Below are 288358 nucleotides of genomic sequence, written 5' to 3' on the forward strand. Positions count from 1 at the left end.
TGAACATTTTACTACCTTTCTTTTTCCATATTGGGACTGTCGTACTTTCTCGTTAGTCAAACGGTGTTCCACCTTCCTGAATACCCCGATTAAAGAACTCACTGAGCCACAATGTTAGGTCCCAGTTCTTCGCTTTGCAGAGATTCCTCAAATGCAATGTCGTCAAGTGCTGTTGCTTTCTCTGATTTCATTCGTTTTATTGCTTCCTCAGCTTCAGTTGCGCTGACAGGTGGAATTGTTCCAAATATTGGCAATGATTGGGAAATGGAAGATGAGAAAATTCTTCTGTTGAAATCTGCTGTATCCATCGCGCCTCTTAGATTGGTTAGCAAAGTATCGTTCTCATAAGTGTTCGATATCCTGTGTGCGTTCATTTCGGTTTTTGGCAAGTCTGTACAGACCTTTCTCGCCATCCCGAGTGTCCAGTTTATCGTAAAGATTTTTGTAATGGGCTGCTCGGGTGACAGCGATCACTTTCTTTGTTTCCCCGTTTCGCATTCTTATAAATTGAGAAACTTGTGGTAGAGGCGTTTCTTCTCACGGATCTTCATTTCAACATCATCATTCCAAAGCCAAGTATCTCGGTTGATGTACCGCTTACCTAGCCTGGTGACCCCGAGGGTTGCAGAGGCCGCTTTGTGGGTTGTGTCTTTCATTTGATTCTACGATTCTTCCACATTCAACTTTACTCAAATGCTCTAAACGCTCTAATTATGAATTATTAAGAGCCGTTGACCCCTGCAAGACCAAGGGTCGGATACCACCGGCCTCCACATATATAACCATTACGCACCTGCTAGTGCAATAATAGTACATTCCAAGACTGTTTGATATAGAAGTCACTATTCTGAAAATAATTGTTGGACCAATGCGTATGCCATGGAATGGGATGTTTAGTTGACGAGCAACTAATATTTTGGGAAGCTAGCCTTGATATTGGCCAACATCACAACTCATGCTTAAAACAATTGCAATTTTCCCGTATTGCGACTTATCCTGCTATAGGCTGCACTTAATGGTATGTGAGGATTGACTAAGATCGTCAATAAAAGAAGAGTGGGTCTGGCATACCATATAATGGCACTGGAAGGGTGCAGTGCATATAAGAGTTAAACACTGCACGCCATTGCGGCGTTGATCATGCATTTCTTCTAGCGGCACACTTGTTTTCAGAGTTTTAGTTCTGCTAGAAAAGAATTTTACAACAATATATTAGGTTGTTGCACATGAAATGGACGATTTGGCAATCAAGTGAAGTTAGTTGCGATTTTCCTGTATCAAACCACCACCAGTTGGCGCTGTTGGTATCGGATAATGAAGTATAAATTCTCCTACATTTAATCAAGGAGTAATTTCAGTTTTGACCATCATTGTGAAAACAGTGAATAAAAAGGAAAAAAAGGATGGAAAAGAGCCACGACCGTATACTCTTTCTGTATGAGCTCAAATTCGGTCCTAAAGCAGCGGAGGTGACCAGGAACATTAACAGCGCATTTGGAGCTCATACGGTAAGCGAAAGAAACACACGGCGGTGGTTCGAAAAATTTCGGTCAGGCGACGTAAACCTTCAAAGTGAGCCACATAGACATCCAGGATCATCGATTGACAACGACGAACTGCGTTTGCTAGTCGGATCCGACACACGTCAGTCTGTGAGGGACATTGCACAGAAGCTGGGCTTACACTATTCGGCAGTTTCCCGGCACTTGCAACAACTTGGAAAGGTGAAAAAGCTCGACAAATGGATGTCGCATGCCCTTACGGAGTAAAACATGGCCCTTCGAAAGGAAATTTGCAGTTCTTCACTCTCCTGCGACAGAAGCGATCCCTTTTTGCACAGAGGTAGTGACATATGATGAAAAGTGGATATTATACGACAATCGTCGCCGATCAGCACAATGGTTAGATGCTGATGAGCCACCGAAGCATATGCCGAAACCGAGCCTCCATTCGAAGAAGGTAATAGCGACTGTTTGGTGGTCTACAGCTGGAGTTATCCACTATTCTTTTTTGGCACCTGGAGAAACGATAAATGCACACAAATACTGCGCCCAACTCGAGAAAATACTTCACAAATTGAGTATTCAACGGCCGAGATTAGTCAACAGGAATGGTGCGATACTCCTTCACGACAATGCACGAGCTCATGTTTCCAAAACAACCGTTCAAAAGTTGAACGATTTGCAATATGAGACTGCCTCATCCACCATATTCACCGGACTTTTCGCAAATCGACTACCACTTTTCTAAACATTTGGATCATTTTTTGGCGAAAAAACAATTTAGGAATGAAGAGGCTGTCAAAATTGCCTTCGACCAATTTATCAACACCCGACAGTTGGACTTCTACGAAACTGGCATACATGCTCTTGAATTTCGCTGGGGGAAGTGCTTTGAATCGACTGGTACCTATTTTGATTAAATAAATAAATTTTTGTAAGCTTTACAGTCGTTTGAAATTTTAATACCAAAACGATACATAAAGTTCATTACGGGCTATGATGATTATAAGCACCGAAACACCTGGTGAGAGGAGGAGATTGATGATCATTATCGCTGTCAGAAAGCAGAGCCCAGTCTCACTGCCAGTCGTAAAAGTTTTCAGGTTCCTTCACAAAGAGCTCTATTCAGCTGCTTCCTCGTCCTTTCAAATTTTGTGACAACGGATGCTATGAGGCCAAAGACCAGCTCCAATTCCATTATTGTTGAGCTATACCAATGGCGAGTTAATCTGTTTCCCTTCTTATAATCTAGAACGCTCAATTGTCTAAGCACTCATATGAAGGTGGTTTCACCCAGTCAAATGAATTCAGAAAGTATCAACTAAAGTATCAACTATCTCTCCAAAATTTGAAAACGTATTATCTCTCACTCAATTTCCCAACAAATTATTAACAATTAATGAAAACAATCTTAACAACTTCATTAGGATTTCACTTTGGGTTTGAATTTTCAAGGAGATTATGCCCGGTATGGCAACATTTTAGACCCCTTCAAACTCAACACAAAATGGCGTCACTTGCTGCATGTAAAGGGACACAGATGACATTTGCTCACCAAATTTTGTGACAATCAGTTCAGTCATTTTCGAGTAAATCGGCTATGATAGACGGCAGAAGGACAGGCAGACATTGAATCGATTTTATAAGGCTTTGCCTCAAAACAAAACCTTAAAAACGCAATTTTGTTAGTAATTAAATTGGCGGAAGTTCCTTAGAATATATTTTCTTCTCATTACTTTATACTTATACAGTTGCAGGTCTTGACCGAATTTCCACTTAAGTCAACAATTTATACTATGCTCAAATATATTTTTGCACATATGTAAGTTTTCAACCAGTATAGCTACTTTGTTGCAACCGTGAAAATAGGTCATATGCAACTGCACAGTGCACTAAACATTTTTCGCGCATAGGGTCATCTGAGCACTAAATGAAATGTTACCATAATTATAATAGAATCATTTGTGCAAACAGCATTCATATGGAATTAAGTAACACGGTTTAGTGAAGCAATTCCTAAAATGGTCCGGCAACTAGACAAGCTTCGCAACTATGATGTAATATGAAAAATGTTGAACGAATCTGGTCAGTTTCAATGTTACAAGTAATTAGCTCGTAAGAAAATAAAATTTGTACAATTTAGTAATTGCTAAATACATAAATTTTTATTAAAAACCGTTGTAAGAAGAAATGAGAAAAAAAGATCTTGTTACATTGCGAAATTGTGTATCTATGTGTGTTGAGAGCTTGAAACGTTTAACTAAAGTTTTGAAATGACTCCAACAACTGTTTCGAATTGGGACAACAACAGATACAGTCATTATTCTTCGCGAAGGTTGCATTAATGCTTCTGATTGCAGCAAATAGAAAGCAGTAACATAAAACGGTTCATTGCACGAAATTAGTCCCTCGTCTTCAGGCGATCCCCAAATTTTTACACACCTCTGAACGCTTGTTGATCCACGGCATTGGAGCTTTTTATATCCTTATATATATATATGTGAAGGATCGTCACATAGCATGCAGTCTAGTTCTCGTTTCGAGCATCACATATCCATCTATATTGGTCAGGCTTGTCCCAAACAAAAAGTTGGTCAAACACACACAATTTATATCTAAAAATACTGACTCCCTATTTAAGAGCGCCCGACTGTATCGAATGAAAGGACGCATACATATTTCTTCAAGACAACATGAAAGAGGCCATATGGACGGACAATGGGAATCACTTGAAACAGCTACATGAGAAGGCCGAAGTAAACTTCTGAGGTACAGTTTCGGAGTCTTGATGAAAAGGCTGTGCAGTCCAAGATCGCCAAGCTATCCCGTCCAACAAGAGCACCATATCTCTAGTCAGAACAAAAGTGCTACAGAGAATAAGTTAAAGGATTGGTAACAATAAGACTTCAGGTTTAGATACATTCTCAATAAAGCTCTGAGCCTGACAGATAAAACTAGGCCCAATCTGTTTGTAAATAGTTTTGAATGCATACCTAAAAGAGGGCCCCTTCTTTATCCAATAGCCTTCACGGGTTATATGTTTTCCGGTTTGTTCCTTCTAGAGTAGATACAATCACAACGATTGTGACCTAGCAAGATGCATAGTCAAGCCTACTGTACTGCACCATATTTTCGACGCTGAAATTAACATATTTTAGTTAGGGTTATCTAATTTAGATCAAATATGTGCTAGTTTGTTCGATAACTTTTGCGCATTCTGAAGGCAATTTCGTAATTCCGCGATTGAGATTGAATAAACTCTATTCCCTACTGGTAATAAATTTGACCAGATCATTTTGACAAGTCTGTCCTGAGACTAGTTTTGCAACATCAAAAAAATGTTGACGTCTTTTATGGTGATAATCACTTGGAACCAAGTCTAGACTATCTGAAGAGTGCGATAAAACCTACTATTCAAGCTCTTTGAACTTCCTGGGCGTTGTTAAAGATGACAACAGTACCATCGAAACCACAAAAACGGCAGCCACATGTACCTCTAAGGAAGCAGGCGCGTACTAAGATTGTATCGCTGTTATTGAGGTCGGGGAGAATACCAGATTTATTCAGGGTACAATTTCTATGGACTTCATCGTTATCCAGAATCCCAAATCGTCATATACTCTTCAAATCCAAGGTGAAGCTTTTCGCAAATACCATCACTCTAGAGAAAACTACGTCACTAATCATTCTTAACTTGAAACGCAGCTACTCCATATAGAAGACGACCGAGAAGACACAGTGTATACCCAGGGTACTGTCTTAAATGCAGAGCGAAGGAAAAGAGCCGTACATTTAGCCTGTGACTAATCACCTTTGACGCCTCCTTCGAATTTTATTGATCTCATCCCAGCAAGAACACACCTTGGTTCGGATTTTGTAGTCCGATTCGCCATGTTTTACCATGCGACCCATATGTAGTATTGCTATACCATAAATGGTACGGAGCAGTTGAATGTCTCAAGGTACCGGATGAACGTCATAGGTGCGTAACCCCGGGACAATCAACCATCCCGCTAACTACCGCGAATACCCAATCCTCATCAAACTGGGGGAATGCCCAATGCAGTAACTGAAGCCCACATGCACTTTCTAACCAAGGCTTACCAGATTTCTATCAGTTTGCCCAGCAATCCCATACCAACCATAGATGTGAAGATCCTACGCCTACGTGAACACAATCTCAGGACTACGTAGATGAAGCTGATTGGGGAATAGATTTATGTCAACCCCCAGAGCACAATTCGTAACAGTCTTACTAAGCGAAATCAAGTTCCACTGGCGATACAAACCCAGCACCATCAAATCCTCCTGTAGAGACCAACCCCATACAAGTTGCGAATCGTCATTTAAGAGAGTGACGTAAACACGAAGAGAAACTTAAACACATCTCCTAGTTTGACACCGATATCAGTGATAACGGTCAGGAACTGCACGAATATACTCGTATGTTACGTTTCCCATTTCATATTCGCCCAATGCTGCTAAAAGCTCCGGATTTTGGGGACATCGACTTGTGGCTCATAAAAAAAACCTATGCCGTAAAGGTTGCAGTACTTCTGGATCTAACCACCTCCAAAAACCCCTTTTCAATATCGAGCTAAACTAACTAACATATGCGAAGCTGCTGTTCAAAAGACAAACGTCCATGATTTCAGGCAGTTCTCACTATGAAAAATAACAAAGCACTAGGTTTTAATAGTATCTCGGTACAAGTATATAAACTAATGTTCCATCATCGACCAAGCCGACTATTTGGCCCTCTCAACGCTTGTCTGAAGGAAGACATTTTCCCTTGCGGCTGGAAGTCGTGGATGAAGTTCATCAAGCTGAGGCGAGAGTTGATGTTGAATGCCTTCAATTCCATAAGGTCAAAAGACCTGTTAGAAATACTAGAAAATTCATTTCACGTACCGTGCAGTCTCATGCGGATATTGAAAGATCATCGGAGAGACCCTTAATCTATGAGATGCTAGAGGGCCAGCGGAGGACGAAGATAACGTCAGGGTCGGACCTCTGAAACGCTTCCCACGAGAGTCTGCTAAGAGTCGACATGCTAGAACAGTCACGCCTGGTCGGTTAAGTAGATGATGTTGCAGCACTTGTTGCCGGGCGCACTGTTGAACATGTGTAAAGCAGAATTGACATATTAATATGACAGACAAGCGACTCTAAATAAGCTTTTTCGAGCAAAACGAAGCAACAGCGAATGACGCTGGCCAAACAATTTTCTATTTTTATGAAGGATTTGTCAACAACTTTAAGCAGACACAGGGAAAATCTGTCCAGACAAGGCTGCCGGGAAGATACTGGGGAGTGCTGTCAGATGGAATCGGGTTGCGCATTTGGTTCGGTGGATACTCCGAATGGCAAGGAATTTTTCAACTAATGTACAACTACTGTGGAAGTTCAACACTCCGCTCGTAAACACAATCACCTACCCTATCCACAAGAACAGTCATTTTGTGAATGAGTACCACTCTACTCTTGATCAGAATTTTGCAGCAGCTTATGATAATACATCCATTAACCTCCGTCTATCCCCACTGTCACTATTCTCATTGGCAAGATCCTATAGTTTTCCCCTCCCAAACAGTCTCACTGGTAAAAATCCCGCAAATCAACCTCCGCAAACTCAAAATTATCGTAATCCACATCAAACAAAGCAATAATCGAAAGTCGCCCGGAATGGAAACAATCCATTCATCAGCCAAACGTTCTTCTAGATGGTAATGGGTTCAGATCACACCAATCGTATAAAAGGCGAACCCCCCACACCTTCAAGGTAACTGCAAGTCTATCTCTACCCTTTTAGCCTCTGGCGAAATTTTCAAACAGACAATGAAGTCAATGTTAGGTGAGCTCTGCGAAAGAAGTAGTATTAACTCCGGCTTCGACCTTGATAGCCGAGTGGGCCACTTTGTTGAGTATGCCTTCCTAGCCTTGCAAACACCAACGACTTGCTCGAGATTAATCACAAGACATTAACAATAGGCTGTCCCCTTAACATAAGTAGCAACTAGGAACGCAGCCGTTAAACTATATATGATAGTTGACCGCTAGCATCTCGACTTCGTTACCTCGGAAAGGAAAACATTTGATTCCGTATGAAAATTCGGACTCGCTCATAAGCTAAACAATGATCTCCGCTTTCATCATCTTCAGTTCTCTAAAAGGACGGCAACCTCAAGTAAAATATAGCCATGAATGGTATCAAAGGAAAGGTCCTTTCATTTGATATCCAACATGACTATATTCGGTGAAAAAAAATTTACGCCCTCTTTGTTTGTTTTGTTTTGCAAACTGGTCATTTATTAGCCCATAGTGGGGTGACTGCACCTGGTCGGGAGATGTCACAGGACGTAGTGTTCGATCCATTTGGTAAAAGCTGGATCCCCCCAAAAGTCAACGTTGGTGAAGGAAGGAAATCAGGAAAGCTCTCGGAAGTCTAATGAATATGGACGAATCTTCGTTTGCCCTACTCGGAAGAAAGAGTTGTCCGAATTCATAAAGGGTAAATCCAATATGTACCAGGCCATCGAAAACATGTTCAGAGCCATGCATGTACTGTACAATAGTGCCAAGCACGAAAAAAAATGCCTCGAAGAAATCAAGCCTCACTCAACTGACACCCTTCAAAATTCAAAGGACGGTAATCTTGAAAAGAGACAAAAAGGCCTCTCATCAGCAAACAAAGTGACCAACTCGTGGGAAATGTGGCGCCGGCTTCAATCGACCCAAGGAAGGTAAAGCCCCAAAAAGGAACCAAGGAAGCAAGCGCTCCCAAAAAGGAGACTTGATGCTAGAGCTGAAGAAATCTCCGGTCGAAACGGTTAAAAATTTTCTCGGCAAATTGGAGGAGTTAGGGGAAGGAGATTGTTATACAATGTATGGACATTAATGAAATCGCGAGCAAGGAGGCTATCCGCGACGACTTGGAAAGGCGGTTGGGAGCACTTGGTTTGGAAGATTTTACAACCAGAGAACTGAGGAAGGCATACGGGGGCACGCAAACGGCAACTATAAGCTTACCAGATGAAGCAGCGTTCAATTTGTTGGCGGCTGGTAAAGTAAAAATAGATTGGGTCGTTTGCCGACTCAGGAAGCAGGTGTCCCCCGAGGGTTGCTTTAGATGCCTTGGATTTGACCACATAGCGACGAAATGCACCGGTGACCCTGACAGGTCAAAAAGATGTAGACAATGTGGGGAGAAGGTCATTTGTTTAGGGAGTGCAAGGCTGAGCCTGAATGTATGTTTTGCAAGAGGAAAAAGGGTGTCGACTACCCTACTATGCCCAGTGTTCAGGAGAGCCCTGGATGCAATAAAGCAATGAGGTGGATACAAATCATGGATTTCGATCAACCCACTCAACGATCGACGCCTTAGACGTTGTTTTGAAGATGGCTTCAGACGCGATGACTGGCTAAAACGGGTGTCCCTAGGTATTTGACTAAGCACCTCGAAAGTTACTGCTCCGAAAGGACATTTTGGTATGAACGGATGAGGTAGTACACCGCCACCGCAGGAGTACCACAGGGCTCAACGTTTGGGCCTCTCCTATGAAACGTGATGTCTTTGTCCTTCTCGTGTCACGATAATCGCTTTCACAGATGATCTAGCCGTGGTTGTCCTCGCGAAATAACCTGAAGACGTTGAAGGGTACGCTAACGAAACAATTAGCGGCATAAAAGCGTGGCTGCTGATGGTTCAGCTTCATCTTCTGGAACAAAAGACGGACGCCATCTTGATAGCCAACCGTAGGAGGAGGAATACGGTTAATATTCGTGCTAGTGACCACATCATCACTTCGAAGCCGGTTATCAAATACCTGGGGTCGGCGATTTATGCTAAAATCAATTTCAAGAGGCACTTGGACTATGCCTATGGACTATTATACACGGCAGTTTAGGAAAAAGAGGGATGAGGGTAAACAAGACTTACCGCTTAGTGGTGCTAAAAGTGTGTAGCGCTTTCAGAACAATATCAGACGAGGCAGCGTATGTTATTACGGAATGATCCCGATGGACATTCTGGCAAATGAGGCACGTTATCTGTACGAGAAAAGGAGAGTGAATCCACCTGAAAAGGATACAGAATACCGAAAAGCCGCAAGGTGAGAGTCGCTGTAAAAGTGGCAGCGACGGTGGGATGACTCGCAGAGGAGTCGCTAGACCCACACTTTGATTCCCCGTATTGAGGAGTGAATCCAGCAAACGACACGACGAGATTAGGGGGAAGGAAGGAGGAAATAGGGAAAGTGGGGTGGACGTAGTGGATGAGAATCCCACATAATGCTGTAACCTGGCGCAGCTGTGTCTTTCTAAGATTTCCACCTCCATCCATAAAAAATAAACAAGTCGGGAAACCGGAAGCTGGACGCTTCAGGTACGAAAGGTTTTGTGTATTTCTTAGTACGCAGCACGTAATATATGCATATATTATGTGGGAATATCCACTTCCGGATGATATTGACATTTATAGTCTTGAATTTGCGAAGAAGCGACAACTTTGACGTATTATAACTTTGTTAGTAATAATGCGATTTCCACCAAACTTAGTAAGATCATGCTCTATATTATACCCTATATTGTTGTGTGTTTCTTGGTCCTAGCATGAATTTAAGGGGGGTTCTGCAGCAAATTACTAAAAATTATAGTAATATACTATTATTAACTTTATTTATGCAGATATCAGTGTGGAAGGTATTTCGGAGCCCATGCACTATATAGTGGCAGCCTCTCAATTTTTTTCAGATTTTTCGGTTGGGTAGTTTCTGAGAATGGCCCCCGTAAAGCAATGGTCACTTTCAACCACCCGCACTCCCCACCTTTCCAACAAATGTAAAAACTAAGACCAGCTTCGAAAAGTACTGGCCGAAACCTTTAATTTGATACCCCACATGACTATATTTGATGAAAAAAAAAATTTACACCCTCCTTTTGCATGTATGGGGACCCCCCCTTAAATTCGTTGTAAAAGGATGTAATTCACTGTATGCGTGAGCGTTCACAGTTCCCAGCTTTCCACAAAATTTGGTGTCAATCGCTGCAGCCGTCTCGGAGAAAAATGCGTGTGACGGACAGACAGACAGACAGACAGACAGACAGACGGACAGACAGACAGACAGACAGTAAACCGATTTTAATAAGGTTTTGTGTTTACACAAAACCTTAAAAAAGACAGATAGACAGAAGGACAGAAGCCCACCTGACAAAATATAGAGTACTCCCGTAGGACAAGGTTGAATGAAATTCCCACATATGCGGAAGGAGCGATAAGGTGAATCCGTACAGCGATGAGGTAAGCCCTGAATCAATGAAGAAGTACTCGGCAAAACCCTAATAGAGCTTTCGCTGACATTAATGAAGATCTAATTTTCCAATTACCAGTCAGTCAATCTAGTGGCAATGTTATAACAGGAAAAATATACAATTGCAGCTATGATGAGCATTTGAGCATCGCCATTATGTATATGCATCTTCCATGTTGGTTCCCCCAACAATACATGTTTTATTATATCATACATAAATACGATTTCAGCGTAATCATAAATCATTCTTTATGGCAGCATTACTTGTAATTAAATGTATCCATGTTTAAAGGTTTCTCGCGTGCTTGGTATCATTTCAGATTACATTATTTCGTTTTGTTCTCACTTCAAGCCAGAGAACAAGCGGAAGTAGGCTGGGCATATTGCGTATCAAGTAATTAAAAGAAAATGTGTGAGATTCGATATAATTTATCTTGGCAAATAACGATTACAATTAAAAGATACGCGAATTAAGGAATTTTCAATTTATTCGCAGTAAATTGGACCGCAAGCAGTTAAACGGTCAATCAAACTTCAACCCAATTTACCTGCACGTCCAAAACATAACTCTCTTCTCACCTTCTGCCGGGAAAAAAGGTTCAAGCAGGTGCTCCAATTTCCAGCGTACTTGAAAATACTCCACATCAAATTGCACTCCCTTATGGAGGGAAAAGGTAGCAAAGAACGCCGTCATTGCGCAATGAATAGCCCAAAAGAAACGGAAAGATGAATGGGTCCATGTAATTATGACAACTTTCATTAAGTTGTTTCACTAAATGATTGCATCTTTTCAATGCAATTCATGCAGTGCGAGCTTTATACGCCGGCCCTTTTAAGACATCCTCTTCTTCGAAATCATCTCGTAATTTTTAGCGTATAGGAGGGTACCTGTTGCTTCCAGGTGAAATAAACCGACAGCGTTTTTCCCTGGGACCAACCCAAATCGAAATAATTATGAGATACTCCATTTGCACTTAACGTGTTCAAGTACACTTTTATGGATACGACCCGGAGTAAAAAAATGTTTAACATGTTTGAAATGGCCTGGGGATGAAATGCGGTTACCTTCGTGGAACAGATAATTGTAAATATTTGGACTGCGTAAGTTTTATTGAATGGGAATCATATTGGCAGCTAATCGGAGGTTATAGGAAAATTATGGTGCACATGCTTGTAGGTTCATTAGCAATCAAGCACCCAAGGGGATGTTTTTTCTTGCAAAAAAAAGGATGAAAAAGGAATAAAATACCCGTATACGTAGTCCCCCTTGACAACTTTGATCACACCACAACGGAAGGCAACTTCCCCCAGGCGCTCAATCTCAGGGCCATTGCATCAGCCCAACGAATGTGCATCGGTTTTTCAGGAGTGCACCTATCATGACTCCCCAAATTTATCGGATGTACCGCCCTTTTCACTTCGAAACATTACACCAAAAATGGGTATAAAATTGAAGTTAATGGCAGTTATCATTTTTAATTTATCAAAATCAATTCAATGTCTGCCTGTCTTTTTGAATGCGGACAGGTGGAAATCTTATAAAAAGACTGCTGCGCCACATTTCAGTAGTATGTGGGAATTGAGTTTTGCCCAATCACACCAACCCCCTCCCCCTCTTCTTTTTCCTTCTCTGCGAAACCGCCGCAAAGCATTACTCTGCGAAGAGGACTGCTCGATAGGCGACCAAGTTTTCCGTTGTTCACATATTCCGTACGCAAACCATCTTGCCAAGCTACACTTAAATTGTATTTTGAAGTGACGATGTGACTAACAACCCGAATACTAAAAGTATTCCATTTGTTCTCTCGGTGTCGCTTCTGCCTTTTGTTCCGATTGGTCAAACATGACCGACAGCAGTCCCGTTTTAATGGGAGGGAAGGACAGGGACGCTAGTGTACATCACGTCCCGCTAGTGAGAATCCAGTGCTGCGCCTTGTGGTACTCCTAAAGTGACTTCTTAGGACCCTCATTCATATTGTGCCAAAGTGTCCTTTCAAAGAAGCAAGGCTCTTTATCCATTCGTAGTTGGCTGAACTGAATACGTTTTTTTTGTGTAAAACAAAACCTTATTAAAATCGATTCACTGTCTGTCTGTCAAACGCATTTTTCTACAAAACGGCTATACCTATCCCAACGAAATTTGGCGGGCAGGTGGGAACTATGAAATCCCACGCACATAGTGAGTGACATAAATTGGAGTTTAAAGGGGGACTCCCATACATGTAAAGGGGGATGTAAAAATTGTTTTTCATCGAATATAGTCATGTGGGGTATGAAATGAAAAGTCTCAATTAGAACTTTCTGACGTGAATTGTAAAGTGCGGGAGTAAGGAGTCAAAATGTACTTACTTTAAGTGAGACAGGACTCATTTTCGGAAACTACCCAACCCAAAAATCCGAAAAAAATCAGGGAGGTGCACTTAGATGAAATCTAGACCTCAAAATATGCCCGATTCCGATATTTATTCAAATAAACTTACTAACGTATATTGCCAACTTTTAGAAATTGACTAAAAACCCTAAGACTAAATTCATCCTCCTCCTATTTCCTATGAACGTGCCAAATTTCATGCAAATCTGACCATTACTGCTTGCAAAGGCAAGAAAATAAGGTGCTGATAACATAATTAACGAGAATAATTAACATTCGAGTGAAATATTCATGAAGAATCCAGTTCTCCCTAGTGAAAAAGTGTGTAAAAAAAATCGGTTTACCGTCTGTCTGTTCGTCTTTTTTTTTGTTTAAGGAGGTGGAAATCTTCAAAAGACCCTGGCCCGGGCACGCCAGAGTGTGGGATTTTTACCCAATAAAACCACCGCCAACTCTGTGGAACCACCTTTAGGTATTACATCACGAGGCGGAGTTAGCTTACTTTAGCTAGGACTCCTTCTGTCTACCCGCGGGGTTCGTAACCGAACCTTCCTCACTTCTTCTGCTTTTCGCGGTTTATTACCTTAGGTTCCTCCTTTCTTCCACGAACCTAGGACATTGGAAGAATACGTGCGCTTGGTCCTTGGGCCCATCGCTGTTGCCATCTGTTTATGGATTTCTCCATTTCGGCTTTTTTCACCTACGATAAGGAAAAGATTGACCTGGTGTTATAAACGGTCATAATCTCGGTTGCCAGGATGTCAATCGACATCATTCCCGAGATAACGAACGCTGCATCATCTGGGACGGTCCTGAAGGCAGAACACAACCTTAAGGCTGTTCTTCTGTAGACCGTACTCAGTTTATATGCATTACCTAAAACATGCAGCACTTTTCCTCAAACTGGGACTGCATACAACAAGATAGCCACCGCCCCGGATATGAGCAGCCTGCAAGCATGCCGCGGCCATACTCGTGGTGAATGCTTTTTCGCAAGTATGCTCTATGCGCTGCTTAAAGTTGAGTTTTCCGTCTGTCATCACTCCCGAGTATTTTATGGCCGGCTTGGAAGTGATGATACCATTCCCGATTCTAATGCAGGTGTAATTTCTCTTGCGGCGCTTAGTGATGATGGCTGCTTCTGTCTTTTACTCCGCGAGTGCGAGTCCAGCACTCTCTAACCAAGCCTTAACAACATTGATTGCTTCGCTTGGGTACAACTCAGCATGATCGAGATGCTTTGCGACCACAACCAGTGCTATATCGTCCGCGTAATCCATCACCCATCACCAACATTTTCCCCATAGTGTCAAGAAGACGCATAGGTCGATACGAGGACGGTTCTCCTGGAGGTTTGCCAGCCTTAGGCAACAGGACCAGCTTTTGTCGCTTCCATGGTGCAGGAAAGATACCCTCGGACATGCACATTTCGAACAGCTCCGCGAACATATCCAGTCTACATTTGACGGCAAGTTTGAGAGCCTTATTCGGTATACCGTCAAGACCCGGGGCTTTGCTGTCCCCTATTCGACTGTAGATCTCCAAAAGCTCGTCCCTGGTGACTGGTGGAATCGGCATCGCCTTTACGGAGCGCTGGAAGGTGTCAGTACCCGCCACTTGCTGGGAAAATAACCCTTGGATTATTTTCAACAAGAGCGTAGGGCACGTGATCTGCGGAGATGATCGGCCTCTGAATCGTCCTGTCACCATTTTACAGTTACAGTTACAGTTCTTGCGGTTTTCTCTATAGGCATCCTCCTTTTGCCCTTGATCGATCCTACCTATTACCTTCGGAGCCGTTCGTCTGGCTCTGTGGCAAATCGATCGTAGGCTGGCAAGTTCACTATTCCACCAATAATTGGGTCTTCTAGTGGGGAATGAGCATATCCTAGGCATCGACGTATCACATGCTTTAGAGATGCTTTGTGTGACATGGAGAACTCTATCCGTGGAGATGCCTGCCCCGCTAGGCAGGTCTAACCACACCAACATGAATGTTTGCTCATCCATCGCTTTTGCAGACCATCCTGGTATTTTTCTGAATTTCGGCTTCCGGGGTGCGGGTCTCCTGCCTAGTGGCTCCGTCCTTAGTTCAAAGGTGATTACCTGGTCGCTGCACCTGAAGTCCTCGCTAACTTGCCAGGGCATATCACGTGCCAGCGCAGGTCTGACAAAAGTCAGATTTACAATTGAACCAGATCGCGCTTGCCGATAAGTGTTTACATCATAGCAGCTGAACGTGAAGTCCTCGCTAACTTGCCAGGGCATATCATTTGCCAGCGCAGGTCTGAGAAAAGTCAATTGAACCAGATCCCCCTTGCCGATAAGTGTTTACATCACCTTCGTTGGTCAGAACTACATCCAACCGGAAGAATGCTTCTAAGAAGCACCGTCCCCCTGCGTTAGTCTCTTTGCTACCCCACTAGATCGCCTACGCATTAAAGTGATCGACTATCACATTTGGACCTCGTTCTCTTGCGTCCATCTGTCTTGCTATCACACGCATTTTTCTTGGAGATGGTTATAGCGATTGACACCAAATTTGGTGGGAACTGTGAACGTTCACGCATACAGTGAGTTACATTTTTCTAAGTTCTATTTAAGGGGGGGGGGGGGGGAAGGGTCCCCATACATGTAAAACGGGGGTGTAAATTTATTTTCACCAAATAGTCATTTGTTTCGACACTTGTTTTGAAGGTGAGGAGTGCAGAGGGTCGAAAGTGATCATTTTTTAACGGACCCATTCTCAGAAACTACCCAACCGAAAAATCTGAAGAAAATCAAGAGGCTGTCACTATATGGTGCCTAGGCTCCGAAATACCCTTCAAGATATCAAATAAAGTTAATAATAGTATTCTACCATAATTTTTAGTAACTGCCTTCAAACCCCCACTTAAGTTCAGCGTAACACCACCGGAGACTATAATATAGAGCACGATCCCACCAAGTTTGGTGGAAATCGCACTCTTACTAACCGCACATTCAAGACTTTGAATGCCAATATCACTCGAAAGTGGGATATTATCATGTGATATGTGCATATACTACTACGTGCTAGATACAAATAGAAGAAATGTGCCCTCAAATGCCTCTATAAAAGAAAGACACAAAACAAGACACAAAAGCAACTGGAGAACATCGCCACCGAAGATCTGATGTTTGATGAGTCCATAGGTGGGGCATTCACATAGGAAACGCTCTGTGGATTCCACTTCCTTATTACAGGAGGGACATGTATCATCTTAAATAATTGCTATTCTGAACATATGTCCAGCTAGTGAATTATGGCCTGTCAGAACGCCGACAATACTCTTGCTTTTCGACAGGATAAACTTTGTACGCATGTTCGATTCTGACAGAAAAAGTTTGATGTGTCTAGTAGTATTAGGCTCTGCCGCCTGTCATTGAAGGAAGCTTGTTCCCACTTTTTGAAGACAGACTTATTCATTGCTACTGATACTCCAATTGCTGGTTCCGGTCCCGGCATAGGGAAGATTGACACCTCTTTCGCTAAAGCATCCGAGATTTTAATTCCCTCTACGCCACTGTGACCAGGTACCCAGAATAATTCCACCGTATTGAATCTAGAGATAGAGTTCAAACGGCTTCTGCATTCCTGAACGTTTTTCGAGGTGATCAAAAGACTAGACAACGCCCTCAATGCTGCTTGGCTATCACTGCAGATTGCGATGCGCCTGCCCTTCAACTGCTCGTCAATCACCCAGTTTGCCGCCCTTAGGATCGCATATACTTCGGCCTGAAAACCGTGGCATATTGTCCCAAAGGCAAAGCCAACTTTTCGTTTTTATTCAATAGATAGACTCCGGCTTCAGAGCCCTGTTCTGTTTTTGAACCATCGGTGTAGAAGACTTCCATATATCCCGTCACGCATTCCTCTGGGATTTTCCAGTTCTTTCCACGTTTCAGGATAACTTCATATCTTCTACCAAAACAGATGTATGGGAACCCGAGGATCGTATTGTAGGAACTGCATTCAGTACTCCCAGTAACTCTTTCAATGCTCTATGCTCCCGCCCCCCCCCCCCCCCCACATCTTTTGTTTCCCCATAGACCCCACAGACCTAATCAAGGGCTGCAAATTGAATAATGCATTTAGAACAGCGCCGCATGTCGTGCGCAGTTTTTTGTAGTTTACAGGGAAAACCTTTTTGTCTCACCGTAACCTACCGTACTACGGATGGATAAGCGGACATTGACCTAATGACAACATATCCACTTTACTACATGAGGCCTGAGTCCCCATGTCGAGACATAGGTCCTTCTTCATAACTCATAAGCTGTGAGAGCTCATTTCAACTTTACCTCTATGTGTTTGTTTCAAAGAAGCTTTTTATCTAGAGTGACCCCCAGCTATTTCACTTCTTCGGAGAGTTGAAGGGTTGTAACCTTCATCTCAGGGAGGCAAAGTTTATCCAGTTTTCTTCTTTTTGTGAATAACACCATTGTGATTTTATTTGGATTAACTGAAAGACCATGCCTGAAACACCAACTATCTATCAGAGCAACGGCACGTTGTATATTTCTACACACCGTTCCAAGATTCCGATTAGCAGCAGGTACAGCCATGTCATCAGCATAAGCTTGAATGTGTTCAGGCAAATTTTGCAGCCCGCATAGTAGTGAGTCAATCAGCATAGTCCACAGAAGTGACGACAGCACACCTCCCTGGGGGAACCTTTCGTTCCTTCCGCTGTTAGATAGCGATCGACACCCACTTCAGCACACAACAATCTCTGCGTTAGCATAGCATGGATCCACTTAATTAAAGCACCATCAATACCATGCGCTCTGGCGGCATCACAAAGTTTTTGAAAAACCGGACAGTCAAACAACCCTACAATGTCCACGAATACCTTCATCGCGTCCCCATCCTTCAAAATTGCATTCTTTATCTTTGAAACCAAAGAATGAAGAGCAGACTCATGGAATTTCCCACGCTGTTTTCATTTAAATGGGTGCGTCCTAAGTGCCTTCCCACGAATGTGACGCGCAATCCTTTGACCAAGTAAGCTGATTTGTCTGAAGTTCTTTGGATTGAAATAGTTATCTTTCCCAGGTTTCGGTGTGAACACTAGCCTAACCTTCTGCCAAGAGGTAGGTACGTAACCCAAAGCAAGACTTGCTAGAAAAATAATTCTTGGCAATCGTTCTAAGTGCTCCATTCCCTCCTTTAGCATTGCTGGATAGATGCCATCCATGCCAGGTGCTTTGTTCAAAGGACAGTATGGCAGCTCTCACCTTTTCATATTTGAAGTTGTATCGTTTGCGTGTTGAAAAGGCTGCAATAACCGTCAACTCTCCCCTACCACGTCTCTTACCCGTTCTCCCGGATGGTGTACTTCCAGAAGGGTTTGTACCGATTCCAGTTTGGAGCTCGTGAAAGTAGTTTTCTAAGAGAGTCCAATTTAGCCGACTCATGCCCTCAATGAAGGCAAGACAAAATATATGGTGGCAACGTCAGCACCGAAGACGAATCAACCAACAACATCAAACCGCACTGGTCAAACACAAACACCAAGAAGAATAAGGATAGGAGAATACAACTTTGAGACCGTTGACAATTTCTCCTATCTAGGGTCGAAAATCACAACCGATAACAACTACGATGATGAAATCCGCGCACGGTTGTTGTCAGCCAACAGAGCCTATTTCAGCTTACAAAGACTGTTCCGCTCGAAACGTCTCACCATAGGGTCAAAGCTTTTACTGTACAAGACTATGATCTTGCCAGTCCTCGTGTATTCCTCGGAAACTTGGGTTCTTAGTAAGAAAAATTGCGAACTCTTGGCCGCGTTCGAGAGAAGAACCCTCCGAAGAATTTTTGGCCCCCTACATGAGGATGGACGATTCCGTAGCCTACATAATGACGAAATCTATGAGCGATACCATGACCGTCCGGTTGTGGATAAAATCCGGCTCAATAGGTTACGGTGGGTGGGTCACTTAATCCGTATGGATGAAGATGATCCCACCCGGAAAGGGCAATATCTATGGTAGGAAAAGAAGACGAGGCAGACCCTGCCTAAGATGGAGCGATGGCGTGGGCCAGGACGCCAGACAGCTTTTAGGGATATCGAATTGGTGGACCTCAGCGCAAAACCGGGATGTCTGGAGTTCCTTATTAAGGCAGGCCTAGACCGGATACCGGTTGTTGCGCCGTTGATGATGATGATCCCTTTTAAGGACTTTGTACAGCCTTGAAGTCTATCTTTCGGCTTCTAGTTCCTCACAGTACGCTCGAAAGGAGTCTCGTTTCGAAGACCTGAATAGCCTATTATAATCATGGTGTGAGTTCCGGAAGTTTAACCAGTCTTGGTTCTTATTGCTTTTGCAAGCACAGTTCAACAGTCGATTGGTTGATTTCCCAAGTTTTCCACCAAGGAACCGTTTAACTGCTTTGGAAATAGGACAAGCCTCTCCATAGTACTCTAAAGGTGTGCAGTTGAGAGTTTCAAGCGCCAAAGTAGTCCTTAGACGCCTGGGGAGCTGTACTTTATTGCCAAGGAGTTCATTGAACTTTGTCCAATCCGTTTGCCAGGATTCCGTTTTCGTATTGCAAACTGTTCGCCCGCAATAGTCAGCTTGATTTCTAGGTATCAGTGATCTCACAGTGAGACCTCATCTAACACCCGCCAGGGTGTAATCAACTCTAACAATTTTGAAGTACAGATTGTTAGATCAATTACATCACTTCTTCTCGGTCCCACGAACGTAGGGGGGCGCACCTCACGTTTTCAGTTATGAGACTAGCTGAAATGATGACATCAAATACCTTCTCTCCTCTTGGATTGCATTTGCTACTGCCCCAACAAATATGTTGAGCATTCACATTGCAACCTATTAAGAGTACAAGACCACTTGATTCTGCATACGCTACCAGATGCCTTAGTCCTCGCGTCAATGGAGGATACAAAGAATCATAGGGTAAATAAGCGGAGGCAACTATGATGTATTATATTTCCTCTGGCCATTGATCTGGTATTGTATGATGACCGTAACTAACTCCTGGGAACAGAACTGTCTCAGCATGGTTGCCTCTAACCGTCTTGACATTAGGACAGAGGAAGAAAGGCAGGGACAGTCCTGCAGCTTTGTTAGCCTCGCTGTCAGCAGATAGGAGGAGGCCTTGGCATGTTGCACGTTAATTTGACCAATCTTTAGATTTTTCGACATAAACTTAGTCTAATGACAGACTCGATCCCCTCGTGTTTGATTTCTCTAAGAAGAGCCACACTTCGAGGTAAAGCAGTTCCCATGTCCTCATCCATGAAAAGTCTCATCTCATCCCGCAGAGCATTCGTCTGCTTCCCATTTAGCACCTTCACTGATAAAAGTAGTATATACATCGCTTTGGGCTAGATGCTTCGCCGAATTGTCCTGCATGTAACATCCACTTGGCGATCTAGAGCATGTGATGTTCCACTGGCCAAGGATCGTGATGGAAAGATGAGCCTGAACTAAGCGTTGGGAAGGAACACGAGCCCGGATAGTATAGTTGCGGAGATGCTAAGGTGAAAGCAAAACTGCCTTACGGTTTTCTCCGCAATTTTAAAAATATAGAATAAGCTGGTGAAGGAAGGAAGACGGAGGAAAGCGCAAAGGATGAAACTCCTCAGTGTTTAAAGGCTAACCCACCTCTCGGAGTAATACCTAAATAGTGGTTCCGCAGGATTGGGGCTGGAGCGACAGTGGATTTTAGTGGGTGCGAATCCCACACGTACGCTCTAGCTCTATCGATTGTGCAGCGGAACTGGAGCGTGTACAAACAAAGAAAAAGCCTAGACTACTAGATAGGGAGGCTGAGGATATCTGAGCACATTATCTACAGATTTTATGGGAATGAATACTATTAATCTCATTACATCAACCTTCTCGAATGTGCGTGCTTTTGTATTTACCACTGTTTTTAAATCCCGGTTCCGTTGATACAATGTAACATTCAAGAGACTGCAACTTGCATTTCGAATTCCACAAATCGGGTTCATTTTCATTTTGTGGTCACGCATTGTCTTTTGTTGGCTTAAAACATGTCTGATGATTTATAGTAGCAATTAATTTGATTGTGAAGATATGAGTTTACTTATAAAGTTCCCCCCCACATTTGTATGCTCGTCAGGTTTTCTCTGAGCACATATATCCACCGGGAAGGGAGAAATGCTTCATTATGCTATGATATTAGGTGCAAAGGTGAAGAACCAGGTACCAGTTTGTGCGACAATTTGGGAAATTTGAGCCAATGTAGTGGTATTTAAGCGGAAACTGAAATTGTTCCTGGAAGTATAAAGCGTTTAATGAATAAGAAAGTTTGCCGATTCGAGGATCAAGGACGAATTCGGTCCGAGTAGAGTATATTGAAGAGAGAATGGAATCTGACCTCTGCCTACGAATGAATCAACTTCTGTATCACAATTCCTATAAACAGTAACCTCTAGATACTAGATTTACAATATATCAACAATGTTATTCGTACCTGTTGTGCCTACACTTGAATATACTTACGATAAGATGTGGATAATTCCATGTACACCGCGTATATCTCATTCCTCAAGAGAGCCGACATTTCAATAATTATTATAGAACGATAAATCATTGGAAATAAGAAAAGGAATCATATCCGAAGAACACAATCTGTAAATTTTCAACGATATTGTTTGCACGCAATTCTTTACAGTCTGTTAATTTCGCAGGTGATTATAGTTTCCATTATTGTAATGAAGATTACCTACTGCCGCCAGGAGAGTTTCGCGATAATTCCGATTATTGCTATCATTCTAAAGTCTACATTCATTTTCGATCCCGCTGCGGATGGACTTGAAGATTCCTCTGGTAAGTATCTTTTGCACGAGCGCCTCTTATCCGAAACGCTAGTAGACAACCGTTTCTCGCTACCACGTACTATCTTCCTGGAATTATTTTTATCTCCGTACTTCATATTTATTGCTGCTGACTTAATTGTTTAATAAAGAAGTGAAAATGCCGGCATACTCATACGCCCAGTCATTGCATTACCAGCAAGAGATATGCAAATGCACTGAAACAATGAAACATGTGGGTAACTGAACAAACTTGGCCGGTATTGTATTTACGTACTGTCTACAGTACTTTTGTATCTTTTTGGAAAATCCAAGAATTGATATTCAGTTGCAGTTAAGCGATTTGCTGGTGTTTATTTTAGGTTTCCTGCTGATAGTATGACAGGTTCGCAGACTACATATTACCGAGCTCAGTAATTAGTTTTGTTCGTAGGCCGTTTTGATAATTGGGACAATAGACTAGAACAAATTGATGGGATTTAGGAGCGTTGTTAATGATTTGTACAAGCAAAACACGATACGGATATTATACACACGCAAGCGGATCATGTACGGATTACAAAGAGAGTGAAACTAATAATACAGTCCCTTGTTAGGAAAGCCATAGTTCATGCGAAATGGAAAAGTCATATATAAATTACTTAACGATTTTGCCCACCTCCTTATTCATGGGAGGCCCTAAACATGGTAATAACGGGCCTAACAAGCAAAAGACTTTGCAAAGGGGCAGTTATATGTAGGAAGTAACTTCAGATTCAGGGAAGCATCATAAAACCAACTCCTTTGATCTTTTTCTAAAAAAAATGTGGACTATTTGCATCAAGTGGTTCCCCGCCTCTACTACAGGCAATGCAAATTCCACAGCGTCCACCATTGTCAACATAGGTTAAAACATGGTACGTTCCAAAAATTGCCCTTTCTAAAAACAATAAAAAAATTTCACAAGGGAATGGATAATCCACGGCAACCCATGGGAGCATGTCCTGTAATCACTGTTATAAATGGAATGGATGGCTAAATGGAAACTTGCGTAGAATCAGGTCCTGTAGCCTCAGACTGCAGTTTGTTCGCTTATTACAAGACAAACCAAAGTTTGTTCAAGTGAATGGTTCGTCCTATTAAAGAGATTCAGTAGACGTTGACTAGATGCATCTATATCACGTCACTCTTTTGACAGGGTCTTAAGGTTATGCTAACATTCCCACTCCAAGTTAGATTTGATTGACGAGGATGAAATATGCTTGAAATCTGACTGGTTATCAAAGAGGATTTCAGGACTCCGTAATTTTTCCTAAGACTTCCTCTGACGTACAGGTTTCTTGCATATTCTTCTGTCTTCAATACAGTGACTTAGAGGTTCCCACAAAAAGTGCCATCAAAAGTCTTTGTCCCGTAGGTGGTAATCGAGAGTCAACGTTCCCCGGTAGATACGCAAGGCTTGTTATTATACTTTCGTCTGCCGGTACCCTGAAAGCTTCCACCACGAACAATTTAACCCTGCTTCACTCATAAATACGAATTGCATAGCAGTTTGGGTTAAGGGTTCTCGATTACCGTTTGCCTTGCGAATAACCTGTGGTTTCTCACGAACCCCACTATGTCCTCTACTACGGAAAAATCAGTAATCGCAGGCTTAATTTTTGTATCAATCTTCAGAATTAACTCTCCTCATCTCCATATGCAGATTTAAGTGAAAAAAAGCGATCATCATAATGTCCAGGCTAGTCAGCAAACTGAGAGGTTACCTAAATTGACTGAAGATCAACATTTTTCCTGAGTAGTATTTCAAAATACACATACCGGGAGAAGCATGCCTAAGAAAATTTGGGAAAAAATGTAAGATACGAGAGAGCAACTTAGTAGACTATGTTAGAAGACTACGGTAAAGACATATCGCTTAAATTTGAAAATAGTAACCTAGCGAAAGGCCCCTGACAGAAGAGAGACCAAAGGAAGGAGTTGTGACAAACATACCAAACATACTTTAAGCCAATGGGTAAGCGCCTCAATATATTATCATCGTCATCATCAACGGCGCAACAACCGGTATTCAGTCTAGGCCTGCCTTAATAAGGAACTCCAGACATACCGCTTTTGCGCCGAGGTCCACCAATTCGATACCTTTAAAAGCTGTCTGGTGTTCTGACCTACGCCATCGCACCATCTCAGGCAGAGTCTACCTCGCGTTCTTTTTCTACCATAGATATTGCCCTTATAGACTTTCCGGGCAGGATCATCCTCGCCCATACGGTTTATGGGACCCGACCACCGCAACCTGTTGAGCCGGATTTTATCCACAACCTGACGGTCGTGGTATCGCTCATAGATTTCAGTGTTATGTAGGCAACGGAATCGTGCATCCTCATGTAGGGGGGCCAAAACTTCTTCGGAGGATTCTTCTCTCGAACGCGGCCAAGAATTCGCAATTTTTCTTGTTAAGAACCCAAGTCTTTGAGGAATACATAGGGATGGGAAGATCATAGTCTTGAACAGTACGAGCTTTGACCCTATGATGAGACGTTTCGAACGAAACAGTTTTTGTAATCTGAGTGAAATTATGCGGTGTTTCCAACGATTAATTAATTGAAATAATAAAAACTTGTTGTTTCTTTTTCGTTGGTGTGGATATTTATTCCTGTAAATTCCGATATTTCGGGAACCACTTGCAGCACTGATGAAGGGAACAAGTGGTTCCCGAAATATCGGTATTTGCAAGAATAAATATCCACACCAACGAAAAAGAATCAACAAGTTTTTATTATTTCAATTCAGTTTTTGTAAGCTGAATTGGCTTTGTTGACTGCCAACAACCGTGCGCGTGATTTTCGACCCTAGATAGGAGAACTTATGATATTAACGGTCTCAAAATTGTAGTCTCCTATCTTTATTCTTCCCATTTGACCAGTGCAGTTTGGTGTTGTTGGTTGATTGGTTTTTGGTGCTGACGTTGCCACCATATATTTTGTCTTGCCTTCATTGATGTACAGCCGAAGATCTCGTGCTGCCTACTCGATCTGAATGAAGGCAGTTTGTACGTCTCGGGTCGTTCTTCCCATGATGTCCATATCGTCAGCTTAGGCCAGTAGTTGGATGGACTTAAAGAGGATCGTACCTGTACCGTTTACCCCAGAATCACGGATCACTTTCTCCAGGGCCAGGTTAAAGAGAACGCATGATAGGGCATCTCCTTTTCATAGACCGTTGTTGATGTCGAATGGTCTTGAGAGTGATCCTGCTGCTTTTATCTGCCCTCGCACATTGGTCAGGGTCAACCTAGTCAGTCTTATTAATTTCGTTGAGCTACTGAGTTCTCTCATGGCCGTGTAGAGTTTTACCCTAGCTGCAACTGATGTCCACATTACAACAGTTTTTCCATCGATACAATGAGTCTAACAACAGCCCTGGGTGCTTTCCCCGCTAATCTAAACTAGCTAACTATCCGGTGCATTAACAGCGTTAGATCTGCTTTCGCTGTTTTTTTTTTAAATCTTAAAGTATTGTCCTATGCTAACGTTCTCTTTGTACTGTTACATGGGAGTAGTACATGAAAAGTCATCAGCACCGTTACTCAGAGACCCCAAGCCAGTTGAAAGTGACAAGTGGAATAGCTTCCACTTTAAGAAAAGACAACAGCTCCTGAAAAATACAGAAAAAAGTATAACCCTCTTATGAAGAGATGGAGGGAGTTGAAACACATTTCGGCAAACCAACAACGATGGTATATAGCTGGAGTTAGCGGATAATATTTTCGTCTCACCACCAAGGAAGAAAAAAGGTTAAAATTTCTGAAAGAGAACGAAATTCTATTTCATCTACAAGCAGGGAAAGAGATTTCCAGGAGGCTTGAATGGGAAATACTTTACGGCGTATAACTGCCGAGGTTCATATTTCAATAGATTTCACTACTTCCTGTGGTTGACTGCGAAGGATAGTCTCAGGGACTTTTTCATTGAGGGGGATAGGAATAAGGCCAAGGATCACTTGTTTGATAGGGAAAAGATATCAGTCACCGAGCAACTACAGCCCATTTCGTTGCACGTGGTCAGCCCATTGCAACTTCCTAATTTTTATTACTTTAGATACTTGAGGTCCGCCATCGAATATTTGGTACAACTCATGATTGTATCTGATTCGCCATTGGCCGTCCTCTCGTTTGGCTCCTATTATTCTCCTCAAGACCCCCTTATGGAAGGTATTGATCAGTTTGTGTCAGGCCTCATGTTTCACATCCGCAACATAGCGCAGGTCTTATTATCATTTTGTACACCCGGAGCTTTGCTTTCCTGTGTATGCAGCTGGCTTTTGAAATCGGTAGGACCGAGTAGAAGGCTCTATTTGCGGGTTGCATTCGCCGGTTTATTTCGTCAAGGTTATTTCCTTTTTCCGTAGTCATACACCCAAGTATTTATTTATTTAATGGACTACAAAAAGAGTAAACTCCAATTACTTATTGTCCTCAGGAGGAGAAAGCAATAATCTCATCCTATGCTTAAAACTACTCAAAGTAGAGAAGTTAAAAGGACCAAGCAGTTGTAATTTCGGCAAAGCCTAGGAATCGGCGAATGGAAGTAGACTTCGAGCTCTACGAAGGGCACGTTGAAAATGTCTGCGCTACGTGTGTTATAAGACGCAGGACAGCAGGTGATGTCGTTAGCGGCGGAGCAGTCCATCAGATCCGAGGAAAATTTAAAAAATATGCATAGATCAAGATAGGATCTACGCTGTTGTAGGAAGAGAAGGTTCAGAAAGCGGAGGCGGGAGTAGTTCACACGAGGGAAGCTCTTAAAGAAGCAGGGAACGGATGAATTTATGTTGCACATTCTCAAGGGCATAGTTACGAGAAAGTGACCAGATCACGGAGCAGTACTCGAGGGTATTCCTCACAAGGAAATTGAAGGGAGCTAAGGAGGATTGGATGGAGTCAAAATCAGAGGAGGAGTGAAGTATAAAGCCTGACAATTTTGCTGCTCCATTGGTGACTTCGGCAACGGGTGTGAAAGCGCAGCTTATTGTCGAAAGTGACTCCGAGGTCTTGAGTAGAATTCAAGCAGGGTAAGGAATGTCCGTGTCCGGATAGCTGAGTGGTTAGAGCACAAGGCTGTCGTACCGAAGGTCGCTGTTCAAATTTTATTGGTGGCAGTGGGTCTTGTATCGTGATTTGACGTCGGATACCAGTCGACTCAGCTGTGAATGAGTACCTGAGTCAAATCAGGGTGATAATCTCGGGCGAGCGCAATGCTGACCACATTGCCTTCTAGTGTACCGTTGCGGTCTTGAATGAAGTGCTCTAACACACTTCAAGGCCCTGATCCAATATGGATAGTTGCGCCAACGATTATTATTATTATCAAGGAGTGTCCGTTAAGAGAGTAAGAGAAAGAAATAGGTGAGGATTTTAGGGAGTAGCACATAGAGTAACACTTTCTGACATTTAGCGCTAAACCATTAGTCGAGCACCAACGAACCAGAGTTTCTAGGTTAGATTGAAGGAAAACACAGTCCATAAGGGACGATATAGCGAAAAACAGCTTAAAGACGTCGGCATAGAGCAAACAGGGACAAATAAGAAGGGGTGAAGTTGGTGGTTAAAGTTGGCGGACAACCAGTCGCTGAAGAAGAAGAAGAAGAAGAAGAAGAAGGAGGGACATAAACTGAGGAAAATTAGCGGCAGAGTTAATCACAGGATAGTTGGGGGGAGTTAGCTGATGAGCCAGAGAATTTAATGGATGGATGGGATAGCTGAGCAGAACAGCGGGAGTTGCGAATGTGTAACCAGAAAGGTTTGAGGTTTCCGCGCTGTAATGAGTCTTCAAAACTGGTCAAATATTCATTTCTGGACTTACGTATTACGGATTTGACCGAGGAACTTTGAGATTTTAAAAAAAAAACTAAGTCAGCATAGGTTCTAGAAGACAGGAACCTTTTCCTCGCAGTGTGTTTTTGAAGTAGTTTTTTGTGGACTGCAGTGGTAAACCAGACAGGGTAAGAGCGTAATCACTTAGGAGAGGAGGGAACGTAGGAAGTGAGGGAAACAAAACGATTAGGACCTCTGATAATCTGTCGAAGAAAACCTTGTACAGAAAAGGCGGGCTAAGGCGGGAAAAATATACACACGATATGATAAAGGGGCATACGTCTGGTGGAATGACTCGTATGGTGACGGGATCGTAGGTGCAGGAGGAGGGGGAAAAGGTGATTTCGGCACGGAGAGGGGACTTAATAGCTATTAGAGCGCCTCCGCAGGTTGTCTTGTCAAACGCAGCGCAGTCTCTGTCACAACAAAGGATAGCGTGACCTTCGAAGAGTTCGGAATCTAAATTCCTGTCATCCAGCCAGATTTCAGAAATGCAGATGACGTGATACTGGAATGCTAAGGCAGACAGTTTGAAATCCGACAGTTGGGTCCTTAGACTCTTTACATTTTGATAAAAGAGTGTAAAGTTCTCGGAACCATTTAAGTTTGGCGAGGCAGATGGGCGGACCGGAAATTTTCACGAAACTTAGACCTCTGATAAAACCCCCTATAGGCAAAAGGAAGATTGGACGATAGCATCGAATTGGTGGGGTTATGTCACTTTGAAGGAAGCTATCACTCTGTCAGGAGAGCCATCTTTCGTCAGCTTCACACATGAGAGAGGTGACAAAGTTGAGTTGGCTTTGCTTCTGATATAAGCCAGAATTTTGTCGGACGTGGTGGAGTACGCTAGCCTTGACACGGCATACTGTTAGTAGCCCGAGTAGATTAACCCATCTTGTTATCTCCGGCTCCTGTTTAAATAATCAAGTGTCTTTAGCGCAGATATATTCCTGAGGAACTAGATTGAAACAATAATGATTTTCGAAGTAAAATATTTTATTTAAATTTAAAAATGTATTTTAGGACAGTGATGAATGAGCTTATCAAGTACACATCGAATTGACGGCACAAATATTTTTATAAATATAATTTTACAATAATTATTTAAAAATTATAGTCTTATATATTAAAAAATATAAAAAAAACTTTATATTTACTAGAAAACACGTAATTTAAAATTTATAACTTATTTATAAATAAAAAGAAAATTAGAATAAAAATCATCTAAATTTTTGTATAATTTACAATTTGAATTGCCAGATTTAAACTGAATTTGCAGAGCATATTGGGAAAACCTCCAGGAATTAAGATAATTTAGATACAAGTGTGATTAAAAAGCTTCAATCGTTTTGCGTATTGGAGAAGCTCTAAAAATGGAGCTAATTTAAATGGCCTTTTAAAGTGACAAATGAAACCTACACCCCTTTTCAATAAAATAGATTTTTTTTTTTTAATTTTTTTTTGTCAGATCTAAATCCTTTTTGCTGAAAATTAAAAAATTAACCTCAATCTAAATCGTTGGTTTTCTAAATATATAGCCCAAAAAGAATTATAAAATTAACAGAAGGCATTCTTTTCGCCTTCTGTTTTCTTTTTCCAAAATGATCCTGTGTTACCAGAAAACTGGTTTGTAAAATTTAACTAATCGTAAAAAAATTTTAAAAACAGATTAGATCCCTCATATCAATGATATCCTGTATCTTTGATTTTCTTATAAATCTAAAATAAAGTAAAATATTTTCCTACTTAACATTTACGCACAATACATGATAAAAATATTAATTACATTTAAAACGTTTACATAAATGTATCTATACTAATGTATATAGTAATCGTCTGGAAGGGATGAAATCATCTTGCAAAGGAACCAATCTCAATCCCCCAATAATCTTACAAACATCAAATCAAGGAATATACCCAAGGAACCGGAGAAGCTCTCAGGAGCAAGCCAAATGTCTCGCCAATGTTTTAAATTCGATAAGAAAGTCAACGTCGCGCGCTGTCGTTGCATTCTTAAGAAATAAGGGATGCTTCTACTACTGAGGGGAAATCAAACGAATTACTATGCGCTGGGAGTAGAGTGGGGCCCACACCTGACACTTCCAGGATGCTGCACAATTCTGATGCAAGAGGACACCCAAACACCCATATTAGGACAGGTAAAGGGGGTAGTGACAGGACTTCGTTTCAGGGGCGACTAGGAAGGAAGAATTGGCTTAAAGGAGCTAGCAGGGTAGGAATGAATGGTTAGGGAAAATTCGCGTTAGTATGAAAGGAAGTTTAAGAAGCTGTGAGGCTGATAGATGTGTGATAGAGAAATAAGAGGATAACGAAAATGCCGATGAGTAAAGAGAGAGTTGTATGATAGGATGCGGGAAAAAGGATGACGGATTGGGGTAGGATAGTGGGCGATGAATCAATTCGTATTGCAATAATGAAAGAAAATCCTTCCGAGCTTCTTGGATTTGACGTGCACACTTTAAAAGTTCCTCGAAGATTCTGTTTCCTTAAGATGCTAGAAAAGGACGAGAAACACTCCTCGTGCTGGTTCCGCTTATATCCTTGCTACAATGCTAGTATATTGGGAGTCTTCATGCTTTTCCTCCTTCTTACCGATATTGCTTTCGTTTTCGTGGCTCCCATCATTAGATTTACTATTATGAAACAGGTTATTGGTTCTCGTGCAGAAGATGCAGTAGTTAAACGGATGGGGGTACTATTTGTGGTGGCTGGAGACGTTCCTTTTTTCCATTTCCGTCTGCATAACACTATGCTGTATCAGACGCTTGTGGTGGTACAAAAGGTTTCCACCTCAGGCATGTAGGATCAATGCTTGGAAAATTTCCGCGTCGTTTTACTCGTTCCTCGTACTCTTCTAGGACATCCTATGAGCGATATGTATAAGTTAGACGCGACGATAAGATGAATATATAAACGACGATGAAGAATAGGACGTAGTCAACCAAGAGTGAGGAGGCAAATCACAACATCGTAAACATCAGTCCCAGATATTGGAAGCAGAAAGACAAATAAATGGAAAATAAAAATATTATATCAGTACATTTCAGTGTCCTTATTATCATTTCAACAATCTTGGTTACTGTCTATACATCCAAACACAAAGGCTTAGCCTTTTCATTACTCACTTATTACGAACCGAGACACAATGAAGACAATACGTGCGTCCACACAACCCTAACTCAGACATATTCATTATATTAGAAAATAGTATGGAAGGATTGCAGTCACACATATTAGCGTTTAAAGGGGTGGAATACAGAGGGTAGGATAGGAGAGAATTCGAAATGAAAATATTTTAGACCAAAGTAAGAGGATATAAAGGTTACAGGTTCAAGGACCCGCATCTGACAAACAACGAGCTTTTCATTTTAGTAAAGAAAATCGATGATGTAGATACTAAAAACTGTCTGAAGGCCATGCTATTATTTGGAAACTACTTTCTAGGGGTAACAAAATATGAAGAACATGAAGAAAATAATATTACCTAACTGAAGAAAGTTACAATATAAAAACGAATGCAGAATTTTGAGATTTTTTTTGCGGTAAAATTCATTCAAACACGAGCAAATATATCTTCATCCATTCAGTAAAATGAAACAATCTACGTTACCCACCTGCTTTTTCAGAACAATATGTTTTCCTTTCCAATATTTCATCATCCCAAGCGCTTGAAGGGTACTAACAATATCATAAGAGAAAATTGCCATTTCCTAGAAAAAAAGGGAAATAAATGGGAAGCAATTAATAAACATACTTCAATCACCTAATTTCATTTTTCTTATTACAAAGTAAAGTTTTTGCCGCAAAAAGATTTTAAATTATAAAACTAATATCTATGTAAATCGCTGTCTATCTAATCCCATTTTTTAAATAAGATAGCCTTTTACCAGAATATATTGTGGTTAACTATTTTTTAAGTCTGAAATTACCATTTCGAACATTTTCAAATGTAATTTCCCTAACAGATCCAGAGATCATCTGGTTCAGTACGTCCCCTACGTACCACAGACAACTCCATATAGGGCAGACAATGAGAAGATAATGAAACTTATGACGTAAGCTTCTTATCTTGTAATGAACATGCAAAGGAGTAATCTTCCTACATAATTTAAATGATGCTCCTCTAGCTCGTATTGGACGAAGAAGAATAAGAAAAAGGACACCTTGAATCCGTGTCCTGAGTAAAGTAAATTTGTTCCAGTAATGTACATTTAGATCCCCCTCACTGAAGACGTTCAGCTGACGCAGAAAAGTATAGGTACTACCATGAGATTCCAGGCTTTGTCGAACTGGTGGGGATGACACAAACGGCAAGAATATCCCCAATCAGTTGTTGAGTTCGTATATTCGCATATTTCACACATGTCAGACATCGATGGATTTCGCTTCGAATCACTTTCTGATCGTTCAGAATCCAATACGGCATCCCCAAATAATTCCGAACAGTCGTTGCTCCTCCAGTATTTTTATGCCCGTCCGGTATTATCAGAAATGTGACGTGGTGACTTCGAGGCAATAGGATTGGATGCTTGTGGCATTTGCTGAGTCAGCATTTCGCAATATACCTCCTACTCTTAGCAAATCTTGGTTATCGATGAGGAGATGCGGGTTTCGTAGGCTTCTTTGTATGGAATTGGAATTCCCTTTTAGGATATCTTCGATTTCCTTAGAAAACTCAGTTCTCTGTATCAAACGAAGAACCCGAAGTCGACTCTGTTCGAAGAGCATAAGTCACAACCCTTACCAGCTTCGAAAAACTTGAAAACCGCTCCAATAAATCAAAATGGTCATTGATACTGATGAAGCTGGCGACCTCCTGAGTGATCTTCTTTTCCGACAGCCACTGCGAGCCCTTCCACCATAAAAGATGACTTACCAAATCTCGAGGACTTATACCTCTGGAAACACGATCAGCTGGGTTGTCCTTTAATCTGACGTGGCCCCAAGCCCACGAATATCCTCCAAGACTTTTTATTTGGTTCACCTCCTAGCTGATATCATTATCCAACTTTGCTGGGTCTTTTTCCATCCAATCAAATACTATCGTTGAGTCACACCAGCAGTAGACTGCTGTCTTCTTTAGGTCCATTATAGAAATCACGCTTTCCATCAGCTCTGCTTGCACCCCTGGCACCCTTCAGCTCCAACCTTGGAAATGTGAACTTCCTTTTCAATAGCTTCAGACGGGTCTTCGCATGAAGCAGGGATAAAGACACCCTCCCAAGACTATCTTGTGCTTTGCTATAAACGACCGCCGCATAGGCTTATTCCAAGGCACCAATGAAGCTCGCAACGATACTTCTGAGAACGGATGGACGAATGGATTCCAGCTCTGGAAGCTCGATTTCATACCACCTCCATTCTGCCAAAATATCTTCCAAGGGAAGGTCGCTCCAGCCAACTTCTGACTGCCAAATCTTCTGCATTCAGATTTTTGTCCCTATCGTCATGGGTGCAACCCACTGCAATGGATCGTAGATCACTGCCATATTCAATAATATCTTCCACTTGGTGAAGCTTTCATTTGGATCATATTTTACCGACTTAAATCTCAGATCATCCTTCGAGGGATTCCACAGTAATCCTAGCGTGGCAATGGTTGTTTCTCTCATTATTTCATGCAGTCTGACTTCCTTTGATTCGTCCGGGATCTCTTGTAGCAATTCGGTATCATTAGCAGCCCATTTTCTTAGGTTGAACCCGCCTGCTTTCAGAAATTTACCCATTTTCTCGATAAGCATCAGTACTTGAACCTTTGTTTCAGCTCCACTCAATAGATTATAGACGAAGAAATCCTTTCTAAATTTTTCCGTTACTATAGGGAACCTACTCCCCTCATCTATTGCCAGCTGATACAATGTCCTCCCTGAGAGGAACGTGGCAGAATTTTCTCCAAATGATACTGTTGTGAGGACGAACTCCACTTATTCTTCATTGGTCGATACAATACCCGCTGGAAATCCGAATGACATGGCTGCATGTTAATCATGCGGAACAACTTCTCGATATCCGAAGAAAATGTGTATTTGTACTTGCTCCATCTCAACATAATCGAAGTCAAGTCATCCTGCAACTTGGGCCCCGTATGAAGTCGGTCATTCAAACTGATTCCGGATGAAGTCTTCATAGAGGCATCAAACACTGATCGGACCTTGGTCATAGTATATTCCTTTTTGACGACTGGGTGATGTGCAAGGTAATACATATCCCTACCCTCTCCTACGAAGGGATTTGTTGGTTTCATATGACCTAAATCGATGCATTCTTGCATCGCCTTGTGATATACTATTCGCAGTTCCTCATCCTTATCAAGCTGTTTTTCCAGCTGTTTGAAACGTATCAGCGCCCTCCTCCTAGAGTTTCCTAGTGAAGGCATCATAGGATCATCTTTGAAGGGCAATACAACAGCATATCTTCCATCTGCTGTACGACCAACCGTACTCTCATAAATAATCTCGCGATCGTCTGGCGTCGATGATGTCACTGGCAGACTTGACAGCTTGACGGTTGTCAGTAAAACGCTCCTCAAGTATAAGAAGCCCAGACTCATAGTTATTGCTGGATGACTGTAGGCGCCACAGCCTCTTTCGCTTCCCCTGCAAATATCCCAAAAAATACTGCAGCTTTTGTATATTTCCTATTGACTAGTTACTGCCTATCACGGCTTTAAAGATGATTACAAAGGCAGGTTGCCCTGTTTGTGAACAAATGTAACACCCTGAAACTCCCAGTGAACAGGGATAGACAGAGAGTCTAGCGTTTTTGCTTTTAGGAGAAATTATGCCAGACCATGTAAAATTTTGGTACATCACTCTCCTCTAAAACAAGTACCGGAGATAACATTTCTGGGCAGGACAATTACGAAATCCATATCCCTGAAAGATCGCGTCAATAATACAATCATAAAAGCCAAACAGGCTTCGAGGGTAGTAAACTTTGCCACAAGCTTCTCATGGAGATTAAAACCTGAGAGAGCCGTAAAACTACTTAGGACCATTGTGAGACCAGTACTTAATTATCTTGCTGCCCCAACGCTTTTGATACCCAACTACTTGGACAACAGAATAGCCACGATTGTGGTGTCTAGGTTTAACTAGGTGTTCACCGCATTATGTGGCTCGTCCTCTGGCGGGCGAACTCAAAAAGGCGCTATTGGCCTCTAAGGAGCTGATAAGGCTCAAAAGATCTGCTCCCTCCTCCTATAGTTTGGTCATAGACAATGCCATGGCTAAAAATGGTCTATTGATAACTTAAAAATTTCCAGGAAGCCTTTAATAATTTTAAAACTTATGAGGAGGAAGGCAGAGTGGGAAACATGCTGGTCTGGAGCGGGTCAGATCAGGAAAGGAATGAGAGCAGAAACGGTTGGGTAATTAAAATCCAAAATGAAATGACCAATTCTGAAATAGGGGTTTTGCCTTATATGTAACTGATGCAGCAACATCAGCGGTGGCCTCCAGCTTTACCGTAGTCTCTAATCGCCCTCGAGTCAAAGCTGGCTAGAGGATGCAAGTAATGACGGTTCTTAAAGATGGCCACGCAAATGACAAAGAAAAGATCAAAAAGAAAGATAGCAATAACCACAGACTCCCAAAAAGCCTACAATCTTCTGACGAAGCCAGACATCAGATGTCCCATTGTCTGGGAAATAATTAGCGCAACAGCGAACTCTAACTTCGAAGAGATAAGATAAATTATGTTGAACAAGATGGCCCACTCAGCAGCAAAAGCAGCCTTTATCAGCGGAAGCACCATGGTTTCATCCTTTACAGCTGAGGATGTACTGTGGTGGTGGTGGTGCTATTACAATTTGTCTCGTTTTTAGGCACGGGAGACTTGCCTTCATCTTTCTCCATCTGTAGTTTTTCAGTAAGAAAGAGCTCCCAGCGGTCACCCCTAAGAAGTGCAGATAGGGTTTGGTAGTAGAGCTGCTGTTGGTCTAGCAGGCGTTTCCCAGCGTGGGTTCCAATCCACATTTTGCCCTGGAACCTATACTACCCTTTCATCAATCAACCAGCCACATGAAAACGGTTATGTTGATTATTTTGGGGCTGAGGAGATGGTGGTCAAAGGGTAGTATAGGTCCCAGGGCGAAACGTGAATTGGTACCCACGATGGAGCATAAAACCTGGGAAATGCCTGCTGAACCAACATCAACAGCTCTACTACCAAACCCTATCTCCACCTCTACGTGGTGACCGCTGGGAGCTCTTTCTTAACGAAAAGCTACAGACGGAGAAGGATGAAGGCGAGTCTCCCGCGCCTAAAAACGGGAGAAATTGTACCAACTGGTCCTCCAGGTTGGGTGTTGGGTAGGGCTGACAACCCTACACGGAAAGCAACTTGTTACGAAGCCACAACAGGAGCCTCGGACAGGGCGGACTTTAAAACGACAGACCCGGCAACGACACGGATCAACGATTTGCGCATTTTCTCATGGAACGTGCGCTCCTTGTACAGAGATGAAGCTGATGAGCAGCTAGCCGATACCCTGTCCCAATATAGGGCTGATATAACAGCGTTACAAGAGATGCGATGGACAGGGACCGGTTTCCTGGAGAAGAGCCACTACACCATATATTATAGCGGTCATCCAGTAAACCATGTGCTCGGAGTAGATTTCTTAGTCAGCCAAAAATGAAACCTGCTGTCATCGACTTTGAAAACATAAGCGAACGGCTATGCACTCTGCGCTTGCGAGGCAAGTTTAGAAATACAAGCCTCATAAACGTTCACGCCCCTACAGAGGAGACTGCAGAGTCGGAGAAGGATACCTTCTACGAGACAGTAAAACGAACCCTCGAGGCCTGTCCCAGATATGATATCAAAATCATACTTGGGGATTTTAACAGTGAAGTAGGGAAGGAGCCTTTATTAAGACGATACGTTGGCTCCCATAGCTTACACGAAAAAACAAATGATAACGGACTGCGGATTATTCAATTAGCAGGGTCACACGAAATGGTTGTTGGAAGTACTTGGTTTGCGCGGAAAGCGGTCCACAAACATACGTGGGCCTCTCCAGACGCGACCACTTTCAACCAAATTGACCACGTGTTGATCGAACGTCGCCACCTCTCAGCCTTGATGAATGTCAGAACATATAAGGGGGACAATATAGACTCGGATCACTATCTCGTTGGCATGGTGCTCCGAGCTCGAATAACAATACCACCAAGAATCCCCTCTGACAATCAGGTGAGAGTGAACACTGAGGCCTTCCACAACACAACCCTCCACGACACCTATAAGAGGGAAATGGATGCCGCAATAACCGCAGTCAACAGAGGACCTGGAGATGAAGCATCAACAAATGATCTTCACAATCACCTGAAGAACGTTATCATGGATACGGCCACAAGCATACTTGGCCCCAGCCGCAAAAGGAGTCGGAACGGCTGCTTTGGCGATGAATGTAAGCTAGAAACGGAACGGAAGAATGCTGCATACCGAGTAATCTTGCATTCTCAAAGAACGCGGGCACGCGCAGAGACTTATCACGAACTCCGTCGAGCGGAGAAGCGACTTCACAGACGGAAAAAGGAAGCCTGGGAGCACCAACAAGTCTGTGAACTAGAAAAGAACAGAGAGCAACCGCACCAGGCGACCAAGTTTTACCAACAAGTCAGCAGGATGAAGCCAAATACACCTCGATGGTTATCCTGCCGAGACAAAGAGGGAAATCTGATTTCCGACAGAATGGGCATATTAGAGCGATGGGTTGAGTACTTTGATGAGCTACTGAACAACCAGAACATCGGCGAATTGGAGGTCCCGCCAACTGAAGACGACGGACAAATACTGCCACCACCAAGTTTAGGAGAAACAGTCCGTGCAATTCATCGGCTAAAAAATCATAAGTCGCCAGGAGCCGATGGAATTACAGCCGAATTGGTTAAATATGGAGGCGACCAGTTACACCAAGTGGTTCATCAACTTGTGCTCAAGGTATGGGACAGCGAATCAATGCCTGACGATTGGCAGCGAGGCATTATCTGTCTCATACATAAAAAGGGAGATATCACACAGTCCAGCAATTATCGAGGTATCACGTTGCTGAGTACCATCTATAAGATATTCTCCACTATCTTGCTAGGCCGAATAGCCCCATATGCCCAGAACATCATTGGCCCATACCAAAGAGGCTTCACTCCAGGCAAATCAGTAACAGATCAGATTTTCTCTCTGCGGCAAGCGATGGAAAAACTGTTGGAATATGGACAACAGTTACACCATCTGTTCATCGACTTTAAAGCCGCCTATGTTAGCATAACCAGGGTAAAACTGTACACGGCCATGAGAGAATTCGGTATCCCGACGAGATTAATAAGACTGACTAGGCTGACCCTGACCAATGTGCGAGGCCAAATAAAAGCAGCAGGATCACTCTCAAGACCATTCGACATCAACAACGGTCTACGAAAAGGGGATGCCCTATCATGCGTCCTCTTTAACCTGGCCCTCGAGAAAGTGATCCGTGACGCTGATGTAAATGCAAGAGGTACGATCCTCTTCAAGTCCACCCAACTACAAGCCTATGCTGACGATATCGACATCATGGAAAGAACGACCTGAGACGTACAAACTGCCTTCATCTAGATGGAGCAGGCGGCGCGAGATCTTGGGCTCCACATCAATGAAGGCAAGACAAAATGTATGGTGGCAACGTCAGCACCGAAGACGAATCAACCAACAACATCAAACCGCACTGGTCAAACACAAACACGAAGAAGAATAAGGATAGGAGAATACAACCGTTTACAATTTCTCCTATCTAGGGTCGAAAATCACAACCGATAACAGCTACGATGATGAAATCCGCGCACGGTTGTTGTCAGCCAACAGAGCCTATTTCAGCTTACAAAGACTGCTCCGCTCGAAACGTCTCACCATAGGGTCAAAGCTCTTACTGTACAAGACTATGATCTTGCCAGTCCTCATGTATTCCTCGGAAACTTGGGTTCTTAGCAAGAAAAATTGCGAACTCTTGGCCGCGTTCGAGAGAAGAATCCTCCGAAAAATGTTTGGCCCTCTACATGAGGATGGACAATTCCGTAGCCTACACAATGACGAAATCTATGAGCGATACCATGACCGTCCGGTTGTGGATAAAATCCGGCTCAATAGGTTACGGTGGGTGGGTCACTTAATCCGTATGGATGAGGATGATCCCACCGGGAAAGTCTATAAGGGCAATATCTATGGTAGGAAAAGAAGACGAGGCAGACCCTGCCTAAGATGGAGCGATGGCGTAGGACAGGACGCCAGACAGCTTTTAGGGATATCGAATTGGTGGACCTCGGCGCAAAACCGGGATGTCTGGAGTTCCTTATTAAGGCAGACCTAGACCGCATACCGGTTGTTGCGCCGTTTATGATGATGATGATGAGGGGATGCTCGGAGAATTTCGCATGTTACATTCATTTAGGTCGATTGAAGGTGGAGTCTGTGACTGTCAATTCTGGTAGATGAAGTCGATTTGAACAAGACTCCGACAAAACGGAGATGAATGTTTTATAAAATGTCTTTCATCCCGCATTTAATTTTCAGAAGTAATCAACCGTCACTTTGAGGGGCTGGACTCTGTTAACTTCTCAAATGCATGGAATTCTCTTACCCCATTCAAACACACTATTTTTCTGGTCTAATTAACTTAACCTAAATTTGTCATACACAACTTACCGACTTGTTTACATCCCTACGTGAAAGCAACCCCCGCTCAAAATTCACCCTAATCCCTCAATAGCCAACCTTCACTTCAGCATTAAAAGTTACACTTAATATAATCCAAACATGCCGAACAGGTGCAAACCCTGACCATCGTAATTCAAACCTTCGCCATAACAATTAATCATCTCCATAATGAAAACAAATGCAACTGATCCTTATCGCATCGTCCGTGTATCGCTGAACCGAAGATAATCCATCCTTGGAGCTTAAATACTTTCCCGATACCCTGATGTTCGGACATATTTCAAAGATACCGTAGAGCTGTTCCAAAGGTGCGAGGCATGTCCAGTCGGATCATGGGTGCATAAAATTCTTCATTGAATTGGGTTTCCTGATGAAAGGCAGGTCACTACCAATCAACTTTGCAAAAAGATACAGATCTGATGTTATGCATGCATATTACATCTACTGAAAATTTAACTAATTGTACGGAATTGGCCAAGCGATGAGCCAAAGGTGCAGTGGTTGCAAACATCTGTTTACTCAAGATCCTCGCCACACACAAGGAGTACTCCAGGCAAATTTGCATTCGGTAATGGGTTTTTGATATTTTTGTCATTGGATATTTCAACCTGTGGTTGGTAGTGTAGAGCAGGGTGCATTGATAAAGTGCTACCTTTCGGCAATTTCGGTTGGTTCTAATGAATGTAGATACTTGAATTTATTACCAACGCCCTATAGGTCAACAGATTTTATTAAGATAAGGAAAAGATACAGTTTTAATTAGAAAGGAATTAAAAGCAATTAAGAAGTTGATATATTTTCCCCCTGCTGCCTGGAGGCAGTCACCCGATACGTCCTTTTAAAACGCTCCTACCGTTCTTATCACTTGGTTTGCCACGTTTTTCTGAGCCACTCAAAACGAATGGCAAATAATTACGAACATGACGGTGGTCGTAATTATAAGGCTAAAACCTACAATCTCCAAAATGGTTTACAATGTGTCATCGGCTCTTTGTCGCTGGAATTGCCTAATGGTCGCAAGCATATACAATGGTTATGGCTGAGCGATTATGATATGATATTACGAATGGTTGGGGACGGAAAAGTGTAATGAAACTTTCAGTGAAAAAGTACAGGATCCCAGTAAGTAAGATTAAAATTGAACTGTCGGCGCTGCTCCCTGTATTTCATATTAAAACCTCGTAAATTGTTCAAAAATTTATGGTTGACCGGGACGAGCGATAATGAATCTCAATTACTGATTGATTGGCACTGATTAAACACTGAGATGTTTCCTTTGAAGGATGGGCCGACAAGGAAACTAAACCGATGCGTTTTGATATCTCACTGGCGTCCGACACGAATTAATAACTCCAAACTTGATAGGATGCGAATTGATGAAATATGTTTCCTAGAAAACGGTATGGAAAACGCATTATAGGCACGCACCTGCGAAATATCTTTGATACTTAATGTAGTACCACTTCTGCGGCAAAGATAGTCTAGCAGCACATCCTTCCAGTACGATCGATATGAAATTAATCCCAAGTCGGAAAGTGGTTTTTCTGGTGAACCGACTTTTCCTTCGACGCGTGTCAGAAGGTAGCCTGAAAGTAGAATGGATAAAACATAAATTAACCATCAAGTCAATGCCGGGTTTATTTAAACAGGCGAAATTAAAAAATTAAAGGCAATTTTCTTGTAAAAATGTTGAATATAACAATCTTTGATAGGTTTGATTAAGGGCGTACGAGCTTATGTCATTCGATGCCCTGACGCAATTTATATATCCAATACGAAACAAGAAGCCTAATTGCAGCTTGCACCATAATTTTCCACTTAATTTGCGTGAAACTTACACGAACTGCTGTTTAAAATAATTTCTTTATAGTCGTTGACTTCAAATTAGTTATCTGAACTAAAATTATATATCAAACTCGGGCTTACGCGGCAAAATACAGGCCTGAGAATGCATGCTGTGACACTTCGAGTTCGAAAGTGGTCTTAAACTCAGATAATCAGCGGATGAAGGCATAAATTATACAAATTAAGGATAAACGAATGTGTAATTTGAGCCCCAGATAACTCGGGTGTCAGTACTTCTATCTGAAATCAGTAGCTTCAAGGCAAACCTTCTGAATATAATGAAAAGGAGAACATCTCCATTTTGACAATGCACGACTATATTCTTTAGTGCTCGAATTAAATAAAAAAATCAAAATAGTCTCGCAGTTTAAACGGGTTTTTATTTGCTATATTTAACCATGGAATATGGATTATAGCGTCACTACCCCCTTTTACTCTGGAGAGCCTATTGGTAGCAAGCACGAATCCGAGTTGTAAGGCGGGTTCTTATAATCTGCAAGACGCCGATCCAGATTAAAGGATATCACAATTGCCCAGTTCGTTCACAATGACGTACGATCGTCACACAAATTGCTTCCACCGATAGCGGTTTCAGCGAGAAATCAGACGCATGACTCATTCAGCCCGGATTCTTCAAGTCAAAATGAACGCATCGTGCACTTCTCTTTCTGACTACACTTTCTTCCGAGAAAAAAAGACTTTAGCCGGGTCAAGGGACCCTTTTGATCGTGCCTAAAATGGTATGCGCCTCGCTCAAGGACTTCGAATGAGCCTTCCTGAGATGGCTGCCCCGGCTTCTGGGAGGCATGCGCACGTCAATGACGTTTTTCGCATGGTTGATGCTCGTCGCTTCATCTTCCGTGCTGCGTCCTTAAGTAGACGCGAAAATCCAGGTCCGGTGCAGGGTTGCTAGAGAGTCTTATATTCTCCTTGTATATCATCTCCTCGATAGGTTGCCCGGAGACCAAGTAGAATGAATAGCGATGTTGGTGACCAAGGAGTATCGTCTGGAACCAATAAGGTGGTATAATGAAACTGGGGGAAATAGGATGGCCAAACGACCATCCTGCGTGGCCGCAAATGACATAGAGGGAAGAGCTATCCCAGAAATCTAAAAAGTTGGCGAAATTGACCGTTAAGGTCCGCCCGCAAATACTGCAACTCCGTCAAAGTGCTCGGTTGACACGTTCTTGCACGCCTCTGTGCTAGCCAGGCTCGAGAATGTTGGGGGAGGATCCTTTGAGCACTTTGATCCCTCACGTGTCATTAGTACAAAATTAACGTGTCTACACCTGGTTTGAATTAGAAGATAATTTGTTAGTCTTAAAATGAAAGGTGTCTCTACCGATACGTGAGTCAGCACCGGATCTAAAAATCAGACAAAGAAGGAATTCGCGATGGCCTAACGAAAAAAACCAGAACGCGAGCTAAACCTGAAAAATAAAAAAAACGGCTCAACCGCGCGCGTTAAGCCGTAAGTCTCCTGACCCGAATGCCGCGATCGAGAAGGAAGATCCACGACGAATCACATACACGTTGCTTCTTCTGCCTCAGATGGTTATTGAAGCGCAGCTCCTGAGGTTCCCTCCCATCCTTACCATCCTCTTCTTCGCGGCACTCGGGTCCGGACACTTACGGCTGCACGCGCGCGATCACTTCTTTTATTTTCCAGGTTTAGCTCGCATTCTAGTTCCGGTGCTGACCTACGGTAGAGAAACCTTCCATTTTAAGACTTTTTAGGTTTAGCTTGCGTTCTGGTCTATTTCGTTAGGCCGTCGCGAATTGGTTTGTTCGTTGTCTCAATTTTAGATCCGGTGCTTACCCACGCATCGGTATAGATACTAATAATAATAATTTTGTTCTAATGACACGTTAGGGATCAAAGCGCTCAAAGGACCCCCCCACATTCTCGAGCCTAGCTAGCACAGAGGCGTGCAAGAACGTATCAACCGAACACTTTGATTGAGCTTCAGTATTTGCGGGCGGACCTTTACGGTCAATTTTGCCAACTTTTTAGGTTTCTGGAATAGCTCTTCCCTCTAAGTTGTCTTCGGCCACTCAGGATGATCATTTGATGTTCCTATTTCTCGAAGGTTCATTACAGCGGTCTTTAATCTCCTGAGCCTAATGCCATTGGACTGGCGGTGGTACACAGTTGCCCGGTGACGTTCAAAGCCGTGAAAATTTGCCTAACTCAAAGAAAAGGTAGTACTCGAGCTACGTTCCCTGTTAACCAACTATAAATGTCGGCACACGCGAAACGTGGAATCCAGTCTCGACATAGAGCCTCGGCACCAGATTGTGCCGAAATCTCCTTCAGAAGTATCATCTCAGGCCACCGCGTGAACCGTGAAACCTTATAAGTCTCACAAAGGGCCAATTAAATCGAGATGGATTGCATGAAACGCTTGGTAGACCGAGGGAACACACCTACCACTTTCCTACCATATTTCGTAGTCTTACACTTCCGCTATGCGACACACTGTCTGGCTACAGCCTAATGTCTTCGTTCATGGACGGCCAGAAATACTTTGTTACTTTGACTACCCGTTTCGTTGTCCGGATGCCTGGGTTCGCTAGATCTTGACGGCGTGAAATACTTCCTTACAGAAATCGACCGGAATATATATCCTTGGTCGCTTGTCCGAGGTTTCGCAGTATATACTCGACTTCGAGCCGAAGATAGAAATTCCTAAATGTATATTTGGAGTTACTTCTGAGGTTCTCAAAAAGTCTCATTATTTGGCATCTCCGCGATTGCCTGAAAATCCTATCGTGGCGGGGATCTTGAGCTCTGTAACGGGATGAAGCATCGGCAATTAAGTTATCTTTTGCAAACACGGGTTTAATTATGGAAGTAACCTGGGTGATAAAGTCCCAAAATTGATGAGGGAACGACTTGTCGGGCTTCAGTTTCAAAGCAAAGGTGAGTGGCTTATGGTCCGTAAACACTGTAAACGGCCTGCTTTGAAGGAAATCCTGAAAGTACAGCAACTCCCTTAATGAGACGAACTGGAAATCTGAATACGGCCGGCCTGTCGGCTGCACTGTTGCCTAACTCTGCTAAAATACGGGGGAGGAAGGCTCGGCAGAAGAAAACTTTAGCCGCAAAAGAGAAGACACTACAAGCTTGCCTGTCAGAGCCTTTTCCTCCGCCTGTACCCGCTAAAATGGATGAAAGGGAAGCTGGTAATGTGGACGCAACCGGTCTAACGTCGGTATGTGAAAACAGATCCATGCAGCCCGGACAACGTGAACCTGGGAGGGCTTCTAACCGACGACAATGGAAGACACTACGAAAGAAGGCGAAGTTTCTGGGGAATGAGCACATGGACATTGCTGCGCCACCAAATGTGGCGATATCCAGAAAAATCGGACGCAAGAAAGCGGAACTTTTGGCGGAAGTTGAGGACAAGCTGGTAACTCCGGTGAGATCCACACTGAACGCAGCAGACTTTTCACTTAGCGGCGGTTTTCATATTAGACTGCACATATGACTACAGACATAAGAGTTAGTCAAATCAACCTGCAGCATGCCAAAGCTTTTTTCGTCTACTGACAGCAAAGCTGGCAAAGTTACAGGGCTGTCCTTATATATTTCTGGTTCAAAACAGAATCTCTGGTATTGGATCAGTCAAAGGGATGAGGAGCTTCTTCGATGAGAGATCCTCGAGACCGAGGGTTTGCGTTCTGATGTCAAAATTGTTAGAGGCAACCATGCTGAGATAATTCTCTTCCCAGGACCTTGTTGCGGTCAACTTGCAATACCAGGCTAATGGTAAGAGGTGAAACGTCACAGTTGCCTCTGTTTACTTACCCTATGATTTTTTGTGTCCTCCGCGCCACAAGAACTAAGGGATCTGGTAGTGTATGCAGAATCAAGTGGCCTTGAATTTTTAATAGGTTGTGATGCGAACGTTCAGCATATTTGTTGGGGAGTAGCAAATGCAATCCTAGAGGAGAGAAGCTGTTTGATTTTATCACTTCAGCTGGTCTGATGACCACGAACATAAGGTGCGCTCCCACGTTCGTGGGGCCAAGAAGAAGTGAAGTAATTGACCTAACAATATGCACTTCAAAGTTGTTACAGTTGCAAATAAACACAACGTGCATCAAGCAATCAAGTATATGGGGAGAGCCATTAGGTTTGTATACGGCAAATTGCGGGAAGATGAGAAAGATTTGAAGGCGGGTCCCACCCAACCGTATACTTGCGGATGGGCAGAGGAAAAAGAGGTTTCGAGAAAAGGAAGACGAACATCCAGGATATTAGCAGGTTCCCAAAAAACAAAAAGGCATACCACCCGCTTTGAAGAAAGGTCCTAAAACCTCGGTAGGCGGGAAAATAGTGTCTAAAACACCAAGGGAGCCGATGTCTCAAAACGTACACAATGGTTGAACTAAGGTTGGCAATCATTATTTCAAGCACGGGTAGCATGTCCTATGCAAACATACTAAGAAGAGTGAAAGCTGACCCAGATCTCAAATTTACTTGCGTGCTCAAAAGCATGAGATCGTTATACAATGCAAGGACCTAGATGAGGTTAGGTAGATAGGCGTATGGAGGTACACAGACGGCGACCACCCGGCTGCCAGCAGAAACAGCGCGCAAGCTGCTGGATGTCAGAAAGGTCCGCATTGGATGGGTAGTTTGTCGCCTTAGAGAGCAAATCTCATTGAAGAGACGCTTCAAGAGTCTCTCGTACGGACATCTAGCGAAAGTTTGCACAAGTGAGCCCGATCCGTCTAGCCGATGCAGACGCTGTGGTGAAACAGGTCACATTCGGTTGTGGATCTGACTTTTGTTAGTCCTTCACTAGCTCGCGATATGTCTTGGAACGTCCGTAAACAGTACACCCATAGTGATCACCAGGCAATAGTCTTTGACCTGAAGAGCAAGTCAAGCGGTTGAAAATCTGCTCGTCCAAAATTGAGGAGAACGTCGGGTTGTTCTGGGAAAGCAATTGATGAGGAAACTTTCATAGATGTGTGGTTGGACCAGGACACTATACAAGGTACACCATCGGAAAGAGCTCTCCATATCACGAAGTGTATCACGAAGACATGCGACTCATCGGTGCCGTGACGTTACACTTTACCCAGTAGAAGGCCCAACTGCTGGTGGAATAGTGAATTGTCAGATTTCGGTCCGCGTGCCATGGGACCAGACGAGCGGCTCAGAGAGCAATCGGTATAGTTGATCAGGAGATGAAACAGCGAGCTTACAAGGAAGCCCGAAGAAACCTTAAGCTGGCTATACAGCGAAGCAAGAGGGACTGCTTCAAGCAACGCTGCGCAGAGGCGGATATAGACTCATGGAGAAGCGCCTACTGAGTTGTAATGGGAGATTTAGAGGTCAGGCAGCTCCACAAATTGCATGTCCCGATCTCCTACTGAAAATCGTTCAGGGTTTATTTCCTCAGGAGAACACAAGGACTTATAGCCTACAGACGTCTTTAGATGTGGCGGTAATAAGTCCAGTGACGAAGAAAGAAGTACTGGAGATTTGCGGTAGGCTGGGAAACAGCAAAGCGCCCGACCTCGACGGCATACGCAACAAAGCCCTTAAGCTCCCTCAAATCCAGGCCAGACATATTCGTAGAGTTGTTTGAAGCATGCTTCGCAGATGGGATCTTCCCTGAGACATGGAAAAAACAAAAGTTAGTGTTGTTGCCTAAACCAAGTGAACTTCATGGTGTATCATCTTCCTACAGGCCTATATGTTTATTGGACACTATGGGGAAATTTTTGGAAGGCTTATCAGGCCGACAATTTGGTTTCCGTATGGGTAGATCAACCGTCGAACTGGTCACTGGTTTAGCAAAAAAAGTTGAGCACGGAACGGGTGGCACTAGCAAGTATTATGCTCTGATTACCCTTGACGTGCAAAGTGCGTTCAACTCTGACAGTTGGAACCTTATAAGGAGGTCATTGGCGGCAATTGATGTACCAAGTTACTTAATTGCGCTAGTCGGCAGCTACTTTACAATAGAACGCTCTGGAACGAGACAGACAATGGAACCAAAGAATACATTGCGTCGGCGGGTGCTCCACAAGGCTGTGTTCTAGGGCCACTATTGTGGAACATCATGTATAATCATGTCCCCAATGGCCCAGTTGCTAGCGAGGTAACAATAGTGGGTTACGCCGATGACAGCGGTAATTATTGTTGCAAAAGATCTGACGGATGTGGAGTTGTATTCATCCGAAGCAATTACTGCTATGGAGAAGTGGCTGGAAGATGCAGCTCTTGTACTCCCGGAGAATGAAACAGAGGCGGTGCTTATCATAAAACCACTGCCCGTATCTGAATGGGGAAGCATATCATCACTTCAAAGCCAGCAGTTAAATTCCTTTGAGTGATGCGAGGCTGAATTTTAAGCAGCACTTACAAAATGTTTGCACCAAGGCGCCCAATGTCAACATGGCCTTGGCAAGGATGATGCCAAATGTTGGAGGACTGCGATGCACTCGTGGACTTCTTATAGGTAGAGTGGTGGGTCCTATACAACTTTACGCAGCGCCAATTTGATTAAAAGCATTGAATAGTGTATGCAACACTCAAAGATGAGCGCGATGTATAGAAAGACCGCTCTAAGAGTGTACTGTGGTTATAGTACCATCTCGGACTAAGCGGCCTACGCAGTAGCCGAAATGATGCCGATCGACATTTTGGCCGATGAGATAGCAAGTATCTACGATAGACCCGATTCTTCCTCTGATCGGGAAATGAAAAACGCCGAAAGGGAGGAATCCTTAAGCAGGTGGCAGCAACGGTGGAAACAGGCGAAAAAAGGTCGATGGATCCAGAGATTGATTCCTAACATTAAGGTGTGGACGCAGAGAACGCATGATGAGATGAACTACGATCTCACGCTGTTTCTCACGGGACATGGCGGTTACCGCAAACATTTCTATAGGTTTAAACTGGACAGCTCACCCAACTGTCCAAGCTGCAAGGGTATTCCGGAGGACCCGGAGCATGTTTTCTTCCATTGTCTTAGATTTGCTGAGGAGGAGGCATTAGGAGGAACACAAGCACCGAAAAATGCTCGCATTCCTGGAGAGCTGGAATGCAGTAAACGACATGGTAGGGCAGAGTCAATTCAGATTAAGAGAGGCAGAGGAGGCGAGCAAGGCGCGATTGCGAATGCAATCAATGGGCGAAAGGAGAGGCTAGAGCTATGTCCACCCTGCGACGAAATACTTTACTTTTCGTAACTTTTCGACCCCGAAACCTGTGTATCTTTTTGCAGTTCTTTTTCAAATTTTTGTATTTTCTACCCTTTTGGCATTTCCCATGGAATCACAGAATTAACAGGAAAACACGATGGTATTTGCTTACAGAGGATCACTTAGAGCCGTAAGTGTTTCTTCCAGACTACTGTTTAGGTGGTATCTAAGGATGGAGACCAATGTATAGTTGACAGGGAGATTTCCATAACTTTCAATTACTGAAGTCAATTGCAGCCGCCTAGTTTCCGAGGTACTGGAGCAGAAACTTGTGAAAGGTTGTCCCTCAACTTACATCCTATAGAGGCTCGGTGATATCGAAAGAAATTCGGGAAAATGTAACAAGGACACCCTATATTGTGACACTATTGTACCACTTTCAAAATACGTCAAAATTGGCATTTCTTCGGTCATTCACCTTGCATAGGCTTGATTTATAATCATCCCTGAATCTCCCCTTTGGCCTTACTGCCAAAAAACATAAATAAAGTGTCCATTCCGTCTTCGGTTTTCAATATCGTCACCCGCACAATTGCTTCGATATAAATATTGACCACATATCAAGTGAACCATTCGGGAAAATTGCTATAACGTACGTCATTTTTCCACGCCAACCGCCTTTAAAAAAATCATAAATTCAAAGAATTTTCTTAAAAAAATGAGGCGAAAAGACACGATGAATCTTATCTAAAATTAGATAAGTCATCTGCAAATCTATTAAAAGATCTTGCTAAGCGGATAACAAAAGCAAAAAATCCTAGACGACGATAACGCGCATTAAGTGCATGTAGCTCATAAGACGACGAGAATTTTTAGACTTGGGAAATTCTTTGCATTTATTTTAAACTTGAAGCATGCATGCGACTAAGGTTCTGGTGATGACGGCCATAGCGATCGGGAACAGGGAACAGGGACTGGGGCGATATTATTTAGTAGGTTTCTGGCTGACTGGCCTATGATGTTCAGTTTAGGGAGTCTAGAAGTTCCAAGTGAGTTGTTGTCTCCCGACGTGCCGTCAAGAAGGCAGAAGACGGTTTTCAGATGCATACTTTGCAGGGGGTCAGTCTTCTGCACAAGCCACAAAGATGCAATGTCTGAGGAATCAAGTGCACTTTCAGTGGAAAACGAAGACCAGAACATGCATCCATTGGGGATATTTTTTCTCCGCTGCTTGACGCATTTCCTCAAGATGGGTATGCAACTTGGAGATGTAATTAACATGCTACAAATGTGCAGTAGTTTGCAATATAAATTTTAATGTTTCCAACATTTAGAGGTTGTTGAGGAAGATGCCAAGCGCACTACGGAGCCTTATGATCTAGTTAGCTGAGAACTGAATAGGATGCATTTAGAGTAGTTTAGTTATCGATTCCTTCTCGTCAATTACTCCTAAACACACATCTTCCACAAGAGTGGCTGCGAATTTCCCTATAGACGATGTAAGTGATTCCGTAACTAACCTCAAGCAAGATAGCAAGGAAGGAGGCTCAGAATCCGTGACTTTTATTTAGCCCTGTTGCTGGCACTTTGGTTACTGGAATCCAGATGTGGAAAACATATTTCTTGTACAATATCTTGTTAGCACCACGACTAGAACCATAAACACTTCAAGTTTTTGCTCTACGTTTTTCTGTTAGCGCTATGCTAAAAACAGTTCTTTCTTAATTAGTTTTTCTTGAAATATCAGAGCCATGTAAGTTTACTTAATTGTTTCCTAGGGACGGGAATTTCTACTTTAACGATTGAGGAACATTGAACTATCGTGGATGATATTGTCTCAAAATCCATAAGCATATTCTTAACAACTTCAAAAATGGAATTTGAACGTAACACTTTCCGTATCGTCGTTTTCAGTCGTCGAAAGCTATTTGCTAAATTTAGATGCCTTTGAGAATACTCGTGAAGGATCTTAACATAAATGTTTATAAAATAATGATAAACTCTTGGTTGCGGCAGAGTTTATTGACCGACAAGACGTGTAGACTTTGCCTGCTCTACCAGTGAGTGGCGTGGTACCCTATTATAGTGCACCATTCTGACATCACAAACTCGTGAGACCAAGACGGTTGCGCTAAGGACAAGGAGAGAAGAATCTAACGTGGCGATCATGAAGGACATAACTCGACTCCCCTCCAACCAGAAATTACTTTGAGATCGAGTAAGAACTGTGTACCTAATGTCCCCTGCCTGGCTGCCACAACTCCAGCAAAGCGAACTGTAGAATATACCGAGCCTGGGATCCCCCCACTGCCCTACCAACTAGTAGGACGTTGCCACCGAAAATAAGGCCTTGATGGCGGCTTAGTAGTCGATGAGAATTATTATGTTACGGTTGGACTTAGATCAGATCCAGTCATCAACGTGCCGATAACTTCGCCTGGAATACACTAGCGTATCTGTGGAGCCCGCAAGGCGCTTATCCAATAATAGCCCGGCTCCGACTTCACATACCATCTTTGATCTGGTACGAAAATACCATGTCATAACTCCAGAGAACATTGCCAGCAATCCACTTTGTCCTGGTTGAAAATGTCGCCGCAAAATTCCTCTTGAAACACAATTTGCTTGTAGTGTAGTTCGTTGACAATACCGAGAGTTTCTCTGGTACCCAAAATGTTACCATGACCGTAGGACTTTGCTGCCCAGCATACTGGTGAGAGATGGGGTTCATGGGAAGGAGTATCGCAAGTGTACAATGCAACAAGGGAGACTTTCGATCTAGTGAAGAAGGATGCTTTCTGTGGGACAGAGCCTGCCATGAGATCAGTTGGGCTTCAATTGACCGGCACCGTACGAGCAATCATATCGACCACTTCATGATCAGTAGATTTAGGAGTTGTCTCCTGGATGTGCGTCACAAAAGATATGCTGAAATCGGCCTCAAAAGGGATCACCATTTGATGGTCGCTACATTCGCTTGCGTGTAGTGTCTGCCGCTTCTCGCAGGGTTGGGAAGCTGCGACCCCTTAAGTTCAACATTGACCGCTTGTATGACCCAGTTGCCACTTGACAGTGGTAGAGCTATTTTGCTGATAGGACGGTAAATATACTGTGTACCCCGTGTGAAAATATCGATGAGCACTGAACCGCTTTCTTAACGAAAAGCTGCAGACAGAGAAGGATGAAGGGGAGTCTTCCGACAATTCTTGGGTAGGGTTGACAATCCTACACGGAAAACCGACGTTATGAAGTCACAGAAGAAGCCTTAGACAGGATAAACTTCAAAACGACGGATCTGCAAACGAAAACCCTGTTCCAACATAAGACGGATGTAACAGCATTGCAAAAGATGCGAAGGACACGGACCAGTTTCCTGGAGAAGAGCCACTACACCATATATTATAGTGATCATTCAGTAAACCATGTGCGAAGTACGTTTCTTAGCCAAAAAATGAAACCTACTGTTATAGGCTTTGAAAATATAACCGAAAGGATATGCGCTCTGCGTTTGCTAGGCAAATTTTAAAACATAACCCTCGTAAACGTGCACGTCCCTACAATGGAGACTGCAGAGCTGACTCTCGAAGCCTGTTCCAAGTATGATATCAAAATCCTACTTGCAGATTTCAACATCTAAGTATTCAGGCAATATGTTGGCTCCCGTACCTTACATAAGGATATCAATGATAACGGACTGCGGATTATTCAATTAGGCGTATCGCAAGAAATGGTTGTAGGGAGTACCGGGGTTGCGCGGAAAGTGCTCAACAAACATACGTGTGTTTCTCCAAATGGCACTACTTTCAACCAAATTGACCACGTGTTGATTGAGCGCCGCCACCTCTTATGCCTTGATAATATCAGAACATATAGGGCGGCCAATATAGACTCGGATCATTAATTCGTTGGCGTGACCTACAATCCCCTCTGACAATCAGGTGAGAGTGAATACTGAAGCCATTCGTGAAACAGTCCTCCGTAACACCTACAAAGGGGGAAATGGATACCCCAATGACCGAAACTAACAGATATCCTGGAGATGAATCATCAACAAATGATCTTCACAATCACCTGAAGAACGTTATCATTGATACGCTCCGGCGAGTGGAGAAGCGACATCAAAGACGGAAAAAGGAAACCTGGGAGGACCAACAAGTCTGTGAACTCGAAAAAAACAGGGAGCAACCGCACCAGGCGCGCAAGTTTTACCAACAAGTCAGCAGGATGAAACCTCATACACCTCGATGCTCATCCTGCCGAGACAAAGAGGGAAATCTGATTTCCGATAGAATGGGCATATTGGAACTGAGCATTTTGACAAACGGCTTACCAACCTAAATATTGGCGATTTGGAGGTCCCGCCAACTGAAGACAACAGAGAAATGCTGCCACCACCAAGCATAGAAGAAACAATAGGTCGCCAGGATCCGATGAAATTACAGCCGAATTGGTTAAATATGGAAGCGACCAACTACACCAAGTGGTTAATTAACTAATGCTCAAGGTGTGAAACAGCGAATCAATGCCTGGCGACAGGCAAAGGAGCACTATCTGTCTCATAAAAAGGGAGATATCAAGCAGCGCAGCAATTATAGAGGTATCACGTTGCTGAGTACCATCAATAAGATATTCTCCACTATTTTGCTAAGCCAGATAGCCCCATATGCCCAGAGCATCATTGGCCCATACCAAAGAGGCTTCACTCCAGGCAAATCAACAACAGATCTGATTTTTTTTCTGCGGCAAGCGATGGAATGTGCCCATCTTCATCGTTTTCGAGAAAGCTTTCGATAGTGTGAACGAAGGGTTTATCTGGAGTCCTCTTCGCAGGAGGAGCATTCCCGAAAAACTAATAGCTATTATCACAGACTAACGTGCTGCACCGAGGTGAAAGAGAGAGAGAATTTTAAGTCAAAAGCGGAATCCGCCGGGGTTGCATCCTGTCACCGATATCATTTCTTCTTGTTATCGGTGACGTTCTTCAGACTGCCTTGTCTTGTGCGCGTGAAGGACGGTGACAGTTTTCCTCATATACCTGGACTACGATGATGACATCTGTTTGTTCTCTCACCCGGTCATGGACTTTGGGAAAATGGCTCTGGAAGGAAAGGTAAGTAAAGTTGGACTGAAGGTAAACGCCAACAAAACAAAGGATCTAAGTCTGCCCGGTCATCGCACTCACCCTATCTCCATTAATGGGCAGATCATACAATGGTCGATCAATTTGTATATCTAGGAAGCGTGGTGCCGATGGTTCATTAAGGAACTAAAGAATATTTACCAGAATATAAGGTTCACGATATAGAGCGTCAAGTTTACAAAGGTGGCATAAAATCCTCTAACGATTTCATCCAGGGCAGAGGCAACTCCTCAGACGCTGCCTCACCTCTGCCTTGGGAGCAAAGTGACCGAAAGTGGCAACAGGTGGAAAAACGCTTCTTTATATTATCGCAAAAACATGTCAAAGTTGCGAATTATATTCAAGTTAAACCGCCAATAGTTAAAGCCTAAGCTAGACCTCAGCTAGGTTACTGCTTGGCATATAGGGGATCCTAAGCCCACATCTACATGATGTTGGACCTGTCCAAATGGGGAACAACTTACTCCCACGTTTTTCTGGTCCATGGAACTGCGAAAGTGAATCGAGCAAATAAAGAGTCCACAGACTGATCCATCAATTCTTCGTCCAGACCACGATGCACCGTGTACTTCTAAAATTGTGGCAGCGAACGCCGCCGCTGCTAGTACCATCACCGCCAACACCACCTCGACGAATCTATCAACAGGAAGGCAAGAATACAACGAATCGGCCATGCTGGGGTCAATTGTAGCATGCCCTATAGGTGTGTGAAATGCGTCACCTTGCGCCAGGCACAACATAAGAGGAAAATCCGCCTGTATTAACTGTGGTTCTCCCTAACACCCGATAAATTACAAGAAATGTTCTTAGATTTCAAGAAAGGCCCCAAAATCTACCCATCATCGAAAGTAAGCCCAGGCGTTTCTTATGCACAAGCAACCCACGGCAACTCATCATGGAAAAACTAGTAGACTCGTGCTCAGACACCACCCTCAAATGTATATGTCATTAACAACAAGGCGCAGGAACTCTTTAAGTGCAACCTGCCGGAACTCAGCCGCCAGCTTAAAACCTTTCTTCCAGCCTTGTCCGGTACCAAGGACATCTGGGAACAAAGGCTTCAAATGATTGCTTTTGTGGCGTCAATCTGCAAAAATTGAAACCTCATTAGTAATCTATTGACGTCTCCTGATAAGGAATTTATTACCTAGCCTTACTCTGGTAAGTCCAGTACTTAGCTATTAAGAACTTTTAGCCCTAAGAGGATTTATTGATCTTTTCTTCTTTAGGCAATTAGTCTAGTATAACCCTTGGTTTCATTAGCTTATGACTTAGATAAGTTTTAGTGCATGAAGTCTTCCATCGCTTCTGTCTTCTGGTAATCACCTTCTGGGTTTCTCCTCTGTTAGTTTAAGTTTTGACCAAACTAAAATTGTGTTTTACTGCGAGCCGGGTCGGTCACGTTGCTTCCAGGGCAGAGGTGAGACAGCGTCTGACGATTTGCCTCTGCTCTGGTAAGAAACCGTAAAGCCGTCATCGCCTAATAACTATAACACTAGATAAATTTCTTTCCTCAATTGATTGGACTGCAGCTCCCAAAATCTATCATATAAACTGTCTTGACATTTTATGACTTCCTGGAAAAGTTCCGCCATTTCTGACTCTCGAAACGATAAAAGAACAAAGCCCTAAATCCAACAATGAGTACTTGTATTTATCAAAGTTTTTCTAAACAATTTGAAAAGTAACTCAGCTGGAACTAATTCACTTAAGGAAAACGCAGCAGCCAGCATAGATGGATGAGAAACGCAATGCCTTTCCATACTAACCAACGAAAACACAAAAGGATACTAAGCAAAAAACAAGTGTACAGAAGCAGAAAGTCACACTCAAGTTCGCGTAACTACAAAGGACTTTTACACTGGATACCTTGCCGTGCTTAATAAAGTGTTAGGGTACCAAGGAGTTGTAAAAGTGTGAAGTTTTATAAGGAAGAAAAGGAAATTTACTTTTCCTGGGCAAGAGGAAGCTAAATGCGAACAAGAACAATATCCGCAGTAAAGTCAACTATCGCGACAAAGGAGTACGCCAAGCAACTTTCAGAGAAAAACCTGCTGAACCTTTGAGGCAAAAATAATTCATGCTGTGCGTCGCAGGTTTATAACTAAATAAGTAATGAAAGTTTGCCATAAGATGAGCAGGATTTAAAACGACGGAACTACGACCTGTCTCATTGAAAAGTTTGTGATGATTACACTGCCATCGAATTTACGCTCATTCCTGCGACCGGTGAAGGAGAGCGCTCTGAAAATAAATGTTCAAGCAAGTATGTGGGGGACCCTTAAAGCTTGTATACTTTACATCAGGCAATGCCCACAGAAACCCAGATTACCGAGTAGGAAAAAAATATCTAAGGGATCGGGAAATGACTCGAATCTTTATTAAACCTCCCATTAAACGAAACAGATGTAAAGAAAGCGTTTGACCATGCGCCTCACGAACTCATCTGATAAGCTGAACGACAACACTTAGTGCCAGAGGACCCCTTCGCTGGGTACAACTGCTCTACCACGATCCAAAAAGTAAAGTTCGAAGTGTGGCAGGTGTAACAAAACCGCTTCGTCTCTCTGTTAGTGTTCATCAACGAAGCACCCTCTCACCACTCCTGTTTGTTCTTGTTATGGAGACTGTCACACGGGACATCCAACGTCCAGCACCCTTCCCTAGTGACGACTAGTAAAAATTGTCTTGAACAACTTGTGCAAAAACGGAAAGATTGCATCATGCAACACGGTCTCAGATTGAATCTGAATAAAACTGAGTTTTTGACGATCGATCCCCATGAAACAGAGACGATCACTGTCAATGGCAGTGACCTGCCCAGGGCTGAGCGATTTAAATATCTTGGATGAATGCTATCAGCCAATGGAGAAGTGCGTGATAAAATTCCTTTCCGCATTAACGCAACCTGGATGAAGTGTCGGTGCAATTGGTGTTCTTTGTGATCGATGTATCAAACAACGTTATCCACCCTGTTACCCTCTATGGTTCTGAGTATTGGCCGACTATAAAAGACAATAAACGGGGTCTTGCGGTAATGTAGACGAAGATGTTGCGTTGGACTAGTGACGTGACACGCTTTGATCACATCCGAAATTAGGATATCCGCGATCATTATGGAGTTGCACCGATCGTTGGAAAATCGCGAGAGAGGCGTCTTCGATGGTTTGGCAGGTAACAAGAATTGACTTGCCAAGAGTGGTCTCGACATCGAAGTCAATGGTAAAAGCTAGTTTGATGCGCTAAATGGGAATTTGAAATCCTCGCGATTCCATCCAGATCAGGCTTTTGATAAAGCAAGTAATGACGAAACCAATCAGGATGAGCCGACCCCGCTTTTGAACGGCCAAAGCCTGAAGAAAAAGAAGAAGATTAAACGAAGCTAAGAAATCTATGACCAATCACATGTTCTTAAATATACAATATATATATATCAATCTGAGATGACAGTAAGTGTGATCTTTAACCTCTCTTCATACCTGGCACTTCGAAACTCAATCAGATTGGAGCAGATCCTTTTGCTAAAACGAACACCGGCCATTAGGAGGAGAAAAAAAGCGAAGCTAGGCATACTAGGGATAATTTAAGCTGCGCTATTTGAGGAAAATTGACTTTATAAGAATTTAGTAAAGAAGTCAATTTTCACTTTTACCGAAGCCTAATAAACCTCATGAAATTTATATTGGAAGATCTACAAAAATTGTCGCCTTATTAGATACTTTGGAGACCAACTCTTTTGTGATCTCATGACAATAAAGTTATGTTAATTCAATAAAGCTAGTTGGAAAACCATTGCTTTCGCCTATTTTTTCCTTCTTCTCCAATGGCTTGGCAGATCAACTAGCTTCCTCAATGTCCACTCCGTACGAAATGAAAGAAACTCAAGAAATTAAGGAAGTTCGAGACAAGGCAAATCATTTTTAGCCAATACTATTCCAACATCTGAATTCCCTGGCTACTGGGGACCGATTAGGACATGTCCTTAGAATAATCGATTTTTCTTAACTAGAGAAACAACGTTGGCTAGGCACTCTGCATTTAATTGGGGGCAGTTGGAGAATAAAGTCCGCACATACCATTCTCGCGATCCTGTCACACAACAGTTGGAAAACTCATGGAGGATATCGGGGCGCTTTAGGCCGCTACAAAAGAGTATGTCGAGAGCTGAATGGGTACCTGTGGAGACGGATTAGGTGAATGTAAGAACGAGGCACTCTCATAAAAAATAGTAGGTGCAAGTGAGTGTCGCCAACCGGAACTTTGATAGAGTAACCGCACGCACTGTCGAACAGGCCCAAAACCGACTAGGTATATTGATGCGACGGATAAGCGGATTAATGCTCATGGTTTCAACATTGCAGTGGAAAAAATCGAAGTAGTTACCCTGACTAAAAAGAGAAAACCGACCTTGCATCCTATATCGATCGGTGAGTCGATAATCGAGTAAAAACCAATGGTTAAGTACCTTGGACTAACCCTTGATTCGAAAATGAACTTTTCTGAGCAAATCAAAGTAACGGACAAGGCTGCAGCTGGAATTTTGGCTCATTGGATCATACGTCTAGTAGGCGACGTATCCTCATGAGTTCAACGCAGTCTGTTCTCCTCTACGGCGCAGAGGTATTGAGTGATGTTCTTGACGAGGAAGTACATCGTAAGCGCCTCAGGCAACTACGGGGACGGAAAGCTTTACGGATGGCAGCTGCGAACCACATTGTCTCCGAGCGCACATGATGTTGATCGCGGGGATGATGCCCGCTTCGCTTCTTACTACGTACGTACTCGAATACGAACTGTTCCTCCAACCAGAAGATAAATCGTTTAGGCCATCAATGCGCTCAAAAGGAGTGAAGCCGCTGGGCTTGATGGTCCTTCGCAGAGTTATTTATCGCTGCACCTGCAAGTTTTGCAGATTTGCTACATCCGCTCGTACGGAAATCTTAGCAATCCAAACATTTCACAGAGTGGAAGAAGGGTATAATCGATTCCAAAGAAGGGCACCCGTATTGCGTTTAACAATTAGAGGGGTAACTGCATCCTTCCTGTCGTTGCAAAAATAATCGGAACGAATGAAAGAAAGCGTAATCGACAGAAGGCAGGCTGATTTCGGCTAATAGCTATTGGCAGAGCGGCATATAATGGGGCAAAATGTTGCACCCTGCACCTAGATAAAATTTCAGACAAATGTCAAGATGAAAGCGGAATCCGCCAGCATTGCATCTTTTCACCGATATTATTACTTCATGTTATCGGTGAGGTTCTTCATGCTGCCTTGTCCAGAGGACGATGGCACTTGGTGCGAGAATAGCTCGTGCGCTGGGTCTAATGCTCTACCACGATCCGAAAAGTAAAGTTCGAAGCGTGGCAGGCGTATCAAAACCGTTTCGTGTCTCTGTTGGTGTTCATCAAGGAAGTGCTCTATCACCACTCCTCTTTGTTCTTGTTATGGACATCGTCACACGGAACATCCAACGTCCAGCCCCCTATACACTGCTTTATGCAGATGATGTTTTTCTGGCGTGTGATGTCAAAAATGATCCCGAGCAACTTGTCCGAAAATGGAATGATCGCCTTGTGCAACACGGTCTCAGATTGAATCTGAATAAAACTGCGTTTTGACCAGCGATCCCCATGAAACAAGCATAATCACTGTCAGGGGCAGGGACCTGCCCAGCACTGAGAGATTTCTAAAAAAATCTAAATCTAAAATTTACAGCAGTGTCGTCCGTCCTGTCGTTCACTATGGTTCTGAGTGTTGGCCAACTATAAAAGACAATGAACGGCCTCCTGACGTAATGGAGACGAAGATGTTGCGTTGGACTAGTGGCGTGACACGTTCTGATCACATTCGAATGAGAATATCCGCGATCGGTATGGAGTTGCACTGATCGCGGAAAAACTGCGAGAGATGCGTCTTCGATGGTATGGTTACGTAATTCGCGCTAATGACAATTCACTTGCCAAGATTGGTCTAAACATCAAGATCGATGGTAAGCAACCAAAAGGCTGGCTGAAACAACGATGGCTTTCGAATCCTCATTCAGCGTATTAAGCTGAATGAGGATTTGAAAGGCTCGTGATTGGATCCAAACCAGGCATTTGATAGAACCAAATGGCAAAACCGATTACGACGAGCCGACCCCGCTTATGAACGGGACAAAGGCTAAAGAAAAGGAATTACCATAAATACTCATGACGGTCGATCACTCTCCATGTGCTATTCTCACATTCGCCGGAGTACTCTGGCCTAATACAACTTCGAACAAAGAACGCGATCGGCGCACAGGCCAGTTACCCGTGAATGTGTAGATCAAAAGATGGAAGTGGCGGTGGAAAGGTCAGGTATTAAGGAAGGGCGACAACTCGATTACTGATGCAGTAGAATTAACTATCCCAAGATGGTCAACAAGTAGGTCGGCTCCAGAAGCACATGGCGGTGAACAGCCGAGGAAGAGTGCAAATGTTGCGGGAAGCCCTGGGGAAGCTGCAACGCTTCTTATCGAACCGTGGACAATGACGCCTATGCGCAGTTGAGAGTTGAATTTCAGTCACATTTGGGAAATTCCGAGGAATTGCAATTATTACATCATTTTAAATAGAAGGTTTAAAATAGAAAATCCCACCCCCCCCCCCCCCCCCCCCCCGTGTTTGATCCATCTTCGTAGTTTGTCAATACTGACAAGTAAACTTTATATTTGATGAAGTGTCTAGTATAGACCTGCCACTCTCATATCATTTGTTTACCCCAATTGAGTCACAGCATTGTCTAGGGATGGTGGAACATATTAGGGGCAATCTGCAGACTGGGGAGATTAGATAGGGTTAATACAAAGGACAAACGCAATTTCACTTTCTGGATGGATACTATACCATTCTAATTTAGATACATATTTTTAAATGAGTTAGGACTTCACACATTCATTTGACACTCAAAAGCAGAAGGGCTCCCCCACTAACGTCCAAAGCAGACATTGTCTCCTCGAGAATTTTCAGCCACGCTTAATGACCAATTTCTGAAAGCAACTAAAACAATTTCCCGGAATGCAGCATGTAAATGAAATACAACTAGAAAATCCCTTGCTCAGGCAAGCATAACGAGAGCCTTTATAGATTATTATCATTGCTACAGTCGTTATATGTCTTCAATTAGGATTTTCAAAAAGTTGTTCACCAAAGGCTGGCTTCCTGTTCACCATATTCCACTTTGAGTTGCCTCTTGTCCTCCTGCATGGATCTCATGCATGTATCTCGTTAAGGTTCCTTCATACATATTGTTCCGGGATTTTGGAGGATAGTCCTTGTAAAATTTTTCTCTCTAATAGGATTAATATCGTGAAATGGTGATGATGCACATAACTGAATGGCCGGACGACTGGACGACTGGACTGAACCAACCGTACCAAATGCAAATTGTAACGACAGCAACCGCATACAGAAAATGTTGTTGAAAGAGTTAAAGGATTTTTTTTTGTAAGGTACAACTTGTCTCAAAGTAGAGGCAAAGCGGGGCTGATGCCTTTCGAATATTGAAAGGGTGATGGTCTATTAAGAAATTGCGTTCTCAGGCTTGTATTGATGGGATGGAATATTGCATCGAAAAGGATGCACAGAGACACAAGATAATTCTACCTCGGAGAAGTTTACCTCCTAGTTGTTAACGATGTCTCATATCTGATCTTCACAATTTATTGAAACTTTACCTTTTCCTCAAAGTTATGAAAAAAATGAGAATTTACAACTTCACAATTTAAGCTTAAGGATTTGAAATTCCCTAAATACGAGTTCAACTGGTACGAGTCACCCCCACAAAATCGGAGCTCAATCTTTTAAAGAAAAACGAAACGTGGTCAAGATAGTCTATGTCTGTACATAATTAAATAAACCTTCTAATACCCTAAATACGTATGAAACAAAGGGACAGTTTCACCACAAATAAAATTTGACTTTTTACCCTACATCCTCTTTGTGATCTCCTCAAGCCAGTAAATTCCCTCCGTTATCCTTTACAACCGAATATCAAAAGAAGGTCAACGAACTTCCCTCCCAGTCTTTATGACAACATTCGTCCACATATTCATCGGATAGTATGCATCTATACAAAACATGGACGAGAGGGAGTCCTCTCCCATTGAATGGTCTTTCAATCCTTGCGCCTCCCTCTCCCGAAATTCGGAATGTTAATCATTTCAATAAAAGCTCACTACGTTTGCTGCCGCCGTCCAATATTACACAGGTTAGCAGAAGTTTCATCTATATCGAGATACTAGGAGACCATGTAAAGATAGAGAATTCTATTTGCTCCCATAACCATCGCTATTCTCGTTGTCGTTATCGTCGCTCCATTCTACTGCTGGCCCTAGCCTCTGTCAGCCCCAACCCACACCTAATATTAAATCCACCGAAATTTTCTGTCTAGACTGTAACACAAACAACCGTACACATGTCGAGAGCATCGCATCTTTAGTAATCCGTTTTATGTCTCGGTGAGGTTTATTTCAGAGTCATTCAGGATGGAGAGCTATTCGCTTTACGTGCGCATTGTTGTCCATTTTTTCACCACCATCAAACTCCGAATCAAAGGCAAAACCCATATATCTCGCTGCTCATGCCACGCTACGCTAGCATCTCCCTGTTTGGAATCCCTTTTCCACAATCACACATTTTCGAGGACCGCTTTTCTAGTCAGTCGGCGATGGTAGTAAGTACTTCACATTTGGTTTGTCCCCTAGATTTTCAGGTCCTACGTTCGGATTTTCACTGATTGACTCAATCATCGCAGCCATTGCCTTCTATTCTCATCTAGTTCCCTCGTTTCTTCTTTGAGTCGTCAATGATGTTTGTTCAGGGGAAGTCCCAAAATGAGTCCAAGAGAGTAGTGGCCTGAAGTATCGTAATAGCAGCTGTAGCATCATCGCTCGTAGCTCTGGTATGGCATCCTCACTCCTCTCCTGGTCGACTTGGTTGCCAACAGCACCAGACAAGCTTGTGTATATAATCTGCGCCCCTTTAAGGATATACTATAGGTAGAGAAGCTTCCGAAAACCATTCCGTAACCTGTGTGACTACTGTTCGGCACTCTCGATTCAAATAAGGATGGATGGAATTCGGGAGAGCCTGCACATGGTAGGTACATTTCACTATCATCTTTCCACCCTTTGTTCCCATAGTTATTAGTGTCTCGTTGGGTTTGAATCATTCCGGGGCTTGTAAAATAATTCCAAGGAGTACTTATTCGATCATAAAAGTAATCTCTTGATTATGTAATGCTTATCAATTTCTGTATTTGTTTTTGGAGTTTGCACAGACAGGAATATCAAATGGAGAATTTTATTATCGAAATTGTTTTCTGACGACTTCTTGTTTCACTACAGACTCAACAGACCGTAAAATATTAGTATGGATACTTTTAATGGAATTTTAAATAAAAAAATAAGACTTAATCCAAGGAAAGGGAGGGACAGAAAAAGGGTTAGGTTGAACTCAAAAAGAGAATGGAAATATAAGGTTTGGTTAAGTAACAGCACCAAAAACAGCGAACAAAAAAAAGAAAGAGATTTGCCACCAATGGGATGACTGTGACATGCTTTGCTGATTATGAACCCCTGAAAATAAAATAACGTAAAAATAGCTAACAATAAAATCTACACATTTTACTGAAAGAAAGTGAGCCAAAAAGATGCGCAACAGTAATCAAAAAAAAAATCCGAGTAGATTCTCAACAGTGTTAGAGGTTCATCCCTAACATAGTTCACCGGCGTTGAAGTATTCGCCAGTAAAAAGGTGAGAACATTGACGAAGATCAATCCCTACCAGTTCTCAATAAAATTCGCAACGCAATAGGTCTTAAAACCCAGAACTACCAAAACGAACAAGACTGGGGTAGCACTGCAACAGGAGGAAACAGGATTGGCTTAAACAGGCATGCAACTTACCCTGAACTTCGGATAATACCTAAACCCTAAACCCTAGCTTTCAGGAGGCGCAATCTTTGAATTTCTGCAAATCCATGCCAGCATCCCTGGACGCGACTTAATTGAAACTCATCTTAGACCAAATCTCTCTTGGTGTTCCTTTGAGCACATTGATCCTTCTTTAACAAAACTACATGCATCCTTTGACCAATGCGTGGGCACTGGATCCTGAAAAATAACAAACCAAAACAGGATGAACACCTAGTGAAAGAGTAATGCCAAGATAGGGCGGGAAGCGTAAAGTCCGCGTCTCACAATACATTCAAGGCAGAAGAACCATCGATTGAGGATGCGATCCATCGTGGATCTTTCCTTGTGATCGCGGTACTCGGGTACGGAGTTATGCGTCGTTTCTTTTCCTCCCTTTCCAGATTTAGCTCACGTGTTGATTGTCCGATAAATTCTAGTGAAGTTCCTTGGTTGTTATTTTTCCGGATCGAGTGTGGACTTATAATGACACGTGAGAAAAAAAGACACCACATCCATCCCCTCCACAGTCCCAAGCCTGACTAGCAAAAAGGCAAGCAAGCACATGTCGGCGAAACGCTCCAATGGAACGTGGAGCGGAGCTTCACGGTCAATTCTGCTAACTTTCCTATTTTTAGATTTTGGAATAGTTCTCCCGTCTCTTGTCATTTGACCGTCGACCAAATCACCTTTAGTCATTACATACTATCAATGAATGGGCATGCCTATACGTATGGTTGCGTTTATACCTAAATGGGGGATCGTCCGTCCATCACAACCATGCATTATCGTTGCGGATATTCGAAGACGTGTTTCAACACCCCCAGGTCGTCCCGAGAAGCATGCATCCCTCCTTCATTGCTGTGCGCCACGTGCTACCCGCTTGTCGGCCACTCAGGGACCCTGGGACGCTTTCTAATCAATACGGTCGCGGGGCCGCACACCAACGTACTTCGTCCGAGATTCTATCGGGCCAGAGTACTCCAAAGACATGTATGAAACAGGTAAGAATGGAGGATTTAAGCTTCAGGGTAACAAGCACTTTCGGATAATCTAATTATCAGAAAGGTTGCTTGAGCGTAAGCTTGCAAATAATCCGCAGATGATGCCACAGTAATGGACTTACACTGAACACTAGGAAAAAACGGACTACACCCTACTCACCTTATCGGAAAGAGGGGGAGCAAATAGACCCCGTACAAACAATTAAGTATTTGGCGGTGCGACTGCGAACTAGCAGGGAATCTTATCGATTCTGCACATTGCTCCAGTGCTATACAACTGCAATTGGTAAGACAGGTGAACTCACCACAATGGGTTGAATGGATGTCCATATTCTTAGTGAAGTTAATTCTGATGTATACATGCATCTCCTGATGCTCGAAGTTGAACACACCAGGAAGCCGTTTACAGTAGGAAGCTACCGAGCAAAAGCTATATCCATCTGGAAATCTTTGTGCAAACGCTTAGAAAAATTACTACCATATTAAAGGCGAAAATATATGCTATATTGTTGACAGCAAAAGAATGTTTGCAACAAAAATAGCGAGATCACACTACTCGAATCTGTTCCGATAGCGAAGTAGCATAATCAGCACTAAATAGTAAATCCACGTTATGCCAGACGGTTCAGAGCTACCACCTGTTACTCCTGAAACTTGGCTGACTGAAGGAAGCATTTCTAATGTGGTCGCCAAGGTAATCGAAAATCACAGACAATCAAACCAAACTATGTCCACATTACAGTTGTAGCCTTTCTCGTTCACTGTCAAGCCTATCCTGAAGGATGAAATTCCAAGGTTTCACGCAGTTAAATGCAAAAAATTGAATTTCTGCCTTCAGACCAAAAGAAAAGAATTCAAGGCTTTAGAAGAGCATTGATCCGTAGGATGTTGTACAATAAGAAGGGAGACATGAAAACTCTAGTAGAGATTTTAAACTACCATATGGAAAAAATTGGGACAGTGGCCCAGCATGCGAATTCCATATAAAGCTGCCCAGGGTCCTCAGATCCTAAACGAAGATGTCTTGGAAAAGTATCCTCTTTGCGGACGCCGCAAGCAGAAAGCTGTTACATGGGCAGTTTGAGGGGATAGTACAGGAGACCTAATAAAAAGCCTTAGAGTTTTGACTCGCTTCTGCCTTCCGACCCCAATCTTTCAACCTAACCTAACCTTTCATAAAGTACTGCCCCCAAGTACTCCGGACAAGGCAACATGAAAAACATCAGCGATAGCAAGGAGGAATAGATTCCAAATTTTCTCCCTGAAATTTTATCTCATGCAGAATGGCGCTTCACAATCAACGACGGGATAAACAGGAACGGTGTCCATCGCCCGTAATCATGTGTAAAAGTGAACTCGAAGTTCCGTCGATCATGAAGCAAAATCCATGACGCCAAGTGATACTTTACTTTCTGACACGAATGGACGAATGTTTTACTATGACCAGTGATGAAAATAGCAGAGAAGTAGAGGCGACATTACTTAGTGGTAATAGTGATGCAAGCAAAAAACTGAGCACCTCGCCATTCGTTTCGTCGGCTATGTTGCACTTGGGGGGCGTGGTATTTTTGTGGTCATTGTGCAATAACATCAAGATTAAATATGTCGATTTCCTGGTAATACAATAATCGGGGTCACATCCGGTAAAGTAATATTTTGTATAAGATCCGACAGAATTAGGGACATATAGATGTGACAAAACAAACACAGTCAAGGAATTAGCACCAAGGCCTGGTAATGACCTTAAAACGTTTTTGTTTTAATCTAAACATTTCCTTTCATTGGGCCGCTCACAATCATTAGAGAATGCTCCAGCAGGCTCTAACCTTACCAGCGGTGTGAAATTAATTGGTCTTATCAGGAAACCATGCGATTGCGAGCTGGTTGCACATTAAACTCTCGTTCTCCTTCAAATTTCCTTGTGTTATGGATATTTTCATCCGTTTTTGTGCTTGTCCCGATGGTATAGACTTATCACTTGCACAACATTATGTGAGAATGCAATCGATGGCGACACGACTTTGCAAGAAGCCCGCACTCCCCCTCTACTGTTCTTCGACATGTGCCCATGGGACAACGCATCCGTTGGTCATCTTGAGAGAGTGGGTTATATAACATGGTGTAGCCAGCAATGAAATTGTCGCTCCTCCTTAATGTGTGAGCTGTTTACTGTCACTTACACCTTTCGATCACATCGCGTACAGATGACAGACCTGTGAGCCGCCCAAGTTCTTTGTTTGAAACCGTTTGAAAGCTGTTCAGGAGAGCTTAGAGTTTCCGAGTGGCAGTGATGATCAGTTTCCATGTGCTACTCCTCTACATCCTCCGGACAAGGCAAATGCAACCCCTGCGGACTCGGACTTGGAACGCAAATTGCTTTCTCTCTCATCGAGATATTTGGTGCCTTCAGATATCGCTGGAATGACAGCTATTACTTTCTTCGCAATTCCCTTCCTACGTAGAACATGCCAAATACACTCCCTGTTCACGCTATCGAAAGCTTTATCGAAATCGACGAGGAACATGTGAAACGAAGGTAAAAACTCCAGTGCACTGTGGTGAAGTTTTCCTTCCACCTCTGCAGTTGCTCGTTCTTATGGATGAAGAGTTGGCGATTAACGTCTTGCGCAAGTTCTTTCAGGATGCGGTGTACACTTCATTTCAGTTTCCCTGACGAGCGTAGTAACAAATTCCCTTTTGTCAGAGTGCATACTATGTTGAACTTTTCGGGATTTCGCACGGTATTGGAATTTTAGCACATCACGCCCACCATTATTTGCAGGAGTTAACAGAGCCTTCAAGCCCTCTCGTTCATTGATCAGTTTCCACGATTCCGCAGTCAGCCAGATCTGATGACACCCTTCAGAAAAAGAGCACTTTTGGTCGCTCCAGTATCTGATTGCTGATTACTCGTACGGTGTCAGTTAGTTAATAATAATGTCAACGCACCGCGCTAATTGACGTTGACATATGGCCGCGAGAAGAAATTCTGTGGGTTGGGTTGATCCTTTCACACAGGATGCTAGGGCGGTGGACACATATGAGCTTCACAGGTTGAGGGATTGGTTCCACGACAATTTTCTGCGCTCCGATACTCGGACCTGAATACGCAATCAGTGCATCAAGCAGCTCAACATCAGCCTGCTTGAACACGTGCAGTACATTTTGAAGAGAGACGTGACATTAGACGTAACACAAATAAATTTTACAAACATGACAATGAACAGAATGGAATTTTTTACGACCGTGACGACAGGTCCGTATTCGCGAACTTATACGGACATAACGACCCGGGCTCGACTATATGTATGATTTTAACAACTCAGACGATGACCATTTGTCTCTTGGATGCCAGGCAAGACCCCTTAATACGTTCTCCGCGGATCGTGTTTACACAATTTTGGCATCCTGGGACCTGGTTTTAGATGACACATCAATATCTTTGTCTATCAGCCAGTAGGGGCTCACTCACTCAGCTCTACAGGAGTATTTTAGCCTGCTATGTACTTATGGACACACTCTTTTCTGGGCTCCCGAATATTTGTAAGTCCGCATTTCGACAACGTCTTCCACAGTAATTTCAAAAGTTACCGTGTTGAAGCGGTCCGACAATTTAGATATGACTTACCCGGATAAGCTTCCCCCCCCCCCCACATTCCCGAGCCTGGCTAGCACAGAGGCATGCAAGAACGTTTAAATCGAGCACTTTAATGGAGGTTTAGTTTTTGCGGACAGACCTTCATGGTCACTTGGCCAATTTTTTTTTAGGTTTTGGGATAGCTCTTCCCTCTAGGTTATCATCGGACACTCAGGATAGTTGGTCAAGTAACCCTAATCCAGAATAGTTCATTATAAAGGCGAAACGTCGATTTGTTGAGCACCAAATCCATGACTACTTAGTTTCGCAGCTTTTGTAATATTGAGTGTTATCTGTTTTGAGTGTGAATTGAATTCAACGAAAATGATAAATGTAGGACTTCCCCTCTTTTGGACCACACGTTTTAGCAACTCGTTACTCGAAAAGAAATATCACTAAACCCTACATTGCGTAAAACCTCGTTGATAGTGTGAAAAACACGTTGCCAAATATATAAATCACCCTGAAAAGCTCGCAGATTGTTAGCAAATATCTATTAATTGTCAGTGTGAGTTTTCTTTCAAAAATCTGTTTCTGAAAGTATTACGAGAGTTATAAAATAGTAAAATTTCCGATAATCCTTGTTTTCCCAACATTTTATCCACAATTCTTCTTCAATGAAAATCAATTAACTAAGATTACAACGAGAAGCCGAAACAGCTAAATTAGAGATGGTCCTCTGTATTAGATACAAGACGTATCATACATCAATCGCGAAATAGAAGACAATCGTCTGAGATCCATCTTTAGAAAGCAATTTTCTACTCACTACACCAATTTTGAAAGAAAAAATTGAACAGGAGCAAGGAGTACACGTAGAATAAGGAGTTATATGTAAATAATGGATGTGCTCTAAGAGTTTAGTTACTTAAAGGATTAATAATAGTTACTCCTCATTTCTTGCTTTCATACTTAATTTGTAACACAAAAGATATTATAAGAGGTGTTACCAGTCACTCAAGGTGACCTTGGAGAGATTATGGGAGTTAACTTGAATGGAAGGCGGCTGAAATCCTACGCAAATATTGCATATATTTCTTGTGAACAAGGGATTTCATGTCACTTGACTTATCTTAGGTATTATTCAAGGAATATGTACAACGTTTCCATTCGATTTTATTTCAGGGCAAATAAAAATCCGTAAATAACACACCGAACCAAATGACCTTGCTTTTCTCCTTGGTTGATCATTCAGAATATTATCATCAAAAAATCAAGTCTTCCTTTCATGATTCACCTTCAAATTTCTAAATAAAAACCTTATTCAACGGGAATCATTTGGAATATGAGTCATTGGAAGTATACCTAACGTCATCCCTTAATTCAGACCAGTGGCGTCTACAAATCCAACGAACAATCGAACGAAGAATATGAATCCTGAATGAATCAGCTATCTCCGCAGTAAATAATGGCAAACCGATGGAAATAATATACCTACTCAAGGTAGTCCTTGAAATATCTTTCAAATACAAAATTAAAAATAGAAAAATTATGTCTGCTACTTCTGAGTTTTGAGAAATGTATTCTGACGCGATTATTGCCGTATTGAACTCATACTTGATGATTGTTCAAGAGGAGGTTTGATAAGTAGGAAAGATAGGATGGATTCGTATCTTTTAAAACAAAGAGAAGTTAATAAATCCTCAATCACGTCATGAAAATTAACTAGTATGCTAGCAATCTGAATTGGGTCCATGAAACCGAAAATATCTATTCTTTTAGTATGGAAAACCTTCAAAGTGTTGGGTGTTTTATCGACATTTTCAACCTATAGTTTCTAGACTTGGAATTATTCAACAAAGGATCAAGCAAATACAGTATAATTTAGAGATACCTAAGGAGTTCCTCCAGTTGAAAAGGTGGAAAAAAAGAAGGAAAGCAGAATTCATCATTCGCCATAATTAAATGACGTAAAAACATCATCTTTTTCAAGGCATCACCGTTGAATAAAAATCAAGAAATATATCGAGGAACAAAGTGAGGAAATATCTTTCGTGAGAACAATCAGGACAATGAGGAATATGAATATGAATACACATGTAGTGAAATGAAGACTTAGCAATCTTTCATTGTTGTCGCAGATAAGCAGGAAGAAAACTTAGTGTCATATTCTAAAGAAAACAACCAGCATCCATAGCCCCAACTAACATTTTTGTTTGCCGAGCAGAAGAATGCAGAAGCCCATGAAATGCCGCGAAAATCAAATAATGTTGCGGTGCGAATAAAGAAAAACACAATAAACTTATCTGTCGTTGTTAGATGAAATCGAAAACTAACAAAGGAGGAAATATAAAAGCAAACGATTCTTAGCAAATGTCGAAACAATATCAACTGGTAGGACAGAGAACAGTCCAATGCCGTTTCATTGATATCCTGAGCATAGGTAAAATAATTTGCAGGAAGCAGCCTTTATTTGATAGCCACGAAGCAAAAAGACAAAAGAAATATGTCCCGATTAGAATTGCTCCTTACCCTCTCTAAATCGTTCCAAAAATAAGATGCCACACCTGCCTGTGAAAGGCTATGGGCAACTTGCGATAAAGAAATATGGGGGCTTTATTATATATATAAAACTAGCATACAAAAGAGCGATCTACATTTCTAAATCCAAGAGATTACAGGATACCATCTACGCAAACCCTAGTTGCTATCTTATGAGTCGAAAAGTAAAGTTCGAAGTATGGCGGGTGTATCAAAACCGCTTCGTGTCTCTGTTGGTGTTCATCAAGGAAGCGCCCTCTCACTACTCCTCTTTGTTCTTGTTATGGACACCGTCACACGGGATATCCAACGTCCAGCGCCCTACACACTGCTTTATGCAGATGATGTTTTCCTAGCAATTGCAAAAGTTATCTCGAGCAACGTATTCAAAAATGGAATGATCGCTTCATGCAACACGGTCTCAGATTGAATTTAAACAAAACTGGATTTTTAACGACCGATCCCCATGAAACAGGCACAACCACTGTCAGCGGCAGTGATCTGCCTAGAACTGAGCGATTTAAATACCTCGGGTCAACGCTATCAGCCAATGGAGAACTGTGTTATGAAATTGCTTCACGCATTAACGCAACCTGGATGAAGTGGCGTTCCACAACTGGTGCTCTTTGTGATCGACGTATCAACGAACGTCTCAAATCTAAAATTTTCCGCAATGTCATCCGTCCAGTCGCTCTCTATGGTTCTGAGTGTTGGCCAACCATAAAAGACAATGAACGGCGTCTTGCGGTAATGGAGACAAAGATGCTACGTTGGAATAGTGGTGTCACACGTTTAGATCACATCCGAAATGAGGATATCCGCGATCGTTAGGGAGTTGCACCGATCGTGGAAAAGTTGCGAGAGAGGCATCTTCGATGATATGGTCACGCAATTCGTGCAAACGAGGATTCACTTGCCAAGATTGGTCTGAACATCGAAGTCGATGGTAAACGACCAAAAGGCAGACCTAAACAACGGTGGCTTGATACGCTGGATGGGGATTTGAAAGCCTCGAGATTGCACCCAGATCAGGCATTCGATAGAGCCAAATGGCGAAGCCGCTCACGACTAGCCGACTCCGCTTGTGAACCGGACAAAGGCTGAAGAAAAAGAAGAAGAAGAGACAACTGTTAATTTTAATACCGACATGATAATAATTTGGAGAAAGAGAACACTTACTTCCTCTTTAGCTAGGCGGATTTTTTGGTTTGCAGTTATTGTATTTTGGGAACCAACAATTTTCTTTTGAAATATTGAATTTTTGGCCAAAAAAGGATACCTGGTTGCCTCAGTGAGTGAGCTTCACCTTAGCGTGATTCGGCGGGTCATCGCACAGCGATCTACCTATCGTCCGTACTCGTGAGTATCAAATGAGTATATTTATTAGAAAATCAGAAAAAAACTAACAACAAACAAACGTGACCCCATACCGTACATAAACTAGCCCATCAAATGAAGGCACATCTTCGCATACCGAGAACCAGGTGACTAGACCCAAGAAAGGAGAAGTTGGGAAATCAACCAGAGAAATCAAGCTTAGCACTAGGAAACAGCGAAGATCACAGCCAACAAAGATCCTTGTTCAGAAAGCAGGAACCCACAAAAGTACGTCTAACGTCGCTATATCAGACGGATGGAATGCGGAGCTCGTGTTCACCAGCAAACACTTTCAAGCAGGTCTTACACTGGTGGACTGTAAGACGAAGTACACGGAATGACTTAAGACCAGAGTCTCTAACTTGCCAGGCTAGCAGGGAGTAGAATTGTCACATGTGCTTGAAGCTTTAAAGAAGACGACATCCAGATTCCACCGGAGTTAGTTGTTGTCTAGTGAATTTCTGCAAGAGGAAGGCGCTACCACTGCGCCGCCACCGCCTATCAAGAAATCTGGAGAAACAGTGGCACCATTCGAAGAGGTGAGTGGCTCCTTGAATTTATCCTTAGTAATTATTATAGTTAAATATAAAATAATCAGATTAGACATTGACAACACTCGCAACGGTAGAAGATACAGATGTTCAATTTGTTTCCCTGTATCCCATGGTTTGGAAGTGGGAGGCCACCAAATGGAGGTAGGGTTATCACCACACAAAAGAAGAAGGGTGCCCTCAAAGCCAAAATGGAAAAATGTCAAATACCATCAAATCCTTCAATAACATGTCTTGGGGTAGCAAACAATTAAATTTTAATATTCGAATATAACTTCTAGCGACAAATGAAAAAGCAGAAGAGGAACTGCTCCACTATCGCACATAATTTCATAATTTGAAATTTGAACTAAAGTTAACTCGACATTGAACAACGGACATTTTTGAAAAGAAACAATGACAAGGCCGATTCGCAGAGTATTGATAGTAACGTCATGCTAACGCGACGACCTCAGAGACCTGTATCTCTGACATATTTTTTGAAAAATCTTAAAACAACACGCCCAATCCAGCTCAGCTGCGTGACCATCGGAGTTAGAACTGGCGCGTGCAAGACTTGCACCCGCCAAAGACCAGCCTCGATCTATCTAGCTCCAGCCCCGCGAGAGCACTATTACTTCATGAAGTGCATTTGCTTTTAGGCACTCGTGATTCCTCCTTTCTATTTTCCTTTCCTCTCTCTTTAGCAACTACTTCCGCATTTTTGGGATTGCGAAGGAAACTGTAAACTAGTTACCCTTCGATCTCAGCATCACCGCGTGTATATTCTCCGCGCTCATGTTCCAACCCAACGAACCTTGAGGTGAAGAACCAGTGAAACATCATATTCCCTGGATCCTCCAATATACAACCATATCCACGGCAATTCAGCGAAATCATCAAACCCAAAGCGATACAGATGCTGCCTGCAACAACCACAGTGTCCTGTCAGGAACTGGGTAATATGGTAACTGGTCTCCCCGCGATTTCGCTCAAGCCATACCTTAACGCTAACTTAACGAATGAGCTTCTGCATCCAAGGTCCCTTCGTATACTGATCCCATTTGGGTTGCCAGCGATCATTCGACTATGATCTTTCTGCATTCTTGCGTTCTGTCACTCAGTTCTTTTTCCATAGTGTCAAATGAAATCATGCTCGCCGCAATTATGTAATGTGGTTCTAAAAGCGATGCAAACTCTCAAAGCTATCCACCGGTAAACTGAATTCACCTGTTTCCTCCTCTGGGAGTTTCCTAGCGCCCCCGGCCGCATACATCGGGTGTAAAGCAGAATGGATCGGTGTTCCGTAAAACTTAGTTTGGCATCAATTATCACCGGCAGATATTTGATAGTTGATTTAGAAAACCGTATGTTCACCAACTTCCACTTTTATAGAATTCTTCTGTCTTCGCTTCGCTATTAAGACAATTTCGGTCTTTTTATTCACCAAGGTCAGCCGGCCTGTTTCTAACCAGGACTTTACCGATATTACTGTCTCTTTTGCATAGACCTCCATATCCTTTGGGTACTGTGCTGTAACAATTACAGCCAGGTCATCCACGAAGTCGACAATCGTAGGCTCTTCTGGAGCAGGGAGAATAAACATTCAATTATACATGACATTCTACAACAAGGGACCCAGCACTGAGCCTTATGGTACCGCCGCCTTGACAACCTGCTGCTTGAGGCTCTCATCCACCCCGTCTCAGACAGGTAGACTCCCCAAATATCCAGGAAATCCCATGCCCGCTAACGCCCCTTTAATTCGGTCCTAGTTGTCATAGTCATTCCGGCACAGCAGCTCTGAACTCAACGTGTCTTTTGTCAAATTCACTATCATGCTAATTGCATTCGTCGTAGAGTGGGGACTCCGACAGGCCATTGTTGCTTTTAACGATGGGTAGCAGCTTATCGTCGCCATCATCCCCTCCCCCGCATTGAATCCAGGCTTAATGGTTTTGGAAACCAACATCAATTTTTGCTTTTTTCACTGAGCAGGGGACATTCCTTCTTTTCGGCACGCTTAGAAATTATTAGTGAAAAGTTCAGGCCTATTCTTGACTGCCAACTTCAAAGCTCCGTTTGGGATACCAGCCAAACCTGGAACTTCGTTGTTGCCGATCCCACTACATATTTCCCGCAGCTCCTCCTCGATTACTAGAGGTACCACGCTCTCGTTGTGATAAGCTACCATTTTCCTTCCGCTATCTTGGTGCCCACTTGAAGAAACAGAACGCGCGAGCAGGTCACATTAGGTGCTTTTCGCAGCCTTTCCATGACCATCCTGTAACATACAACCTAAGTAGATATATCGACCTGGGAGTACAACCGTTTGTAGCTCCTCCGAATGGGCTCTTTTAGGCGGCCCCACAGTTGTCTACGTTTTTTCCTTCGATCGTCACTAACGTGCTTTCCGTGACTTGGATGACCTTTCCTCTAGCCGTACCATCCAGGGATATGTCGGGCTTGAGCACCGCGGAGAGCATGTCCCCATCAGAAGCTTTTGCCGTCCACCCGGCATTCTACGAGAGCTGTTCTTCGAGCTCGATTCACCCCTGATTTCCATCCAGATTGCCAAGCAACCATTAGCTAAAGCGCCTCTCAAATATATCAGGTCTACTATAGGTACCAGGCACCTTCCTCCGAAAGTATATAAGGTTCCGGCATTTGTGAGTATCACGTCAACAATAGTTCCCCTCACATTCGCTGACAAGTTCCACCGTTAAAACAGACCGGTCAGCATCTGCTCATACTCGACTAGTGTAGCGTTAGGTGAAGCATAGCAGCGATACATGTGAATTCCATTCGCTTCTGCTCTGATGAGCCAATCCTATTCTCGATTATTCCCTTGACAACTTATTCTGCACCACCGTGATTTCAATATGGCTCACTAGTTATAAACACATCGATGTTCTTCACACGGATAATTTGAGAGACTATATCCTGTGCGACCTGGCAGTGGTTGGCGCCAATTTCATCTACGACTTACGTTGAGATTTGTATTCGTGGTGCTGCCTGCAACGTACATCGGCCCACACCCTCCTTCCCTTTCCACAGTAAACGATTGGATCAGCTCCACAGTCCTGGCTGGTATGGCCTTCCGATCCGCATTTTCTGCATTGATCCGACTTGTCATTCAAACTAGTTCATATTTTCGCGTGTGCGGCTGAACCCAAGGCATCTAAAGTACCGCCAGCTACTCCCTAAGCCGGCACACAACCATGCATATTCTTACTCCCCCTGTTGCCAACAGTTTGAGTAATGACTCCGCTAGCTGACTGATGATGTATTACACCGTAAGCTTCCGTTAGAGTTTTCACTGCTGACTCTTGTAGTCCAGTAAGGTCGAACTGCTTTTCCAAGTCCTAGCAAACCTCCACCTCAGTGGTGATTCCATCTATATCCTTGCAGGCTGCAATGATCCTCGGCACGCTAACCTTCGTTTCACCTTCCTAAGGGCTTTCCAATTTGGCTCAAGAATTTGCCCACGATCACATCCTTAGATTTCTTGAGTTCCAACACGAGACCATCTAATGCGGCTAACATTATCTTCCAAATTAGTGACTTTCGAGTCATTCTCTCTTCACTCTACTGAGATATTTTAAATTACGCTTCTGAGGAGCCACCTTTCTCCAGACTCCCATGTCCTTCTTGAAAGATTCACTTCCTTTCTCCAGAATTGCCGCAACGTGAGTTTGGCTAACAATTTCAGCCGTCCTCCTCACCTGCTCCATTTTTTGGGGGGCTGAGCACTTTTTCTCTTCAGCGCTTACTAACCTATTGATATGTTTAACCGTTCGCGCAGATTCTTCCCCGGTGTCTTCTATCCCGTATTTTGAGCGGGCGTTACATGTGTCGTCTGCCATACTTTTTTCGCCCGACCCCATTACTCCTTTTTTGTCCTGGGTTTTGCCGTGAACCAACGAGATGCCTCTTATCACCAACCTTGTATTCTAAAAAATGCTCCAGTGTTCCTTAAAGAATTCGCAGAACTCCATGATCTTCTTACTCAGTGCAATAAAGGATCTTACATCGCTCGAGTGGTGTGATGTCAAAGTTTGGATGTGGTGCTTTGGGAATAGCACTTTAAATTAATTGTTTCCGTATGGGTGCAGATCTGCGAAGCATTAAGCTTCTTCTGAACAGATACGTCGATTAAACCAATTCTATTCCTTCTCGTTCGGTTTAAATATTAGATATCCCAGCAACCAAGGTTGTCACTAATGAGGCACTGGAGTCGTTGGATATGAACGGCTGAGAGCCCGCTTGCCCAGTTCCAAAAACCGCCGGTACTCGGTTTCTAAGGCCCTGCATCGTAACCTTATTTCTCCTGTGCTGCTTTATGTTTGGTTTTATCACTTAGTATCCTTCCAAAAAAAGAAAAAGAAGACGAGACAGACCCTGCCTGAGATGAAGGGATGACGTGAGCCAGAACACCAGACAACTTTTAGGGACACCAAATGGGTAGACCTCGGCGCAAGACCGGGATGTCTAGAGTTCCTTATTAAGGCAGGTCTAGACCGGATACCGGTTGTTGCGCCGTTAATGATGATGATGATTCTTCCCATAGCCAATTTTTATTCACGGATGGCGTTTTGTTTCAACATACCCGGCCTACGCCGCATCTGCAGATGCATAGGTGTGCATGCCCATCGCATATCCGCCGAAGATTTCGCTTTCCGGAGGGGCGTGCCTAATGGAAGATCTGGTAACTCCATACAGGCTGATACTGGAAGACGCAGTAAATATAGTGGCCGAGATTATATCAAACGAGAACGTCGTTTCACAATTATACAAAATCGAAACACAAGCTCTATGAATTTGTAAACTGTATTGAAGAATTCCATCGCCTTGATCCCTTTGGTGGCATGTCAAGAGATATGGGATTCATAAAAAAGACGAAGGTGAACATAGTGGCTGATCGCAAAATTGAAACACTGGTTGACGCGTTGTCATAAATAAAAAAAGTGAAAGACCCAAAGCTTACCTTACTTGAAAGACAAGAGTGGTGTTGTGGAGATTGGGAAACGAAGAGATGAAGAAAGGTAGAAGGCCATAACTGAGTCGTTTAATTCGCTTATTTAAATTTCAAAAGATACACCTTGTTAAACGCTAACTAAAATATCTCAGTTGCAAGGTCCAGAATACCCTGTAGAGTGCCGAATAGAATATTTCAATAAATTGTTAATGATGGGGCGTGGGCATGGTTGACGCACTATTTATCTATATTTTGTGGAAAGATAATCTAGTGGCGCAATTATCGTAACACTTAAGTACATTGTTCACAATTGCGATCACTGTTTGGTGTTAAATCGATCAGCGATACAACCGCTTTCAATTTAAAGAAAAGAAAACTAAGCGTAGTTCATGCCATGACAGACAATACGGACTAATCGTGTGTGTTTAATTCAAGATGCTCTGCGTCCCCTGCTTCTGTCCGACTAAGAAGTAAAAGACCTACTTTATAGTCCCCGAAGCTTCTTAGAAGAGACGCATAATTATTTGAAGCACATAAGTGCTTACACCAATTGAAACTTCTCCGGGCCGATATAGAGTCAACTCCAATCAAATGGGTCCTCCAGCGCAGAGTAAGGGGGCAAAAGGAGGAGTGCTTGTGATTTGTTAGGCCGAATATTCGCTCTGCCAAGGAAACCTCAAGCGACTCGTTGTTGGGTATTCAATAGAGACTTGGTCCGTGATTACTGCGGGAACAACCAGGCCGATGGGGTCTTTAGAAACTTTTACCAATTCGACCTGCCATATTTCAAGTATAAGCTCCAGTTAATGCAAAATTGATTGGTCCGAATGTTGGAAGGCGACTCCATTGACCTTGAAAGATAAGTTGCCTTTTTGCTGAAACTTACAATGGGCCCATTCCGGGAAAAGCAGCAAAGGAACTACATATATCCCACCGGTAAAATGGCAGATATGTTAATAACCAACATAGGCGAATTAGCTCAAATCATTGCAAAAAAGATGTCTACATTTCCGGATTTTAAATTGAAATTATCAAATTAACCGAAATCATGAACTAAATCTGGATTGAGGTGGATCTGCTTCAGTCCGAAAAAAGCCTGTAACTTACATAAAATCGTTAATTTAACGCATTGTTCATGCTATGGACCACCTGTTCTGAAAATGTTCCCTTAGTTGAAAAAGACATTAGATACCAACAGTTCGAATCAGTCACGTGTGTCTATGATCCAGAAGGATGATTCGTAAAATTACGTACGACCTGCGATCAATGACGCACAATTGACTGTTTCCAATGGATAATAACCTCTGACCAATTAAAAAAGTCGCAATCCGGTTCACACGATCAGGTTCACTTTACTTTAAACCCGATTCGTTCCGGCATTTGCGTCAATTGAAATGAGCTTGAATTTTACACCTAATATTTGGAATTCCCATTGCCGACTCCCAAGTCTTTAGGACCTGGTGGTCTGGGTAGTATCTTGCTCTTTCATCATTCCGAAAATTCCCCGTTTTATTGATATCGAATTAAGTTTGATCTGAGGAATCTCAACAATGCCCAAGATGTCCGATAAAACTTTAAACACCTTCAGAAAACCACTCCAATTTCAAGAAAAAAAAATATGTAATTGGTGACAGTTCGCACTTTAATATTGAGTTAAGTGTAATTAATACATTCTGGGGATTTCTATAGATTCGCGGACTTAAGTGTTATTTCATGTGGTTACATGCCAGTTGGAGTAATTAAACGAGACCCCTACAATAAAGAAATGAATGGGATGATTTTATTTTTAAGTGCATTTATTTGTTTAGCTGGTGATGAATACCGTGGTTGGATATCTAGATCCATACCGTGAGAACATTAATTTACTAGCATGCGTGCACACCAACCGTTGACCAGAGCGCATATTATGCGAAGAAGTAAAACAAAGAGAGTCCAGCGAAATGCAGTTCTTAGAAAAAGGACCCTGGCAGACCCTGTTCTACGAGAACTGCCAACACCGATGATGCTGTCAAACCGCTTTTCTGGAGTCATTAATCTGATCTGGCGGAACCTGCCGGTTGACGGTAGATAGAGCGATGAGTTGAGATCCAAATTTGGAACTTTGGAACAAGTTCTTTAATAAGAAAGTGAGTGATGGTTTTCAATAAATAGCTGGGACTTGCTAGATCACCGCCGATGACACCCGCCATCCCAATACGCCTGGCATGAATTTTGCGGATGTTAGCGAAGAGGAAGTTCGAGGAGCCATAAAGGGGCCCAAGTCTGGATCGGGTGCAAAATTTCTGGTATAGGAATTTACCAGCGTACCCAGTCGGTTGGCACACAGCAGAAATCAGCAGATCATGAGTCGGCCAGTGGAATTTCCATCCTCCCTTACTGCGGGGATTACCTACCTTATCCCTAAGAAAGACACAGTTCAGGACCCCGCAAACACAAGACCGATTATTTGCTTACCAACCCTCTACAAATTCATTGCGTCCATTATTAGTGGAAGGGTCAATGAGCACCTCGAGACTAACAATATTCTGTCCGAGGAACAAAAGGGCTGCCGAGTTGCAAAGAACAACTCATTATCGACTCGGTAGTTAAAGGACAAGCACCTAGAGGCAAAACAAACCTCTTAGTTGCTACATCGATTATGCCAAGGCTTTTGATAGCGTTCCACATATCTGGCTAATCGATATCCTACATCTGTATCGCATTGATCCGAAACTAATAAAGTTTTTGGCGACAGTCATGGAAGGGTGGCATACCACCTTATCAGTGCGTACATCTGAGGGTGCTAATACCTCAGAGCCGAACTGACACACTTGATGTACTTAGATGACAACAAGCTGCATGCTAGTACTGACGACCATCTTAGAAGTCCTGTGCGAAGAATAAACATGTTCAGCCGTGATATTCGGATCGAGTTTGGATTAGACAAGTGTGGAATCTAAGCCATCCGCAAAAGTCATCACGAGCCGCATGCCGGACATAGCATTGGTGATCTCCACATCGAAGTTATGACCGAGACAGACTTTTACAAGTACCTAGGAATTCTGCAAGGAAACCATGCTCGCGTTGGTGATCTAAAGGATGCTCTGCTGTCCGAATTCCTGCGACGTGTAAAGCTGGTGCTGAAAGCGGAATAGAATAAGATAAACCCATTGAATGTATACGCTATCGCTTCACTGCCTTATGCATTCTGAAAATAGTCGTGGACGAAGACCGATCTGGAAAACATCCAGCGGCGGATACGGACAACTATGTCCCAATTCCGAATGTATCATCCAAGTCTGCCGTGGAGCGGATGAACTTGCCTCGTGACATCGGAGGTAGGGACGTGGTTGACGTGGCGGCACAACATCATCGCCAAGTCGACTCGTTATGTGCTTATTTTTACAGCAAAGAGCCGACGAGTCCCTTGCATGCGGCTGCCTGTACGACAGACTGGGGGCTGAATCCATTTAATTTGAAGGAGCGATCTTTCAATCCTCTGAGTGGGATGAAGTCATACCCAGAGCGGATTGATGAATGTAAGTCGAAGCAATGCACGATAAGCACGTGAATGGTCTTTGGCAGCCATTTATCGATTTGCATTTGTCGAACAAATGACTGTGTGCTGGGAAGCTCTTTGCTGAGACGGAGGGATTTATGTGTGCCATTCAGGACGGCGTAGTCGCCATCCGAGCTTATAAAAAGCTCATCATGAAGGAATCTAGTGCAGAATGTGTAGCTCGGCGTTAGAGACGTTGAACCATCTCATTTCTGGCTGCACTGTTATGGCACCGGGGCAATACATTACCAGGCATAATGCTGTATGTAAGGTAATCCATCAAAACCTTGCATACAAGCATGAACTGATCACGGGAACATGTCCGGTTTATCGATATGAGCCGCAAGCAGTACTTGATAGTTCTGCTTGCAGCATATATTGGGACCGGCAAGTTCTGACTGATCGCTATACTGCGCAGAATAAACCTGACGTACTGTTAGTTGACAAGACGGGTCGCTCCGCGTATATTACTGATGTTGCTATCCCCGATAACAGCAACATTTAACAGAAATACGTGGAGAAAAAAGTGAACTACAGGTATTGTACCTAAATCCCTCACGCCTTCCCTTGATGTCCTGGGGCTTTCACACAGTCTGATTCAAACCATGCAGAAGTACACCATTCTGCATACGTGCTCGATGTTGCGGGAAGTTCTCAACGGATTCTCCCATTGACCTACCATCGGCCACCACCCCCGGCGCCCCTTTCGTTTTTAAGTAGGTAGGAGCGTCAGGTATTACTTAAATCGGTGGTCGGAGAGAAAGTGAAAAGGCTGGATTATTTCTCAACTTGTGGGGTAGCATCCAGACATCACCTCTGCCAGGGTTGATGAGCATCAAGTCAGCAAGCATTGCGCAATTGAACCCAATTTGTTTGTTGATGTTTACAGACTAAGGGATCCTAAGTTCACATCCACTTGCAGTCCCACCGGACCAAAAGGAGAACAAATTCGTCCTATTTTTTCTTGTCCACGGACTCCTCTTCTTGATGTTACTATCCAAGTATACCAAGGCCAGAAACGTGCTACGATTTCGCCCAGTGCAGGGACAAGTCTTCAGAAGCTACCTCACCTCTGCCCAAGGAACAGCGTGACCGGTTCATAAATGTTAAATGCTATCTTATATACATTTAGTTCCGTACAACATCAAGTAGATGCGCCCTTAAGATCCCTCAATTCCTAAACAAAAATTTAGCTCTTGCCATGCTTATGTCTTAACTATGGCGAATTCAAGTTAGATGTGACTTAAATTGTATGTGAAGCAAAGAAAAGGAGGACGTGGACGGACCATTGACATATTTTGGGAAGTAGCATATTTCCATATTATAAGAAAGCCCTCAAAGTTAATTGGAGATGAGATTGGTAAAGATTTTAATCACTGTGAAGATCCTTCTCTTGCAAACTATTCGCCATGAAAACGACGAATTAGTCATAATTAGTGAGCCATACCTCGATTATTGAAATGGCACCTGGTTAAGGCACCAAACTGATTGCGTAGCGGAAATTGCAGGAAATTACGGAACCCATATCCATTGAAGTCTCAAACGTGACTGCTGAGGGAAGAGTAAGATAGTAAAGTCCAATCGTCTCAGGTCTTGAGAAACAACCGTAGCATTCACGAAGGTTAGCAGCTCTTTCTACATGCACCCAGAAATCTCTCTGAGGTCTCCAAAGTATTATTTACCTAGCATCCGCAACCTGACTCTACCTGGAGCTGGACAATCGCAAAAGAAGTGCCTGAGGATTTCTCCCTCCTCTATGCAGGTCGGCAAATCTAATTATAGAATATGGCGAGCCTGACGGCATCGTCTACTATAGGCCAGCCCCCATGCATAACGCTGTATAAATTTGTACTCCTCTGGGCCAAGCGCTCTTGCGATCGAGTTTTGTTCCAAATAGGCCAAATCCGCCTCCTGCAAGTCGATTTCGTCCGACAGTGTCGAGCGGGACGAAGACTGTCCCCACCTAAAGACTGCCAAGAGCAGAGCGCCGCTTGGCCAGTCCGTTAGCTCACTCATTTCCCTCTGTGGTCCTATGATCAAGAACCCAGAATAGGGTGACTTCGAGCATGCTGTCCAGACTACTCAGCGCGTCCCCACCTAGAGGATGTCGCCACTACATACAAAGCCTTAATGGCTGCTTCGCTGCCGGTCTAAATTGGTATGTTATGCTTGACGCTCGGATCTTGCCCAAGCCATCGACAGGCTTTCAGTAGTGTCATTGCTTCCGCTAGGAATATACTAACGAAACCATACTACTCAGCTATGCTGTATCTTTGCTGAAAATCCTCGCGCTGACCCCAGAAACCATCTTTAATACGTCGGTAAAGAATACTGTGTCATAACTTCGCAACATGTCGCCGGTCTTCCACTCTGCCCTGGTTGAAAAGTCCACAACAAAATTTCTCCTGAAGTTCGGCCTGCGTCTAGCAGTTGATAATGCCCATAGTTTCTGAGATACTTCATCCAGGATCAGAATATTACTATGGTCTGACAGCACTGCACCTTACAAGGTATTTAATGTAGAGGTCTAAGGAGAGAAGGTGCGAGAGTACATAGAGCGTCTGCCAGACAGGACTATAAAGCCCCAGCAGAGCCTATACACGGATACTTTGAATCCTATTAGGCTTGGTTCAATTGAGCTTCTTGCTCAGCGCCAGCCACCACACAGTAGAACCTCAAATTAAACTTAGGACTTAGGATCACACCGAGACACTTTATACTGGAGGAATGAACCAATCTTTGCTCATTTAGCCGCGGGAGGTGGAATTCGGGGTCCTTGTCTCGGTGATGAATTGCATTTCGGTAGGATTTATGACCGCTCAGCCGTACTAATTGCTTTATTTAGAGCAGTTTCTGTGGATTTGCCTTTTAGGTAGGCATACTGCAACTTAAAGAACCGCGTTCTCTCCATAATCGTTCTTAAGTGGATGCTTAGGATGCGCTCTAAGATCTTGAACAAAAAAGCGAGGCTGATTCGTCGAAAGTCCTTCGCGAACTCACGCGCCTATCCACTTCCGGTATGAAAACCATGCGAGCACGTATTCGAAAGAATTGCAGGTTCGGTAAATTTGTACAAAATACAGCACAACCCCTGTTTACTGTTCCTGTAATATGACAGGTTTTATGCCATCATGGCCCGGAGATTTATATGCCGGGCAATTGTCTATAGCGCAACCAACGTTATCCTTGATAATTACCGTTTTGATAATCCCACACGTCTAGGGCACGGGTGGAGAAATGGGTCTGAACTAGCACCTTCAGGGTCTTCATCTGAAGTTTCCGTCCAGGAACTTTTTAAGAAAGGATTAATTCTTATGTTGCTCGGCCAGTATCTTATTGGATCTCACAGATTCACAACCAGGACCACTTCCTGCAGTCGTGATAGCCAACTTGTACTACTTTGGCATGGTATGGCAGCCAGTATTTATGCCTGTAGCAGATGTTGAAGATCTCCCTGGTCAGTTACCTGAGGTTGGACAGATCTTCATTCTACCACGGTGGTGAAAGATTCCTCCTATATTTAGCAGGGCATGAGATTTTGAAGGCGGTATTGAATTCCTTTTTTCGATCTCCTACCTTTGACTCCAGCTCCTCTGTCATGCCAATGTTGCTAATTTGCACACCGGAGAGTTTGCTTTTGAAAACTTGACTAAGCCTCTTCCAGTCGATCATACTAGGCTGTCTGAAAGGATTGGAGAGTTCTGCAGCGAAATTTAGACTAAAAAAATATCCAACTGTGATCTGAGAAGAATCTCTGCAGACACTCCTCATATCTCTGCTCTAAAGGTCCCATTGTCGGTTATTAGGATGATATGAATGACTTGCTCCAAACCGTCACAGTTCTCCGAACTTGATAAATGAAAAGCTCGTGCTCCTATCACACACCAATAAGGTTTGTGTTTATAATTAAGTTAAAGAGAGAGTCACCACACTTTTGAGTCCGCCTTTTGTAGTGGCTCCAGGCATCCATTATTTATGCGGAGCTGTCAAGATTGGCAGTTCACCTGGAACACCTTCTCCTTGACCATTACCTCGTAATGAGAAGGAAAGGGCTTTGATAACGCAAGGATTGGCCGTGTTTGTCCTTATCCATATGATTCTTCGGCATTCAAATGCGAGCTACCGGTTTATTCGGAATTTCATCATAGGGGATGACTTTAAGCTGAACGCCCTCCAATGCCTGATGATTTTAAGGACACACGAATCAGGGAAATCACTGGATAATTACTCCCCGCATACTATGGCATGGAACTCACGGACCACTACCTGCAAGAACTCAAAGCAGGGGAATCATCACTTCTGTTCCTCCTTGCGGTCCAGGAGATGCTCAATGACCATCCCCGACAGCTTGGCCTTAACAATCGTGTACCCCTCCGGCGCCGAAATTATTATCGTCAGCGTAACAAGTAAGTAACTCCTGGCCATGTCGCTCAATGGCTGTACTCCTCTCGTTTTGGTACCTGACCCATTTTGAGATCGGTTGCACTTGAATGTGGTGTATTCGTCGCATTTATTTAGTGAAGTATTTCTGATTCTGTTCGTCGAGACTACCAGCCTCCTTATTCTTCACAATCTTGCTCAGAATATATATGACCTCCTGGTACTCGCCAATTCGATGACAAGTTAGAAATTGCTAACCCGTCTGCCGCGTAGATGCTGGCTATGTGACAGCAACACGCACCCCGATGATGCGTCAGTCATTAACATCTAATCGTCATTTATTGCCGGTTTATTTGCTGTTGCTTTTAAATTGGAATCCATGTCTTGATCCCACGATTACTTGAGAAAAATGATCACCCTGGTTAGCCCGGTCACGGGGGTAACAGCCTTATTTTAAGCTGAAGGTGCCCAAGGTATTCAGGATTCACATACTAGAGACCAAGCTTTTGGCTACACAGCTTTCGAGGTACGCTGTTCTACCTTCGCTTAGGTAGGCCCATTATTCGGTTTATCCCTCCGCCAGATCTGCTCTCGTCAGTTGAATGAACTTACCCCCAGCCCAGCCCTGCACATCTTGACCCGTTCGGAGACGGTTTCTAGCGACCACCACGAAAGGATCATTTAAGGACTTCCCGGATTCTGCAACCTTAACCTAAAGTAAAATCAGACCCGGCTGTTCGGAGGTTAGGTATCGTGGGCATACCTTAAAGGTGAATGTACCTAACTTACCCTCGTATACTCAGAAGATCTCAGATGAAGATTACAGGGGCAGTGGTGGAGAGAAAAAAATTATTCTTTGCAAATGATATGCTCCTCGTCAGTCTCAATAATCCGAGCATCTCTCTGCCCTCTGCACTCTCTGCATTATCCACGAGAACATTATAGTTTCCCTGAGTAGCCTTATTATAATTGAAATCGCAGCCATTTACATATAAATCAAAAATATTCCATTATTTAAAGGAACGGCGGAGATGAGGACATGATGGGCATTATGTACACGAAGCTTTGTTCAAATTTGAATTTATATAGGAGTGTTAGTGTCCCCTAATCCAGGCAATATCATTTCAGATTTATCTATAGATAAAAATTGGCGGCTTTTCAAATTGCTCCTTTAACAAATCACGGGGCGAAAAGGATATTTTAACGGTGAAACAAGCACCAGGGAATAAAAGGGGGTCGAAGCGTTTGTATCGAAAAAATAGGGAATAAACGAATGAGTGAGATTGTTCGAAAATCATATAATAAACTGAAGAAACGACAAAAAATAAATAAAAGGAGAATTTGCACAGTAGTAAAACGCCAACAACCCTAATACCTTAAGGGTGTGCAAGTTTGCAATTTGTAACCGCACCGAAAAAAAGACTCCCAAGTTTGGTAGTCATCGTCTTCCACTTCGTTCCTACGCGGTATCGACCTACCCCATTCATGGAACAATCCGGGCTTGCTCGCATCATTGACGCAAGTCCTATAAATATTATATATACAAATGTATATATCACAACCCCGACCACCCGTAACACATCACAAATTTCCGCGTTTCGTCCTATTCCAGCAAACCTTGTTGTGCTCCTTCTTTCTTACAGGATCAAGGCGTACAATCATCCAGACATTCACTACCACAGAACTTTTCTAATATCACTAGGATTTCTCACGCATATACGAACACAGAGAAAAATAGGGGATGAAATTTACTTGGAGTCGCCCCATATTACGTACTCAGCAGCTTGCATTCATTGATTAAAAGAGAGAGAAGCTCTCTCACTTCCCCCTCTTCTTCTCCTTTCTCTTGTTTTGGTAAAGGCCCTCAACTACCCTTCGTAGTAGTCGGGGGGAAAAGCTGTAGCCGATTTTCATTTAAAATCCGACAACTGATGCTAGGAACGGTTAGCGGCATGAAGGGATGATTAACCCATGTGTGTGGGGGAAAACGTCGAGACGACTTTATCGATCGGATATCGTATGGTACTGGGGGCGACGCCCTGACTCTGACCTGTCGTGACCTTTTCAGTTGCACAATTTTGCGTGTGCGTAGATATATATGTGGGTTTATACGTATAGTCTCGTACTTTGAAAAGAGGAGCCTGATGCACGTCAGACGTCATATATAGACTGTTTGTATATAGAAATAACAAATTATCAAGGTTGGAATGCATAGGGGTGGAAATGTTTTTATTTACAAGTTGTCGGCTCTTTATAAACACTTTGCTGTAATGCGTCTTTTGAAAGCATTCCTGTTTCTTATTTGTACAAGTATAGCACTGGCTTTCAAAGGGTGGCAATTTTATGTCCGATAGTGATTAGATATTATGTCCTTGAAGTTGTAGTTTTCGGGAAAAGAATAATATATATTAGGCAGCAGGTACACTTGATCAGAGTACCAATGTTAAGAGGAGTAGACGACCTTACATTGCGTATGCAGGTATTCACCCTCTCAGAAATTGGTAGGGTTCCATTCATCGCAGAATATGCATTCGAAAGCCAAAAAACTGTTTGAAAAAACGGACTATGTAGTGCGTAATACAACCCTTCCCCCCTTTCATATCCTTTCAAAAAACAAGGACTAACGGTTTCGTCCAGGGCATAGGCAACTCTTCAGACGCTGCCGTGAGTTCCGTGGAGCAAATTTCGAACGTTGTTTTTTTGAGTTTGACAAGATGCCCCCTACTAAGCAGACAGCCCGTAAATCAACTCGACACAACCACGAAAACAATTGGCCACCATAGCAGCTCACAAGAGCGCACCAGCAACCGGAGGTGTTAAAAAGCCATATCGTTACCGCCTTGGAACTATCACTCTGCGTGAAATCTGTCGTTACCAAAAGGGCACTGGACTTTTGATCCCCAAATTGGCTAGTTCATGAAATTGTCCATGATTTCAGGACTAATTTGCGATTTCAAAGCTCAGCAGTCAAGGCTCAAGGAATCCAGCGAAACTTACCTCGTCAGTTTGTTCGAAGACACCAACTTATGTGCCATTCACGCTAAACGTGTCACTGTTATGCCGAAGGACATTGAATTGGCCCATTGTATCTATGGTGAACACACCTAAGCGATAGTTCTATAATTTAAAATTCACCTGAGACCTGAGTATTTGCGTAGTGTAGGAAATCACTGGAGGGCGTGAGAAAATCGAGAATCTGAGCCACGATCACCGTCCAAGGACGAGTATTATCGCGGAAAACGTCAAGGGGACTCACAGTGTAATAGAGAAAAATCGACGAATATCCAAATCGTTAAGAGAAGTCAGCATAAGCTATGGAAGTATCCACGATTAGAATTTAAAAAAGTCACCGCGGTTTTGGATACAATCGTCACCTGTGTCGAAACTTAGATACACAGATAAACAGGCCAGTAAGTTAATGGCAACTGCTTTTTTATCGGAAAGGTGTTATTCTTCTCGATTTTCTCTATGAAGTATCACTGCGAAATACTGGACGCCGTGAAATTGGCATTTCAGCGAAAAAGAAAGACAAAATCCACCAGAAGCGTGATTATTCTTCATGACAACGCATAGTCTTACGTAAACAGCGCAACGAAACAAAAATTAAACTCCTTTGACTGCGAACCTTACAACGTCCTCGCTCCAATCCGGTCCTGTTCCCTTACGATTTCTATCTTTTTGGGTCACTAAAAGAGGCGCTTGTCTCGTAAGGGTGCACCCTTTGAAAAATCGTCCATTCGGCTTGCCAGAAAAACCCCGTCTCTTCGGAAGGGAAGTACGCGATTATGGAGAGACGCAGAATCAAGATGGAGGGCAAGGGTAAACTCTTCACGATCGGGGTAGATGACCGATTCCTGGAGGCAATCAAACGTCGGATTTACCATATGAACTATCGATTTGGCAACATACCCGTGCATGTGCACAGGGAAAAGCCGGGGAAGGACACTTCGGGGGAGACACCGAGTGAAAAGCATAGCGTAGTAGATCTGTCGCCCAGTAGAGAGCAGAAGCTGGACGACCTAGACCTAGGACTTGTAGGGCTCAGGGTGGACAGCGACGCACAGGACAGCACCATGTCGGAGGAGGAGGGCGATGCTCCGACAATGGAGAAGAGCAACAAAGAATAACAGAGCCAATGACCAGTACTAAGATAGCCCAGATAAACCTCCATCATGCGAAAGCTGCATCTGCAGTAATTGCAAGAGCAAGTTCCAAGGAGAACATTGGCATAGCGCACGCTCAGGAGCCCTGTGTGTACCGGGGGAAAATTTGTGGTCTGCAAGTAGGAAGAAATGGGGTTGCAGCCCGAAGACACTACTTGACTAAGGCCAATGATTAACTATGGGGCGGTAATCTGGGCAAAAAGAACTGAACTCAACACACAAGCAATGAAGACATGCCCAACGGCATCCCTAATGGTCCTTCTGGGATTAACCCCTCTCTATCTGCATATACAGATGCAGGCAAGGAAGGATGGTCGGAAGTATCAGTGAGGTGGAGAGCTGCTTAAACCGAAGGAAGATTAATATTCCTTCAAGGCAGTATCCCGAATTACTGATACCAAGGGATAACATGATGAGGTTTCACTTTAATAAGAAGTTGGAAATACTTTGGAGTAACAAGGTAAACTAGGAGAGCGTGGCTGGGGCATACGGCCAGCAACTGATGGCTTGGTACACTGATGGATCCCTCACAGAGAGAGCAGGTGCCGGTGTTCTTGGTCCAAGGAAAATGTACTTGCAGCCAATGGGTAGGTACAGTAACATATTCCAGGCGGAAATATACGCCACAGACAGATGTGCCTCCTTTAATCTCCAAATGAACTGCAGGGGGCAGAACATTGCTATTCTCACCGACAGCTAAGCAGCGATCAAGGCACACTTCTCTTCCCTGGAATTTCAACTGCAGGCAATTTCACTTTTTTATTTTTATTTTTATTTTCATTTACTTTTTTTACATTTTATCATTATTATTTCCTTATATTCGGCGGGAGTTACTCAGTTTTTTTTACATTGGCTCCCTCCAATCTCTGATCGATTGTTGCGTCGGCGGACATAAATTCTTGGGACAAAGCCGTTTTCCGCACAGGAGATATACGTGTACTCCGTGGTCGCTTAAGTCTCCCGAGACACAACTCGCAAAGCGGAGGAACTTAAGCCCATTTTTGACGACACTAACCGACACGGTCATAAAGCTAGTCGTGACGGTTGGTACTTTACGTTCGGGAGGTAGATCTCGATCGCAACCACGGTGGGGGTCTGCTTCCCGAAAAGGGCATTCGGGTAGTCGCACACGGGGACTCTCATCGCCCTCAACGATTTGTTGACACCATTGGAAATACGGAGCTCAAGCGACTAAATGTACCACCGAATGCACGTTTAGCGAACAAAAAACTAGGCTCGCTGGATGCCTCGACGATACCACGTCTCCTTACGACCCCTGGTTGTCACGGGCGCGGTGTCGATTCTCCCTGTACCCGGTCCGAACACCCTAATTCCGAAAAATCTACAACTGCCGGCCGCGAACTCTTCTCCCATCGGTTCTATGGCCATAAGCAGGTGGACGTGAGTCGCGGACTGCGCCGAACATTTTCGTGGCGAATTAGGCGCCGCCTATGGCCAGTGTCACTATGGGCTGCCGGTGGACTTGCAGAACAATGGTTTGATAGACCCCGCAACCTCATTACAGACGTCAGGGAAAATATCTACCTGCCAAGATGACACCCTTTCCATAATTTTCTAGGATGTTGCCGACCACCGCATTCGCGCCCTCCTCAGAAAGTACTGCAACATTAACACGGAAAGTAGTTTCTCCAAACCAGTTAACCACGATGTGCCGCACCACATCAACACTACCGCCTCTCCCATCTTCTCAAAAGTGCGTCCACTTTCACCCCAGAACCTTGCTGTTGCGAAGAATGAGTTTGAAGACTTGATGAAGCAGGGTATCTGCAGACCATCCAATAGCCGTTGGACCTTTCCATTTCATTTGGCTCCTAACCCAAACGACGAATGGCGGCCATGTGGAAATTATAGTCGTCTGAATTCTCAGACAGCTCCAGACCGATATACCATTCATGATTTTACGCAATCGCTTACGAACTGTGTGTTTTTACGACTTTGGATCTAGCCAATGCGAACCACCACTGTCCCTGTCACTCCCGAAGACATTCCAAAACCGGGTATCTGCACACCTTTCGGACTCTTTAAGTTCACTAGGATGACTTTCGGCTTGCGTAACGCTGGGCAGACTTTTTAGAGGTTTATCCACTCTTTCTTACGAAACTTTTGTTTCATCTACACGGATATGTTTTGGTTGCTTCCTCTTCAGAATCTGAGCACTTGGAACATCTCGAGTGCATTTTTCTCCTTGAGACCGGACTTGTCCTAAATGTTGAAAAATTATGGGAAATTTCCTGATAACCCTTGACGGTATCCAACCTGACGCAAACAAGGTTGAGGCGATAAAGAGCTTTCCTCTACCAACCACGGTAAAGGATCTGTGAAGATTCTTGGGAATGTTATCGTTGTTTCTTGCCCAAGGCCACTTATTACCAAGCGTTCCTGAACGTCTACTTTTCTGGGCCCAAAACTAAAGACATCCGCGAGGTTGCGCGGTCTGCTGTGTTTGAGTTGGTCGAACAACAGCTTGTTGATCCAACACTGCTGGCATTTCCTCAGCCGGACGCACCCCTAGCTGTGTTCGTCGATGCCTGAGATACAGCGGTAAGGGCCGCCGGGTGAGTCAAATCTGAGCATCTTTTCAAAACAGCTCAACCCATCCCAACGCAACGGCAGCGCCTACAATAGTAAGCTACTCGCCGCATTCCTTGCTATAAAATACTTCCGTTTCTCCCTTGAGGGCAGACCGTTCACCGTGTTCACGAATCACAAACCCTTTACTTTCGCGTTTAGACAAAAGCCCGACAAAGCGTCCCCTCGCCAATTTCGGCACTTAGTTATATCAGCCAGTTTGCTTCTAATATCCAACACGTTTCTGGAAAAGACAATGTTTATCTGAGTGTCATTCCGCGGTATTTCTAGCGATTAAACTACTTAAAATAATAAAAGCTTGTTTTTCCTATTAACTAGTGTTTATTTTTATTAGTTTAAGGGAAAAACAAGTTTTTTTATTATTTGAAATAAGTCAATGTTTTTGCAAACACTTTGTCTCGAATCTCGAAGGTCACAGTCCTCGCCGCGGTCGATTATACGGCAGTCGCCGAGACACAAAAAGATGACACAGAGTTTCAGAGCATGGAGGCTAGCTCCAAATACAAATTAAAGGAGTTTCCTATTTTCGGCTCTAATTCTTATTTAACCTGCGAGACCTCAGATCAAGGCCATTAATTCGGGCCGATTTTCGCAGGGAAGTATTTAGAGCAATAAATGATCTTGCGCATCTCAGCATCAGGACGATGAACCGGTTAGTCACTAATAAATACTTCTGGCCGTCCATGAACAAGGACGTAAACCCTTGGGTCAGGCAGTGCATCGCGTTACAGAAGTGCAAAATCAACATATACGTTCGAAAGGAAGTAGGTGTATTCCCTCGGTCAACCAAGCGCTTCCACACCATCCATCGCGACATCATCGACCCTCGCACGGATTCAAGTATTGCCTCACAATCATCGACAAGTTTACGCGTTGGCCTGACATTATGGTACAATCATGTACCTAGGCCCTCTGTCGAGAGTGGATTCCGCGCTCTGGTGTTCCAGCCATTATTATCACGGACCAGGGAATGCAATTAATTCGAATCTACTCTTTTCGCGGAGTTAGGAAAGCGACAATCCGTCGTGGTCGCGGTCCTTGTCTTTCTTCCTCGTCAGCCTCCGTATAGCCCAACGAGAGAAGTTCACGGCTAGCCCCGCGGAGATGGTGTACGGCGAGAATCTGCCTCCCCGCGACCCTGTGCTGGACATCAGAGCAGGGTTAGGCGACTCTAGAATGCTGGGTCAGGGACGCGGTTTCGCAGCTGCGACTGACTAAACCCTCCCCGACACGCCACAACGGAAGTCAACAACCCAGGGACCTCGGTACGGGTTCACAGGTCCTCATTCGGGTGGACACTGCTTGTAAGCCACTGCAACCATCATACAAGGGCCCGTAGGTGTCCTTGGCTGAAGGCTTTCGACGAGCTGGTGGCCACTTCGAAAAAACGCCCGCAAAGCATCAGATTCGCCTGGTTACCCCATTGTCGGGATCGCGCAGACAGTTTGCTTCGCTGAACCCGCGTGGTTTCAACTGAGGGCGGAGTGATGTGGCGGCACATCGGAGACGCAAATCTGAACGCCATCGCGAGTTCGTCTCTGCCGCGGTATTCAACGGCCATGGAAATAGCTGACGGCCAAACAACTGCATTGCTGGCTATACTATTCAATGAAGTCTGAAGTCTAATCCTAAGTGGTGCTGAACGATTCCGAGTCCGATCTTGAATCTTTCATTCGATAATGCATAATTTAAAGAATTTCTTGTGGTTCCTGAAACGTTGTTATCCAATTATTCCTCTGATTAAATACCCTTGCTCTGGATAATATTGCTAACTGCAAATCAAAGATAAAGTTCCACACTGCACCAAATAATCGAGTGCATTTGCAACTGAGCAATGCCATTATAATTTTATAGAAATGCATAGACCGTGCGTCAAGCCTGCCTAATCATTTCGCATTCATGTTTTCCAACTAATTTTCTCCGGAATATTTCTATGCAGTCATAAAATTAGGATAGCAACAAAACTCTTGGCGCCAACCTGGTGACCGACCAACAAACAAGCAAACAACCATGTAATTTGCAACCATTCCAATTGCATTACGAATGCAAATGGTCATCGTCATATTTCCTATGACAACAACATACGCGAATGCATTTCACTCGATACAAACATATATGACTAATTGGATAATTTTAGAGTGGCAGCTTGAGGATCTTGAACTTTCTTTCTTTCCCTTCTTATTATTTTTCATAATATTCTTTCCTTTTTTTGAGTCATGCGCTCATTTTTCACTTGGATTACAGGAAGTGTGATTCATGAGGTAGCCTCTCATTTGGAGCGCACCATGTAAATTATCTCTTGGACTGAGGTGTATTATTAGGGGTTGATTGCATCATTATCGATAATTATTGATTTTCAGGAATATACAATGACTAACGAGAGTGGCTGCTTCACCTTTCCGGTATTCATAAGAATTCAAAATTGTCGGAAAGTTTTTTTAGACCTAAATTTATGATTGTTTGCCTAAAGTTTCAGCATCTATTTGAACCCCATTGTGAGTAATCTGTACATTCACTACAAGCAAAGATACATCTGTTAACTCCGCATTATTCAAAACCACTTAAATCTGAATCAGAATTCAAATGTGCATATGCTTCTTCAGTCACCGATTAAGAATGATACTGTATTTACTGCAATTCCTAGGTGCACCTAACAAAGACCATTTCTTCCATTTTTGCACTGAGTGCACAAGGTCATTGCAAAAGTACTCCAATTGTATAATCCTCTAATTGCATCACAAAATAACTTTCAAATTGATTTTTCGTCCTCATTAATTTGAAAAGCTCCTTTACAATGCAATTTCATGAGACTTCCCTCGACGGCACTATACACTACAAACTTAACACTCCTGCAACCAATCAATCCTCTTTTACAAATTGCATAGTAAAAGTTTTACAACCAAGTCGTTGAACCAACACGACCCCCTCCTGCCGCCTCGTCTAGGATTAGAGGCTTGAAGTTGCATGGAAAAATCCTAGCCCTCAACCAAAACTCCCATATCGAACTCAGTTTAATGTTGCGTCAACAGACTTACCTCCACCCAGACATAGTAAGAAAGCCATAAGAAGAAAGCCTCCTGAATCAGGATTCTATAATTCGTCCCTGGATGAAGTTTCGGACCAAGGAAGGAATTTGATCAACATAATTCGAGACTGCGAGAAAATTGCACTAGATTGCTGCAATCGGATCGAATTGCGTTTGTTTTACTATCCGCGGAACAGCTCTCAGACTCCTCTTCAGGGATGATAGCTGCAAGACTTTGGATACCTTTAAGATGGGATCAAGCACGAAATTCAAAAATAGGAATGAGAATATTGTTGAAATTTTGCAGCCAAATTGAGTTCATTGGCCCTAAGCATGCGGCCAAGAATAAGGTTTATCCCAATTGACTTGCAACAAGATGCATGTCAGGGCTTTCCTCGAATCGCGTAGTTGGACTCAATTCAAAACTAAGATATATCTCGCTCTTGAAACAATAATTTTAATGCTTCTAGTGAAGTAAGTAATTTCAGTCCTGGTCCCGATGGCGAATTAGAGTTGTCGAAAGTGTTTTACCTTTCAAACTGATGGTCTTGAACTTGACCAGGAAGTAAAACATGTTTAGGACGTATTGATCGCACCAGTCTTCTTAGTAATGAAATTTCTTGTCATTGTTTAGACTATGGTTTCATCCCTCCTCCTGGGCTATTCTGTTCCTGTGGGTGCGGATTCAGGACTCCCAGCATGCTCAACAAAAAATTCACTTCAGTTTCGGTGAACTTACAAGGGATTTCACTTGAATATAATTCGCAATCAAGTCATGCTTGCGATAACATATAAATGGAACCATTACCACCTGTCGATACATTTTCCTCCAGGCACACCCTCCACTTCCGTGAAACACGTTTCGACAACGAGGTAAACGGAAAAATTCCTTCTCCCAAGCTCTCGCCGACCCAAGCCAATGCGATAATATCCTTCCCATCCACTTTGGCAGTCCAGAATCCTTCAGGAAATCCATCGCCGCTTCCAAAAACAAAAAAATCGGTAGGACCTGACAAAATCCCCTCCATCGTTCTCACTCCTCGGCCTCAACCGGAACGCGCCGACCATAGCCTGTTTCCTGGGCTTTCGACTCCGGATGGCAATACGAACTCATTTATAAGCTTTCCGAAGCCCGCCTGAATTCCTATTTGGACGAGCTCTACCGGTACTTCGCCCGCTGGAAACAATCCCTAAATCCGCAGAAATGCGAGAGTATCGTATTCTGTGGTAGCGCAAAAATGACGCCAAAATTAAGGAGCGACATATCCACCCTATCCTTGAAAATTCACAATGCCGCAATCCCAACCGTAAAGCACCTTGGGGTGACAATGAACTCCCGTTTATCCCACCTCCCACATATCACGAAGGCACTGAGTCGTGTAACTGGTGCCTTCAAAACAATTTACCCAATCCTGGAATACAGCAGCTCAACACCTTCGAAAGTCAAGCTGTTTTGCTACAAGCAGCTTATCCGTCCCCTCCTCATTTTTGGCTTCATCTTCTGGTCCGACAGTTCCTACCCCCCCCCCCCCCCCCCCCAATCGAACGATTCCGTCTCAAAGAACGCAGAATACTACGCCACTGGTGCAACATGTAAAAAAACCAGATCCTCTACGACTCCTGTTAAACGCCCCGCATCGACACCATCCTAGCCTGTCATGCCCTCAAATTCCTCAACAAATGTCTATCCCCTCCCATACAGATTGAGATCGTCGGAGAGAATCTTCTACGAACTTATCTGTTCCCTCTAATCTAATATTGTGGAATAACCTTTCGTATTGTAGTTACCTTACCATAATGGTGATTGCCATGCAATTGAATCTGTTCAGAAAAGTTTTACTAGATCTCTAAACTTTAAAAACCACCTAATCTGTCCTCTCTACAATCTCAAGATCCTTGACTGTTACATTTATCTTTTCCAAGCTTTTCACCGACTTAATGGATAGCGTTGTAACTTTCGAAACATAATGCCATCATACAAAATATGTCTTCACAGCTTCAATGCTTGATCCTCTGGCTTAATCTCTAGTCATTCGCAAAAATAAAGTCATTGACGGGATGTAATTTTCTTTCATATCCTATAATCAAAAAGTACTGGAAATTTATAAATATTAGTTAGCTTAGTTTACTGAGGGAGCTGCAGTTCCGAACAGTCAGGCCATTGTTAGGCCCATTGTATTATCCCCGCAAATGGCTTCCCAGGCGCAGGCTTTAGCGAATCTGAGAACATTCTCCAGAGGCAGAGAGTGTGCAGATCCCTCATTGCAGATAGTCTTATCAAACTAATTCGTCTGAGGAGGCCGAGCAGCTGCGTAATTTAAAGAGCAGTGTTAAAAGGCCTACTAGAGTTTTCACTTCCCACTTCTTAAGGGACAACAAAAATGCCGCTCTGGCGACCCCAGGTTCGTTCGAAAGGCTTGATATGTCGTTGCTGTTTAGTGGTGATAACGCCGCCCGACTGTCGTAACAGGTTCGAATGGTGCGAACCCTCCATTTTTGTCGCAGGCATTTTTCTGCTGCCAATGAAATGGCATATATCTCCGCCTGGAATATGGTCGTCATTTTTCCGAGGGGTCGGGCCGGTTCTATAATCGGATTCCGCGAGAACACCTCTGCGCCCGATCCGCCCTCCATGACTGACCCGCCGGTGAAGATTATTACTTTTGTAATCTGAGAAGACTCATTGCCATTTATCGACCATTCTTCTCTTTTAGTGATTACGACAGTGAATGTCTTTTCAAAGCCGAATCTGGAATCATATGATCGGTCGGCATCAAAGACTTCTGGCCGATCTGTTTGAGTAGATTTAAAGTGTGGATTTACAATTTGTTTGAGTAGATTTACAGTTTGGTTGAGCAGATTTACAGTTTGTTTGAGTAGATTTAAAGTTTGTTTGAGTAGATTTAAAGTTTGTTTGAGTAGCTTTACAGTTTGTTTGGGTAGATTTATAGTTTGTTTGAGTAGATTTACAGTTCGTTTGAGTAGATTTGTAGTTTGTTTGAGTAGATTTAAAGTTTGTTTGAGTAGATTTTTTAAAGTTTATGAGTAGATACACAGTTTGGTTGAGTAGATTATAGTTTGAGTAGATTACAGTTTGTTTGAGTAGATTTGGTTGAGTAGATTACAGTTTGTTTGAGTAGATTTAAAGTTTGTTTGAGTAGATTTATAGTTTGTTTGAGTAGATTTTTTAAAGTTTGTTTGAGTAGATTACAGATTTAAAGTTTGTTTGAGTAGATTAGAAAGTTTGTTTGAGTAGATTTACAGTTTGTTTGAGTAGAATACATGTTGGTTTGAGTAGATTTAAGTTTGTTTGAGTAGATTTGAGTAGATTTTTTAAAGTTTGTTTGAGTAGATTACAGTTTGTTTGAGTAGATTTAAAGTTTGTTTGAGTAGATTAGAAAGTTTGTTTGAGTAGAATACATGTTGGTTTGAGTAGTTAAAGTTTGTTTGAGTAGATTTACAGTTTGTTTGAGTAGATTAAAAGTTTGTTTGAGTAGATTTATAGTTTGTTTGAGTAGATTACAGTTTGTTTGAGTAGATAAAGTTTGTTTGAGTAGATTTACAGTTTGTTTGAGTGGATTACAGGTTGTTTGAGTAGATTACAATTTGTTTGAGTAGATTTACAGTTTGTTTGAGTAGATTACAGTTTGTTTGAGTAGATTTACAGTTTATTTTCGCTGATTACACTTTGTTTGAGTAGATTTACAGTAGTGCCCTTCTGCTTGAACTGCTGACACCGCGCCATATCTCGCGTTCCTGATGTCGTACCATCAAAATTCTTGCATTTCCTGAATCTGGGACGGCTCCTCGACAGAACGAGGTGTCGCCCATGGGAATCCGACGATTTTGCATTTTTGCCCATTTTTCAAAATTCTTATGACCCGGGGTTCGTGGAAATTTTTAATTTTCCCCGATCTCGGTCAGCCATTCCGGCGTCGATTTTCCGCTATATCTTGCGTTCCTGATGTCATAGCATCAAAATTCTTGCATTTCCTGAATCTGGGACGGCTCCTCGACAGAACGAGGTGTCGCCCATGGAAATCCGACGATTTGGCATTTTGCCCCTTTTTACAACCCGGGGGTCGTGGAAATTTTTAATTTTCCCCGATCCCGGTTAGCCATTCCGGCGTCGATTTTCCACTATATCTTGCGTTCCTGATGTCATAGCATCAAAATTCTTGCATTTCCTGAATCTGGGACGGCTCCTCGGCAGAACGAGGTGTCGCCCATGGAAATACGACGATTTTGCATTTTTATCCCTTTTTACAACCCGGGGGTCGTGTAAATTTTCAATTTTCCTCGATTTTGGTCAGCCATTCTGGCCGTCGATTTTCCGCCATATCTTGCGTTCCTGATGTCGTACCATCAAAATTCTTGCATTTCCTAAATCTGGGACGGCTCCTTGACAGAACGAGGTGTCGCCCATAGAAATCCGACGATTTTGAATTTTTGCCTGTTTTTACGACCCGGGGGTCATGGAAATTTTCAATTTTCCGCGATTTTAGTCAGTCTTTTTGGCCGTCGATTTTCCGCCATATCTCGCTTTCCTGATGTCATAGCATCAAAATTCTTGCATTCCGGGAATCTGGGACGGCTCCTCGACAGAACGAGGTGTCGCTCATGGGAATCCGACGATTTTGCAATTTTGCCCATTTTTCAAAATTCTTACGACCCGGGGGTCGTGGAAATTTTTAATTTTCCCCGATCTCGGTCAGCCATTCCGGCGTCAATTTTCCGCTATATCTTGCGTTCCTGATGTCATAGCATTAAAATTCTTGGATTTCCTGAATCTGGGGCGGCTCCTTGACATAACGAGGTATCTCCCATGAGAATCCGACGATTTTGCATATTTGCCCGTTTTTACGACCCGGGGGTTTTGGAAGTTTTTAATTTTCCACGATTTCGGTCACCCAATCTGGCTGTCGATTTTCCGCCATATCTCGCTTTCCTGATGTCATAGCATCAAAATTCTTGCATTCCGGGAATCTGGTACGGCTCCTCGACAGAACGAGCTATCGCCCATGGGAATCCGACGATTTTGCATTGTTGCCCGTTTTTCAAAATTCTTACGACCCGGGGGTCGTGAAGATTTTCAATTTTCCTCGAATTTAGTCAGCCATTCTGGCCGTCGATTTTCCGCTATATCTCGCGTTCCTGATATAGTTGCATCAAAATTCTTGCATTTCCTGAATCTGGGGCGGCTTTCCGACAGGACGAGGTATCGTCCATGGAGATCCGACGACTTTGCATTTTTGCCCGTTTTTGGAAATTTTTACGACCCGGGGGTCGTGGAAATTTTCAATTTGCCTCGATTTTGGTCAGCCATTCTGGTCGTCGATTTTCCGGCGATCGATTTGTCGGCCCCGAGATTAGATTTTGGATGCTGCCTGGGAAGAGCACGTAAACAAATAGTTTGCCATTTCTTCATCGCTTTCTGTGTACCTCGCGTTCTGTAAACGTAAATAACCCAACTTCCGGCTAAGTTCTTTAACAAGAATCCGTTTCAACTTTAAGGTTGCCTCAAGAGAGTTAGTATCTTCGCAAAAGCGTCTCCACGATGATCGTTTAGCCGATTTTATGATTTTCGATTTTCTTTAGAAACTTCTGTGGCTCTTTATAGCAATTCCAGCGAGCGGTTGAACCACACTTCAGAGAACGATTGAGAAGCATCCTTGTTGTTCTCCTCTGTTTAGCCAAATCCGAGTTCCACCATGGTGTTTTACCCTTCTTTAGCATCTTGAGTGGACAGCTTTCTTCGAAAGCTTCTCTCATGCTTGTTGTGATCATTTGGATTATCTTCTCAATGAATTTGATGCGGGCGCTCAGTTCTATTTTATACGTCGCCCAATCTGTCTTCCGTGGATTCCGACATGGAATGGTCGGAGGTGGATCCATGCCCATTACGAAATCAATGCGCCTGTGATTAAGGATCTGCAGATCGGTCCTTACTGGATACTCCAGTAGTCTCGATCCTCTTGTATTGATGTTGGAACTTCCCCAGCATATGTGGTGAACTTTAACTTTAACTTTTTGGCATATTGGACAGCTGTGATGAATGTTACACTGGGAACATCTTCTGCGTCATAGGGGAAATATGCAAAGCACCATAGTATAGTATTATAAATAAACCAAAAACAAATATTGTATCTCCTTCGAAATAACAGCCCACTCGTGGTAGGCCGCCTAAAGGATCCCTTTTATTTCTCGGATTCAGCTCTTCGGAGCGACGCTCGGACGATTGTTGACAGCACGGAATTGTGCTTGTGGTTCCATATGCAATGCCAAATTTTCGCGGCAAAGTGTTTCTTACAGCCAGATCAGCCAATGATGACATTAAATTTTTTTACTGACTTATAGTTTGACCAGAGGAATTATACGCGATAGTCCGGTTAGAATGCCCGGAGGAAAAGCAGAAGCAATTCTCTCTGTAAGAAGAAATACGCACCACAGATTTGGCACTCAAATCGTTACCTCAAAGCTTGGCGCAAACTACTTGTGACTGACAACAGGTTTTAAGCAGCGGGTGCAGCATGGTTGCGACAGAACATCCATTGCAAATATGACTCTGGCATGGATGATGCCGAATATAGGAGAATTATGGTATATTCGTAGGATATAGTGGTAACCTCCATCTTAATTTATGACGCTCTAGTTTGGGAAGCGGTACTTTATGTTGTCGCAATTAAAACGAATAGCGAAATTTTGGAAGCCGTGTGCGTTGAACTTCTACCCTACAAAAAACCTCCAAATAAACCCCCTCCCCTGAAGGCGCCTTCAACTGAGTCCCATTAGCTCTGTTATCATTATCATCATCAATGGCGCAACAACCGGTATCCGGTCGTGCCTTAGAAAGGAACTCAAGACATCCCGGTTTTGCATCGGGGTCCACGAATTCGATATCGATAAAAGCTGTTTGATGTTCTGGCCTACACGATCGCCTCATCTGGGTCGGGGTCTGCCACGTGACATAACATCGATTATAGGTTGCGACTAAGCCCACATATTGCGGGTAAGAGGGAGGCGACCTACAAAATCTCTGAAACACAAACATAAACTCCGGAGCCAAACAAAAAATTAAGGTTTTTTTACGGGGCAACTGGATGATAATACCAAGACTGAATATGATCTAGAGGCAGTACCTTTTTGCAGAATTATCAGTTTATTTTTCATCAAAGGACGTAAGGATTAACAGAACATATCCTGAGCTATGTCAGAAATAGATGCACAACAAAATCATTGAGGAGAAGACCTTTAAACAGACGAACACTATCGATGATTAGTTATTTGCTAAGGAACGTTCATGCCTTGAGTGGGCGAAGAAGCCTTCACAGAACAGAACACAGCGGCTCAAAGATTCGATATTAATATTTATATCCCAAAGGGAAGGAAAATAGAGAAGGGAAGATCGGGCGAAATACGAAATATTTTCAAAAGTTCAGATATGTGAATATAGGAGGAAGTAATCCATAAGGATACGGTTGGTGCATTAAAGTTTAAATTTCAGACCCCATGCAATTGGTCACTAACAACGGATATTAAAAAGGACTCCAAATTCGATTTAAGTTAGAGGTCTTGGTAAATAATAAATTCTATTAAAGTTAGACCTTTATTCGCCCCTCAATGCTGCTTAGAACCGGAGCCAAAAGTAATTTTATCGTACCCGGTTTGAAGCACTATCGACGGATAAATATTACGGCAACACTTTGCCCTTAAGTACAATTCAAATTCAAAGCAATACATTGTTGCAGTCTATGAAATTATGTATGTTACAAATAACAACAGCTGTTTAATTGGAATGCTAATGACACAAAAAAATCATCTAATTCGCCTGCAAACTTAGGAAATATTGAAATAGTCTTGCTTTTCCCAGCCCCGCCTCAAAGGCAGAATGAGCTAAAAAGGTGGAGAAAACTCACACTTCACATGCGTTCACTCTTACTCATTTTCCACTTTCTCCTGCCGTTCCCTCATTTCGCTTGCACCAATTTGCATTGTATTGGTGCATTTTGGGTGTTTACCTACAGACGAGATGCAACCAAAACGCCAATCTCCCTTCTGCAACCCTCTTATCATCCGCAAGCGGCATGGAGCCCCGAGCGCCATCCGAACAATCGAACGCTCGTGCTCCTCTTCAAGTGCATTCGAGCTGATGCAGCCGAAACGAGTCTGGAGGGATAGAGCACAGGTTGCCGGAGAAACCTACGAATAGCTGCAATAGGTGTACGAGTGCAACTATATGCACTTGGAGCGCCTCCATGCCTCTCCCCTCGAGCCGGGCCCATGGGAATGGGGGGCAATCATATGGGGCTGGCCTCAGACATAACAATTAAGTATAGCCATTCGGAATTTTGATGATATTACCGGATTGTGGAACGACTCTGAACTGGGAATTGGCTGCACTCAATTGTGTTGTACGGGGTCAGGGATTCGCCGCCGCTGCTGTCTGAACTTCGACCAAAAGTTCATAGACTGAAAAAAGGAATGCATAAAATGCGAAGATGGCGAAAAGAATTGCATTTTCATTCGATTGCCTTCATTATATGACGAGACGAGAAAAGGAGTTTTATTGTGTACTCGGAATATTGAGAATTGGAGTTGATTACATTTGGGCTCTCGTGAATGAGCCTCGATTTGGGGATTTATGGACGTTTATTTTTAGCCTAAATGGCAACGGGCGGGGGGAGGGACAGAATTCTTGGTATTTTCTAGATTTTCCAGATATGATAAGATGATTTTGCACTCCCAGAAGAGGTTTGATCTAGCATTGGGTGTCCTTCAGATAGAATCATAAACAATGCAAGAATTTCGGATTCATACATTTCTTTTTAGGACTATTTGGAGAGCTGGATTTGGAGTTGGAAGGCAACTGGTCTCCTTCCAGTATATGGAAGCAGATCCATACAGCCCGGACACCATGAAACTAGGAGGGCTCCCAGTCGACGACAACGGAATGCACTGCAGAAGAAGGCGAAGTTTCTTAGGAATGGGGACAAGGGCGTTGCTACATCACCAAGTCTGGCGATATCCAGAGAATTCGGACAAAAAAAAGCGGATCTTTCGGCGGAATGTGAAACAATCTAAAGACCCCGGTAAAATCCACGCTCAACGCATCAGACTTTCCAGTTAGCGGCGGTTTTCATATTAGACTGCCCTTATGTCTACAAACATAAGAGTTAGGCAAATCAAACGCAGCATGCCAAACCTTCTCCCTATCTACTGTCAGCAAGGCTGGCAAAGTTGCAGGCCTGTCCTTATATATTTCTGGTTCAAGAGCGGGATAAATCGGTAAAGGGACTAAAATTTTCTTCGTTGAAAGATCCTCGAGACCGAGAGCCTGCGTTATAATGTCAAGCTTGTTAGAGGCAACCATGCTGAGACAATTTTGTCCCCATTACTTTGTTGCGGTCAACTTACAATACCAAGTTAATGGTAATAGGAGAAATATTATAGTTGCCTCTGCTTACTTACCCTATGGTTCTTTGTTTCCCCCACCGACGCAAGAACTAAGGGATCTGAGAGAGCATGCAGAATCCACTGGCCTTGAACTCTTAATAGATTATTATGCGAACGCTCAGCATATTTGCTGGGCAGTAGCAAATGCAATCCTAGAGAAGAGAAGCTGTTTGACTTTATCACTTCAGCTGGTCTGATGACCGCGAACGTAGTGTACGCCCCTACATTCGTTGGGCCGCAAAAAACGTGAAGTAATTGACCTGACAATCTGCACTTCAAAGTGGTTCGAGTTGATTAGAAACTGGCGAGTGCTACATGAAGTCTCACTCTTAGATTAAATTTGCTTAGAACTTAGTCTGACTATTGCTGGCGAACAGTCTATTATAAGGAAAACGGATTGGGCAAAATTCAATGAACTTCTTGCCGATAAAGTAGAGCTCCTTAGGCGATAGGAGCTCAATTGACTAAGGACTCCTTTGGCGATAGAAGATCAATTGGAGACTCTCAATCGCACACTTTTAGAGTGCTTTAAAAAAGCTTGCCCTATTTCCCGAGGCTAACGTGGTAAAACGGTTTCCATGGTGGAACGGAGAACTGCAAAAATTTAGGAAATCAACCAGATGACTTATAAATCGTGCTTGCAATAAGAATAAAGACTGGATAAACTCCCGAGAGAGAGACTTGTAAACCATTCCAAACGAGACTCTTTCAGAGCATACTGTGAAGAACTGGAAGATGAAAAGGAGACTGCCAGGTTGTGCAGAGTCCTTAATAAGGATGAGTCGGCCAGGTTGGACTCTCTTAGAAAACCGGATGGTACTTTAACGAACTCCAGAGTTGAGTGTATATAGACTCTCTTGGAAGTACACCACCCCGGGAAAACAGGTCTCAGAAGTAGGAGGAATGAGATTGACGGGTCCTGCACGAAGGTGTTACAAGGGGAATTGGGACACCTAGAAGGATGACTATTCTAATCCAAATAACTTCAGGCAAATCAGCTTAACATCATTTCCGCTGAAAAGTCTGAAGAGACTGGTTGAGCGTCACATTCGCGAGAAGGCGCTAAGGTCGTACACACTAAATGAAAACCAACAAGCTTACCCACGTGAAAACTGTGAGTCTGCTCTTCATTCTTTAGTTTAAAATATAGAGGATGCAACTCGGAAAGGCGATTACGCAATTAGGGTGTTCGTGAACATTGAAGTGGCGTTTGACTGTGCGTACTCCCAAAAGCTCTGTGATGCCGCCAGAGAGCATCATGTTGAGGAAACTCTAATAAAGTGGATTTACGCTATGCTAACGCAGAGATTGCTTTGCTGAAGTGGGTATTAATCGCTGCTTAACATCGGAAGCGACGAAAGACTGCCCTGTTTTATCGCCACTTCTGTGGAGTATGCTGACCAAATCACTAGTATGCGAACTGCAAAATTTGCCAATGCACGTTCAAGCTTATGCAGATGACGTGGGTATACTTATTGTTGGCCGAGATCTCGGAAAGATGTGATTTGATTGACCATTTGTGCCTCAGTCATGGGCAGTAAACCCAAATAAAACCACAATGGTATTATTTACAAAAAGGAGGAAACTGAGTGTCTTTGCCTTCCAGAGATGAGAGGTACAACTCTTCAACTCTCCGAAGAACTGAATTATTTGGGAGGTATTCTAGACAAGAAGATGAAACGAGCTCTCACAGCTTATGGGCTGTGCAGGCGGACCTTTGCCTTGACATAAAGACTTAGACCCCAGGTAGTAATGTGGATATATTTTGCGATCATTAGGCCGATGTCCGCTTATACATTCGTAGTGTGACATGTAAATGTGAAACAAAAAAAAGAACTGTGTGTCTGGGTGCCATAAGCATGATATCCGGCGCAGAATACGAGTCAGGATATACTGACATTTTCTACACCGATGGCTCAAAAGCAGAACAGGTTTTCTGAGCAGGAGTCTACTTCTCGAGCAAAAACGAGAAGTGGGCTTTTCCCCAGTGTGACAATGTGCAACGGTATTTCAGCCTGAAATGCATGCGATCCTAAGGGCGGCAGCCTGGATGAACGAGCGGTTGAAGGGCCGTCGCATCGCAATCTGTAACGATAGCCAAGCTGCATTGAGGATGTTGAGCAACCCTTTGATCACTTCAAAAATCGTTTTCAGTAATGCAGAAATCGAATCCTCACTCCTCTATTGATCTGCGTGTCCTTGGTGCGACCCACTCGTCGTTCATCTTGGGAGAGTGGGCTTCACTGCATGGCATAGCTTTTGTCGCCTCCCCTCTTAATATGTGACCTATCCGCGGCCACTTTCATTCACATCGCGTAAGGGTGCGAGGCCTGTGCGCCGACAAAGTTTTTCATTTGTTGCAATATCAGGCCAAAAAGCTCCGATAATACAGCACAGACAGGTGTTGACGAAGGCATGGACCCTTCAAATGACAGTAGTGATCACAGAAACTACACTTCCTAGATATACAAATTAGCCGACACCTTCTATAGTCTGCCCAGTAATGCAGATCAGGAGAGAGCGATGACCCATCAAATTGAGAACCATAGTTTTGCTAGTACTTATCTTCAGTCCAATTCTACTTACCTCCCTTCTTCTTTCGAAAATCCAGCGGTGTCCAGGGTGTTCGAGAAACGTCACTGATAACAAGAAGAAATAATATCGGTGACATATGGCAGACTCCGATTACGACCTCAAATTGGTCTGAGATTTTACCTCGATGCAACACGTGACATTCTGAATTTAACATTACTTCATATGACACTCTGCTAATAGCAATTAGTTTCTCCGAAATGTCCCATCTGCGTAGAGCACACGAAATACACTACCTGTTCACGCAGGTGAAGCGAAGATCTAAACACCACGCACTGTTTCAAAATAATCCGTAGGGGGTTGATGTGATCAATGCAGGATCCGCAGCGCAAAGTAGCCTGTTCTCTATCGATCAAATTTTCAAGGTGTTCTTTGTCACCTTCCAAGATTATTTTAGCTATTATCTTTGCGACGGTTGGGAGCACGCAGATATCCCGCCAATTGTCACATTCTAAAAGGGTGCACTTCCCCAGAATATTAACATTTATCCCTTTCTTCTATTCAGTGGGAAAGGTTTCGGATTCCCAAGATTTAAAAATTAGTAAAAGTAACTGCAGCTGCAGCTATAAATGCTGGGCTCTTGAGCTGCTTATCATCGTTTACTAAGAGTTGACCGTCAACGTTCTTCACAAAACCATCGAAAGATTTGCGACCACATTCAAGTTCCTCTCTGATACGGTATATATTTCTGAATTCATTGTGTTCTACGACATTCCCCCCTTCCCTGATCAGCGCAATATCAAATTCCTTTTTGTCACAGTGCGTCACTTCCGTCATAAGTCACAACAGTCAATAGAGCCTTGAACCCCTTTCGTTCAACGATTCGCTTCCACGCTGACCTTATGATGCCCCTTCGGAACGCGGCTAACGACCTGCGTAGCACCCGATAAAATAGCGTTTTTCATGGCGGCCTTATGCTCATAGTTATGCTCAGGCAGATTACCCAGTGTATCTGCCGTCCGATCAGCAAAATGTTATTGAACTTGGGAGTTCACAGCTCTCCAATCCTGGGGGAAGTAGTGGACGTAACTTGAAAGCGAACATAGTCGCCTCTCTTTTTACAGGAGACCATTCCTATATATATCGCTGATCGCGAAATGGCCAAACCATAACCCAACTGACCTTATGGCAGGCTCTGTCCTCGTACGATGACGAGGCGATGGAAACTGCAGAAATCCACAAACCTCCCACCATTACTGTGTCCCCATCACATGTCCGAACAAGGAGTTGTAAGATCCACCTCGGCATTCATTCCGTTGGTGCAATTGTGATGTTCCTTAACCTGGACCAGAATCTTGCAGTCAAAAACCGGCTAGCAAATCAAGAAAGTGCACCTTTCGGTAACCATCAGAAACAAACTAACACCGAATTTGTGTCTGATACAACTCGGCTTTCCAAAGTACAAAAGCACATTGCCAAAGCAGGAAAAGGAGTACTCTACAGAGTCCCATCATCGTACCTCCTTTAATTGTTAGAATTCCAGCTCGGATAACCAAAGTTAGTAGTCGTGAGGTTAGTCCCTACCCGAGACGTAAAGCAGTAAAGTTTGAAAATTTGCAGAGTGCTGGCCACAATTTCCTACCCCTTTTGATCACCTTTTACGATAAGCAAGGAAGACGTTGCGTGCATTCTTAAGCCTCAACTTACAGGACTGAAATCTAATAACGAAACCCTAATAAAGTTGGATGAAGAAATGACGATGACATATGTACATGAAGTTTTCAACTTTAGGAATAGCACACGGAACTATTCCGGAAACGTGGCAAAACGATCTGATATCCTAAACAACGTAGAAAGAAATTGAATTAGTCGTACTCGGGGACAAATAGATAACTATCTTTTAAATGACGGTAGAATTCATGTGCCCATCCTCTCCCTCAATGCATATCATATAAGATGCTCCCAAAGGCTCTTGATAGAAAACTCCAATCCTATGATCTGAGGTGAGTGGCAAAGGGATTTCTGGAGGACTTCTATTGACAGTGACAGCAATACAATCCTCAGAATTCACAATTGGAAAACACAGTCGTAGAAGTTAGAAAATTTGAGGAAAGCACTGCTGCAGGCAAACACAGGATCTATAGATGTATATGAATAAATGAATATGTTGTAATAACTGCGGAGGAACTCATCACACTGGAAGCCACAAAACATTCTTAATGGACCGATTTTGGAAACTGACCCAGAGATAATATAATTCAAAAACGGGTGGAAGGTCTTCAGGGAGGATAGGGGAGGGAGGATTTTAGTTGGCAGCAGCGATGGCGTGTCGATGTTATGCGCGAAAAAAATGGGAGCGAACTGAAGACCACAAGAGAAGCAAAGGCGTGGCCGAATCCCCATCATTCCCCCAGGGTTATAAGAAGTAAGCATCTGGTCCGGGATGAAAATTATATAGGCCCCGGTGATTTTATATAATTAATTTGGTTTACTGTAATCGGAAGCATGCTAGTGATCAAGACTCGTGTCAAAAATGGGTTCGGCTAGGTTTGCTTTCCAGAAGTGGTAAGAAAAGGGATCTAATAGTGTAGCTTACGGAAGAAGTCTACCTCGAAAGTTGCTTTTTTTGCTGCTCATGTTAGATTGATTTATACCAAACAGTTTCGTAAAATAAAAATATAATGAATAGTTTTAACTATATGCATTGCACTAAGGCAAATAATGAGCACTTTATTCAAATTTCACGTAATTTCATCTAATCAAAACGAAAATCCCCTAATTAACTGCACACTATCAATATCCCATCATCGGAAGCTATCCAGTTATTAATTCAATTAACACAAACAGCACTCAGTACACAGAATTATGAAATGCATTCATATTTAGTCAAGTCATTGAAATTCGCGAGAGGTCCACTAACAAACCACAATCTCCTTTTTGCTTTGATTGCAATGGAGATCATATCATCCCCGTGCCACTTTGATATGCAATACTAGCGCCATATTCATATATGCCCGTCAGTGCTCAACTTTGAGTTTTAACATAAAAGATCAACAACGTTGAAGTTTCTCAAAGGGAAGGAAGTGGCCACTTGATTGCATGTGGTTCATGAATGCTTACATTTGTAATGTACGTGATGCACTTGATAAAAGAGGGACCACGGTTCAAGCTGAGCCCCAAAAGGAAGCATTTTAGAACCGTGAACCCATTGCATGTAATAATACGTAAGTACATATGTGCTAACCACAACCTGTGCCTCTGCGCTAACCGCAAGAAATTGTTTGCATTAAGATATTTTTGTTCTATTCGTTTCCAGCTCCTGATGATGGTAATATGAACCAAAACAGAAAGGCTCGCCCTGATTTTTTGTTCGGTTTAATGATGAAGAAGTGAAGATGCAACTACCTATCTCGGATTAAATTACATATGGATCGAGGGAGCTCCTGTATTATTTTCGGTGATAAAACATCGATGGTTCACGAAAACACATTTATTCGGAATCAAGTCAATTAATCTGGCAAGCATTACCGGGTTGTACCTTATTTTTGAGAAACATCTGCCGAAAACAATCTTGATTGTATGGATTTACAGAATTCGATTTATGTCGTTTGATTTCCTAAATTTACCAAATTACATCTTGGGCTTTTGTTTACTTTCAAACTCACCATATATCAGTAGGCTCGGTGAAACATGCTCTTTTGTTAGTTAAAGTGCTCTCCAGAAAGAAAAAGTGCTCAAATCCCCAAATAATATTCATCTATTGTACCGACTACCAACTCTCACCTAAACCAACCTATGTTTCGAAAAAAGGAAAAAGACATACTCGTAAATCTGCTACTTTAAAAGGTTCAAACAATCCTGTGAAGGCTTTGGATCACATTTCTCCATAAACCTTCTGAACTGTTCTGTTCCTAGTTAGTTCATACCGCATAGTTCCCCCAACTATTCCTCTTCTTTCCTTAGTCTGATTCATTTAGGGGCTACCCTTATATTCCATATATTCCATATTGATTGGAAAACCTCTGAAGGAAAGCATCTATCTCAGATTGGCGAACATGACAGCTACAAGCAACGAATACTTACGAGGAGGTCTCGGACTAAAAATAAATACCCGAAAAGTCATTCTTGGAAGGACTAATTGTAATGATAGGAGTGGACCTAGGAGATCAGGTCGATCATCCTGAGTGGCCGATAACGACCTAGAGGGCAGAGCTATCCCAAAAATCTAAACAAATTGGCTAAATTGACCGTGAAGTGACACAGTGGCAAAGGATTTTGGAGAAGTTTGTTTTGTGGAGAAGTGAAAGGTTGGATTAGCAACGGGACCAGCCGTGAAGTAACGCTGTGGAAAAGGATTTTGAGAAGCTTCCTTTGCGGAGGACTGCTAAGCATCGCGGGAAGATAAAGGGTTCCTTTTTGAAACGTTTACAAAAGTTCTACTAAGTGAAATGTTCTGAATTCGTGAATCTCGTCCGCCCTTTGCTTCGAGCAACCAAAGTTTGAAAATCCCGAGTTCGCAGGGTTCTTGTCGTACTGTGCGTTTGGCAAAAGCGATAGAAATGTATCTGAGAAGTTTCTAGAAAAAATTAATTAATTTGGAAAATTGACGAGGAGAAAAATCGCTCGAGTCGTTTAACGGTTCGACGGTGTAGTTTCGTTATTTACGGAAAAAGCAGCTAAACGCAAACTAAATGAATTGTTGACGGTTCTAGTAATCTCCTGGAAGATTTAACTATGCAAATGAGTTTACACTAATTAAAATGGACTACATTTGGGAATTTCTTAATATTATCTCTACAACGGTCGAAAACTGCTGTAATTAACAGTGATTAACAAAAAAATGTGCGAATCGAAAACCAGAGACCCATGGTTTCAATCACGGAATGAAATTTTATTTTATTTTATATTTTAACAATGGTTAATTTCACTTGGTAATCGTGTTAGAGGAGATCGTTTCGTTTTTCTTCATCATAAAGGAAAGTCAGTGGGAAAGAGCGCGCAATGATGGATTAGATTGCTGCATTATGAAATTTCAGAAAACGGTTACTAATTTTTCATTTGACTCGTTCACTTTCATTTCGTTGCAATATCGTTGGAGTAGTAGGATTGAATGCATTTTGCATTCTGAATAAATAAATTTAAGAATATCGACAAATAATAAAGAAATTAATTAAGCAATTATTACATTGAGTACTTAAATATTTAAGGAGTAAAATGAGTCAAGCCAAACTACACGCCAATCCGAGCTCGGAGTGAGTCTTTGTTTTTATTTTCTTTCTTTTTATTTTTTTTATTTTTCTTTTTTTTATTATTTTCCTTCTTTGAATTATACATATTCTTTATTTTTATTTTCATTTTTTGTTATAATTATTGTTATGAAGTTGGCTGAACAATGATACGTGAATAGTCAAATCGTAGTTTGAGGACTTCCTCCCTTTCGTATCCTCCTTTTTCCCGCGGAATTTCTAAAAAGGGACATCCTCAAAGTGAATAACTGGCCTGAGGATGTCGAGGAAGGGTGGGAACCTCAGAGGCCGTGCCTCATACAAGATCTGAGGCGGAAGAGACGATAATTGAGACGGTGATCCGTCGTGGATCTTCCCCTCCTTGATCGCGGCACTCGGGTCCGGAGACTTACGGCTTCACGCGCGCGGTCGAGCCGGTTTTTTTTTTTCTCTTTTCTATTTTCCGATTTAGTTCGCGTTCTGGTTATCATTCGATAGGCCGTCGCGAAATCCTAATGAACGTCTATTATTATCGGAATAGACACGTTGTTTTGAGTAATGAAGCGTGAGGGATCAAAGCACTCAAAGGACCCCCCCACTTTCCCGAGCCTGGCTAGCACAGAGGCGTGCGAGAACGTGTCGACCGAGCACTTTGATGGAGCTTCAATCTTTGTGGGCGGACCTTCACGGTCAATTTAGCCAATTTGTTTAGATTTTTGGGATAGCTCTGCTCTCTAGGTCGTTATCGGCCACTCAGGATGATCGACCTGATCTCCTGTTTCCACTCCTATCATTACATAATTCAGCGTCCAGAGTAATATCTTAACTAAAACGTCTGGTTTGCGTGCCATCTTGCTAGATTGCGAGGGAGTTCAATGATGAAGATCTTCCGGAGAACTAAAGAGGCACCTGAATCGAAGACATAATCAGAAATCAAGCCAAGAGGTGACTGCCTTGTTAAGGACTGAGTGGTTACCAGGGTTAAGATGCAGCCAAACGGCGCGTATATAATTTCGACTAGCAACTTAGAGCTCCGCCAAAAACGACTTGAAGTTTTCTGTAAAAGCGCCAGACAGGCAATTATTGAAACTTAAAAAATCGACCCTGATCATTAAACCCTGAGGAAGGCACCTAATCCTTTACGAGAACGCAAGAAACACGCCCCCTCTGCCAGTTTTACCGACATGAGGCTTCAATCGGAGGACCTTGAATACGCTTTTTGACGAGCTGCATTCGAACACACCATCTATAACTATAAAACTCTAGAAAACTCAAAAGCGTAAAACTTTGCAAACTTGTAACATAGAATATTACACCTAAATGTTGCTCCCAATAGCACTCAATACTGCCTCAAGGAAGCTGCTCCTCCTTATTTGTAGCGGATGCTCCACTTACCATGTAGAGGATTGTTAGGTTGCCAACGTGCAATAAAACTCCACTAACCAGATGCTAATAGGCAAAGCTGGTATGCCCCGAGTTTCATTAACTCCGCGTTCCCGAAGCAAGCATATGGAAAGTTTGGCAGTAGACCTGTTACCAGCCCATCTACAGACTTGAAACCATCTACTTTAAGTGTGTCGCCCAAGGCATCATTACCAAAAGCGACATTAGCAGATTTCCTCTACAAGCATGACCAGAGGGGGTGGAAAACGGGATTAATCCTGCGCCCCGGGTTTTCTCAGGAGCGCGGAATAGAAATTCTAATAGAACAACCAACAATTTTTCCCCCGGGCTCTGTTTTTCCGCATAATTTTCACCCCGGACCCGGATTGACCCAGAATCCTGGTCCCGATGCCAAATTACGGATGCCACAAGTGTTTTTTTCTTGGAACCGATGGTCTTGCATTTGGCCAGGAAAGAAAGCATGTTGTGGAAGTATTAATCAAACCATCAATGTTAGTAATGAAAACAATTTGTTAATTAGTATAATGATTTAGATTATGGTTTTATCACTCCCTCCACAGAATCTATAGACAATAATCGCATATATAATCACCGTTCACAGGTGGTAGTTACGAGGTTAGACAATTAAGTAATTAGACTGATTCCATAAAAACCGTATATTTAAAAATTATTCTCCAACTCTGCCCATTCCTTTCAATTATTATTATTTTGTTAAGGGAAAGTCGCACCGCGTCCTTGAAGAACTATTGTGCCCCTTTTACTGGTTATAGTGTACCTGTTGATCATAGTATCTCAAGCAGGCCAGTAACCGTTAGGAACTTTAGTATGTTCCCCACTTCCAGAAGTTTCAGCTTTGCATCTGGTATTAAGTGTTCTCCCAGATGTATCGACCTGCTTTGCACAAGTGCTGGACACTGTCCCAGGACGTGCATAGAGGTTTCGTCCTCCTCCTCACAGAACCTGCAGGCAGTGTCCGTAGATATCCCTAGCTTCCCTAGGTGGTAGTTCAGCCGACAATGACCAGTGAGAATTCCCACTATGATTCGGAGGTTCTTTTTGGTGAGGTTTAAGCAATCCTTTGTGCGCATGGGTTCGTATCCCCCAATAAGCACCCTGGACTGCTCCATCCCTGGTAGGCCCGCCCAATATAGTTCCCTCAGCCGTTTTTCTTCGTTTCTTAGATTCATAGCCATGAAACCGTTTCCGATTCCACAGAAGGGTTCTGGCCCGTATAAAGGCATCCCTGCTCCCTTCTTGGCTAGTTCATCCGCTGCCTCATTGCCTTCCAGCCCAGCATGGCCTGGAACCCAAAGTATCCAGACCTTGTTGGACGAGCCGAGTGTATTCAGTCTCTCAAGGCATTCCCATACCAGTTTAGAGTTCACCTGGTTGGACCTAAGTGCCTTGGTCGCTGCTTGGCTATCGGTGAGAATAGCTATGTTCTGCCCCCTGTAGTTCCTTTGCCATTCCTTTCAAAGTAGTCCCCTTAGGCAGCTATACAGCAATTCCAGCGCGTTTTCCACTCTTCGTAACATTTCTGGAACGCTTTGACTGGGCCGCTTGGATGTCCGTAATTGACTCAAAATGGCTTCCTTTGACAATCGATTTTGTTCTAGGGAACAAAAAAAGTCACAGGGTGACTGCTGCTGCTGCTTTTACTCCTCAGAAAGGTTCTTTGGAACCATCTTCGCGCACAACTTTTTCATCCCGAAATCCCCTATTAAAATCTGTCTGACTGTTTCACGGTCGAAATCCACTTCCGCATTCGTTTCCGCACGTTAACTGATCTCCCACTCCGCGCCTCGTCTTCCACGCTTTCACGCAACTCCTTAAACTCTTTATGCCAACAAAACACCTGGGCACGACTAAGAGCACCATCATCACTTTTACAATTTTAGCGTTGCTCTATATTTCATTTTCGTGACGAGCGCCACCAACACATGTCTACTCAACACGACACAGCAGGCGAACTAAACAAGCTAGAGCGATGATGAATATACCAATGGAGAGGGGAAGGATGCCGGGGAAGGAGAAGGGAATTTGAAGGTTGCAGGTTTACCACAAGCGCGGAAAAATAAAATCAGTCTCATTATTTAATTGTCTCACCTCGTACAATAACTAACTGTATGTAGCACCAAATAGAATATTTATAGAACAATCCATACTAGAGCAACTAAAGGAGGCGACAATTTCTCCCTAGCTGGCTGAAAAGGAACATGTGGGTGAAAAGACAGACGGTAACAGGTGCCATGGGGGAAAGGGGTTCGGAGCGCGCAATAAGAGTGGCGAGCGTATAATTGATTTTACGGACACCCATGACCTTGTTCTTATGAATACATTGTTCACCAAACGATTGTCTCATCTTCCTACATTTTATAGTAGGAACAGTTAAACGCAAATCTACTACATTCTCATAAGACGCTGACATTTTACCATCGTCACTGATTCCAAAGCCATTAAAACAACGTCGCACATTAAATGGTGGCGATTTCGGGAGAAGAAAGAGGAAATGATCTCACTTACGCGATTATCAACCATTACGAATGTGGAAGATTAGTGGTACCAAATGAAAGACACAATCCACAAAGTGGCCACCCTCGGGTCACCAAGCCGGGTACGCGGCACATCAACCGAGATACTTGGCTTTGGAATGATGATATTGAAATGAACGTCCGTGAAAAGAAGCACCGCTATCACAAATTTCGTGACGATAAAACGCCTGCTAATTGGCAAATTAATAAGAATGCCAACAGGGAGCAAAGAAATCAGTCTCTCCTCACCCGAGCGAACCATTACAAAATTTTTTACGATAAACTAGATACTCGGAATGGCGTGGGAGATCTCTATCGACTTGCTAAAAGCCGTAATGAACGTACACAGAATATCGAACACTTCTGTTGCGTTAATGACAAGAACGGTACTTTGCTTACCAGCCGTTGAGCCGCAACGTATAAATGGCGAGAATACTTCGAACAGATTTCAACTGAAGAATTTGCTCATCCTCCACTTCCACAATCATTGCAAACATTTGGACCATTCCACTTGACAGCGCAACTGGTGCTCAGAGGTGGCGGTGAGGAAGACAGGGCGGCAACCCTGTTTGCCAAACCAAAACCAAGTGGCCGAGAAGAACCTCCATAGTGGTGGCACCGGGAGATGCTGTAATCACTTTGGTTTGCCGGCCGTGATGCAGCAGGCGAATGCTCCAAAGGCCTAATTAGGCCGATCAGACCCGAGTCTGCACGGGTACTCATCTGAAGTGGCAAATTGGTCACAAAACCTTACCAGGGGTATACTGGTACCATGGGAACCATACTTCGGGTGAACTCCCGTTGTATGTGAGGACAGCTTGGTTATTTGTGGAAGGCATCCTAGTGGGAGTTTCATGGGGGTTGTGGTTATGCTCAAGCAAGAAGAGACCTTCGGGCCTCGGCGTGGTGTTGCGTTTCAACACGGGTGCCGTACTCCTTAGTTCGGTAGAGATTCAGATGATTCTTGCATCCACCAGCCATGCACTTGGTATAGAATGGTACCGTTGTTGCTTGTCTCAGCGGGGCTCTGATGAAGATTTTTGTACCCATTCTTGACAACCGTATTAGCGAAATCGTTGAAATAACCGTCCAACAAGCCGGATTTGTCAAAAACTGCGGAACTACTGACGCAATACACTCTGCGCGGTTACTCATGGAGAAATACCGTGACGAGCATCGCACTCGTGCGCTGGGTTTAAGTGCTTTACCACGATCCGAAAAGTAAAGTTCGAAGTATGGCGGGTTTATCAAAACAAGCTTCGTGTCTCTGTTGGTGTTCACCAAGGAAGTGACCTCTCACCACTCCTTTTTGTTCTTGTTATGTTACACGGGGCATCCAACGTCCAGCGTCCTTTACACTGCTGTATGCAGGTGATATTTTCCTAGTGTCTAATAGCGACAATGATCTCGAACAACATGTCGAAAAATGAAATGATCGCTTCATGCAGCATGGTCTCAGATTGAATCTGAATAAAACTGAGTTTTTGACGACCGATCCAGATGAAACAGACACAATCACTGTCAGTGGCAGTGAGCTGCCCAGAACTGAGCGATTTAAATATCTTGGGTCAATACTATCAGCTAATGGAGAACTGCGTAATGAAATTGCTTCACGCATTAACCCAAACTGGATGAAGTGGCATTCCACAAATGATATTGTTTGTGATCGACGTATCAACGAACGTTTCTCTCGATGGTTGTGCGTGTTGGCCAATTATAAAAGACAATGAATGACGTCTTGCGATAATGGAAATGTGACACGTTTTGAGAACATCCAAAATAAGGATATCCGTGATCGATATAGGGTTGCACCGATCGTGGAAAAACTTTCTAGAATTTTGATAAAAATTTCTAGAATTTTGATAAAATATTTGTACAATCTCCATGCAATGTAACAACGTAAAGTTGCTCTTTATAAAATAGCATGTGACAAAATAATGACAACTGATAGCGAATACCATATACATACGGCATTTCAAATATGGCCGCCATACACTGTCAAAATTCTCTCACTTATGTTGAGAAAGAAATTGTGTAATATTTTCTCGGTTTTCAAAACTCCACAAATAATGAAGTTTTAATTCAATGTTATGTGATCATTAAATTAATTCAAATTCAATTGGTCTATTCTGAAAAGTCAGTATTTTATGATATCATGAGCTATATCAGCTTATTTCGCATTATTTGGCAAAATTATGGTAGCGAAATATTTCATAACAAATTGCACATATGTGGCTCAATTTGACTTCAAAAACTTGAAGGGCTTATATGACTTCATTCGTAAGAAACTTCTCCTCTCCTAGCTCATGGTAAAGTTAAAGAAAAACATTTTCTCCAAGTTAAATTTAAATTCTACTAGAAGTTGGTCTTCATGGGGATACAATCCTCAACCAACCCCATTAAACGCAACACACGCCCAATTCAAATAAGATGCACATTAGCAGTACCGCATTAAATGCAATGCAACGAATTGTACAAAACTGAAAATATAAAGCACCAAGCACCCTTTCAAGCCAACGGAAGGTGGCGGTCGGTGTCTAATTGAATCAAGTCCGCCCAAGAGCATCATCCATCCGTTCACAAGTGGGCTGTACCTTTTGTACGTGGGGAGCGCACTCAGGAAATGCAGAAACGTGAATTGATCCACACCGTAAATCATCAAGAGGTTCGCGCAACAGCCTATCAGCTAATTACACATTTTACAGAAAGCCATGAATGCATTGCACAACCTGCAATTATGATGTCGGACTTGAAATCAGACGCTTGGACTTGGTCTTGGTACAGATATGTGTAAATGGGAAGTGCACCAAAGTGAGAAGAATAGGGACGAGGGAAAATGCATGGCATTGCAATCATAATTAAAATTCATATGACTTGTTGGTTCTGTTCTTTGCAATGTTATTAAGACATTTGATGGAGGTGGCACTTCCACCCGTAATTAGTCTGTGGTAGTGTGAGCTTTTGTGAAGTAAGATTTTCTATTGTCCCTCTGACTATAGTGGGAGAACATGCGACTTGAAGTGAATCCATCTAACTTGCGACTGTTCCTGAGAAACAGGACCAAATCCATAGCATTGTTCAGTTGTCTCTTCCTCCTCCCTAACCATATGCGACGTTAGTTCCATTATACATTCTGATATCAATACCCAACTACATGAAATCTGAGTACGTTACCTACTGACATAATAATTCCATTCATCTCCCCAGCCTCCTCGGTGCCTATTTAAGATCAACATCGTCTACAAACGTTCATCATACAGAAATGATGAAATCGAGAACATAAATATCTTTGTCGAAAAAAAATCGGCCTCGACTTTTCCATCATCCAGACAGAGGAACACAAACCAACAACAAAACAGCAGGAGCCAACTAGCAAACTGGCCTCCTTGTTAGCAATTAGGTAAATGAACGGCCTACAAAAAAGAGTCCTTGTCTTTTCACATATTTCTTTTGTTTTGCAGGCATCCCCGAACCTCCCTGACCAAAGGAGTCTTGGTAGTCTATTCGCCTACGTCTTGGTTCTCCAACGACTTTCTGTACAGACGACTTGACGTCCTCCGAAAAGGTACAAGCAAAGTATCGTTGCATTTAGCTAGTAGCTGCAGTGAACGAACGGGAGAAAGGCAGGAGGCGGGGTAACAGGGTAGATAAGTGGAGTAATCACCACCTTTCAAAAGTATATACATTTTTGTCAGTAGGGTGGTAGGTTGCACTATTGCAACGTTTTTTTTTCGTGGCACACGATGCAGGAGCCGAAATTTAATGACCTGGGTTAACGAAAATTCGTTGTTTTTGCTAGGCGTATTCCTTTTCGTAAGGACTTTGGGTTTGAAATTTGGAGCGGAAAGTTGTAGGTATGCACTTCTCATTGGGGGTTTCGTTTAGGGCGAATGACATTTGTACCTGAAATTGAAAGCAAAAAAAATCTCTTTGGTTTTGAAGATGATTATTTACTCAAATTTGATGTAGACTAAGTGGGGCCAAGAAGACATCCTTTTACTTTTCATTCTACTCTGGCCTTAACGTCTTAAAGGCCTTGATTGGAGATAGAGATCGGACTAAAGCCGATGGAATCTATTCTAGATTAATTAAGTGAAGGGCCCGCTCTTGTACGACTTTGCAACCCAGTAGAAAAGCTACCCCGTTTTGTTCGAAAGGACCAAGATTGCAGAAACTACCCCTCTCAACTGAAATTCCTTGCAGCTTAATCATTAAATCAAATCGCTCAACATTCAGAATGTGCTCCATTCTGTACAAGCTAACTAGCTCTAACTAGAGGACTGTGAAAGTCCTTTTCAAAGATCCTTACCAGAACGCCCGTTTTACATTCCTGGGCTTTAGAGCGTTCATACCTTTTAGATGCGTCTACAGGTATGGAGTGATGAAAAATATACCTCTCTGTTATAACATTTAGACGATTGTGGATGCTGAGTCGTCGGTTAACCACTGTCAGGATAACTTTCCTAGAGAAAGAGACTTCCCCGATCATATCTTTTTTGCCTACACTAGAGTGGAGGTTGCATATTTTAAGTTAAAGGCGTCGCAGTGTTTTAACTGTGGTAGAGTGGGCCACATACACAAATTTTTAAAAGCCCAAGTTTCGAGATATCTGGACTGTGCTGCTCACAATTGCACTGGGAACTGTGAGCGCAAAAAGTGCCTACTGTGTGGGGAAAACTCCCACAACGCTAGGGATAAGAGTTGCCCGAAATAGGTTGAATATATTAAAAATGTAGAGATTGCTTCATACAAAAGCATAACGATTGAAAAAGCTTCAGGAGTCTAACAACTACTATAGCCCTTGCTGAGGTCGGATAGCTATGATAGTGTGTTCCCCTCTCTTCCTAGATTTTTTTTAACACATGGACGTGTTACAAATCTTAGAAGGACACATCCATTTCAGCTCTGCCGTGTGAACGTCAAAGCTGGCATGGCTGTAGTGTGGGATTCGCATCCACTAAAAAAGCAGCTCAACGGGACCACTATTTAGGCACTACTTCGCGGGGCGGGCAAGCCTTCCGTAGGCCTTTATGTTTTCAGCTCAGCAGTCTTCCGCTTCTTTTCTTCCTTCAGCAGCTCCATTCTGTCTTCAGAGTACATCCTCTCCATTTCTTCGCGCTCTTCTTGCGCGTGCTTCTCTCAGGAGCTGGGTTTGTATCCGCACAATTGTGTGGATGACCGAAGTCCAATGTACCTTCGAAATGAGCATTTCTCTCACAAAAGTTTTGGGTGCTCATGACGACTCCCAGGGCCTCCCCAAGCTTCTTCTCTTTTCCTGGAATTTCAGGCACTCTAACAGCACATGCTCCGGGTACTCTGGGATCCCACGAAATCTGTAACAGTTCGGGAAATCATCCAAACCGATACGATCCAAATACGTTCGGTAGCAACCACCGTGTCCAATGAGAAACTGAGTGAGGTGACAGTTCAAGCCATTCCCTAATATCAGGAATAAGCTTGTATGTCCACCGACTCTTCAGACGATAGGCACAATTTATCTTCCTCCAGTTCTATACATTGTCCGCATCCACCCACACAGGCGACGCGTACAACAATATGGAACGCACGACTCCATCTATCAGCAGCCTGCTACACTGCTTTGGCGGACCTACGTTCGGCATCATCCTGGCAATGGTCGTGGTGGCCTTTGCAGCTTTTTGACAGGCGTACGATTATGCTCTTTGAAACTCAGTCAGTGCGCCAGGCTCAGTCCGGCCTTCAAGCCACGAGCTTACCACCATGACCGACTCGGTAGCGTAGACCTCCACATCCTCCGGGAGTTTTGCAACGATCACTATGGCCAGGTCATCTGCAAAACCGACCAACTGCTATGTTTCACCCAGCACTAAACTTGACAAGTATGAGCAGATGCTGCACGCATGTTGTGCATACAGGAGGACGTGGACCGATTTTAACGCGTAGGCTCTTGATTGGGATAGCTGGACAAAGAACGGAAAAGAACGTGTTATGTACTCGAGAATGTTGGGATCTCATATATTTTCAAAGAAAGAACCTAGAATCCATAATAAACCTGATATATGTGAGCGCCATTTTAGCCAGAAAAGTCTCCTGGCAAGAAAGTGAGGACTGTATACACAGGGACCACCAGGAAATCTGCATTAAGATCAAGGGAAACTCGAGGTCGAGAAAGAGCTCCCGCAGGATGCCGGATAAGTTGCGTAAGCTTTTGAGAGCAACACGTTTTCATATATCCCTGAACGGTAAGAGAAAAAGCCACCCAAATCACCCAATGAGTAACATATTCAGGCGCTGCTACTACACCTGTTTTCCAGTAAGCACCCCAGCTAGTGGTGGAACAACAAAATTGCAACTTTGCGAGGTGCATGTTTTCGGGCAAGGAGGCTTTATCAGAGACTCAAGGGGAAATTCAGGAAATACGATCCAGAAGGGGCACATCGGCAACTGCGGGGCTGCTTACATGAAGTCATTCACTAAATTCTCTACAATCGAACTTAGATGTCTGGCTGTCTGGTGCTCCACTAATGAGTTAACACAAAAAGTCAGAAAATGACACTCAATGAACAGTTGACTCTCGATGGATACTCTTTATAACAGACATGCATCCGGTGTTATATTTAGTCATTTGAGCGCCGAATTTACGGTGGTACCAGCAAACCGTCGGGACTAATGAGGGTCCCGGCATGCGACTACCCGAACGCCCTTTTCGGGAAGCAGACCTCGATTGTGACTGCGATCGAGATCCACCGACCGAACGCAAAGTATCTACAGTCGTCGTAAGTTTGAACACGGCGTCCGCAAGTGTCGTCACCATTGCTTTCAGGTCTTCCACTTCCTGACGTGTGTCTCTAGTGACTTCCGCCACCAAGAGACATGTGGACACCTCGCGGACTTTATCGGCCGTGGTGGACAACACCTCCAGCGGCCCTGAATCCGCGCAGACCAAGATGGCGAGAGCGCTCTCCGGTAACCGCTGCAACCATAGGGACTTCAACAGCTCTGAGCCGACCATATCCCAACACAACTGCCTCATTTCTCGAAGCAGCTGACTGAGGGTACGATCAACCAGCGTCAGCTCGTCCATCAAGCGATTCAGCTTCGCTTCCTTACTCACTGACAGCCGGCATATAAGCTGCTCTTTTAATTTGACATAGTAGCACTCCTCCTACATGTCCATGACCGTGGTTAAAACGCGTGGCGTCTGTCAACAAAACCACCGCAGCCACAGGGAAACCGACTCAACGGAGACCGGAGAGCAACTTTCCAAAAGAACATCTGCCGACTCTTGCAGTGCCCGTAATTTATTGTTTACAAATATCCCAAATAAAAAATACCCAAAGTTGCTTTCCACAAATGTGAAACTTTCCGACGAGCGTCGAAAGTTCTGGGCGGATTGAGGAAATCCTTGATTCGCTGCTGCATGACTAGTTGTAGTTGCAATTGTTTGATCCTCTCCTGTTTGTTTCGTTGCTGCTTTGACAAGCTCTGTTGTTGCTGTAGATAACGTTGAATGGTTTGCTACTATATTGTCAGAGGTTGCTGAGTCGCCTGCTTTGAATTTTGCAAGGTTGTCGTTACTGGCAGTTGAGTCTGTGTTGGTACAGCTATGGGTTCATTGCGAACGTTTGCGAGGTTTCAGTGCACTTCCTCTCCTCCTTGCTTTCTAGCTGTCGACACACTTGTTATTTTTGGGAACGGCGGCGGCTCTGGCCTGAGTTGTCTGAGCTGCGATGGGTATCAAAGTTAGTGGAGTCGCAAACATACCACGGACGTTGCTCTCGAAAGTCAGTAAGAGCCGAGCTGGATATCTCTCGTTTGATAGAGCCGCAGAGGAATTCACTAAAAATGTGGAGAACTCGCGGTCCCCGAGAATCAGAAACGCATTCCACACTTGTGGAGCACGATTGCAATTTCGATGACACTTTGCTCTTGGATTTGACAATCGAATTTCAACGGTTCCGGTTTGCAAAAACTCCGTTTCGCCGGCAATACAGTGCGTTGGCAGAAGCGATTTCACCACCGGCAATGCAGTCGTTGTCCGTGCTCCCGTTTCTTTGCTAATTTTGACGTCATCTAACCCTCCTTAACACTCTTCAACTCACTTACTAGAAGCATCTTTGAATATTGTTTGATAATCTAGTCTCCTTCCTACAATTTCCAATGCAATTGCCTTAGCAAAAATTGAACAAAATTTCCTCGATAAGTGCTTCGCCAGAAGATTCCGTTCAGGCCGATTTATACATCTTCAGGCAGTCCATATATGGTTGCAAATATTTGTGCATGTAACAGATATTGAAGATCTCCCCGGTTAGCTTCCTGAGGCTGGACAAATCTGCATTCTAGCCTCAATGCCCCAAATGCACCCCGGAAATTTTGTTCGTAGTAACTTGGCCAAACTTCCTCCAGTCGATTATTCTGGGGTCTCAGAAAGGATTGGAGATCTCTGTAGTGAGATCTAGGATGAAAAGAATCCAACCGTAATCTAGGAAAGATCTCTCGTTATACACCCTCCATTTCTCCACCCTAAGAATCCCATTGTCGGTCGTAATCCATGTGAGCCAGGGAAATGCACACTTCCTTTGCTGACGCCTACTCCAGTGTGTTCACGACTAGGTCGCTCAGGTCTGGATACTGAAAAGCGTGGTGGTTTTTTCTGCCGAAGGTACATGCTCTATGTGTGTCCCGATCAGTGTCTCTTGCACTGTGAAATAAATTATATACTTTAGAGCCCTTGGATAGTTCAGCCTCCTCCGATCCAGAAGTTTCGTATTAATCCGTCGTCGATGTATACCTCTAGAATGGAGGCCATGGATAACCACCCAGTCCAGGGATTCTTCTCCTATGGGGTTACCATGAGTTTTACCCCTCATAGTTATCCCTGATCTTAACGATGCGGCATGAACCGAGAAAGTCAGTGGAGAATTGGTTTTCCCATGCTCTAACGTAGAACCTGCGGCCCACTAAGGAGAAATCGCAGCAGGGGAAGAATTCCCCTTGTTCGCCTTTGCCTTCCAGGAGATACTCGGTTACCACCTCCGACAGCTTGCCCTCACCTTGGTCCAAACCTCCGCCGCTAGCTTGTCGCTAGTGGAATTACCATCCTCCAGCACTACATGTAAGTGCCTCCTGGCCACGTCTCTGAAGGATTTCGCAGTTCGCGTGCCGATTGTTTGTACTTGCCTGTTTTCAGAGGTGGATTGGACTCAGAGCCTTTGGACATTCTGCTCCGCTTGTAATGTTGTTCGACCTCGTCTTAAGATCGATTTGGTTTGAATTTGCGTTCCCAGGCGTTTCTTGTTGTATTCTTCAACAATCGACTGGTATTTAGCTAGGACCTTTTCATCCCGCTTGTCGACAATATCGGGCTTTTTCGCAATCTTGTTCAAAATATGTATGGTGTTCTGGTACTGGCTCTTGAGCAGGCCTCCAATGGACCTCCGCTTTCTTGTCGGTTTCCGATGACCGACATTCTTGTCAGCCCCACCGTTGACGGTACCGGGTTAAGAATGCTAAAGGCTGCTCCTCGGCTCACATAGCTTGATGACAGCGGATTTCGAGCTGGAAACCACTAGCCCGTCTATCGCCTGGATCCTGGAGGTTCCTGTTATTGATTGCGGTGGTGCGGCTAACACCGACTGAACTGCCGCCGACAGCCACTGTCCCCTGGCTGGATGATAACAACTTGTCCTTTGGTGATTCGCTCGCATCACCACATCTTTCTTCTATGGGCATTTTTGTGTTTGTTTGAGTCCGTATTTTGGTTCCGCCAATAGTCCGGGAAAAATGTTCACCTTGGCTAGCCCGGCGACCAGGGTAACGGTTTTATTTCAAACTGAGAGAGCTCAAGATAGTCAGAGTTCACATACTAAGGACCAAGCTGCCCATGGGCTAAGCAGCCCATGGCGTATTGTGTTCCACATTGGCTGGATCCTGTTAGCACCTTTGCAGTGCAGAGATGACGACCTCCGGGCTGTTGCTTCAGCTTATCCCCCCACCAGATCCGCTTGATCCTAATACACGACCAGCAGGCAAACAAATCCTCGTCAATTGGATAAGCCCACTTCCCTCCCGACCCTCACTCTTAATCCATCGGAAGACGGTTCCCAACGGCCACCGCAAGGAGGTCGTATAAGGACTTGCCAAATCGTAGAACCTGAAGCATAATCAGACCAAGCCGTCCGTATTTTAAAAATTTTTATTTTTAGTTTTACTATCATTTATATTTTTTAGGACTTTGTATAAAACGAAACCTTATTAAAATCGAGTCACTGTCACCTATCTATCTATCACACGCACTTTTCTCCAGAATGGTTATGGTAGATATATGGAAACTATGAAATGCCACGCATATAGTGAGTGACATAAAATTTATGTGAAGTTTAATGGGGTTCTCCATACATGCAAAGGGGGTGATGTAAATTTTTTTTGCACCGAATATAGCCATCAAACAAGTCGGGAAACCGGAAGCTGGGCGCTTCAGGTATGAAAGGTTTTGTTTGCTTCTTGGGTGAGTATATTTGAGTGTAGAACTATCCCATTTGTACGTAGCCCGTTAAGAATCTGCATTTAGCATGTCAGATTTAGTACTTTGGATTGTAAATTTACACGGTAAAGATAACTTTGAGCTACTGTAACTTTGTTACTAATAGTAAAAATGTGTACGCCGCCCCCTTTTACATGTATGGGGACCCCCCCTAAATCTCAACATATGAGGATATCACTCGCTGCATGTCTGGGGGTCCACAGGTCCCACCTTCTCACCAAATTTCGTGTCAATCGGTATAGCCGTCTCTGAGAAAAGTGCCTGTGACAGACAGACGGGGGGGAGGGGGGAATGGGAAGCTTAGCTATAAGCCACACGTGCAGTATGTCTACGACAAAGCATCCACTGCGAGTGTGGCTCTAGCAAGAATGATGCCGAACACGGGAGGGCCACGGCATGCTTCCAGGTTACTTATAGCTAGGGTAGTGAGTTCGATCCTGCCCTATGTAGCTTCAGTTTGGGGAGAGGCATTGCAGGTTGCATTTAATGCTAACAAACTGAGTTCAGTCTACAGAAGAACAGCCCTAAGGGTGTGCTCGGCATTCAGGGCTGCCCCAAAAGATGCAGCATTCGTCATCTCTGGAATGATGCCCATTGACATCTTGGCAGATGAGATGACGAATATATACAATGCGAAGTCTATCTCTCCTCTCGCAGATGAAGAACGCCGAAAGGGAGAGATCTAAATAGATGGCAAGAGCGTTGGGAATGGTCTGTGGACATACAGGCTCATCCCTGCCATAAAGGAGTGGTTGGAGAGACGGCACGATGAGATTAACTATAATCTTACTCAGTTTCTCACGGGGCATGGAGGATATCGCCAGTACCTGTTCAGGTTGAAACTAGATACCTCACCCGATTGTCCAAACTGCGATGGAGTCCCAGAGGACCCAGAGCATGTATTCTTCCATTGCCCGAGGTTTGTGGAGGAAAGGAAGAACCTAGAGGAGACTCTAGGAGAGGTGATCGTACCAGAGAATCTGGTGCGAAGAATGCTAGCATATCGAGAAGACTGAGATGCGATCAACTCCATGGTCGTATTTATCCATAGCGAACTGTGAAAGGCAGAGGAGACCAGAAAAGCGCGGTTACGTACGCCGTGTAGAGACGAAAGGGGACGAAGCTAAACTGAGCACTGTAATACCGTACGGTGGTTCCACGGAGCTTAGGAAAAAAAAAGACAGACAGACGAACAGACAGACATTGAACCGATTTTAATAAGGTTTTGTTTTACAAACAAAACAAAAGGTCTTGGTTGGTATTTTCCGGAACTGATATTAGTGTAAACGGCAAAATACCCAAGCGAGCAGTTAGAATGTGCACACTTGAAATGAGGCAATAAACTATCCAACCCAAAAATCAGAAAAAAATCATGGTGATGGATGCACTTATATAAAACCTAGGCCACAAAATATGTCTCGTTTGGATATCTCATCGTCATCAACGGCGCAACAGCCGGTATCCGGTCTAGGCCTGCCTTTCTAAGGAGCTCCAGACACCCTGGTTTTGCGCCATGGTCCACCAACTCCATTTCCCTAAAAGCTGTCTAGCGTCCTGACCTACGCCATCGCTTCATCTCAGGCATTGTCTACCTTGGCTTCTTTTTTCGCTAGCCTGATGGATTACTCCGGCACTAACATTACCGACTACACTGCCTTGCAGAACACACATAACACAGATATTTTCGAAGCGCTCTTTGCGGATCCTAAACTCTACTTCCACCCTGCCGACATCGAAATAATGTCGGTGGTTCAATGCGGGCCTACTTTTCCTATTATAGTTTTCAATTTTATCAAGTCAACTCTCTCGAAATGGCAATGTTTTATGCATATCCCTATCAGTAAAGAACGTTGATTGAGGGGTTTAAGATACTGCATTTCCGCAACTTAACTTTGAAATCGTATCCAATGTGTTAGATGGGAATTACTGGGAGAATGAATTCAGTTTTGGTGGGTACTTCATTGACATGACCCTTCCGCTCTTTTTATAACTATTTACCAGCCAGGAAGGCCTAATAGCTTATACGTTCCGCTCGAATATCTTTTTTTCTCAGTCGGAATACTACAGAGCATTTTAGTAACATCAATTGATCCACAGTAATCTGACAAAGCCGTATGACATTTTGCACTTTTAATCTACTTCGCAATCATCAAACGGCACGTACGTTCTGTACATACGCATAGAGATATATCCCTGCGTCTATCACCTTCAAAACCGTGTAGCTGTTTTAGTACGCCTCCTCGAAATCGAATACCTTTTTCAGTGGTATTTAATTATTCCAACACCTAAATATGAACACGAGCCGCAAAATTTGAATATCCAGACATTAGCGCATTTCATGGCATTCTTAGGCTGGGCGAAAAAGAAGGAGAGAACGTCTGAACACTTGCTCCTTTTTTTGAAATTCCAATTTAATTATGCAATCTTTCTTCGTATCTGATATGAGCGAATTCGCCGACGACTTTATGATAAAGTCGATTGGCCTAAATTGTCACTGAAATGATTGAGCTGAATATATTTAGCAGCTAAAAACAGATGATTAGATAGAATTAGGGGCATGCAGATTCTGAAAAAAGATCGATATCTTGTTTTGGGATATGTCAACTTTTGCATTGCCTTCAGATACTCTTGGACAATAAAGACAAATTGAGGCTAATAAAAGCATCATATGAATTTCAGAGAACGCTTCTATTTTGGTAACAGGCTTAAATCTGGAAAAGCTTTCGAAACCTGTCAAAATTATTTATCGGTCGATTTCACTTATTGTCTGCACTAGCAAAGATAGCCTTCGTTTCTGCCATATCAGATTCAGATATGGCTGGTAGCGTGTACATTTAAAGCCATCAGAAAACAGCTGAAGTTACGAGCGTTGACTAAAGCATCAATTTTGCAAATAGCTGGTAGCCATGAATGGTAGCAACGGGGGCTTCCTTGAAATCGACGTGCGAGAGATGTGAATGAAATGACGCATAACCGCCAGAAATAGCCGAATGATGTCGCCAATGATCCACACTGTAATAACTACTTTAAATGGGAAAAATATTTCGCGGGTTGATGCTTCTTTTGCCTACGACCCGTGACAACGTTTTTCCAAGTCTCAGTCAATGGATATGTATGGATATACTCCCAATGGCATGGACAGGGTTGAAAATGTGACTACAGCAGAGTGAGCTGCAACCAGAGAAGTTAGGGGGCGATACAATGAAACAAATGGGAGCAGTAATTTCGCGGTGATAAAAGTTCAAAATCATATAATGTGGGTGTTGCATGCTATTTGCAGGCATAGCCGCATCTGATCTGTGAGGATTGTGGGTGGTCGCATCAAGCCTTATGAGAAATATCGTCTTCTCATATCGATGACGTCAAGTTTCATTTGTGATACGTGCATAGATGGCTTGGAATTCCAGCTCTTGATTGGGTTCAACTGGCAATATTTCGATCAATAGATAGAAATTGCAGACGCGGATTTGATTTTCAGAAGAAATTGTGTTATAAATTCTAAAAGTAATATTTTGTTCGCCTTGCAACATAACGTCATTCGGCCCACTTAATTCCACCCGTGGCTAATGGGAGGGTAAGATACTTGAGCTAGAGTAAAAAGAGCCAAAGGGATCCGTGCCCAAGTTGGACTTTCGTTAAATCATAGAAGAAGCGGGGCGAAGCAGGGGAAAATGATTACAAAATGAAACCGTCACAAAGCGCTGGTAACAACAGAAAAGAGGGTATGTCCTATGCTGATATTTTGCAAAGGGTTAAGGTTGATCCTACGATGAAGGAGCTTAACGACAATGTAACACGAATTAGGCGAACACAAAAAGGAGGATTGCTGCTCTAACTATCGAAGGAGAAGATCGCGTTGACCTACAAAGGAATATAGAGGCTTCTCTCGGAGAGAAAGCCATCATCCGCATAAGTCGGCCAATGGTTACAATAGAGTGTAAAGGTGTTGACGAGGTCACTACCAAGGAGGAAATTTGTGCAGCGCTCAAACACCAATTGAAACTGGAGGACGTGCAGGAAACGGACATCAAGAGCCTAAAGAGAGCGTATGGTGAAACGCAGACAGCGACCCTAACTGGACCATGTTCCACCAAATTTGGTGTCAATCGTTATAACCGTCTCCGAGAAAAATGCGTGTGACGGACAGACAGACATTATATAACAACAAATAAATTTTAATTTCGAATTAATCGATTGGTGAGTAAAGCCCGAGTTCGATTCCCACATAAAGTGGATAAGTTTTCAGAAACTGCATTATTATAATTTCACTTTTTTGAGTTAAATTACTGCAAACAATGGAGGATGCGGAATGCAGAAGGAACAGTACCGATAAGCTAACAAAAAGCGATGGTTGCCGCAGCAACCCAAACCATGCAGTCTAAAAAGCTCTTTGGCAAAGAACTATTCTAAAATGAAAAGGATATCTCGAAAATTCAGAACAAACGACTAAGAGACCCAAATGAAAAAGTGCAATCTCCCCAACGAACAGTGAAAAGGAAAAAGGAGAAACAGATGCCGGCGCAATCTAGGAACGACGGAAGCTTATCTGGTCTTGCGGAAAAGGCCACTAACAGCACCAAAAACACTTGAACGAAGGTAGGACCTAAGAAGAAGCTGGAAAAAAGAGCTAGGCCTAGCTAAGCCGGAAGCTGGTGCCGACGGGGGCGAAGACCTACAGAAAAAAATTGAAGTATCACTAGGTGAGGCTGCGGCGGTCAAAATGAGTAAGGATTCGGTGGTGATCGAATGCAATTGGATGAAGTGACCATAAACTCTGAGATCTGCAAGGTCTTTCAAACCCAATTAAGAGAACAATCAGTGAGTGAGTCTAACGTGCTACGACTTAGAAAAGCGGACGATGACACGCAGATAGCGTCGATAAGTCTTCATATTGAAGCAGCGAAAAGGCGATTGCAGTGGGTAAAGTAGGTATTGGATGGGTGGTCTGTCGGTTACAGGAACAGAGTACAATGCATAAATACTATAAGTGCTGGCAGATTGGTCACATATCGAAAGCTTGCACTAGCTCGTAAGACAGATCAGATCTGTGCCGCAAATGTGGAAAACAAGGCTATTTTGCAAAGGACTGCAACGGAATGCCCAAGGGTGTATTCTGCGTGGAAGCAAAAAATAGCGACAGCGCCCACATTGCAGGAAGCAGTAAATGCCCAGTGTTCAGAAAGGCGTTCATAAATAAGGTCAAATGAAGTTTAGCTAACTCAATCACTGTCGAGCGGCCCAAGACCTACTTTCACAAAACGTATTCGGAAACAACGTCGACGTTGCCATTGTAAGCGAACAGAACAAAAATCTGCATAGCGGTGTATGGATAGTAGACAAAACCGGTAAGGCGGCAATATGGAGTTGCGGAAGTCACGCTATAGTAGATGCGAAAGAACACCCAAAAGACGGGTTCACCCGTGCCAAGATTGGAGAGATATACATATACGGCTGTTACGCAGCACCGAGCATCACATTAGAGGAATTCACATCATCACTGGAGAAACTATCCTTCAATGCAAGTCGCTACAATCCCAAAGTCATAGCCGGCGACTTCAACGTATGGGCAGAAGAATGGGGTAGCAGAGAAACCAACGCAAGAGGACGAATATTACTGGAGACATTCTCGCGCTTGAACGTGGTACTTGCCAACTCTAAGGGAGCCAACACATTTCGGAGGGGAGCATTGCAATCGGTGGTAGACCTCATCTTCGTCAGTGATACTCTAACCGGAGACTTGCAGTGGCGTGTCAGCGAGGAGTACACACACAGCGATCATCAGGCTGTCATCTTTCAAACCCCGCAAAAGAATATTATGAAGCCATTAAGAAGAATAACGATGAGCTGGGTAATTAAGAAATTTGGCGCAGAAATGTTGAAGGAAGTACTTCTGGAAGATACATTGCTATCGGGAAGCGCACAAAAAAAAGTTTCACAGGTCATGGAAAAATTGTAGCCGGCATGCGATGCTACTATGCCTCGACGCAGCACTTTCCGAAGACGAAATCTTAATTTCTGATGGAATTCAGATATTGAAGAATGCCGGAAAAAGTGTCTCAAAGCTAGGAGAGCTCCCAGCGCAGAAGAAACCGACCTGTGTTCGAGGTGCTACACGTGCAATCTAAAAATGCGAGGAAAAAATTGCAAGTAGCTATCGCAAAGAGCAAATCCGAACATTTCAAGCGGATGTTTACTGAAGCCATGGGGAGGCGCATACAGGTTGGTTTTTTCCCGGAAGAGTGGAGGAAACAGAAGCCTTTGCTAATCCCGAAGCCAAGTAAACATTTGGATGATCCTTCGTCTTATAGGCCTATATGCCACTAAACGGTACCGGCAAGCTTTTCGAACGGGTCATCTTCAATAGGCTTGTACCAATCACAGAAAAGGAGGGTGGTCTCTCAGACAGACAGTTCGGATTCCGAAAGGCAAAATCTACTGTCAATGCGATTAGCGCGGTGACGGAAATTGCGGAAAAAGCAATGGAGGCCAATAAATCTTGCGCGGGAGTTACTTTCGACGTGAAGAATGTTTTCAATACGGTAAAATGGAGCAAAATAATTGCTGCTTTAGCCAAACTAGGCACTCCTAAATACCTGGTGCACATAGTCATGGAATTTTTCCGGGAGTAGATATTGTGTTACGATTCGGACGATGGGCCTAAGACGTATATAACCACCTCCGGGGTTCCACATGAATCCTCCTGTGGAAATGTATGGCGGAATTTTAAAGTTGCAACTACCCAAAGTAGTGACAATCACTGGCTTCGCAGACGATATCGGAGGAAGCTGGCATGACGCTCGCGAAGCATAAACCGAGGTAGTTTTGATTACCAAGCGAAGGAAGCAAACGTAGATAAAGATTAGGACTGGTGAACACATCATATAGTCGCAGCCAACGCTTAAATACCTAGAAGTCATGGTTGACCAAAGCTGAAATTCAAGTCCCATTTGAAAATTTAGCAACCAAAGCTTTCGGAGTGTTCGCAAAAATGTTACCAAATATAGGTGGTCCTAGGCAAAGTCGTCAGCTCCTGATCTCGATAGTTGTCAGCTCCATCTTACTTTTGCGGTACCGTGCACACCTTCATCAATTCGGGCGTGACAACTCCCCGTATTGACCGACATGCGTGATGATATCGGAGGATGCGAAGCATGTTGTTTTTAACTGCCCGCGGTCCGCATACAAAGTCAAGGCGGAAATTGACGTCTGCGCACGGTTAACACCCGAGAACATCATAGACCACATGATAGCCTCTGAAACATCTTGGAGTGAGGTGGAAAAATTAATGAAGGCGATCCACAATCTGCTGAGGAGGGAGGAGCTTCGGAGGAAAGTTACAAAGAATGACACGAGCCGCAGTTCGTAACAGATCCTGCCCCGCGACGGAATACCGAAATGGCAACACCACGGGGTAAGCGAAGGAGAAGGAGGTGGTTTTAGTGAGTAAAAGTCTCACATAACCATATAGCAGGAGCTAAGCTCGATGACCTCTACCTTTACAGCTATTACGCCGACCCAAGTATGACAATACCAGAGTATTGGCTGGCGGGAGACGCCAAACACCGCAGGCCCGAAATTATTGCTGGTGACTTAAACGCTTGGGCAATGGAGTGGAAAAGCCAGAAAACAAACGAAAAGAGAAAAATCCTAATCGAGGTTTTCTTCTGCCTAAACGCCACCCTGGCTAACATCGGAAGCGTAAAAACGCTTTTAGGCGTGGAGAGCTAGGCTCCGTTGTAGATCATACTTTCGCTGGTCAAGCATCTGCACTGGCATGTTCGCAAAGAATACACGCATGGCGACCACCAGGCGATATATTACCATTGATTAGAAACGCAAAACAATAAATCTTCACCTGAAAAAGCCAGAAACAGGTTGGTCATCAAGAGCACTTGATGAGGATACATTTGTGGAGGTATTGCAGTGGAACACGGCCATAGAAAAGCATCGCAGCCATCCCAACAGATATACCGAACATGTGACGCTTCCATGCTAAGACGTCCACACTCTCGAAAGCGTAACCCTAACTATTAGTGAAACGCTGAAATAGCGAATTGTCGTACGGAATGCCTGAAGGCCAGAAAGCGGAATCAACGACGAAGGTACCTCGAATATAATCAGGCACCCAAAAAGTTGCAGTGGGCCATCACGAAAAGTAAAAATTATTGCTTCAAGCGCCTCTGTGATGAGGCAGACTCCGATCTTTGGGGAAGAGCGTACAAGTCGGTCATGTCGGCAATAAAAGGCAAAAGATCCCCTCCTATTATGCGCCCTAACAATGTTCCCAATGATACCAATGAGTGCTGAAGACATACCTCCAGTAACAACATACGAAGTCCTGGACGCAGTGAAAAGGGTCCAGGATACCGCAGCCCCCGCTGAGACTGGCAATGAGAATGACACCAAGCATGTTCGCACGGATATTTACAGAATGATTAAAAGAAGGGCCCTTCACCGCAGAGTGGAAAATACAAAAGCTTGTATTGATCCCGAAGACACAGGTAAGCCGATAGGTGAACCAACATCCTATAGACCTATCTGTCTTCTGAATGCAATAGGCAAGGTCCTTGAGCGGGTAATCTATAACCGGCTATATCCGTTAATTGATAGTGACGGTTATTTATCCAATAGGCAGTTTGGCTTCCGGAAGGCTCTGTCAGCGGTTGATGCTACCAAACTGGTTTTTGAGCTAGCCAGAAAAGCCTATGACGAAGAGAAATACTGCGCACTGGTGACTATTGACATCAAGAACGCGTTCAATTCTGCCACATGGGACCATATAATGGAAGCGCCCATCGCGATACAAACACCAAAATATATATTAAATATAATCTTCAATAACTTCCGATAACGGAAGCTACTTTATAATACGAACGAAGGGTCGAAAATGTATGTAGTAACGGCAGGAGTTCCGCCGGGGTCTATTCTCTCCCTCTGCTATGGAACTTAACGTATAATGGCGTTTTACAGCTTCCACTAGCTAAGCAAGTCGTTGTGTTCGGATTCACAGATGACGTTGGAGTGATCATAACATCCAATCCCCCCGACGAATCAGGAAGCGAACCTAAACAAGCAAAGTTAGTGTATGCGGTCATTTGGCGGCATGGCAAACAGTATGGGACCAGGCGGAGAATGGCTGGTGGACACAGAGGCTTATCCCAGACATAAATATGTGGTCTATGCGGAACCACGGTGAGACGAGTTACGATCTGACTCAGTTCTTAACCGGACACGATGGATACGGGAATTATCTCTATAGGTTCGGTCTAGATAAATCGCCCAATTATCCTACGTGTTAAGGTATATCCGAAAATGCAGAACACGATTTCCTCAGCTGCCTGATTTAAAGGCTCAAGGAGAAATTAAAAGAGGGACGAAGACGGCTAGGGTTTCTTACCAGGGAAGAGACAATTCTTCAGACGCTGCCTCACCTCTGTCCTGGGAGCAGTGTGACCGAAGCGGCTCGCAGATGTTATGCGCTTCGTTGTATAATTCGCAAAACACGACAAGAATGCGAATTATATTCTAAGTAAATTCACCTAAAGCTTTGCAGGAGCTAAAAAATTTCTTTTTTTAGGGATTGGGGAGTCCTAAGTCGGCATCGACTTGATGCCGGACCGGACCAAATGGAGAGCAACTTGCTCCCGATCTTGATGTCCACGGACTGTTCTTTTTAGGTTGTCGTGTTGTCGTGTTTTGCGTCTGAAGAGCTGCCTCTGCCTTGGTAAAAAACCGTAGTCGTCTTCGTCCTTTTTTTAATTTTAGAAACTTGGGTGTTAAACCTGCTCTCCATTTAGTCCGGTCCGGCATCAAGTCGATGGGGAGTTAGGACTCCCCAATCCCTAAAAAAAGAAACTGGAGGAGAAAGTTTGCAACAGAACTAAATACCCGTTTAACGGTGGAAAATCTGATAAGGTACATGGTGCAATAAAATGCAGCATGGGACGCGGTAGTTGCAATGGTGAAACGGATCCACCAGCAGCTAAAGTAGCAGGAGCACAGCGGAGACAGAAGGGAAGCTATTGCTATTAACGCCACACAAAGCGATAGCAACTCGTCGATAGTGAACAGCTAAGCAATACCAGAACGGTGGTTTCGCGGGGAGAGTGTGGAGAAAATATGGGAGGTTTTAGTCGGTAAGAGTTCGGCATGCGTGTCCTAGATTCCAGATACGTATCCATAATGGTTCCCCCCAGCCAAAAAAAAGACAGACGGACCGACAGACAGGCAGACATTGCAAACAAAACCTTAAAAATAATGAGAAAGGCAAATAATCAAGAAAGGAAAGGGAATTTTTTAATCTATCTCTTAGATATTAAGTAAAATTATTTCGCTGCTTCCATTAAAGTAGTTTGTAAAGGGCTTCATCAAAGCATGGAAAAGTAACACCTGAACAACACCTGGACAATTACACTAAAAAGTCTCCGGCAGAAATGCCAGAAACCAATTAGAAAGAAAACTGGATATAATAACTCAATTTCTTATGCACTATGCAGGAGACTACATACAGAATGAAGTTGTTTTGCTGCACGCTTCTGGCAGAATTATGCAGATTATATCTCTATCAATTCTGACTTTTAAGTATCAATTAATTTTGCCCATACACAGACATTATAAGATGCTAGATTCTGAAGACAACTCACCTATCCAATACCAATTATTGTGTCAATTTATGCAATTAACTTGACAGTGAATTCTTAAGTAATGCAATATTTACACAACGTAAATACTCTCGTATCTAAACCACTAAGAAATTACTTCTCTGTACCCACAGCAGAGCAATTGCGATAAATTTGAGAACCTCATTCCAACCAATTTTTACTCAAAACCCACAAACCTTCAATATCCCGAAAATTTAGGTCCTATTTAATAATCACACTTTATATAGTTTAAACTAAAAATGACCATTAATGTCTTCTTCTGAAAATAAGGAGCGCAATGCTATTATATATACATGCCCATGCTCGCATGCAATTGAGTGCACTTTGCCTAACGGATCGGTACCGCGGCAGGCATCTGGGTGAGGAGTGTTGTAAAACTGAACGCGGTAATATTAGCATTCTTCTTTGTTGGCATGACCAGATGGTAACCGAATATGGGTAACCGGTGATGCAGTACAAGGGGCAACAACTTTTTCGTCTTGGGCACCTGGTGGATCACTTGCCGGAGAACAATTTAAATGGCGATTTCATTGATATCATAACAGTAGAGACTTTCACAGATCCCTATTTTCGTACCTACCATAAACGAATTTATGGTTTTTAACATTCAGAAGTGTTAACCACGAGTAACTACACCACGTCATATGGTAAAAGTTTTTTATAAATTGTGTGACATTTCACAGTGAGCAGTGGATATTTGCATTAGGTGGTCAGTTACTAAAAACCCGGGCGTTGTTTTGTGGGGAGCATCAGAGACGTGAATCATCGGCCCTTTTCCAGATCAGTTCCTTTCAATAAGGGGGCCTTTCTGTTCCCTTCCTGACTATCTTGTCCGCCGCCTCATTACCCTCTGAGTCAAAATGGCCTGAGACGCAGAGAATTCAGTCCGCATTGTACGAGCCAATGACGGTTCCAACCTCGTTTAAAAGAGGATGGGTCATTGTAGTATGAATGGCGGTGTAACATCCAGGCGTCTAAGCGATTAGGTGGACCTTTCATATTGTTCACTATTAATCGAACGCATTTTTACGCAACTGGGATATTGACTTCAATGTCGGTTTAAAACTTAGACTCCACTCCAAGTATTTCCCGCTTACCGTAAATACTGACTAAAAGGAATAGGAATTTGTGCACTAGAAACCTGTCAATTTCGATTTTTTTTTGCCTAGGGAATGGATTTTTGAGCGTTACAAACTTAAAATTCTGGGTATAAGTAAGGTTAGATGATGGTGTACTACTGCACTTCAGAAAATCTGGCAGAAGTAGACATGCATCCAGAGTCAGGTTAATGGGGGGAGCTTTGTTTGCGCAATCGAATGTAGTTCAGGCAAGGATTCCTGAAAATCGTGGCGGGTTATCTGAATGCCAAGGTGGATTCTGACAACACCTTGCCCGGATATGTGGATATACTACGATAATCTTGAGAGGTTTGTCACTTTCCTCTTCATTGATGGAATATTTTTCAAGCCAGCTCGAACGTCGATTGAATTTCGACGCACATACAAGCAATCAAATTGACCCCATTACGATTTGTAGCAAATTTAGGAACTGTCTTCTGGATGTGCATAACAAGAGAGATTTGTCTGCTGCTTTTCGCAAGGTCGGAGAACGTCAACCACCCAAGCTCGACACAGACCGCTTACATGGTTCAGTTATCTTTCGAGCCTTATGCTGATCAACAAAGGGAAGGGCGAACCCGGGTTGCCATCTTCATTCCACCCACCATGTATGCTTGACACTGCTGGAAAAGTGCTCGAAAGGCTCATCAGAAGAAGACTCGCTGAAGCGATACGCGCTGCCGGAGATTTGGCAGTTTGGTTTTAGAGCAGGGAGATCCACAGTTGATGTTGTCATGCAATTTGTAGATGCCATTCGATGAGCGGAAGAACCTAGCCGCCGAACTCGACGGGATGTGCTCTTCGGAACGCTTGACGTCAGAAACGCCTTTAATTCCGTAAAATGGAAAGACATTCTAGGCACATTAGACATTATTTCCACGTGCTGAACTATCTCTTACGCATATTGAAGGATTATCTGAGGAACCGCTTCCTGCTCTATGAAACTAGAGGGGTCAGAGGAGGATGGAGGTAACGTCGGGGGTAGCACAGCGATCCATCCTAGGGCCAGACGTCTGAAACGCTACCTATGATAGTCTACTTAAATTCGACATGCCAGAAGAGTCGTGCCTAGTCGACTATGCAGATGATATCGCGGCGCCTGTTGCTGGACGCACTGTCGAACAAGCTCAAAGTAGACTCGGCATATTGATGCGACGGGTAAGCAGATGGATGACTACTCACGGTTTCAACCTTACACTGGAAAAAACCGAAGTAGTCAACTTGACTAAAAAGAGAATTCCGACCCTGAGTCCGATATCGTTCGGCGAGTCAATAATCGAGTCAAAACCAGCAATAAAGTACCTCGGGTTGACTCTTGACTCAAAGATGAGCTTCTTTGAGCAAATTAAAGCAGTGAACAAGGCTGCGGCTGGTGTTCCGGCGATAAGTAAGCTTATGGCAAACATTGGGGGTCCTACGTCCAGCAGGCGACGTCTCCTGATGAGTTCAACGCAGTCTGTCCTGCTCTACGGCGCAGAGGTATGCGCTAACGCTCTTAGAAATATCGTGAACGTCTCGCGTAAGTATAGAGACGGGGAACTTTGCCGGTGGCGTCTGCGTACCGCACTGTCTCTGAACCGGCCGTGATGGCGATCGCGGGAGTGATCCCCGCTGCCCTTCTTGCTAAGCAGCGCAAACCATGTACAAGCGCAAGGGAGATGAATCAAGGGAGGTTGCTGCTCGTGAAGAACGGCAACGCACTCTAAAGAGTGGCAGCTCTCTGGGCAAAATGAAACTAGAGGCAGATGAACTGCACGGCTCGTCGGCAACTAAGGTGCGTGGCTGAATCGGGAGCATAGTGAGACTGACTATTTCCTTACCCAATTTTTAAGTGGGCATGGAGGTTTTCAGTCATACTTGCACAAGATTGAAAAAGCACAATCTCCGGATTGTATGTCTTGCAATGAAGTTGTGGACGACGCCCATCACACTTTTTTTTCTTGTGGATGGTGGGATGGGGTTCATCAGCAGCTCTATTTAAACATAGGGGATCTCTCTCCAGACAACATTGTCGAAGAGATGCTGAGGAGTGCTGACAGGTGGAGACGTGTTGCCCATTACGTTCGGGTCCTTCTCGTTGCTAAGAAGATAGAGCTCGACCGGTGGAGGAGCCCGATGAAAGGGGGTTCCTTGAACGGACAGTTCCCTTCCTCCTCTCCCCTCCCGTTGGTAAAAAGAATTCCCTGATTTGAAGGTTCCGCAAAGCGGGAGAGTTCGGCGACTAGCCCGAAGTAATGTGACAAACGATTCCAGGCTAGCTCTCTGACAATGGGAAGGTGTTTAGTTGATCTGAAAGCCTTGGATGTAAGGCTCGTATTATTCATCTCTTTGTTGCCTTTCGCATCTCCTTCAAATCTCCACATGCAAATAAAATAGTCAAATTGCCAATCTCTCCTTATTCTTTTATCTTTAACTGCTATGAAGATACTCAACACCTCTTATCCATAGGTATACGAATGGAACAAATGATATTCCCATAATTCTCCATTAGGCTATACCCTGACCATATGACATTGACATGGTTAACCAAAAGAACATTTTCAATTAGCAAAAATCACTGAAATAATCACCTCCAAAGGGGAAAGACAATAAATTATCCAACGCCGATCGTATCATCATAAAAATATACGCCCAACAGGCACTAGACCTCATTACTACATCATTGACTCATAAATATCCGATCGCTCGTTCAGACGACCTTTATCGATGACGACACACGGCCATGCTGCTAATAACACTATATGCAATGCGCCCAACATGGCTAAGCCTACCGTAGTTGGCTTAACTGGTTGCTTCGTCTTCAGTCAGACTTTAGATACTCGTCCGTGGTGGCCATAGATACACTTGCGGAGCTAGCTGTAGACATGTTGCTGCCGAGGGTCTATCGCGAGGCTGCACAAATGCTGTGTGAATATAAAAGATTGAAAATAGTATATTGTGACTATTTTTAGAGCTAAAAATGTCTATTTTTAACCGGAGCTTTCGCAATATTTGCTCTTTGCGACGACCGTGATCGTGCCACAGCGCATCTATCTTTTCTCCTCTTTGAGTGGGGCTGGACGCAGCATGACAAGAGTGGATTATCTAGTCGAGACCATGGGCGATCGACGGAATCTGAGCAAGTGGAGGTTGATCCCAACGCGTGTAAGTAAGTCTGCATAGCAGCTGATTTCTAACCGGATGGGGAGCCAGCTATATAGCTGATATCAGCAATAAAAGATACTTCCACCTGGGTAGGTTTGGAGCAGTGTTACCGACTGGGCATGCAGCATGACTTTAGACAATGACTGGATATTTACAATAAAAGTTGTATCTTTCGTGAAATCTTCTAGGCCGTAATGCAAAGGCATTACAATTCAATCTTCAATTCTAGATACGATTGTTTGAAGAGACTTAAACGTTTGCAAATTAAGGTGCTAAACCAACAATTGGAGAAATTTCAAATATCAACCCTCTATGTGAATGTGTACCCGTTGTAATTGCCTTTATGGTTTTGCAAGGTCTTCGTGGAAAAGATAGCAAAAATTCAAGTACATAAAGCATTCAAGTTTTCAGGGAGATTGCGGAATCACTTTGAACAATGCAGCTATATACATAAAACCGGCTAGTTGAAAACTAGTTTATGACGACCGGCAGAATCATCCACTCGCAGCTGTTCCAGACGTGCAAGGCTACATATTTCTCGGCACAAGTACCAATCAAATCTAGCCCAGACAAAATTAAATTTTTATATCTATACACAGACGTTTTAGCAATTTTCTGAAATTCACGCTATTAATTGGCATAAAAGGTCTTAAAAGCCAAGCGATCATGAGCAGAGAAGCGCAAAATGTTAACCACGCCAATTTTTGATCATCTGAAGTACGTTTTTCGATCGTTAATTTTCTGATCATCTAAATTATGTTCAATATTTGAAGACGTTCTAGTGAGTTTCAAATAGATACTTGCGACTATGTTCAAGGGTGAATTTTTCGACAAAGGAGTGAGTCTCGTCGACATCATTCTCCCTCTCATCAGTAATATCTTCTTTTAAACAAAAATCAGTTTACACCCTGTGTAATGATCAAGTATCTAGCCAAAAGTATCTGAAGGAATTAAACTCTTACTAACTACACATTGAACACTGATTGTCTACATGTACGTAACCATATTAGCGAGCAATGAGAAGCGGAGGAGAAACGCACGTTCCGCATATTGATTTGAAAACCCGGGTTCAATGTCCCCGTACTCGTTCGCTTGATAATCTCATACATACAATAGATTGTATATATTAAAATATATGTATACGCACATATAGATACTTACATGATTGAACAATTAGAGAAGCAAATAGACTGGGCCTACGTAATCGTGGATATGTTTATATACTTGAATTTTTAAGATACACGCGATCGTGATCGCAAATTTGTGAGAAAAAGTCCTTGGCCTCTACGTGATTACCGCACTAGGTTTCTGTGTATTGATACGAATTATTTTAAAATAGAAAGTTTCAGTATGCAGGAATGCAAATTGCATTCGATTTTTCAGAAAAGATAAACGCGAAGGGAGTCATGAAAAAGTTATAGTTTTCACCGTTACTATTATCCCTTATCACATGCCTCATATGGGCAAATCCAAGAGTAGAATAGTAGCTCCAATTTCAACCGTGGCCTCCCGTTGCATCTCGAGCTAGGATTGGTGCAACTTCGGGATTTTAAAACTCATTCAATCAGAAAGCTCCTAACATTTAGATATAACATAACCCGGCATAACAGGTAGGAATAAATTTTATGTCCGACGTTAACGATCCGACGGTGTCGTGGAAACACATAATCGTAGATCAACCCGGTGTCTGGATACCACACCCCCATAGAGACTATTCTGTCAGTTGCAATTCTCCCCTAGGATGACCGTTTCAATAAATCAACGCAGGTACTAGATGACACAGATTGAGGGAACGAACTTCTTTCTGATCCATTCCAACATCAAAAACAGAACCAATCAATCATGAATTTTCAAGTTCACGTCTCCAGTGAGGGCAGAGGTTGAGGAAACATCAGGGTATCTGTCGGTACTAAGAAAGTTCCCATTTTATTTGGATAATTAGTTAGTTAGTTTAGCTCCAAGTGCTCAGAACCTTTGTTAGGACATGAAACTGTCCTCTCAAATTACATCCTTCATGGTCTCCCATTTACGGCATCCGTAGGCTTTTGCGGAATTGAGAACATCTTCCAGAGATGGATGCACATATCCTTCGTTGAAGAAAACCTTTCCAAAGTATCTTGTCCTAGGTTTGAGGAAACCGGGCGGCAGCATATAGAGTGCCAAACCGTAACCTCCTCTTCCTCACGTTTGCTACATATAGCCGAGAAGACCATTCTAAATTTTTTCATATAATAATTTAAGCCGCAGTGTCCCGTTGAAAGCTGTACCACAGTTTTTAAGTCCCACCTCTTAAGGGACAATAAAAGTGCAGACATTGAAATTTCTCCATTCGACTGCGTGAACCCTAGCAACTTCAGAGTATACTTTGCAGTGGACGAGGCGATAACAAACGTTGGATTTGGTCCTACCATTATGAAGCCAGCCCCTTGACGAGCCAGTGCCCTGGCACCACCAATAGGTATGCTTTGTTAGTCGGCCAAGTTGCAGCAGCAAATACTAACAATTCCACATCAACTGGCTCGATATGGTGTCACTATTTTGTGCTGACAACGCTGGCCGACGACGGTCAGAACACATTTGAATATGTGACGCCGTCATTTCTGCCGCGAACTTTCTTTTGCTGCCAATTAAATGACATATATCTTCGCCAGAAAGCAACACACCTGAAGCCAATCCGTCTTTCACTGACCCGTTCGGGAAAATTGTTAAACCTGTAATCTCAAAATGCCCAAAAGATCATTCGTCCATTCTACTCTTTTGGTGACAGATAGTATATTTTATCAAAGGCAAATCTAAAACCCATACGATCGGAGGGCATCAGAACCACTTGATATTTTCGAAGAGATTCAGATAAATTGGCATAAAGTCTATATGCATCGTTAGCTGTTTTCCATTTCACTTCTAAAAGAATTGGGGGATAGATTCAGGATAACTTCGAATGCCAAGGTGGGCGTGGCACTCATCGTGCCAGTAATAAACAGGCTCTGCCTTGACTACCAGACTATGCAAACACATATCGAAATGGGCTTTATTGTGGATCTGTACATCCAATGAATTCGTTGTAGTGACACAATCCAGGTATTATCTACTGCAGTGCTACAGCTCCAGAACAATCTGCAAAATTTTTGGTATTGTTCCTGGATAGAATTCTTCCCTGTTCACTTAGAATCGAAATACATCTCAATGACATTGCTAAATACTTGCCTATTTGGATCAGGTCGATTTCCACCCCTGATAGGGTGGTCTGTAGCTTCATTAAAGTGGTCACCTAAGAACTAACACCTTATAAACCGATCTACTAGTCTTTTTGGTCCTGCTAGGCAGGATGCACGCGTACAGACGTCTTCATAAATTGGTTGGAACGAGATGAGCGACATTTCAATCTGCTACGGATCAGGAACCGCAACAGCTGCCTAACTCAACTCGGGCAACCCATTTAAACGACGAATTTGGATGGATCAACCTAATCTTTATCACTTTTACAAAGAGAATAGATCTAAATACGACAACTTTCTACGATTTAACGACAAATATGGACCTGATAACTTAGGCTGCCAGACATGATCACCTAACCCAATCTGGGCGAATTCTGTCTACACTTTCACCTTATTCTAAGAACGGATTTTTGATGGCACTCCTACATCTTTGCCCTTTAACCAGTTCCTCGTCCGTGTGCAAGCTTCAACCGGTGCCACCCTACAAGGAAACTTCAGGAGTAGATCAACGGACTAGTATTGAAATTAACGTCAGTTTGTCGGAGTAATCGAATGGTCGTAACTGCAATTCAAGTTACCGTGTTAACGCGATCTAGCCCATCAAATCTAACAAACACAGATTTGACCTACATAATGAGATTAATTAGTTTTAGGACTGTTTTTCTGTGGGTGGGATAAAGACTGGTGTTGCCGGTTCGGAACACTACCATGGAAGACGTCCGAAGCACCATAAAAAAGACTCTCGGTAGCATTCCGAAAACTAACTTTCAGAAGGCTTTTGATAACTCTTCATCATCATCAAAGGCGCAATAACCAATGTCCGATCTAGGTCTGCCTTAATAAAGAACTCCAGACAACTGGGTTATGCGCCGAGCTCCACCAATTCGATGTCCCTAAAAGCTACCTGGCGTCCTGGTTTACGCCATCGCTCCATCTCAGGCAGGATCTGCCTCGTCTTTATCTAGCATAGACCTTGCCCTTATACACTTTTCCGGTTGGATCATCATCATCCACACGGATTAAGTGACCCGCTCACCGCACCCTATTGAGCAGGTTTTCATCCACAACCTGACGTTATTGATAACTGGCAAACACATTATACCCGGTGTTCTTTTTGAAAGTAAGGTTTTGTGGTAATATAAGCAACAAATTATTTTTTATTCAATGAATCCTACCTCTTATTGGCCTCACCATATATTACTAAGGATACCAAGCGAACGGTGATGCAAAAGAAAAGGGTCAGTCGATTTGCATTTGTATCCCGCAACCATGCCATCACCTGCTCATTGGAGATGAAGTGTTTTTGTTGATAATTTTGTTAATCAAGACCAATCTTGTTGGTTTAACAGACGCGAAATAAAGCTAACAAAGAGCGGATAAGGAAAGTTAGTGTAGGTACCAATAAATCATAAAACGGTCATGTAGAAATCCAAAGCAAGGAAATTCAATTGCCGGTGTTCCGTCTACTGTAAGGAGAAGACAGTTACAAAGAGCAATGTCAACTGTATCTAAAAAGAAATTCACTGAATATCGGGTAAGATGCCAAGCAAAAATCAGCATAACAAGTTTTTGAGGAGTCCTAAGTCCGCATCCACTTTACGTCAAACCAATGTCGGAGGTGAGGCAGCGTCTGATGAGTTGCGTCTGCCCTGATACGTAGTCGCAAGCCATCTTCGTCCTCTTTTAACTGATAAAAAAGTTTCGTAAAGAGATTCCATGGGCATTATCTTCTGCATTAATTTTAAGTACAAGTTGTAAATAAGTTTTCGGGTTCTGCCTCCGTCAAGCTATGAGCGCTCAATTTCTACTTTCGGGTATAGTTATTTGTAGTATGTGCAGGCTATTTGCGAAAAATGCTTAGTAACTAGAGCTTTCAATGAAGGTCTCATGGAAAACTATGTGAATAACGTGAAAGGGATAAAAAATTACTCTTCTCCCACATTCCCGCTATACCGACAGAACATTTCAATGGAGCTGCACTTGGGTGTTGGCGCACCTTCATGGATGTACCTCTAATAATTACGACATCTTCCTCAAAAAGGCAATTGATGCTTATGTATTACCTTTCAGTACATTTCCAAGATGTGGTCAGCTGCGACGCCAAAACGATTCCAAACTTAATGGTCCAACTAAAGATGACGACGCTACCATCTACGATGAACAACACAACAAGAATGGTGTACTGCATTAAAATGATTCAAACTAACTATCAATGTCCTTAAATGAAGGAAAGCCATTGCAGTTGATGGTCTCCTCGGAAGATATCATTATGTCGTTTGTAGGTTTTTCGTAGGAGAGAGGAGATGATCTTGAAGGGAGGGACCAGTTTTATTGCATTAATTGTGGAAAGCAAACATATTTGCTTTTTCATTACCAAAATATTACTTGAACTCCTAATTTCTTCGAAAGCTTGATCGACAAAAACTAGTTAAATTTGGTAGTCAGTTCTGGATTCCCATCTTTTCGCAAACTTTAGCGCTTCACTCTAGAAACTATATGTTTATGATTCAAAGTATTGTGCATCACTAGTTACGACTTTCTCCCTATTCAAAAATTCAATTTTCTATTTTTCTATAAGAATGGAAGTGCCCTCCGTCGAAATAGGATAAGGATTTCCAATTCAACGTTTCTAAGTATACCGCGCCCACTTTCGAAACAAGGGGTCGAGAAATGTATACTGCAAAACCGCATGATTGTGCCTCTCATTGTATTGTTTTCGCCTTTCAATGCTCGACTCTAATGTATCAACTGCGTTCGATATATTTCCCGCCAGTTTGGCCACCGACGTAGAAGCATGACCGAAGACTCCGACAGGCCGGAGCATATGGAGAAGGACACCGTTTTCCAAATATCGCGGTTGTAGGGTTCATATACATATGTTTCCCTGGCCCATCTGGAGAGGGAAGAAGGATAGTACCGGCAGCTTCTTATGAACCCGGAATAGACATTTTAATTAAATAATAGGACATTAGGCGGTCCACATAGTTTTCACCCCGCAATCGGATTTGCTCAAACGGTCCGTCAGAAAGATCTAGACAGATTAAAAGTTACTTCGGACAAAACCAGAATTCAGTGTACTGAAGCATCTGCGCCAAGGAACGAAGTATCATATTAAAGAAGTCTATCAAAATTGTAAGAATACCTACTAGCGTTGCTGTGCGATGGTGTCATTGAATTCAATTTCAATCAGCGTATGTAAAATAAAACTTCCCATGGTCTAACGTAGATAAGACTTGATGAAAACCTACAGGTTTTAAGTTAAAGTAGATTTTCTTTTCACGAAGTAATGACATTTTCGAATTTTCGTGAATGTGCCAGAAAGCAATTGCAAGATATACTCTCAATAAATGCTTTGGGCCCAAGCATTGAAAAATAGATGCCCTTCGAGTGTCGACTAATGAACCCTCCAACGAAAGACAAGGATGACTCACTAAAAGACCAATTTTATAGCTGGCTTGAGTGAATATTTGATGCACATCCCTTAGGCCCTTTCAAAGCAAGTGTTCAAAAAGAGGTGATTCATCGTAGAACTACGAAGGCTATAGTCTCTACGATATAATTAATGAGAATGGAAGCAGGGCCACAGAATTTCCTTCCAGCAGAAACGTTGTAATTTCATCGAATTGTTTCCCTTACCGCAGGATCGACAAGAGTATGCGGTTCTCACCAAATAGGACGACATTCGACCAGATTGAGAACTTCTTCTTTCTCTTCAGTCTTTGGCCCGTTCACAAACGGGGTCGGCCCGTGGTGATCGGTTTCACCATTTTGTTTTATCAAAAGCCTAATCTGCATGCAATCGCGAGGCTTTCAAATCCCCATCTAGCATATCAAGCCACCGTGGTTTCAGCCGCATTCGAAGTGGTTGACACTACTTGCCGGCGAGCATCAACGCGACGCTCCCCCTGCCTGTGGAATGTCGCGAGGGTGAACATCGGGAAGTTCGTCGAAGCTCTTGGAGCAGACAGGACCGCGCTGAAGGGCACTCCGGGAGGTGGTAATGTCGCAACTGACAGCGTCGTAAATTTAGTGATGGACCTGATAACGACGGCGTTTGAGGCTTCCATGCCTCGGAGGGGCCCCAGGCGCGACAAGTCTTCTATGTACTGTTGGACGGCAGAAATCGCCAACCTACGGAGGGAGTGTCATAAGCTCGCAGTTTGGCACAACGTTTGCACGCCAACGAGGAGGCATGTGCCATAAAGGCACAGTATAGATCAGTAAAAAGCGCTATACATAAAAGCAAACCTCGCGACTGGCAAAACCTTGTCAACGAGGTGAATGAGGACCCGTGGGGGCTTGGCTATAGGCTGTCGCCCGGAAAGTCGGGGCTTTGTGGAGGCCGTGCATAATAAGTACCGATCAACCGCATTATACGGGCATTGCTCCATAGACATCCTGTACGGGTTGACGTCAATAGCAGGGAAAGCGTCGAGAATTGCCCCCTTTTCACAATGAGAGCGTTCGAAGAAGTGGTTCTCACTATGAAAACAAGAAGGCGCCAGGCCCTGATGGAATCCAGGCAGAAGTTTACAAACTGGTGTTCCGCCAACGGCCGGAATTGCTGCTTGAGGGACTCAAAGCTTGCTTAAAGCAGGGAATTTTTCCTTGTCGCTGGAAACTGGCCAGACTCGCGCTGATCAGCAAGGGTAAAGGAGACCTGGAGCTCCCATCTGCATACCGACCGCTGTGTATGCTTGACACGGCCGGAAAAGTGCTCAAGAAGCTCATCAAGACTCGCTGAAGCGATCCGCGTTCAGAATAAAGAGATCCACAGTGAATCCTGTTATGGAGGTCGTAGATGCGGTTCATCAAGCCAAAGCACAGAGCCGCCGGTCTCGACGGATAGTGCTCCTCATAACGCTTGATGTCAGAAATGCCTTCAATTCCGGCAGATATGCTAGGCACACTAGAAAACTCATTTCACGTGCCAGACTATCTCTTGCGGCTATTGAGGGATTATCTGAAAGACCGCTCCCTGCTCTATAAGACGCTAGAGGGCCAAAGGAGGATGGAAATCACATCGGGAGTAGCAAAGGGATCCATCCTAGGACCGGACTTCTAGAACGCTTCCTACGATAGTCTGCTCGATATGCCCGAAGAGTCGCGCCTGGTCGGTTATGCAGGCGGACGCACTGTTGAACAGGCGCAAAGCAGACTTGGCATATTAATACGACGGGTAAACGGATGGATGACTGCCCACCGTTTCAGTCTTGCGCTGGAAAAAGTCGAAGTAGTCATCTTGACCAGAAGGAGAATCTCGACCTGTGGTTAAATACCTTGGTCTAATGCTCGACTCGAAGATGAACAAATCAAAGCTCTATGGTGCGGAGGTATGAGCTGATGCCCTTGACAAGGAGGTGCATCGTAAGCGCCTTGCTCAAGTGCAGAGGCGAAGAGCTTTGCGAGTGGCGTCTGCTTAGTGCACCGTCTCCGAACCAGCTGTGATGGTAATCGCGGGAGTGTTCCCCGTTGCGCTCTTTGCCAAGGAGCATAAAGCCATCTACCCCCGTAAGGGCAAGAACTTAAGAGAGGTGGTTGTCCGTGAAGAACGTGTACGCACCCTTACCGAGTGGCAACTTTCTTGGCAAAATGAGCCAAGGGGCAGATGGACTGCGCGGCTCATCGACAAATTGGACCCGTGGTTGAACCGAACGTGCGATTAGACTGATCCCTTCCTTACTCAACTTCTAAGCGAGCGTGGAAGTTTTCAGTCTTACCTGCACAGGATTGGGAAGGCGCGATCTTCTGATTGTGTGTTCTGCAATGGAGTGGCGGACGACGCTGAACACACCTCTTTCTCTTGCTAAAGGTGAGACGGCTTTCGTCAGCAGCTTTATGCAGAGACAGGGGAGCTCTCTGCAGACAACATTGTCAGAGAGATGCTGAAGAGCGCTGGCAGCTGGAATCGTATTGCGCATTATGTTCGGGCTCTTGTTATTGGGAAGAAAATTGAACTCGACCGGTGGAGGGATCGGACGGTAAGGGGTTGACAACTCTCTTCCTCCCCTCCCCTCCCGTTTGTGAAAGGAATTCCCTGACTTGAAGGCTCCCAAAGCCGGGCGAGCGGGAGAGCTAGCACGAAGTAAGTGAATGGTTCCAGGTTTTTTCTCTGATGAGAGGGAGGTGTTAAGTTGGTAGTCCAACAGTGTACTGTTGCGTGAGTCCAAAACTCTGTGCGTAAATGCATTCACCTATTCTATTCCCGGTAACGGTAGATTTCAGTACACTGTAAGGCGACATGTGGTCAGCATTGTGCTCGTCCAAGATCATTACCCTGATTTCGTTCAGGTATTCATTCACAGCTGAGTCAACTGGTATCCGACGTCAAATCACGATACAAATCCCACTGTCCCCAGTGAGATTTGACCGGCGCCCTTCCGTACAACAGTCTTGTGTTCTAATCGCTCAATTATCCGGACACAGTCCCTCTTTAAATTACACGTAAACTTATATTACTCACTGCGTGCGTGGGATTTCATAGTTCCCATCTGACCACCAAGTTTCGTTCGAATCGGTGTAGCCTATGACCTATGACAGACAAACAGACATGTATTGAATCAATTTCAAACGAAACCTTAAAAATGTGCACTGGAAACAAAGTTACGTCAAAGAAATGTGGACAATGAACTTGACCGGAGAGCAAAAAATCTATGCTTTCTAACGTCAAGTTTTCAGGATAGACGGAATATGGCGAATAAGATACAGCAAAAGCCGACATCCATCGCAAGCTCCAGTAGGCACGCCAGATAGAGCGTATGAATGACAGAATTGCTAGGAACCTACTCAAAGGCAAGTTGGAACAGATGGGAGGATTCAGTAGACAACGCAAGTTACACGCAGCTCGGTTCCCGAAATTGGAAGAGGCGATCGTTCAAACGAAAAGAGTGGAGACGAAGACTTTCGGGAGCCTAGAAGCGACATCGAACTGTAAAAGAAAGAGAACTGATCGAAAATATAAATTGACATGGGCTTTATAGATTTGGCATTAGGCGTTAAGAATGCTTCTCAAGTTTCAGGTTAAATCACTCAGAACTGTCAATGGGGATATAACAAAAGGACTCTAGTTAGGTGAAGCTCTTCATTTTAAAGGGACGGATCAAACATGGAACATACGAGTGTGAGTGAAGGACCAATCTTATCGATGGTAATATTGTAACAGATAACATTGGATCAACTTTATGTAAACTTCTCAGTAATAAGCCAGCATAAGTTGCAGAATCTACATACACTTTTCATATTACGGTCAAACTAAGACGAAGCATCATTGACACGTATTGATTCTAAAATGCAACTAACTACTATTAAACCTCCGAATCATAGTGAGAATTCTCATTGGTCACTGGTGGACTAAACTTATCACCTAGGGAAGCTAGGGATATCTATGGACACTACCTGCAGGTTTTGTGCGGAGTGTGATGAAACCTCTATACCCGTTCTGGTATAGTGTCCGGCACTTGTGCAAATTAGGTCGAGGCATCTGGGAGAACAGTTAATGCCAGATGCAAAGTTGAAAGACCTCGAAGTAGGGAATATACCAAAGGTGCTGACGGTTATAGGCTTGCTTGAGGGACGCGGTGCGACTTTCCCTTAACAAAATAATAATAATAACTACTATTAATCAAATTGTAAATAGGATAGATTGCATCTCTAGGGCATTTTTCAACTATGATTCAAGTGCTGAAAATTAAAAAATTAAGAAGCCGACACTTAAATGTTACTGGACCCGGAAATAGCGACAAAAGGAATTACTCAACGTTGAAAACCCATTAAGTTACTAAATTTAGCAGATCAGCTGAGTGGTGGTCATGAAATACCCATAAACCTATGTTACTTAAATGTGAAAATCTATACATATTAAATAAAAAAAAAACTAAACAATCTTTTTGGGGATATGTTCAAATGCCGAGTAAAAGTGTATATAATGCAAGAATAGATACATTTGCAAAAAAAAGCTCAATTCATTCCCACCTTATTTCTCATTTCTGTGTTGCTCATTGAATAGCTGTTGCCCAGGAGTGGCGGAAAGCTTTTGATGGGCTGCATGGTGTAAATAACTTAGAAAAATTCGCACACGCCAAAAAAAAGTTTGCGAAGAGGTCAGGAAATCGTCTCAAGGTTTCACTTGAAGATGTCCATGGCGGACTAGCGAAAGAAACGTGTAATTAGTAAATATAAATTTTATGAGTATATTGGCTGCCAGGGAGATGTTGCGAGCTGGCAAGGAGTTAGAAGAGCTCCGGTAAAGCCGTGGGCTCATGGTTTTATCCAACAGTACGGGAGAATCACTCTTCATATATATGTACATAGTTGCCTGTCGTTGCAGAAATATTTTGAAGACAATGCACTATAAATTATTGGCATTCAGCATCAAAGCGTTGGCCCTACCCAGTCAGATAGAGCTGCAGGAATAGCCAAGAGCAACCAAGCCCAGGGAGATGGGACAGTGGTTACTTTTTCAAAAAATCATAGGAGCCTCCTGCCCAAGCATATGCAAATATCTATTCCCATGACTATGTTCAAATTCTAGTCCTATCCACTATATGTGAACCATTTATCTTCAGACTCACACTGGAGCAGAAACTACAGATATTTGCACATTTGCGCTAACTTGTTAACATTGACCATATGATTTGCCGCCGGCACGCCGCCGCCAGTTTGCAAATTTATAAATTTTGCAAACGTTCCCCGGTATTCATGCGCTGCTTTGCTCGTGGGCACAAAAAAAAAGGAAAAGATAAAAAAATAGAAGCTTCTAAAGATACACAAATACATAAAATATATAGTGAGAGAAAGAGTGATCTTGCATAAAAGGTCTTCGGCCTGTATGTGCAAAAACCTGTTAGCCTGTAAGTCATTGCTTGACTACATAACTTTCAGTTCTTTTCCAAATGATTTCTTCATCTTTTATTTCTTATTTAAACTTTCAGATTTTGCTTTTAATTTTTTTTAAATTTTTCCACTATGTGTACATATTCTTAATTTATTTTCATTTTTTTTTTTCTATGCACAATCGCTGGAACACTGGAACGGGCATGATAATTCTCTCGAATTGAAGGTTGCTTAGAAATGAATGGGATGGCGGAATGCTGGAGGTTCAGGGATGATGGATGCATTTAGAATGAAGAATGTGGATGAGGATGTATTAGATGAATGTGAGAATAAACGTTGGCATTTCCTATTCATAGCAACTTGTGAAAATTAACGTTTTTTCAGGTGTGAGATACAAACTATTTATGGACCAGTCATTAGTCATATGGTATCAGCTCAGTTTGTATTTTTTCCATGAACCCTTCATAAAGTTGCTAAATGCAGAATAATTTTTCAATCTTTGTTGTTTCATAATTATGCTGAGAGAACCCATTAGTGATTGGTATATAAAAAATCTATTTCCAGAGAAAAAAGCTAGGTCGGCGCACATATGGGGGGAACAGGAGGTTACACAGGATTCTAATTTCGTCTCTGTGAGCTATGATTCGCGCAAGGTTATGCGGACCTTAGAAATTCTTGTAAAATTATCATGTTTCAGGGGAATCTAACACTACACTTTCGTAAAATAGCGAAATGGTTTAGTTCAGCTGGTGACGAGTAACATAATCCCTGAAGCATATTTTTTCTAGCTACGTGCAAAATTCGCAGCAACACATTCAATCCAAAACCGTGATATAATGTCCGGTGAAACCATAATAAATTTTTAATATAAAATCTCTATCAGTAATTTGAATCAAAAATATCTGTGCCACCTGCTATCTGCCTCAAAAATTCCCAAAATAATCACAATTATTAATCTCGGAGTTGACACCACTTTCGAAAACTACATAAAATTTCTTATAAATGGGTATTTTTCATCATCATTAAAGACATCGAAAACATCCCCTTCGGACACCACCTTGTAGTGGTGGAGGAGCCTGTAGTACTCTACTACTACCCATAGATGAATCTGTAGAAGGCATACTTTCCGACTCAGTGGAAAGCTTGCATTTACTACCTACGGCAAAGCTAGAAAGGAAAGTACGATAACTCTCAATTTGGGAAAAACTGGAAATCCGACTACGGCCGGCCCGTCCGCGGTAATACAGCCCAAATCTACCCGCAAACGGAAGAGGAAGGCTCGGCAGAAGGGAACTTCGGCCACTAAGGAGGGGGGACTACAGGCTGAATCCTGCCTGCCAGAACCTTCTTCTTCACCCTTACGGGGAAGAGTGGAAGAAAGGAAAGCTGGTGACGTGGACGCTACTGGTTTAACCAGTATGTGGAAATGGGTCCAAGCGGCCCCGTCACCAAGAGCCTGGAAAGGCCCCAAGCTGGCAGCAGAAGAGAGCACTGCGACGAAGATGAAGCACCTTGGGAATGAGAACATGGACGTGGCTGTACCACTAAGTGCAGTAACGTCCAGAGAAATCGAACGCAAGGAAGCGGAATCCACACTGGACGCACCAGACTCTTCTGTCAGCGGTAATGCGCGCAAGAAGCGTAAGACCAACACATCTGCTGTGGCCAACGCTTTATTGTGCTCCGCATCAGGGACTACATCCACGCGTCTCGCGGGGATTAGGACCGGTACGCCGGGAGGTGATCAAATCAGCGAGAGAGATCTCAATGAAGCTGTTTCCCCCATAGGAATACGGACACGAAGGCAGGAAGGAAGAGAACGTATGCGCAAGATGCAGCCTCTGTTCCGACTGCTGCCGTGGGAGTTTCCTCCAAGGATGACAAAATGTCAGAGGGACAATTTACCATCCTCTGGGAATGCCTGTGCAAAAATGTTGGAGCCTGGAATGAAGCCACGATTTAACAATCAAGGTTTTCGCGATCGGTTTTTCCATTTGGAGTGCACTGACGAGACTGCCTTGAAGTGGATCCAGCAAGCAATCCCGGCTTTGAGTTCCGGCGGTCGGCCCAAGTTCACTATTGTGAACACTGAGCTACGAAGGACAGAACATGTCGGATGTTGATTACCGGGCCCTCGAAGGAAAGCAGAAGACTTCATCCGCATGCTGGGTGAACAGAACCCGGGCATGGACTTTGGACATTGGAGGGTAAAATTTCTGAATGCGAGAAAGGGCAAATCTACGAACGTGGAGTTTCAACTTGGTATTCGAACTGGACCCAACGAGTCTGAATGTGCTCAGGGGAAGTCACCATATGGTGCTCCACTTTTTCCTAGATAGACTGAAATTAATTCTTGGTCTTCGACTCACACAATATAGAGCAAATTGCATCATCTTCGGTGCGCTCTACCACAATGGAGCTGTGCGCGGAGGATAGTGCAAAAACTCAGGAAATCAACCAGGCAACTTTTGAACCGTGCTTGCAAAAGTAATAACAACGAAGACTGGTTAAATTTCAGGAACTCATAGCGTGAATATAAGTGGGTCGTTAGATGTTCGAAACGAGACTCCTTTAGAGCGTACTATATGCAGGCTATGCAGAGTCCTCAAAAGGGATGAATCGGCCAAGTTGGCCTCTCTTAGAAAACCCGACGATACTTTCCCGAGCTCCAGACTGGATTCAGTATAGACCCTCCTGGAAGTACACCGCCCGGGAGAACGGATGAGAAAAGTGCCAGGGGAGAGTTGACGGTTCTTGCAACCCCTTCAACACGGAAATGCTGCAAGTGGAACTGGAACACTGCGAAAGCAATTGTTACCCATAAAAATTTGAGAACTGCTATACTATCCTTTGAACATTTCATCTATCCGGCAATGCTAAAGGAGGGTATGGAGCACTTAGGGCAACCTCTAAGAAATATTTTTCGAGGATGTCTTGCTCTGGGCTACATGCCTTCTTCTTGGCAAAAGGCTAAGGTAGTCTTGATACCGAAACCTGGGAAAGATGACTATTCCAATCCTAAGAACTTCAGATAGATCAGCTTGACTTCATTCTTGCTGAAAGGTTTGAAGAGACTGGTGGAACATCACATTCGTGGAAACGCACTTAGGTCGCACCCATTTAATGAAAACCAACATGCTTACCAGCGTGGAAAGTCCTGTGAGTCTGCTCTTCATTCTTTGATCACAAAGATAGAGGATTCAACTTTGAATGGGGGCGTTCGTGGACATTGAAGGGTCTTTTGACTGTGCGCCTCTTCGAAAACTCTGTGACGCCGCCAGAGTGTATGGTGTTGATGATGCTTAAATTAAGTGGATCCATGCTATGCTAACGCAGAGATTGCTGTGCGCTGAGGTGGGTGTCGATCGCTATCTGACTGCAGAAACAACGAAGCGCTGCCCCCAAGGAGGTGTACTTTCGCCACTTCTGTGGAGTATGCTGATCGACTCACTACTATACGAACTGCAAAATTTGCCAATACACGCTCACACTTATGCTGATGACGTGGCTGTGCTTGCTGTTGATCGGGATCTTGGAACGGTGTGCAGGAATATACAACGTGCGTTGATTTGATAGACAGTTGGTGCCTCAGACAAGGTCTGTCAGTTAATCCGCCGTTTGAACTCTATCTCTAGATTTATTAAAGTGGAACTATTCCAGATACCTGGTCACTGTGGCGTAGAGGGAAATGAAAGAGGGGTCAATCTCCCCTATTCCAGGACCGGAACCAGCAATTCGAGTATCAGTAGCATTCGCTAAGTCTGTTTTCAAAAACTGGGAACAAGTTTCCCACAATGATAGGTGGCAAAGCCTAAATGTTACTCGCCGCACTAAACTTTTCCTGCCAGAACCGAACATGCATACCGCAAAGTTTATCCTGTCGAAAAGCAGTAGGACTTGCAGGTATTTGAAATAATAAAAACTTGTTGTTTGTTTTTCATTGGTGTGAATGTATTATTCTTGCAAATACCGATATTTCGGGAACCACTTGTTCCCTTCATCAGTGCTAACAAGTTAACAACAACAACAACCGCCAGCAGGCGGGCTCCCGGTCGTCGAAATCTCTCAACAGCAGTGCCTCGGTGGTGGACAACTTGGTCACCGTGGCATCTAATATTACAAGCGTTTTAGATTTGGAAAAAAAGGTGTTCAAGCGGAGTATCACTATACCGAGAACACCTGTATCAAAATCGAAGAAAGATGAGTTGAAACAGATCGCATATATTCGAGAGGAGCGACAGGTGGAGGTACTCCGGGACCAAGACCCATTCAGAAGAAGTTCGTCAACTATGAGATCTCCGCTAATGCCAAAGATCATAAACGACAAAACGGAGAAAAGGTCAATGAATGCCAAAGGTGAAGGACTATTTAAAAGTAATAATCCGGTTAGGATCCACGGAGAGCAAAGCCCTGATCCAGAGGAATTACCCTTCACACAGCTAGCAGCAAAAATAGTTGAGCTGTCCGAATTTATCAAAGCCAAGTACAAAAAGCCAAGACAAAAAAAAAACTATGGTGAGAGCCATTGCTCTACAATAAATCGCAGCAGGAGGAACGAAATTCCAAGGGCAAGGTGAAACCTGCAGCCCCAACGGTGTCACAGGCAACCCAACTGGCACCTAATTGTATTGCAACCAACTTGCCACCAACAAGAGAGTGCGAGAAAAAGATGTGTGTGTCCTATGAGAAATCAGCAAGCGCCTAAGACGAGTAATGTAACAGTCTCAAAAGACGCCGGCACGCGCGGAGACTTATCACGAACTCCGGCGGGCGGAGAAGCGACTTCATAGACGGAAAAGGAAGCCTGGGAGAACTCAAAAAGTACAGGGAGCAACCGCACCAGGCGCGAAAGTTTTACCAACAAATCAGCAGGATGAAGCCTTATACACCACGATGCTCATCCTGCCGAGACAAAAAGGGAAATATGATTTCCAGGTAGAATGGGCATATTGAACCGATGGGTTGAGTATTTTAATGAACTACTGAACAACCAGAACAGCGGCAAGCTGGAGGTCCCACCAACTGAAGACGACGGACAAATACTGCCACCACCAAGTATGGAAGAGACAGTTCGTGCAACTCATCGGCTTAAAAATCAAAAATCGCCAGCCGATGCAATTACAGCCGAATTGGTTAAATATGGAGGCGATCAATTACACCAAGTGGATCATCAACCGTGCTCAAGGTGTGGGACAGTGACTCAATGCCTGACGACTGGGAAAGAAGCATTATCTGTCTCATACATAAAAAGGGAGATATCACGCAGTTCAGCAATTACAGATCTATAAGATATTCTCCGCTATCTTGCTATGCTAGATAGCCCCATACGCCCAGAACATCATTGGCCCATACCAAAGAGACTTCACTCCAGGCAAATAAGCAACATATCAGATTTTCTCTCTGCGGCAAGTGATAGAAAAACTGTTGGAATATGGACATCAGTTGCACCATCTTTTCATCGACTTTAAAGCCACCTATTATAGCATAACCAGGGTAAAGCTGTACACGGGACTGACTAGGCTGACTCTGACCAATGCGCGAGAACCGATAAAAGCAGCAGGATCACTCTCAAGACCATTCGACATCAACAACAATCTACGACAAGGGATGCCATATCATGCGTCCTCTTTAACCTGGCCCTCGAGAAAGTGATCCGTGATGCCGAGGTAAATGCAAGAGGTACGATCCTGTTTAAGTCCATCCAACTACTAGCCTATACTGACGTTATCGACATCCTGGGAAGAACAACCCGAGACTTACAAACTGCCTTCATCCAGATCGTGTAGGTGGCGATTGGCGCGAGATCTTGGGCTGCACATCAATAAAGACAAGACAAAGTATATGGTGGCAACGTCAGCACAAACACCAACCAACCAACCGCACTGGTAAAATGGGAAGAATAAAGATAGGAAAATACAACTTTGATAATTTCTCCTATCTAGGGTCGAAAATCACAACCCATAACAGCTAAGATGATGAAATCCGGGCACGGTTGTTGGCAGCCAACAGAGTCTATTTCAGCTTATGAAAACTGTTCCACTCGAAACGTCTCACCATAGGGTCAAAGCTCTTACTGTACAAGACAATGATCTTGCCAGTCCTCATATATTCCTCAGAGACTTGGGTTCTTAGAAAGAAAAATTGCGAACTCTTGACTGCGTTCGAGAGAAGAATCCACCGAAGAATTTTTGGCCCCATACATGAGGATGGACGATTCCGTAGTCTACATAACGACGAAATCTATGAGCGATACTATGATCGTCAGGTTGTGGATAAAATCCGGCTCAATAGGTTGCGGTGGGCAGGTCACTTAATCCAGTCCGGAAAGTCTATAAAGGCAATATGGTAGAAAAAGAAAACGGGGCAGACCCTGCCTGAGATCGAACGATGGCGTAGGTCCGGACGCCAGACAGCTTTTAGGGATATCGAATTGGTGTACCTTGGCCAAAACCCGGATGTCTGGAGTTCCTTATTAAGGCAGGCCTAGACCGGATACCGATTGTTGCGCCGTTGATGATGATGGTGATGATTAAAAAAGTTTACTGTGACTTAGAGTATTTTATTAGATCTTTTTCATTAGAAAGTAGCTTGGCTATGGTCACAGAAGATTTATGCTTTTGCTGTCAGTGAAAAATTCCTGACGCCTCATTTGAATAGCGCGATGTGGATAAGACTAGAGTTACACTGAAACCCAAACGAGTTGTGGGTTTTCATATTTTCGAATCCTATTTAATACACCAAATTTTAATCTAATTAATATAATATGAAAGTTGTACTTACTGAAATCAATCAACAGCCTTCCATAGCCCTTTCGTTGATACGGTGGCAGCGTTAGAATACACGACACATTGTAGTTGAGAAAGGAATTTTTTTCCTGCAAAGAAGAAAAGAAAGAATTGAATATAGAGCACCCATAGAGTCTCTTCTTCGCAATAATATTTTTCTTTTTTGACTTTTATTGAGAATGTGCTTAAACTCTGTAACTGATAAGCCTATAGCAGCGGGGCAACACGAAAAAGAATGCAAAAGTCCATGACAAAAGGGAGCTCGAAGCAAGGTAACGAGGTCGAGAGGCTGACTATCAACCAACTCAATCATCACATAAATTAGCTGAAAACAATGGTATCCATATAACCTTGTAGAATCCTAAACCTATATATCTAGTTGCTTGAAGCCACAATTGAGGGAAGCAATAGCAAAAGATTTATTAAAAATTTTGAAAAAAAGTAAGTAAATAAAGCATCACAAGCTGTGATTTCGCTTTCTTCGCCTGTTTCAAAACTACCTGAAAGTAGTTGAAATTACTGGGACAAAGTCTGATTGAAATAAAGCCCTTTCAAGTCTCTTTGATATGTGCATTTGTCTGCACAAACTTTTTTCCTAAATAATGTCAGGCTATGGTAAATTCAAAGCCCTTAACAAAACGACTACACACAGGAAGAGCAAATCAAGCTTCTAGGGGGCACAGAATGTCATTCCATATTTGTGCGGTAAGTAGCTAACTGGCCTGTGGCACTTGTGGCTCATGAATTTGTGTGACAGTGTGTCAATGGCGCTTAAATGATTTTCTTGTGTGTGTTTCCCCATCCAATGTAGTAAGCCATATGAAGCGATGTTCAAAACCTCGTGGCCGCTCACCAATGCACTGCATCACATTCACGGCACTAACTCCAGAATGAATGCCCAAAATTGTTTAGACGTAAGTATCGAAGAACATCGAACATGTGCAATGGTTTTCTTTCACCATATAAATTCAAGCAATTCGATGTTAGACGAATCTCCTGTGTGTTGTCTTCTTTGATACGTTCCACGTTTGAATTTTACCAAAGACGATGTATTATAGCAGCCTTAAGATTTTGAGATAAGCAGAGTGTTCAAGGTCAGAGCAGAGTTCAGCAAGATATTCATTTCAGAGACTGTCACTCCTAATACGTTTTTGAGTCCAGTTTTCATGCGATTTCCACACATTATATGTATTATCGAGATAGCTCTAGTCATTTTGGCTTTATTCGGATTGAAACGAGAACTGATTTATCAAATACATATACCGGTATCTGTCATGAAAATGAATAATGTTTCAAAAAAGTAGTACCTCAAAATAAAGAGCATAATATAAGCAACGTTTGTAACCTCCTTTATAAGTACATAAGGACAGTGCTCTAAAAAATCATCAAAGGAAACCCGCCGATTTCTTGTATTACTATAATTTCTCAAACGTAATAACCCCAACTGTTTATTCCAATAACTTCATATTTCTCTTGGAAAACTCCAGCTTTGTTTTGCCGTGCATTAATTGTAATTCTGTCTGATCAGAATGACGATGGTGCCAGTATTCAATTACATCCGACTAAAGTACGTCACTTCCACATACTCGAATGCATTTTACTACGTTGCTTTTTGCATTTTAAATTGCCGGCGCCAATACATCGTTCACACAAACACGTACATATGGACGAGGATGCATAAACTTCTCAGCATTGATTTGCGAATAAGGTGTTGAAGCGTAACCACTGTACATGTTAGAAGAAAAATAAGCTTTACACGGGAGTGCGTCAACTGTCTGTGACCAGTCATTCATGCATGTATCTAATTATGTATGGTGTAATATTACAAAGAAAGAAATGCATCACCTCTGTTGATTCAGTCATTTCCTGATACATGTGCGTGATGTATCTACAGGAGACGTAGGATTTGTTTACATAAAGATACTCTCCATTTCCTTTATTATATGGTATAGCATCTATTGATGAGAATAAGATAGTTTTTGCTCATATTCATCCTCATCCCACATTGGGCGCCCTTTTTAGAAGCATTTTCGTCCACAAAAATTATGATCAAATTAGATTATGTCATAAACCTTGACCTACGGAAATTAAGAACACTTTAAAGGATCAATACTTTAAAAAGATACTCAACGGACCGGAACTGTCAAAACCATCAGCGGCTTCAACAGAACTAGAGCATAACGGATCACATTTCCAACCGATTTCAATCAAAGAACCTAAAGGAAGGCAGCGAATATGATCCTGCAAATCCTTCATCACCTAAGTGCAGCCCTAGTGAAGTGACCTGTCAACACGCGCCTGAACGCCTCTACGCCAACCAGCCATGGTCCATTCGGACACTTCAGTTCTTCCCATGCCCCTTAATAAAGTTACATCTCATTTAGCTGCTGTGGGGGTCGCAACAGAATCTAAAATACAGAACGGAATATCGCCTGAAGTTAAAGCAGAAGTGAACGTAAAGCCGGGAAATGGAAAAACAAACACCAGCGCGACCGCGCACCTGGAGCCGGAAAACTCATGTGCCACGATCGGCAGGGAAATCCCACGACGAATGGTATCCTCAATCGATGTCTCTCCTAAATCTGGTGTTAATGAAGCGCGATCTTTAAGGGACGACTTTTGCCAATGATAAAATGAAGATGCCCCTTATTTGTGGTGTGGGTTTCAAATAATTAAATTAACCACGAAAAAATCCCCTGAGCCATAATGTATCAAGAGGAATTCTCTTTACTTCAACACGAAAATCGCAGAAAAAGACCAAGCACTTACTTCAAGGCTCCCCTTTCTAGGTGATCTGACCTCGCCTGAGAATTAAGCCATTCTCCCTGAACAGTCAGATCAACGTAAGTTCGTCTCCATCAACGAAAAGAAAATTCGCGTCTCTTTGTCTCGCACTAAGAGTCGTCATTAACGAAATGAACACGACACACATGTCGCGTTATTGCTTGTGGGGAAGCTTTCTGGGACAATGCATGGGATTGCACGCCAGCATAGGTAAGCAAATAGCATGATATTAGAAACCATAATTAGACCAACATGGATTTGCGTCAACTTTACATCACAAATATGATAACTACATCAACAAAACTCTGTTGTTGATGCAAATAGGCAGCTGCCGGTAGTTTCCAACTGAAAACTGTATTTGAGAGGACGAAGCTAGAACTAAACTGTTGCCAGTTTAGGAATATAAAGTGAACCATTCTATTTACTTGGGATAGTAACTTCATAAATAAGCAAAGGATAAGCTCGAAATGAAAAGGAGAATAACAGCAGTAATAAAACCCTGCATCTCCTTCTATAGGCGAACGTGGAAAGCACAGGAAGACGATTGAAGAGCAGAAACAGCCGCACTCCCCGCTGAGAACGCTGCTTGCGTCAAACGGACCGCAAATATCCCACTGCAAAGAGAACTCAGGAAAAGGCGGAAAGAGGACGACGTGCCTAAAGGAGAATTTATCGAAGTAGTTTCCAGGGCCCAAAAAAAGAAGGCGAAGAAGGAAAAGAGGAGACAACTAACTACGCCGTCAGAGACGGGTCTGTCCAAAGACAAGGAGGCTACCAACCAAAAACCAGGAGCAGAAGATACGAGGAAAAGAAGAAGGACTAGATAGACGGCTCTGCTCATTAAGCCAACGAAAGGCAAGACATTTACGGAAGTTCCTAGTGAAATCCGCTTCAGGATGAAACCCGAAAACCACGGAGCAGAGGTGTCTTTCCTACAGAAAACGAAGAGTGGCGGAGTGCTCGTCGAATTGGGCCCAAAGACGACTAGCAAAAGTACGTTCTGCGAAGTGGTCAAAAGGTTGTCGGGGGAGAAGGCTCTTGTTTCCAGCCATGAGCCCATGTGCATCTCTAGAAATCCGGGATCTTGACTGCCTCACAGAAAAGGTTGAAGTTGAGGAGGCGATAAAGCGTGAATGTCCAGAGGTAACCAATGCCCGGATAGGTATCACCTCTGTAAATGCTCGAGGCCACAAGCTCGCTGTATTGGAAGTTCCCGTACAATATGCGAGGAAACTCCTTAGCAGCGGGAGAATCAAAATTGGATAGGTACTAAACAGGGTACGAATGCGGATAGTCTTTACTAAGTGCTACAGTTGTCTGGACTATGGGCTCACAACAGCATCTTGCAAAGGACAGGACGGGAGGATAGCATGTCGGAGATGCGGCCAAGTAGATCACCAAGCGAAGACCTGCAATTAAAGCGAGAGTTTCGTTCGCTGCAGGGATCGTGGCGCATCTGGTGAGAGCGTCGCACACACTGCGGGCTCGGGACGGTGTTCAATCTTCAAGGCGGAATTGAAAAGGGCTAGGGTACGAATGGCATGATCCGCATTTTATAAATTAACATGCACCGGAATGCAACCGCTCACCAGTTACTAGCACAGTTCGCTGCAGAAGGAAATGCTGATCTAGTGCTAATTAGCGAGCAATACCGAAACAAGGATCCGGCCTCTTGGCATCACAACTTAGCGGGCATCGCTGCCATCCGGTTTCGGGACGACGTTCGACTTCGTGTTCTTACCGAAGGCCGGGGGAACGGCTTTGTCTGGATCCGATGTGTAAGGATAACATTTTTTTGCGATTACCTGACACCGAACGATACGATGCCGGACTTTCGGCGTCGGCTTGATGCTCTAGAGGACGCCGTTTCGAGCACGGCGGGACGAATGCTAGGGCAGTCAGACTCCAGAGGGAAACGAATTCTGGAAATGGCGGCGAGAACCGGGCCTGTAGTCTTAAACACTGGATCCACGCCAACGTTTCGTCGCCCAGGCTATGAAGGAAGCACTTCTGACATCACTTTTGCGTCGGAATCTTTGGCATTATCGGTGGACGAGTGGCGAGTCCTAAAAGACTTCTCGGCAAGCGATCACCAGTATATCGCGTTCGAAGTGGCTGACGCTACTTGCCTGTGGAATGTCGCGAGGGTGAACATCGGGAAGTTCGTCGAAGCTCTTGGAGCAAGCAGAGCCGCACTGGAGGGCGCTCCACGGGATGGTAGCGTCGCAACTGACACCGTCGTAAATTCAGTGATAAACCTGATAACGACGGCGTGTGAGATTTCCATGCCCCGAAGGGACCCTCCCCGCAACACTATAAATAAAAGCAAAGCTCACGGTGGGGACTTGGCTATAAGCTTGCATCCAGAAAATCGGGGCTCTGCGGAGGCCCTGCATACTAAGTACCGATCAGATGGACCGCATCGTACGGGCATTGTTCCCTAGGGTTGATGTCAATAGCGCGGAAAGCGTCGAAGATTGCCCCCTTTTCGCAATGAGAGAGCTCGAAGAAGCGGTTCTCACTATAAAAAACAAGAAGGCGGCAGACCGTGATGGCATCCTGACGGAAGTTTGCAAACTTTTTTTCCTCGCCGCCGGAAAGTGGCCAGACGCTGATCAGCAAGGTTAAAGGAAATCCAGAGCTCCCGTCTGTATACCAACCGCTGTGTATGCTTGACACGGCCGGGAAACTGCTCGAGAAGCTCATCAAGAGTAGACTCGCTAAAGCGATCTGCGCTGCCGGCGACTTATTTCCAAGGGAGCTCGGGATCAGACCAGGGAGATCCACAATGGATGCTGTTATGGAGGTCGTAGATGCGGTTCATCAGACCGAGGCACACAGCCGCTGATCTCGGCGGATAGTGCTCCTCATAACGGTTGATGTCAGAAATGCCTTCAATTCCGTAAGATAGACAGATATCCTAGGCACATTCCACGTGCCAAGCTATCTCTTACGGATATAGACGAATTATCTAAAGGACCGCTCCCTGCTCTATGAGACGCTGAAGGGCCAAGGGAGGATGGAAATCGCAGGGATCCATCCTAAGGCCGGACCCCTGGAACGCTTCCTACGATAGTTTGCTGAGACTCTATATCCCCGAAGAGTCGCGCCTGGTCGGTTATGCAGACGACATTGCGACACTTGTTGGCGGACGCACTGTTGATCAGGCGCAAAGCAGACATGGCATATTGATGCGACGGGTAAGCGGATGGATGACTGCTCACGGTTTTAGCCTTACGCTGGAAAAAACCGCAATAATCATCTTAACCAGATGGAGAATCCCGACGCTGCATCCCATATGGATCAGCGAGTTGACTATAGTCAAAACCAGTGGTTAAATACCTTGGTTTAATACTCAACTCGGAGATAAGCTTCTTCGAACAAATCAAAGCAGCAGCGGACAGGGCTGCAGCTGGAGTCGCGGCCTTGAATCGGCTAATGGCAAATGTTGGGGGCCCTAAGTCTACTATGAGATATCTCTTTATGGGAGCAACACAATCAGTTCTTCTCTATGGTGCGGAGGTATGGGCTGATGCCCTTGACAAGGAGGTGCATCCTAAGCGTCTTGCACAAGTGCAGAGGCAGCGAACTTTGCGAGTGCGTCTGTTTATCGCACCGTCTCCAAAGCGGCCGTGGTGGTGATCGCGGGAGTGATCCCAGTTGCTCTCCTTGCCAAGGAGCGCAAAGCTATCTACCGCCGTAAGGGCGAGAATTTAAGAGAGGTGGTTGCAGGTGAAGAACGTCAATGCACCCTTACCGAATGGCAACTCTCTTGGCAAAATAAGCCAAGGGGCAGATGGACCGCGCGGCTCATCGACAATTTAGACTCGTGGTTGAACTGAACGCACGGTGAGATAGACTATTTCCTTACCCAACTTCTACGCGATCTCCTGATTGTGTGTCCTCCAATGGAGTGGCGGACGACACTGAACACACCCATTTCTGTTGCGAGAGGTGGGACGGCTCAGCAGATTTATGCAGAGACTGGGGAATTCTCTCCAGACAACATTGTCAGAGAGATGCTGAAGAGCGCAGGCAGCTGGAATCATGTTACGCATTATGTTCGGGCTCATCTTATTGCCAAGAAGATTGAACTCGCCCGACGGAGGGATCGAATGATAAGGGGTTCCCTGAACTAACAACTACCTCCCTCCCCTCCCCTCCCGTTGGTGAAAGGGATTCCCTGACTTGAAGGCTCCCAAAGCCGGGAGAGCGGGGGGACTAGCCCGAAGTAATGTATCAAACGGTTCCAGGCTAGTTCTTTGATGACAGGGAGGTGTTTAGTTGGTAGTCCGACAGCGTACTGTTGCGGGAGTCCAACACTCTGTGCGTAAATGCATTCACCTACTGTAATCCCCAAAAAAAAGCTAGAGTGAACTGACTTCGCCCCGTAATGTAATACCTGGTGGTGGTTCCGCGAGGCAGGGAGGGATTCGGGGGTGGTTTTAGTGGGTAAAACCACCAGCGTGTGGGGGCTGGTTTGTCCAGACCAATATCTTTTAAAGATTTCCACCTCCTCAAAAAAAGCCAGATAGTAAACCGATTTTAATAAGGTTTCGATTTACACAAAACATTAAAAATGGATGATTGAATGTCCAGGATTTGCTTGAACGGTGGTGGAACTAGAGCTTGCGGCCAAGGCGCAGGTGTCACCGAAAAATATCGTGGATCACATACTGGCTTCAGAGATAACTTAGAAGGTGCCCAAGAGAGTTATAAAAGTAATCCATTTTTGCTGAAACAAATCCACGATAATACCAGTTGCAAGGGAGTATATATGGGAGGAGCCAGCAGTAGGCTTTCTATTTTCGAACAGTAAAAAATGCCAGAGATTAGGGTGATGAAAGAAATCATCCAGGGATCTATGTTAATTTCTAATGAGTTCGTTACTGTAAGTCTGTAGTACGTAGATGTTATTCCTACTCTACGGAAATAAAATGGGATAAATTCCGGCAAAATCAGTTTACTCAAAATTCCACAGACGAATATCCACTATACGATTCTGCATGAACAAAGCCCACAAAAATAGTCCAATCTCGACACAGCTAATAAAGCCGAACTTCAAATTGGCAGACGAAACAATATAAATTAATGGACTCAACGGACAGTTACATGATTTCTTTTACCAGCAATAATCACCGCCGCTACAACTGTTTTAGCATTTTACATTCATTAACCGATCAGGGAGACTCCAAACGACAAGGGTGTCCAGGTCCTTCAATTCATTTTGAATGATAATGTGTCCATGACGTCCACCAACCAGCCACCGAACAACAAACACATAAGGGTCATATCGAGCCAGACCAACCCCTAAGTCACTTTTGTAAATTTATGCGAATACACACTTTAACTACTATTCCCGGAGGCATTCTCCATTGCAGAATATTTTGTTAATCAATGCAAAATTCATCCGCGGTTTTTGCAAATGCATGTTTACAGTGCCACGACGAACAGAGTGTGCATAATTTTGAGGGTGAGACGGCACCTACAAAGGAGCGCAGTACATGAATCTATGATAAAGGGACGGTGGTTCAGGATAATTGGGGAACTTGATGTACGTCTAGATAAATATTTATTGTTGAATTGATTTTCCGCCAGACGTTAGTAGGAAGGGATACCTTATTTATATATTGCTTATGAATCCAGATTGGAAGGAAGGTTATTGACATTCTACTAATTGATTTTCGTAAATTACACCTCACATAAAAGATCACTGCTGTCTCACCGGTCGGAGTCTACTGGAAAATCACTAGATTCCCCCCAAGATTATTCATTGGTAAACTGTTGTCCAAGTTGTAGAAGCAAAACAAAAACCTCAGAACAAAGAGACAAGTCTAATTCACTTGACGTCCAAGCCCCCATTCATCTCAGCATAATTAACAAGACATTGACAAATTGTCATAAAACCACCCTCATGTCATTTTACGGGCAATCATGACCTCTTCGAACACCACGCGATCTTCCTGTTCTTCCTCCTCCTTCCAGAAGATTGAAAGATAAATGCGCTTAATGTTACACGGTCGTGGTATAATTGTTACATTTACATTGGCTAATAAAAATTATCCGAATAAAAATGTATCTTTGCCACGTTCATGGTGATGTTGCTGTTGCTTTTGCCTGACAGCGTTTTAACAATTTGATGATGTCGTAAAATCATAGCCATTGTTCGTCTGTGCTTCGTTTCGCACGTATCCGTCCAGATACATGTGCTTTTGAATGCAATCCACATATGTTTGCCTACAAGTGTATAATAAACGAACCGGAAGGCTCATTAAGGCTCATTGAACTCTAAATTTAATATACAAGTTTTCTAATTAGCAACGCGATATGAAATGTTTAAATGACTTATTTTAATCTAGTTATCTCCGGTGCGCTTTCAAATTCCGGCTCATTTATAAGTATGTACTCGGTAATTACATGCACATTCGAACCCATATGCCCCGAAAACTCTGTGCTATCACCTTGAAAGAAAACAATTTAAATCGCATTAAGTATATACGTACATTACACACACTTCACACATATACGATTCACTAATGCGCTTGAAGATAAGCGAAATTAGTGAGCATTCATTTGATACTGACCATTTTCACTTCGCAGGAGAATCTCAGGTGTGGGTGGAACAAAGAATAATGAGGAGAGTCTTTGGAAGACCAGAGTATGTGCTCTTATATCTGTAAAACATGTTAAAACAATTAGATGCTTTCTTGATGCTAATGCGCCACTAAAATTTTTTAATGAGCTGACAATTTGATTAATGCAAATTGTTCGAAATTTATGTGAGGCTGCAACGGAAGTATTAAAATAAAGGAATCGACTTGTGCTTACATTTATGTAGCCATGAAAGTCTCAAAATTTTATTGCACCCAGGTGAGTTCATAAATTATTAGGAGTGCATTTTGTTGCTTTAGATTGTATTGGCCAAGGCGCAGATATGTATCTGATAATCAGATGATAAGGGTAATGGCCACATCTTATCCATTAAGAAGAGTTTTATAATGCATTTAAGGCTCATTCCTTACAAAATTACACCCGTAGTTGTCACCAGGTATAGCGTGCTGAAGGCAAAATTGTAGAAAGTTCAATGAATGGCCCCAACACTTTCAATAAGAGTTAATTTATAAATATTAGTTTGGGGGAAAGGTCTTTCATGACTTACAAGATAAATGTAAATGACAAAAATTCGCTCTAAGCTACAAAAAAATGAAAGATTTACGCGCAATAGATTCTATAGCGCGAATAGTGCAATGGTTGCAACGATTTCGTCTTGGAAATTTTAAGGTTTAACTTCTTTTACATCACGTTTTTAGTTCATCTACTCCGTACCCAAATCCGCAATCATTCAAACAATTTTTTTTGGAACAATTATTTTAAAAATTAATTTATAAAATAAGGTCAGATAGGCTGACCGACGTCACCCAGAGCAAGTCTATACGACCGAGAGAGCAACGAAATCGATTTAAAGAGCGAAAAAACCCTAACGAAAAAGAGGAAAATTGCCTTCGCAAATCCCTTAGTCCTAAAAAAATTATTCGTTTTCACTTCATTTCTTTTGGGTATGGTTGCTATTGCTGGCATTCCAGTCAACTAGATGGACGATGGACCATTAGATAGCTGTAGCAGGCTCTGATCTAGTATGATCAAGTTATGGCAAATTTGGTGACCGATTACCGGTGAAAATACTAACTGGTCTTGTGGCTGAGACCGAAATGGGGTGGAAATGAAGCCTGCAGCTAGCCGACCCAAAATATAATGTCGAAGTATTTGAAGAAATCATTCAACCGCGAATAAAGAATGGAAATCCATTGATGGTTCAGAAAAACAAAATTAAGCTGGCTACTTTCAGGCAAAGTTTCTATCCAATCAACGGAAGCCACGACGTTAGTATCCAACATATCCGCGTCTGAATTCCATTCTGCGCTACAAGGATTCTTCGATTCGAGGACCGCTCCAGATGAGGTGCCGGTCGCGAACGAATGCGAGGTAATTTACGAGAGCACAGTCCAACGCAAATCGGCCGGGAGGTATGCGGTCACAGCCATAAAGGACGATCCAAAGTTAGTGCCGCTAGGTAATTTGAGAAACAGGGCATTCTTCTTCTTTTTCTTCAGCCTTTTTCCCGTTCACAAGCGGGATCGGCTCGTCGTGGTCGGTTTCGCCATTTGGCTCTATCGAATGCCTGATCTGGGTGCAATCTCAAGGCTTTCAAATCCCCATCCAGCGTATCAAGGTACCGTTGTTTAGGCCTGCCTTTTGGTCGTTGGTCGTGAATTCTCGTTAGCACGAATTGTGTGACCATACTATCGAAAATGCCTTTCTCACAACTTTTCCACGATCGGTGCAACCACATAACGATCGCGGATATTCTTATTTCGGATGTGATAAAAACGTGTGACGCCACTAGTCCAACGTAACATCTTCGTCTCCATTACCGCATGACGCCGCTCATTGTCTTTTATAGTCGGCCAAGACTCAGAACCATAGAGAGCGACAGGACGCACGACATTGCGGTAAATTTTAGATTTGAGACGTTCGTTGATACGCCGATCATAAAGAACACCAGTTGTGGAACGCCACTTCATCCAGGTTGCGCTAATGCGTGAAACAATTTCATAACGCAGTTCTCCATTGGCTGATAACGTTGACCCGAGGTATTCAAATCGCTCAGTTCTGGGCAGATCACTGCCGCTGACAGTTATTGTGCCTGTTTCATGGGGATCGGTCGCCAAGAATTCAGTTTTGTTTAAATTCAATCTGAAACCGTGTTGCATGAGGCGATCATTCCATTTTTGGATAAGTTGCTCGAGATCATTTTTGCTATTAAATGCTAGGAAAACATCATCTACATAAAGCAGTGTATAGGGCGCTGGACGTAGGATGTTCCGTGTGACGGTGTCCATAACAAGAACAAAGAGGAGTGGTGAGAGGGCGCTTCCTTGATGAACATCAACAGAGACTCGAAGCGGTTTTGATACACCCGCCATACTTCGAACTTTACTTTTCGGATCGTGGAAGACCAATTGAACATAGCACACGTCGAGCATACCAGGTTAGTTCGTGTGGCACATGGTTAAACGGTTTCTCTAGATCCAGAAATGCAATGTAAAGAGGGCGATGCTTCTCACGGTGTTTCTCCATGAGTAACCGCGCAGCGTGTATTGCCGTGTATTGTCAGTAGTTCCGCAATTTTTCACAAATCCGGCTTGGTTCACGGTTATTTCAACGATTTCGCGAATACGGTTGTCAAGAATGCGTTCAAAAATCTTCATGGTATGGGAAAGTAATCGGATCGGACGGTAATTTGGACATTCTGCTGGACAACTTTTCTTTTTCCATATTGGAACAGTGGTACTTTCTTGCCAGTCAAACGGTGTTCTTCCTTCCTGAATAACTCGATTAAAGAATTCACTGAACCACAGTGTTGGGTCCCAGCTCTTCGCTTTCCAGAGCTCAGATGCGATGTCCTCAGGTCCTGTGACTTTCCCCGATTTCATTCGTTTTATTGCCTCCTCGACTTCAGTTGCGCTGACAGTGAGTCCTTAAGGGTTTTACGTGAGCACCTGTCTGGACGACTTAATCCCACGGTCTTCTTAAGACACAGATTGATTTTCTGACACAATCAGAGCCCCGCTGTGACAAGCAACAACGGTACCAGTCTATACCAAGTCCATGGCTTAGCATTCATACTGGTGGATGCAAGACCTACCTAAATCTCTACCGAACTAAAGAGTACGGCACCCGTGTTGAAACGCAACACCACGCCGAGGCTCGAAGGTCTCTTCTCGCTTGAGCATAACCAACAACCCCCATGAAACTCCCACTAGGGGGCCTACCGCAAATAACCGAGCTGTACTCACATTCATACTTGAGGATTTTAACAGCCAAGTAGGGACGGAGCCCGTATTCTCAGCCTTGATGAATGTAAACATATTTAGGGGGCCAATATACACTCGAATCACTATCTCGTTGGCATGGTTCTCCGAGCTCGAATAGCAACACCACCCAGAATCCCCTCTGACAATCAGGTGAGAGTCAACACTGAAGCCATCCACAGCACAACCCTCTGCAACACCTATAAGAGGGAAATGGATGCCACAATAATCGCAGTGAACAGAGATCCTGGACATGAAGCATCAACAAATGATCTTCACAATCACCCGCCCCGCTGCAAAAAAGTCGGAACGGCTGGTTTGACGATAAATGTAAGCAACGGGACGGAAGAATGCTGCATACGGAATAATTTTGCATTCTCAAAGAACGCGGGCACGCGCGGAAGCTTATCACGAACTCCGTCGAGCGGAGAAGCGACTTCTCTCTGCGACAAGCGATGGAAAAATTGTTGGAATATGGACATCAGTTGCACCATCCTTTCATCGATTCATTGCCAGGGTAAAACTGTACATGGTCATGAGAGAATGCGGTATCCCGACGAAATTGATAAGACTAACTAGGCTGACCCTGACCAATGTGCGAAGCCAGATAGAAACAGCAGGATCACTCTAATCAACAGCGGTCTACGACAAGGGGATGTCCTATCATGCGTCCTCTTTAACCTGGCCCTGGAGCAAGTGATCCGTGATGCTGAGATAAATGGAAGGGGTACGATCCTCTTTAAGTCCACTCAACTACTGGCCTATGCTAACGATAACGACATCATGGGAAGAACGACCCAAGACATACAAATTGCCTTCATCCACATCGAGCAGGCGACACTCACTGCGAGATCTTCGGCTGCACACCAATGAAGGCAAGCCAAAATATATAGTGGCAACGACAGCACCAAAAACCAACCAACCAACAACATCAAAAGGCACTGGTCAAACGGGAAGAATAAAGATAGGCGACTACAACCTTGAGACCGTTGATACTTTCTCCTATCTAGGGTCGAAAATCACAATCGATAACAGCTACGACCATGAAATCCGTGCACGGTTCTTGGCTGCCAACAGAGCCTATTTTAGCTTACAAAGACTGTTCCGCAGGAAACGTCTCACTATAGGGTCAAAGCTCTTACTGTACAAGACAATGATCTTCCCAGTCCTCATGTATTCCTCGGAGACTTGGGCTCTTAGCAAAAAAAAACTGCGAACTCTTGGGCGCGTTCGAGAGAAGAATTTTTGGCCCCCGACATGAGGCTGGACGATTCCCTAGCCCACATAACGACGAAATCTATGAGGGATATCACGACCGTCTGGCTGTGGATAAAATCCGGCCCAATGGGCTGCGGTGGGCGGGTCACGTAATCCGTATGGATGAGGATGCAAAGTCTATAAGGGCAATATCTATGGTAGGAAAAAAAGACGAGGCAGACCCTGCCTGAGATGGAGGGATGGCGTAGGCCAGGACACCAGACAGCTTTTAGGGATATCGAATTGGTGGACCTCGGCGCAAAACCGTGATGCCTGGAGTTCCTTATTAAGGCAGGCCTAGACCGGATACCGATTGTTGCGCCGTTGATGATGATGATGAAGCTAGAATAAGTAAGTACATAAGCCTGCTCGTGCTCTAGGTGCAAGCGCAGTTTTTTTTAAATAAATATGTTTCTTTTGAAACAATAAATTCGTCAAGATCTATGTGTAGAGTAAATATACCATAAAAAGTCAAATCAGAGGAGGTCGGGCAGGCCAAACATTTGTAATAGTCACCCGTTTTTAATAAGTATTTAAAATAGATAAGCTACACTTAAGCTGGAAATAAAAAAAAAGATCTGTATTCAATGTTAGTCACTAAATTATTTTAAAATGAAATGAAATGCTCATTAACATACAACCGGCGAAGCAAAATGGTCATCCAAAACTACTGGAGGTTAATAAAGACAGCAAAGACCGATGGTATGCTAAATCAGTGGTATAACTCGGTATGATCACGTCGGAAAAGAGAATATCCACATTCAATTTGACGTAGCGACCTCCGTCGAAAGGTAATAAGAGAGGTGTGGTCAATGATGCGGTCATGTCATCCCAGTTGATGAGCTCTATGGACAATATTGGCCTGAATACCCAACTCGAAGGAGAATGACTCAGAAGCGACTTGAAATAGCACTGAGCAAATACTTGAAGACCAGGACCAGAAAAAATCGCGATCCACATCTAGGCACCCTGAATCCTGAATTTGAAAATGGATATCACGCAACTTGTGAACTTGGGAAACAAAACGCGAAATAGGAGATTTTTTTTCCAAAAATTCGAAGGACTAACGCAGCATTACGCTAGTTATTTGTCGTGTGATCTCCTAAGCCTAACCGCAATCTATTCGTAGAGTGCAGGCGATCAATTGAACTCCCCTTTCAAGATTTAGTACGGCGGTATATGCTTCTGATTATCAGAAGCAGAAAAGCGGTAGTGCAATGGTAGCCAAGAATGAGTTATTCCTTATCGAAGCGCACCTTTTGCAAGCACAATAAAAAATTCTTGGCGTTTTTAAAGAAAAAAGTGTTTTTCTCGCATACGCAGAGGCAACCATTCAACCTCTCAAGATAAATGTTGCACCTGATTCTCTCCCATTATCCTAATTATCATATTTATACAGCATTACTGAGCCTAATAAAAAATATTGTTATTTATATAAAATGGATCGTGTGATAATATATCCACTAAAGCATTTTAAATGGCCTGAAACTTGCGAACAAGTTATTTTATGGGTGTGTTTTCTTTATTTCACGATAACGGCTCAAACGAACGATCTTTCATGATTTTCTTGAATTCAATGTGTTCCTATACACACCCCATATTTTTCTTCGATTAAAATAGATATAAATTCGCTCATTAACATTTAAATTTATTATTTTAATTGGATTATTATCATCATTAAAGTGAAACCAGCAGCGAAACAGCAGCTGATGATGATGAGGATGTATTCTTTGAATTTCCTCTTTCTCCAAGCCCAGCAGACTGGGGTGGTGGTTCCATCTTGATGTAATGCTAATGAGGAATGACTGCGCTTGTACTTAACACTTTGCTTTAAGATATGGAGCATCATTGGAACGGCACATGCAGGGCAAGGTGTAGTCAGTTTTGAATATTAAGCCAAAATGCATATTATTTGGGCTTGATCTCGCTATGCACTTTCAAGGAATAATTCCTTTATTTATGACGGCATAAGCAGTCAGAAAGTATTGAGAGAATTTATAAGTGAACTTTAATGCTTCCTAAGAGTAGCAGGTACATGGGGAGCCTTCGGTGCATAGGGGCCCTATTACTGTCTCGTAAATTCATTTTCTTATTTTATTGATCCAAATAACTTGGCGGAACGTAAATTGGAGCTGTCGACAGGAATATATATGCTCGTTGATATTTATAATGGCCACTTAAGAGCAATATTCAGCATGTCGTGATGCAAACACAAATCCGGCGGAGGTCCAACCGAACATATGCCTACTTGGTAATTGATTTAAGATCAGGATTAATGGTGAATGATAGATATCGCCAAAGAATGCTTTCTGAAAAGTAATTAAATATTTTATATTGCCCTGAAATTGTTTGGATAAACATAAAAGATACATTAATCGTTTTTAGATGTTTTTATGATACCAGTTACAACACTCTTTCATGTATGTAACTGTGGCTTTTTTCACGGTTTTTATAACGGACGAAATAAAATTATCTTTATGTGAAAAATTTGAGCTTGGCCTAATTCATAGCAGGTTTTGTTAGATATAGTTTGGCAAATGATGATGAGAAAACCATGTCGAGGAATATTACGGTTGTCATTGCTGCAGAACTAACTAGAAGTGAACAATTTCCCTTGATTCTACTAAGATTTACTGTTGAAATTTAATTGTTTCTTATTAATACTGGTACCAAGTTCAGGTCGACTTCTTTGGTGTTCTGTCATAAAAAACTTAGTGACTCAGCGTAGAAAGGCATGTTTTTATTGAATTATGTATGGATCCACTTGTAACTAACTAAAAGAAATACGAGTGAAATCCAATTTCGTATTTACAGACTGACTTCAGCATGTCCCCAACAATGTTCTGGGAACTTAGGTTCACTTTCATAGAGTCTACAAAGTTCCACCTCTCTGAGCAAAATCGCGGACAGTAGAATATAATATGCTCTGGGTCTTCAGGTGTGCAGCAACATTTAGGACAAAAGGGAGAATCATACAATGTGACTTGATACAGAGACTCCCTGTAACCACCACGCCCTGTCAGGATTTGTGTCAGGCGTTGTTAATGTCATCGTTTAGTCACTAAATCTACTTCTCAAGAGAATCAGTGTGTGGGCCTAACAACCCTTTTCCAAATCATTCTACTATTATTGATACTCTGTCAGTTCCTTCCTTTGGTATTCTGTATCGTTGTCACCTGGATCCATTCTCATTTTCTAAGATAGACAGAACGCCTCACTTATCAGGTCTATCTGGACCATTCCTGAAATAACACATATGCACTGCATACTTAGTATCGCTAACTGGTAGGTCATGGTTTCTACTTCTCCAATGACTCTCAAACGCTAGCGCTTCCTCCCAGACTAGTGCCGCAGATAATCGGGTGAAGCAAACCTCCTCCTATAAGCATTTTGCAGATAAGTCTTTGGCCTCCAATGCTAGGCGTCATTCATGCTAGTAATAAACTGGTACTTACCGCTTTCTTACAGGCATAACCCATGTGTCCCCCCTCCCCCATCAAGTACAAGTACCAGCTGACAGCCGGTTTTGAAGTAATAGTGTCGCGACCAGCCCGAATACTAATTGTAGTCTTTTCCCTACCATTGGTAATTTGCTAGATCAAAATCGACCGATTCCGTTTTTTTTTGTAACGATAACCGCAGCCAAATCATTCACAAAATTGATTTTCAATGCCTACTTCATTAGCAGCAGGAGGACAAAAAGCCATTATACAGCACGTTCTACAGGCGGAAACCCAACATTGAGTCCTGCGATACTCCTACTATGACGAAGTACTGCTTAGATTCTACTAAATTGCTATTTCCAAGGAGTAACTTTTGATTAGCTTAGTCAAGTAACTAAGGACACCCACTTAGACAATAATTTGATTGAATTGAACGCATTTGACGTGCGACGCCATATACTATGATAGGGAAAGGTACATCATAAATTACCCTTTCGAGCATCTCTCCTGCTGTCTATTAGGCGAATCGTGCCTCTTATAGCCACCAGGAGTTGGGGCGAGCGTGATGCGATTGAGCTCCAGCCCCGCGGAAAATCTCGGGAAGCAAAGCGTAGCGTGCGCCATGACAAAAGAAAATTCATGATTACGCTAGTCTAGGTAGCACAAAGAAACTCCCAGGTGGCCGCAAATCTCTCAATAGTCCTGTGACGAACATAAGAGTAGACTCCTCATCCACAACGGCAGGCAGCTGAAGAGGTGTTGGAAACATTCCACTACGGTTCTAAACCATATAACATCTAGTGAAACTCCACCTCTTGTAAATGAAATTATTGTCTCTGAAGAGTTGCTCCTCCCACTCATTCTAAATCCTAGAAATCTGAAACCTTACACGATGAGGGGAAGAGTCTCTTGTGCAACAAATGGATGAGTACCTGCGTGCTCCCTGCTGTCAGTTAATAGATAATAGCTAAAATTATCTTTCGAGAGCTTAAATGCCAGAAAGCACATCACATCCTTCGGACAGTTTTAGGCCAGGGGTACGGATTTCAGATCTCTGTTTCACCCACTCTTCATTCATTTCGCGAACACTTCCGATGACGTCGAGTGTATTTGAAATACTCTACGCAAGAAAAACATTCCGGAGAAGCTAATAGTTATTACCAGACTGATAGTGCATAATGTCTGCACTGCATCGAAGTAATGATTCCGAGGAACTTGAAAATCAACGCGGAGTCCGACGAAGTTGCATTCTTATGCTGATACTATTCCTTCTTTTTATCGGTGACGTTCAGCGGAAGACTTCAATGGACCATGACTTTTTTCCTCAAACACTTCAACTTTACTGATGGCATTTGTTTACTCTCTCACTGAGCTATGAACCTTGGGCAAATAGCTCTGGATTTGGAAAGAGAGGCAGGCAGAGTCGGACTGAAGATAAACACGAACAAAACCAGGGTTCTTAATCTAACTAGTTATTTTCTCCGAGGGTGGCACCAACCTTGAAGGCACCCAACGCGTTAGCAACGCCGATTCACTTCAACACTAACATCAAGTTAAGTCTGTTCCGCACCAATGTTTTCTCTGTGCTGTTATATGGGAGCTGCACAGAGAAAGTCACCACCAAACTATTATTAAAAAGTCCAAAGCCTTCGGTAACAGCTGTCTCTGCTATATTATCGGAGTACTCTGGTATGCAAAAATCTCGAATAATGACCTGAGTGGGCGTACATGCCAGTTACCAGTTGATATGAGAGGCGGTAGTTGGCAGTAGAAGGATCGCAGAAGAAAAGGCAATGAATGCAATTAATGGTTCTTTCCCAGAATTACATGGCGCAGAACAATAGAAGTGAAGTGTAGGCTTCTGGGGAAGACCAGGAGATATCTAAAGCGCATTTTGACGAACCGGGAAGAATGGTATGTAGGCGTGATAGACGTGAATCGCTCCATTTAGGGGGTATTGACACCCAAACATATCCATTCCCAGTTTCTCAGGATTTACGAATAAATAGGGATGCTAGCTCTGCAAAAACCGCAGAAAGTTAGAAGCATCACATCCAGTCATCAGTAATTCCACGTCTTTGATTTGCGTTGAAAGTACGAAGTCCTAATTGATTGGATACAAACTAGCGAACTACATCGACTTCAACCCTGAATAAGTAGCACAGCAAGTCTATCACCGTAACAAGTTTAACGTGGCATAACTGCCATTTCCACTGCAGCACTTATCCTAAACTTTGCATACCGATTACACAAAATATATGGTCTTGGTTTTCTCTTCTTGTTAGTAAAGAGATACTGGAGGATGCTTCACGTCTCAGTAAATTCCAGCAGGGTCTCCCGTCGTACACCCCACATTAACCAGGGCTTCTTAACCACCGTTAGCATTCGCTACGTGTTCATTATTTTAAGCGGGTCTGAAGCTGAACTCAATGGGAAAAAGATCCCCTTTGATGATTATTATAGCGACATAAAAAAAACTGGTGTCAAAACTGTGTGGCATCCACCGAAGGAAACTGAGCTCGCTACAATCCGGCGTCGGGGCTTATGACCAGAACTCATAAAGGCCCTATTTTCAGTTTTTATAACCACAAACAGAGAGCTACTCAGTTAAGCGTTTTGCTTTAAAAACCGGCAAAATTGTTTGGTGACACAACAATCTGGTCAGAACTCCTCCACGCGGCGTTATCTGCAGGAGCTGGATTCTAAGGCAGCCGGAAACAGAAACTGGGAGCACCAAGTAGGGCCATAAAAAATTAAGTAATAATACACAGTTTCGCAAACCATACAAATTTCACCAAATGCATGGTCGTCCGATGAAGAAATGTTGAATTCCTTGAATGTCCAGCCTTTTCCTTTGAATCAATTCAGTAGTTTAGTTAGTTTAGTTTAGTTTACTGGAAGGAGCTGCAGCTCCGAACACTCAGGCCGTTGTTAGGCCCATTGTACTATCCCCGTAAATCGCCTATTCAATGATTTCCCGCCTACCGCGTTCGTGGGCTTTAGCGAATCTGAGCACATTCTCCAGAGGCAGAAAGTGTGCAGATTCTTCATTGAAGAAAACCTTACCAAGGTGTCTTCATCTGAGATCTGAGGAGGCCGGGCGGCTGCATAAAAAGTGCAGGGCCGTCTCCTTCTCCTCCTCACATTGGCTGCACATAGCCGAAATCACTACCCCAATCTTTTCCATATGGTAGTTTAAGGAGCAGTGTCCCGTTAAAAGCCTTACTAGGGTTTTCATGTTCCACTTCTTAAGGGATAATAAAAATGCCGCTCTAGTGGCCCTAGGCTCTTTCACAAGGATTTTCGCCTGCCGGCAAAAGTCCAAATTTCTCCACTCGGCTGCGTGAAACCTTGCAATTTCACCCTTTAGAGTAGACTTGACAGCAGATGGTCGGATTCCAAGAGCTGGTTCTGGTCCCACCATTGTGGATCCGGACCCTCGGCGAGCCAGTCTGTCAACCTCCTCATTACCAGCGATGTTAGAGTGTCCCGGCGCCCAGGAATATTTCCGTCAGTCGGCCAATATTCACAGCACCTGATGACAACTCCCCACCAACTGGCTTGATACATCGTTGCTATTTAGTGCTGATAATGCCGCCCGACTGTCGGAACAGATTCGAATGATGCGACCTCTCCATTTTTGTCACAGACATTCTTCTGCTGCCAATGAAATGACATATATCTCCGCCCGGAATATGGTAGTCATTTTTCCGAGGGGTCGGGCCAGTTCCATAATCGGATTCTCCGAGAACACCTCTGCGCCCGATCCGCCCTCCATGACTTACCCATCGGTGAAGATTATTAAGTCTGTAATCTGAAAAGACTCATGGCCATTTGTCGACCATTCTTCTCTTTCGGTGGTTACGACAGTGTATGTCTTTTCAAAGACGAATCTGAAAACCATATGATCGGTCGGCATCAGGGCAACCGGATGTTTGTTAAGGAATTTCCAGATAGACGCATGCAGAGTTGCATTCAAGCGGTCACATACTGTGTTCGTAAACTTGCCGGTAATTATTACGGCTAGATCGTCCGCAAATGCTTACGCGAAGACTTTTTTGTCAGCAGCAGGGTATCAATTCAGTAAGTAGAGTGGCACTCGAATTGAGCTAAGTTGATTCCTACCTAACTGCAGCGACAAAATGATAGCTGGAAGCACCCTGTTTTACCCTTTCACTTATAGGTTTGGAGTAACTAAGGACCGTCTTGATGAAGTTGCCACCGGGATCATTAATTTTCCTATGTTGACTAACAAAGCCTCTTTCATCTCAAGACATTTAGATCAAAAGAATCGTTTATTTTATTTTGATTTTCTATGAGTCAAGGACAATGCATTCTCACCTTTTCTGAAAATTTCGAATCCTCAATTTTGACTTTGTCCGCTATTGCACTACTTCGTCAATAATAAATGGTGTGGAGGCATTTTTACCATCCATATAATTACCAAGCGATGTATATGATTACAAGAGCATCACACAACGTGATGAATATTCAAACCAACTTTACTAAACAAATAAAAGTGTGCCTCCATTTTCGTAAACAAAAGGACTCTCTAAGGTAGCACTACTAAGCCCAGCAAGACCCAAACGGTTGGACAAATTCGATTTAACTAATTACAACTCGGAGTTGTTCCTTGATAGCAATGATAGGCTCATTTCTTCAGCCAAAAAAGTCAGTATTCCGTGAAACAAGGTCTCCCATTCAATTTAGTGTTTTTTCTTCAATTTAAAATATAACCCGAAGCAAACTCAATATATTTCAGAAAGTAATTTGGTTCGCATTGCTGATTACCTTCAATAAGCATAAAGATGTCCTGAACATACAATTGGGATACTAGAACCCATAAAATAACCAAATTGAAAAATAACTATTTCCAACTATCCTGGCATTCCAGACATGACAAAAAGAATTGTACAAGCGAGGTTCATTGGCCTTTAATGTTCATGATCTCGGCTCCGTCTCCTATCCTCTCTCTACTCTCTTTCTGCTCTGCATCTGCCCAACTATCCTCCGAACCTACATCCTTGCTGCAGTTTTGCTTCTCACTACTGATCTCCGGGTAGCATCAACTCCTCCGAATACTACAATACTACTACTACACGCTCTCCTCTCTGACTCTGAACAAGAAAACTTATCGTTATCGTATTTTCAACTTCCATATATAGGCAAAATCCTGGAACACACTTCGTTTCTCACTTTATAGTTTTGCTTGCTGCTATCAGCCATAGTGGAGAATTGTGCATCTACCAGAGTCCCATACTCCGTGACCAAAATCTCGTTGTTTTCTCTTTACAATGCTAGCACTGAACCCATATATAATATAAACTATAAAGAGTATTGCTGAAGTATAACGAGTACAACAAACTTCCACAGGTACAAGGAATGGGACTGGGGGTAGTGGAGATGGAGCACAAAGGGAAGATATAGTGCACTTCTACGCGCATTCCCTGCTATCATCCATATATGTACTTTCTATGTATAATGGAATAATGTAAAATTGCAGACAGTCAATAGCTTACTATAGAAATAGACGATTCTACGTGTAGTGCGAGTACAATGTCCTCGAAAAGCGAAAATATAATTTAAACTTAAATCTTCCTTTTTCATTCCCTAACCGCCAAAAATTTCGATACATAGTCGGGATGAATCTAAAGAGAAAGTGGATGATAGAAAAGCTTGACCAGAGCGATTACCTCCTGCAATCCTGGTTGATTGGATGCAACTTTGCAAACCCATTTGCAGGTTGTGCAGACAGGAAAGGATGTGGGAATCCTGATGCACATTGTTTAATAAGTTCATCATATTGATGAACGCTTAGTTTGCAGGAAACTCGCGTAATTATATCGGGATCGAATCTTGCATTTCGGTTTAATGCCGTCTTAAACTTTGTAGTTGGAACATAAACATTTCAGATCACAAGGACGAGATATTAATTAGATAGATTGTCTATATCACCACAACTCAAAATTGTATAACTTAAACGTTTTGCCTCAGATGGAGCCTAGTGCGCTAATCATTCCTATGTGCCACTATCCTCAATTTCTGATAATGTAAACTAACTTTCCAGAGAAGTCTGCGCTCCTTCTCATAGGTTCTGCGATGCAGAAATTCCAGGGCGTTCCCCCTGCAAGAAATGTAAATTCTACTGCACTTCTTTTGTTAAGGAACTCAGGGAACCCCCACTTGATGGCGGAACGGAAAAAATTTCTCCCACTGTTTTCTTTCCACAGGTCCCTCCCCTTTGGGCTAGCACCCAATTTTTCAAAAAACAGACCACCTGCGATTTCATGCAGGGCAGAGGCTAAAGGAGCTAATAATACCTCGTATTACTTGGTCCAAGTTACTCCCAGATGGAGGTGAGACAGCATCTGATGAGTTGTCCCTGCCCTGGATGAAACTGCAAGTGGTCTATTTTTTTAAACCACACAGTATTCCAATGCAAGCAATAATCAAATTACTCTTTCTTAATATGTGACGTATCCACTGCCACTTTTGCCCAACATACCCAAAGGCATCTGATCATCCACCATGACATTTATTGTCCTTCGAGATTGTGATAAACCAAGGTCATCCGACCTTGAATTTAATAAAAAAGAGCTAAATGCCACCGGATATCGCGTTCGGTTACGCTGCTCCGCATGGTAGAGGCGCTGAGGCAGCGTCTGATGAGATCGCCTCTGCCCTACGATCGAAACCGTCAAAGCCAAATACATAATTTTTAAAAGTTCTGGGCGCACCCCTAAGAAAAGAATAGTCCGTGCACTTAACAGAAGAAGTAAGTTGCTTCTCGAACAAGTCCAACAACTCATTCCCAAACAAAATTTTTAAACACATCCTGATTTTTCTAGAAATAACGAAAGTGGATTTAGTCTGAGATCTTCGCCACGCTAGGAACCGCCGTCAGCAAAAGTAATGCTATTTGGGCAGGCAAAGTATGCGACCCATGTATCTGCAATACACTAAGAATATCGGCTTTGCTAGCATTTATTTTCAAGCGGGCTCAATTCCCTTTCCAAATGTGGAAGCATTGTGTATTTCCCCGGGCCAGGCGTTTTCTTGACGTCCATAATAGAAATTTCAATGAACAAGGCGCTTAGCTATCAAAGAGTAGTATACTCATATGCCCCAGAGCGAAACGTGAATTGGTATACAGGATGAAGCACAAAACATGGGAAACGCCTGCTACACAAACACCAACAGCTCTACTACCAAACCCTATCTCCACCTCCACGTGGTGATGGTTGAGAATTCTTTCTTAATATAAAGCTGCAGACAGAGAAGGGTGAAGGTGCGTCTCCCGCGTCTAAAAATGGGACAAACTGTACCAACTGGTCCTCCTGATTGAGGACTATGTAGGGCAGACAACCCCACACAGAAAATAATTAATTACAAAGCCAATAAAGCAGCCTCGGACTGAATGGATAACGGACTCTGTAACGAAAGCCGACGATTTACGCATTTTCACTTGGAACGGGCGCCTCCTGTACAAAGAGCTAGCTTTTAAACAGCTAGCCGGTACCCTGCCCCAATATAAGGCTGATGTAACAGCGTTACAAGGGGTGTGCTCGACAAGGACCGATTCTCCAGGAAATCGGCGCCTGTCCAGCGCATATCTTCACCACATCATATCTTATAGTGGGTTATCCAGTAAACCATGCGTTCAAAGTAAGGTTCCTAGTCAGCCAAAAAATTAATCCTGATGCTATCGGCTTTGAAAACATAAACGAATGGCTATACAGAGTCGGAGGAGGATACCTTCTACGAGGCAGCAGAAGGAACCCTCGAAGCCTGCTCCCAGTATGAATACTTTTTTATTTATTTATTTATTTAATCCCTTCTTGGGGATACAGCAAAATGGGAATGATTCAGGTGAAACGGAGCCATCCCATGGGTTACATAAAAGCACCAGTGATGACGCACTGAGGATTGTACAAATAGCAGTGTCGCAAGAAATCGTTGTTGTAAGTGCTAGGTTTGCGCAGAAAGCGGTTCAAAAAGAAACGTGGGCCCTTGAGACGAAAACACTTTCTACCAAATTAACCTACATGCTAAATGAACGCCGCTATCTCTCAGCCTTGATAATGCCAGAATATATGTAGACACGGATAACTATCTAGCCATCCACAACCAAGCCCTTCGTACTACCTATAAGGGGAAAAAGACTGCCGCAATAACCGCGGTTAACAGACATCCTGAAGCATCGATAAATGGCCTTTACAACCACCTGAAGGGTTTTATCATTGATAAGCCCACGAACATGTCGCAACAGCTAGTTCAACGATGAATATAAACTAACAACGGAACAGAACAATGCTGGATATCGAGCAGGAGTACAGGGAGCAGCCGCACCAGATGCGGAAGTTTTACCAACAAGTCAACAGAATGAAGCCATATAGACCTCGACTTTCATGCTGCCGAGACAAAGAAGGGTATCTGATTTCCAACAGAATGGGCATATTAGAGCGATGGTTTGAGTATTTTGATGAACTACTCAACAACCAGAATATCGGAATGTTGGCGGGACTTCCAACTCAAATGATGCTACCACCAACCATGAGAGAAACAACCCATGCAATTCCTTGGCTCAAAAGTCATTAGTGGGCAGGAGGCGATGAAATTGCAGACAGAAATATGGAGACGACGAACTACACCGAGCGGCTCATCAACTTATACTCAAGGTGTGGGACAGCGAATCAATGGCTGGCGAATGGCAACAAGGCATTATCTTTCCCATTCATAAAAAGGGGGATATCACGCAGTGCAACAATTATAGAGGTATCACGTTGCTGAGTACCATCTATAAGATATTCTCCACTATCTTGCTAGGCGGGATAGCCCCATATGCTCAGAACATCATTAGCCCATATTAAAGAGGCTTCACTCTAGGCAAATCAGTAACAGATCAGATTTTCTCTCTGCAGCAAGCGATGGAAAAACTGTTGGAATATGGGCATCAGTTGCACCATCTTTTCATCGAGTTTAAAGCCGCCTATGATAGCATAGTCAGGGTAAAACTATACACGGCCGTGAGAGAATTCGGTATTCCGACGAAATTAATAAGACTGACTAGGCTGACCCTGACCAATGTGCGAGGCCAGATAAAAGCAGCAGGATCACTCTCAAGACCATTCGACATCAACAACGGTCTACGACAAGGGGTTGCCCTATCATGGGTCCTCTTTAACCTGGCCCTGAAAAAAGTGATCCGTGATGCTGAGGTAAATGCAAGAGGTATCATCCTCTTTAAGTCCAGCCAGCTACTGGCCTATGCTGATGATATCGACATTATGAGAAGAACGACCCGAGACGTACAAACCTCTCCCAACTGCCTTCATTCAGATCAAGCAGGCAGCGCGAGATTTTTGGCTACACATCAATGAAGGCAAGACAAAATATATGGTGGCAACGTCAGCAACAAAAAACCAAATAACCAACAACATCAAATCAAACTGGTCAAGCGAGAGAGAATTCTAGAGAAGAATCCTTCGAAGAATTTTGGACTCCCTACATGAAGATGGACGATTCCCCTTAGTCTACATAACGACAAAATCTATGAGCGATATCATGACCATCTGGTTGTGGTAAAATCCGGCTCGATAGGTTGCTATAGACGGATCACTTAATTCGTATGCAAGAGGAATATCCAGCTCGGAAAGTCTATAAACGCAACATCTATGGTAGAAAAAGAAGACGAGGCAGGCCCTGCCTGAGATGGAGCGGCGCAAAACTGGGATGTTTGGAGTTCCTTATAAAGGCAAGCCTGGACATTGTACTGGTTGTTGTGCTGGTCCAATGAATTGATAAAACAATCGAAAAAGTCACAACTAATATAAAAGAAGCTTTCGAAGATAGCCGTCAACTTAATACGCCAAGGAAGGGTAAAACACCAGGGTGAAGCTCGCATTTGGCAAAACAGAGGAGAACGACAAGGGTATCCCAATCGAGCTCCGAAGTAGACACACCTGTTAGGCCCAGAAAATTCTAAAGAAGAGCATAAGTCCCACTAAATTATCATCGTGGAGACACTTTTAGAATCGATGTTAAAGAACATAGCCAGCAGTTTGGTAGCGAAACATAGCGATGAAGAAACAGCAGACCATCTGCTTAAAGTGCACTTTAGCAGCATTCAAAATCATAATTCAGAGTCGACTGGCTCTTAGCATGTAAATAGAGTCACTTGAGCGAGTAAAATGACCATCTAACTCGTTCAATAGACACAAATCTGCAGGCCCGTATGTCACCATTGCTACTTTAGTAGTAGAGGAAGCGAATGCCCTGAGTCTAAATATTCGGAATATATACCGTACATGCCTGACACGTGCTTTTATACTCCGTTTATCTGGCGTGAAGTAAATGTGATATTTATTTCTAAACCAGATGAACCCACCTACAAGGACACAAAAAGCCGCCCACCGACCAGTCTAGCTTCCTTTCTGCTAAAAGGACGGGAAAGACTAGCAGATTGGTTCATGAGGGATACATACATTCCTAGAAGGCCACTTCAATGTAAAGAACCAGAGTTCACAGCAGAAATGAGCTCCAAGGATTGGAAAAGGAATACGCCTTAGGCACATAGACATCGAAAGTCCCTTCAATTATCCCTCATTGACGGCGAATCATAACGCGGCAATACAACATGTAATCAATCCACTATTAATCAATTGGAATGGAGAGAGATCCACAAATTAGTCAGACGAAACTCTATTGAGACTGAATGTGTCAGAGAGGGGTTCTCCCCCCTTTGCTATAGTTCCTGATCATGAGCACCTCGCTATGGCTCCTGGAGGACATAACGACGGCAATTGTACTCAAAAACGTCATTCCAATTCTGAAGAGATATCCTAGAAGCTTAACATGACCCGCGAATCCATATCCATATAAGACATGCGACCGCAAGACTCTTTCCAAAAGGCTTATGCTACTGCCGGAAGCAAAACTGGAAATCCTCAATTGATATGACAAACAGATGCTAAGTCACGGTGCGCGGCTTCAAGACCATGAACATTATAAAGAGGAAGGAGTAAAATCTGCCCAGGGAACTCACGAATGGTTATTATACGGTAGGAGATTTCTTCATCCATCACCAAGGAACAGTTTATCTAATCTCCTCTTGGTATCTTCAACCTAGAACTGGACAATCACAGAGGAAATTTGTAAAGTTCTCGCTGCTCTGTACACATCACTATGATCCTGTAAGTATTCCCACGTGCCAAACTCATAAGCTCCTGTGTCCGCACTTTAGTACAGAAGGATCAAATTCTGCTCGATTTAGCGCAGGTGGTGGACATGCGCCCTCTGAAGTCACCAACTAGCAACTATATATATATACAGAGTATATTCCGCTCCTAACCACAACCAGATGGAAGCAGGCTGCTTCATCGACGATGTCAAAAATGAAACTCCTTCTGGTCAGTTCATCGGGCCGCTCGTTCCCTCTACGCTCCTATGTCCAGAAGCAAAGAAGAGCGAGACTTTAAGTGACTATTCAGCTCGCTTGGTCGATTTCAATGCTATGGCGGCTTGACTGTCGGTCAAAATAACTTTATTTTACTAAAGAATCGGATCACACCTCTTATGTGACCAGTATGTGTATTTTCGAGATAATTCCCATTCGAAACCCACAGCCCATTTCTGACCTGCCAATTAAAATAAGATCTCATAACACACATCGCCCAGTTTCCACTCTACCCTGGTTGGGATTCCCGTAGAGAAGTCCAGCCTACCTGTAACGTAATCCGTTGAAAATACTCAAAATTGTCCACTACCGTTATTCCCGGAGTCACCACATAAGAGAGGATTGGACAAACTGCGTATTTGTACATTCATAGAGCCATTTCAAAGGTGTCCAGAAGGCTATACCGGATTTGGTGTTTAAGTTAATTTCGAATCCAGAGCCACACCAAAATAGTTTACATTGGAAAAAATTACAGTATTTGCCCGTTCAGGCACAGGACGTTGATCTCGGGTATCTTCGGCTTAGTGATGAATAACCTCAGATTGATTTTGTTCGATTCATTTCAAAACCGCATCCCGCAGACAACAAACTCACTTTTCTCGCCACTCCATCCAAAATCAAGGATAAAACGACGGGAAGCTTGTCTGATGCCAGTATCACCCCTTCATCGTCAACATACGCTACCACTTCTATTCCATCCCTATTAACTTTTCTGAAGATTTCATCGGTGACTATTAGTGAAAGTACCAAAGAGATGTGCATGTGGAGATGTGGAGATGTGGTTAAAAGTGATCATTTCTTTAAGAGGGCCATTCTCAGAAACTACCAAACCGAAAAATCTGAAAAAAATCAGGAGGCTACCACTATATGGTGCCTGGGCTACGAAATACCTTCCATGCCGATATCTGTTTAAATAAAATTAATAATAGTATATTACTTCAATTTTTTGTAATTGGTTGGAAACCCCCCTTAAGTTCATCCTAGTACCATGAAATTTTGCAGTATAGAGGCTATAATATAGAGCATGATCTCACCAAGTTTGGTGGAAATCGCACCATTACTAACAAAGTTATAATACCTCAAATTTGTTGCTTCTTTGAAAATTGAAGACTATGAATGTCAATATCACCCGAAAGTGGATACTCTCACATAATATATGGATATATTACGTGCTACGTACTAAGAAATACACAAAACCTTTCGTACCTGAAGCGTCCAGCTTTCGGTTTCCCGACTTGTTAAATAGATATCTATGACTTGCTCTACCGCTTTAAATACAAAGGAGATGAAACTAATTGGCCTAAAATAAAAATTACGACCAGATATTTGCTTCGACCAGACGTCGCTTGTCTCAGGCGAATCGTGAAGGATTCATATGAAGACCAATAAACTGAATAGAAATGCTATACAATAGCCAATGGAAGCAAATTTTAAATTCCATGCTATGTGCTCAATAATCTTTCAATTATTTGGGATCTTCTTTATAGTATTTTTTTCCCAGCATCTGCCTTTGTCTTCAAAATATACACTAGTACCCCCATCAATGTTTTCATTTAATGCACATTTTTTCTTGGGCCCATTATTTGATTTTTGGAGTCATATATTTATCACTGAAGGTTATGCATTCCAGGGTTATTGTAGATATTATATTTGTGGCAGTAGTAAAAACACAAATACCCCTCCTCCCAATTGTCAGACTGAAGATGGATGAACTTTCACAAAATCTTCACAATTATATCCTTCTTCCACTCTCTAAAAAAACATCTTGGATTCCTAGGGCTTCTGTATAACTAGAAGTAGCAGCAGTTCGCTTTGGGAAACCGTCAACCCTAACGGCTACTAACTCCATATGGACCCAATCTGTTAAATAACTCCAAAGACCATAGGCGAAGATAATCATTGATTTAACTTTTGATTACACCGCGCCAAAAATAAAACAGTGGACGATCAGATAAGCTGAAATTTCCCCTTTCTGTTGTCCCTGTTGCCCCTCAATTGTCGTTGGAAAAATCCTACAAGAACTTCATGCCTCACTAATCAGTTGATATTATCAGGCTCTCCGAGCATGGATGATTCCTGAAAGTTCCCCAGCCCTCCTACTAACGAAAGTCTGTTAACCCTAAACCTTATTTTTAGCCCCATAAATTTCTGTAGAGTTTGCAACATGGGAAGTTTAAATTTTAATAAAAGAGATCTTCAATAGTGTTGTGTGAATGATGTATATTACATTACAGCAGTAATATCACCTTAAAATGAAATATCACATCACCATCACGGAGCGCGATCTAAACATTACTAAACATTAAAAGATCACCGCATTACTTAACACCACCGCATTAACTAACATCTCCACATTACCTAACATCACCGCATTACCTAAAATCATCGCATTACCAAAAGTAATGGCGAAAGTACTTCTGTGACAGGTAATGTTTTGTAAAGTGATATTTTATTACAAAACATACAACAAATATCATCGCTCTTCGGCGTACCTGGCTTCGGGCTGGCTTCGAACTGGATTTTTACGGGTTTTGGACTGGCTTTGGGTTAGAAAATGATTTTGCAGATTCATTTCTAATACATTTCATTATTATCGATTGGTACAGAATGTCAGCTGCTGATTGATGTGTGCATGGCGTCGGTCTACGTAATATCGCCTAGGATAAATGCCCGAGGCGACTATTGAGTGCTAATGCCGGCTATAGATTTCGAATCCGTTCTCGGCTGGCTTTGGTGCAATAGTTGGGGGCTAGAGTGCTGGCCTCTCGATCCTGTTGTTCTGGGTTCGACTCCTAGTCGTCGTGAATGTTTGTGTCCCTCTTGTGGTTGTCTTACTGCTGTGAGCTTATCCCTTTCACGGCATTAAGTGTGATAATAGTGAAATTACAGCATAGTCTTTTTGCATGTGGAACTATTGTACTATATAATATCTTTTATGAGATCTATTGCTTTTTTTTCTTCTCTTCCATGAAAGGTACATTCATTCTTCATTGATTTGACACTGCCGTATGTAACGAATGCAGGGCAAATCACTCTACTTATAGGTAATATTTGGTAATATCGACCACCGAATGTTAATGTTAGATGTTGATGATACTACGTCCTCTGTACGGTTAAGGTAATGAAAAGTAATAGTTGTGATATTACTTTGTAATTTCTATCGTTCTCCAAACAAAAGTGAAGCAATTAACCAAATAAGTAATCATTTGCAACTGAGAAAATTCACATAAAATTCGTGTTATCTACAAAACTGTGTTATCATTTTGTACTTCACTTTTAAAACAATGCTGCTTAATTCCAGTGTGTAATAGTGAATTCACTATCACTACGATGATTACGAGTAAGTAAGATCAAATAATATGATGAATCACAAACTCGTTGGCGTCTTTGGTTATTTCTTAGTAAAGTCGATACCAATCTTGGGGTGTATACAACAGCGTACTCTCCACATATAGCAATTAACAGGAATTTCGAACGATGCCGTGTCGGTAATAATTCGAGAATAAAAAGAACACATCCCTCGAGGTCTCTCTATCTATTAGACCTTCGTCTATCCAAAAATCTAACGTTCTCTGAGGTTCTGAGCTTGGACCAGCCAGTGGGCCAGCCCACTCCACCTAGTTTCAAAGTCAGGTAGCACATGCCTAATTACCGGCGACTACAGGTGTTTGAATGCTTCCAGACTCCCCATTATTACCCGATTTGCCGCAGGAAGTCTTTCTGTAATCGGTCTCTGCAAGGCCTTCTATCGGATCCCGAAGGCAAAAAGGACAAATAAACTTGGACAAATGTGTTCTGGGCTAGAATGAAGTGGAATATCTCAACTACACCGTCGTTTCAGAGGGTATCAGGCATCCTTCATGCAAGGTCCAAACCATCGAGGGATCAATCCGGAGGCCAAAGACAACTACCCGGTTCCGGGGATTTCTAGGAATGGTTCATTTTCACCGCCGCTACATTTCGTGGACTGCTGTTATATTCTTATGACAGACTTTTCGCTAAGGATAAGGTGTCCCCCTAACAAGGACACCCGAAATTGCGTTTGGAAGCAGTAAAGCAACATTCACCGACGCGACGATAACACCCTCCGCCTTCTGGCGTTTCTTCTCCAAAGAATTATCGAACAATGGGAGTCGTAATAGTGCCTACGCATCGAGGGCTGCTTGATGTCTTTGCTGGTAGCAAGCGCAAATAAGTGATGAAGATGCTTATATATATTCACTTGAAGAAGGAATATTTAATAAGAACTGGAAATTTACTTTTCCTCAGTACTGTCGACCAATTTATGACCATTTTGTGGGGCAAGAAAACATGACAACTTAAAGCCTGCGAAAGATGGACTTTGATGAAAGTGATAGTCCTAAATTCCTGCCCTGACATTAGAAACAATAAACTGTTCATAACGCCCAACAAGCCCTACACAAATAGAGATGCTTACACCCTTTTTAAGGTTTTGTGTGAAACAAAACCTTATTAGAATGGTGACGGTGTCTGTCTGTCCGTCTGTCCGTCTGTCTGTCTGTCTGTCTGTCTGTCTGTCTGTCTGTCTGTCTGTCTGTCACACCCGATTTATTCGGAAACGGCTGGACCGATTGTCACGAAAATTGGTGAGAGTATGTAATCTGGTGATCCCTTTACATGCAGTAAGTGGCGCCATCTTGTGTTAAGCTTAAGAGGGGGCTCCCCATACATGTGAATGGAGGGTGCAAATTTTTTTTTCACAGAATGTAGCCATGTGGGGTATCAAATGAAAGGTCTCAATTAGTACTTTTCGAAACTGGTTCAATATTTGATATTGGGTGTAACATAGGGGAGTGAGGGCTCAAAATATGACCCCCAAAAAGTGTAACAGGTCTCGTTCTCAGAACCTATCCAACCGAAAAATCTGAAAAAAATCACAGTAGTGCATCTCTATGAAATCTAGGCCTCAAAATATATCCGGTTCCGATATCTGCACAAATAGAGTTAATAATAGTATATTTCCACATTGTAGAAATTTACCTGGCACCCCCCTTGTGTTCATCCCAGAAGTACAAAATTTGGCATGCGTATAATGAAGAATATAATGCACAGTTTGGTCAAGTTTGAAGAAAATCCAACCATTATTAACAAAGTTATTGGGGGTGAAACTTTACAATTTTTTGTGAATTTCGTGGACTCTACAACCCGCATGACGTCATCATCACATATCAATTCGTCAATACCACAACGAAATGAATTCTTATGAATTGGGTCGCAGACAATTATTTTGTTTTAGTTTTTTAGTTATTTGTCAACCAGACATGTGTGTATGTAGGTATATAATATATGCGTGCGAATGAACTTTGCGGGTAGTGCCTAATTCAGATAGATATAAGACGTAAATCGGAATTATGGGTACGATAAATTTAGATACGTGCATGTATGTGTACAGCAGGTAATAGGCAGTTTGTTTGTTGTTAGGGTGAGCGTGATATCTATGGCTCTAATATGTACGTATGTCTCGTAGTTTGGAAAAATATGAAGGATTATGTTGGATTTGTAGCTATATACGGACAGAGAAATGTGCGTCTCTTACATAAGATGAACACAAAACCTTTATACCCGAAGCGCGAGCTTCCGGTATTCCGACTTGTTACATAATAACGTTGATGGTCCACAGGGGCAGCTCGCACAATAAATTCTGGTGACTATGAGCTTGCCAGTTAATTTTAGGAAATTATGGAAATTATAATAAAAAGGCAATTTTCAGCCCTTCACATCTCGCTATTCAAGGATAAGAAAATGCAAATAATATTCATACATTCCTTCCCTCCATTTCTATCACAATAAAAATCGTCCTTGTTCCCATCACTTATTTATAAGGAAAACAGCATATGTACAATTTCAAGAACCAAATACTGTACCAACATGAACAGAATAGGAACATATTCTCAATGTCGTCACCATTCCACTTCTGTCTGGATCTGGTCTCGTTCCCGGGGTATCCAGAACCCGAAATCGTCGTGTGGTCGTTGCCATCGTTGTTGTGATTCTGCCGTTGACTTGGTGGCAATGAATTGTGCAATATAAATTCCATCCCAGCCCTATCCCAATCTCATCTCTAACAAGATTCAAAAATATGGGTCTCTGCACGCCAGACAGTTTACAATAAAGAGGCTACCGACCCCTAGTAAGCACAGCAGCACGCGTAAAGCATCCAAACAGAGAGCAGACACAGGGGTGTGAAACGGAGAGCCAACACAAAAAAAAGGTACAGAAAATAGCGGAGCACAGCATATAGTAGTGACAACACCAGGAGCACAACCCGGCCAAAAACCAGACCATGGCTAGACATGTTGCAGTCATTCGAAGGAGGAGAAGGAAGAACGATGGGGTTGAGTGACAAGAAGGGGTGGACGAAAAAGTAGTCACCGGAACGCTATACATATTTTACCCTAGCCTGAAATGCTTTTTTTGGGAGCAGAAACGGCTGCTGCATCCTGCTCTCTGCAGTTCTATCTTATTCATTTCACAAGTTCAATGACCATAGTGCTTGCTAGTTCGGCTCCCACTCTTTACTCGGGGATGCACCAGCCCAGCAAAACGTGCAACGTCCTTAGGATACATACAGTTGGGGTATACATTATTGCTCGGAACGTAATCACTAGATCTAGATATGGAAGATAGGATTCACCAAGATTTTAAAGGACAAAATTACATTGAGGGCTATTGCCTTGTGGCTAATCAGATGATTTGCCAAATTCTAAACTCTTAATTGTGCGATGCGTAGTATCGGCAAGTCAACGGCCTTTTTCAATGTTGGTCCTTTCCATCCTACCCAAGACCAGTGCAGTTAATTCTATCCCAGACTATATACTAGCCATTATACTCGTTTTGTATGCAACGTGCCAGTATCTCACCCCTGAAGCAACCAAAAGTGTAAGGGAACACACATCAAATGATTTAAATTCTCATCCGTGGTCACAGCTCAAAGCTCTCCACTGGCAGTTCCCATAGCATCATCTCTGGGTGCAACCTCCAGCTTCGCGGCATGCACTCGGCCTACCCAACCAGACTAAACTGTCTCGTTTCGGCAGCTTTTCCTATAAAGGACGATAAGGACATTACGGAACGTGTAGTCCACACAGCGATGATGATGATGAGTCGGAAATTTAACTACCCGGTAGAAGTTCTCATTTCTTACATTGTGTACACTTCGGAAGGGGAGATGCGTTCCGTTTGGGATATTTGTGTTGAATATATAAGGACCCTGAGTGCGACGGGAGCTTTCCCAGACCAAGAGCTGGCAAGTAAAAATTTTAGGCAAATTGATTGTCTAGCGTCCTGTTACAGTTTTGCTGGATATTTTGTGGATTGAATATGAATGTCGGAAAGGACTTTAATTAGCATTCCACTTTTTTACCTTGAGAAACTTACGGGAGAATAGTCATTTATTTTTTTCATCTCGGGCAGAAGTTTAATTAAAATGCAGGGACTTGAGCTCAAGAGCACTCTGTGCTTTTGGATACCATTCATATTATGCCCTGCTCAAGTTGCTTCATGTCCTGCAAAAGGAGGCAAGGATGAAATTTAAAATGAATCTTGACCGCATCTGCATATATGAATAAAGCCCGCAAAACCTCTTCTGAACTATGAGAATATTATAAAATAATTAGTACCCAAAGGACATCGTTATAAGAAAAATCCACCTTCGTCTTTTGAATGAATTAGTTCCTTTATGCTTTTTGGAGGAAATGTTCTGGCCAAAAGCCATTTGCCTTAACATAATTAATAAACTCTTTCACGTTAAAGTCCTTGACAGAGCGCGTCAAATGTAATACCAAGTCTTTTTGTTATCCTTGTAGGCGCACCTACATGACAACCTTTATAACTCATGAAATGTTATGTGTATATTAGGTTGGGGAAAAATAATGTCGTATTTTGTCAATAGATGGCGACACTTAAACATATCTTGTGTTGTACTTATCGCATCGGGTCATACTATACGACAATCTGGGCTACAGGTGTCTCTTTGACAGTTTTATGATCGTACGTTTTAGTCTCAAGTTATAGCGCGTCAAAGGTGGAGTCCACCAAGGAAGAAATTCGTCAAATTTTACATTTTTACTACCTGAGAGGTAAAAATGCAACGAAGGCGGCCAAAAAAAAATTTGTGAAGTTTGTGGGTCCGATACTGTAACGATTCGTACAGCATAGCGTTGGTTCGATCGATTTCGTTCTGGTGTAATCGTCGTAAAAACCGATAAAATCGTCGAAATCATCCAAGTAGACCGGCATGTGAGCATTCGCTCGATTGGCCAGAAACTGGGTAAGGACCATAAAGCCGTTTGGAACTATTTGCAGAAGATTGGATTCCAAAAAAGCTGGATGTTTGGGTGCCACACGAGTTGACGCAAAAAAATCTCTTGGACCGAATCAACGCCTGCGATGCACTGCTGAAACGGAACGAATTCGACCCATTCTTGAAGCGAATGCTGACTAGTGAAGAAAAATTGATTGACGGCCAGGAAGGTTTTGCAGTGTGTTTGGTGGGATTGGAAGGGAGTCATTCACTATGAGCTGCTCAACTATGGCCAGACCCTCAATTCGGTCCTCTACTGTGAGCAACTCGACCATTTGAAACAGGCGATTGGCCAGAAGCGGCCAGGATTGGTCAATAGGATTGATGTTCTGTTCCACCAGGACAACGCTCGGCGTCACACATCTTTGATGACCCGCCATAAACTACGGGAGCTCGGATGGGATGTCCTATCGCACCCACCGTATAGTCCGGACTTGGCCCCAAGTGATTACCATCTCTTCCGGTCCATGCAAAACATTCTTGGTGCTACTAAGTTGGCCTCAAAAGAGGCTTGTGAAAACTGGCTGTCTGAGTTTTTTGCAAATAAGGAGGGGGGTTTTATAAGAGGGGGATAATGGCATTGCCTTCTAAATGGCAACAAGTTTGCGAACAAAACGGCGCATATTTGACTTAAATCGGATAATTCTAAGCATATTAAATAAAGCGTTAAAATTCGATCACAAATACGACATAACTTTTTTCCCAACCCAATATGACACATTCAGACAATCTTCATGAGCATTATTAAGGCAAAAATGTTTGCGCTCCTTTGAGGAAAATATCTTGAAAAAGGCTGTATCTTAATAAATGAATGAGAAGAAAATGGAAAGTGGATACGATGGCCCACTCGCGTTTTCAAAACCAAATTCAAGAATTGAAAGAAATTTCCAGAACGATTCGCGAAAGCGTACTTCACAAGGTGCTGAAGCACACAAAAGCACTGCGACCCGTAATAAGGTTGAGTTACACTGAATTGAATGCGTTAGGAGCAAGGTTGAACAGATTGAGGCAAGGAGATGTTCCTTTGTAAATTCGGACAAAAAAGTAAGACTTCAGAAAAGGTTTTAAGAAGCCACTAGGCAGTGAGAAAACCAAGATATCAGGGTAAGCTTCAAGCGGTCAGATGGTAGTACATCAGTAGATTGGAAGATTCAATACTGCACATCTTAACAGCAGCCCAAATAATCTAGATCAAGCCTATGGCCAAGTAAAGTGGTTCAATTGAAGAAAACGAGCCGATCCCATTTCTGAACGGGCTGGAGAAAAAGAAGATTTAATTTAGTATTTCCTGTTCACCCCTTAGCCCAGTTAACAAGTTGGGGAGTTCCGTCCCCACGTACTCGAGGAGGGCGATCAGACCAGAGTCTGCAAGGGACTCATCGGAGGTTATCTGGTACCATGGGAACCGGGACGGCCCTCTGAGAGCATATGCTCCAAGAGAATTCCTGGAGGATGTGTTCTCGGCCCGGTTATTTGCGATTGGCCCCCTAGTGGGAGTTTCATGGTGGCTGTGGTTATGCCTACATTGCGGGCAGAGCTGCTCGGAGCTCAAGCGTGGAGTTGCGCTCCACAACAACTCGGGTGCCGTACCCCTTAGTTGCGGCAGGGGTGTTAGATAGGCCTCGCATCCACTGGTATGAATGCTGAGCCTGCACTCGGTATAAACCAGGACCGCTGTGCTTGCATGGCGGGGCTCTGATTGTGGTCCCAAAACCAATCCGTGTCCGAAGAGGACCATGGGATTATGCCTACATGGCAGGTACTCACGTTAAACCCCCAGGACTTTCATGTTCACCCCTTATCATTCACACAATCTCACTGTTGTTATTATTGTTTCTTTTTTAATTTTTCAGTTTCTTCAGTTTCATTGTCATTAATTTCTTCAGTTTTATTTGTCATCACATTTAACGTCTTGTAAGTTATAAGCAAGGCAGCGAGGAAAACATAAAATGAACACAGATTAGGAATCGAGCCCAGAGCAACGAGATTAAGAGGCTGACGCTCTGACCCCTCAACCGCTCACAACGATAACCTCTGGACAAGCAGATCAAACGTAAAGTAGAATGAACACCAAATTCTCATGGCCCTGAAAGAAAGATAAGCAAACTGCCAATCCAAGATGGGGGCTTAAAAACACGCCAAAAATTCGTCCACAAAGAACTCATTATCGCAAAACCCAGAATTCACTTTTGGATCAGATCAGAAATGCAAAGATGACTACCACAATGAAAAAGAGATCACATGGGAACCTAAAACTTGCATTCCCTATTCAGAACTGACAATCTCAGGACATTTGCAAGCGTTTTGATCGGAAGAATAAGCCACCATTTCCTTGTCTGGTAGATCCAACTTCAGGACCATTCAATTGGGGAGAATATCCGCTTCAAACAAAAGAGAAGTTTAGCTATTTCGCGTATCTGATTCAGTAAAAGTTACCTTAAGCAAATAGTTGAGTTTCTACCCTCAAGCAACATCAAAGGGATATTGGGAAACTTCAACACTAAGTTCGGAACAGAATTAATCCATGGTCTCCATTACATAGCAACCAACGAAAGTAGACCATAGAACTCTAATGTAACAAAAGGCACAAACCATAAGACGACATCGGTCTTGTCAGATCAATAGTCTGTCATGTTCTGACACTCCGGATAATGAATGCCCTCTCGTCTAAACAATATATCAATGTCGGATATCCAACAATGACAACGGCATATCCATCATAGATCGTGGAAAAAATGCGAGAGAGGCGTCTTCGATGGTATGGTCACGTAATTCGCGCCAACGAGAATACACTTGCCAAGATTGATCTGAACATCGAAGTTGATGGTAAACGACCAAAAGGCCGGTCGAAACAACGGTGGATTTAAAAACCCCGAATTTGCATCCAGATCAGGCATTTGATAGAGCCAGATGGCAACACCGATCACGGCGAGCGGACCCCACTTGTGAACAGGACAAAGGCTGGAGAAAAGGAAGAAGAATAACAGAAGGATATTGCAACAGTGTACATATTACTGTAAAAAAGGGATCTAAAGAATGCTTGAACCTCTTTCAAAAAGTATCGAGGATGAGTACCAGAGGCGATGGTGTAGAACCGTCAGTGGTAAGCAAAGTATTGTTGAAATCATTAGCCGTAATGCGCCTATTTAAAATTACCAGAACACTCTACGTAGTAATGTGCTTCAGCTCGACCCACGATTCTCCAAGATACTTGCTCAACACTTCTACGCCACGTAACATAATTCTAAAGCGACACGCTCATAGACCGTCCTGGGATAGTAGGTTCCACTACAGCGTATGACCTATCAATGGCCACTTCCGCCTGCTGGTCAACAAGTCCACGGGGACGACGATGACAAATCAGATACAACAATAGGCAAGAAATCACCCACTCACTACTGCAGCAAGGAAGTCAAGTATATCGGAAAGACGAAAACGAATTCCCAGGGACCTACTAAGCAAACATCAAAATGGAAAGAGAAAAAATTACAAAAGACGATACGAATCTCGCGGTTCTCGGTCAGGAAAGCCGCATCCGTTTAATTACGAAAAATGGACTTCGGATTTTAAGGGCATACCAAAAGGGGTAACGACAGGAGAGTAACTAAATAACTGCTAATCTGCACTGAAAAGGATTGAGAATAACATCCATAGCCGCAAATGTAAGGATATTTGTAGCAAACTCTGAAAGAGATACGTAAAAATTCAGAAGTATCCTTAAGGATCTCAAAAGTTTGAACTAGACCACTAACCTCAGCTAGGATAATAAGGTCAGATAAGAACTCAAGGACAGGGCAAAATATTATAACAAAATAAAATTTCCAACAATACAATCGTCGATCCTTTCCCATGGAGAACAGTAATTCCCCGTAATGCCAGCACTCAGGCTTTTCTTAGTAGCCCCAATCACAAACATTCATGACCCTAGTTAGGATTGGAACTCAGGCACAACGTCGAGACCACGAAACTGACGACCCAACCATCTCGAACATTGCACTGATAATGATCTTAGTTGAGAAACAGAATACTTGGCCTCCACTTTCCAGAATTATCCTTTGTTCGACAGTAGGTTATGCCCGGTGAAAATCCTAAGACAGGTAACCTAGACGTAACTTAAAGAAAATAAAAATAGTTGAGGATTCCGAATCCCGCCTTTCATCCGACCACATATTAGGGCATTATATTAGAATCCCCAACCGAGAACACAAAAGCTAACAGACAAACATTAACAAACCTGACTAAAGGTGAGAGAATGAAACTGCCCCGCGGTTATGAACTGATAACTTTTCGGTAACAAGATAATACAAGGTGGGGCAAAAGTAGTCACTCCATTGAAAAACGCTATAACTTTTGCAAATGACCCCAATTGTCAATTCGGTTTCGATATTTGCGAAGTAAACAAACCCAGAATACCAATGGACAAGCAATGAATCGGTTTACTCCGCAAGAACCCAGAACAATTGTTTCCATTTTTTTGCCTAACAATTCGTCGGTTGTGTTGGCGCAGCGTGAATTTCGTCGCAAATTAGGTGCATAGGTCAAAATAATGAGAACCATACAATAAGCATGTAGCGACCCTACCGAGTCCTACTGCTGATCCTTCTTGAAAGTTACCCGAAGTCATCTGCTTGGGAGCTCTACATATATCTATCAAAACTAAAAATACGGAGCCCAAAGGGATTTAAATTTTCTAAAGAAGAGGACAGACCAGTGACGAGATATGGTTGCTATTTACCCCTTGCTGGGGTATAGCACGTCAGCCACACCTACGCGCCATCATTCGTGATTACCTGAAATTAGCTTCAGTCCCACCAACGATTTTCTGAGTACACTTGGGACGACCCACTCGCCGGCCATTTCATAAGAGTAGATTTCACTGACTAACTTAGTCAGATATGCAATTGTCGTCCCTTCTTACTGTGTGACCTATTCACTGCAACTTCCGCCTTCCGGTCGCAATTCATACATGTGTCAGGCCCGTACGCTGACCAAGTTCTTTGCTTAAAATAATATCAAGCTTCCGGTGATACAATGCAGACAGATATCCTCGAAGGCCTTGAACTTTTGAGTAACAGCAGGGTTCATACTTCATGTGCTACATATAGCAATACAGAAAGAACACTAGCCCAGTTGTCTTGGCGTTGAGATAACTGTACTTTAAGATTTTAGACAAGGCAGCGAAAGCGGCTGTAGCGCTGTTAATGTTTCGGGCAACATCCAATTCGGTGCCACCGCCGGCAGAAACCACACTTCGTAGATATACAAATTGGTCGATGCCTTCGATGCTATGCCCATCAATGCAGACAGGGAGAATGCGATGACCAGTCAGACTGAGATCCTTGGTTTTGTTGGTGTTTATCTTCAGTCCAACTCTACTTGCTATGTGGCCAAGGTCCATGACCCGTTAAGAAAGCAAACAGATGTCATCATCGTAGTCGAGGTCTTTAATTGAATTCCTCCACGTCCTCCGGCAGCATGAAGAACGTCATCGATAGCGAGAAGAAATAATATCAGTGACAAGATGCAACCCTGGCAGACTCGGCTTTGGACCTCAAAGTAATCCGAGATTTTACCTCGGTGCAACGCATTACATTTTGCGCTATCATATGTCGCTCTGATAACAACTATTAATTTCTCCGAAATGCTCCTTCTCCGTAGAGCACTCCAAATACCTTCCTATTCACGTTATCAAAAGCTTTCTCGAAATCTATGAAGAACGGGTGCAGCGAAGATCTAAACTTCGAGGTGTCGAACTTCGGGCGCGTCAACCTGTCGTCTGTCTACCAATTCTCTTCAACGATTCCGCAGTTAGCCAGGTCCCATGACGCCCCTTCGGGCGAGAAAAAATCCTTTTTAATGGCAGCCCAATACTTATCGATTTTCTCAAGTGGGTTACTCAGATCGTGTTTCCCCATCACATGTCCAGCAAGCTGTTGTCAGAGCACACCCATTCAGATCACCCATCACAATCACAATGTCAACTTTAGGAAATCTCCCCTGAACTGCGTGTAATTGCTCGTAGAAAGCATCCTTCTCCAGGAAGTCTCCATTGGTGCATAGCATTGTACAATTGTGATGCTCCTTAAACTGGATCGGAATGATGCAATCAGAAGGCCGTCAGAAACCGGCTCCTAGGTCAGAAAAAATGGAGACCGGATTGGCGTCTGCTACCACTTGACTTTCCAGAGTACGCAAGCGCCTTGCAGCCAGAGGAAGAGTCCCACCATCTTATTTCGCTTAGGTCAGCTTATATCATTAGAATTCCCGATCAAATTGGTGGATGCGAGCATTCTGAGGACCCTCGCTACCGTTGGGCGTGCGCACATCCTAGAAACCAATCAAAACTGGCTTTAAATAGAGCAAATTCAATAGCAATAAAGTTTAAAAATTAGAGGTTGCTAGCCTATAAATTTCTATGCCTTTTAGTCGCCTCTTGCGACAAGCAAAACATTCCTAAAGCCGCTGACTTAAATAGGTCTAGATCCCTGACGACAGCTTTCAAGATATATATAGCTCTAAAAAGTGTCTAGCAATCCATTTTATACACCAGAAAAAAATTGAGATAACACTTGCATTGCCAAAATAAAACTAATTTTAAAACTCCTGTTTGCATATGGCTCTCCAAAAAAAGTCCTGGAAAATTAGCTGCAATCGCGTCATTATGAATAAACTCTACCAAGTTCTGTAATCTCGCGACTCAATTTATTTTTTTAATTGTTGTCTTGTTACGGTTAAATTGGATTTCAAAAGAGAAGGAAGGAAAGGCGCACAAACGCTTTTCTATACTCCAATGTCAAGTGTGTTCCCAGACCCCTTTTACTATAACCATTCATTCAACTATATTTACACGCTCTGCAACATAGTAATAAGACGGTTCTTCCTCCTCTCTACTATACTACGTTCCAATAAAACAAACTTTCATTGGATATTCTGCGCAGATACAGCACTAACACAGCCCAACATCAATCTCAACCCTGACCATACCCAAAAAAGTTGTTTTTGTCGGGACAAGTGAGATTCAAGAGCATTGCCATCGTACAGATAATAGTGTGCGGTAGTAACTTGACTTCCAACGCAGAGGCTACAACCCTCTGCAGACAGTGAAATTATAGGTAGACATTAGTATCTGCAAGGTATATAGGATGTATGCATATCCTTGATGCAGTTCACGCTAGTTCACAGACATGCTCACACACAGAAACGATGCCATCGACCCCGAAAATTTTCAAAGAAGAGGACTTTGACCACGCGGCGACAAGCAATGGGGGTTGAGAGCTACTAGACGGCAAACTACTGGAGGGGATGAGTATTTTGCCAGACAACAGTATGTTTCCCATACAGCGGCTGACGTCGACGACCAAGTTTGTAGCCGGGATGAAAATTTTTTTTAAGGAGAGACAGCAATGGGTTCCGGGTTGTTGCGACGGAAATGACGAAAAACGAGACACAAAGTGCCAAAGCAATGGGATACACTATGTCCTGAAAGTGTGTGGAACAGGAGCGAAAGATGAAATTTATAGGATGCTGGCAAGGGAGAGATAGGCAGAATTGTTTTTGATCAGTAATTTTGGAAAAGGATATAATGTTAGCATGGGGTCGGTGAAAATTCCCAACACTTTAGTTAACAAATAAAACGTCCAATAAAAGTTGGCTCTCAGGATATTTTATTATGGATCAATGAATAAATAAAGGAGTAATATTGCCTTGCCTTTGCTTATTCAAAAGGAAGGATGTTTACATGTACTATATACAACATCACTTCTTCAGTTGAACCAAAGAAAACTGTAGTACTTGCACAGTTGGATTGATTGTCGATACCCTCCTCCACCAAGGAAACTTGACTTTTCCTTTGATATTTTATATTCTGGCCAAGCTTTTACACTCCAGGGAATTAAGTGCTTTTAAGGCCACAGCATCCAATCATTTCTTTTTAAGATTCAAAGAAAGACAATGGCAAAAAGGAAGTACAAGCAACAACTCTTTTTGAACCTTGAGGTGTTATTTTTATCGTTTTGGATATTCTAAGCAATGAGGAAAAACGATCTTGAAAACCAAAATCCTCGTTGTTAATAGCAATAGATCCAGCAGAAATCTTCTTTTGAATATATGGTCACCACTTACCCCTGAATGCTCCCCTTCGGACACCACCTTTTCGTGGTTGGGGAGCCTGTAGCAGTTTACTAATAAACTAAGGATGTCCAGGAACATAAATATGGAAGCTATGGATTGAAACTCCCCAAATGGTAAGAAGTCACATACTTCGAACCCTGACCATGAACAATCATATCGCGGTCGAGGCAGGGATTTTTGGATCACTAAATTCATGTTCTCCTACGGAGAAATCTGTAGATAGTTTACTTTCCAACTCAATGGAAACCATACATTTAGTGCCTATGAGACGCAACCAAAATAGGAAGTACGGCAACTCCCACCTTTGGAGAAATTGCCTAAATCTACTCGTAACCGAAAGAGGCTCGGCAGAAGGAAACTTTAGCCAATAAAAAGCAGAAACTACAAGCTGAATCCTACCTGCCAGAATTTTTTCCTTCACCCACTCGGAGAGAGAAGAGAGCGGAAGAAAGGATATGCCAGTATGTTAAAATAGAGCCAAGCGGCCCGGACAAGGTGAACCTGGAAAGGCTCCACTGTCAGCGACAATGCACGCAAGAAGCGCAAAACCAACACATCTGTAGTAAGCGACACTTTATTGTGGTCCGCACTAGAGCCTACATCCACGCGTTCTGCGGAGACTAAGACCGATGTGCCGGGAGGTGATCAATTACACGGGAGAGATCTCATCGAAGCTGATCCCTCCCATAGAAATACGGACACCAAGGCAGAAAAGAGGAGAACGTATACGCAAGTTGAAGCCTCATTTCTGAAAACTGCCGTAAGAATTTCCTTCAAGAACGGTAAAATTTACAATTTACCATCCTTCAGGAATGCCAATGAAAAAATATGTTGGAGCCTAGAACGAAGCCAAGAAGAAATAATAATCATGGTTTCCACAATAGGCTCCTCCATTTGGACAGCAGTGATCAGGCTGCCTTAAAGTGTCTCCAGTAGGTAATCCCAGCTTTGAATTTTGGCAATTGGCCGAAGTTCACTATTGTGAATGCTGACCTGCACAGAACAGAACATATCGGATGTCGGATATTTGGCCCTCGAAGGAAGGAAGGGGACATTACCCGTATGTTGAGCAAACCCAGGCATGGAGGGTAAGATTCACGAATGCCAGGAAGGACAAATCTACAATGTGGAGGGTTTCAGCTTGGTGTTCGAACTGGACCAGAAGAGTTTACAAATGCTCAGAAAGAGTCACTATATAATGCTTCACTTTTTCCTGAATGAGATTGAAATTCAATCATATCAGGAACTTGTAGAGCATCATTTACATTTTGAGAGCGAAGGATACTGATGTTCTTCAACTCACACAAAATAAATCGAATTGCAGCATCTTCGGTTCGCTTTCCGACAATGGAACTGCGCGGAGAGAATAGTGCATACAATGTATGGGGCTCGCACTGGCGAAGGGGCTACAGAGTAAATCCTACCTGTAAGTAACTTCTCCAATACCTTTCACGGAACAAGCAGAAGAAAGGGAAGCCAGAGACGTGAACGGAACTTGCATAATGCCAGTTTGTGTAATCGGATCTACGCAAACCGAACACCGCACAACAGTGAAGATATTAAGTGGAAAACAGAAGAACGCTCTGAGTGATTAGATGAAACTTTTTATGGATGAGAACAGGGGCACTGCCACACCTCCAAATTTGACAATTCTAAGAGAAATCAAACATGAAGGGATTGAGTTTCAGAGGTACGGTTTGAGGGAAACCTGGTTACATGCCGACCGTGACATACGCTTTTGACTGTTTTCTATTACTCATTAGACAAAGCTTATGTCGAAAAAGATAAAGGTTGGTCAAATTAACCTTCAGCTTGCCAAAGCCTCCTCCTATATGCTGGCAGCGAGGCTAACGGAGCTGCAAAACAACCCTTATATCTTTCTAAAGCCAAAGCCATGGGTTCGATTTAAGAAAATCTGTAGCATTAGATCAGTTAAGTGGGCTAGACCAGTTACTATGAAAGATCCATAAGACCGGGAGCTTATGTGCAGATGTCAAGACGGTTAGAGGCAACCATGTTGAAACAGTTCTGCTCCCAGGACCTAGTTACGGTCATTGTACAATTCCAGATCAATGAAGAGAGGAAAAACATCACAGTTGCCTCTACTTACTTACCCTATGATTCTTTGTGTCCTCCATTGACCCAAAAACTAAGGGAAGCGGTAGGATATGCAGAAGCAAGTTGTTGAACTCTTCATAGGTGCGATGCGAGCACGCAACATATTTGCTGGGGCTGTAACAAATGCAATCCCAGAGATGAGAACCTATTTGATTTCGCTATTTCAACTAGCCTCATGACTACAAAATTAGGATACGCCCCTACTTTCATGAGACCGAGAAGAAGTGAAATAATTTACATAACAATCTGCACTTCGAAGATGTTACAGTTAATCACCAACTGGCGGGTGCTAGACGACGTCTCACTGTCAGATCAACGATGCCTACAATTCAGTCTGACTATTGCAGGCGAGCAGTCTGTAATACAAAGACAAAATCCTAGGAAAACTGATTGGGCAAAGTTCAATGAACTTCTTCGCAATAAAGTCCAGCTCCCTAGGCAACTAAAGACTCCTTTGACGCGGCAGAGCCTAAATGTTGCTAGACACATCAAACTTTTCCTGTCAGAACCTAATAAGCATACTGAAAAGTTTATTCGGTCGAAAAGCAGGAAGACTTGCATTCTGACTGGCCATAATTCACAAGTTGAACCTGTGTTCAGAACAAGAATTGTACAAGATGATACGGGTCCATCCTGTAATGAGAAAACTAAATCCACGGAGCATTTTTTATGTGAATGCCCCCGCCTATGGACGCATCAGACATCAGATCTGCCAATGTGCTCCAGTTGCAACGAGTAGCGTCGCATTCACTAACGAAAATACTGGGATGCATAAACGGATCTGGAATACTTGGTTAGACGGCGGAATCAACCGATAGGCAGAGAAAGTAGAGTTCATTTTGAGGTACACCGAAGCCCTCCACTTTCTCCGAACAATGCAAATTTACTCACCTAAAATCAATTTGAATTCATTAAGACGGAACTACTAGAGAAAACCACCTATCGATATTTTACACCTACAACTGAACTGAAAAAAGTCAGGAAACCGGAAGCTGGGCGCTTCAGATATGAAAGGTGTTGTGTATTTCTTTTATAAAAATATTTGAGTCTGCATTTGCCCCATTAGTCCGTAGCACGTAATCTAGGCATATTATGCGAGAACACCCACTTTCGCGTAATATTGACATTCAAAGTCTTGAATTTGACCAGAAGCGACAACTTTGACCTATTATGTTCGAAATAGAACGAAGAAGCGAAAGCATATAAATGAGGAGATCTACAGACTGAGCATAACTTTAAGATACATAATTGAGTATCCGGTTACAATTTGATGAAAAAAATAACAGCAGGATATCGCATCTCAACCCACGGGCTGTCCCAAGGTTGAGAGAAAAGGATCGTTCGGGGCACCTGCCGCTAACCGGCAGCGGTCCTCGGACGATTCTAACTCTTTGACACAAAAGGCAGCAAAGAGGGCTCGGCCGGCAACGGCTAGGCCTTCATTTGCAGCCAAGGCATCAAACCCGATGGATGGGTGTTATATGACGACTTCAATCCGTCCGGTGAAGATACTGAGTAGTGCGAACAGCTTACGAGAAAATTTCTCCTAGCTGTAAGGGCTGCATCCTCGCAAGGCATTAAGATTTGCTTTGAGTCGGTAGAAGATACGAACGAGGCAGTACTGCTCCCACAACGATGTGTGGAAGGGTATGCGACTAACCCTGAAAAGGGTCTCTGAGCTGCCATCGTTAAAAAAGTGCCTCCTCTGGCTTTCAGAAGAAGCGCGGAATGGTGCCGGGGTTCTGGAACAACTTGGTGTGCAGAATAACCTCAACACTTCCACCTAGATGCTGCTAGGCAGCATGACAGGAGAGAGAACCGATAGACCGGGAACTTTCCTCACTATCGGCGTTCCCGTGAATGACAATGACCAACAACAACTAGATGTTTTTACAAAGACTCTGGGTTAAAGCAATGTGAAGGTGCCTCCACACTATTTAACATCTCTCGGATTATACATATGTATAATACAGAAAATTATCCCAGATAGTGTCCGAAATAAGGCGCGAAAGAGACCCTGATAATGAAGAGATGGTATGAAAAGAAGACAAAATCACGACAAAAAGTAGAAGAAACACGTGTGTGTATACTGAGGCGCAACTCTACAAAAGACAACAACGGCATAGACAAAATCAACAGACGGATCATGCAAGCACAACCGCCAAAAAACCGAAACAGACAAAAATTGCGAAATTTCAGAAAATCAGGGCAAAAAGCGCTAAAAATTGGTATATATGATCTGTGGTCGAAAAAATACAAAAGAATAGAGGATGAGAAACTTTAATAGTAATAATCGTAAGCGCAATGATCCAATTCATTGACGGGACGCTTGGAGGCAATTAGGTCAACGTTGCACTCGCCCGTGTTTATTACTTTGATTTGAATTAGATGCTCATTCACACTGAGTCGTCTGGTCCCCGACTTCCAGTCACCCTAGTGCTCTAATCACTATACTATCCGGAGAAATGATAAACTTTCATCGCCGATATTACTGTAAATAAGCTGAATTTATCGAAAAGAATCACTAATTTCTGAGGGTCTGTCAATAGAGTCTGAGAAATTACAGTATAGGAGGGCACCAGAATGCCACGCCTCATTAAAATAGCCTGAGATCTGTAACTAAATAAAAAATATTTAAGGAGCACTAGAATCAAGGACCTTGTTGCCATGCACGTCTCGATGAACAGTTGTTCGAAGCGTGTGTATTTGGAGAGTCACCGCCAATATTCATCACTTTCCTAGGTGAGATGTAGCTATGCCTTGGTGTTAAACCTGCACTATTTTGAACACCACAACCCACCAGGATGTTGCTTTATTTCCCATTGTGCAAATATGCTCAGGCACATTATTGTTGGTAAGTCTGACCAGAGGAGAGAGAGGTAAGGGGGAGGAAATTCTCCCTGGGCTCAGAATTTCTGAACGGCCAGAAGTAAAAATTTCAATAAAAAAAGAGATAATTGGCTTTTCAGCATTCACCCTTGCCCCGAATTCGCCAAAAACATACTGTCATACTAATGCATACTCTGAAATATTTCCTTCTCAATTATTAGTCTACTCTTTCGTTTTTGAAAAATAAGAATACATCCTCATCTGATAAAACGAAAAGAGAAGCAACTAAAAAGGGTGGCAGTAATACTCTTAAGCGTGCAGCAGGAAACCCCAGAAAACGGAAAGGGATTACCTGCATTTACTCAAAAGCAACTGAACCAAAAATTGGGTTTCCCAGAAAAATGTCTGAACCTCGGGGAGGAAAAGACAGAGGCAATCCTCTTTACCAACCGCTGGCGTATTTCAAGCCATATGATCGTCTCAAAGTCGACCATCAAATACCTTGGCGTAACTCTCGATGCCTGTGAAAAATCTGCAGGATGCTGGGGTCGTGCGGTCGTGCGGTCCATATTGTTGGATAACGTACAGAACTGGAGGAAGATGAGCTCTGCCTATCGTCTGATTGTGTTGAGGGTATCCAGCGCATCTCGAACTAGTTCGGATGATGCGGTGTTCGTAATCGCAGGGATGGTCCCTATTGACATGTTAGCGAGAGAGATGCAATGCCTGTATGGACCGAGGCAGACGGGTCCATCAGGAACAGAAGCAGATCACCGACGAGAGGAGTCGCATAGACTCTGGCAACGACACTGCGAAGAGTCGTCGAAGGGTCGGTCGACATACAAGCTTATTACTGATATTAGGGGAAGGCTTGACCAACGACGCGGGGAGGTGAACTATCACCTCACGCAATTCTTCACTGAACACGCTGCATGCTACCGAACGTATCTGCATCGCACCGGTATAGATGAATCTCCGAACTGCTACAGATGTCGTGGGATCCCGGAGGACTCGAAGCATGTGCTGTTTGAGTGCCCGAGATTTTGAGAGGAGAGAAGAAGCCTGGGGGAGGCCCTGGGAGTCGGCGTGAGCCCCCAGAACTTAATCTAGGAAATGCTTAGGTCGGAGGCAAAATACACTTCGGTCATTCACACAATTGTACGGATACAAACCCAGCTCCTGAGAGAAACACGCGCAAGAAGAGCGCAAAGAAATGGAAAGACTGTACCCTAAGGACAGAATGGAGCTGCTGAAGGAGACAAAGAAGTGGAAGATTGCAGAGTTGAAAACATGAAGGTCTACGGAAGGCGAGCCCGCCCCGCGAAGTAATGCCTAAATGATGACCCCATGGGGCAAAGGCAGGAGAGAGGTGGGGGTGCTTTTTTAGTGGATACGAATCCCACACTACATACAAGCTAGCTTTGACGTTAAAGCGGGAGAGCTGGAATGGATGTGTCTTTCTAAGATTTTTTAACACCTCCGTGTATAAATATATATATATCTATATATAGCACTCTAATGCTAGCTTAGTAGTTTCCTCGGGACAGCCCTCCTGCGCAGATGCTCCTCCGGATAAACTCCATAGTAAGACAGTCGGAAGATCTTCTCAATTTTTTAAAAAGTTGAGCCTACACTTATACTGGAAGAAAGAGTCTACCGGCCCAACCTCCAATGTATTACAGCACCGACGTTACCTTGAAATCGAGTCGAGTCCCAACACCGCAAAAGGTTCTTCGAAAGTTTCGTTACGCATGCTATACGAATCCGTGCAATAGATAATGTTAGTAAAGACAGAGAAAAAAAACAGGAACGGTTAGAGAGGTAACAGGTCAACCATGTAATAAGTGTGATTAATGGAGTTAAACACCTTAGACTTCCGCCGAGAATTTTGACATTTGGCAATGAAGATGGTGAGGTTTGGTAGGTTCGCAACAGTGGATAAACGTTTCGCATATCGGTCTTTAGCTATAACGTGGTCAAAGTAAGCCGTCGTTGATATAGTATCTCTTAAGAATATTCTAACAGGAGGAGAAGAGGGAAATAGGGCGATAATTTTCGGCGAGTGAAAAGCGGTTAGGAAGGCTATCAGGACCTACACTAACATTCGCTTTAAGGTGGCTAATGAGGTAATCGACAAAGGAAGGGATAAGGAGGAACATTGCAAATGATGCAGGGCATACTATACTTAGTAAGAGAAGAGAAGTGGGAGAAGAGAAGAGAGTTATACAGCGAAGAAAATTAAAAAAAAAACTACAAAATGAGTCTCAAGATTTTTGAGGCGAGTCAGCAAAGGCCTGCAAAATTCACGAAAGTGGGAAGGGTCTAGGCGGGTGTATAAGTGTTGCGGGTATGAGACCACAAGAACTTGAAGTTTCTACATGCCACCGCTTTTTCGACATTGGCCAGATATCCCTCCTTGAGCTTAATTATCAGTAAATTTACTAAAATTCGCAAAATTTTAAAGAACGTAAAATCAGCGTAGCTTCCGAAAGGGTAATATTTTTTTGGTGTGAGTTGTAAAAGGGAGCTTGTTATGGATCTCATTGTTCAGCAAAACGAGTAAGAGCGCAGGGACTCGAGGGAGATAGGGACGTAGCAAAGAAGCAGATTAGATAGAATGGTATAAAAGCAGTCGAGGGTTTGGTCGCGCATAAAAGAACTAAGGATAAAATCCCACCAGGGCTGAATTCACACCTTCGAAATCGGTCTTTTAAAAGCCGAACTTAACAGGATCACATTTTCCTCCTATGCAGCACATTCCGAATACACTGTCTCTGCTAACGCTGTCGACAGCCCTCTCGAAAATGACGAAAAGCAAGTGAAGCAAAAATCTAAACTCCGTACACTGTTGCAAAAAGTTGTGTTGTGTTGATGTGATCGGCGCAGGAGATCCAGGCCAGATACCAACCTGCTATCTGTTGATTAGACTTAGAAAATCATAGCAACTATCCGCTTCTTTCATTTACTTGGAAAGATCTCCGGATTGCTAGGACATACGGAATAAGTGAAAGACTGCAGTGGTTGCGATGAATAAATCCGTGGAGGAGCTGTCAAGACCGTCGACGTTACTCTATTTGATTGCATTGATGACCGAGATCAGCGGTCCGTATCACCGAATGTTATATGGTTGAAAACCGTAATGAAGTGCTCATTCCACTACTTCGGCTGCTCGATAGCAAGAAGCCGAATATAAAAGCCCCTAAATCATACCATCTAAAAATTTTGGAATGCCTGCAAGTTCTTCCGACATGAAGTTTACGGTTCTGAACTCATTATTGCGGTAGCTTTCTTGACCAAAACGATAGAAAATTTCATTTTGTCACGGCGAACACTGCGCTGCTGTTCCCGAGATTTCTCATGGTATCGGAGCTTGAGTAATGATAATGATCAACAGAGCTTTCAATCCCTTACTTTCATGATCCGCGTCTATGATTCCGTGGTAAGCTAGGCCTTATGACGAGCCTTCGAGACAACCTAAGTAGTGATGGGGGTTCAATGCTTATCAATATTCTTAGGCAAACTATTCAAGACATATACCATCCTGACACCAAGATAGTTCTTCAATTGTCGAATGATAGCTACATCAGATTGCATCTTAAACCCATCTTAAAGTAGTTCTAACTCAATACAAAAATTCCACTAACCTTACTAAAATATCCAACGATATGACATCCTTCTGAGTCCACCAGCGTCATGACGTAAAACAGAAACGGCTCAACATCATAGTACAATGTCTTGTGATCCAAAAAGAACTTCGCCAATAGACACAAATGCTGACAATATTGCTTGTGTCGCTTTCCATCCACTTGCCATACTTGTAATTTGCTCTTCCGATAAATTTCATCTCCAGGTGGATGCCGCCAAACGCACTTCGCAGAATGCCTCTTTATTCCAACTTCCGATTTCTGATAGCGCAAGCAGAATTCGCAAATGTACATTTTCGGCAATCGTGCCGCATCATCGGGATACGGAGATTGATACCAGACCTTCATCTGATATTTACCCATGACAATGTACCTGGAAAGGGATTTTTATTAATAATTAAAACATTAAAGACTATAAAAAAGAGAATGAGCCGTTAACAATCTCTAATAACGGTCAATGGAACATAAACTTACTTCGTCCCTTTGCCAACTGGCAAGTCCTTAATTTCCTTCTCCATTTTCTCGCTGGCAATCGCTTGTGCATCGCGGAATAACTGCAGATCATATTCGGGAACCAGTCCCTCTACCTTCGGTTCGCGCTCTGGCTCTTCCTTGTCGTCCTTCTTCGTTTTGTCATTATTCAAAGATGATCCACCCGGTCCCATCGCTCCTGGCGGTGTTGGTGTGGACGGCTTAAAACTTTCTCTAATCTCACGGATCTTCTGCTGATATATACGTTGCTCAGACGTTTGAATTTTCCTCGTCGGATCGATAGTGGCAAACATCTTCTTGCGTTCTTCTTCGCGCAACTTCCGATCAGCCGCTCGGGCTTTAGCATCGGCAGAAGTTATATTATGAAAAATTGGACATGCTTCGGGGAGAAAATGTTTGTCAAGATTTCCGTTCAGATGACCAGACGAATCGCATCCCATAACAGGACATTTTTGTTCTTCGGGTACAGGAGGGGTAGCCAATGGTAAGGGCGTTGTTAGTACTTTATTATCGCGTTTGGCATTTGCTTTAGATTTTGTTGTAGTTATTGGCGCTCTCTTTACAGGACTCCTTGAATTTGATCGCTTGTCTGTTTCCGGATCAGAGTCGCTATCGGAAGCCTTTCCAGTTAAATGTTTTGACTTCCGGGTACTTGCCGATCGGGTAAATTTCCGTGTTACTGTCGGCGGCTGCTCGGCTTCAGAATCAGAAAGGACCACTGTCTTTCCAGGATCAACCTTTCCAGTTTTCGGGTTCGCCTTTCTAGGAGGTGGAGGTGGTCTTTTTGCAGGTGGCGATGAATCACCATCACTGGAATCCGAATCTTCTGAGCCACTTGACGATGAAGAATGATCAGAGGACGATGTAGACTCAGACGAATCGCTACTTTTAGAGTCATCCTTTTTAACAGGTGCCGCTTTCTTCTGTGGAACGATTCCGGGGCGAGTTTTCGGGGGTGGCTTGGTTTTTGCCGCGACGCTTTTATTTCCTCCTTTAGCTGGTCTCTTTTCATCCGAATCAGACGAATTCTCGGGTGAGAATATGCTTTTGTTACTTGACTTGGGAGAAGGCGGCCGATTATTGGATGCTCGACGAGCTGCAGCATTTTTGGCTAAATTTTGTTGCTGCTGCTGCTTAACAATAGCTGGTGGTGCCTTCCCTCCAGTAATTGGTGGAGGCGGAGCAGGGGCACCATGCGTAGATCGTCGTGTTTCTGTGATCTTACGTCGATCTGTCGAAAGATTAGGTCGAGGAGCTGGTTTCTTAGCCGGTGATGGTTCATCATCGCTTGAATACACGCTACTTTTAGATAAGCGCTGACCACGATTCGCAACGTTAGATTTCGCCTTTTGATTTGTATGGGCTTTCTCGTCTGATTTATTTTGCCGAATATCTGAACTTCGGCGACGTAAAACTTTATCTGGAGCGGAACCAGCCTTTGTGCCACTATTGGATGTGGTTGATGTATCATTTGGACGAGGACTTCCGCGAGTAGTTTTCTCATCAACAGAGCTTGATGACTCACTATCAGAGCTGCTACTTCCTGAGCCGGACCCGCTTGAACTGCCGCTGGATGAGGAAGAATCGGAAGTTGAGCCAGAACTTGATTCTTCCGTGCTGGTGGACTAAAATTAAAATACAATTTATTAGTATATATTGTCCTGAATTCAAACTGTAAGTCGTATATATCTTTTCAATAAAAGGGTGAAAATAATAAACACTTTAATCTGTATGAGATCCGGGAAATAGTTGAGGAAGATAAAGATTTTTCTGCCCCAATTCACTAGGAAATCTTCCAAACTGTCAGGCGGATTATTCGTCAACCTGTTTTCCAACAGAATATCATCGAATAAACAAGCGAAATCAGAATGAAAAGAAACCATCCTTCCCGAAATTCTGAGAACCGCTCAGGAGCTTAGACCATCTGGAAAGAACTCCGAAACAGGCTCCAATAAAGTGATCGCCCCTTAACGTTTGCGGTTCAAAAGACGGCGCAGGGCTCTTTTCCTCCGATCTTTCAGCACTCTTTTTTTATCCGTGAGTTGTCCTTGTGGGCTTCTTCTCTTCATCATAGGATGCCCACGGACAAAACAGAGGCAGGGCCCTCAATAACTGCCTTGGTAGCACCGGTGCCGCCATTTTGTTGTGAGAACCCGACAACATGGGTCGCAATTTGTTCTGACGTCACAACGGACGCCACACGGTTTAACCACGCACTCGTCGGGTTGGATGAGGAAACAGTTGGAGGACTAGTCCTATAAAAGGCTGAAGGGGCAGCTCATGAAACGCCTTTCAGTGAGTGAAATAGCTAAACTTAATCACTTAAGTGACCTTCCTCGGCTAAATTAAGCAATTGAGTGGTGACAAAGTCATCTCCAAGCTACTACAGTCTTTGTGGATGCAGAGGCTTACGCAAAGCACACTGTCATGTGCGAATTTGCGGTCTTTGGGCACGTTGGTTGCTACCGGCGACGAAATTCATGAGGTTCACGGGCGACCTGTGCTTGGCGAGGTATCGCGTAACACGATAAACCAGGTAGCTCAGCTGCGATAACAGCCACCGTTTCGAAATTAGCAGAAATAGTCGGTGCTTTGCATTCGGGAAATAGAACTGGATGAAGATCGCGATGTATAGACCTGCAACCTGCCTGCTGATGACTATATCATCATTGCCGGCGACCTTGATGGCCATGTGGGTGAAAAGGCAGACGGTAGCAGGTGCGATGGGGGAAAGGCGCACGCATTAAATGGTGGCGGAGATTTCGTGAGAAGAAAAAAGAAATAACCTCACTTACGCGACTACCGCCCATTACGAATTTAGAAGAATCGTGGAACCAAATGGGAGACACGATCCACAAAGCGGCCTTCGCAATCCTCGGAGTCACCAAGCCAGGTAAGTGGTTCCTCAACCGAGATACTTGACTTTGGAATGACGGTGGTGGAATGAAGGTCCGTGAAAAGAAATTTCTCCGCCACAAGTTTCTTGACGATAAAACGCTCGTCAATTGGCAAATTTATAAGAATGTCAAGCAGGAAGCAAACAAGGTGATTCCTGCCACCCAAGCGGTGCATTACAAAGATCTTTACGATAAACTGGACACTCGGGATGGTGAGAGAGATCTGTATTGACCTGGCAAAAGCCGGATAGATGGTGAGAATATTTCAAGCCGATTTCAACTGAAGAATTTGTTCATCCTTCACTTCTACAAGCATTGCCGACATTTGGTGCAGTTCCACCTGTCAACGCAACTAGACTTAGTAAGTGTAGATCAGGTGGAGGATCTAGAACCGCTTGCGGTCAAAAGGGTGTTAGACGTAAGTGTAACATCTGAGTGGCAGCTTAGATGGCACGAATGAGGGAAAGGTCGGATCACGTCTGAGTATGTCAGATATGTGTCTGCCCAAAGGAAGTTCCGTCGTGGACTTCGGGCTTGAGATGGGCTCCAACTTGACAGGACATGGTATCTTGAATGATTTTCTGTTCTCGCGGAACCTTGCCTGCAGTCAATATTGTGTTCTGTATGAGGCAGACTCAGAGGACTGGTTCCATGTCCTCTGTGTCAGTCCAGCGTACTGTGACATCCGTAATCTAAACGACATGGGCGTTCACGTGGTGAACGGTATCTTTGATTTTAGCCAGTGCCTTGCTAGCAGTGATACACTTCAATGCGCTAATGTATTCGCGCATGCTGCCTTCCAACGAAGGAGGGAATTCCTCGATGCTGCTTCACCTGCAGTATGGTGGGCGAATGGCCATAGTAGCCGTAATGGACAGCCACCAGTCCTGTGAGTTTTGTGACGTCTTTTGTGTTGTATTATACGCAGAGCGGTTGTTGACTGGTGGGAAGGTTTCGACGGGGTTCTCCACTTCGAGCTAATTCCAGTTAACCCGTTGGGAAGTGCCGTCCTCACGTACTCGAGGAGGGCGATCAGACCGGAGTCTTCAAGGGTTGCGGTTGGCCCTCTTGTGAGAGTTCATGGTGGTTGTGGTTATGCCTACATCGCCGGCAGAGCTTCTTGGAACTCAAACGTGGAGTTGCGCGGTACAACTCAGGTGCCATACCCCTTAGTTGCGGCAGAGGTTTAAAATAGGCCTTGCATTCACTGGTATGAATGCTGAGCCTGCACTCAGGCTCAGGATTATGCCTACACGGCAAGTACTCACCCTTAACCCCCAGGACCTTCATGTCAACGCAACTGAAGTCGAAGAGGCAATAAAACGAATTAAATCGGGGAAAGCTACAGGACGTGACGACATCGTATCTGAGCTCTGGAAAGCGAAGAGGTGGGTGGGTGGCTCAGTGAATTCTTTAATCGGGTTATTCAGGAAGGAAGAACACCATCTGACTGGCAAGAAAGTACCACTGTTCCAATATGGAAAAAGAAAGGTAGTCCAGCAGAATGTTCAAATTACCGTCCGATCTGGTTACTTTCCCATACCATGAAGATTTTTGAACGCATTCTTGATAACCATATTCGCGAAACCGTTGAAATAACCGTGAATCAAGCGGGATTTGTCAAAAACTGCGGAACTACTGACACAATACACGCTGCGCGGTTACTCATGGAGAAACACCGTAAGAAGCATCGCCCTCTTTACATTGCATTTCTGGATCTAGAGAAAGCGTTTAACCATGTGGCACACGAACTTATCTTGTATGCTCGACGTGTGCTGGGTTCAATTGCTCTGCCACGATCCGAAAAGTAAAGTTCGAAGTATGGCGGGTGCATCAAAACCGCTTCGAGTCTCTGTTGATGTTCATCAAAGAAGCGCCCTCTCACCACTCCTCTTTGTTCTTGTTGTGGACACCGTCACACGTCCAGCGCCCTATACACTGCTTTATGCAGATGATGTTTTCCTGGCTTCTAATAGCAAAAATGATATCGAGCAACTTGTCCAAAAATGGAATGATCACCTCATGCAACACGGTCTCAAATTGGGTCTCAATAAGACTGAATTTTTGACGACCGATCCCCATGAAACAGGCATAATCACTGTCAACGGGAGTGACCTGTCCAGGTCTGAGCAATTTAAATATCTCGGGTCAATGCTATCAGCCAATAGAGGACTGCATTATGAAATTGCTTCACGCAGAAACGCAACCTGGTTGAAGTGGCGTTCCACAACTGTTGTTTATTGTGATCGACGTATCAACGAACGTCTCAAATATGAAATTTACCGCAATCTCGTCCATCCTGTTGCATGCTTTGGTTCTGAGTGTTGGCTGACTATAAAAGGCAATGAACAGCGTCTTGTGGTAATAGAAATGAAGGTGATGCGTTGGACTAGTGTCGTGACACGTTTTGATCACATCCGAAATGAGGATATCCGTGATCGATATGGAATTCCATCGATGGTGGAAAAATTGCGAGAGAGGCGTCTTCGATGGTATGGTCACGTAATTCGCGCTAACGAGAACTCATTTACCAAGATGGATCTGAACATCAAAGCCGACGGTAAGCGACCAAAAGGCCGGTCGAAACGCTGGATTGGTATATGTAAGGCTCGCGCTTGCATACAGATCAGACTTTTGATAGAACCAAATGGCAACATCGATCATGAGAAGCCGACCCCGCTTCTGAACGGGACAAAGGCTGAAGAAAAAGTAGAAGATGTAATCTGAAGACGGGAATGGCAACTGATAGGTTAGACATTAAGGTGGGGCGACAATTCCCTTGCTTACTACGCCATACTGTGGAACCCACTCTCCCAATATGTGCGACGAGTAGGCGGCGGATTCGATGCAACACCCACATCATTCTCCCTTTTCAAAGATTAGAAACATTTGGCTGAACTCATTGAAGACAAGAAGAAGCCAATCTTATCTTTATCACTAGTGTTATATCTACCAATCGGATTTACGGCGCTGCTCCGTGCGAGCATATTTCAGGTAGACGTTACGAGCCCTCAAATTAAAAACCAACATGAAAACTGGAAATATTTTAAGATATCCACTGTTGTTGCGGAACTTATTTCCAATGGGAATTTACTTTATTCCAGTCTCCAGAAGCTCTCCATCATGAAATGTTATTGAAATTAATCCAAACTAGCTCTACTTCCTTCCCTTGAATTTCAAAATTCAAATCACTTTCCCGCTTAACTGACTTCTTCCCCTTCAGGGAAGTGTTCACCAATAACGCATCGGGTACTCCCGATCAGCTGAGCCAGAATCACACCAAAGAAATGTCAAGACTAACTTTTGCCCACCGACAAGTTTTTTCTAAAATCAAAAATGTGTTGAAAACCCTTCGATTTCGAATCCGCCAACCATTTCTCTCAAACGTAAAGCTGGTGGAGAATCCACCACTCAAATGCTTTCACGCCGTACAAGAGGTAATTACACAATTTCAATTAAAATTTGAACTCGCACCGGACAGTCGCCTTCCACTCAAACAAAATGTTCTTATATTCGCCTACTACCTTCTTTCTGCTGCTCATTTTTGGGTCTTCGTTTGACGGCAACTCGTAGCAACTGTTCTAGTTCACTTTTAACACCACCCGGAAGCCAACAGAAATGCTTTTAAGTGAAAACTGCTCTAATCACGCCGGACTACCATTCCTCCCAGTAAGCATAAACACAACTGTCAACACTCGACCTCCATGTTTGTTTTTGTTGGGACTTTCTTTTGTGGCTGTCATCCGCAATGCAGAGGAACTCATGTGAAGTTGGTCATAACTGACGGTGGACAAAATTCACATTTTGACAATGGATTTTTATTCATGTTTTGGGCGTTCCGACGATATTTGTTTATCTCCAAAGAAGGGAAATGGAAGATAAACAAAATCTGGAAAGCGTCGTGTTATCTTTGCTGTAATCCGGTGCTTATCAGCCGACGCACCTGACAAGCATATCTAATGACAAGTGCGGCTTCTGTGCTTTTGTTTATCTTGTTTTATATCGTGCCTTGCCAAAACCATGCCACGCTGGCTACTGGTCATTTCAGTATTATTATTAATAGTAGAATTAACGCTAGAACTAGATGACAAAGTCAATGAGAAATGGGTAAACCCAAAGCCTCAACATTTCCTTACTTTACGACGTCACATTACAACTTTCACTTTCATCCAACTTCCATCTTTTCAGATCAACCATGAAGCCTCCGAGATTCCACCGCACAAACTGGCAAAAGTGGCGCGAATGACTGACATGGCCCACTTGAAGGATGCCATAAAGAACATCCTCATTCCAAGGGTCGTAGGGACGCCAGGCCACACTCAAGTCAGAGAGTACATCATGAAGACAATGGAAAACCTCGGCTGGGAGGTGACGGTTGATAAGTTCAAAGACACAGCGCCGATCGTTGGACGCTTAACTTTCCAAAATATCATAGCAAAACTGAACCCAAAAGCTGAGCGGTACCTGATGCTTGCCTGCCACTACGACAGTAAGTTCTACACAGACTTCGAGTTCCTTGGCGCCACCGATTCGGCCGTTCCCTGCGCGATGATGCTGAACCTGGCCCAGGTTATGAAGACAGAGCTCAAGAGCGCCGCGGTGAATGACAAGCTCAGCCTTATGTTCGTTTTCTTCGACGGCGAAGAAGCGTTCCAAGATTGGACTGAGAAGGATTCGATTTACGGCGCTCGTCACCTTGCACAAAAATGGGAAAAGGACGGCTTCCTGAAGAAAATCGATATGATGGTGCTGCTCGATCTTCTCGGAGGCGCAGATCCCAACTTCTACAGCTTCTTCAAGAAGACGGAGTCGTGGTACATGCTGCTCGTCTCGATCGAGGAGCGCTTGGCCGAGGGGAACTTCATGTCGGACTACACAGTCAGCGTGAGCTCGGCTGCGTCGCGGAAGATGACCAACCGGTACTTCCAGACAATGTCGTCGAATGCACTTATTGAGGACGATCACATTCCCTTTCTGAAGCGTGGTTTGCCGATTCTGCACGTAATTCCGATTCCGTTTCCGGAGTGCTGGCACAAGGAGTGCGACAACGGAGACCTTATTGACTATGAAACGACTGAGAATTTGAATAAGATTTTCCGGGTCTTCGTACTTGAGTACCTGAACATTGATGTCTAGCACGAAATGGCGATGGCACAGCGACAAGAGGCCGTTTTAAATGTAACGTAGTATTCTCTAGACTTGTAATGGGCGTCCGAAGCAGCTTTAAAATTACTGAATATGGTTCCTTATATTTCGGGGTGCTTAAAGTGTTTTCCCACTTAATGGATTTTATTAATTTTAAAAGCAAAGTAAATTGTATATTTGATGTCATACGTACAATAGAGAAACAATTCGAAAGGACGACGTTTCTGGATTTTTTCTTATCAGTTTTTCAAAAGTTTGTTTCAATATTTCCTCGCTTCTGATTGGCATTCTAATCAAGATAGATTGGGGGATTCTTATCGAAGAACTTCACTGCTCTCCCCATGAAAGGTCCGAAAATAGGAAAATTCAGATGCTTCCTATAATCACCATCGCCTCCTGCGAAAAACTGTTGCTTGGGGAAAATACTACAGCTTCCACCTTGGTCAGCTTGGAAGGACGGGCCGCAGTGTTGTCGAGAAATGAGCTTGGGTGCTTGATGCATGGACGTCGTCAGAACGTAAGGATACCAGTCCATGCAACACAAATCCGTGTCTACGAAATAAACATGGGTACCTTCACTGGAAACGTGGAGAAAGTTGCAGGACCCCTTTGGAAAAGACGCATGATCTGAGCTCTACAAGAAACAGTGGTGTAGTGTTAAAAACTTCGAAATAGAATATCATCATGAACGGTGCAACAACCAGTATCCCGCTAGGTCTGCCTTAGTAGGGAACTCCAGATATCCCGGTTCTGCGATTTCTAAAGCTTTCCCTGAAAGTTGTCTGGTGTCTTGGCTTACGCCATCATTCCATCTCAATCAGGGTCTGTCACGACTTTCTCTACCATAGATATTGCCTTTATAGAGTTTCCGATCATCCTCACCCATACGGATTAGGTGGCCCGCCCATTGCAACCTGTCGAGCCGAATTTTATTCATTCGCTATAAATTCCATCGTTATAGAAGCTGGACGATTCCCTAATCATCCATCCTCATGTAGGTGGCCAAAAATTCTTGGGAGGATTCTTCTCTCTAACGCGGCCAAAAATTCACAATTTTTCTTGCTAAGAACCAAGTCTCCGAAGAATGCATAAGGACTGGCAAGATCAGTAAGAGCGTTCACCCTATGATGAGAGGTTTGTAGCGAAACAATTTTTGTAAGCTGAAGTAGCCCCTGTTGGCTGCCAACAACCGTGTGCGAATTTCATCATCATAGCTGTGATTGGTTGCAACGGTCTCAAAGGTGGAGTTTCCTATCTTTGTTGTTTTCGTTTCACCAGTGCGTTTTGATGCTGTTTGTTCTTTGGTTTCCCTTCTTGTCCCTATTTGTTCCATGTCGAGGATCTTTAGCTGTTTTTCAACTATATCGTCAGGAAGTGTCACTCTATGTGTCATTCGCTCAAATCTTCGCCCACTTCCTTTTCCTACTTTTTTGACGGACATTTTTTATAAAATCAGAACTATACTCGAGACCACGGAGTCACTTTCGACAGTAAACTCCGCTTCGCCACCTAACACTTCAAAGTCACCAATCGGGCTGCAAATTTGTCGAGCTTTATACTTCGCGCTACTTTGATTTTGGCTCCAACCAACCTCCTACTCTTGAGTACTGATCACCCTCCAGTAGCTGTATTGTCTGAAACGTAAATTCACCCGTTCCCTCTTCTTTAAGAAAAACTACCCTCGTGTGAACTACTCCTTCTGCCTCCGCTTTCTGAACTTTCGCTTCCTACACCAGCGTAAAACCTGTCTAGATTTATGCACATTTTTCAAACTTTCCACGCGTCTGGAGGGCTACTCCCCTTCTAACGATATTACCTTCCATCCTACGTCTTATAATATACGCACAACAACTTAGCACCCAAATCTTCTCTTTTTTCAGTATTCTTAAGCTTAGGTTCATGCTTTCTCCTTCTGCAGAGGGTAATAATTAATTGGAGTTTATCCTTTTTTCTTGTCATTTAATAAGAAATAAATAAAAGAAGCGAATTCACGACACTGTTCAAATAACAGCCCTACAACCAAACCCTATCTCCACCTACACGTGGTGATCGTTGGGAGTTCTTTCTTTATGAAAAACTGCAGACGGAGAAGGATGAAGGCGAGTCTCCCGCGCCTAAAAACGGGACAAATTGTGCCAACTAGTTCTCCAGGTTAGACGTTGGGTAGGGCTCACGGAAAACCGATGTTACGAAGCCACAGAAGGAGCCTCGGACAGGATGGAATTTAAAACGACGAACTCGGCAACAACAACGGAATAACGATTTACGCATTTTCTCATGAAACGTTCGCTCAATGTACAGACCAAATGCTGCTGAGCAGCTTACCGATACCCTGTCCCAATATAAAGAGCAGGGACCGGTTTCCTGGAGAAGAGCCACTTTTCTTAGTCAGCCGAAAAAGGAATCCTGCTGTTATCGGGTTTGAAAATATAAGCGACAGGCTATGCACTCTGCGTTTGCGAGGCAAATTTAGAAATGTAAGCCTCATTAACGTTCATGCCCCTACAGACTGCAGAGTTACCGATGAAATACCCGCACGGTTGTGCCAACAGAGCCTATTTCAGCTTACAAAAACTGTTTCGCTCGAAACGTCTCATCATAGAGTCAAAGCTCTTACTACACAAGACATTGATCTTGTCAGTCTTTTTGTAAGTGGATAGGTAGGAACCAGTGGCCGCTCCGAGGAGCCCAATTAGTGCTGCTGTGCGCTGTTTTTATGCCACAAACTCCTAAGACCGTGACTGTTGTTATGGGAGCAGGGAGGCAAAGTCTAGCCGGCTCGGGTCTTCAGAGCCAGCCCGTAGCATTCACGAAGGAAAGCAGCCCTTCCACCCTGCACCTAGAAACCTCTCTGAGGTCCCCAAAGAATGGTTTACCCAGTGTCCGTAGCCTGACTCTAGCTAGAGCTGGGCAATCGCAGAGAAAGTGCATGAGGGTTTCCCTTCCTTCTTCGCAGCTTCGGCAATGCAAATTGTAGGGTATGCCGAGCCTGGCGACATGATCCCCTATGGGCCAGTGCCCCGTGCAGACCGCCATAATATTGAATGCATTTGCACGCGTCTGCCACCGGAGCTCTCGTGATCGGGCTATGTCATAAGCGGGCCAGATTCTCCTTGACTTGGCACAGCTCGTAAGTCTTCGCCATCTTAGGCCCGCGGCTGCGAGGTAGTGCGAGTAGACTCGACCCCTGGCAGCCGCCAGCGAAACACCGACTGTATTCACCGAACGGCTGCCAAGGGCAGAGCAGAGCCTGGCCAATCCGTCAGCCCGTTCATTCCCCTGTATGTATGTATGTTCCCCTGTATGTTCCTATGCCCAGGAACCCAGAGGAGGGTGTCCTTGAGCGTGCCGCCCAGACGGTTCAGCGCATCTCTGCACTGCCCCACTTTGCTGCTTTGATGGTCGCTTGGCTGTCGGTCAGAATGGCTATGTTACGCTTGGGGCTCGAATCTCGCTCCAGCTATCGACAAACTTCCAATATCGCCAGTACTTCCACTTGGAATACACTGGCGAAACCTGGGAGACCATATAACTTGGATGTGTGTATTCGCGTCGACTTCACAGACCATCTTTGATCCGTCGGTAAAGAATACTGAGTTATAACCTTGCATCGCGCCGCCGGTCACTTTGCCCTGGTTGGAAAGTCCACAGCAAAGTTTCTCGTGAAGTTCAGCTTGCATGTGGCATAGTCCGTGGGGAATGCCCAGATTTCCTGAGGTACTTCGTCGCCGTTGAACTTCGCAGCCCAGCATCCGGACTCACGTAATCTGACGGCACTGCACGCTGCAACGTATTTAATGTGGAGGTCTAGGGGGAGGAGATGCAGGAGTACATTGAGAGCATCTGCCGGTCAGGACTTCAGAGCCCAAGTAGCACCTGCACACGCAGTTCTTTAAATCCTATTAAGCTTCACCCTATTGTATTTTTTCTCAAAGTCACCATACAATAGAGCCGTGCGTTAGGATCGGACGCACTACAGCGGTGTGCATCCAGAGAACCATCCTCGGCCGGAGACCTCATTTCTTTGCAAAGGTTCTCTTGCAGGCATAGAAGGCTATACAGGCCATCATAACCCTCAGGTCTATGTTCAATCTCCAATTTAATTTTGAATCTAGGATTACAACCAGATACTTTACATTAGAGGAAAGAACCAATCTTTGTTCATTCAGTCGTGGCAGATGGAATTCAGATATCCTTGTCCTGGTGATGAATAGCATCAGTTGCGTTTTGGTTGGGTTTATGCTGAGTCCGCATCTTGTGGCCCACAGGCACACCTTTAGCAACGCTCCTTCCATGATGTCGCTCATAATGGACAGAAACATCCCTGATACTGATGTCACCAAGTCGTCGGAATACGCTACCACCTTCACCCCGCTGCTGTCCAATTTACGTAAAATTTTGTCCATTACTATTAACCAGAGCACCGGTGCGATGGGGTACCCTGGGGCGTGCCTCTGTTCACAGCTCTGATCAAGTTGCCTTCCAGATCCGACTGAATTATCCTGATACTTGGCATGGATATAATTCAATGCGTGAGATACCCCTCCAATCCAATACCGGTCAAGGCTTCCTTGATGGCGTTGGTACCAAGGCCGCCTCTTGGTGGCCCTGATGGTCGACTTGTACTTCTTCAGGCAGTCCTTGTACGGCTGTCAATATTTTTGCCTGTAGTAGATGTTGAAGATTTTTCTGGTCAGCTTCCTAAGGCTGGAGAGAAAAATATCCAACTGTGATCAGAGAAGGATCTCCGGTCAGATACCCTCCAGTCCTCCACCCTAAGAATCTCATTGTCGGTTATTAGGGTGATATGAAGGACCTCCTCCCAACCGTCACAGTTCTCCTAGCAGGGGAAATGGAAGGTTGGTGTACTGCACTTGTTATACACCGATAGGGTTCTCTCGTTGATTTCCGAGCTGCCCTAAAGCGTATGCCTTGCATTGCCGTTATGTATTCTTCGGAAATTTAGGTGTGTCTATGTTTGAGGTGAGGAGAGGCAAAGCCTCTGAGCATTCAGACCTTAGTGGTCCATTGTGCTCAATTGCCCCGTCTAATGGAATATCCTGTATTCGTTTCGTCCGTTAGTGGATGTGATGCTACGCGCTGCAGTTAGAGCACATCAGTCCCAAAAATCTGATGTCTGATACGTCCATAAGCGGGGCATTCACATGGAAAATTTCCGTGGATTCCGCTTCCTCATTACAGGATGGACACGTATTATCCATATGCCCAGCTAGTGAATTATGGCTAGTCAGAATGCCCACAATACTTCTGCAAGTCTTCCTGCTTTTCGACAGGATATACTTTGCAGTATATTTGTTTCATTATAACAGGAAGAGTTTGGTCTGTCTAGCAGCATTAAGGCGTCGCCACCTGTCATTATGGGAAGCTTGTTCCCAGTTTTTGATAGCAGCATCAGCCAATGCTACTGGCTGCTGGTCCCGGTCAGGGCAAGGAGAAAGTTGAAGCCTCTTTTGCTAAGTCATTTCCCTCGACACCACAATGACCAAGTATCTAGAGTAATTCCACCGTATTGAATCTAGAAACAGACTTCAATCGGTTTCTACATTCCTGAACGATTTTTGAAGTGATCAATGCCCCCAATGGAGCTTGACTATCGTTACAGATTGTGATCCGCCTGTACTTCAACCGCTCGTCAATCATCCGGGTTGCCACCCTTAGTGTCGCATAAAATTCAGCCTGAAAGACCGTTGTGTATTGTCCCAAAGGAAAAGCCCACTTCTCGTTTTTATTCGAGAGGTAGACTCCTGCTTCAGAACCATTTTCTGTTTTTGAGCTATCGGTGTAGAAGACGTTAGTATATTCTGACATCCATTTTTCTGGTTCGTCACAGTTTTCTCTTCGTTTCAAAATAACATCATATCTTTTGCCAAGATGTATGGGTATCTGAGAATCGGAAGGCATTGCGAAAACTAGATTCAGTTCTCCCAATAGCTCTTGCAATGCTCTGTGTCCCCCACGTCCGTTGTTTTCCCATAGATCTAATCGAATTAGTCTATGACCTGCTCTTATTGCAGTGCTCTGAATAAACAAATCAAAGGGCTGCAAATTGATTAATGCATTCAGAGCTGCGCCGGATGTGGTGCTCATTACACCGGTGACACTCAGCCACACAGTTCTTTACAGTGTGGCAAGTTTACAGTGAAAACTCTTTTGTTTCACCTCAACCCACCACACTACGAATGCATAAGCGTACATCGGCCTAATGATAGCAACATATATCCACACTACTACCTGAGGCCTAGATCCCCATGTCGAGGCAAAGGTCCGCCTACACAGCCCATAACCTGTGAGAGCTTGTTTCACCTTTATCTCTATATGCTTCTTGTCTAGAATAGTTCTCAGATATTTCACTTCGTCGGAGAGTTGAAGGGTTGTACCCCTCATCTTTGGAAAGCAATGACCGTTCAGTTTTCTCCTTTTTGTAGATAATACCGTTGTGGTTTTATTTGGATTTACTGAAAGTCCATGCCTGAGGCACCACTTGTCAATCAAATCAACAACGCGTTGTTTATTTCTACACACCATTCCGAGATCTCGACCAACAGCCACCACAGCCACGTCATCCGCATAAGCTTAAAGGTTGATTGCCAGATTTTACAGTTCGCATAGTAATCAGTTGATCAGCATTTTCCATAGAAGTGGGGATAGCACACCTCCTTGAGGGCAGCCTTTCGTCGGTTCCGCTGTTAGGTAGCAATCAACACCCACTTCTGAACACAGTAATCTGCGTTAGCATAGCGTAGATCCACTTTATTTGAGTTTCGTCAACACCATGCTCTCTGGCGGCATCACAAAACTTTTGGAATGGTGCACAGTCAAAAGCCTCTTCAATGTCGCGTACTCATCCTTTAGAGTTGCATCCTCTATCTTTAAAACCAAAGAATGAAGAGCAGACTCACAGGCCTTTCCATGTTGGTAAGCATGTTGGTTTTCATTTAGTGGGTGCGACCTTAGCGCTTTCGCGCGAAAGTGTCGCTCAACCAGCCTCTCCAGACATTTCAGCGAAAATGATGTTAAGCTGATTTGCCTGAAGTTTTTTGGATTTGAATAGTCATCTTTCCCAGGCTTTGGTATGAAGACTACCTTCACCTTATGCCAAGAGGAAGGTACATAGCCCAGAGCAAGAAATCCTCGAAAAATACCTCTTAGAAGTTACTCTTAGTGCTCTAAACCAGGTGATTTGAAGTGTTCAAATTATAGTATAGCAGCTTTCGCCTTTTCTTGATAACAATCGCTCTCGCAGTGTCCCAATTCCCCTTGCAATAGCTTCATGTTGAAGCTTTTGCAGAAACCGCCAATTCACTTCTTCCCACTTCTGAGACCTGTTCTCCCGGGTGGTGTACTTCCAAGAGAGTCTGTATAGACTCAACTCTGGAGTTCGTGCAAATATCATCCTGTTTTCTAAGAGATTCCAACTTGGCCGACTTATCTTTATTAAGGACTCTGCACAACCTGGAAGTCTCTCTTTTACCTTCTAGTTCCTCACAGTATGCTCTAAAAGAGTCTCGTTTGGAACGTTTTACCTCTTGCCTCTTATATTCATGCTGTGAGTTCCGGAAGTTTACCCAGTTTTCATTTTTATTGCTTTTGCAAGCACGAGTTAGAAGTCCTCTGGTGGATTTCCTGAGTCTTTGCAATTCTCGATTCCACCATGGAACCGTTTTAGCAAAAAAAGTTGCGAACTTTTGGCCGCGTTCAAAAGAAGAATCCTCCAAAGAATTGTTGGCCTCCTAAATGAGGATGGACGATTCCGTAGCCTACATAACGACGAAATGTATGAGCGGTACAATAACCGTCAGGTTGTAGATAAAATCCGGTTCAATAGGCTGCGGTGGGTGGATCACTTAATCCGTATGGATGAGGATGATCCCAGCCGAAAAGTTTATAAGGGCAATATCTATGATAGAAAAAGAAGAAGAAGACAAGGCAGACCCCGCCTGAGATGAAACGATGGCGTAGGTCAAGACGCCAGACAGCTTTTAGAGATATCGAATTGGTGGACGTCAGCGCAAAACTGGGGTGTCTAGATTTCCTTACTAAGGCAAGCCGAGACAGGATACCGATGGTTGCGCCGTTAGTGATGATGATCAGCAATATTCATTGCTGCTAAAATCCATGTTATCGAAACAGCAATCATTCAATCTTAAATGCTCGGTGTTTGGTTTCCTTCAGTTTATGTTTTGAAAGCGAATGTATAACAAATTCCACATGAGATACAAACGATATTAGCTTCCAGTTTCTAGGTGCCGATTAAATTTTTAAAATATTATAAGTAATTGACCAAATAGACAATCTTTTGGTTCGAATACAGTTTCATTTTGAAACGGACGATCATCCCCACTCAAAATATTCCCGTTCAACCGTGACCTCTCGGGATGGTATAAAATCTAGTACTGCACAACTATTACCTTTTCACCTGATTTTAACCTGGTCGCTGTCAAAGTCCTACCAGCACTTTTACGTGCGGAATTTGTTTTGCATTTATTCCAGCTTAGTTTCTCCGCAAAGTACCAAAGATGTCTGTGAAGATTCTCAACAAACTCCTTCTTACGATTGGAGTCATTTCATTACTTCATGCAGCTTATTCGGCAGCTCAATGTAAGTTTCATTTCCTGGGAAGCAGCAGATGTTCAACTTTCTGTAATTTCAGATCGGACTTTCCTAAGAATCACAGAACAGGACTCGAGCCAGCTCCCGTTCGACGTAAGATTCCTTATTTTAGGATAATCCCTGTGAAGTGAATTCATGCCGCATCTCTCCTTTAGATTGTTCTCCAAGCCCTAGTCAGTCTGTTCGTGATCGTCTACAACATAATCCAGGTCGTCGGCGACTTTAAGGAGATCCGAGCGGCGGTTGAGCTGCAGGAGAAGACCTGGGAGACTTTGTCCAACATTCCATCATTTTACATTTTCAACCATCGGGGGAAGGCGCTGGCGCCCAACTACGTCCCTCCGTCGGGCAGTGGAAAGGCGGACTTGAGCTCGGCGGACTGAGCGGATTCGGATTTAGTTTTAATAAATTATCTTTCGTTTGCCATGGTTTCACCCATCGATGAGTTTGTGATGTGGGATTGCGTCAAATAAAGGGAACGGATTGGATCTAGTTGTTGAGGTTTTGTTTACATCTTGCTTGCAGGTTTGACAGGGCTGTCACTAGTGACGTGTTCGTTTTGATGTGTAGTGTTTTTGCGGCTGGTCTTGTGGACCGGGTGGTTTTCTTGTAATTCTCCTCGTTTATTAGGAAAAATAGCAATAATAAGTAGTTTCCCAGTTCGCAAGGATTGCTGTCGACGTTCTTCAAGGTAACAAACACTAATACTCTCTCAGTGCGTTGTCTATGTCCGCAAATCTGTCCCTGGTTGCCCTGGTTGAAAGTGGCCCCAATAAGAAAGTAAGCGGACAGTTTCTGCGTGCTATAAACAGTTGGAATTTTAGTTTTATTGAAGATAATTGGTTCACGGTGATACGAGTGTTTCTACATGAATAATCCTCAAAAATCGGGACATGTACGATTTAGCGTGAGGGTGACATTCGTTGTTGACGATTTTTGGTTTGAGAATTCGCTCACAGTGTCTGGACTAACAGTAATTGTCCAATCGAGTATTAGTCGTTCAACAACCATTTTTGAAAAATAAAGAAAATTCAATTGCTCCCTTTTTTCGGATGTATTTTCATTTTAATTAATTATTTCTCTGCAATTTTTTATTATACAAATTTTTTCTTGACTTTCAGCTGAATAATGGCAGGATATGGAAATAATGATTATCAATGGGGTCAGGGTCCACCGGGAGCCGACGCAAGTTACAATTTTGAGGTGCCAGACTTCGGGAATGATCTGTGAGTATATATTCCTTACGTATCCTTAACTAGGGATACAGACAATATGCAAAATAAATGTTGTCCACACCAAGAAGTGTCTAAAGAAATTTCTCACTTTTTCAGAAACTTTCAGACTTTCGATAACTCGCAACAGAATGTTCCACCAAATTACAACAGTCCCACAACATATGGCGGAGACTCTAGCGTACGGTCCTACTACGATCCGACGTCCTACTCAGATAATATATATAAACCCAACGATCCTGGTTCGAATTATGGAGCACCCAATACTGATTTTGATGATGAACCACCACTGTTAGAAGGTAAGCGTTTTTATTAGAATTTAGAATACTGTTCTGGTTGTTAATTTATAAACAGCGTGATTCAATTGAAAGTAAGCATTGGAAAAATGCTCTCCCAACAATACCATGTCTAATTGGTGCGATGTCTCACTGTTACAGTTCGTCGGCTCCGAATATATTATTTTGTTCATTCTTTCTTCGCGCCCACTGTTTGATTTAGCGGGGTTGGCTCGTCGTGATCGGTTGCGCCATTTTGTTTTATCAAATGTCTAATCGGGATGCAACCGCGAGGCTTTCAAATCCCCATCCATCGTGTCAAGCCACCGTTGTCTTGGCCGGCCATTTGGTCGCTTGTCAACGACTTCGATATTTAGATCAATCTTCGCAAGTGAATTCTCCTTAGCGCGAACTATGTGACCATACCATCGAAGACGTCTCTTTTTCTTCATTCTCGCAAGACGCCGTTCATTGTCTCTTATAGTCGGCCAACACTCAGAACCATAGAGGACGACGTTTATTGATACGTTGATCACAAAGAACATGAATTGTGGAACGCCACGTCATCCAGGTTGTGCGAACGCTTAAATCAATTTCATAACGAAGTTTTCCATTGGCTGATAGCATTGACCCGATATATTTAAATCGCTCAGTGCTGTGCGCTTCACTGCTCAGTGGTAATGCCTGTTTCATTGGGGTCGATGAACAAAAATTCAGTTTTATTCAACTTCAATTTTCGACTGTGTTGCATGAGGTGGTTGTTAAATTTTTGACAATAACCTGATTGAAGAATTCGCTGGTCACAGTGTTGGGTCCCAGCTCGTCGCTTTCCAAAATTCAGATGCGGTGACGACAGGTCCTGTTGCTTTCCCCGATTTAATTCGTTTTATTGCTCTGCTGCTTCGACTCCAGTACCGCTGACAGGTGGAGCTGCTCCCAATGTCGGCAATGGTTGTGGAAGTTGAGGATGAATAAATTCTTCCGTTGAAATCTGCTCGAAATATTTTTGCCATAAGCAAAGTGCCGTTCTTGTCATTAACGCAACAGAAGTGTTCGATATTTTGCTTGCGTTGGTTTCGACTTTTGACAAGTCTTTAAACATTTAACCAATTTGGTAAAAATATGTTATAATAATTAGTTAAATTACACTAATATACATTAAAACATCGAACCGCACTGGTCAAACGGGAAGAATAAGGATAGGAGAATACAACTTTGAGACCGTCGATAATTTCTCCTATCTAGGGTCGAAAATCACAACCGATAACAGCTACGATGATGAAATCTGCGCACAGTTGTTGTCAGCCAACAAAGCCTATTTCAGCTTAAAAAAACTGTTCCGCTCGAAACGTCTCACCATAGGGTCAAAGCTCTTACTGTACAAGACTATGATCTTGCCAGTCCTCATGTATTCCTCGGAAACTTGGGTTCTTAGCAAGAAAAATTGCGAACTCTTGGCCGCGTTCGAGAAAAGAATCCTCCGAAGAATTTTTGGCCCCCTACATGACGATGGCCGATTCCGTAGCCTACATAATGACGAAATCTATGAGCGATACCATGACCGTCTGGTTGTGGATAAAATCCGGCTCAATAGGTTACGGTGGGCGGGTCACTTAATCCGTATGATGATGATCCAACCCGAAAAGTCTATAAGGGCAATATCTATGATAGGAAAAGAAGGCGAGGCAGACCCTGCCTTAGATGGAGCGATGGTGTAGGTCAGGACGCCAGACAGCTTTTAGGGATATCGTATTGGTGGACTACGGCGCAAAACCGGGATGTCTGGGGTTCCTTATTAAGGCAGGCCTAGACTGGATACTGGTTGTTGCGCCGTTGATGTTGATGATTTTGATAAGTAGCAGGATCTAATTGAAAATAGGAATCAGATAAATTTGCACCTCTCGTTAACGCATATTCTGGCTCCGAATATTCACTCTCTTGGGGTTCCGTGCTTCTTCTGTTAACGTTGTATTGCGTATTGTAATCCGGGAGGAGTTGGGGATGGCACAGTGGAATTTTCTAGCTATGTAAATGGGAATTATTTGGCTTGCGGCTTTGACCAGTGCAGAGGAAACTCATCAGACACTACCTCACCTCTGCCCTGGGAGCAGCGTGATCGAAGTGACTACAAGGTGGCATTTGCTTCCTTATATAAATTTTAAAATACAACAAGTGTCATACACTTACAACCAGGCAAATATGTTGCAGCGCGCAGTGCCGTCAGACTACGTGAGTCCGGATGCTGGGCAGCGAAGTTCTACGGCCACAGCAACATCCTAGATGAAATACCTCGAGAAATCTGGGCATCCCCCACGGACTATGTCACATGCAAGCTGAACTTCACGAGAAACTTTGCTGTGGACCTTCCAACCAGGGCAAAGTGGAAGACCGGCGCCGTGTTGCAAGACTATGACACGGTATTATTTACGGACGGATCAAAGATGGCCTATTGAGTCGGCGCGGTGGTTTTCTCAAATACACACGGTGTATCCAAGTCGTATGGTCTCCCAGGTTTCACCAGTGTATTCCAGGCGGAAGTACTGGCGATATTGGAAGTCTGTCGATGGCTGGAGCGTGATTCGAGCCCCAAGCGTAACATAGCCATTCTGACCGACAGCCAAGCGGCCATCGAGGCCTTGTACTCAACGACGACATTTTCCCGGCTGGTGGGGCAGTGCAGAGATGCGCTCAACCATCTGGGCGGCACGCTCAAGGTCGCTCTCCTCTGGATTCCCGGGCATAGGAATATAGAGGGGAATGAGCGGGCTGACGGATTGGCCAGGCAAGGCTCTGCTCTTGGCAGTCCTTTGGCGAATACAGTCGGTGTTCCGCTGGCGGTTGCCGGGGGCCGAGTCTACTCGCACTACCTAGCAGCCGCGGGCCTGAGATGGCGAGGGCTTACAAGCTGTGCTAAGTCAAGGAGAATTTGGCCCACTTATAACATAGCCCGATCACGGGCCAGACGCGTGCAAATGCATTCAAGATTACGGCAGTCTGCACGGGGCATTGGCCCATAGGGGACCATGCCGCTAGGCTCGGCTTACCCTACAACTCGCATTGTCGAAGCTGCGGAGAAGGAAGAGAAACTCTAATGCACTTTCTCTGCGACTGCCCAGCTCTGGCTCGAGTCAGGCTGCGGACACTGGGTAAACCATTCTTTGGGGACCTCAGCGAAATTTCTAGCTGCAGGGTCAGAGAGCTGCTTTCCTTCGTGAATGCTATGAGCTGGCTCTGAAAATCCGAGCCGGCTGGACTCTGCTTCCCTGTTCCCATAACAACAGTCACGGTCTTAGGAGTTTGTGGCATCAAAACGGCGCACCAAAGCGCTAATTGGGCTCCTCGGACCGGCCACTGATACCTAACTACCTACAAGCAGGTTAAAAAATGCGTAGTAGAATTCAGGCCTAAGGCGACCGAAACTAAACTAGTTTTTTGTTGGGGGAATTGGGGGAGTCTTGAGTCCGCCATCCATTTCGTGGCGGACCATGCCAATTGGAATGCAACTTACATCCACGGTTGTGGTCCACGAATCCTTCAGTCTTGCAAAAATTATTCCATTCCATGCATAAATAATTACATAAAACGCAAATTCCTAATTACATATTGCCCTCAAAGGGAGGAGCAAGTAAGTGGCTTAACTTACACTTAAAAGTAACGAGATAGAGCCAAGGCACCCAAGCTTTCGGGGATTATAGGACTAGCATAGTCTCGGGATCTTCAAAACTGTCCACACTACGTGTACTACGAGAGGCAATGCAGAAAATGATATCGAGGGTGTGAAGCCATGTGATAATACACCTGGGGAAAGCTCTTTTTGAAAAGAGGGTTCAGGTGAATTGACATTGTGCAGTTTTAAGAGCACGGCAATCACGGATGAGGACCAGACTACACAGCAATATCACAGGAAATTTCTGACAAAAGGTTAAGGACGGCTTAATTGAAGTAAATTCGGAGCTGGAACGTAGGATAAAACCAAACATTTTGGAAGCTCGATTGATGATGTCAACGAAGTGGGAAATGAAACCAAGTTTAGTATCGAATACCTGAATGTAGGTGGTCTTGAAATGAGGTGAGTAGTGAAAGGGGTTGCCCACCAAGACAGTAGTGAACGGATGTCGGGGAGGGTTCAAGTGAATAGCACATCCACTGGTATTTGCTGACATTTAGTGTCAGTTTATTAACAGAGCACCAACTGACCAAATTATCAAGGTTGGACTTCAAGAGAGCACAGTCCAGCGGAGACGAAACAGAGGTAAATAATTTAAGGTCGGCTGCGTAAAGCAGACACTGGGAGATGAGGATGAGGGAGGTCATTGATAAAAAACAGGAACAATCGGGCGATAAGTATAGAGCTTTGGAGAACACCAGAGGAAGGAAATTCTGCAGGAACGGCATGAGGGGTAGAAGCAAAGCCAAAAGATTATGGAGGAGGGGGGGGGGGGTAGTTAAGTAGAAAGAGTTTGGAGAGGAGAATATTGTGGTATGTGTTTGTGGTGGGGGAGAAGCTGTTGCCTCTGAGCACTCACACGGTAGTGGCCCATTGTATTCGATCCGGCTAACGCAATATCCCAGATTCGTTAATGTAAAGCAGTATTAGTGGATGTGATGCTATCCATTGCAGCTGGAGCACAACGACACCAAACATCTGATGTCTGATGTGTCCATAGGCGGGACATTCACATAGAAAATGCTCTGTGGATTCCGCTTCCTTATTACAACGGGGACATGTATCATCTTGAATAATTTCTATTTTGCTCCAGCTAGTAAATTATGGCCTGTCAGAACGCCTACAATACTCCTGCAAGTCCTCCTGCTTTTCGATACGATAAACATTGCGGTGTGCATGTTTGGTTCTGACAGAAAAAGTTTGGTGTGTCTATCAGCATTTAGGCTCTGCCACTTGCCATTGTGGGAAGCTTGTTCCCAGTTTTTGATAGCGGCATCAGCCAATGCTACTGACACCCTAATTCCGGTCCATGGGTGAAGTTGAAGCCTCTTTTCCTAAGGCATCCGATATTTCATTTTCCTCTACACCACAATGGCTAGGTACCCAGAGTAATTCCACCATATTGAACCTAGAAATAGAGTTAAAACGATTCCTACATTCCTGAACGATTTTTGAAATGATCAAAGTACTACTCAACGTCCTCAATGCAGCTTGACTATTGCTACAGATTGCGATTCGCCTGCCCTTCAACCGCTCGTCAATCATCCAGTTTGCGCCTTTAGGATCGCATCCACTTCAGCGTGAAACACCGTTGTGTATTGTCCCACGGGAAAAGACCACTTCTCGTTTTTATTCGAGAGGTCGATTCCTGCTCCAGAACCATTTTCTGTTTTTTAGCCATCGGTGTAGAAGACGTCAGTATATTCTGACACACATTCTTCTGGTTCATCCCAGTTTTCTCTTCGTTTTAAGATAACATCATATCTTCTATCAAACAGATGTATGGGGATCTGAGTGGAAGGCATTGTGAAAACTAGATTCAGTTCTCCGAATAACTCTTCCAATGCTCTGTGCCGCCCAAATATTTCACTTCTTCGGAGAGTTGAAGGATTGTAACCCTCATTTATGAAATGCAAAGACCATTCAGTTTCCTCCTTTTTGTAAATGATACCATTGTGGTTTTATTTGGATTTACTGAAAGTTCATGCCTGAGACACCAGCTGTCAATTAAATCAACATCGCGTTGTGTATTTCTACACTCCATTCCGAGATCTCGACCAACAGCCACCACAACCAGAAGTGGCAATAGCACACCTCCTTGAGGGCAGCCTTTCGTCGCTTCCGTTGTTAGGTAGCGATTAACACTCACTTCAGCACACAACAATCTCCGCGTTAGTATAGCATAGATCCATTTTATTAGAGTTTCGTCAACACCATGCTTTCTGGCGGCATCACAGAGCTTTCGGAGCTACCATCGCGTACTCACCCTCCAAAGTTTCATCCTCTATCTTTGAAACCAAAGAATGAAGAGCAGACTCACAGGACTTTCCATATTGGTAAGCATGTTGGTTTTCATTTAGTGGGTGTGACCTTTGCGCCTTCCCGCGAATGTGACGCTCAATCAGTATTCCTGGCCGTCCATGAAAAAGGGTGTTAATTCTTGGGACAGAAAGTGCATTTCACGCCAGAAGTGTAGTCACTAGGCATGTTAAGAAGGATGTAGGTGTATTCCCTAGGTCGACAAAGCGTTTTCACAATATACATCTGGACATTGTAGGCCCTTTGCGAGACTCGTACGGCTACAAATATTGCCTCACGATTGGTTTACGCGGTGGCCTGAGACAATACCTTTAAAGGAGAGAGATTCCACGCTTTTGTGTCCCAGCCGTAACTATCACAAACCATGGAATGCAATTGGAATCTGCTCTCTTCTTAGAGTTCGAAAAGCCTCTCGGTTTTAAACATCATCGGATAATTGCGTAACATCCGCCGTCCAATGGGATGCTGGAACATTGGCTTCGGGCGCTATTACGGCATGCGACGATTTGTACTGGTTGCAGCTCTTGCCTTTCGATTTGTTTGGTTTCCGTTCAGCTACCTGTGAAGAGTTTGCTGCCAGCTCTGCTGAAAGACAGTCTTGGACTGGAGACTGGACTGGGACTGGATTATTGGGCTTGACGAGGGGGTGGCGGGCGCCGAATCCGCAATCTCGTCATGCACAGTCTGTACGCGAACTGGTGGCATCCGATGACTGCTGCAGCCACCATACGGAGACCCCCATAAAACCTTTAGGCATGGAGAGTGTCCGGATAGCTGAGTGGTTAGAGCACAAAGCTTCAACCGCTCGTCAATCATCCAGCTTCCAGCGGAAGGTCACGGTTCAAATCTCACTGGTTGCAGTGGGATTTGTATCGTGATTTGACGTCGGATACCAGTCGACTCAGCTGTGTATGAGTACCTGAGTCAAATCAGGGTAATAATCTCGGGCGAGCGCAATGCTGACCACATTGCCTCCTAGTGTACCGTTACGGTCTTGAATGAAGTGCTCTAACACACTTCAAGGCCCTGATCCAATATGGATTGTTGGGCCAACGATTATTATTATGGAGAGTGTGCCAGTAAAACTGCACATATCTGTGATTATGAAGTAGTTACGCCAAAAGTTAATCTCATCGTGTTTTCAGCGATTGCACGTCTCGCAGTCGTTCTAAGGAAATGTGCTGGCGATCACCGACTCCTTCCATGACTGGGGCTAAGATTATTTCGGGAAGATAGCCCTCGTCAGTTAGTTTAGTTTAGTGGGGGAGCCACAGCTCTGATACCTTTGCTAGGCCCATTGTAATATCCCCTGACCACCTATTCAAAGGCCTCTCACCTACGGCGTTCGGAGGCTTTCGCGAATCTGAGAACATTCTCTAGAGGCAGAGAATGCGCAGACTCTTCGTTGGAGAAAACCTTACCAAGGCATCTTCGTCTGAGGCCTGAGGAGGTCGGGCAGCTGCATACGAAGTGCAGAACCGTCTTTTCTTCCGCCTCGCATTGGCTGCATATGGCCGAGACCAACATTCCGATTTTTCCCATGTGGTAGTTTAAGGGGCGGTGGCCCGTTAAAAGTCCAACTAGGGTTTTCATGCCCCACTTCTCGGCTTCCTTCATAAAGATTTTCGCCTGCCGACAGAAGTTCAAATTTCTCCATGCGGCTGCATGCATCCTTGCCATTTCCCCCTTCAGGGTAGAATTGATAGTAGATGGCCGGATATCAAAAGTTGGTTCTGGAACCACTATTGTGTATTCAGAACCTTGACCAGCCATGGCTCAAGCCCTCTGGTGATGAAGTTTCCTCCAACTAGGATTGTCCTCTCTGTATTTCTGATCCCATCTTTCAAGGTATCGAACTTTTCCCGAAGAGCAGACATAGGTTCATTCGGTGCAAGGTAACCCGGGTAACCATTCCATCATTACCTCTGCCTCTTCTCTGTCCACAAGATAGCCCAGGTCTTTATTTGACGGGCGTCGTGGGTTCGCAAAATTAGCCCTTTTGGTCACTCGTTGATCAAAGATGTCATTCTTTGATATTTGATAAGTATACTGCGGGTTTAAGTCTGCTAGATAGATCTGGTATCTACTCTATCTATCTGCTTTTGGTTGGTGCCGTCCCGAACCCAGATGTCAGGGTGCCATGAAATTGGGTCATTGTTTTGGTACTCACTGATGCTCACTGATCAGTATTAAATCAGCTTTGGTCCCAGCAGCGAACTGCGGTAGGAACTCGTGAGCCGTTGCACTCCGATGCATATTGATTTGTAGGATGCGAATCATGTTGACCGCGTCCTAGCTCTCTCCAATTCTGCTCTGAAAACTGGACACCGCCCCGAGCCCGCAGTATGCGCAACGTTCTCATCAGTCACGCAACGGTCCCTGCATAGGAAGTAGCTTTCCTTTTCATTGCAAGTGTTCGCTTTATGGCATGCCTGACTGCATTTACGGCATATTGCCAATCTGTAAGGTCCCCGAAGGGTTGCTGAATGTGCCCATAATTCCAACATCTGTAATATTTGGTTGCGGCGGCTCGGATTCGTATGCTACATATTACCCAACTAATTCTTATTTTCCCGCTGTTTAGAAGCTTCCTCGCGGCAACTTCCACCACAGCGAGTTTTTGGCCTCGGGCATTCGCAGACGTGATACCAATCCGGGCATTGGTTACCTCGGGAGATTCGCGTTTGATGACCTCTTCTACCTCGTTCTTTTCTGTAAGGCAGTCAAGGTGTCGGATTTCAAGAGAACACGTGGATTCCAGGCTGGAAACCAAAGCTTTTTCTCCCAGAAGCCCCTTGACTGCTTCACAGAACGTAACTTCATTTATTGTCTTCGGACCTAGTTCGACTAGGACTCCATCATCCTTCGTTTTACGAATGGAAGACATTTCTGCTCCGTTATTTTGTAACGGATTTCACTGAGGACTTCCGCAAAAGTCTTGTCTTCCGTCGGCTTAATAAGCAAAGCTGACGGTCTAGTCGTCCTTCTTCTCCCCATTTTTTCTTTTGGTGCTCCGTCTTTCGTGTCCGTCTTAATTTTAGGCAGAGGGTTTTCTGATGGCGCGACGTGTTGTTGTCTCTTGTTTCTCTTCGCCTTTTTCTTTTGAGTCCTGGAGAGTACCTGAGTGAAGTCTCCTTCAGATGTTCCTTCCTCCTTTTGTTTTTTCCCCAGTTCGGTCCGCAATGGGCTGTCTGCGATTCGCTTGGTACTCGTAGTGTTTTCGTTGGGAGGCGCGGGTGTTTCTGCTTCCTGCGGAGTTTCTCTAGGAACTCCTAAAGCTCCATTAGCTCGTTTTTCATTCCCTTGCCGATGTTTTTCTGGAGGAAAGTTGCAGATCGCAAGCGCTTCATAGCTGCTGCACATTTCTTAATAAACCTTTCCTCTTCAACTTGCGCCAGAGTAGTCGACGGCCCTCCCATTCGGCTTATATTCGAAACGATTTGGTTTCCACAGTTCCCAGTGTGTCTCTTTCCGCAATTATTGCACTATGTGGTATGGTCTGGGTTCCTGTCTCCGTTGCAGGTGCCGCATCACTTTGCGTGTTCTTCTCGTATCTTCTCTCTCGTAGGGATTTCAGCCCTTGTTGCGTCCTTCGCTGGGCGCTGGAGCGAGCGGCGCATTTTCGTGCTGCGAATAAACGCAACCAGTTCACTCTGCATTTCCACTATCTCCTCGTTTGATTTGTTTTTGTTCTCCATTTAAGTTGTTTACCTGCTCATCGTGTGCAAGTGAGCGGGCCGCAATAGTCTAGAACGGGTATACTCTCGGGGGCAAAGCCCCTACTCCATTTCCCTGAAGTCTAACCTACGATTAGTTGATCCCAGAACTCACGGACGGATCAGCGCTCGCTCGGGACAACGCGGTATACTAATACCGGTTCAATGCACACTACCCGACCAGGGTCCCGAAGGGGCTGGCTCCTGATACACGCCACAACTACCACATTAGCAGAGCTAGGTTCACATCACCCCATCGACGTCTCCGGCGATTCCCAGTGTGTCCCGGCGTGTATCGGTTATTAGAAGTTCGCTCTTCACCGAGAAAATTTCTCGAGGCTACTACCTAGGACGTAGGTATTATGCCAGCTCGGGGGTCAGAACTACTTGCTCGGGCACCTCGGGGACGCCACTCCCCATATCGTAAGCGACCTGTTAAAAATCGTTGACGATCCCTGAGGGAACTGGTTTCCGCTCTGCATCCTCCTGTACTGACGTTATTAAAATCGTTCGGATCATTGCTGAGCAGTGCTTGTTGGAGTTTAGATCAGACCCCTCCACTTGGTCTTCATAGATTTCGAGAAGGGAGAATGAGGGAATGTTCTACGTAGAAGGGACAATGTAGAGAAACAAATAGCTGCGAACAGAGCGACTTATGATGGCGCAAAATGTTACGAACTGCAATGAGGTAAAATCTCAGAGGAATTTGAAATTGAAGCGGAGAGTTCCGACTGCTATATGAGAGCAGCACATGGAAAGTGATTCCCACTGCTGCTATAATAATCCAAGCATTTGTCAACACTTGTCTTGTCGTGACGTTGGAGTTCTCTGGTCCGAAATTTGTCGTCATGCGAGCCGTATAAGCGTGGACAGTTTGATCAGAAAGCGGGAGCGACAACGTATATGCTCCACATTAACAAGGACGACAACCCTGGGTTATGCCATGCAATGGAACCCACTATCTTGGAATAGTGGGCGGGCGAGTTGCTTTAGAGCTACGTAGCAAAGAACAGTGGAGCAAGAGTGCCAGCTTCTCGGGGAGTCGTAGGGAAGCTGAAGCACGCTAGGGGTAAGAAGCCTCCCCTTTAAACACGGTGAAGAATAAAATAATAATTCTTATACTCCCCGGAGATTTCGTGACGCTACATTCAATCATTCCGAAGTGAAATGGCGAAGGACAGACAGCTTCATTTTCTACAAACCCCAACAATCCTTATAAATGTATTTTGTTACAAAAATAAGCCTAAACGTTTTCGCTATATTAATATCTGAAAAGTGCTTCCCTGTTCTTACTAATTTTCTCTCCTTTTCTTTTTCAGAGCTAGGAATCAATCCAAACCACATCGTACAAAAGGTAAATGTTATAAATAGCATTATAATTCACCCTTGCTCAGATCCGTGTTCCGTTTATAGAATGATATCAGGTGAAATAGCTTAATCCAGTTGGCTGTTAAATCTTTTGAAATAAATGTTCCTTTCATAGTCCTGGGCGCTATTTTTGGAGCCGGCAAATTGGCTTCGCGCGATATCTACACTACGTGACGGACAAAGAGTCAGATTTATGCGTCAGGTTCAGGAAATATTATAATTCCTTTTTCTTAATGTCAGCCTAAACATGACCTATGCGCTCGAGTTGGCATATCTCGTTGGCTTTTTGTAGGTTGCGCTGGCTATGACAGGATTTTGGATGGGGTTGGATCGATTGTGGGTGCCGACAATGGGGGACGTGGTGGTGCTAAATAGATTACAAAAAGTTTCTCTTTTTCCCTTGCACCACGTTGACCAAAAAATGGATTTTTCAGATTGCCAGACAGCTGCATCGAATTTTCTCTCACGCCTTATTTTGTGGAGAAAGTTTGTTGCATAATTGAATAACTTAAGATTGAAATATAATTTAAAAGTTGTATCTCTTCGCTGACGAATTGTTTGTCGTTTCTATTAGACTCGAATGAAGGGATGGGAAGAAAGCGAGGAAAAAATCATTTGGAATGAAAAGTTTCGGTCAACGGATTTCCTTTAAATTTTCCTTTCATTGATTTTTCTTTAATAGTTTCCCGAATACTAATATGTTTGGTCTTCTTTGAACAGACTCTTGCAGTGTTGAACCCCTTCCGAACAACTGACCAGGATATTTGCCAGGACACCGACATGGCAGGGCCGCTGGTCTTCTGCCTCGCCTTAGGAGGATTTCTGCTGCTGGTGAGTATCGCAATTCAATTACTGACCCCTATTAAAACTCATTACAAACAAGGACAAAAATTAATCAATTATTTATGAACTTCCCTTTGAAGAGTGGCAAAGTTACGTTCTCCTATATTTACGGGATCGGAGTGGTTGGCTGCATCGCATTCTACTGCCTCCTGTCGCTGATGGCCACACAGGCTCAAGTCACATTCGGTGCAGTTGCATCTGTCCTGGGCTACTGCCTGCTGCCGATGGTCGTCCTTTCCGGGATTAATGTTCTCATTACCATACAGTGAGTACTTGTACACATATAAAAATATACTGGGTCTGATGATGTCGTTTTTGCGGCAAAGGATAGTAATCAGATCGTTAAGTAATTTTCAGTGTAAAGCATTTCAACAGCAATTTCTCTCATATCCGTTTTTTCATTAAACCCGCGGCACTTGATTCAATCGGGACGGGTCTTGGGGATATGTGCTCGTATTATTTTCCTGATTTTCATTTTCACTTTGTTTTTATTTCCATTGCAGAGGAACATTGGGAACAATTGTGGCTGGCATTTCAATACTGTGGTGCGCTATGTCGGCATCCAAACTTTTCGTTACCGCATACGCAATGGACCATCAACAAGTTTTGATTGCTTATCCGTGTGCGCTGCTTTATGGAGTTTTCGCTCTGATCACAATCTTTTGAGCTTGGAAAAATGAAAACAGAAACCAAAAATGCATAAATTGGTAGAAAAAAATTGTGAAAAATGTTAACATGTAAATGATAAATAAAGAAAGGCGTCATGCATTTTTACCAACTCTAGTAAATTTCGCTTCGTTTTTATCCTTTTGGGGACTTAGCAATGGAATGATGGACAGGGGTGTTTTTTGGTTTTATATTTTTGATAGGGGCGAGGAATAGCAGAGATTAATTTACTATTTGACTGGACTGAGAAAGAGGTGGCCGGAAAATGAAAAGGGAATCTAAAATGGGCCGTGAGGATTGGAGGGATGCAAATAAAGAATTTAATGATATTCGGAACATGAGGAGAAAGTATCTGTAGGAAATTGAATATATAATTTTTAGTGAAATCTTCAATACCTTCAGTTAGGATTCGAATATGTTCACTGATTTTCGGGAGTCGGGCGCCACTTGTATTGCCTGGCTCAGGTGAGGAGGTTGGCTGAAGCTGCTGGCGAAACTCACACACAACAAATCAAATGAGGAGATAGTGAAAGTTCAGAGTGAGCTGGCTGCGTTTACTCGCAGCACGAAAATGCGCCACTCACCCAGCGAAGGACGCAACAAGGGCTGAAATACCCGACTAGACATCGGGACGCACAGACGGGAGAACTCGCAAAGTGATGCGGCACCTGCAACGAAGACAGGAACCCAGACCATACCACACAGTGCTATAATTGCGGAAAGAGGCACAGTGGAAACTGCTGACCCTAATCAAATGATTTCGAATATAAGCCGAAAGAAAGAATTATTAAGAAATGCGCGGCAGTTGTGAAGCACATGCGATCTGCGACGTTCCTCCAGAAAAACGTCACCAAAGGGATGAAAAACGGGCTAATGGAACTGGAAGAGCTTCTGGACAGGATTGCATATTATAGGTGGGGAATGGAGAGTAAGAGAAAATCCGCAGAAAGCAGAAACACCCGCGCCTCCCGACGAAAACACTACGAGCACCAAACGAATCGCAGATAGCCCATTGCCGAGCGAACTGGAGAAAAAACGAAAGGAGGAAGGGACATCTGAAGGAGATTTCACTCAGGTACTCTCCAGGGCTCAAAAGAAGAAGGCGAAGAGGAACAAGAGACAACAACACGTCGCGCCATCAGAAAAACCTCGGCCTAAAATTAAGGCGGACACGAAGGACGGAGTATCAAAAGAAAAGGTGGGGAGATGAAGGAGGACGCCAGCTCTGCTTATTAAGACGACGGAAGGCAAGACTTTTGGGGAAGTCCTCATTGAAATCCGTTATAAGATTAAACCCGAAGATAACGGAGTACAAGTGTCTTTCATTCGTAAAACGAAAGGTGGTGGAGTCCTAGTCGAACTAAGTCCGAAGATAATAAATAAAGCTACGTTCTGTGAGTCAGTCAAAAGGCTTCTGGGAGAAAAAGCTTTAGTTTCCAGCCTGGAACCCACTTGTTTTCTGGAAATCCGAGACCTTGACTGCCTCACAGAAAATAACGATGTAGAAGCCATCAAACGCGAATGTCCCGAGGTAAACAATGCCCAGATTGGTATCACTTATGCGAACTACCGGGGCCAAAAAATCGCCGTGGTGGAAGCTGCGAACAATGCGCGAGGAAGCTTCTAAACAGCGGGAAAATAAGAATTGGTTGGGTAGTGTGTAGGATATGAATCCGGGCCGCCTCAACCAAATGTTACAGATGTTTAGATTATGGGCACTCATCTGTAACTTGTCGGGGACCTGATAGAAGGGCAACATGCCGTAAATGCAGTCAGGCAGGCCATAAAGCGAACACTCCGCAATGAGAAGGAAAGCTGCGTCTTATGCAGGGACCGTGGCGCGACTGATGAGAACGTTGCGCACACTGCGGGCTCGGGACGGTGTCCAGTTTCTAGAGTAGAACTAGAAAGAGCTAGGACGCGGTCAACATGATTCGCATCCTACAAGTCAATATACACCGGAGTGCAACCGCTCATGAGTTGCTAGCGCAGTTCGCTGCGGAGACCAAAGCTGATTTAGTACTGATCAGTGAGCAGTACCAAAACAAGGCCCCAATTTCATGGCACCCTGACATATCAGGTACCGCCGCCATCTGGGTTCGGGACGGCACCCTCCTTGGGGTTCTTACCCAAGGCTGACGGGACGGCTTTGTCTGGTTTCAGGGTTCAGGGATACCTTTTTTTACGCCGAACGAGACGATGCCGGACTTTCGCCGCAGGCTTGATACTTTGGAGGACGCTATCTTAGGCACGGACGGGCGGATACTAGTCGGGGGTGACTTCAATGCTAGGGCACTTGAATGGGGAATGCCTCACACAGACGCGAGAGGAAAACGAATTCTGGAAATGGCGGCGAGAACAGGAATGGTAGTTCTAAACACCGGATCCACTCCAACATTCCGGCGCCCGGACTGCGAGGGAAGCATTCCAGACGTAACCTTCGCGTCGGAATCACTGGTGTCGCTGCTGGGCGAGTTCTGGAAGACTTCTCGGCAAACGACCATCAATACATTACCTTCCATCCCGGCGCTCTTTCTGTGCATGGAGCGTCGCGAAAGTGAACACTGGGAGGTTTGTCGAAACTCTTGGAACAGGTGGGGCCGCGCTGGAGAGTACTCTTGAGGGCGGTGGCTATGCAGCCGACACTATCGTAATTTCAGTTATGAACCTGATAACGACGGCCTGCGGAGCCGCGCAGAGCTCCGGAAGGTGTGTCACAGGCTCCGTCGCTTAACACATTGTCTAAGTGCCCGGGGGAGCATGTACCATAGTGATGGAGTACAAATCAGCCAAAAGGAGACTACTGCTGGGCGTATTCAACGTTTGCTTGAAAGGGGGCACTTCCCTTGCTCATTGGAAGGTTGCAAGGCCTGCGCTGATCCACAGAGGGAAAGGCGACTCCGAATTGCCATCTTCATACCGCCCACTATGTATGCTTGACACTGCTGGGTGAAGGGCAGCACCTACTGCAATGAATGAGGTATCGATGAATATGGCTTGGAGCGCATTTGGTTGAGAGAATGCCCAGAGTGTAGCAGAGTGATCGCTATCAAGGTCCCTTGGGGGTTGGAGGAGGGTTAAGTAATGCAGTCGTATCGTATCGAAAATACTATGTTATTGTCTTAATAATCCAGGAAGTACAAGGACACTCTATAAGGAAGCATCCTCACTGTCCGAAATTACTTACAAACGCGGTATTGAATCCTTAACCATCAGAGCGTGATACGGTATCCCTGCTTTTCTTGTGTACGATATACCAAAGGTCATGGCCAGGAGCTCATGGATGACCTTATTAGTAAGTATTACCCCAAGTCCACATTGCGGGGTAGATTACGCAGGACCATTCAAGACCAGGTTGTATAAGGGGCGCTCCACAGCTACGTTGAAAAGATACGTTTACGTGTTCGTGTGCACTGTGACAAAGGCGGTACATCACGAATTAGCAACTTATCAGCCCAGAAATAGTTCTAGTCGCATTTAAACGATTAACGGCAAGAAGAAGATTAGGTTCAGAGAATGAACATTGTGGAGCGAAAAACCAGATGGATTAGGAAATTCAACAGGCATCGAAAAAGGTAGCCACGATTTCCACAAAAGGTGGGGTTACATGGCGATTTAGTGCTGTAGCAATACCACAATTTGGAGGGTTATGAGAAGCCGCCGTAAAATCGGCTAAGCAACAGTTGGAAGGAAACCGTCTGAATAGACGCTTTAGGAGATAATGCAAAGGGTCTAATGCGCGAAACCTCAGTGCTTATAGCTGTGATGGCCCCAAGTTGGTGGTTTGTCTGCCACCAACAACGTTGTCCGACAAGGAGAGAATTTAGGTAATACTCAAATTTGTCATGTTTGTATGCGAACTGCCTAGAAGTGCTCTGAGAACTAGCCTTTATGTCCTGTTCATGGAACACTCCAACATCTCTCTCTCTGTAAAGATGGGCGTCCAGCCTCTTCTTCACTACACTGGACAGGAATTTCAGATCCAGCTTATCGTTATAATGTTTATTAAAATCGCTTTGCTGGAAGTTCCTCCTTGACACCCTGTCACCCACCTCAAAGGTTGTGACTTCGAGTTGTGATGGTCCGCTGCTCTCTGCTAGGCGAATAGCAGTTTCTCTTGTACCTTCTGTTTAGTAGTTCCGCCCTCGCATCATCAGAGACAATCGAGGAAGGATCCTGAAGGAGGTTCAATTGGCGCAACAGAGAGTGGGACTCTGAATGAGTGATCATATTCTGATCAAAAGTCAAAAAGTAAGGGGTGTGTCCGGTGGCTGATTGTACAGATAATTTCAGCGCACAGCAGATATCACGTCGGTCACGCTGATCAGGAGAGATGCAAACTTGAATGGCGGCTATTAGGGATTGGTTAACTTGTTCGGAGGCAGTCGCCTGAGGAGAATGCATTGCGGTGGACACGTGTTTGATGCTCCTTTGCTTCATCATTCGACCGAAGCGCGCGGAATGGAATTGTATCCCGTTGTCCGTCAAGGACATTAAGGATCCGATTTACTAGAAATTGGGTTACAACTTCTCGGCTCCACGAAAATGAATTTCGTCAAATGATCAATCACGACCATAGCCCAAACGTTTATCGACTTATTTTGTGGATACGTACTAATAAGGTCGATGAATAGCTTCTGAAACGGCCTTACAGGGAGTGGAGTGAGAACCTTAGGAGGGCAAAGCGTTTGATTGAGTGCCTTCGTGGTCTTGCACGTAGTACAAACTGTCTACATATGACTTTACTTGTTGAGCTATACGGAGCCAAAAGTACACGCTTTTTAGACGATGTAAGGTGTTAGCAATCCTCATGGGGTACAAAGGGAATGGCCATGAATTCCCTCAATCAAACCCTCCGTCAGTCGGGAACCCAAGTTTTCCAACCTAAAGCTTCTCCCGAGGCGTGCTCTGTTCTTTTGTATATGTACCCATCGATCACACGTAGATTCGAAAGTTGATGAGAATTGTCCTGGATTCGGACAATCAATAGGAGATATTTCGCAGATTTAAAATCGGGAGAATTCAGGTTGAGTTTAGTGGTGTCCTCGTATCAAAGGCATCAGTATCATGAATGCGGGGCAGAGTGTCAGGAATGACACTCTGTGTCCCCTTGCGATGCTCGATGGTAAATTTGAAACCTTGGAGCTTTAGCACCCATTGTGCAACACAACCACTCGAATCATTTTGGCTCATTAATCGTTTGAGTGAAGGGTGGTCAGCGATCACTTCATATTCATGTCTCTTCACGTAGACCCGGAACTTCATATTGGCTTGCACGGTAGCCAGACACTCCTGCTCAGTGACCGTATAGTTGCGTTGCGCAGCATTGAGCTTCTGCGACATGAAAGCAATAGGCACCCCGTCTCCTTCAGGTGTTATTTGGACGAGAACCGTTTGGTTTGCTGAAATCTGCATTATACAGTATCGAAGCGCAAGAAAGCGCCATCTTTAGATCATGTAACGCTTAGAGCCCATTATCGGTCCATTCGAAATGACGACCCTTACATAGCATATTGGTCAAAGGAGGTGTAACAGCGCAGTCGCAGATGAACCTAGGGTACCAGCAGCAGACACCCAAGAACCAATGCAACTGTTTCACTGATTTCGGTAGCGGAAAATCCCCAATAGCCTTTATTTTGCTGCTACTCCATGTCCGATGGTATGCCCCAAGTATTTCACCGCCTTCCGTGCGAAATGACTTTCCTCTACATTGATAGTCAAACCCGTGTTCTTCAGATGAGCATCAACCTGTTAAAGGGTGAGAGACAAATCATGCAGGTAGACGAACACTTGATTCCTCAAGTGGGCTGGAATTACCTTGTCCATTAACTCCCACAATGTTTGTGAAACATTGCACAATTCGAAAGGCATTGTTCGGAATTGGTACAAAGGTTTATCTAGGATGAGGAAGGTGGTCTTATTCGTTGACGCCTCATCGAGGGTATCTGTAAGAAGGCGTTCTTAAGGTCAATAACGGAAATGTATTGAGCCTTGGGTTACCGACTCAAGATTACTGTGCAGAGATTGACTTTACGAGAATCGCGGCACATTCACATCTTGTCTGGTTTAACGACAACCGCCTCCGGAGAAGTTCTAGCCATTTTCAATGGTCAATTTACCTTTGCGTCCAAAAGCTTCTCCACAGCTGGCAATACCGGATAGTTTTATCGGTTATCGGTATCGAAAGGCTAGGTGCTAAATTGAAAGCGCGAACGAAATCAACTTCCAAATACAAGTTTTGACTAAGGCTGGGGATCACCCCCTCGAATACCACCTTGTTATGGTGGGGGAGCCTGTGGTAATTTGCTACTACAGTAAGGGTGTCCAAAAACATTTGAAGATGGAAACAAAGGTTTGTAATTCTCCAAGTGTTAAGAAGTTAAAGACTTCGAATCCACCCGTGACTTCGAGAAATCAGGTCGTGGACGGGGTCTGGATTTTGGAGGCCTCACCAAATTGATGTTCCCCACGGAGAAATCTGTGCAAGACAGGCTCTCTACTTCAGTAGAAAACCTACACCCGGTGTCTACGGCAAGGTCAGCCAGAAAGGATAGCACAACAACTTCCTTATTGAGAGGAACTGGAAACCTGACGACGACCGGCCTGTCCGTGCCACTGTTACCTAACTACGGGAGAGGAATGCTCGGCAGAAGGAAACTTCAGCCGCAAAGGAGCCTGTACTAGCAAAAATGGAAGAAAGGGAAGCTGGTGGTATGTACGCAACTCGCCCAACGCCAGATAAATCGGACGCAAGAAAATGGAACTATCGGCGAAAGGGGAGAACAACTTGGTTACCCCGGTGAGATCCATATTAGAAGCAGCAGACTTTTCAGTTAGCGGTGGTTTCCATATTAGACTGTACTTATGGCTACAAATATAAGAGTTAGTCAAATCAACCTGCAGCATGCTAGAGCCTCTTCCTATCTCCTGGCGGCAAGGTACTGCAGGACTGTCCTTGTATATTTCTGGTTCAAGAGGTGGATCAGTTAAGAGGACTAAGATCTTCTTGGATGAAAGATCCTCGAGGGAAGGGATCTGGTAATGTATGCAGAATCAAGTGGCCTTGAACTTTTAAAAGGTTATGATGCGAACGCTCAGCATATTTGTTGGGGCAGTAGCAAATGCAATCTTAGAGGAGAGAAGCTGTTTGATTTTATCACTTCAGCCGGTCTGATGACCGCGAACATAGGGTGTGCCCCTACGTTCGTGGGGCCAAGAAGAAGTGGAGTAATTGCCCTAATAATCAGCATTTCAAAGTTGTTAGAATTGATTAGAAACAAGCGAGTGCTAGATGAAGTCTCACTCTCAGATCACCGTTACTTACAATTTAATTTGACTATTACAGGCGAACAGTCTGTACTAATACAAAGACGAAATCCCATGAAAACGGACTGGACAAAGTTGAATGAACTTCTTGGCGATAAAGTTGAGCTCCCTAGGCTACTAAGGACTCCATTAGCGTTAGAAGATCAATTGGAAACTCTAAATCGCACACTTTTAGATTGCTTTGGAGAGGTCTGTCCTAATTCCCGAGGCCAACGTGGTAAAGCGAGAACTGCTAAGACTCAGGAAATCAACTAGAAAGATGAAGACTGGCTAGACTTCCGAAACTGAATATAAAAGAAGAGGTAAAACGTTCGAAACGAAATTCTTTTGGGGAATACTGTGAGGAACTGGAAGGTGAAAGCGAGACTTCCACGTTGTGCAGAGTCCTTAACAAGGATGAGTCGGCCAAGTTGGACTCTTTTACAAAACCGGATGGTACTTTCGCGAACTCCAAAGTTGAGCCTTGGAAGTACATCACCCGGTAGAACGAGTCTCAAAAGTGGGAAGAAGTGCCGTTTCTTAAAAGCCTTCAACACGAAGGTGTTGCAAGGGGAATCGGGACACTGCGAGAGCGGTTGTGACCAATGAAAAGGCGAGCGCAGCTATCATGTGAACACTTCAAAGCACCTGGCATGGATGGTATCTACCCAGCGATACTAAGGGAAGGAATGGAGCACTAAGAGCAACCCCTAAAAAATATTTTTCGAGGATGTCTCGCTCTGGGCTGTGTCCCTCCCATTTGGTAGAAGGTGAAGGTAGTCTTCATATCTAAGCCTGGGAAAGATGACTATTCAAATTTAACGAGCTTGAGGGAAATTAGTTTAACATCATTTTCGTTGAAATGTCAGGAGAAACTGGTTGAGTGTCATATTCGAGAGAAGACGTTAAGGTCGCAACCATTAAATGAATGTTTTTCATTCTTTGATTTCAAATATAGAAGGCGCAATTCTGAAAGGCGAGTACGCGATGAGGGTTTTCATGGGCATTGAAGGGGATTTTGACTGTGCGCCCCCTTCTAAAAGCTCTGTGGTGCGAGCATGGTGTAGACGAAATTTTAATAAAGTGGATCGACGCTATGCTAACGTAGAGATTGCTGTGTGCTGAAGTGGGTGTTGATCTAACAGCGGAAGCGACGAAAAGCTGCCCTCAAGGAACTGTGTTATCGCCCCCCCCCCCACTACTATGCGAAAATCAACCAAATCACGTGCAAGGTTATGTGGATGACGTGGCTGTGCTAGCTGTTGGTCGAGATCTCGGAATGATGTGTAGAAATACGCAAGGCGCCGTTAATTTGATTGACAGTTGGTGTCACAATGACAGTAGAGATAAAGATGAAACGAGCTTTCGCAGCTTATGGGCTGTGTAGGCGGATCTTTACCTCGACATGGGGACTTAGGCCTCAGGTAGTAATGTGGATATATGTTGCTATCATTAGGCCGATGTTCGCTTATGCATCCGTAGTGTGGTAGGTTAAGGTAAAACAAAAGGTTGTAAACTCGTCACATTGCAAAGAAAGGTATGTTTGGGTATCACCGGTGCCATGAGCAAAACATTCGGCGCAGCTGGGAATGCACTACTTAATTTGTAGCCCTTGGATTTGTTTATTCAGAGCGCTGCAATGAGAACAGCTCATAGACTAATTCAATTAGATCTATGGGGAAGCAATGGAGGTGGGGGCACAGAGCATTTGAAGAGTCATTAGGAGAGCTGAATCAAGTTTTCGCAATGCCTTCTGATTCTCGGATGCCCACACATCTGTTTGGTAGAAAATATGATCTTCTTCTTTTTCTTCAGCCTTTGTTCCGTTCACAAGCGGGGTCGGCTCGTCGTGATCGGCTTCGCCATTTGGCTCTATCGAATGCCTGATCTGGGTGCAATCTCGAGGCTTTTAAATCCCCATCCAGCGTATCAAGCCACCGTTGCTTAGGTCTGCCTTTTGGTCGTTTACCATCGACTTCGATGTTCAGACCAATCTTGGCAAGTGAATTCTCGTTTGCACGAACTGCGTGACCATACCATCGAAGACGCCTCTCTCGCAACTTTTCCACGATCGGTGCAACCCCATAACGTAGAAAATATGATGTTATCTTGAAATGAAGAGAAAATTGGGACGAACCAGAAGAATGCGTGTTGGGATATACTGACGTCTTCTACACCGATGACTCAAAAACAGGTCCTTGAGCAGCAGTCTACCTCTCGATTAAAAAATGAAGTGGGCTTTCCACTTGGGACAATACACAACGGTCTTTCAGGCTGAAGTGTACGCGATTCTAAGGGCGGCAACCTGGATGATTGATGACCCGTGGAAGGGCAGGCGCATCGCAATCTGTAGCGACAGTCAAGCTGCATTGAGGGCTTCGAGTAGTACTTTGATCACTTTAAAAATCGTTCAGGAATATAGAAACCGATTGAACTCTGCGTCTTGATTTAATTTGGTGGAATTACTCTGGGTACCGGGTCATGAGAAATGACATCTTGGATAATAATAATAATCGTTGGCGCAACAATCCATATTGGATCAGGGCCTTGAAGTGTGTTAGAGCACTTCATTCAAGACCGAAACGGTACACCACAGTACACTGTGGGAGGCAATGTGGTCAGCATTGCGCTCGCCCGAGATTATTACCCTGATTTGACTCAGGTACTCATTCCCAGCTGAGTCGACTGGTGTCCGACATCCAGTCACGATAACAAATTCCTCTGCCCCCAGCGAGATTTGAACCGCGACCTTCCGCTACGACAGCCCAGCGCTCTAACCACTTGAGCCATCCGGACACCTTGGATGCTTTACCAAAAGGGGGTTCAATTCCTTCCATACCCGGACCGGAACTAGCAATTGAGGTGTCAGTAGCATTTGCTGATGCTGCTATCAAAAGCTGGGAACAAGCTTCCCATAATGACAGGTGGCGAAGACACGTCAACCAAACAAACATAATGCAAAGTTTATCCTGTTGAAAAGCAGGAAGACTTGCAGAAATATTGTAGGCATTCTGACTGGCCATAATTCACTAGCTGGGCATATGCTTAGAATAGGAATTCTCCAAGATGATATGTGCCCATTCTGTAATGAGGAAACGGAATCCACGGAACATTTTCAATGTGAGTGCCCCACCTATAGACGCCTCAGATATCAGATTTTTGATACTGATGTGCTCCAACTATCGAGGGTAGCATCACTTCCACTAACGAGATATTTCGTTAGACGAGTGAATCGGGTACAATAGACCACTGTGGTCTGAGTGCTCAGATCCTTTGCCTCTCCCCCATGTCAAACACACACACATAAGGCTGGGGATGAGCCAGAACTCCAGGTCAACTGTAGATTCTCTCAATGAGAAGTGTATTTTCAGAAAAATATAATACAAAATACCAATGGCAGGTAACGGTTTGCCATTGCTCCTTGGATTATTATACAGAAATTGATTGTAGCAAGAGCGTTTTAATTCTAGCGTATCAATTCAATTTATTATTTTTAAAATGGATGTACAAATAATGGAAAAACTTTAAAAAAGTTCATTAATAGTAAGAACCTGTTTACCAAGCAGCAATAACTGCAGTTATCTCTGAAGTCCTAGTAGTTTCTATGTTTTTCAATCCGAGCTCTCAAGTGCACTCACAAGATATTGTTTTTCGTTGAACTTCAATAATTATGTACATTAAATCGAATAATACCATGGCAACTTAGAACCGGATACCCTGATGCTTGTACGATTCCTCCCCAGACAATGAAGCCCAGGATCTGTATATTAATGAACAATGTAGCATATTTCAACATCGTGTAACAAACGAAAACATCCACTCACCGGAAAACTTCAGAAATAAACAATTGCCTTCCGTCCATCCGAATAATGAACGTAAGCTGTTTTTTAATTTGTTTGGAAACTTGCTGAACCCCATACTTCAGATCATTCACCTGTCGGGACATAGTCAGGAAATAGGGAAGCTGGTGCTATTCGGAAAGTGAAGAGAACATCTTTCACGCTATGGGGTTGGTGCAATATTTTAATTAAGTCCTGAAAATACCACGAAAAATGCTACTGTTCAAGTATATCGCTCGGGTTTGCAACAGGGCTCAGAAAAAGTCCTTTGCAGGATATTCTCTGCTGAAAAACTCTTTGCAGGATACTCTCTGCTGAGAATTCCCAACTGGAGGAAGCACGAAATGTAGTGAGTTTTATATGCGAATAGGAGTCAAACACGTGCCTCCATAGGCAAACCTGCTTACCCTAAACATAAGCCGGGAATGCCGACATAACTTTCAGAGATATTCATTCGAATTTCGTAACAAAGACCAGGTATGTCCAATTTGGTATCCTGTAGAATATTCCATTATCCTTCTGTTGCTAACTCAACATCCCGGCTTGTGTAAAATCCTTGGGATTTCAATGTTTTGTATCCTTTCTTCCCACACTGTCTGCAGATGAGTGTCTGTGTGTCGTTCTACGTGTATCACAAAAGGGAGATGTAAAAACCCTACCCGATACCGCTCTCCAAAACCGTTTTAATGCAATTTTAATTGAAAATCTCCAAGGAAAATCCCCATCGTAACAGCCAGCCCAGCCAGTCAGCCAGCTAGCGTCCTTAGTTTGGTTTGCTTCGTTATATTACGACATTGATGATGGCTTTCCTTTTGCTACTACTATCATAAGCTCCACTAACGCTGTCGCCAGCGCCAAAGCGTTTACGACGAGGGAAAGAGGCTACCAGGATATCTTCCTGCTATTGTTTCTGCCAGGTTGTGTACTGTGTGCAAAAGCTTATAAAGTCCAATTAAAAATAGATTTCTGGATTTTAATTGTGTTTGAATACGTTTACGAGAGGTTTGAGGTTAGTGTGTCAACGGGGGCATGTGTAAACGGTATGATAATCATGACAAAGGTATTTATTAAGGATTCCGAGAGTCGAATTAGAGTAACAAGTGGTCGGAAATTAGATACTAACATTCAACTAGCAACTTGCAAGTTGAAACATTTTATTCAATTTCAGACCAGGTATTACATTTCAAAGTAGCACATTTTATGGGGGAGAAAATGTCCTTACTTCAAAATTGATTTCTCAGAAGGGACCATGAATTCTGTTCAGTTGGCTTAGTTTTCTCTATTGCAAAGGTGTTTTACGTGAACGAGTTGGAATCTAATATTGCCCACTTTGAAGTTTTTGTACCGATTTTAAATGAGAGTAGGAGCTAGGAAAGTTATAATGAGACATCTATGTGATCGCAATTTCAAATTTAAGACTGCGTATTCCTTTTATGTTTGAGACTGTAGGCAGCAGAGTCGTTAACGTGTGGGGATCATAGGTGATGGCAGTAAAGGAAAAACAATTATAGCTACAAACCTCTTCCTAAGCTATATCTGTATCTTATCTAGAAGAGCAAAATTTATTTTGTAATTACCACGGTACTCCTAAGGTATCGCAAAAATACCCACTACTTACCACAACATTCAACTTTAAGGATTGGGTCAGAATCGATTTCCCGTTCGAAATTAATTCAAAAGTTCTTTCCAGGTACAAGGAGTTTATGGAAATAACTTTATTTTAATAATGATTGAAAACTGAAAAATTAATGGCCCCCTTCTAAGTACTAACCGTTTGCAGCATCGCTTAACTCTGAGGATCCTTTTTTAGGAAATTCATTCTATTTACCGTCCCGTCTCACTTTAGATCAGTATTTTTTAAAACCTCCCTTCAATATAATTTTAAGGGTTTTCTTGAGAGAATCAAACCGACCTACGAGTGCTTGGGCTCATGCTTCCCCATAAGTATACCAGATTTTTGCATTCCAGATAACTTGCTAAGTATAGTCCCTCGGCCGGTACTCTTCTTTTCAATTCCGCAGAAGGGTTTTGGTCCATAGAGCTTGTCTGCTGCCACATTGTCCTTTAATACAATATAGCCTGGAGCCCAGAGTATGCAGATTCTATTGTACATTTTCCTAGGGCGCAACGTGGCCCATGTCTGGAATGGGAAACAAGACCTGGCTAACCGCGGAATCATGAAAGTGGATCCAGTAGTTAAAAACTCTACCGTTCCCTGCGCATGGTGACAAACATAATGGGCTGGATACCATGAGAAATATCGGGTTCTGTGTAGTTCGCATCGTAACAAAAGGGGACTTATTTTTTTCACCACAGTCTTTCTGAGCAAATGATTAAAGGCGCTGATGATTTCATATATCTAAGCAGCGTTGTTTCTGTCTAAGGCCTTCAACGCATTAACAGTGTTAGATCCACCTTCATTGGTTTATCTCGAATCGGGAAATGAAACTATCTCAACCAGAACATCAAGTTGTTAGTAAAAATATGTACTTTCAATTAGTTTTTTATTCTTTTTTAAGGTTTTGTTTGTAAAACAAAACCTTATTAAAATCGGTTTACTGTCTGTCTGTCTGTCCGTCTGTCTGTCTGTCTGTCTGTCCGTCACACGCATTTTTCTCGGAGACGGTTATAGCGATTGACACAAAATTTGGTAGAAAGGTGGGAACTGTGAACGCTCACGCATATAGTGAGTTACATCCTCTTACGACGATTTTAAAGGGGGGTCTCCATACATGCAAAAGGAGGGTGCAATTTTTTTTTTCATCAAATATAGTCATGTGGGGTATCAAATTAAAGGTCTCGGTTAGTACTTTTCGAAGCCGGTCTTAGTTTTGACTTTTGTTGAAAAGGTGGGGAGTGCGGGAGGTTGAAAGTGGTCATTTTTTTAACGAACCCATTCTCAGGAACTACCCAACCGAAAAATCTAGAAAAAATCAGGGGGCTGCAACTATATGGTGCCTAAGCTCCGAAATACCCTCCATATTGATACCTGTTCAAATAAAGTTAATAATAGTATATTACTATAATTTTTAGTAATTGACAGGAAAACCCCCCTTAAGTTCACCCTAGAATCACAAAACTTTGCAGTAATGTAGGCTACAGTATAGATCATGATCCTGCCACATTTGGTGAAAATCGCACTATTACTAACAAAGTTATACTAGGTCAAATCTGTTGCTCCTCTGCAAATTCAAGACTATGAATGTCAATATCATTTGAAAGTGGATATTTTCACATAATATGTGCATATTTTACGTGCTACATGCTAATGGGACAAATGCACACCCAAATTTCTTTATAAAAGAAATACACAAAACCTTTCATACCTGAAGCGTCTAGCTTCCGGTTTCCCGACTTGTTTTTAATTTAATTTAGGTTTTTAATCAGTTCAGTTTAAAGTTTTCCATAACTGATATGCTGTTGTCGTCTCCTCTCCATTTTTCTTTAGTTTGAAAACAATTGTCACTGTTAAAAATGGTTTTTCAAAATCATGGCAAATGCAACTCGTAATTGCTTATCTTCTCTCCACCACAGCGCTCCGTCCCCAACTGAAACCGAGGGTTTTCTGCGAGAAAACCTGCGGCGGGCTACTCGGCCGTGGTCGGCTAGCAAGCATGAAATGTACGCAGCGATCACGCTTCCTTCTAGTGCCGTCTGCCTCCTGGAAGAAAGGCTTCAGCCTATCTAAGGAGATCATCTTGGGCTTGCTAAGTCCAAACTGAACGAGTGCCCCTCACGCTCGAGGACAGAATAGGAAACCTTGTATGGTGGCTGCAGTGACTCCGGGTGGTATCGGTCCTCACCAGGACGTGTATACAGAATTCAAGTTCCCTAGGAGTGTGGATCGCTGGCTGTGCGTGATGAGATGGTGAAGATGGCTTCTATTTGGAACGGTCTCCCATAGCAGGCGCAACAATCCGCTCTCTCCAAGCTCTTTCTCTTGTCGAGGAACAGGTCGGCGGGGAATCGTAGGCTCTGATAGTACACCGGATCAGCACAGCTTTGTGCAAACCCGCAAAACGAAAGGCAAGCCTGACGAACAGGACGGTTCGTCGGGCGCCATAGTGGGTGCCTTCAGCGTCCGATGTCAAGTTCTAGTATCCCATTGTACTGCGGATAGTATGCGGGAGTCTGCTATTGTTTGAACCTAAGGAGCTTTCCGAGTTCTGAAAAGTGTAGATTCAAATTGCATTCCCTGGTCTGTGATGATTACGGTGGGAACATCCAAGCGTGGAATCCACTCTCAATAGAGGACATAAGACTGTGCTGTAATGTCTTGTGGGGTATCACCCTGTAAAGCGATCAACGATCGTGAGGTAATACTTGCGGCCGTGCGAGTTTCGCAAAGGGCCTACAATATCTAGGTGCATAGTGTGGAAGCACTTTGCTGACTTAGACTTACAACTACTTCCTTCTTAGCATGCTTAGCGACCTTTTACACTTTTTAGCCTTTACCTCTCTGGCCCAAGAATTCACGTCTTTGTTCACGGACGGTCAGAAATATTTGCTGGAGACTAGCCGGTTCCCAAGATGGTGCACCGACCGAAACACTTCCTAACGGAAAGCGGCCAGAATGCATGGCGTAGGTCTCTTTTTGTAAATCTCGCAACAGATAGGGGAAGCCGAAGTTGGCGAACTCCTTAAAATTATATTTGGAGTCCGACAGCCAGCTCTGAAGAACTGCGTTATCTTTCTGGGCCACAGCGATTACCGAAAAATCGACTGCGGCTGGAATGTGGACCTTTGAGTTCCTGGAAATTAGCTAAGTGCCGAAATTGGCGAGGGGACCCTTTGTCGGGCTTCTGCCTTAAGGAAAAAGTTAGAGGCTTATGGTCCGTGAACACGGTAAACAGCCTGCATTCAAGAGAAAAGCGAAAGTATTTGATCATAGATGGCGTAATTTCCCTGAGCGATATTCTACGGTTTTGAGAAGAAAACCAAGGGCTGCCAGGTTTTGGTCAGTAACTGGTGAATAGCAGCAGATACTACGATGTCTGGAGACTCGACGAACACCGCTAAGTGTGTATCTTGCTGGGGAAATGCGAAAGGGTACTACTAGTCATTGCTTGGTTGCTTCAAATGCTTGTAAGGCTTCTGGACCCTGGATCCGCCCGCGATTATTTGACTTTAGGACTAGACACGAAGGCGTTTAGTAAGGACGTTTACCATACCCAAGCATAGTCCAAGATCTTTGGTAGTGGAAGCTCACTATCAATTGCACCTTGTCTAGGTCGGATTATATGCCGTCTGCACTTTTCAATGTTAAGAATTACGCCATTGTCAGGGAGACGGTACAAAATGCACTCGAAATGTGCTAAATGATAGGATTTTGCCAAGGATATGACTAGAATGTCATCCAAGTAGCCGAAACAGAAGTCCAAGTTTCGTAGTAAAGAGTAGATGAATCTTTGGAAATCATTGCACAGGCGAAAAGTCATCCGTGTGAACTCAAAGAGTCCGAATGGTATGCAAATTGGTTTGAAATTCTTTCGAGAGCTGCATATATAGTGAAACAAGAAGTCTGCTCCCAGAAAGCCAAAATTCATAATACTCTGAAATTAAGACTGAATTCAGGAGGGTGGATAGATTATGCACAATGGAACCAGGTTAAAGTGGGAGGACTTTCTGATACGGGACGGATGAGAACCCTAAATCGTCACAGTGGGATTACCACATGGCTCGGTATTGGGTCTCCTCCTGTCATGTAAAATAGGGTGCTTGCTTTTCTTGACTCAGTAGAGGCTCCGATTATCGGCTTCGCGGATGGTCTCCAGAGTGGTAATGAAAAGGCTGCGGAGATCAACCTAGGTGACCTGTCCGCGCCTTCTGAAACAGATTGTTACCACTCTGTTTCCTCACCACGAAAACAGGGGAAGCAAATGTTTGTCCAGATTAATGAGGGCATAATTGCTCCAGCAAAAGCCGACTAGCTGCGGGAAATATGTGGTAGGATCGGTGACAGCAACGTATTATATCATCAATCGAGCTTTGAAACTGGCAGTGAAGACTAGGCTCCACCTTTTCGTCAACACTTTCATGCCTAAAGGAAGGAATATTCCCTGTCCAGTGGAAAAAAGCAAAAGTTGATGTTGCTTCCGAAACCTGGTAAGCCACCTGGAAACCAAGCATCGTCTCGTCCTATCTGCCTGCTGGATACAATGGGGAAGATGATGGAGACAGTCATCTACAACCGACTCCTACCCATTGTCGAAGCCAGCAATGGTTAGTCGGAATGCCAGTTTGGTTTCCGACGTGCCCGCTTTACGGTGGCATGGTAGTAAAACGGTGCCGTGTTAGCGCTGGATGTCAAAAACGCATTCAACTCGGCCAACTGGAATAGAATTTAAGGGGCGTTGGTTGACGTAGGTGTCCCCGGATATTTAGCGAATTTGGTGATAAACTACCTTTCAGAGAGAACTCTCTGGTATGGACGGACGAGGGCCCCAAAGAGTACATGGTAACAGCCGGGGTACCACTGGGATCGGTACTTGGTCCCCTGTTGTGGAATATCATGTATAATGGGGTGCTTGCTCTTCCTGTCCCAGAGGGGACTACGATTGTCGGCTTTGCTGATGACCTAGCTGTGGTTGTTACCACAAAATACCCAGAAGATGTGGCGGTCTACGCGACGGTAACAGTGAAAGCGGTAAAGTCCTGGTTAGAAAGGGTCGGGCTGACCTTGGCGGACTCGAAAACGGAAGCGGTCTTAATAACCAACCGCAGGAAAAATAACACCGTGAAAGTGGAGGTCGGTGGATATATGGTCGTATCAAAGCCGGCTATCAAATATCTGACGGTAATAATTGACACCAAATTGAGCTTTGAGCCAGTGCCACTACGGCACTTGCAAAAATGTTGCCGAATATTGGTGGGCCGAAATACTGCCGGAGGTTGGTGCTAGCCAGAGTGGTGCGATCCATTCTATTCTACTCGTCACCTGTGTGAGCAGAGGCGCTTGCAAACCCTCAGAACTCTCAGAGGTTCTGCAGTGCTTTTAGAACCACATCAGATGAGGCAGTTTTGGTGGTGGCGAGCATGATCCCCGTCGACATTCAGACTAAAGAAGTGAGTGTGATGTACCATGCAAGGCGTATGAAGGAGCACGCAGAGCGTAGAAGGCGAGGTCAGAGTCGCATAATCTCTGGGAACGCAGATGGGCCGAGTATACGAAAGGTCGGTGGACGCACAGGCTGATTCCCAACATTAGAGTGTGGCTTGAGCGGAAACATCGGGAGACCAACTGCCACATTACCCAATTTCTCACGAAACACGGTGGTTGCTCCAGCCAGTATTTGCATCGCTTTGGGTTGGATGATTCTCCGAATTGTCCTAGATGCGATGGCTTACCAGAGGATCCAGAACATGTGATGTTTCACTGCCCAAGGTTTGCAATGGAGAGGAGGAGCTTAAACCAGGTGCTAGGCAGGAGCGTGACCACGGAGAGCGAGGTTGCGAGGATGCTGAAGTCCGAGGAGAAGTGGCTTATGGTTTGCTCCGCAATCATGCAAATGCAGGAGGAGTTGCTGAAGGAACGAAGAAGAAGGACGAGCGCCTAAGAGCAAACCTACCCCGCGAAGTAATACCTAAATGGTGGTCCCGTGGGGCTGGGGTTGGAGAGACCGGCGGTGGTTATTAGTGAGTGCGAATCCCACACGCGCCTGTTGCAGCTTCATCGTTTGTGCGGCGGAGCTGGGGCGGACGTGTCTTTCTAAGATTTTTCATTTCCTTGTACACAAAAAAAAAAGACCCAGGGTATCCATTTTCTCTATTATTAGAGTGGGAATAATGCATCCCTGATCTCAGATTAGTATTTCTCGGTTTAGGGCTGTATACACCTGTCGGCCCTGAGTTAAAATTTTGCATTCTGTCTGGGAATTGCACTTCAAGCAAATGGTTTGCTGTTTCATTATCGCTTTTCTTGTTTTCTGTGTTACCCAGCTGTTGGCTACGTTCTTTGACGAGGATTACCATGTTAACTCGCCTCAACTGGTGGTTAAGCCGACATTATACTCTTTTCTAGAGCTTCAAAGAGGCGGCCCGTTAAGGAGTTGGTTCCAATTTGATTATTCTCTTATTGAATGAGAGGAGAATCTGAGTCTAGATTTAGGTTCTCTATCGATGAGCTTAGGGTTGCTTCTTATGTAAGGTTAGATCGTCACGATCCAAACTTAATCTTGATTTTTTTTATTTAGTGTTTCAGTTTAATATTTTATGATTTTTCATAGTCGACTGCCGTGGACTTCTTGCCAAACAAGACTGGAGGTAGGAGGGTGGCGGGCGACGCTGACCAAATCTTGGTCTTGTGGAAGGTGGATACTCTGATTTCAAAGTTTCCTAAGCCGAGAGAGGAAGTTGACACTCACGAAAATCGTTACTTTCCTCTGTATTCTAGATAAATACGGATATATGAATAACCGTTTGAAGTTGCCCCAATTATCTTTCGATTTGCCGATTTTGTCGTCCTCGGGGATGGTGAGGTAGAAGATTTTCGTGCTGGTTGGCAATTAGCCGAAAAATTCGTGGAAGGAGGTTTTTCTTAATTAAGCGAGGATGTGATCCTAAAATGAATTCGATTGGAATAGATACGATGGTGAAGTTTCGCCATGGGTTATTTAATCCGTTACAAATCCTGCTGTAAAAAAGCCTTATCCTTGAATCTATGTTGGAGCTCCGTAGCGGTTTTGTGTGGAAATGCACTTCACAAAGTTTTCTGTGCTACGATTTGTACAATTTACTCGCATATTGAATAGTAGAGATATGGATCGATTGAATATTCATTGATGTGAACTATGTGGGAAGGAGCTCCCGATTGCGGATAGGAGATTTTTATAGCTTACCTCTCATTGTTCGAAACAAAAAGAAAGTTTGTCCTGAATATGTTCAATAAAGTTAAGTATCTTTGAAAGTAACTAAAGTAACCGAAATTCTAAGCTCATTCAAATCTGTTTTTCTTCGTACTTAGTCCTTCGAACTTTCCAATTTCATGTGGGTGGCATTTTGATTCAATTCATTTCGTCAACATTTCGTATCTCATTGATATATCTCCAGGACTAATTTACACAAATTGAAAACGCAAACAAATAAACTTAATGAATTTAAACAAACCATTCCAGAGTTTTTTCTCCAATCTCCATAAATCCTACAATTCTTCATTGTGTCATCGTCTGTGGAACCGTGCAAAAGCGAACAAGTGGAAATTTCATTAGCCATTTATCTGATCATTTATTTTCGATTAGCAATTAAAGGACTAACGAAATGACTGCAAATCCGACGAGATCTAGAAGAACCGGTATCGAATCGAAATCAGAAGGGTAGGGGAGTAGCCAGGAGGAAGGGCTGATAGACAATTGCACAATGGAAAGTGTCGTCTGGGTACGAAATTACTAAGGAAAATCTTATTAACTTGTTGCCCTCCCATGCTTTGGATAATTGAATCATCAAATTGCTGTCTAGTATTTCATTTGGGGATTAGCTCATTCCTTTCTTGTTCCATTCGTTACAAAATTTTTCTCTTCCTTCCTACTAGAGTGCTATGGACAATGCGATGGGATTAACTCGAATCGCTGTAAAACTAGCTAACTAAATTGGATGGAGTTAGGTATATAAAAGCTAGCCCCTATCTATGATAACATTGCATGGTAAAAGTGGAGTTACGTTACTAAATGTAGCTTTTTTTAAGTATCTGTATCTTATCTGACATCTTTGAGAGATAATGACAGAGAATGGTGAAATATTCCAGGCTGTGGTGGCCACTTAGCAATAATATAATCCTAAAGACATCTTAATCATGAATTTCATAGATATACCTGGTCTCTATCATCAATCCTGCTTAAGGTCGAAAACCCTGATTTCAAGGAGCCTACTTTATCACATTCAATAATGTACCAGGTCTTCATCATCCGCAATTGATTAATTCTATAAATGAATTATAAAATCTTCAATCTCGTCAGATACTGAAAATCTCTCTGATATCTCCGTGTAATACAATTTGCCACTGTATTACAAACAGTAGGTCGTAAAGAAGTTCGACTGAAATGAATTTTACACTAATCCGATAATTGAAAGATTAAATGAATATTTCGGTTCGTATCCCTATTGAGCGTAATAGTAACGAATCCCTTTTAGATTGAATGATTTTCGCAGAAGATACGAACAGCAAGGACTGGAAGTAGTGTGTATAGTACAGAAGATACGAAATAATGGTGAGCTGAAGTGGCGGAAGAAGAACGTTTTGATTGTAGTGAAATGTCCGTTGATGTATCCATTTATTTGGGATTGTATACGTACGACTAACTACAGATTGAAAAAAGATTGTATTGGAGATTGGGATCGATCGACTAAAATTTGTATTAGTATTGATTTTTACTAATTGGAGAAACCACAAATTTTTGGATAAGTTTAATCCTTTAAAGAGAGGCAAGTGCTAATCAGACCACTATAGGATCCTTCTTCTCTGTCACCATATTCATACAGTGTAAGCTCAAAGATTATTTAAGAAAACCCAAAATAGGATTTGGACTAATTTTCCAGAAAAAATGTTTGCGATAAAACTGATGTGATTGGACCATTTGAAACGGGTACTATATGCACCAGGATTTGGGTACTTGATGCCAGTCGACTCGGCTGTTGACAGAGTAGCTGAGTCAAATCAGGGTAATAATCGCGGGCAAGCGCAATGCTGACCACATTGCCTCCTACAGGGTAACCTGTAGTATACGGTTACGGTCTTGAATCAAGTCCTCTAACACATTTCAAGGCTCTGATCCAATTGAATTGTCGCGCCAACGATTATTATCATTAAACCATCATTGGTAATGAGTTAATCTCACTTGTTTTGAGTATGCCTTTCCAATTGTGGCAAAAGAGCCAATTTTTGACGTCACGCCATCCACTGTTAAAACTTTTTCAAAAGCAGCTATATATCTTGTGGGCAGGCCTGTCAGTTATGTCTTAGCAGTCGGCTGTCCATCCGATGAAGATGTACATGAAAACCTTGGCCGTTTTATACGGTCTCCCCGGCGACCGTCGGCTTGATGTCTCGCCCTACTAACGTACCAGCTTCTCTTCAGGTCAGCCGGCTGGTCGAATCGTTTTCTAGTTGATCACTGATCGCTTGTATAGTTAGAACTGACAGGCTGACGGGGACTACTCAAATTCCCGGATGGTGTATGGTTGCATTAAAGAGCCAAGTCGTAAAACTTCAAGCAGGCGTATAGGGTACTTTGATCTCTTGTCGGCATGTTAAAATTTTGGCCCAGGATCTGGTTTGCAGCGGTATTCTCACTGTTCCATTAAAAGCGGACCTGCATATATCCTCATTAGTAAAGTGCAACTTACGGGTGTCTATTGTAGGTCGATTCCGTAGCCTACACAATGAAGAAATCTATGAGCGATACCATGACCGTCCGGTTGTGGATAAAATCCGGCTCAATAGGTTACGGTGGGCGGGTCACTTAATCCGTATGGATGAGGATGATCCCACCCGGAAAGTCTATAAGGGACAGCTTTTAGGGATATCGAATTGGTGGACCTCGGCGCAAAACCGGGATGTCTGGAGTTTCTTATTAAGGCAGGCCTAGACCAGATACCGGTTGTTGCGCCGTTGATGATGATGATTGTAGGTCTCCTGTTCACTAATTTGTATTTTTTTTCATTTTCAGTGACAAGGTGCTTAAGTTTATTATTATTCTGTTAAGTGGAAGTCGCACTGCGTCCTTAAAGAACAATTGTGCCCTTTTTGTAGCTATAGTATGCTTACTAATAACAGTGCTCCCTTTTTGACCAGTTTGTCCGCTACCTCATGGTCTTTCAACCCAACACAGCTAAGAATCGCCGCTTGGCTGTTAGTCAGAATAGCAATGTTCTGTCCCCTGTAGTTAATTTGGAGATTAAAGGAAGCACATCTGTCTATTGTGCATTACTCCGCCTGGAATATGCTAGCGTGCTTACTCGTTGGCTCTAGGTAGATTTTCTTTCGATCAATGACCCCAGCACCTGCTTCCCTGCTGTGAGGGATCCGTCAGTTGCTGGCTTAAGCCAACATTCTCCCAGTTTACCTTGTTACCCCAACGCGTTTCAAACTTCTTATCGAAGTGAAACCACGTTGTCATGTTACCCCTTGGTATCAATATTTCCGAGTACCGTCTAGAGAGAATATCAATTTTCCTTCGATTTAGGCCTCTCCCCGCCTCAATGATACTCTCAGCCATCTTGAACATGGCTCTCTTTGCATGATTCTGTATGCGCAGATTGAGAGAGTTTAATTCCAGAAGGACCTCCAGGGGTGCCTTTGGACATGTCCTCATTGTCCGACTGATGCACACGCAAGCAGTCTTTGGAATTTGTGTAACTCCCTGGGTTGTGGCTTCCCTTCGGACACCACCTTGTCGTGGGAGCCTGTGATAGTTTCCTACTTTACTAAGGGTGTCCAAAAACATGAAGATAGAAACAAAGGATTGTAACTCTCCAAATGGTAAGAAGTTACAGACTTCGAATCCGCCCGCGACTTTGAGAAATCAGGCCGTGGTCGAGGCACGGATTTTGGAGGCCTCACCTAATTCATGTTAAAGAATAGTGCAGCAACTCTCTTAATAAGAGGCACTGGAAACCTGACTACGGCCGGCCTGTCGGTGACAATGTTGCCTAACTCTTCCAAAATACGGGAGAGGAAGGCTCAGCAGAACGAAACTTTACCCACAAAGGAAAAGGAACTACAGGCTTGCCTGTCAGAAGCTTCTCCTCCGCCTGTGCCAGGAAAAACGAAAGGAAGGGAAGCTGGTGATGTGAACGCAACCGGTCTAATTCAGGTATGCGGAAATAGATCCATGCAGCGCGCACACCGTGAACCTGGGAGTGCTTCCAGCCGACGACAATGGAAGGCACTGCGAAACATGGCGAAGTTTCTTGGGAATGAGGACAGGGACGTTGCTACACCATCAAATGTGGCGATATCCAGAGAAATTGGACGCAAGAAAGCGTAACTTTCAGGGGAAGGTGAGGCCAACTGGTAGCCCCGTGATATCCACACTGAACGCAGAAGACTTTTCAGTTAGCGGCGTCTTTCAGATTAGACTGTACTTATGGCTACAAATATAAGACATAGTCAAATTAACCAACAGCATTGCAAAGCTTCTTCCTATCTACTGGCGGCAAAGCCGGCAAAGTTGCAGGACTGTCCTTATATATTTCTGGTTCAGGGACCATGGGTTCGTTTTAACAGAATCTGTGGTATTGGACGAATCAAAGGGACTAGGGTCTTTTTCAATGAAAAATTTTGGAGACCGAGGGCCTGCGTTCTGATGTCGAAATTGTTAGAGGCAACCATGCTGAGGCAATTCTGTTCCCACGACCTTGTTGCGGTCAACTTACAATACCAGGTTAATGGGAAGAGGGGAAACGTCATAGTTGCCTCTGCTTACTTACCCTATGATTCTTTGTGCCCTTCGCCGACGTAAGAACTAAGGGATCTGGTAGTGTATTCAGAATCAAGTGGCCTCGAGCTTTTGATAGGTTATGATGCGAACGCTCAACATATTTGTTGGGGCAGTAGCAAATGCAATCCTAGAGGGGAGAAGCCGTTTGATTTTATCACTTCAGTTGGTCTGGTGAACGTAGGGTGCGCACCCTATTTCTCGAGGCCAACGCGGTAAAACGGTTCCATGGTGGAACCAAGATTAACCAAGACTAAGGAAATCAACCAGACGACTTAGAAATCGTGCTTGCAAAAGCATTAAATAAGAATATTGGTTAAACTTCCGGAATTCACAGCGTGAATATAAGAGGCAAGACGTAGAACCTTCGAAACGGGACCCTTTTAGAGCATAGCATAGCAACTGGAAGGTGAAAGGGGTCTTCCTTCCAGGCTGTGCAGAGTCCTTAATAAGGATGGGCCGGTCAAGTTGGACTCTCTTACAAAACCGGATGGTAGTTGCACGAACTCTAAAGTTGAGGCTATACAGACTCTCTTGGAAGTTCACTACCCGGAGGAACAGGTCTCAGAAATGGGAAGAAGGTGTTGCAAGGGGAATTGAGACACTGCGGGAGCGGTTGTTGCCAATGAAAACTCGAGAGCTGCTATACTATCATTTCGCTTCTGGCATGGATGGGATGTACCCAGCGATGCTAAAGGAGGATGTCTTGCTCCGGGCTACGTGCTTTCTTCTTGGCAGAAGGTGAAGGTAGTTTTCATTCCAGAGCTTGGGAATTATTACTATTTAAATCCAAATTCAGGCAAATCAGCTTAACATAATTTTCGCTGACATGTTTGGAGAGACTGGTTGAGCGTCACATTCGCGAGAAGGCACTAAGGTCGCACCCATTAAATAAAAACCAACATGCCCGCTAAAATGAAGCGCCACGAAAACGTTCGGCGGAGTCCGAGATTCACGTCGACTTGCCTATAGCTATAGGTGCTAAACGCACGGGGTACAGGGAGAACCGACACTTCAGCGCCCGTGTCGACCAGTAAGCAACGTCTGCTTAGGGGGTCCAGGATTTTAAGGCGGCGTGGTACTGCGCTTCGGGTAGCCGTCGGCGAGGAACCCAGCGAGCCTAGTTTTGCACTGCGCTAAACATGCATCCGGTGGTAAATTTAGTCGCTTGAGTTCCGTATTTCCGATGGTACCAACAAACCGACGAGGCCGGCGTACGACTACCCGAACGTCTCCTTCGAGAAGTAGACCTGGATCGTGATTGCGATCGAGATCTACCCCCCGAACCCAAAGTACCTACCATCGCAGTGAGCTTAATGATCGCGTCGACCAATATCGTCATGATCGACTTCAGCTCGTCGATTTTCCGAGTTGTGTCTCGGGAAATTAACACGACCACCTTTGCCGCCCGTGGCGGACAACAGTTCCAGCGAGTAGGAGTACTGCTCTAGCACGTCCGTGACGAGTGCAATGGTCTCCTCGTCGAGACCGCAATTGAGCCTCCAACTGGCGAAATCACGCAGGAGGATTGCGTCGCCAAAGGGAAGCACCCTGACCGCGACTGCCGCCAGCTGCGGTATCGCGCCTTCCACTGATTTCTCCTGGAACCAATTCGCGGAAGTTTTCCTTTGTTCGCTGGAACTGTTATTGATCCCGCTCTTAATACGATGTTTGTTTCGATCAGGCGCCTTCAATGAAACGGGATCACCACTTTGGCGTCTTCGGAACTTTAGTGTGACGAAATTTAGACACTTTTATGTTAATAACAATGTTAAAATATATTATTTTAACTTCCTATATTGTTCAATCCGTTAACATTCCATTTCTTTTCTCTGGTCGGCGAACGTACCTCGGCTCTGTTGACACATTCCTGACACTTTATTCGCCCCAGTCTCATGTCAGCCCGTCAGCTGTTTCTGCGGCCATTGGATGCAGCGGTGGAGGCGACTTTATGTTGGCGCTTAGGTTTGCGCCTCCGACGTGCCGCCACAGTATCATCGGAAGCTTCATATCATCTCAAACGAAGAACTTGGTAGGCACAGGCTAGGCTCTCTTATGCGACGGGAGCGCGGGGCGACAATTGTATCGCGGGCTGTGCCGTCCAGTGGAATCCACTTTCCCAAGATGGCCGACGAGTGCGCCGCTCCAAGGGCACTTGCCACAAAACAGTACAGGACGAGCGCGAGTGTCTCGGAAAATCTTGCGGGGAGCCGAAGCGCATTTCATGTAACCGCGAGGGATGGCGCGTAGGTGTGGTTGATACGCTTCACACCGCCAAGGGGTGAAAGGCAACAATATTGGTTGCTTAAAGGCCGCTATCCACTTTCAGTTCGGCCGGTCATTTACGCCGGAACAGTCCGCAGTTGACCGGCAGTCGGAACGTGGATGTTTGTTTATGCTGTAAGCGACAGTTTCATGTTTACGTAGGTTGTGAGGGAAAATTTTAGGAGCATCTTCATCGGTGGTAAACATTTTTAACGCGAAAACTGCCCGCTTGATTTTGTTAATTACACACTCGAGATGTGTAGCCAAATTTGCCTTCGTATCTAAGATATTTTGCCTCGTTTGGTAGTTGAAAATTGGCAGGAGTTTGAGTTTACATAGTTTTCCCTTTTTGGTGAATGTTACGTCAGGTCAGGTGTTTTTGAGATTTGTCAATAGCTCCTTCCATTCACACCATCTTTCTGCTACATTCAAAGTTTGTTTTACCAGGTCAAAGATTGTTTGCAGGAATTTTCCCAGCATGAGTACGCTGATGTCATCCCTAACATTAATACAGTTCAAGAACTTGAACGGCCTATTCAATAAAAGCTTCACGTTCCAATAAATTCAATAGGCAACTCCATCTGAAAACTTCTTTAGATTTCCACTATTGCTTATGCCAATGTTCTGCAGAAAACATCCTTCCGTCGCAAATATAGTAAAAATCGCAGAAACTTTTAAACCCCCAGACAGGGGCGACTATGCATGTACTATATATGGTGGACAAACCAAAAAGCATTGAAGCTAAGAGGTCGCGAATAACCGCTAAAACTTTTTGTCACGCACCGTAATAACATCCCAATTAAACGAACTTTACTTCGAAGTCCTGGAACGACATTTCCTGAATACAAAAATAGGAGTGATTAAAAATTTCAAAAGTTTCACCTTTCCAAGACTTTCGTACGTTCGCTTGGTCAGATTTAGATAGCATTGTGGCTTGCGAAGCTTCAAGGTGGGCTGACAAGAGAGATGAGAACATTTACTCGTTCCTGCCGCTAGGTCCTTGTACGGAGCACTATGGATGGCGGACAAGAAATGGGACAGTTTTCATTGGGTCAGGCGTAAGAAAGCCCCAGCATTTACTATGAAAGAACTACATACATATTTTCCAGGTTAGAAGGATATTCCATTTCCAAACCTGGTCTACTACCATTTCTCATGCCAGTCCAAAACAGACCGCAATTTTCCCAAAGGAAGGCAAAATGGAAGAGTGAACAGAAGAAGGAAATGATTCAAGTTTTGTCGTCTTTTTCTGTGTCTTTTTCGCACGTACATATATATAGTCTATATCTATGTTAGGTTCATTCACTTGGCAGCTTCCTCTTCACTCCATGCAAGTATTTCTGTTGGAGAAGAGGAAAAACTTAAACTTTATCATGAGTTCAATTGAGCCTGAAGAAGTTTAGTGGTAAGGAATCGATTGTGGCTAACTAATTCCCTACTTCGTACCCTGTTTGAACACGAGAAAAGTTTCTTTTTATTGATGTTGGCTCTCATTCTCATTCTCGATACCCGATGCGCCGTCAATATCTTCAACTATCAGTTGTGTTAAGGATAAGATTTCAAGTCAAAATCATCGATTTTTAGATGGTGATAGAGTTACCAAGCTTATTATTATGGAATAATCGGGGAAAGATATTCCTGAGCAGATATGGTATGTTTAGATTTTTACCTTTTATGCACTGATCTTTATTGATTAATATTCCAAGATAGATAAAAGATTGATATAAAACTTTTACCTAGTTTATAGTATCTGTTATCGAAAAGTGGCGAAAGATACGACCCGTGGCCTCCTGAATTTTTGTTTTTTTTTTTCATTTCTGTGATGACAGTTTCTAAAGTGGTAGACCAAAGTTTGCCGGGTTCTATGTGAAGTAACCCAGGCGACGAGTTTGTTCCCTTGGAGATTATTTGACACGGCGAGGGCTATGAAATCCTTAATCCTTAATCCCTGTCTTTGTTGGTGTTCATCAAGGAAGCGCCCTCTCACCACTCCTCCTTGTGCTTGTTATGGACACTGTCAAACAGGATATCCAACGTCCAGCGTCCTATACACTGCTCAAAGCAGATGATGTTTTCCTAGCTCAAATAACAAAAATGATCTCGAGCAAGTTGCTTGAAAATGGGATGATCGCCTCATGCAACACGGTCTCAAATTGAATCTGAATAAAACTGAATTTCTGACAAACGATCCCCATGAAAGAGCACAATCACTGTTAGTGGCAGTGACCTACCCAGAACTGAGCGATTTAAATATCTCGGGTCAATACTATTAGCCAATGGAGAACTGCGTAATGAAATTTCTTTCAGCATTAACGAAACCTGGATGAAGTGGCATTCCACAATTGGTGTTCTTTGTGATCGACGTATCAACGAACGTCTCAAATCTAAAATTTGTTGCTCTCTATGGTTCTGAGTGCTGCCCGACTTTAAAAGACAATGAACGGCGTGTTGCGGTAATGGAGACGAAGATGCTGCGTTGGACTAGTGGCGTGACACGTTTTGATCACATTCGAAATGAGGATATCCGCGATCGATATGAAATTACACCGATCGAGGAAAAACTACGAGAGAGGCATCTTCGATGGTACGGTCACGCAATTCGCGCCGACGAGAATTCACTTGCCAGGCCTGGACATTGAAGTTGATGGTAAACGACCAAAAGGCAGGCTGAAACAACGGTGGTCTGATACGCTGAATGGCGATTTAAAGGCCTCGGGATTGCATCCAGATCAGGCATTTGATAGAGCCAAATGGCGAAATCGATCACGAGGAGCCGATCCTGCTTCTGAACGGGACAAAGGCTGAAGGAAAAGAAGAATCAAAGAAAGCCTGTATTCAGAGAAGGTTCTAAATTTCATATTATCAGCAGCATCCTTGCAAGAGTTTCAGAAGGTTGAACCTTACTCAGTATAAAACTGTACCATGCAATCTGATACAAGTGAGCCTTTGCCAAACTCGAAGAACCCGTGTCAAGGGGATCGTCTACTACATTTGCATACAGTTCCCACTGGTGCTTTCCAAAGGATTTACATTTTGTTAGCAAAGTAAAATTATGGCGGATCTACATGATATTTCATTTCAATTCAAGTAAAATAAAATCTTATTAAATCGATTCACTGTCTGTCTGTTACGTGTATTTTTGTTAGAAACGATTACCCCTATTGATGATGAGAAAGGGGGAACATGCAGTGCGTAACATCGTTCTCCGTTAAGTCTAAAGGGGGGAGGGAGCTCCATACATGCAAAAGGGGGTGTACATTTTTTATCTGAAAATATAGTCATTTCGGGTATCAAATGAAAGCTGGCTTCAGTTATGATATTTGGTATAAAAGGAGCGAGTGCGGAGACTCGAAAGTGATTATCTCTTTCAGAAAAGTTTGCAAAAAAAAAAACCCGAAGTTGCCACTATATGGTATCTTGGCTCCGAAATAACCTCCATACCAAGTGAAAGCTTTGCCTTTGAAGATATTTTCCTTTTTATTGACGGGGAACATAAAACACTGAAGAAGGGGACTGTTGGTACCCGAAATGCGTATTCGTATACATTCCCAAATATTCTTAGCCAATGAAAAGGAAAATATCTTCAAAGGCAAATCTTCGATTTAAAATTTTGGCTAATTAACTAATTCCTAATTCAAACCTCCATATCAATATCAACTAAGATCAATGAAAGTAGTAATAATAGTGTATAGTAATCAGTGGTGAAAGAGTAGTGTAGGTCCCAGGGCGAAACGTGGATTGGTACCCACGATGGAACATAAAACCTGGCAATGCCTGTTGAACCAACACCAACAGATCTACTACCAAACCCTATCTCCACGTCCACGTGGTGACCGCTGGGACCTTTTTCTTAACGAAAAGCTGGAGACGGAGAAGGATGAAGGCGAGTCTACCGCACCTAAAAACAGGACAAATTGTACAAACTGGTCCTTCAGGTTGGCGGTTGGGTAGGGCTGACAATCCTGCACGGAAAACAACCTGTTATGAAACCACAAAAGGAGCCTCGGACTGGATTGACTATACGAACCCGGCAACAACAATGGAATAACGATTTTGCGCATTTTCTCATGGATGAATATAAGCTAGCAACGGAACGGAAGAATGTTGCATACCGACTAATGCTGCATTCTCAAAGAACGCGGGCATGCACAGAGACTTATCACGAACTCCGTAGAGCGGAGAAGCAGCTTCACGCACCGAAAAATGAAGCCTGGAATAACCATCAGGTCTGTGAACTAGAAAAGTATAGGGAGCAACCGCACCTGGCGCGCAAGTTTTACCAACAAATCAGCAGGATGAAGTCTTCCACACCTCGATGCTCATCCTGCCGATACAAAGAGGGAAATTTGATTTCCGACAGAAAGGGCATATTGGAGCAATGGGTTGAGTATTTTGATGAACTACTGAACAACCTGAACATCGACGAGTTGGGGGTCCCGCCAACTGGAGATGACGGACAAATACTGCCACCACCAAGTATAGAAGAAAGAGTCCCTGCAATTCATCGGCTTAAAAATCATAAGCCGCCAGGAGCCGATGGAATTACAGCCGAATTGGTTAAATATGGAGGCGACGAATTACACCAAGTGGTTCATCAACTTGTACTCAAGGCATGGGACAGCGAATCAATGCCTGACGACTGGCAAAGATGCATTATCTGTCTCATACATTAACAGGGAGATATCACACAGTGTAGCAATTATATAGGTATCATGTTGCTGAGTACCATATATAAGCTATTTTCCGCTATCTTGCTGGGTCGGATAGTACCATACGCCCAGAACGTCATTGGCCTATACCAAAGAGGCTTCACTTCAGGCAAATCAGCAATAGATCAGATTTTCTCTGTGCGGCAAGCGATGGAAAAACTGTTGGAATATGGACATCAGTTGCACCATCTTTTCATCGACTTTAAAACCGCCTATGATAGCATAGTCAGGATAAAAATATATACGGCCATGAGAGAATTCGACGAAATTGATAAGACTGACTAGGCTGACCCTGACTAGTGTACGGCGCCAGATGAAAGCAGCAGGATCACTCTCAAGGCCATTCGGTCTACGACAAGGGAATGCCCTATCATGCGTCATCTTTAACCTTGCCCTGGAGAAAGTGATCCGTGATGCTGAGGTAAATGCGAAGAGAATTTTTGGCCCCCTACATGAAGATGGACGATTCCGTAGCTTACGATGAAATCTATGAACGATACTAAAACCGTCAGTTAGTGGATAAAATCCGGTTGAATAGGTTGCGGTAGGCGGTTCACCTAATCCGTATGGATAAGAATGATCCAGCCCGAAAAATCTATAAGGGCAATATCTATGGTAGAAAAAAAAGACGAGGCAGACCCTGCCTGAGATGGAGTGATGGTGTAGGTTAGGACGTCAGACAGCTTTTAGGGATATCGAATTGCCTCGAACCTCGGCGCTGCAAAACCGGGATTTCTGGAGTTCCTTATTTAGGCAGGCTTAGATCGGACACCGGTTGTTGCGCCATTGATAATGATGATACCCAGTTTCTGACAGAGGGCTAAAAATTGCCTGGTAGACCGTGCACCCAATAGATGAAATTCGGAAGAATTTCCAATCTGCAGGCAATCATCGCAAATCACGCGTAAAATCTTGATACTGTATGCTTACCTCTTCTGTACACCTAAAAGAGAGACTTTTCTCTAACTTTTCACCTTGCTGTACTGCTCTGTGCAGCTTGCTAATCATACTAATTGGAAAATGAGGAATTTTTCTCTATACATCGAGTCTTATGACACGACGTAGGAATTCGCTCTACCTGCTGCCACCTATTAAGGACACTAAGGACATCACAGTTGCTGAATGAATGATTCCGGTCGAACGATGGAATCTATGAGCGATACCAAGACCTTCTGTGATGAAGTAAACCCAGCCTGAGATGGAGGAGGAATCTTTATTTGTTTAAACGACGTGATAGCATATAGTGACCAATATCTCCTAAAAGGACCATAGCACGTCCGTCACGCTATGGCGTTATCGTTCCCGGTTCGCCGAAATGCGCTTTACTTCATTTCAGGTCTTCTCTCCTTCTCTACTCTTCTGCGCCATATGTTTCTAGGGCACTCCATGCATATGCCATTTTCGGAAAGTAGATTCCATTGCATGGTATAATCAGCAATGCATTCGCCGCCTATCCACCGCAGCTTCCACCCTCTAATCAACACATCTATTGGTAACTAGCCCGTAAGCTGGGTTTTTAGGCCACTTTTTGATAACAGCGGTGGTCACTTTTCACGTGTTGTTTTTGCAGACTAACACAGAGAGAACATTGGCGCAGAAGAACTTCACCTTGGTGCTTGTTTTGAGGTATTTGATTTCCAAATTTTAGGCAAACAGCGAAAGCGCTGGGTGATATGAAGCTAGGTGCTACCGTTAATAGAAACAACCCTACCAAAATAGATGAATTGATCGATCCCCCCGATGTTTTGTCAGTTCATGCGGATACTAAGAGTGAATTTCGACTTTCGTGGTATGGCTTTGCTTGCCCCTCCTTCCAAATACGTAGCCATTTAACCAAGGTCTATGAATTGATGGAAGAGTAGAGAGATGATATCAGAGCTTAATTGTTTAAGGAAAGGAGTCGTGAAGCAAGTGGTCTACGCAGGAGGATCCAGAGCAGAAACCAATCTGCTCTATGTCGCTAAGTTTTCGAAATGCTTTCTTATGGGTTATACGATAATTTTAGCAATCATCTTTTTGACGATAAGGAAGTACACATATACCCCTACACACTGACGACAGGGTTCCTTCTTCGGAATATTAATGATCATCTTTGCCTCCAAATCGTGGTAGTTAGCTAGATTTTACGGCGCTTCTTAGAGATGTGTGAAATAACCCCACTTGCGGCCGAGGAAAGGTTTCAAAGCGAGTTTTTCAAGCTGGTTGCCGTCCAATTAGCTTGATAATATTGCCACTGTCAAATGACAGCCGGGTCCCGTGAACAAACCGCGTTGAGACTCCAGGGTCGCCCTATCTCTGTGAAAAGATGAATGCGCAACATGCAAGCGAACATCAAGAGAGGATGATGTTAGCTAAAACAAGCACGGACATTTAGAAGACAACTCCTAAATCTACCACTGATTACAGTAAGGTCAATTTAATTATATGTGCGTTATTGCTCAGTTGAAGCCCAACTTATAATAGACTCTGTGTTCGAAGAATGTGCTACTAGTGTTTAGGCGGTGGAAGCTGCAGAGAGCCGAAAATTTCGCCATTACTGTTGCCGTCTCCAAGACCGTCCCTCCTCATCACGTGCTCGAGCTAACGCCTTGGTATTCATACCTCCCGTCAGGATCGAAAGAAACTTCTCCTGGACTGCAATGAGTTGCTCAAAGAAAGCCTCTTTCTCCACTGCAGCGGAAGTCTTGGTTCGTGCGTAACACTTTACTATTAAGATGTCCTTCATCATGGATCGGAATCTCGTAGCTAGTATTCTCTCTGATATCGGTTCCCAGTGCAGGACGGCCTGCTTGGTGGATGCAGTTGGCCTTAATCCGACACCGGATTTACGCTTACTTCTGGCAGACTTGCCACTATACAACAGCACAATGCCGCAAGAGGGACAGGTGAGCTCCCCAAAGCCCCACTTTCTTACCGCACTTAGTCTCATAATGCTCAGCCTGCATCGCTGAAATTCCCACTAAAGTTGAAGGCAGCAAGCATTGGGATGAGCCTTGATACCGTCGTAGAGAAGTAAACCGTTGACGAAAGTAAACGGTCGTTGCTGGAATGGTTGTTACTTGCGACAATTTCCAGCCTTTGAAAAAGTAGCCAAGTCCGTTATCTCGTTAGCTGTTGAAAAGTGCCCTGAAGATTTAAGCAAAGATAGAACCTATTTCGTGGTCGGAAAAGGCGTTAGATTTTCTCGGAACCATTTTAGATTTTTATGTTTTCCATTTTTCAATGCTTCTTGCAGTTTGTTCGAGCTCCTATCATAATCTTTTTTGAATTAGAGGACCGGCGAATGGTCGGTGCTTAAATCAAAGAGGGTTGTGCAGAGAGTTATGCAAAGTCGATAGTGCTGGACAACACGTCAATTTCACAGTCCGTCGATATGTCAGGCTGCAGGGTTTTGCCCTTGAGCGAGATTAGTCTCGAGCCCCAGCATTTATAAATAGCCCAATTCCACCTCTATCACAAAATTTTCAAAATTTGAAAGTGAAAAATGATAAAAGAAGCATTAGATATGGTAAGGTGGTCTTCGTGGTAGGAATGGTTATTTTTGGTTATCCCCAACCTTTTTAGTCATTGCGATATTTTAACCGCTAAATGGTTATTCAACTTAAGTACGGTGATGATATGATAATGGATTACTCCGCCTCAGACACTAAGTCAATTAGAAAGCTGACAGATATTTACCTAAAAGTCATCGAGCAATGATAGAATTCTCAAGCTGATCTAAGACAAAAGTCTCTTATGGAAAGTTTCCAATGTTGGGGCTGATGTCCCCCGATAAGTTTTACCTTGACTGGGAGCGTCGTTTTATTTTTAAATATTTTGAGGAAGCCATAGCATTTACAAATTTTCTTTGATAGAATTATAGCGGTCATGCAATTTTTCGATACCATTTTTATAGTACGATTTGTCATTAGCCTCAAAATAGGCCTCAGTTTCGGCGATTTTATGGAAGAAGAGCTTCAAATACTGCTCAGAATCGTCAACTAGTTGCTGTTTATGGCCGATTGAGACCCCGCGCGGACCCATTTTGAACAGAGCTTTTTGCTAGAGCCTCAGTTATCTCGATCAACTTCACTTTGCGCTCATTCAAAATTATTTTGTGGACTTTTTTGAAGTTTTCGTCGGTAATAGCATATTTGGGGCATCCACTGCTGTTGGATCAGCTTCGGTGCTCATTTCGCTCATTTAAACTTAGCAAATCACTTTTGAACGGTTGATTTTCCTGGTGCCAAGCCCTAATAATAATTATCAAGCCAAGTATTGGCTTCAACTGCATTTTCTTTCGTCAAAAGCAATTGTTTATTAACACACGAAATTTCTTTTTATCCATTTTCTTCAAAGTAACAAAAGTGGCTTGATTCAAACGAATGTCCGATAGCTGTCAAATTTATACACGTGCCTTTTGGAGGTTGAGGTTAACTAAATATCATATGGATTTAATGGTAGTATCGCCATCTGTGCGTTAGCCTATGAACTTTTTAGACCACATGGTAGTATTACATAGTCTGCAATGTCTAGATAACAACAGAAGACAATTACCGATCAAATCCATCAATGAGCACCTTTCATGCCTTTTGGGTTTTTTAGTTCCATGGTCGTTTCTATCATCATTTATTAACAAATGGTAATACTTATTCTTCATTTCAAATTAGAGCATACAAAAGGGGGTGGTATTCCTCAATCCATATTATTTGCTCTTGTCCCCTTCTTTTCACACATAACAGTAATCTCTCGTGCAAGCTTATTGAACCATGTCAAAGTTTTCACCCAAAGAAGAGTAATTGTTCAATATTTTGACTAAAAGTTGTTCGTCATGAAAAGATCCGACAAGACAATGTTATTGCAGGTTCCCTATATCTATCTGTAGAAAATCGAATGAATGGTAACGGATGGATGCGGGAAATCTAAGCGCCTTTTATATTCAATCAAATCCTTGTTCTTCTCTTCACCAAGATTCTTTCACTTTCGGTATGGATAGGAAAGATACTATCCACGTATTAATGAATCGAAAGAAAAACTCGTGGAGAAAACTTTGAGATTTTCCCTTGTAAATAGAAAAGTTATGGGTTGATCTCTGCGATTAGATATTTGTGGTTTAGTTCAGATTCATTTTGTAGGTTAGTGATTCGTTTTTGGGGTAAAGGTTAGTGATTTATAGTACAGTATTATGGGGGAAAGAGTGGAATTGGAATTTACACGCGCATGGATAGTTATGGGTCGAAAGGTTACGAACAACTCCGGTGATGTTTCTAGGGATGCTGCACGCGCGCTCAGTTTACATCCGATGTGGTGTGACTTGGTGGCTGAGTGGCATCCTTTTTCGTTCTTGATCGCTAAAATGCATATCATTAATGACCATTATTTTCGCCTTGAGCAGTGGGGCAATTAATCAGCCTGATCGACTTAACTATCACTCTTTCCGGCAATTTTCTTTTTATGAATAGCTCTCCTTTTTAAGGATTAAAATCGATGCACTAGCTGTCTGTCCGTCTGTCTGTCTGCCACACCCGATTTACCGGAAAGCGGCTGAGGTTATTGTTACGAAATTCGGAGAGAATATATGGTCTCTCAAACCCCTGAAATGCAATTTGTTTTAAGAGATTTAAATTAAATTTCAAAAAGAACAAATTGAATTTAGTCGATTTTCTTTTGAAATAGGGGTGTAGTAGTAGGGGTCGACTGGTACTCACGATGGTGCATAAAACCTGGGAAACGCTTGCTGAACCAACACGTCTATTACCAAACACTATCTCCACCTCCACCGCTGGGAGCTCTTTCTTAACGAAAAGCTGCAGACGATGAAGGATGAAGACAAGTTTCCCGCATCTAAAAACGGGAAAAATTGTACCAACTGGTTCTCCAGGTTGGGAGTTAGGTAGAGCTAACAACCTTCACAGAAAACCACTTGTTACGGAGTCACAAAAGGAGCCTTGGACTGGATTGACTACACAATGAAACTAGATTGACTCCACAAACCCAGCAACTCCAACGGAATAACTTCAACTAGCTAGTCGATGCCTTGATCCAATATAGGGTTCATTTAACAGTTGCAGGAAGGAAATGCGTTGGACTGGGACCGGTTTCCTCGAGAAGAGTCACTACACCATACATTATAGTGGCCATCCAGTAAACCATGTGCCCGGAATCGGTTTCTTAGTCAGCCAAAAAGTGAAACCTGCTGTTTTTAGCTAACCACAGTGAGAGAGTTTTGACCATTATAAAGCGAATTATACATCGTTATAAATCCAACAATAAAAAAAATATTGAAGGACATCATTGAATTTACTTGATGCAACGCATTTTTCTCGGAATTAAGAAAGTTTTAGCACGATTTGTACGTTCACTCGTCGTTCTTGGAGGTCCACTATCAGATTGGTGCACTAAACTCTCCTTTTTCAAAAAATTTTCCCAAAAATTTTCAAATTTAAAACGACCTTTGGATAACGCTTCTTATCGAAAAACATCGAACATCGAAAAACACCTCAGAACCAGCTATTCGGAAAAAAAAGCCCCCCCCCCACATCTACGCATCATCATTCGGAGGTCGTTAAAATACGTTAAAATACGGGTGCGATGACCTAACTTACAAAGAGCCTCGGTTTTTTTGGTATTTATCTGTGGTCCACCTATACTTGCCTCTTTTTCCAAATCCAGACACATTTGGCCAAAATCCATGACGCGGTGAGAGAGGAAACAGATGCGGTATTTAAGGGAAGATGTCATCATCCATTGAAGTCCTACACGTCCTCTGGACAAGGTAGCATGCAGAGCGTCACAGATAACAAAAGAAATAATATCGGTGACAAGATGTAACCCTGACCGACTCCGCTTTATACCTTCATTTTGTTGGTGTTTACCTTCAGTCCAACGTCTGTCTCTGTCCAAATCTAGAGCCATTTAAGCGAGTTCCATGATCTGATGGGAGAGGAAACTGGTGCCATCACCTGTTGTTGCCGTATTCCATTGAATTCCTCCAAGTCCTCCAAGGCAGCAACAACCGGTATTCGGTCTAGGCCTGCCTTAATGAGGAACTCCAGATATCCCGGTTTTGTGTCGAGGTCCACCTATTCGATATTCTTGAAAACTCTCCGGCGTCCTAGCTTCCGCCATCATTCCATCTCAGGTAGGGTCTGCCTCCTCTTCTTTTTCTACCATAGATATTGCTATTATAGACTTTTCAGGCTGGATCATCTTTATCCATACGGATTAGGTGACCCACCCAGCGAAATCAATTGAACCGAATTTTATCCACAACCTGACGGTCATAGTATCGCTCATAGATTTCGTCGTTATGTAGGCTACGGAATTGTCCTTCCTTATGTAGGGGGTCACAAATTCTTCAGAGGATTCTTTAGTAGGAGCTTTGACCCTATGGTGAGAAGTTTCGGGCGCGGGTAACTTTTGTAAGCTGAAGTAGGCGTGCGCGGATTTTGTCATCGTAGCTGATATCGGTTGTGTTTTCGACCTTAGATAGGAAAAGTTATCAACGGTCTCAAAGTTGTTTCCTATCTTTATCATTTTCATTTGACCAGTGCGTTGTTGGTTGGTTGGTGTTTGGTGGTGACGTATATTTTGTCCTGCCTTCATTGTTGTGCAGCCCAAAATCTCGCCTTAATTGCCGCCTACTCGATCTGTATGAAGGAGTTTGTACGTCTTGGGTCGTTCTTTCCATGATGTCGATATTGTCAGCATAGGCCAGTATTTGGTGAACTTTAAGAGGATCATACCCCTCGCATTTCCCTCAGCATTACGGGTGACTTTCTCCAGGGCGAAGTTAAAGGGGACGCATGATAGTGCATCCCCTTGTCTTAGACCGCAGTTGATGTTGAATGGTTTTGGGAGTGATTCTGCTCGCTCATTGGCCAGGGTCAGCCAAGTCCGTTTTATGAATTTCGTCGGGATATCGAATTCTTTCATTGCCATGTACAATTTTACCCTAGCTTTGCTATCATAGGCAACCTTAAAGTCGATGAAAAGATGGTGCAATTAATGCCCATATTTCAATAGTTTGTCCATCACTTGCCGCAGAAAGGAAAATCTGATCTGTTGCTGATTTGCCTGGAGTTAAACCTCTTTGGCATGGTCCAATTGATGGTCTGGAAGTATCCAGGAACCCACCTGGATTATTTTACCTATAAACTCTACAACGCTAGGGAGCACGCAGATCTTCTTCGGATTGTCACACTCCTTCTTTGGAATCTTAACGATCATCCCCTTCTTTCAGGCTCTGGGAAGGTCTTGGATTTTCAGGATCTACGTAGTGTTAGTGGAAGTAACTGATCTGCAGAAATTTTAGGTACAGCGATAAATAACTCTGAGGGGGATGTTTAGGCCAGCGTGTTTACTCCGTTTGAGTCCGGTAATGAATGAGATGATTTCTCTTCTGTTTGAAGGAGTATCGCATGTTCCGGTGACTAGCCATTTCATCCAGAGCAGGCGGAAGTTCACCACAACTGTAGAAGTGTTCCTTCCACCTCTTCAGTTTCTCGTCATGGTAGATGAGGAGTCGACTTTAATGTCCTTCACAGGACCATCGGAGGATTTTCGACCACATGCAAGTTCTTTCGTGGTGAGGAAAACACTTCCGAAATCATCGCGTTGTGTGGCATTTTTCATTTTCCCTGATCAGCGCAATTATAAATTCCCTTTTGTCACCAGGTACACTACGTTAACCTTCCTAGGATTTATCGGAGTTCGAGCGGCCACATTTAATCCTTAATCTTTTTCTTTCATCGATCCACTTGAAAGATGCTGCAGTCAGCCAGACTTTCTGGGGGACGACCTACGTAGGGCTTGAGAAAAGAGCATTATTGATGGCAGCCCAATGTTAATCGATATTCTCAGGAGTGTTACTCAGGGTATCTGCCTTTCGATCAGAAAGGAAGCTCTCCCACTGTCGAGCAACAGCTGGGTCATACAACCGGTCGATGTTGAACTTAGGGGTCGCATCTCTCTAATTCCGCGAGAAGTGGTGAACGTAAGCGATCATCAAATAGTCATCTCTCCCGAGGCCGATATCAGCGCCTCCCTTATTTCGCACATCCAGTCAGCTAAGGTCAAAACTGAGAAGCTTCCTCATCCATTATTTTTCTTTTGTTTAAATGTTATTTGCATTTGCTTGTCAACTTTCTGCGAATATCTATTATGGGTTATTTGAGGTCTTCATTTGTATATGGCAAATTAGCGATCGCAAGGCGGCCTGGTCTGATTACGCTTCAGGTTATAGTTGCATAATTCGGCAAGTCCTCACACGACCTCCTCGTGGTGGCCGCTAGAAACCGTTGCTGGTATTCAGCCAGGAGACAGTCGCCGTCGGGTGCAGTACACTCGGAGCCAGCCGTAGCTTGCTGAAACCAACCGCAGGGACCTCTCGAAGCGAGGAGGCAGACGGACTAGTGGTTTCCAGCCTGGAATCCTCTGCCGTCAAACTGGGTGTAGCGAGTATCAGACATAGTACTCCTAACCCAAAACCCTCGACGTCGGGGGATTTCTCAAAAGTGAAAACTGACAAGAACGTCGGTCACCGGAAATCGACTAAGAAGCGAAGGTCCGCTGGTGTCCTGCTTAAGAGCCAGTATCAGAAGGCATTGCATTTTCTCAGCAAGATTGCTAAGAATATGGAGGCCGGTACTGTCGACGAGCGGCATGAAATGACCTCGCTAAATACCAAGCAATTGTTGAGGAATACAACACCAAACGCCTGGCAGACGAGCAGAAGGCGAAGCCAACCGCTCTCAATCGCAAACGATCTCAAAACGAGGTCGGACAAGATCACAAGCGTAGAGAGTGGGCAAGAGCTCGGATGCTAAGCAGCTTCTGAAGAAAAGTAGGCAGCAACAGACAGCCGACGAGTCTCCAATTACGAAACCTTTCAGCGGCGTGGCCAGGAGCCACTTACATGTGGCGCCTGGCGGATGGTAATTCCGTTAGCGGCAAACTAGCGGCGGAGTTGTGGACCAGTGTTGAGGCCAGGCTGTCGGAGATGGTCATTGAGCATATCCTGGTCACCGAAGGCAAACACACGGGATTCACCCCCTGCTTTGATTCCTCTCAGGTGTTCCATGGGTTCCACGGAATAGCTTGCGAGGACCAATTATCTAGGAACTTTCTCGGTTCGTGTGTCGCTAAGATCAACGACGCCTGGGAGGGCGTAAAGCTCAATGTCATCCCTTACGACGAGATTCCCAGAAGACCGGTCGCTCGCATTTGGTTGCCAAAGATCCGCATGGATAAGGACAAGGTCGTCCTAATCCTGCACCTTCCAAACCCCAGGATTCCCACGGACGACTGGGTTCTTATCAACGAAGAGGAACCCCAGACAAAAAGCCAACCCTTGACCGGTTACATGTATGGCACGATTCGAATGCATTGATTTCTTGGATTTATGTATAAACTCGCATTTGATAAACAACAAGTTCGCGATAAGGAATGGAGTTTTCTATACCAGTAGCCCTATAAATTGTAGTTAGGAAATCCACCTAATGTTAGTACAAGAAATTGGATTTCGGCTACATCCTAGCTGCAAGGTATACAGGGAAACAAACTCCAAGCGGAAGCGAGAATACAGGTTACACTCCAGTTCCCCAGCAGACGACAGCAAAATGACTTAATATTCTGCATGGTAACTTTATTTTCTTGCTCCTTTATCCTGTGCCTGTGCGGCATTCATCCCCTGCTAAGGTAAGCAACGAAATGAAATTACTAAAAGTCATTTACCACTCCACCGCATTTGCATTTCCTCACAGAGATTTCATACCGATACAACGTTCCATTTTACCTTTTCCAGACAGCCTCATTTAAAATGGAGGAAATATATAGTGAATATGTTGATGTGCTAAAGAGTCTGAAAATCCGAAGTACATACATTTCATTTGTATAA

General features: G+C 43.6%; 4 protein-coding genes and 1 pseudogene across 6 annotated transcripts; 4 read left to right on the top strand and 1 right to left on the bottom strand.

Annotated features, from left to right (window-relative positions):
* Positions 1 to 28860: 28860 nt before the first annotated feature.
* LOC119650180 (histone acetyltransferase KAT7) lies at positions 28861 to 221735 on the bottom strand. The gene is made up of 7 exons (XM_038052736.1): positions 221597 to 221735; positions 215158 to 216800; positions 214684 to 215056; positions 160824 to 160917; positions 41016 to 41173; positions 31508 to 31603; positions 28861 to 30757 (listed from the first exon to the last, which is right to left on the bottom strand). The coding sequence occupies exons 1-7, from the start codon at positions 221612 to 221614 to the stop codon at positions 30641 to 30643; spliced, it is 2499 nt and encodes an 832-aa protein (XP_037908664.1). The 5' UTR covers positions 221615 to 221735; the 3' UTR covers positions 28861 to 30640.
* LOC119650205 lies at positions 88323 to 88716 on the top strand (annotated as a pseudogene).
* LOC119650186 (glutaminyl-peptide cyclotransferase) lies at positions 221202 to 223433 on the top strand. 3 transcript variants are annotated; one of them, XM_038052746.1, is made up of 2 exons: positions 221202 to 221509; positions 222261 to 223433. In XM_038052746.1, the coding sequence occupies exons 1-2, from the start codon at positions 221360 to 221362 to the stop codon at positions 223206 to 223208; spliced, it is 1098 nt and encodes a 365-aa protein (XP_037908674.1). In that variant the 5' UTR covers positions 221202 to 221359; the 3' UTR covers positions 223209 to 223433. The 3 variants fall into 3 exon arrangements, with proteins under 3 accessions (XP_037908674.1, XP_037908692.1, XP_037908683.1); XM_038052764.1 differs by lacking the exon at positions 221202 to 221509 and adding an exon at positions 221602 to 221741; XM_038052755.1 differs by lacking the exon at positions 221202 to 221509 and adding an exon at positions 221842 to 222179.
* An 8207-nt stretch (positions 223434 to 231640) lies between these two features.
* Positions 231641 to 232340, top strand: LOC119646481 (membrane magnesium transporter 1). The gene is made up of 3 exons (XM_038046934.1): positions 231641 to 231836; positions 231889 to 231941; positions 232004 to 232340. The coding sequence occupies exons 1-3, from the start codon at positions 231755 to 231757 to the stop codon at positions 232229 to 232231; spliced, it is 363 nt and encodes a 120-aa protein (XP_037902862.1). The 5' UTR covers positions 231641 to 231754; the 3' UTR covers positions 232232 to 232340.
* Positions 232341 to 232387: 47 nt separating this feature from the next.
* On the top strand, positions 232388 to 246056 carry LOC119646480 (protein YIPF5). The gene is made up of 7 exons (XM_038046933.1): positions 232388 to 232539; positions 232970 to 233074; positions 233180 to 233379; positions 244377 to 244411; positions 245146 to 245256; positions 245349 to 245533; positions 245772 to 246056. The coding sequence occupies exons 2-7, from the start codon at positions 232977 to 232979 to the stop codon at positions 245932 to 245934; spliced, it is 792 nt and encodes a 263-aa protein (XP_037902861.1). The 5' UTR covers positions 232388 to 232539; positions 232970 to 232976; the 3' UTR covers positions 245935 to 246056.
* The last annotated feature ends 42302 nt before the right edge of the window (positions 246057 to 288358 follow it).

Source organism: Hermetia illucens, chromosome 1, assembly GCF_905115235.1.
Source record: "Hermetia illucens chromosome 1, iHerIll2.2.curated.20191125, whole genome shotgun sequence".
Taxonomy (NCBI): domain Eukaryota; kingdom Metazoa; phylum Arthropoda; class Insecta; order Diptera; family Stratiomyidae; genus Hermetia; species Hermetia illucens.

Bases quoted from the DNA above. Each gene is read 5' to 3' on its own strand.
- LOC119650186 (XM_038052746.1), top strand. From the start codon at position 221,360: ATGTCAAGACTAACTTTTGCCCACCGACAAGTTTTTTCTAAAATCAAA. The intron at 221,510-222,260 runs GTAATTACACAA...CCATCTTTTCAG, and splicing joins GCTTTCACGCCGTACAAGAG to ATCAACCATGAAGCCTCCGA.
- LOC119650180 (XM_038052736.1), bottom strand. The intron at 215,057-215,157 runs GTAAGTTTATGT...ATCCCTTTCCAG, and splicing joins CCAGTTGGCAAAGGGACGAA to GTACATTGTCATGGGTAAAT. The intron at 160,918-214,683 runs GTTAGTGGAATT...TCTTCTTTGCAG, and splicing joins TCGTTGGATATTTTAGTAAG to GAAAAAAATTCCTTTCTCAA.
- LOC119646481 (XM_038046934.1), top strand. From the start codon at position 231,755: ATGTCTGTGAAGATTCTCAACAAACTCCTTCTTACGATTGGAGTCATT. The intron at 231,837-231,888 runs GTAAGTTTCATT...CTGTAATTTCAG, and splicing joins AGCTTATTCGGCAGCTCAAT to ATCGGACTTTCCTAAGAATC. The intron at 231,942-232,003 runs GTAAGATTCCTT...TCTCTCCTTTAG, and splicing joins CGAGCCAGCTCCCGTTCGAC to ATTGTTCTCCAAGCCCTAGT.
- LOC119646480 (XM_038046933.1), top strand. From the start codon at position 232,977: ATGGCAGGATATGGAAATAATGATTATCAATGGGGTCAGGGTCCACCG. The intron at 233,380-244,376 runs GTAAGCGTTTTT...TTTCTTTTTCAG, and splicing joins TGAACCACCACTGTTAGAAG to AGCTAGGAATCAATCCAAAC. The intron at 244,412-245,145 runs GTAAATGTTATA...TTCTTTGAACAG, and splicing joins CAAACCACATCGTACAAAAG to ACTCTTGCAGTGTTGAACCC.